Here is a 231,373-nt window from a genome sequence, read left to right on the forward strand (position 1 = left end):
AAGAAAAGAATTCTCAAACCCACTCAATCTGAAGTGTAAGTTCTGCATACACGAAGTTCTGCATACACAAGACTTGCTTCTTCTACACCAAGTCACATCTATTTTGTTCTCCTCTGGGGAGATCCCACCAACTTCAGTTGAATAGGGTGGGAGACTATGGCAGCACGAACCTTTTAAGTTTAACACAGCTTCTACTAGTCCATTTTTTGTTCACTGCTGCATTCATGTAAATAGTACTCATTAGGCAAACTCATTTATCCTGTATAATTAATTTGAACAAATATTGCTTGGACAGTTCTTAGAAATGTGATATTAATATTGGCAGAGTTTCACCTATTGTCTTCCATGTTCTCTAAAATTATGCCAAGCCACAAGCTTGGTCATTGCTGCTTTCCTGGACTCCATAAAGCTAACAAGCAATAGTATGCTTTTGGCAATTCTAGAGTTGCTATTTTAAAGCTCCTTTTCTTGGAGCTATCTAGTCTCAGGGGTTACAGAAGGAATCTTAGACTTTCCAGTATAGCATCCCAGAAAAGGATGTACCCTGAATTTTGAGTAATTGAGAATAGCCATAGGATTAGACCATCATTTGATACTGTGTTGGGATAAGACCCTCAATTTAGATGTTATTCATATTAGACAATTATTTTAAAGTGAAGCATGTTTAGGGTTTAGTAGCTCAAGCCAGATGCAACGTCAGCCTTCTTCATGCTATAGTTAGCCACCATCTGGCACAACTGCATCAGCACAAACCCCAAGGTTACAAACTGCAGCTCTCTATGGCACCATCGGGGCTTAGCATGGTTTCAAGCAGGTGTGAATTTAACTCAAGCTATGCTATGCTGCTGCAGATCTAACACTGGGGCAGACCACAGGTTCCAGAATATAAAGTGTTACATTGAGGTTAGCACCAGTTAAAGATCAGATCTTTGTTTACCTGCTTTTATCTAAATTATGGACTGAAGAGCTTTAAAAGGACTACCATCTTTCTTAAGCAAGACTACTAGGCCAACTACTAACATTTATCATGCTGGGTCAGCATTCTCATGAGTAGGGTCTCCAGAGAAACAGCCTGGCTGTTCATTAATTGTGTTCAGTGTTGATCTCTCAGCTTGATCCAGACTGTGTTGACTGAATCTTTTAAGTGAGATCCTTGTAATGTTCAGAGCTTCACCTTTTAGGGCAGTCTCTAGACCATTATTCAATACATCCAGCTACAGCTCTGACATTAATATGCAATGGCAAGTATTTTGTGTAACAAATAAAGATTCACTATAGACACAAAATACACAGCAGTCTTCACATTTATGTCTGAACTCTGTTTATGAACTGTCCTTAAAAATGTGTGCATTTTTCACATGCGACGGCAACTTCTATCCAGACTCTGCAAAACAACTTAATTGGACTATTAGGTAGGCAGCCTACATGACCATATTTACCACATTTTCTAACACTGTTTGCAAGTATAACTAATTAGAAGCAGCTCATCCAAACATATTAGAAAAGAGCTTAACACGACACCTGCTGTGCATAGTTTGTGTGCTGCATACATAAATAGTCCACAATTGCACAGTGGAGAAAGCCAGTGCATGGCTAATGAGTGACCCTGCATTCGCAGAATAGAGCTTTTGACATTTCAATATGCTGAGGAAAACAGAGGTCACAATTTTGAAATTATCTGTTTTGCAGTAAAAAAAACCAAACAGCAAATTGCCGTTCCATTTGTACTCTGTCTGACATTTTGATATAAAATGAAAAAACAGAAAAACCCACAAAGTAATAAGAAGTAGAGCTTTGTGATATCGTACAGAAGAATATTTGTAAGGGGACATCCTTATGGTTGCCAGGACAGAAAATGGTGTAACAATTCTACAGGGTTATGCCAATGATAGGGCCAGCTTAACAGCTAATACCTAGGAAGCAATGTTGCAGAGCACTCATGTTTTGAAATGCTCCCAGAATACTTCTCATCCTTTAGCAATTTGCAGTTCATTGTCATCTAGATGTAGATGTCATTGGATTTGTATATGATAATCCTTGATGGATACTCTTTTACGAATGTTCAGTGGCTTTTTAAATGCATACATGTTTCTAGCATCCACACCACCCCTTGGCACGGAATTTCTTGCAACAGTTTGACTGTACATTGGATGAGGAAGCTATTTCTTTATCCTTTCATTTGAAACCTCCCTTCTCCCAGTTTGGCACAATAACTTACTCTTCTTGTCTTGGAAGAACTACCAAATAGTCATTCCCTACTCAACACCTCAAAATCACTGATTATTTCATACAGCTCAGCTACCTCTCTCTTCAGCTGTCATTTTTCCAAACTGAAGAGTCTTGTAGGAAATCTCTTCTGTACCCTTCTGGCTTTCTCTAGAACTCTTCTAGTTTTGCAATATCCCTTTAATGTTGATAGAGCAGAACAGTATACCATGTTCAAGATAGTGGTGTGCCATGGGAGTATTCAGTGACATTCTGATATGATCATTCTTCTGTTTCTTTCTTAACTGCTTTCAATATCATCCTTGCTTTCTGATCGCATTTGAATTGTTGTATCCATATATTTACAACCCAAATCTCATCTGTCAGTTATAATTATTAGCTCAGAATGCATCAGCTGATATTTAAACTAAGAGTTCTTATTTCCCTGACCACCACTTACTATATATCTGCATTTCATCCAGCATTTGAAATTTCAATCATTCAGCAAGGGCTATGTGCAATTCATTCCTGTTATCATATATAATCTAATATTACTGGAAGGCTTCCTCACCTTGCTGCTCATGTTCATCCAATTTTTTTTATTACTGTGCTGGACAGGAGATCTCATCACATCAGTCTTACCAGTTTTCAACACAACATGCTGCTGATGTTCCCACTCCACAGCTAAAATTAAGCATTTTCTCCTACCCTTGCATATTAAGTACTTATTATCTAAGGAATTACCTTCCATTTTATGCACAGGCTCTCTCATTACCTTAAGAGATTTCTGGAAACCAGGACATAGTAAATTTGTCTGAGCCTTCAAAAAGTTCTAAGAGATTTATGAGATGTGACTTCCTTTACAGAAAACACATTGATTCTTCTGAAATATATTGTTTATCTTTACATACTTTAATTGTTTTACTGGTTCTACAGACTTAGTTCTGCAGAAACAGCAGACTCCTTCATCAGGTTTCCTGAATCTCCCCTGGAATCCTTGTTAGCAAAAGTGTCAAGGAAGACCATCCAGACAATTTTAACATATTAGCAAAAATCTGCATACTAGCCAAAACAAATTTAGGAATTTATAATTTGTTTGCTGAAATCTTCTACAGATTATATTCAGGAAAAAATTATACTAGCATGCAAAATCTTCTGCCTTATCTTTCATTATTTGACAGTAGTACTATAGGCAGAAGGTGAAAATGAAGAATCATCATAATGTGCATATAGTATAGAGGACTCTCAGGGGCCAATATATGGTTCAAGGGAGTCATTCTATATCTAGAGTGATTATTACTGTTGCATCAGACATATATGTTTATCCACAATTGGTATTACAGGTATATGAGCTGAGGATGATAATTCCTTTGTTATCTCACTTTCTTGCTGTGAGATAGAAAATTTGTTAATGCTTGAGCACATGGAAACTCTGTGACACCCCTGAGCTGTGGGGGGACTCAACGCACCACAAAGTACAAATGACTGATAAAGTAGATATATTTCTTCTTAAATTACAAATATAATAACAGAAAACAAAGTGCTGAGGCCAGATCATCAGAGGTCACAAGATTGCACAAATCCTCATCAGGTGCTATTTCTGATGGCTCAGAATCCTGCCAATGGGTTGTGGTGAACATCTGCAAAAATGCTGACCAAATACTGCAGAAGCATTTCCGGGCACCCTGATTTGAAAGAGGGTTATTAGATATTTACACTTGTTGCTTGTTTGTTTTTTTGAAGAATAGTCATTTGGAGATTCTTCTCATAAATTAAATGTTTAAATTGGAATATTAGTTCTTGCCACTGACAAACCAGAAATACAGCAACATAAAGTGATACTTCATGTTATTTCTGACCCATCAGCACAAATCCATAAAATGCGATTACAATTTTAAAAGATGGTTATATGATTTGAAATTTGCATTTGTTTGAATACTGTCGCAACCAATGAATGTCAAGTGACTTCAGTGTTGTAGGGCAGTTGATCACCAAGGCAGGAGTACATGAACTGTGGTAGCTAGTACATAACTTCTTACCTTTCAGTGGGATTTACAATGAGGAATGCAAGATTTAATCTTGACAAGGTCTCTATTGTATTACTTTGATACGCTGTAGTTGCTCTGGGAACTAATATGGTTGGGGACAAACTGCCAAGTGTGATAAGATTTCCAGGGAATCTCAATACGTCATCTCAACAGCCAGAGATCTAAACATTACCATCATCCACTGGTGACTGAAACTCTTGTCTCTGAAACAAATCGATGCATGTTAATCTTCAAACCACAATGAAAAAAATCTCATGAGAAAGAAAACATTTCATTAATAGTGCTTTTCTAAAGCATTTTCTAAAATCTTCCTGAAGAATCTGAGAACAGCTATGGAGTTATCACCAAGAGAGCTAGATCCCACACCAAGGGGCTTACAATGCATTTATATTAAAAACGCTCTTACTTTGCATGTGGGCACGAGTCCGCTGTTGATGACAGAGCATTTCTTTGGACAAGCACATAGAAAATCTGACGAATTCTTTAAAAAAAATTAAAAGAACTCTTCTTTCTCTGCATGTCTTTCAGCCACAAAATGCTGAAGCTGGGAGAGAGTTTGGGAGAAGTGGCCCCACTCTTGTATTCCTAACTCTTAAAAAAAAAAAACCCTCATCCTATGCAATACTTCAGAAAGCCGCATCAAGATGCTAGCACTGCACTCCCTGTGTTGCATGTAAGGAACCCAGTAATGAGTTCTACAAATATACTTTTTGGCTAAATGTAGTTTTTTGCCATCAACCTCCAATTCAGTTGATTTCAGCTAGAGATTCATGCATGCTACTATGTAGTGATGCTAAAGTTCACAAAGTGCAAGGAATTATTTTTTCACTGCTTTTTTTTCCCCAAGAAAACTGGAACATGTTTAGTGTTACATTAAGTATTGCAGCTCTTTGATCTGTTGAAAAACAAACATCAAACATATATCATTCTAGCACTTCAAAAATTGAATAACAGAAATTCTTGGTAAATAACTTTGGGAAAATAAAGTTCAAGATAATATTCTGTGACACATAGTTCATTTTTTGGTCACAGAAGACAGAAAGAAGTTGCTCTGAAAGCACTTGGCTACAGAGAGTTAATGAATGCAGAGGGTATATTCCTGGTGTGTATATTGTAACATGCAGGATGTTTGTGGGAGCTTTAAAGGTATCTTAATATTTCTGTGGTTCAGCAAGCAGTTAAAATTATTTCCATTACAATTTTCCCTGCAATTATACTCCTGTGTGTTTCTTGGGTACTATGAAAGTTGCTTCATTAATATTTCTAAAGCACACCTACATTCCTTTACAAAAATAATACATACTATTTTATCTTCATTCTTTGGTATTGGACATGACTATATAACACCAAGAGATCAAGACTTCAATTACTATACTATATAGCTTTCTCTTCCTTATTTGAAAGTGACAATGCTATTATAATTTATTTTTAGAAATAAGATCGTATTTGTTTTAGCCTTGTTGGTTTAGCCTTCTTGGTTGTAACAGCATAGTCTCATGAATTCATTCCTTTTTTGGGAAGTACATGTATGAATTTATATAGCAGCACTGTCAGAAACAAGAATATGTTGCATCATGACAAGTCTACCAAATATAGAACAGAATTAGCTCAGTTGGAAGGAACCTACACAGATCAAGTCCAACTAACTGACCACTTCAGCTCTAACCAAAAGTTAAGAAATATTATTAATTATAACTGGTTATATAGTTATCTATTACTGTATAATAACTTGTCCACACTATCATTCTGGGTAGGCAGTTGTTAGGAGACAGCCACAACAACATCTGCTTTGCTATCCATCCCCATAATCCTCACCTAGAGGCTCTCTACCACATTATCCCTAACAGCAGTGGCTCTACAGTCTGGTCTCTCCCTTATATACAGCACAATACCGCCACTCCCCAATGCCTCCTGAACAACTGGCAGCCCTTCTTCCCAGCATTCAACTGTGGAACTTGTCCCACCAAGTCTCACTGATACCAGTGATATCACTGGGAAAGAACTAAAGCTTCCAGTTCATCCCATTTGTTCCTCATACCGCGTGTGTTGGTATACAAGCATTTCAGATGTACTCCTGAACCCTCAGCACTCCCTGAAGCCGTTACAGATGCTCCCATTAGCCTTACCATCCACATGAGTGCTGCATCATCCCTTGGCATAACCTCAGTGTTCCTTAAGTTATCTCCTTTCCCCTCTGATTCTAGCTTAAAACTCTCTCAATCAGTCTCACCAGGTTATGCCAAGAAACACTTCTCCCATTAAATCCCATGAGGCCCTAGCAGATTTTGTGATTATAAAACCCAAAATTCTGGTGGAGGCACTAGTCTTGCTGATTTTGATGCTGTACCTGCTGCAAAGCCTCAGCTGATCTGACCTCAGAGGTGGAACTCTCATAGATCTCTTCTTCCAAATTTTCATCTCTCTCATCTGCCACACTCAGGGCCTCATATGGGTTTGACAGTGGAAACTGAGGGGCAGACGGGTACTCCTTTAGCAGCTCTCTGCAGTAATTGTGCCTCCTTGCTGCCATATACCTCCCAGAACATTGTTTAATGCACAACTTTGGTAGGGGAGGTTGTTTTGGCTGCAGCCCCCGCCTGCAGGAGAGCAGAGCAGGCCACAGCACATTCCCTTTGCACAGGCCCATGGCAGTAACTGGGAGTGATCTCCCTACCTTTACCTAAGCCCACAACCTTTTTTTGAGTGTTTTTCTAAGCCCTATCCTTCTAAGCGGAGTGAGAGAGAGCAGTGTTTTGTTGCTGAGCTACCTGTAGGTGTTAACTCACTATGAATGGATGACGTTGTAGATCCACACTTAGATTCAAGCAATGGAATTAATTTCTTGAGCACATTGATGAGAAATGCTCTGAGCTGGTTGGCTAAAGCTCAATCATCATTCAGACCACTATATTTTAAACTAATATAATCTTGCTGGTAGGCTGACAAGAACAGCTCAAGTGATATTGCTTCCTCAGTGTTAGCAAAGCGGCCCTTCTGAGGAAAGGACATAAAATACAGAGGAAGTTAAATTGAGTCAGAGTCACTGCAGACTCTGCAAACGTTGGGAGTTCAGCATCCAAAGTTGGCATCATCTGTTGTCTCTGAGCCTGGGTGTATAGGTTAATGCCTGCATCTGAAAACCACATCAGTTTGGAGATCATTTCTCATACTTCTTTCTAAATCAAAACCTAGTGTTCACCCCTCTGACTTTGGATTCTGAATATTTTACCACAGCTTTGCTGTATCTCTCACTTGGTAGCTGCAGTAGAAATGCTAAGTCGCGGCCTGAACCAGTGATTGAGCACCTAGTGGGAAGGCAGGGTCAATCCAGGGGAGCTCAGGTGCATGCACCTGAGTGACAGGAAGGGGTGGAGCCGGGATCCACCCCTTCCCAGACCTCATTTAAGGGTTGGCAGTGGAAGTAAGAGTTTCTTGCTGGAGATCCCTGTGTACCTGAGGCCTTCTGATGGTAAGCATGTTTTTTTTCTTTGTTTCTGGGCCCACGGCTGTTGTATTTGAGTAAGTCCTCGCTGCAGCCTAGGACTTTGCTATTTTGCTGTCATTGCTGCGCTTTCCATTGTGTTACAGTAGCCCCACTCCTGCGGTCCCTACCCAGAGTGTAGAAGAGCAGATTCATGAGATAAAAACTGCTGCGGGCACTGCATCATGGGTTCATTTTCAGCCAATGGCTCATATGAGCTCACTTTCCTTCTCCCTGCCAATAAAGAGTGCTTTGTTAATAATGCAGAATCACAGGCTACATGCAGGCAGTTTCCATGGTATAGTGGGTCTGCAGTGGTTTGGCAGAAGGGGAAGTTACAGCCAAATATGCTGTATAGCTCCAACCAGTCTGCACCCTGGTCTGTGTCCCACAACCAACTACTGTTACAGACAATGAAGATCAGTGACCTTTTCCTTTCAAAGCAGAGGGCTGTGGAAAGGAGCTCAGAGCCACCTATCTGCTTTGTGAAGTCCTAATTGGCAGAAAAAGAGCAACTGGAAGCAAGAGCTAATAAAAGTCACGAGGGGTCTGGTGGCAACAGTGCCTCTCAGACATGTTAGGGAAGCTGCCTGAGTCCCTCTGACTCGGGATGCATTTTATGCTCACTAGCAAAGTGAAGAGGCCTGAGGAAGACTGTGTTTGTGTTCTTTGTCCAGAGTCTTTTCACCTTACAGTAGTGGCCCAGGATAAAAGTGAATCTTTTATTTTATTCTCCCTAAAGAAAAAAATCAGCTGCTTTAGGTTTGGGCTGCTCTAACTTTCCAAAGACAGTGGTGGCTGTGTCCTGTGCCCCAAGAGAGCCATCCTGCCTTGCCTGGGCTCTGCAGCAGAACTGCACAGCATTCTTCTGCCTGTTGCACTGTCCTAGCTTCACACCTCATTTTGTTTCCCCAACTTGCATCCATTTCTCATTGCTGACAGTGAGGAATTAAGATCTCTTTTTCTAACTGGTATCTGACATGTACTCTTGTTGCTGAGAGAGCAGCCTCTTTTGAACAGCACTCATTCTTTACTCTGAAACACAATGCTTAATTGATTTTGTAAACTCTGCAGCCTGCTGCTCCAAGGGTTATAGCAAACGGGAAAGCGTACACTTTGACCTAAAACTTGGTGGGAAGGAAAAAAAAAAAGGCATCATTATTCTGAAATCTTGAACAGTTTCCACCCTGGATGGCAAGAGCTGCCTATGCTGACAGTATAGGCTCCAGATCAGGAAAGAGTGTTGCTAGCTATGTGAGATGAAAGGTGAGATGTCCTGCATGGCAGAGCAGGGTGAGCTTCTCTTCACAGGGATGTATTATATGAGCATTAGCAAGTACCAGATTCTATTAAAAGAACACGAGATGTGACTGGAACTGGGAACAAGGACAGTTTAATGCAGCGACACTGCCAGGTGTTTGATACAAATAGCTACACCCGGGTGGGACAAGTCTCTACACTCTGATACCATGGACCCTTCTTTTCAGATAGAAGCTGGTGGGGATTTTTAATTTATATCTTGCCTTTGGTTAGCTTAGTTTTGAGAGTGGGTGAAATATCCTAACCCCAAACCTCACTTTATTTCCTTTCCTCAGCTCTAAGAGAAGTTGCATTCCAACACTCACTTACATTGTCAACACAGTGACTGCATCCAGAGTTGGATCTCTTGACAATAAGTATCTATTACTGGTCTTTGAATGAGAAACTGATTGAAAAAATTAGCTCCATTAATTGTTTCAAACAGAAAAATATGAAGATTATAAACCCCTGAAAAGATTAAAGAATCTTTCACACACTTTGTTCCTTTATAGCAAATGCCTTGGTACTTTGAATTGCTGAAAGATACTTCAGCATAGCACTGGAAGGTGAAAGCTGCTGTTTGGCAGCAAGGTTAGGAAGTGGCAACTGCATGGATGTAGTCATAGCATTACGTGGTATATAAGCCTGTACAGCTATATCAGTTTTTCCTCTAGACTCATTCATTAAAACTGAATGAACAGAGAGGGAAAACTGACAGCAAGCTGTCAGTATTAGGAAGCACTGAAGATATAAAAGCAGAAAGTGTTTCCCCTTTGATGAAAGCTTTAAAAATGAGTTAAAAGGAGGGCATTAGTGTTCATAATTATCTTTTCTTTCTGTACTTGGCCCTAGTTGGGCATATTAACTAGTGATGCATAGAAGCAAAATCATCTGTCATTTGCAGAAGACTTGTCCTTGCCCCTAAAATCTGTGTCAGTCTTGTTTGTACACTTGTATTTGTACACATTTATTTAAAAAGTAAATAGTTACAACAGTCCTTTGTCCAGAGGGCTTATAGCGCTGCCAGGTTCTTTATCCTTTCCTTTTAGATTTGAATCTATATCTTCTTGTATATTTGTTTGGAGTCAACGGGATACTGCATCATTACCCTTCCTGCTGGTGGCTTCCTTTATTTTTCTGAAGGAGCTGTGATTGCTACATGTCAGTTAACTGCTATGACAGGCTTCCTAGGGAAGTGGCTGATGCCCCATGCCTGTCAACAATCAAGAGATATTTAGGCAATGCCCTCAATGATGTGCTTTAACTTTTGGTCAGCCCTGAAGTGTTCAGAGCTAGGATCAGGATTTGTAAAGATCCCTCACAACTAAACTAAGCTATTCCATTTCTTTCCTGAAAGAGAAAAGACATATGGTGTTTTCTACAGTAAAGGAAAATGATTCTTGGCAAACATTCTTAATAGGATCATAAATATGTCCTGAAAGTATAGCATCAATTTTTGAGTGTACACAACAATATACAGAAATATTTTATTTCCTGATTTCATGCTGCTTCAATACATTGCACCAGGATGACACAATGTTTTCTACTGCTTTTTGCTGGAGATGTAATAATTAGTATTTGGCTTGTCTTTTTTTTTTAAAAAAAGGTGGTTAAGTGCATGATAGTGTGTGAGAATTACTAAGGACTAATTAGTACTGAACTTTAAAGTTGTGCACACTACTATTCACATTTGAAACAGAACAAATAAACTATTTGGTGTATGGCATTATTTGTATTCAGGTGTTGCTGGTTCTCAACACAGCTGTTCGTTCAGTGAAGCTGTGTTCTCTTTCAGGTCTGACCACATACCCATGTGGTCTGGCTTACCTTCCATAGGGGCTGGCTGCAAGGTGGTAGCTGAATGCTCAGTAGAAGTCTCTAGAAATTGGGTCTGGTTCCACTTGCTCCTGTGCAGTGCAGAGTGAGAAGGTATGCCCTCATTTTTTTTCCGTGAGTTTAAACAAAGAGCTTTTAAGTTAAATTTTTAGTGAATTTTCATTCCTTATTAAAAACAAGAAGTTTCTTTAAAATAAGTGGTTATACCATCAGAAGCTTGAAAATAATCTTAACAGTCAGCACACAGAGCAGGTGCTAAGATCCAATACAGATGGCTTTGGCTTACTACTTCTAACTCTGTTTTAGATACTTGTAAATTTTGGTCTTACTGCATGAGCATGCACAAAAAACAAGTTAGTGGCCACTGTAATGGAATGTGAGCAGAATACTAAAAACCCGCCTTCATCTTCCCTCATCCATAAAGAACATTTTCTGAGAGAATGAACTAAAGTAATAAAACAGAGCAAATACCTGGTGTGTAATGTCGTTTCCCACGCAATAAACTGCACTGTTGCAGATGCTTCTGTTCTTCCAGTAGTTAAGATTGTGTGACTTCATGGCTGTAACAGAATATATTTTGAATGCACAGAAATAAAGGGAGGACTGAAAAATGGTTGTCTTCTCCTCCTGGGAGGGAACTCTCTCTGGTTTCTCACTTCCTAGCTGAGAGAGATCCTCTGCTCCTTTCCCTGCTGATTTGGTTGTTGTAAGGAAAATGTGACCTCCTTCTTGGTGTTACTTTGTATTGGATGAAATCCTGGTGACTTCCATTTTCTCCCTCTCATCCTTTGGATGAATCAGATGGGCAAGGAATAGCCAACCCCCTTAAACTGATTGCTATCATTAGATTTGCAGTGGTAAGTGCTGGGAAATGCTTCAATAGGTCAATCCAGAAATCAACAGTTCTCAGAATGCACTGGGAAATTTGGACTTATATATATTTCTTAATGAAGATAATTGTATAGAAACATCAACATGTTCCAAATTTGTTAACAAAAGGAATGCAAATGTTTTGCTCTTTGGTTATTGGGTCTTGAGCCCTCAGACTTAAGGAAGATATTCCATAGGCAGAATCAACACAGTGCTGTGGCCCTAAGGGGTTCCGCCAGCACTGACTGTCCCCACACATCTTTCCCTGAAGCCTCCCTGTATCCTCCTTGCTAATGGCCCAGGACTCCTTTTCATCCCAGGCAGAGCTGATTGGAGCTGTACCAGAGCAGTGCCAGTTTCCAGCCCTGTCTGTTGGCTCCTCCCTTCTGGAGTTTCATTGCTCTTCCTGCTCTCTGACACTCTCGAGCCAGGTCCTAAGGCTAAACAGCTTAGGGATGGTAATAGCAGTCACTCTGAAATCTAAAATAACAATAAAATGTGCAAACAAGCCTCACAGCTATGACATTACTTGCTTAATAGAAAATGATCTCTGTTCTGTAAGGACTCATGTTGTGTCCTTTACAAACAAATTCCTCTTCTGAAGAATTTTGCTCAAGTTTTTCACTTATAGCTATTTATGTCTGACTAAAGGATTTTCCCGATAGATTTATGTGCGCACAATAATAATGTTCTGGGGCTGTATCTTTTGCTCTGACACAAGATCATTCTGGATCAGGCTGGCTCTGTCCAGTAATGCATCCAACACTTCTTATTGTCACTGGACCAAGCAAGTAGTCCAGATGTTTGGTATGAGCTGTTCACATACTTCCTTTTGTTTTTTTCATATTTCTTGAAAGTCAGCATTAAAATTCTCAGATAAGACTTATTAATAGGAGAAATGATTTCTATCGAGTTTGCAGGCACAGGAGAGGCAGAGAGGTTAATAATTCAAAGATTTCTTCTGCTTTTGGAATTTCAGAAGCCAAGTGCACTGTCTGGTATTTTCCAAGAGGTCAAATGCTTAAAGTTACTATCAGTGGAAGATTTCATATTTGGGTATTATGACAGCACTTTACACTAAGTGTGCAATAAAAACCTGACAGCTAATGCATATTTAGAATGTTGTGTTCAACTGGCTTGGCTCTTCTGGAGATACTTAAGTGCAGTTGTAACCCCTAGTAGTATGGTTGAAGGCAGTTTTTCTCCAAATTGTGTAACTGCTCAGGGAAAGGAGCAGTCTAAGTTTGACCTTCCATGGTGTCTGCCAGGGTCATCTAAACTGTATCATTCTCAAATAAAAAGAATTTTCAGCACATGTTCAGAGTAACTCTAAGGAAAGGTGGATGGACTGTTCTGGTAGGATGGGAGCTCCTGCTCAGAAAAATAAGGATCTGTTTAGTCTTGGTTGAGTCCTACAAGCTTACCTACCCTCAGCAACCTGAAAAGACAGCTGATTAGCTGAAACCAGATTCTTTTACTGAGGCTGAAAATTAGTTTAACAAATAATAGCATGCTTTCTCACAATCTGAAACTTTTTTAATAATAACTTAGTGCAGAGTGAGTGTACGTAAACTTCTCCATCTTTAACTTGGTAGGAAAAATAATCTTAAACTCACTTCATAATTGAAGATTTTAAATGATTTAAGACAATATATTCTGGAATCTGTCCGGTGTTGTAATAAATATTAATCTTCCTATAGTATATGATGACTGTAGTTCTTGATCTCTTGCTGCAGGCACTGAGTTGTTCAATGAGTAGTGGAAACAGTCTGATCTCTTCTGAGCTAAATCCCTCTTGTGTAGTTGCCTGCGGTGTTGGGGACTGGACTTCGTGATCTTGATAATCTTTTCTATAGTTCCTATATGCGTGTTGTGCATAATTCAACAAGTGAGTTACAGTGGAGAAGGTTCATGCACTTGGTTACAATGTCTAAAAGGAGGGATTGGAATGTGAGAGAAGACAACAATAATGAAAAGCTTCTTCATAGACGAAGGGAGTGAAAAATGTTCAAGAAAATAACACTAGTCAGATAAAATGGTAGATAAACAGCAAGAATGCAAACAAAGGCAAATAAAAGAAAATTGTCTTCTCCAGGTTTAGACTAATAAATCATACTCTCACCACATTTTCTATGTCCTTGGCAGGCATTGCATAACTCTGTAACATGTGGCAGGGGGCTTACCTGATAACCACCGCAGCCTGAACCTTGCTGCTTTGTGTAGTAGTATACAGCTGTTGAAAATTCAAGATTTCCTGGAGCCTTCTGACTCATTATTATGCTATCCATTTCACTGTAGTATCTTGGAGGTGTCAAAGCTAATCCAATTCTATTTTCTGCCACAGAAGAAAATTTCTAAGTGATGGAGAAAATTTTTGAGCTTCTTTCTGTTACTTTGGACATATTGGACCACTTAAGGCTTAGAAGACTACTTAGGATCTTCTAAGCACTTAAATTTATTTGCATGTTTCTTCTTCCCTTTCTCTAAGACACGTGACCAAATCTGGAAACTGGATTAAGGTTAGCCCGGTGCCATGCCGAAGCACATAAGCTCTGCTCTCAGCCATGACTTTTGGTTAATGACATGGCAAGGAACGCAAAACTTTTGCAGCAGTGGCTACAGCTGTGTACAAAGAAAATAAACAAATTCTCTGTTTAACAAAGAGTGAAGAATACAAATCTGAACTGTAGGGCTGATATAGCTGTGGATGCACCTGAAGTGACAAAGTGTGAAAGTCAAGATCATTAGAGTTTGGTCCGTTTTCTTTATCCAAGTCTAATTAGGCTAGAATTCTTGGAAGATTGAGGTTTCCTGCAAGATTTCCAATAATATGTGGGTTTTGGCTCAAGAGGAGAACAGTCTTTTTGTGGAAGATTAAGTAGTAAATTTTAGTTGGAGCCAGAAGCATAGAACATGATGAGGTGTTTGCCAGAAGGGAATCAGAAAAGATGAAAATCTTTAATCATTTTTAGGCAGAAAGATGATGATGAGACTTAAGCCTCAAAGAAAACTTAAACTGATTCCTATATTATCTAATCAAGTTTCCTTCCCTCTTTAAGATGATGGTGATGTTACTGTTGCCTGTGTTGTGTTTTGAATTGGATCATTATGTGTTCTACTATTCCAGTGCAGCTGTTCATTGTGAGTATTTTAAGTAAAAATTTTGAGGATAAATTCTTTTCTTCCTTAAGATAAATATATCTTCACCTCCTTCGTTTGCTTACTGTTCTCTTCAGCTGTCTTGTATATTCACTCATGAACACAACTATATCTTTGCAGGCATTAATAGGCTTTCTTTAGGCTTTGTTGCACCATTCTGCCAGAAGAGATCATGGCTTGTATCTTAGCTTATAGTGCTAGCTTTTGAAAGGAACTAATTCTCTGTAGGGTGGAAATCTATTGATGTCACGATGTGGAGAACCTTCCTTGAGCTTGCAACAAGGCTTCAGAAGTACTAACTTTACAGTATTATTATGGGTTGTTAGAAGTCTTCCCCTTTACATGAAGCAATGGGGAGAAAAATGTTCCTACCTGGAACTTGGGGCACATCAACAGTACAGCATGATTATATTAGTAGAAATAACGGCACATGGAGCTTCAGGTTTTTTTTAGATAGCAGTTTGCAAGACTGATGATAGTTGGAATTCAGATTAGCTAGAAATTTATCTTGGAATAAAAATCTAGGCAAAACATAGTGTAAGCTGGATCAACTCACTTTATTTTGAATCATGTTTAAATGAGGGTAAGCATTTTCTTCTCTTGGTATATGATATCCACACCTATGTCATGCTCTGCTCTTCTGGATTTCCTTGACCACTAAATTAGAGTACTTCCAACAGTAAGATGAAAAATTTCCCTCTCCTCTATCCTGTAGGACAAAAAGCATAAGAAGTTAATTACAGCAAAATGGTATCACTGGAAAATATTTTCCTGGTTTGGAATGGTGTTACAGAGCATCAGCAATGATTGATTGTTTAGTCGTCTTTTAAAAGTAAATATATGGTGCGTATATGTATACTTTGACAAGGCCAAATAGTTCAACTACCTCTATTGTCAACTGGATGCTTCTAGGTTTTGGTTGTTTTATGAAAATACTCTGTGTTGCAAAGTTCTTATGAAGGAGGGGCTTTCGTTAGGCCAGTCTCCAGGAGTTTTCCTTTAGTTACCAATGTTAGATAAAGGTAGGTAGATTAAATCAAATGACTGCTGACATCACAGATCACATGGAGTCATCCTGTGCCTTCTGCCAGTTCAGGTCTACCATGAACTTTCCACTCCATAGTGACAAATAGTACTTCAATTTATTGTCTGCTGAAAGTGTGCCTTGTCTAGTTCCCTGAAAGAATAAGCCATAGATGATTACACAGTTCCTAGCCAGCTGTGTCCATGTTCTCTTTCATTCTTTGACAGACTTCAATCAAATTTACCTGAGATGACAAAGTCTATAACAACCACAAAAGTAATTGGCTTAGGAGTTTCTTCTTGGATACTGTATTTTTTTCATTTCCTTATTAAAAGATCAGAAGCCCTGTTCAAAAGAAAAACTCAGAGCTAGGAGCACCAGGAGCACACCTGTAAGAAATTAGACTCCATTAGTACTGATGCTCACACCACTGGTTCTTAAGAAAAGAGGAATGAAACCAAGGGCTGATATTTGTTTTTGTTTGCTTCTTGAGCAAGATGAGAGCTATTGAGGAACAAGCAACACAGCTAAGGGGGGTTTCTTGTCTTGCTAAGGAAACCTCTGACAGTCATACTGTTCCCATTTAAATATTGAATTCTTAATGGATAAAGATGTCTGGATTTCTGTAAATTTACACATTACTTCAAAATAAAGCATTCAGAGAAGTAAATTGTACATACTTGGAGACTGTAAGTTGTTTTTCTTCTCACCAAAACTATTTTCCTTCATTTTGTGAAAGGTTACTTTCTGTATTAAGTCACATGGTAGTACAATTCCCAGGGCAGGAGACTCTGTAGCCCTCCCCCACTTTTTCCCCCACACTATGCAAATTTTCTAATTCTGGGTTTTCTTATTCTGGGTGATAAATTACCCTAATGGCTTTGACACAGTCCTAACACAAAAATAGCTTTCATCACTGTACAGTCCAGTATAAACAGCCCTGGAAAACACCTTCCAGACTTCCAGCAGCCACTTGATATTCCCTTTGGATAACGTTCTTGCTTTACTGGAGTTGCAGAGAATCTATGAATTCATCATTACTTGTTTGAATCTTTAACCCTGCAAGTAATAATATTCCCACTGCAAAGTGTGGTTACTGCTCTAAGCATGACTTAAGCAAGAAAGATTTTCACCCCCCCCTTCCTTCCCCTAGCACTATGTATTTTCTTACCCAGAGTATCGTGGATTTTTGTAGAGTCTTGTCCTTTTACCCCTCTTAAATTAACATGCCTTCTGTTGATATTATGGCTCCAAACTAAATGTGTATATGAGCATTCTTAACCTGGGTGTAAATTCAAGTTTTGATTCTGAAACATCTTTTATGAAAAATCTCATGGTCAAGAATAAATTAAAAAGTGGATAGAGATCAAACATACAGATTGTTAGATTGCTTTGTATAAGCTTTTGGCATGTTGCGTTGTGAATATTAAGACTTCCTTTCTTTACATTTATTTCCTTTCTCCTGATGTCTTTTTGTGGTGTTGAAGACCTAATGGAATTAATAAAAGAAAGAAGAAAAAGATACTTTTTCAGATTCTATTAACAGTAAATTTTATGGCTTTTAATTTAAAATTATCTTCTGCAGTCACAAACTGATCAACTGCCTTTCTCTTGTCTATGACTCAATCTGGAATGTATGATTTAAGGCTTATGGTCTGGGTTTTTTCTGTACAAAGGCTTTAGGTAGATGTAAAATTACCACATAGTAAAATGAAGTGCAGAACTCATACCACTGAAAAACCAAACTGTAACACAACCATGTAAATCACATCTCAAGATGAAGGCCAAAAATAACACTAGGTATGTTTACAAGTTCTTGTTCATTATTATTTCACTGCTAAAAAGGTTTGCATGAAGATGATTAAAATTTTTCTCAAAATAAAGTAACACAAAACCAGATAGAAGTCATCACAAGATAACGATGTTGCATCTGAAATGGATTGCATAATGGGAGGACAGTCTGTCCATCTTTTAGTATATACCTTGCCTTAGGTACTATGGCAAAGAATGTCCATCACCCTTTTGACTATGTCTGGTAGTGTATGAGCAAAATAATTCCTATCACATTTGGTCTTGGTGCTGCCTACCTAACTAAATCTTCAGATAGGTAATTGCATTCTACAACAGCATTTGAGGAATTTTCAATCCCATCTCAGGTGGTGTTCTGGAAGATTGATTGCCAAACAGTAACAGATTTTATACATAATGACTCTTTGAGGAAATAAGGAGTGGATTATTTAACATCTTGAGTTGATTGTTGGCTCCAATAAGGTATGTTTAAATTCTAGAATCTATCACCTGTTCCCTGTTTAACAATTAATGTTTTACCTGCTGAAATATTAAGTCCAGGCTTTTATGCTTTTAATTACCCTATCATTCCCAGCTAGTCACTCCTGATAACGGGGACTCCTATTTTTTCTATAATTTGAAGCTAAAACCATCAACTGCAATGTTTTCTGCTTTTTTTTTAAACATACAGCAGGGAATGGTGAAGGAATAATCACCAAGACACTAATCTAGATCTGGAGATATCTGAGAGAAGTTTTTTTTATAATTTATAATGGGTTGGTCATGGGAGGACTTAAAAGCCGTGGAAGCCATGCAACTGTCTATTTCTTACGGATTGAGTTGGAATGAGACTACAACACTGTCACCATTGAGTGAACTTGACTGTGTGAACCTTCCCACCAACAGTGTTCAAATACTTTTTTTTCTTCAGCAGTAATTGAAGTAACAGAGTAGGTCTAGGCTGTGGGAGCTCAGGAAGCCTCAACTGCATTATTTGTCAGTTCTCATTGCAGAAATTCTCATACAATCAAAGAAGTATTGGCTGGAGTGGGCATCTGGAGGTAATTGACTCCAGCACTCTATTTAAAACAAGAGCTATTGCATTCACTGAATCACTACATCCATCACCAGCTATCACTGACTGTCACCAGGACTAGAGCTATGGCCTTGCTTAATTCAGCATTGCAAGTGTCTAGGGCAGGAGAGTCCAACTGCTGTCTGCCTAGCTGCTTTCAGCACTGCACTATTCTCTGGTGAAGAAGTTGTTGCTAATTTTCAAGCAGCCAGTTCTGATGCATGGGGTGGTTCTGCCCCAGCTGCACACCTTCCTGCTGAGCCCCATGGGTTTTCTGTTGTCCCAGTCCCTGAGTTTTTCAGGTCACTGTGAGCTAAAGTTATGCTATTTGTCAAGTCTGTTCCTCACCCTGATTTAGCATCATCCACAGATTTGCAGAGGGCGCACACTGACCTAAAGTCAAGACTGTGAATGAAACACTGGATAGTATTAGTTCCCCTTGATTCCTTGGGCCTGTTTACTCCTGCTTGCATTTGAAGCTGAGACCCTTCCCAAAAATTGATGGCTCTCTTGAAAATTCTTACATGAACCTGTAGAAAGGGTGTGCTGAAAAGTAGCATCCAAGTAACATTAGAAGTGTTTACTGATGGTGATACAGAACTAGTAAATTGCTATAATTTCCTTATTGTAGAAACTCTATGTTTCAGTGGAACTCAAGATGCTATGTTTACACACTTGTTAGAATATTTTTAGTATATTTAGTTATTGTTTCTGCTATCTTGCAGCTTGTCCCTGTAGCTTTCTTAATTGCTTGAGGAGATGTCAAAGATGCTCCCCCCACAGCATCCTTGTGGAGAAGCTGGCTGCCCATGGTTTGGATGGGCATACGCTCTGCTGGGTGAAACACTGGCTGGATGGCCAGGCCCAGAGAGTCGATCTTGATGATGGGACTGAGTCCACCCTCAGTAAGTTTGCAGATGACACCAAGTTGGGAGGGAGTGTTGATCTGCCAGAGGGTAGAGAGGCTTTACAGAGGGACCTGGATAGACTGCATCGATGGGCCAAGGCAAACCATGTGAGTTTCAACAGGGCCAAGTGTTGGGTCCTGCACTTTGGTCACAGCAACCCCAGACAACCCTACAGGCTTGGGGAAGAGTGGCTGGAAAGCTGCCTGACGGAAAGGAACCTTGGTGTGCTGATGGACAGTTGGCTGAATATGAGCCAGCAGTGTGCCCAGGTGGCCAAGAAGGCCAACGGCATCCTGGCTTGTATATCAGGAATGGTGTGGTGAGCAGGACTAGGGAAGTCATCCTGCCCCTGTACTCAGCATTGGTGAGGCCTCACCTTGAGTACTGTGTTCAGTTTGGGGCGCCTCAGCACAGAAAGGACATTGAGGTGCTGGAGCAGGTCGAAGGAAGGGCAACAAGGCTTGTGAAGGGCTTGGAGAATATGCCCTACGAGGAGAGACTAAGGGAACTGGGGCTGTTTAGTCTGGGGAAGAGAAGACTGAGGGGAGACCTTATTGCTCTCTTCAGTACCTGAAAGGTGATTGCAGTGAGAGTGGGGCTGGTCTCTTCTCACTGGTGAGAGGACAAGGGGAAATGGCCTCAAGTTGTACCAGGGGAGGTTTAGGTTGGATATCAGGAAACACTTCTTTACAGAAAGGGTTGTTAAGCACTGGAACAGGCTCCCCAGGGAGGTGGTTGAGACACCACCCCTGAATGTGTTTAAAAACCATTTGGATGTGGTGCTTGGGGACATGATTTAGTGGTGGGTTGTTAGAGCAGTATGGTTAGGTTGCGGTTGGACTTGATAATCTTGAATGCCCTTTCCAACCTAAGCAATTCTATGATTCTATGAATGCTGAGAGTTGATCCTAAGTTCTCCTCCTGTGCTTTGCAAAACATCTCTCCAGTATGAACTGGACTCTCTGTGAACAAAGCAGGGAGGAGAAGGCGACCTATAATACTCACCAGATGGCTTCAGCCCACACTACACTCTTAGAGGCATTTTCTCTGCAGCTTTCATACAAGCTGATCTACTTTAGCTACTCAGAAAACAGCTGTGCTGGTTCTTAAACACTATTTACTGATTGAAACCATGTAATATTATTAGAAACCTTTTTATAAGTACTGAAAACATAACAAGGTTGAGTGATCTAGCATCTTTGTGTAACAGCTGGTATTCTGGTACAATTCACTGAGCTATGTTTTTCAACTGTAAATTGGGATTAAAAGAGGAAAAAAGAGTACAACAGTGGGAACTGTTTCAAGGGTACTGATAAAGATCTGCTTCCTTGTCTGGAATTGCCCTTTAAGCCCTAGACTCTTAATCAGCAGTAAAAGGAAGCAAAAGCTTCCTTCCCTGACTGGACCTGATTCCAACTAAGATGTGAGAGTGTCTTTCACAAAATACTCCCATCATGAGCTGTGTAAGAGCTGCCTTAAGAAAAAAAAAATACCGCCTTGGTCTTTGGCTTCCTTCAGTTGTTAGACTAAATAATAGGAGACCAGCACCCTTTCTGATGGTCATTTTCATGAATACAGAGCTGCTCATGTTTCACTGAGATAAAGCAGCTCCAGCAGTGTGTGTTCTGCTTTCCCAAATATAGTTCATCTTATTAAGATGACATTCCTGCAGGTAGCCTAGACTTTAAAAGTGAAATCTCATTAATTTTATAGGAAAATAGTCCAAATGAAATTTGCTGGTTTATTTATTTCTCAAAGCATCCAATTCATTGGAAAGTTTTTCAGTATCAGATTTGCTAGAGAATTAGGACAATCATCCTACAATGGATTTCATACTGCATCATGAGGTATGTCATGTTTTAACTGGATGAAAATAATATAAAGAACACGAACTTATATCTTACTTGCTGAAGACAAGAAATGGACAAAGGATGTGCTGAAAACCAGAGGTGTATCCATACCTCTCTACTGAGAAATAGCCTCTGGCCTTCCCAATGCTAGCATAGCCCAAAGACAGAGAAGCATAATGGAGATAGTGACTAGGTGTGAAAAATGATGAATCCATATGGAAGTGGGCTTCGTGAAAGGAGAAGAGGAAGAATGACAAGAACTGAGATCACATACTGCAGCAGAAGGTAGTCAATTGCCGAGATAGGACAGAAGATGTTATGTTTTGAGTGTGTAGGTTAGGAAGTTGCTTGAATGCTCCTCTGAACCCAAAACAATAGAGTAAGAGGTATATAAGTGATCCAGTCTAAATGAATAAAGGCTAGACACTATCTGCTGTGGCTTCTGCATGTCAGTATTCAGGGGAACTTTCATTCCAGTGTCACAGAGGAATTTGAGGACTTTGAAAAAGTCTCTTTAACCACTTCTGTGAATCCTGACAAGTGCTAGCAACAACAGGTATATGCACTTGAGAAGGTCTTCTATTGTATCTCCTAAGGATAATGATTTTGAGGGTTATATAGGATGATCGTTACTCAGGATGTAATGAGGCAGATCTACCATGGGGAGCTTTGAATATGTAGCAAAAAGCCGCAACATTCAACAGTTGCATTTTGAAAAATTTAATTAGGACTGCATGTTGACAATACCATTGCACAGAATAAGAAGTGCCCATACATCTGTTAAGTCTGAACTGTGTAATAAGTGTTGATCCTATTTTTTTTCCATCAGTCAGCTCAGAACTAGAGTCAGGAATGTTTCCCTAGAGGAAAAACACAGTTTTGCTCTGTTTGTTATCTTTGCTACTTCTATGACCTTCTAAAATTTGTCACATGGAAGACAAAAGAACTATAGTTTATGATGTATGACCAATGAAGTAATAACTGTAGTCATCTCCATAAGAGCCGGAGAATGGAGCTGTATCCTACTTCAAGTACTTCTATCTGGGGCACACTTGAATATTATGCTAAATTAGGTTGACTGCTGAGTACTTCAGCCCAGTCTGTGAAGCCTCTTTTCCTGTTCAAGTTTGCTAGCTTTGATGTTCTTATCTACAGGCCTTCTAAAAGGTAAAGTCTACCCAGGGAAGTTCAACATCTGAGATTAAGTGTGAATTTAGAACAGTAAAAATGCCCTCTTTTTCATGGATCAGTTCCAGCAGTCTTCAGAGTAGTTATTTTTGTCTTGCAAATATGGGTGAAAGTTGTGGATTTGTTTGCACAGTCTGCATTTTTGTTCCTGACAAGTTCTTTTAGCTTGCAGTTGTTATTCAGGTTAAGTGCTGGTAAAAACACTTTTATTTAAATATTAATTGGAGAGAGTCCAAAGAATACATTTCAAGCAGAAGAAGCTGACACTTTAAGATCCTGACCCAAATAAAATATTTAAATTGTGTTTGTCAGTGTAATATGGAAAGATTTTAACTTTGCAGTGAAAAGTTATTCACCCAGACAGAAAACGTATTCACATGATGGGAACAAATTTGGTATAACTGAGATGCCAATGTTCATTTTTTCGGCCATGCCATGTATGATACTTTAGGTAGACTGCGCTGTTCTGCCTAAACAGAGTGCAGGTGGAGCACGCATAATTCCAAGTAAATCTTTTCATGTCTATTTGTTTGTCCTTCAGTTTTAAACCAATGGCCAAATGACAGAAGTGGCGTGTTTGACAGCTATTTGGAGTCTGTGAAGAAAAAGCAATGAAATAATGAGTGAGCAGGGCAGTTTTTAGCAGGAAACTAGAAATCACAGATTTTATGGGTGGGTGTGGGATATTCTTTATCTGTGGTTGTGCAAAATGGATCAGTAGGAAAGAGCCAATGCCAGAGTTCCAGTGAGCAATGAGTTTCAGTGAGTGCAGGGGCAACGCTGACAGTGATGTTTACTTACACAACGGGGTGTTTTTGTGTTAGTTAAAATCAAAGTTGGGCACGTGGACACAGATGTCACTAGGTAAGAATGTAAAATATTCAGGTTGCCAGAGGTTATGAGAGAAATTAGTAAGGGGTAATAATATGATTGGTTGTGTGTTTGCTCTCAAAGTATGTTTTCCCAAGACAGCATTAGTGTGCATTATTCCTCCCTCCCATAGCAGTGAGTGTCCATAATTATTTTGACTCTACAATATTCAGTATCATGCAGGGCTTGATTCATAGCAAGAGTAATCAATTAAGAGTTTTCTTACCCCTTGTGTCCAACTGTCATTCATTAGCTTTGTGTTTGCAAGGCTTTTTAGGGAAGTAGAAGAATATACAACAAAATGAATACCTTCAGGGCTCCACTGTTCATCCATGCTTTTTGAAATTACCTTTCAGAAAAAAAATATTGATTTGCCACTTTCTACACAGGAAATAATGATTCACACAGATGTCACTGGATGTGACAGAGCCAGGAGAGGTGGTTTGTAGATGTGGCAATGCAGCTCCTCAAATTCATTTTTAGTGACTGGATTCCAGGCTAAATATAGAGGGTCATCTTTATTACAGGCTTTTCTGACACTGAAAAAGGGTTAGTTAACTGCTACTGACAGTTTAGCTGCCAGGATTTTATATAAGCTCCTATTTACCAAATGCTCATATTTGCCAAATGCTACTGAAATTAAACTTATTTTGAGTATTATAAGAAGAAAAGTTCTTAAACATTAGCTTAATTAATGCTGTTGTTTCTATGACTGATACCAGAGAAAAAAAATGCATTTTTTTCCGTAAAAATAAAGCAAATTGGATAAAATGAAGAGACAAGGAAAGAAGAGGAAAGAATGGGGGTGTGACAGATCAGAGTGGGGTGAAAGAACTGTAAAGGAAGGGACAAAAGATGTGGATGTGAGCAGACAAATAGGAATAGCCTGCAAAGTAGCATAAAATAAGGGAGTAGGGAATGTGAGGAACTAGCAATGGAATTATGCTGCTCACCTTTGTGAAAAGTCTTGGCAAAAGCCATATGTGTCTCCTCCAGTGATCTGCCTGAACATAGAAGAGCGTTCTGCTGTGAAAATCACTGTAGACAATAACGGCAGAGGTCTGCGCCATGATATGAAAATTCCAGGTCTGCTTATAGGTTCTGCTTGGACTTCCGTTTATAAGATTTGGAAATGCTATAAAGAATATTACATGTGAAGAATATTAAATCTGGAAAATCAAGCTCTCTTCAACCATGCCAGAAATATTGTTATGACTACTATTTTAACATGATCATGTTAATTTGCGTACATGATCATATTTTCGAAGTAGAGTGTAGTGTGTTTTTTCCCCTTCCATGGCTCCACAGGTTTTCCTAATGTGAATTATACTTCAGTGCCTTTCAGATGTTTTCAATATATTGAGAACTATTAGTAGCACCTACTGTAGACATTCCAGGTATTTTTAGAGGACTAATAATTTCTCCAACCATCATGTAAATCTGAGCCAAATCTCTTTTTTTTTTTTAAACTAAAGTCAAAGCTTCATTCGAATCACAAGACCAATGTTCTCTGTGTGAAATAAATTAGAATGCCTTCATTTTCTGCACTGGGAAATGTGCAGAAACTTTGAAAAAGAGAAGTTGTTAAATATATATATCATTAAAAAGTGGTTCTTATAAAAGTTATTTTGATCTTTTCAAACTGCCATGTCTTGCAAGCATACCACAAGATCTGGACAGCTTGTAGGGATTTAGTAAAGTGCCAGCTTAAATAAGTGGTAAAGAATGTGTAATGTCTCAGCTTTCTGACAGATTACTGTATATTTTTAGTGACTCCTTTCATTTTTACTAATTAAAACTGTGGTTGATGTGCTTCAAATAACTTGTATACTAACATTAATAGAGAGAAGATTGTTTTTGTAGTTTAAAAATGACACCACTATGTAAATTACAAAAGGATGTTGTTCTTAATTATACAAACTATTATTTAGCTTGAAGGCTTACAGTAGTTATGTTAGTCCATTGTGGGAATCACTACTACTATAAATTTTCAGTACCTCTGACTTTCATCAGGCCAAAGTCCTTGAGTAGGTCTTAATCACATCACCAGTTTTGAGCAGCCTTGAGACACCTATAGCAATTATTCCTTTAAAACCCAATAAGTCCTAACCTGTAATTCTTTATTCATTCCTGCATAGACACAGCCAATGTTGATCTTTAATGGGGACCTAAATATAAATTCATAATCTGTACAGAGGTAGAAAGTCCAGCCTCACCCTGTACCATCGCTTCAAAAATGGGAAATATTTGAAAATTTTGTTGAACCTAAAAGGAGTAAATCTTCACAGGCTACAGGAAGGTTACTGAAGGGCAGCATACTGGAAGTCCAGCAGTCATGCATACCACCTTACTGAATAAGGGTAAATAAGAAGCAGGAGTATTGAATCAGCACAATGAGGAGATTATTAGGGTAAGGAGACATCTCACTGTAATTGTATCCAAATGAGGAAAAGAGGAAAAGGCTGTACACTCTCTTTTTAATTATATAAATGCAATTGTGCATGTCAAAATAGATTTCAAGAAACAATGAGCAAAAAAAAATTCAAATGAATACTAAATATTTCTTATTTAGGAATAAGAGTGGGAAGCATACCAGAGAGGCTGTGGGACCAAATGGTGCTCATGGCATTAAAGAAGCACTAAGAGGACAAGACCACTCCTGAGAAGCTAGATGACTTCTTTACATAAGCTTTACCTATATTCTAAATTGTATACCCATGTTAGATTCTGTTAGGCAGGGAGGATATTCCTTACAGAATATGTCTGATATTGCGGTGGGTATGGACTCTGTGGAAATATTGTCAATACAAATATTAACATATAACCAGTGATGGACAGTAGCATGACATTTGTACCCATCTTTTTTTTCCAAGAAAGCACTGAATTACTAAGCATGTGACTATATGGGACTCTGTGTGTGAAGAGAAAGTATGTCTAGTTGATACAGTCAGGTTAGTTTCCACTGAAGACTCCTGGGAGACCAAACAGCCTTGGGGTCAAGCGTGACTATATGACAGGAAGTATGTGTTAGAAATAAAAGGTTACAGCAATGGAGAGGTCACAGAAATCTGAGGGAGCTCATGCTCAAAACTGTGCTGCTGAAATGTTTGGGGTGGGGGAGATGAGATAGAATGAGCAAGATGATTTACTGTAGATACGATATTGTTCAGTTCGTAAGGTTGAAGACATGTGAAAGATACTGCGAATACTAAAATCTGTGAGTTAAAAGGGACTATATATTTGAAGAAAAAATTATTCAGGGCTGATAAACAGACAAATCACCTCATACTCCAGACCCTGAGCTGGAAATATGTGCAAGCTGGAAGAATATTTGAGGTAACAATTTATGTTTGCCCTGTTCTCCCTCTTCACTGGCATTTGTTGATTGCCACTGATGAAGAGAAGTTATAAAGGAGAAGAGCTCTTGGCCTGAACTGGGTTGTCCATGAGCATACTTTACTGCATACTTTCCACTGTGACTATTCTAGGAGGGGAAAATACACCATTGTGATTAACCTCACTTGTCTGGAGTCTTGATTTAATTACCTGCACTGAATCAAATTTATACTGTGGTTATAAAGGATATTCTTATATTAACATAATAAAGCGTGTTATCTGAATGATTGTGGTCATGTTTGCCTGGGGCTTGAAACTGTGCCTGATGTGCTAAAATGAAAATTACATTAACCATTATGCAACAATTAAATAATGATTGTTGCCAAAAAAAGTAATTCTTTAATCACAGATGAAATTGGATTGACCACATGGAGTCAGACACTTTTATCTGATCCAGGGTCTGCTTAAGAATATATCAACATATGTTGATTCATACTAAAGGTCCATCTAACATTTTGTCTGTGACAAAAAATAATAGTGGATACCTGGGTAAAACTATACTGAGGTGTAAGTGACACTATCCTGAAGTAACCAGGTCTGTCCTAAGCCAAAATTGTGATTAAAAATTTGTCTGGGTCTTCCTGAATCCATCTACAATTTCAGATAGTATCCTGTTATGGAAATGTTATCCTCATGTATAAGCTTAGGAAGTGTGGGATAGACAAGCGATTGGTGAGGTGGGTTGACAACTGGCTGACTGGCAGAGCTCAGAGTTGTGATCAGGAGCAGAGTCTGGTTGAAGGCCTGTAACTAGTAGTGTTCCTCAGGGGTTGGTACTGGCTCCAGTCTTTTTCAGTATCCTCATCAGTGATGTGGTTGAGGAGGTGGAGTCCATGCTCAGCAAGTTTGCTGGTGATTCAAAGCTGGGAGGGGTGGCTGGCACACCAGAAGGCTGTGCTGCCATTCAGCAAGGTCTGGACAGACTGGGGAGTTTGGCAGAGAGGAACCTGGAGAAGTTCAACAAGGCAAAGTACAGAGTCCTACACCTGGGGATGACTAACCACATGCATCAGTACAGGTTAGGGGCTGACCTGCAGAGGGGTCCTGGTGGACAACAGGCTGGCCATGAGCCAGCAGTGTGCCCTTGTGGCCAAAAAGGTCAATGGTATCCTGGGGTGTATTAAAAAGAGTGTGGCCAGCAGATTGAGGGAGGTTTTTTCCTCCTCTGCTCTGCCCTGGTGAGGCCACATCTGGAGTGCTGTGTCCAGTTCTGGGCTCCCCAGTTCAAGAAAGACAGGGAGCTTGTGGAGAGAGTGCAACAGAGGGCCACAAAGGTGATGAGGGGCCTGGAGCATCTCCTGTATGAGGAAAGGCTGAGAGACCTGGGGCTATTCTGCCTGGAGAAGAGAAGACTGAGAGGGGATCTTACCAATGCTTTTAAATATCTAACAGGTAGGAGTCAAAGTAGGTGGGGCCTGGCTCTTTTTAAGAGTCCCCAGCAACAGAAAAAGAGATAAAGGGCACAAAATGGAACACAGAAAATTCTACACATACATGCAGAAACTTCTTTATGGTAAGAGCAACAGAGCACTGGAACAGGCTGCCTAGAGAGATTGTGGAGTCTCCTTCTCTAGAGGCATTCAGAACTCACCTAGATGCCTACCTGTGGAACCGTGTTTGTTGCTGATCACTAAGTCAAGGTTTTCAGAAAGCTGTAACCCCTGATCTTGTCACTAAAATAGAAATAGTAGAAATTTTGAGTCCAGCTCTTATACTATTGGGTATTTGAAGTTAGGATTGCTCTACACTTATCTGAAATGTACTTCATCTACTCTATCGTCACCCACTAAAGCTCATAACATCTTTCAGTTTCCTTATTGTGCTGAACAACTTGCCTTATAAGCCCATGCTTTGTTTTATTCTTTGTGTGTCCCTTCCCGATGACCTGGAATGAAAGATACCTCCAAAAAGATCATATGTGTTGCATTTAGAACTCTGCTTTATATAATTCAGTCATGACTCTGCTACTAAGGCCGTGCTTTCTTAGGGCAGTCAGAGGTATTTCCTCTTTGAACATTGTAGTGTCCTACAATAGGTATACATGTCATGTAAAACAGTGCCGTTTATCACTGGTTTCATGCTTTGTTTTTCTACAGCAGACCAGCAAATGCTCTGAAATACTTTCTTTGTGGGAACTTGGGGACTATATTGCTTACAGCTGTGAAGGTTCTGACTGTAAGGGAAGGAAAGCCTTCAGTGGGAGTCTGTGAGATTTCCCACTGAAGTTAAATACTTTAACAGCATTGCTGGGCAGATCCCTTACGGATCACAGTGTATTGAGCAGGGTGCTGGCCAGTACTGTACTTCTCATTGTTTGGCAGCATGCTATTGTGCACCATAGTGAACTTTGCAAAGAAAGCAGTGTGCAACATGTTCATTATTTCCCTCCAAGAGCTCTTATGATAGGTTAATTTTTCCATCAGATGAAAATCAGTGCTGGTGCAAAGATAAACAGCTATGGAATCAAATGGAGTTTGATAACTAAGATTGCATATAGTGGAAGTATTGTCGTCTATGGCTGGGACATCAGCCACAGGGTGTGGTTTCAAGTTAGCCTAAATGTATCTAAACCAATACTGCTACTGTCTTCCCATTTGTAGTAATAGCAATTGAGTGATTTCTTGGCATGAAACCAATCAAAAATTAATCTGGCTGAAAAAAAAGAGAAAATATTATCTCTATTTTACATTGGTCTGTCCTACTGCCAAATGAAAACATGCTACCACAAGATGGGAACACGTAGCTAGAGAACAGGACAGGTGTAGTAGTTCACAGTTTGTATGTTCCTTTCTCAACATATTCTTGACATATACTGTATGATCATCGAGTGTTTTTACATTAGTACCTTTCTATCTCCTGCAATTAATTTTTAAATCAGTGAAAGAATATATCTTATTCTGTAGATAGTGCTATGACCTAAGTCCTGCTAAATGTTACTTTTCTAGTCAAGCCATTTCTAAAATTTGCACATAAACAACTGGCAAATACTGTACTCTTCTACGTGGAAAACTTAAAATACATCATTAGTCTTGAAGGATTGTCCTTTGTACTACTCACATTTGTGAGCAGTATACAACATCCACTTTAATTACAAGGTGACTAGCCTTGCCATTTTGATGGTTGTGTCTTGTGAGAGGTATAGCTTGCAAGTAAGGGGAGGACAATTACACTTGCAAATACTGCACTTCGTTATCAGTGCTGATCTTTAAGGGAGAACAAAACAGGTCCACTTTGATTGTAAGGTGAGTTCGGTAGTGCCCAGAGCTGAAACACAGTGCCGTCTGTTTGTTCTGTTTTTCTCTGTTGAATTTGTCATAAATTACTCTGAAAAGTGTGGTTAGAAAGGCATTTAGATTATTCATGTTATGGTCACACTGTTTAGCTGCTTATTTTTAGAACTGCAGAACTTAAAAATTGTGTTCCTCTGTACCTACAGCCTGGCCTTAAATTCCTTTGCTTTTCTAAACTCATCTGCCCTCTGTAAAGGATAGTGAATTTTCTACTTCATAAGGATGGTGTTGATAACATGCTTTACCTAAATGCTTGCAAGATACATGAGATGCTATGTGGACCCTCAGTGTGGGGGTTTCAGGTTTCTTGGTGGGTCACAGCAGGGTGCAGCAGCTGGGCTCTCTCTCCCATCCCACCTGGGAAGAGTGAGTGAGTGGCTGTGTGGTGCTGAGCTGTTACCAGGGTTAAACCACAGCACCTGGAAAATGTGTTCTTCAGTATGCTTTCCCACCAGTTCTAGCACTACTTCAGCTCCCTGACATGTCTGACTGAAAGTAATTAGATTCTCATAAAACATGCCTAGCACCACCACTTTTGAGTCTTGGGTGTGTACAGTTATACCTCTTCGATGCATAGTGGGGATGCCACTGTACTAGGCACTGTACTAGGCACTGTACTAGAACTGCTGATGGTCTGATAAGAAGAAAATGAAGTTAGGAATGTTATCTCTCCTCTGAAGAGTCTGTGTAGCCTCTTGACTTGATATCTAACATTTTTTTCATTTTCATATGTGGTTTTAGAGAGAGGAATGTGATGGGTGGTTAGGAACTCAAACAGGCCTACATGGACTACAGATCTGTTCATCCCTGGTGGTGATTGCAAGAACAGAACTTCCAGTCCTGAGCTTCTAATAGTTGCAAAAAACAGTTTTGAAAATGAAATAAACAAAAATCAATTATAGTAAACAAAATTGGAGTTTGCCCAGAGTTAAATATTTTCTGTAGTATCTGTCTAACAGAAGCCCTGCAACATCATCAAGAAATTTCAAGTATGCTTCAAGAATGCTAATTTATGTAGACTGTAACATACTGTAAAAAACCACAATATTCTGAAATTAGAATACGTTTCTGTGTAAATAATATGAACAATTGAACTCAGTTTAAAGCTTGTATCTGATTTGTGCTGTGAACTTCATCTCTGTGAGCTTCAGCTCTGGGCACTGAGTCATGGAAGTGCTTTGTAATGATAATGAACTCTCTATCCAGTCTCTCCATCCCAGCATTTCTGAATAGGATCAAGATTCCTCTTGACCTTACTGTTAACATCAACATAGAATGGATTTTTTTTCCATGAGCCTCTACTTTCTTCACAGATTGCTGTTTTTTCCACCAACAGCAACTTTTCCCAGTGCTTGTGGATTTTAGGTTCTCAGTCAAATTTAGCACATAAACTCCAATCACGAACACTCTTTTTCCTGATGCTGTGTATTAATGCTGCTAGCTACTGTCGAAGCTTCGCTATTTGAATACACTGCATTAAGTAACCCAATACAGGGTTTTTAATGTTAGTGTTCTGTTATTAACATCAATATGTATGTTGGGTGTGTTTTTTCCAAGCTTGCCACAGCAATTTTGGCTTTTGTTTTTAGTAATACTATTAAATTTTTAGCCCTGAAGTACAGGTTTCTCTTTTTTCAACTTTCATAATGCTAGAATAAATATCCATATGAACTTTACCTCCAAATCTGATGTCAGAAGAGTAGAGGATTATTAGATTTATTTACACAATACTGAGGACTTCCAAGGCTGAGTGAAGTACAATTATGTCTTTGTATGTCTCTTGGTCCTTTTCAAAACTTCAAATGAATATTTGGTCAGGTCTTATATTGGAAACTCTAATCCTGGCAAATTGTTTAAGACTTCTCAGTGAAATCTTCTAGAGGTTAAAGAGGTTAGAGTCTTTTAGAGGTTAAAGCTAATGGGGTAGAATGTGTACTTAACCATGTATACAGTGAGCTCATAAAATCCTGTGGAGTACTTATAATCTATAATTTTTCTTGCCTTAAGAAGTTAAGGTTAAAATTACTCACCAGAAAACTTGTTTTATGAAAACTGACAGGATCAATTTTGTATATGGCATTGCTTGTGTCAGTCTTCGCAACAGTAGATTCCACTTCATTCTTACCAAGTTATTGGAAAACAGACCTGCCAAAAAGGACTTGGGGATACTGGTGGATGGGAAGCTGGACATGAGCCAGCAATGTGTCCTCGCAGCCCAGAAAGCCAACCATATCCTGGGCTGCAACAGAAGAAGCATGGTCAGCAGGTCAAGGGAGGTGACCCTGCCCCTCTACTCTGCGCTGGTGAGACCTCATCTGGACTACTGCATCCAGATGTGGAGTCTTCAGTACAGGAGAGACACAGACCTGTTGGAGCGCGTCCAGAGCAGGGCCACAGACACGATCCAAGGAATGGAACACCTCTCCTACGAGGAGGACAGACTGAGAGAGCTGGGGCTCTTCAGCCTGGAGAAGAGAAGGCTGTGAGGTGACCTGAGAGCGGCCTTTCAGTATCTAAAAGGGAGCTATGGGAACGAAGGGGACAGACTCATTAGCATGGCCTGTTGTGATAAGACTCGGGGAAATTATTTCAAACTAAAAGAGGGGAGGTCTAGACTGGATATAAGGAAGATGTTTTTTACAGTGAGAGTGATGAGGCACTGGCACAGGTTGCCCAGAGAGGTGGTGGTTGATGCTGTGTCCCTGGAGATATTCATGGTCAGTCTGGATGGGGCTCTGAGCATCGTGATCTCGCTGTAGATGCCCCTGTTCATTGCAGGGGAGCTGGATTAGATGACTTTTAAGGTCCTTTCCAATTCAAATGATTCTATGATTCTGTGATTAAGGTACTATAAATAATTTAACAACAATAGACAGTGTACTTGAGTTTACTTTTCAATAGGTAAGTTTATTCAAACGTCATTAATATTACGGAATTATTGTGAAAGGCATAAACCACTATCTCAGGTGCTAAGCAAGCATGAACTTTCTTGCTCTGTTCCACTGTTCATCAAATGAGGATAACGCAGTAGGTTGAAGCAGTGCTCTCTTTGATCTTCTCTTTGACCAATAATAAGTCTAAAAGGATGTCTGCATTGTATTGAACAGTGGATTAATGTCTTCATCATGAAACAGAGTTTGGTGTAAGGAGCACTGAGAGCTCAGTGAATCAGTTCTGGGAGCGGTGTGGCTCCTCTGAAATGACACTGATTGGAAGCGAAACAGGCACATTTCTTGGACATGAGGTTCCCTAGATCTTGAGCAGAGAAATTCTCCAACCCATCAGTATGGTTTCCTTTTCTGGGTACTGCCTCTAGAATACACAGACCCTATTCCATTGTACACTTATATGCCCTAGGAGGGCTTTTGTACAAAATTCTGGGCACCTCTTTCCCAATGAAAGGCAATTTCATTAGACTATAGGCAAGAAAATCGCATATGAATTCCCTGCAGATCCTTGCCAACTGTAATAGAAGAATAACTTAGCAGACATTATCCACCTCTTCCACAGCAAAGGAAACCTGAGAAAATGCAGACTCCTTATCTTCATTCTGTAAAACTGCATTAAATTATTTATTATAATGTTCCCCTAATAGACTTAAAGATTACAAAGATCCACTCCTTTGAGAGTTTTGAGCCCTTCCATTGTGTAACACTTTTTGAGACAGAATGACCAGGTGGGGTTGCATCTCTGGTTTATGGACAGCTGTATCTCTCTAGCACCATTTTCCTTGTGCGTTGTACACTGAGTGCTCTGCCAGTTGCCTAGCATCTGGCACAGGATGTTGCTGTGTTGTCCTCAAAGGCCAACTGGTAGCCAACTCCTCTTCCTGCAGTGATTTACAGAGCTGTAGGCTGGGGTATGCCTGTAGAAATACTACGTCATTCCCTGGCAGAAGGAAAGTGGAGACAGACTATGGCCTTCCTTCCCAGCAGGTTTTCAGCTTGAGGTTCAGTGGGGAAAAGTCTGATGTTGCTTGTGACCAGCTCAGGCAGAAGTTTCTGGAGGAAAGAAGAAAGAAAGAGCAGAGGGGAGGCACATAGGCCTGATGCAGTGATTGAACAATAGCTCTCCTGTATCTTGCCTTTATACAACAAAGGAGGCTGTGAGCAGTCTAAACTTTGCCCATCAGTCAGTACAAAATTACATTTGTCAACAAGTTGTCTCTTTAATGATGTCATCCTAAATTTTCTCACATCCCTCTTCACTCTTTCCTATCACCTGAAAATGTCACTATCTCAGTTTCCTCTTCGCCACATACACAGTGATAGTAACTGTTATGACACTAACAGTGGTATTTGAGACCCCTTTGTTAGTTCTTTGTCATGATAGAAATTAACCATTTGTTATAATTTCACTTCTATCCTAGGTAGTCTTGTTCAAAAGCAATACTCTGACTCTCCTTTAACGATTGCTCAACTTCTCACTTGGCATTCATAGCATTACACTGATAAGTTAAAAGCTGTAGCTACTGCATAACTCATTTCTCTGTTAGGAATGTATTGGACTGAACATAGAAAGAAATGGCTTCCTAAATAGTCAAAGTTGGGAGAAAATTTTTGAAATAGTATTCAGTCTTGCTGTACAAGATAAGGCACAGATTTCAGAAAATATTTTGAGTCAAAACATTTTCTTATGGCTTTCAAATCAGGGAGCAAGGAATTTGGATTGCTGGTGAAAATAACACTGAAATATGTGATCATACTGACTCTTCTCTGAGTATTATTTTTTGCCCACTGAATGTATGAGCAAAACCCAGTTCTTTGAAATGTTTCTCCAGGAATGTGGAAGTAACTAACTTTTGGAAAGTTTACTGTCTCTTTCTGAGCTGGCCCTACCACAAAATGAGTTATGGTTTATACTCTTTTTTTAAAATGAATGAAGGGTTAGTAGTCTTTAAGGAAGACTACTTGAGAACTCTGACATGAGTAGTTACACAAAATACTTGACCGTTTTTCAGTTTAGGTTTATCCTTGTTCTACATAAATTTATTTTAAAAGGTCTTCTATGAGGTTAAAATATGAGTTTCAGTTGCTAAATTAAGAAATATTCTCTGATAGAAATATCAAATACTTCACAGCATGAAGGAAATCATAAGTTTTCTTTGTACTGTGCCCTTAGTATATAAGGAAAATAAGACAAAAGGAAAGAAGGAAAGGAAGACGGAAAAGGAAAGAGACAGGAAAGGAAGGATGGAGGAACCTTAAATCATTTGGAGAATGACTGCATATTTGTTCCACATGAAATTCATTGTAAGTGCCACCTAAATGGTAGCTAGAGGTGAACATCCAAGCTCAAAGGAGCTTGGAGGAAAAAGCATGGAGGAACAGAACTTGCCACAGTCCCAGGATTCCTTGGGCATGCCTTTTTCATCTCCAGTGTCCCTGCGGCTCTGGGCTTCATCATTCTCTGAATCCTACCCTTTATGACAGAGGTGGATGCAAAATGGGCCATCTCTGGTTCAGAGAAGGAAGTTGTGTTGAAAAAAAATCTTGTAGTATGCCAGTGCGTCCCTTGGCATGTCTTTTTCAGCCTTCCATAAACTCCTTGAGTAAGTCAGAGGATGGCAGAGCCTGGTGCTCCTGGGGCCCATGAACCTCCCTGTCACCTGCTGGAAGGGAGCATAGCAGGACAAGCAGTCCTAGGGATTTCTGGAGAGCATCAGGGACAACATGACAGAGCCTGGCTGGACCAACCAGGGTGTTGTGCTGGGGGACACTGGCAAGGGAGGTGGTGATCCATGTCAGCCTTGGCCGTAGTGAGCATGAGATAGTGGAGGTGATGATCCTAAGAGGAGAGGGCGAGGGAGTGGGGAGAATGGCAGAGCCCAGATGTGGGCGTCAGGAGAGCAGCTTGCGGATTACCCAGGGAGCAGGCAGCTGGGATCATCAAGGAATAGCTCTGAAAGGCAAAGGAAATGAGGAAAGCAGTCAGGTCTTTACAGATCATATCCTGCAGATGCAAGAATGAGCCATCCCAATACCCAGGAAAGTAAGATGGGTCAGGACTCTGGATTGGCTAAGCTAGAATTACTGCTGAGGCATGCAGGAATGGGATTAGGAAACGCAAAGCCTTTGAATTTTAAAAATTGTTTGTATATCCTGAATTCTAAATACAAAACTCAACACATTGAATATCAGTAATATGTTATTGATAGGTAGGTGAAAAAGTGACATATGTAGTCCAAAAGAAATATTTTTGCACGGGCAGATTTCACATGTATTTTTATCATGTGACTGTTCCCTAGCTGGAACTTTTAATTCTGAAGGTCATGCAGGTCTTAGTGCTAATACCAGGTTAATCTTGTGATATTATCAAGGACAGGTGAAGTGACAGATACAATTTAAAGATGTAACACTAGAACTAAAAGAATGTATTTTCAAATGAAATGTTATGTGTCTGTAAATACAGAGGAAAAACTTGAATGCATTAAAAAATATCTCTGGAAGAGTAGGAGGCTAAGAGGAAAAGGAGTCCAAAATGATTATTCAAATCTTGAAAGATAAGCCTATCACCTGGATTTTTAAGGATGAGCATTTATGATGAATGGTTTGAGTTGTCTGATGCAAAGCTGGATTATATCAATGGACAAGCTCTCATTACTCGTCAGGGCATCTGCAGTGAAAGGAAAATTACAAAGCAGAGGTATCATTTTTAAAGGACTTTAAGAACTTTTCTGTTGAAACACTTTCCAGTTTCCTGTTGCTATTAAGCAACATGTCATGTTTGTGGCTATGACTTGATGAATATAATACTTGACGACTATGATGACTGTGATGAAGTTTCAAATATTTTTCTGTATTGCAACAAAAAAAAATCATTCCTTTCATCAGAATTAAATAGAACTTAAAAGTCCTATGGAATGCAGGGAAGCTTAGGTTTCTTTTAAATACAAGGAAACTTGACTCATGACACCATGTCCCAAGCCAAAGTCAGCCAGGAATTCAGCAGTGTTACTGGGAATAGGAGATCACTCGCTCAACTCCCAGTTCAGCACTGTAAACAAAGTAATCACTTGCTTAAAAAAAAATAAATAAATGAGAGAGTGCTTTGACACACAGGATGCTAATGATGTTAGAAGGGTTGATGATCTAAAAGAAGCTGTCAGTGACTGGTTTTAACGGTTTTCTGAAGTGATGAAGACATGAGATTGAGAAAGCTAGACTGAGCCATCCTTCCCTCTCAGGGCAGTGTTGCAGGAGGTTTACATTCCCCATCCTTTGGTCATTTGCCACTGCAGTTCCTGCAGAATTGAGTAACTAGCAGCACTAAGCTGATCCCCACTCAGCAGACATGATGCATATTTTCTTCACCCCCTGCAGCTCCTTGCCAGCATGCTTCAGTCATAATTTGCATTGCAAGTTCTGTCTTTCACATCTCCTAAATAAAACAGTGCCATGTTTGACACCTGCAGAAGGGCTGGAAGTGAAGCCCCTGATTACTTTTTGTGCTATTGGTATGACAACACTTGTTTTTCCAGCAAAACAAGACCGGAACTTTTCTCCTGACTCACCTGCTTTGTACAGTGTGTATCCCATCTTAAGTACTTCCTTTGCATTCCCTTTTTAAACACCATCTGTTCTAAATGAAAACTGATTCGGGATGTTGTTTTTACAATCAGGTTCTCTAATAATGGATGTAGATCCTATCGTATGTTTTTCTTTCACTTCTAAAAGGAAATTTCTTCAGGGTCCACCTGGGTAACAGCTGAGTAGGAAACCTACAGATCCATTGTAGTTTCCAAATACATTACTTCCTGCCCAGATTTCCACACAGAAATCCTTCAGACCTGCAAGACTTGCGTTCCAAAGCAGAGTCCTTGTTTACCCTGTCTTCCAGCTTGTCTACTTCAAAAAACACACAAAGCTAAATGAAAACCCACCCACCTGGATGATGTAATAAGTATTGCAGGATGTAGGTGAGAGAGGAAGTTCTTCAGACTGGGACCTTCTTTTCATGGTGCCATTGATCAAGGCAGTAGGAACTCGCATGAGATCAGCACTCCATGGCATTATTGCCCTGCAAATGTTCCCGTGCCCATAGGCAGAGTGAGAGCCATATTTGATGTTCTGCACTTTTGAGATCACACAGAGGTGGACTGGGCAAACTAGGATCAAGTCAAGTGTAAACTTTTAACTCTTCCCTGCACTGTTTCTTCTGCAGGTGTACAAAGAGACACAACCAAATTTATGACAGTCACAGCACAGGAAAGAAAATACAATTTTAAGTGAATTTTGTATTTGCCTAGATTTGAAGGCCTGGCAGCCAGATGAGCTTTTGGTGCAACTCCATATAGCTGCAGGGCTGGAACTGGGAGGGAATGTTTTTTGCCTTACCACAAAAATCTGTGTTTTAAAAGTTATTTCCAGTCCATCAAGAGAGTGAGGGAAGTTGTCACAGAATAGCTAATAGCTAATAGCTGGCTAATCTTGGAAGGAATAGAAATGGGAAGGATGTTTCAGTTTCTCCTTTTGCAGCTTTTCTGTGTTAGTCATTAAATATTTGTTCAAGCCCAGTTGTAAGGACTGTGACTTGGGATGGTGGAAGCTAAGATTCAGCTCTTTTCTTCACAGAACAATGTGAAAACAACGAGAAGTGAAACATTCCAACACAAGAGCCCACAAGAACTACCCTCAGCATTAGCCTGGTGTGGTTAGATGGCAGAGGTGAGTATGATCAAGGAGTAATTCGTAACTGAGCCTAGCTTATTGACTATTGTAAGGTATGCAATTTGGATCAGAAGTCTTTCCAAGTGAAATTTCCACTGATTTTAATGTATTTCCACAACTGATTCTGATTCACTGTTATTCTCCATCAGTTTGAATAGAAAAATCCCAGTCATCTCTATTGGTCATTCTTTATGGTGCTTTATAAAGATAGCTGAGGACTGATAGGACCCACTGAGACTAATAAATGCTGGAGAAAAGGAGGAGCGTTGACAAGAAAAACTAGCAGAAGGCCATCCTGGTATCTTTGCACCATCTACAGAATCACCTTACTCTAAGGCATTCCCTAGAAGGCCTGTAATTTCCCATCATCTCCAGTAATCCATTTACAATTATTTGTTTATGTTGTAGGTCACTCGGAATTAACTGCAGCATAAATTTCCTTAAAGTACAAATCTAAGATGGATTGGATCCTAATTTTAACAGAGATTTGCCATGGAATGGGAGAAAATACATTATTCTTTGCCTGGTAGTGATCTAAGGGAATTTGTCACAATGCTAGCCCAGGAGACTCACTTCAGGTAAACCTAGATAAAGGACATAAATCTTAAAGTTCCTGATGAGCCATTTAAGTCCTGTCACAGACGATACTCAAGTTTGACTATGTAGTCACCTCTGTTGAAAGCTGCTTGGCAGTCAGAGCATTCCAAGATATGCAAATAAATCTGGGATTTTTGCTGGATCCAGGATAAGTTGAAACACTTCATTGCTTTAGACCTTTGTGTAAACCTGCCTACTCTTCAGTCCTTTATGTTTGACTGTACTTAGCACAAGGAAGTGTGGGCACTAGTATAGGATAGTCTTGAGAGACAGAATATGATAATAGGGAAAGCAATTTAGTACACTGAAAAGTAATCATAAGAAGACTATGTTCAATTTTAATATCACTTATGCCAAAAGAAAATAAAGTGATCATAAGTCACTGCCAGTGTGAACAGAGAAAAGAAAGGCTTTTGAGGGGCAGAAGTCAGAGTCATTTTGGTTGCTAATCCCCTAATAACTTAAGCTGTCTTGCATAAAGCCACAATATCAGTAAATATGTTTATTTACCTGATCATAATAGTAATATTTTATGTAGGTTAGGGTAATTTTATGTTGTTAACAATACAATAAAAGAAGAAATACTTTCTTAAACATTTTTAAGCTGTGTTTTGACCGTTACCTCCAAATCTCTGACAATTAGCCTTTGAATTTAGGAAACATATAATGAGTCATAACACATAATGAGTCAGCCTCCTGCTGGGTTTTGAAATCTGGCTGGTTTTTGAAATGACATTCTACAGTTTAAATTTCAGTTCAGTTAATTACGAACTTTACACGTTCACCATTGCTGTTAGCATTTATTACGATAAACCTGTCAAGAAACATCATTAATTTTTTTTACCTAATATATTATACATGTTTGAAAATTTACTTTTTTTTTTTTAAAAGCACGTGTTTCTATAAGAGCTTACATTTCAAGGGATAGATCCACCTGTTGTGCTTTTTTTATTTTTTACTCACTGTCCACACGTTCACATTTTGCTAAAATAAATTACTCTTTTTTTCTTCCTTTTTTTTTGTGAATGGTAATACATTGGCGAGTAGTGAATGTCTTTTTCCTTCATAAGGCATCACAATCCAGACACACTTTCAGGTGTTAGAAACAATATTCATCTTACCGGTCTTGCTGGAGTATTAAGTCTCTCACTTTGTAATCTTATTAATTAGCTAATTTTAGTAGGGTAGACTGGATGCCTATTCCCTGTAGAGTCGTTCTCTGACTAAGGCACAATCCAGGATGTCTGGGTTACGTGTCCCTTTTTGCCAAATTACTCAACCTCTGTGTGTGTCACTTTTTCCTTAAAATGGGAACAACGCATGGAGTATTTAAGCACATTTAATAATAGGAAAAGGCTTTGAGATCTTTTATGAAAAGATTCCCTGCATCGCTTCAGAAAATTATAAACATGAGACTTTATAGGATCTTCTCTGTGAGTTTAGTTCCAAAAATACCAGCGAACTCCAGGCTTCTGTGTAATGTGAATCAGCTTCAGTGTGTTTTACAAACAGGGAAAAAATCCAACCCTAAAACTACTTGCATACTTTATCAGTTCTTGCCAAGCTTATTATTATTAAAATTTTTTCCTCTGTCTACAGAGATACAACTGGAGATATAGAGATAACTGCCAGACAGTGGGAAAAGCAGTAAATTAGCCCAGACAGTCCCAGTGATGTGGTTGGGCTGTTTCTCACACCTCAGAGTGCATCTTCACAATGGCACTGCAGCGTGCCTGCAGTTTTATGGCAAGCTGCTCAGACAAGTGTCCACATTGGCTGCATCTGGGCCTTCAGTCCTGCTGCTTGCAGTGGGGCTTGCAGAAGTGGGCACTGTTTCCTTCTGCAACTGCCCTCGGTCCATTGGGTTACATTTCATTTAAAATTCTACCTGATTTGGGGGAGTATTTGCATCAAAGTTGCTACGTAAAATGCTTTGATGTGATGTTTGGCCTGTGTTAGCTGAGAAAATCAGCTTGACTCCTATACCACACCACTGAAAACCATCTCATTATTGAAAGCAACACTCTGATATGTTAGTTCTAAACTGATATTAAGTGTTGTAGAGTACCATTAAGCTTTAACAGAAGTTTTGCGGTCTTAAAGAAATAGAAGAACCAGGAGGATACCAACGAGTGTATGTAATACCAAAGTTAATGAAGAATGCAAAGTGTTGGTGAGTTTAATTGTTGACCTGGAGAACAAGATCAGAGCAAGAAGCTGAATGAGCAGTGGGGATATAAGCACCAAAATCCAAGATATTTGCCAAAAATATATTAATCATACCCAGCACAGAATACCCAAGGTGTTGCTACATTTTTATTTCCCTCTGGGCCAAATCATACTGCTATTTTCATAGTAAAGAAGAAAAACTGTATTTCCCTGAATGGGAATATTACAATTACTGCATTCTCATGGGGGAATAGGAATAAGAATGCAGAAAGACAAATAGCGGTTATGCAAACGGATGTAAATTTGGTGGTAATTCACTTTCCCATGTTCTTTTTTTTGGCCTTTTGGTATCTAGTGAATATGATTCATGCACTTACAGCTTTGGAAAAAACATGAATAGAATTATTAATTGTTAGAAAATCATTTCTTATTGTTTCCGAATTGATCTGTTTCCAAAACCAAAACTGGTTATTTAATGCAATTGTAGATTTTCAGAAAAAGGAAAAAAAAAGGTTCAAGAATCTTATCTTTTTAATAACATCATGCATGATGAATAATTCAGTCAATTTGCAAGAACTTTAAATGAATTTTGACCTCCCAAAAGTAAATTTAAATTTGCTCCTGGCGTGAATAAGAAAACAATTAAATTAATACCAAGAAAATCGCATTCTGTAATTTAAAGCGGGATCTGGACTTTATTATCCCACACAGCAGATGGATGAGCTGCCTTAACCACCAAACTCTTGGCTTTTTTAGCACATCTTCCTCATTTCCCCTGGCTCTATTCTGTGCAGAAATTTTAATTAAGTACGTTCCACTCTTCTTCTTTAGTGGATGCCTTACAAAAATAATTTTGTCCAAAGGAAAAAAAGTATAGTGCCATTTTAAACCTTCTGGCAGGCTTGTAATCATGTGACTAGATCTAATGAAGTGAATCTCTGTTTTAATAACCTTGTGGGTACACCTTGCCTGGATTTTGCCTCTGTCCCACATGCATGATATTCCTCATATCCCCATAGGAGGTCCTGTGCTGCTCACCAGTGTTTGGAAAAGCAGCTCGAGGGATAGAAGGAACACCCCACTGCTGGATCCAAAAATCTGCACCTTCCTGAGCAGACCTCAAAATAGAATAGCTATGCTGTTAGAAGTCTCTGGGCAAAATTTTTTGTGTGTCTGTTTTTAGTGCAAAGCTCCTAGCACTTCCTTGTGCTCAACAGGAACACCCAGAAGAACTAATGCAGTACTCAATCTTTTTGTTTAAGTGCTTATCTATGGGGGTGACATTTCTATTCTAGAGGGATACTGATAAGGGAGCGTTCCAAGATCTTTATATTAAATTTCAGTTACTTATGACCACTTTGTAGATCTAGGAAGAGCATGAGAATGTCCATGCTGAGCAAAGGCAGTCAGTGGCCTGCTCAGAGTAGTCACAATGGGGATCTGCAAGAACCCTGCTCCTGACACTGTAGGACAGGGGATTGTTTTTGGAGGGCAGGACCTCTGGGTCCAGAGAAGGGCCACAAAGATGATCAAAGGGTTGGAGCAGCTCTCCTACAAAGATGGGCTTGCTCAGTCTGGAGAAGGCTTCAGGGACATCTCTTTGCAGCCTTCCAGCACTTAAAGGGGGCTTATAAACAGGAAAGAAACTGACTTTTTACACAGATAGATAGTGATAGGACAAGGGAGAATGATTTTAAACTAAAAGATGGGAAATTTAAATTAGATGTCAGGGGGAAGTTTTACATGGAGAGGGCAGTGAGGCCCTGGCACAGGCTGCCCAGAGAAAGCTGTGGGTGCCCCATCCCTGGATGCGCTCAAGGCCAGGTTGGATGGGGCCCTGGGCAGCCTGAGCTGGTGGGCGGCAGCCCTGCCTATGGCAGGGGTTGGGGCTGGGTGGGCTTTGAGGTCCCTTCCAACCCAAACCATTCTGTGATATTATCCCATTTCTGTGAATGGTGGAAGCCCCAGCCTGAGGAAACTCAGTAAGACAAAGCTGCCCGATGCCATCCCCTTCCCATTTACAAACACCTCCCTCCAGCCCATACTGTAATTTTAAGGGAGCAAAAATAAAGGCGGAGAGTTGAAGGAGAACTTTGTCTTCCCCTTCTTAGTGGATAACTTAGAAACAAACGTTGCAAATATGCAAACAACCACACCCAAATTTTTGCCTCAGGTGGCTTGTAACCCCTATCCTGTTTTAATTAAATGGACAGAATACATTTGGACTGTACTGATGTGTTCCGTTGATTTTAAACTCCGCACTGAAATTCTCATTTGAAAGTAGCAAGAATGTATTTGCCCTTGGGTATGAAAGCTGTTGCATCCTGTTGTAGTGGGAGATAAAATAGAGAAAAGAGATTGTCTTAAATACATCTGAAACCCTTTGATTAACAACCTGATTTAGTTTTAAGGCTGACACGCCAAATTCTGACTTAAGATCTGTTGCAAGGGATAGCTGACCCCGAAGGGGATTAATGGATGCCTGTGATCTGCTTGCTTCATTCTTCAGAGCCTTTAAGTTGAGAAATTGAAATTTGGAGGAATTTTCCAGATGTGGGCAGAAGGAAAGCAGACTCCTGCTTTCCCTGCAGTACTTTCACAGCGGCTTGCAAGGTTCTTAGAGACATCTTTGTTTGATTTATTATTATTTCATCTTCTGTATTTCACTTATTACTCTTGCTTGTGTAGTTACCAGACTCCTTTTTCTTACTTCAGCAGTGATGGACCGCTGCCTGACTGTCTTTTGAGTTAATCAACAGTTCTACTGCTTTAGAACTTGTAAGTGAAAAATAGTAAGTTTGACACATAAGAACCCTTGTACCAACAAATAAATAACAAGGTGGCTAGTTATTCAGAAAGCGTCTAATAAATGCTTCCATTTAGACAGCATATGTGAACAATTTTTCCTCTGTACCATCTTTACTTTAGTAATTTCATGTGGAACAGTTTATCTGGGATAATTTAGAAGCTGATTGACTCTTTACTGCTTAGTATTTCATAAATGCTGACACAGATATTCCTCAATTGCTCCACTATCTCTTCTTAGCCTGATTGCTAGCTCTGCTGGCTAGGGGGAAGGCGGGATTACTCCTTCAAGTTTAATCCTGGGGAGTGCTACAGTTGGTAGGCTCCTCAACAACAACACAAAAAACAGTGCAACCAATGCCAGGGGTGTGGGGAGAAAAATCTTACTGCATTTCCAGCTGCAGTCTCATTTAAAAAAAGAAAAAAATAGTAATTGCGTTTGCTGAGAAGAGTAGCTAGCTAAACAGTGTAACAGATACTTCTGTTCTGCTGCCTCCACCTTTGTGACAGCTCAGGGGGGTGATTTTTCTCAAAAGACACTTGATAAAGAAATTTGGCTTCTGTTTGAAATTTTTATAAGTCAAAAAAAATTATTGTGTATTGAAAATGAATACTTAGTATAATTAAAATGGTTGGGCTCTCTTTTCAGTAAAGTGAGCTGGCTCTTGTTTGAAAAGTGAATGTGGTGGCTGGGAAACCTTGACAGATGGAGCTTGGCAGTGATCAGCAGAGGGTTCTAGCAACTTAGCTGCTGTGTAGGTGTATTGAGGAGTTGGATAAACTCGTGCCAATATCCTAGAAGCATTGTTTGTATATAAGATGGACTGGTCATGTTTTTTTCTGTGCTTCCTTTCCTTTCATTTTCCACTGTCTTACAGGAACTATGGGGTTCTTGTCAGAACTCAAATATCAGTAAACTTTCATGCTGGCTTTACTCACCTGTGGGGTTTTTTGTTGTTTTCTCACCACAACCTCCTAGATACCGTAAACCTGGTGGTCGCTGGTGCTGCCATAAACATCTGGCAGACAAGTCTGCTGAAGGCAAGCCTTTGCTGTGTGATGACAAAATTAAAGGCTGCACAAATGGATAAAATTAAGGTTGCCTGGGTTACCTTCAGGCATTTCCTGTCTGTTCTTTGCTCAGCTCTGCAAACTTGTTGCTCATTCATTTTGATACAGCATCTGTATGTACGTAAGCTTCGGGACTTTAAAGCCTCAAACAGAGCTGTGTGCTGAAGTGAAAGGTCCTGCCATGGCCCCAAGGATAATTCTCTGCCCGTCTTTCATGTGACAGCTTCCCATCTGCTCTCACCAGGGATGAGGAGCTGGTGTGGTGTGCTGGGAGGCTCGGCATACCGTGAAGGTTCAGAAACGTTTTGGGGCCTGACAGTTGTTTCTCCCTGTCTTTGCTTAGGATGAGCTGAAGGAATAAATTTTAGCTCTTAAATGCTTGTTAGGGACGCCTTTACAAACAAGATAGTCTTTATTCTGATGATCCAACGATGGATGCAGGGACACAGCACTGAGGGCCTGATCCTCCCACACATCCTTGTAAATCCTGTGGGATTCAAGCAGGTTGGGCAGCAGGCCAGAATACCTTCTTAGTGAGTTGTCTAAGGTCAAGATGAAAGTCTGGCAAAATCGGGAGGAGAACTCGGGTACCCACAGCCCATGTCACACAGGAACACTGCATGATCCTGAGGCTCTCTTAGGGTCAAGCAGTTCACAAAGTGCAGTATCTCTCTGCACCTGATATAAATACACATGTTATGCCAAATTTGACATGTTGTAGAGGATATTATGAACAATGTATTGCTTTAAAGATAGGCATACATTTCTGCAGTCTCATGGAAAACAGTGTTATGAACCACACAAAAAGATCAAATGAATTAGCTTTCATTCAAGACTTTCCTGATCTAGAGATCATATTTGTTATTCATGTATATTTTACACATCTTTACAATTCTTGAAATTGAAGATGACATGCAGGAAGAGGGCTGACAGATTTTTTCTAACATGCGCATTTATAAAGGTAACTGTAATTCCTCTTTAATAGGCTCTCCTGACCTGACAGTGACCACCTAGGGGCTGTGACTGTGCCTTGTCTTCGTCAGTGTGCAGTGCCTTTTGACAGATATGGCTTGCACACTTTTCTTCAATTTCTTCTCTTAGAGAAGTAGGATTGACACTGTAGTCAAGAAAAAATGAAGACCATATAGTGCATGGCCATCTAAGTAGGAGTTTTTAGTACTGCATTTTGTGATTTGACTTTAGTTGGTTATTTTAACCGTGAGTTAGCTTAGGTTTTGTATACTATACATCAAGGAAATCCTTTCCAAAAACCTAAATAATAATAAAACAATGCTTTATATAAATGCTGGATATAAATTGGACCGCGACTTTACATTCCTGGGACCAATCATACACTAGAGGAAATAATTCACTGAAATTAGGTTACTCTCTTATGCCAGTTTGTGTTCTTTCTCCTTAAAAAAATCATCTGCAGATAAGCTGGTGGTGAAAAGAGAATACCGTCAGTAAAGGAAAATTGCCTGAGCTGTGTTAATCTGCTTTGGCTAAGAGGGAATGTCCAACAGGCTGTTTGTTATATGCATGTTTACAGTCTCAGCAAGTGCTTTCTATGAAAAGTTACTATTGCAAATCCAATGGATGTGGCTTCCACCTTAAAACAGTGGTCTGCACGTTCTTTGAAGTGCTCTTCTACATCGGATTTCAAAATGGGGGGCGAAGGTCTTCTGCTCTGCACAGGCTTTCTCCACTGTTTAATCACTGCTAATCACGCTGAAACATAGCTCGTGTCACGAGCATTCATTTCACTTTGTGAAATCCTGGACATGTGAGCACAGACTTTGATGATGTGCAGTGTCTCTGCACTAATTGCAAGGGAATTCCAAGAGTAATTTTAATTTGTTCCTTGGCTATGATCATACGCAGCTGTCATAGTTCTGCACCTGTATAATCTGCTTTCAAATGCCAAATTCTACAAGTCTTGGCTTTTTGCAGCTCTTGATTTGGGGGTTTCTTTGCTAGCTATTAGATTTATTTAACCCTTTCTAGCTATTAGATTTACTCAACCTTGTCAGTGTGGAAATGTGAAACATTTTCAGGAAGACACACATTTTAAGTTGTGAGCGACGAGGAAGACAAACTGAGAAGCTGAGAAGCAGCTCACCCAGGTGAAAAGTATCTAAACTGTATCACTTCATTTGTTGACATTTCATCAACGTGCATGAGGGTATTAAGTGATATGATTGAGTCACACTGACATGACATGCAAAGTGCATTGTGTTTTGAGACTGTTTTGCTGGCTAGCCGCGGGAGTCCTGGAGCAGCGATGGCTTGCTGGCACTGGGCTGCACCTACCAGCACACTGACTGGTGACATGTCCTTCCTGTACAGAGGTTTTGGACAGGAAAATACAAAATATATCATCCAAAAGGGCTAAACTTAAGAATGACCTGGCTTGTTTCCTCCTTTGAATAACGTAGAAATCTTTTGTCCAGGGCTGTGGTTAACCAGAGTGGGACAGACAGTCAGTGCCTCCTAGGAATCTGCATCAGAATAAAAAGAAGTGGCAGGACAGGAGATACACCATGCCCCAGATACACCATTCTTGCATCCAGGATGTTGGCAGAGCCTCATTCACGAGTAGGTTAAGCCAGTCCTCTAGCCTGTAAACTTGTCTGTATTGTGAGTTGTCCTGCGTTTACTTTTTTGGATGTTTCTGTGAGGTGCAGTTCAAACAGTGATAAAGTAAAATAAAACAGAGAATTGGACCCATGAGCCTTAAAAGTGCAGCTCAACCAGTGATTATAGTTGCCACTAATCGCAAAATTGCCCAGTATGACAGGATCTGAGGAAACATGAAAAGGAGAGAATGATGAGGCAGGATGAGTTGAGAGAGTGGAATCTGGGCGAGAAGGTGTAAATGTATTAATATTTCCTCACATATAGCTAGCGTGTAAAATTACAAGTGAGGTGGAAGTTACAGATCTGTAATTCCACTGGGATTTTAGTGGATCCTGTGGTTTATGACATTACCTGAATCTTTTGATAGAGCTGCAGCCCTATAATTCACAGCTGGTTGTAATTCATTCATAATATAAATCTGTCAAGAGCTTTCAGTGATACCATAAACTAGAACAGCACTGTTCAAAATTTGAAATAAAGATCCTGATGTTGTTTATAATTGGACAAGGAACTGACATCCACTTATTTTCATAATTCATGATGAAAATGAAAGGCTGTATTTAGATGTTAGATGCACATGTCCAGTATATTCCTTTGATTGTGACTGTCATTTATTAACAGATCATTCTGTGCTAATCGAGAGACTTACATAGTTTTTCTGATATAAATTTGCACTTCTCATTTCATGGACTGTTGCATTTCAGCTGTGCATCCTGATATTTTGAAGCATCACAAATATATGCATTCCAGCATACTATAGTATTTATATATAACAAACATAAAAGATATCTGTCATGCTAGCTGTCATCCAGCAATAAGTAAAAGCAGTAAATAACTGGTCTGGGAATGGGTCAGTGGGTATTTTGTTTTCCCTGGGCTAAATCAATAACAGCTTGTTTGCTGTATGTCTTGTCATCTTCCCCAGAGTCAGTAGTGTGCTTTATTGACCTTAATAACTACTATAATAAATCCAGTAGAAATGAAAAAAGCTCTGTTCTGTAATGAAAATCTGTAGCTTATCTGTCATGCTGGCCTATGTAACGAGCTGTGTTCATTCTGCCCTATTCCCCAGGACTCTGACATTAGATATGCTGCAAGATTATTAACTACCTCAGAGTTTTATGTGAAATTCATCTTACAGTTTTTCTATGCAGTGGTATTTCCTCTAATCTCAGCTTTGATCTTTAATTAATTGAATTTCGTTTGCCTCTGTCTGATATTTTTATGACTTCTCTAACTGAGTAGACCTTTTATTATGGAAAAATGTGTAAATGAAAGAAAGCAAGGATTGTGCTGCATGCCATCAGTTTTCGGTGTAAGTAAAATTAGTTGATCACACGAATTTGTTTTCCGAGACCAATTTCTCCATTCTCGTTGCATAAGTTTCAGCTCAGGAATCAGCTCTAAAGCATACATTTTCCCTCACTGGATAACAAAAGTACCTAAAGCCATTTATTTTGAGAGCTCTTTTAAAGCCTAGTTTACCTTCAGAAATATTTGGACTCTGAACCATCAGTGATAAGTATAGCAGTACCAGTTTTGTGAGGCAAACACTTAAGGGCTCTTTCATAATTTATTTACTTATTGTCAGCATTTTCCCCCTTTCAACCTAGTTGAGTAGAAACAGAGACCATCTGCTGACTTTATACATCTCTGTACTTACTACGTAGTAAAAATCCAGTGGTGTTTTACGGTCACTACTTAGGTCACCTATTCCTGGCTTTAGACCTTGCTCTCTTTACCCTCACCATAGACAAAGCACAGCTCTCTCAGGAAATACCAGATGTTTCCCAAGCTCCATGTGTGTTCATGAGCTGCTGTCAGGAATACTGTCAGGTACTGACTCTTCGTGGCAGGATTCCGAGTTAAAAAATGGATTGTATTTGTAAGTTGGATTGCACCTTTTTCGGTGAAAATGCCTCAAAAAATGCTTTATTTGGAAAGATCTTAATAACTAAACATTGTCAGATTCTGAGTTAAGAAACAGTTTGCTGATTTTTTATTTCTCTATTGCATAATGTCCAAGTTAAAATCAGGGTAACTAGACATAATGTGCCCTTTTTGGGTTCTGTTTTATCATGGTGAGTATAAAGACTGACTGCAAAAGGTCCTGTGAGATTATTGTGAGTTCTAATGCTGTTCTGTCAGCATTTCAAATTTTGTTACAGAGCAACGTATAGATAAGTCTAATGCTGAAGTCAAAGCAATTTGACAATAAACTTTTACAAAATGAAGACAATAGTCCCTTTGTTGGCCTATTTCTCAAGATGAGAATGCTTTAGTCTCCATGCTGTTTCCTGCTGGCAATGTTTGTTGGAATATCAATTATGCCTTTGTGAATTTTTTACGAATAGTGTAAGACTGGAAGAAGGAAACCTCATGAATGGATCTGATGTAGTTTGGACAAAAGATGTTGGGGGAGGACTACAGAGGAAGAAGTGGTCAGTGTGAGCGTCCTGATCATGCCATCCATTGTATAGTCTGGGTAACTTAAGGTCACTCAGAAAACATCTCCCATTCCCCCAGTACCAAAAAGAAACCCATTCTGACCAACAGTTTTAGAGCAGGGGAGAAGCTCTTTAACTAAAAGTTAAACTCCCTCTCCATTTGTACAGGCCATTAAGCCTTATATTGAAGATATGCTCTTAGAGACTAATCCATTCCCTTGGTGTGCCAACATAGCATTGCACTTTGCAGTGAAATTGCACTATTACACTGCACAAATTAGGAAGCAGCTTGCAGACCTGGAACAGGCGCAGAAGGATACTAGAATATGTTCAGTATCCTAGAGCACAGCTCAAAACCTTTCCCAGACAGGCTTGAGCAGTGGGCCCAGTTGAACCTCATGAGGTTTGACAAATCCAAGTGCAAGGTCTTGCAGTCGCGTTGATGCAACCTCACTACCAATACAAGCTGGGGGATGGAAGGATTGAGCACAGCTCTGCTGAGAAAGACCTGGGGGTACTGGTGGATGGCAAGCTGGACATGAGCCAGCAATGTGCCCTCGCAGCCCAGAAAGCCAACCGTATCCTGGGCTGCATCAAAAGACGCGTGGCCAGCAGGTCAAGGGAGGTGCTCCTGCCCCTCTACTCTGCACTGGTGAGGCCTCACCTGGACTACTGCATCCAGATGTGGAGTCCTCAGTACAGGAAAGACATAGACCTGCTGGAGCATGTCCAGAGGAAGGCCACGAAAATGATCCAAGGAATGGAACACCTCTCCTATGAGGAGGACAGACTGAGAGAGATAGGGCTCTTCAGCCTGGAGAAGAGAAGGCTGCAAGGTGACCTGAGAGCGGCCTTTCAGTATCTAAAGGGGAGCTACAGGAAAGAGGGGGACAGACTCTTGAGCAGGGTCTGTGGTGACAGAACAAGGGGAAATGGCTGCAAGCTCAGGGAGGGTAGACTTAGGTCAGATATAAGGAAAAAATCTTGTACAGTGAGGGTGGTGAGGCACTGGAACAGGTTACCTAGTGTTGTGGTTGATGTCCTGTCCCTGGAGACTTACAAGGCGAGGCTGGGTTATCCTGGGCCCTGGGCACCCTGATCTAGCTGTGGTGTCCCTGCTTACGGCAGGGGAGTTGGACTAGACAGCCTTCAGAGGTCCCTTCCAACTCTAAGGATTCTATGATTCCATGATTCTCCAAGCTGCAGCACAGAAAACAGGTGAAGTGAAGGGCAGGGAAGTGAAGTGAAAAGTGAAAAGGTTTTCCACGTCTGTGGAGCAGAGCACACCACCAAGCAGTTGCAGTTTGAGACTTGAGCAGCAGTTCCTGGGTTTTATCGCTAATGGTAATTAGATGTTTTAGGCAAGGCCACTGGCACCCAATCCAGTTCAGTGAAGATTTCAGCACAAGCTCATCTTTTTGCACCCGAGAGAACATGCCAAATAAGATGTGTAATGTGGTGTGTGTGTCTGTGAGCCACTGCTCTGACTGCCCACTGGGGCATGTGCACATGACTCCCCGATTTAGCCAAGTGTCTCCAAACATGTGGCAGTAGTTTGGAAACCAGCAGTGACAAAAAGGTGGAGGTGAACATGGGAGGAATGAGAAGAAAACCCTAAGAAGGGCCACACAGTTTCCTTGCTTGTGAACATCTTGAGGGAACATTTTACTGCATACATTACTAATTTGCTCTATAGAACCCTGTTCTTTTCAAGCTGAGTTAACATATTACGCTTAAATACTGAAACATTTTTTTGTTTCAAACTTCAACTTGAGTCCTCTTAAAGTCACTTAGACTGTTAAAGAATGATTAAACATTGCTTTACAGCCATGAGTAAAATTAAAAATGTATACATTCTGCATAGGAAAAGTATATTTGAAGCTGGATTGCTGTCTTGCTGAGGTCAGGCCACGTATTGGGAAAACATAAAAAGACAGTTCTTACTGAGGAACTCTGACAAGGAAAGTCCTTAATTGCCATGTTGTTCCTATTTGCTAGGTATTTCAAGATGGCTCACAAATGCTGGCTCATTTCAACAGTGTCACACAATGGAAATGTTAGGAAGGCTCTGGCTGCTAGAAGGTCCTAGTAAGCACCAAGCGCAGTGGTAGAAGGTGACTTTCAGTAGTAAGTTTGAATTATTTATCTCTGGTCCCTAAGGGCAGGTGCTTTCAGAACAGTAATCCTGCTACGTGAGTACTAGGAAAAGCTGGGTTTCTAATCAAGCTAAAAAGCACCAGCTTAAACACAGCACGAAGCAGGAGATGTGCAGCCATTTAATGCATCACTTCCTGGGAAGAAAAAACTGATAACTTGTTCTGCTTTACAGAGCACTAGCTTGGGAGCTTTGCTACCCGTGCTTCTTGGAGTTGCGACAAATGTCATAGAATCACAGAGTTATTGGAATTGGAAGGGACCTTTAAAGGTCATCTAGTCCAACTCCCCTGCAATGAACACCAATGGACACCACAGTTCTATCAGGTGCTCAGAGCCTGGTATAGCCTGGCCTTGACTGTCTCCAAGGACAGGGCTTCCACCACATCTCTGGGCAACCTGTTCCAGTGCCTCATTACCCTCACTGTAAAAGTCAGCTTGGTCTGGAAGCTTCCTTATATAAAGAAAACTTCCCTGGTTCCAGGATTATTGGCTCAGAATGGGTCCCAAACCACAAGCACTTCAGTCATCGAATGAGTCAGTATCCTCTGAGGATGTTATTAATAGCAGGAAAGACAAAACACACAACTTTAATTTAGCACACATTTTAGCACACAACACCACCCAGCTTAGTCTTTTGATGTTTTTTTTTTGTTGTTGTTGTTTACATTTTCCTGAGAAGGGTTTCACCTACTTTTCCGAAAACAAGAGGAAACCTTCTCCCATCACATGTAGCAAACATCTAGACAAAAGCTGATTCATTAAATTAACCTTTAAAGCGGAACTGCTTATCTGTTTTCAACTCATAAAGTTTAGTTATCTTAGCAATCAGCAAAGGCTGCTCTTAATTCAGCCGTGCATTTTTATTTTTAGTCCAGACAAAAAATCCTTCAGGTTTGCTATCATTCAGGGAGGAAACTGAAGTTTGCTGCTTTGTTACCAACTTCAGCTTCATAACTTAGCCTAGATTGGGCTTCAGAACCTGCCTCACTTTGCCAAGGCAGAGCCATTCTGCCAAGTTACTGTTCACAAGCTGAACGGCTGCAGTACTTTGCCTATGCACTGAGCAAGGGCTTGATTGACTCCCTGAAGGTTTTGCTCTGATAACTCTGATAGGAGCAACACTGTTACCCTGCTCACCCTCGGGGTGTTAGTGGATTATTCTGCCAGGTCTTGCTTTAGATGATTTCCCTCCATCTCACCTGATTCAGCTAGGATTGTCATGTGAGTATGCTGGCCCTTGCTTCCTCTCTGAAGAAGTTTTCCATCTGGTTTTGAAGTTTTTAAGCTTGAAACCGAGTTTGTGCTGAATGTAGAAGAAATAAACTATGTTATAGAGCTTCTAGGAGACTTTGGGAAGCTTTTGAGTAAAAATCTCTTCTGAAGACTTAGGAGTTTTCTAACAGAAAAATTTGCTGTTATAATGACTGAAGTACAAAACCCACATATGCCAAGGCGCTGTATTCAAACCTGCCCACAAACACAACTTTCAATGTGTGGAAATCTGAAGTGGTTAGAAAAAGACAAAACAAGGCCATTAGTCAATATATTCCACAGTAACTGGAATTCCACATATTTGCAGCAGCTGGGCAGAATAGCTGTGAGAGCCTGGTAGTCCACTTGACTGGACATGCCATCACAGGTGCCACTGTTTTGAGAAAGAATTTGCAAAGTTTCAAATGTAAGTTATTTCCCAGTTTCCCCTTGGAAGCCCATTGGAATTAATAGGCTCAATACCATCAAATCTTTTAAAAATAGACCTTGCAACCTTGTTTGTTACTCAAATGTTAACAATTGTATTTGTAGAACTGTTTTCTACTTTATTTTTTCTATTTCCAGTTTGCTGCTGCATCCTGTGCAAATACTGTAATTCGTGGAGTAAGAAAAAAATGAGCCTTGCTACAGTTTTATGGGTGTTAAGGGAATGGTTCACAGTAGAACAATCTAGATAAGTTCAAGGGAAATAGAAGATACGCTGTCATATATGCTTCAACAAGCCTGAAACTAAACAACACTACAATGTCTTTTCAGTCTATTAATTGTCATATGTTGCAAGTAAACACAAACATCAAATGCTGCTACAGACAGACTGCATGCCAAGAATGTAGGTAGTGCTGTGCTTGCTTCCTGGCTTCCTCTAACATCTCCAGCTGAAGTGCGTAGTATCTCTACAAAACAAAGGTTTTCCTATTTCTAAGTAGGGACATAAACTACCTCAACAGCCTTTGATTCTATTCTGGGGCAACAAGCTGATGTAAGCCAGGAATTTTGCTTTCATTTGTACTGAAGGAATTGCAGGTTTGTTTGATTGAGTGCATCCAGTAAATAAGCAAACTTATAGTTCAACAGAAACATAACACTTCCTAAAATTATCCATGGATAATATGCCAGAGCAAAACAAAAATATTAGGGCAAAGAAAATAAGCTACCAAAAATGAATGTATCGCATTAATATAATGGCAGAGGTTTTGAGAGAATTTCAAGCAAAATTTAAGTTATAAACGTGGTTAGAAAAGGATACAATGACCAAATTTCATTTTATTATTAAATTCAGTTCTTAACTAGTTCTCTTCTAGGATGTGTAGATTTGCAGCATTTTTAGTGTGCTAGTAAGAATGTACTGTTGTGATTTAAACTCTGTCAGGGTTTGTGGGAAATCATGTCTGCTTTAAAATGAACAGTTTTCTCTTATGCTATCATACGATTTCTTGATTTCAAATGCAGGAAGGAATCTGGGGTCAAGGGATAGTATTCTGCTTAACATGGCAGATGCACAGAAAGAAACTTCTAACAGAAGAATGCTGATGGACAGTATTAATTATCCTGCAGGCTGATCATGTCTAAATGTTTGAAAGGCGTAAACGTTCCCTAAAGCACAAGGGACAGTGAAGGCTGTTCCCCTGGGCTCTCTGAAGCTGTGATCTGGTATGGAAAATAAACGTGAAGTGCAGTGCAGAGCACCCTTGTCTTTGTATCTCCCTCTGTTGCAACATTTGTTTGCAAGGTATTTTTCTGAACCTGCTCAAGGAGTTGTTCATAATCAAAATTTTTTTTCTGTCAAGGCTCTTCCAAGAAACCAAAACTAGAACCCAAGCCAAAATAAAATGCTTGGATCAGTTCCCCTATCCCACTTGCTGCACTGACCCATGGTGGCACAATGGCCAAGCTATACAAGCAAATAGTGCAGAGGAATAGGAGCGTATCCACAGGGTGAAATATCATGCTGAGCACCCATTGTCTACGCTAAGTGCATTCCAGGAGGCTGCGTTTCAGACCGGCTCTAATCTGGCCCTGTGTCCTGACTACCTTTTTGTTGCTAAAAGAGTCTTTCTGGAGCATATCTTTTAGCTTAATTTCAAAGGGAACCTGGCATGCATGTTCTGGGACTAATCCCCACTGTGAACCAAAGCCGGAGAAGTGGGAGGGACCTGATGCCAAGCTGCAGCACTAAGGTAGGCTTACTCTTTGCACTTGGCAGAGGGAGTAATAAAAAGTGGAGATAAAGCATGGACATTGTTTAAACCAACCTGACACCGCAAATGCAAAGGAAACCTCAGATCTGTATTTGCTGATTGAACAGCTGCAGTAGTGTACATTGTGATTGGCATTTGCTGCAGTTTGCTGCTTTTTTACCAAACATTTTTCCTTCTATTGCACTGCCAGTAACAAGAAAAGTGTGGGTGTTCCTTGTTTGTCTCAGGAGAAATATGGATGGCCTACATTAAATTGCTAGAGGAAGTGTTTTGAAGTAACCTGACTTACTCAGCCCTGAAGCAGCAAAAGGTGCCCTCATATTTCCCATCACTGGGCTCTGCTCTGATGGAGGTAACCTACAGAGAGAGGCAGCAATGTTTCACACAGGTCTAACTACTTGGTAAATGAACAGCTGCATAAGCTGTGACTGAGGGGTCTGAATCACAAGCTGCCTTTAAATACATGGCTTTAAACAAGTTTCCTAGGAGTAGGCAAGGAAAATATACTTGTAAGCAGATTCATAAGAAGATGAGAAAAACTTAGATTTCTTTTTACCATTTTCCTCTGTTTCCACTGTTTTCTCAGTGTCTTTATCCCTTAGCTGATTCTAACCTTTCCAACAGCTTTTGTCTTTTGCTCCTCTATTTTTCTTTCAGTATGTCTTTATGGGATAAACCAATGCACACGTACAATACACATTGATATCTTCTGTAAAAACTGTATATCAAGCCCATAAACAGAGTCCAAATGAGTAGGTTGCAAGAAAGATTGTAAGAGAAGAAGAGCTGAACTAAGAGATGTTGGTGAGGAAGAAATACAGCAGTGATCTTAAATGAAATGAAAGGTCCATGAGGCTAGAACAGCAAAGAGGGACAGAAGCAGAATTTGGGGAATAGCCAGCCACCATGAATGGTAATGCTGCCAGAAGGGCCCAGAGGGAGGCGATGTCTAGGAGAAGTGTAGAATTCAGGAATATGGGGATCTAGATAACTGTCCATCTTGCTCTGCCTGTTACCAGCTGTTAAATCAAGAAGTGGCTCTGTCATTGGAAAAAAAAAGATTCTGTGAAATTGTACTTCAAGATCTTGCAACATAAACCACTTTACTACGTGGAAAAGAAAACTCAGAATCTCTCAAGTAGAGATGGTGAAAAACTGTATAAAACAATCCAAGTATCACAGTTGTGGAAGCACAACACTAAACAAACAAACCAACAGAAGAGAGATAAAATCATTGGCAGGGCAACATGCATTTAATGCCTTTTGCCAGGCCCCAAACTGACAGGGTTAAAATGCATTGTTATACGGAAATCCAGCTCCAGGAAAACAAGTAATGAGCTTGTGATTTTGGATATACGATCAGCCCAGATGCACAGGCAGTACTGCATCCATGGTGTCTGTAATTGTTGTGGGACATTTCTAGAATTGTTTTTTTTTTTTTTTTTCTGATCCAGGACTTCCCCCAAATACTTGTGCTGAAACTGCAGCCAGGGGAATTAGGGTGTTAAAAGGTCAAAGTGATGGAAGAAGCTGATGGAAGGTCCTGAAGAAGGAGGGAGGCTGAAGCCAGGAAAATGTCTCCCAGCTTTTTTAGCTCATTCCTGTTGGAAGCTTGTTTACATAAAAAGGAAATGTTTAAATGACTCACTGTCACAGTAGCTATAAGCGAAGCTGTTACAAAAATCTGCCAGCTTTTCACTTCTTATTTATTTCTTACTCCTAGAGAATTGTAACTAAGGTTCTTATGTGAGCATGAATAATTAATTTGATCCTTTCCTTGTCACACTTAAGGGCTAGATTCATCCTGGCAAGATGGCCACGTAACAGGACCTAATGCTTAAATTTCATACAGTCATAGCATCAGAGTACCCTTAGAATTGGAAGGGACCTTTAAAGGTCATCTAGACCAACTCCCCTGCAAGGAACAGGGACATCCACAGATAGATCAGATCACTCAGTGCCTAGTCCAGCCTTGCCTTGAGTGTCTTCAGGGATGGGGCATTCACCACCTCTCTGGGCAACCTGTTCCAGTGCCTCATCAGCCTCATTGTAAAATACTTTTTCCTTATATCCAACCTAAATCTCTGCTTTTTAAGTTTGAAATCATTTCCCTGTGTCCTATCACAAAAAAAAAAACCCTGCTAACGAGTCTGTCTCCTTCTTTCCTGTAGCCTTTAGATACTGAAAGGCTGCTCTCAGGTCACCTCGCAGCCTTCTCTTCTCCAGGCTGAAGAGCCCTAGCTCTCTCAGTCTGTCCTCCTCATAGGAGAGGTGTTCCATTCCTTGGATCATTTTCGTGGCCCTTCTCTGGACATGCTCCAGCAGATCTATGTCTCTCCTGTACTGAGGACTCCACATCTGGATGCAGTTCTCCAGGTGATGCCTCACCAGCGCAGAGTAGAGGGGCAGGGTCACCTCCCTTGACCTGCTGGCCATGCGTCTTTTGATGCAGCCCAGGATACGGTTGGCTTTCTGGGCTGCGAGGGCACATTGCTGGCTCATGTCCAGCTTGCCATCCACCAGTACCCCCAGGTCTTTCTCAGCAGAGCTGTGCTCAATCCTTCCATCCCCTAGCTTGTATTGGTAGTGAGGTTGCATGAACCCGACTGCAAGACCTTGCGCTCGGATTTGTCAAACCTCATGAGGTTCACCTGGATCCACTGCTCAAGCCTGTCTAGATACTTGTGGATGGCATCTTGTCCCTCAGGCATATCGACCGCATGCCACATCTTGGTGTCATCCACAAACTTGCTGAGGGTGCCCTTGACCCCACTTTCCACGTCACTGAGGAAGATACTAAAGAGTATCAGCCCCAGTACTGACCTCTGGGGGACACCACTCGTCACTGATCTCCATCCAGACATTGAGTCATTTACCACCACTCTCTGGATTCGATCCTGCCGCCAGTCCTTTGTCCATTTAACAGTCCACCTATCAAATCCATATCTTTCCAATTTCCATGCTGGCCATATCACTTCCTTGTGTTTCATGTGCCTTAGCATAGCTTCCAGGAAGATCTGCTCCACAATCGTTCCCTGCACAGGGGTGACTGTCAGGTTGGTAGTTGCCAGAATCATCCTTTTTACACTTCTTAATAATGGGTGTGATGGAGCTCACAAATGTCAGTCAGACCTTTAGCTCCCAGAACAGCACGTGAAGGTAGAGCTGGCCTACGACAAACAGAATTTAGAAAAAGAGGAAGGCTGCCCAGCCCACTTTTTTGGTATTCACTTGAAGAGAAGCTCTTAGTTATTTTGAAAACCAGGAATAGGACCTTGGACTGGCTTTGAAACCTTCACATGCTGGTGAAGGACAGTTTTGTTGGAGCAGTCTTTTACTTCACTGCACCTTTCAAGAGCTATGGGGTAGCAAATCATGCTCTGTACTAGCAACTTGGATGTACTTTGTCACCCACTACAGAAGTATTGGCTTCTCTAATAGTGCCTTGCCTTTGAACTTTGAGATTTTTTTGGATAATGTCAATGCCAAACATCTTGTATACCAGAAGTTAGTTAGCTGAAATCTGACAGAAGCTCACAAGGGCAATAGCAGCCCTTGTGAAATAGTAAATAATAGTTAAAAGGCCTCTTTTATTTGGATTAAGTTTAAAGAATAAGGGATTTGTATCAGAAATACAGACCATATGCAAAGCCACTCTGAGTATTCCATAAACAAAGACCCCAAAGGGAAAAAATCTGAGAGAACATTTTGGAGATAGGATTGAATAAAATGAGACCTTGAACTGGGAGCAAAGAAATGCAGTGCCTCTCTCCGGTGAGAAGAAAACCTTAATTTATGCTCCTTTTAATTAACAAGATTGAATTAACAGACTCTATCACCATTTAATTCTTCAGCTGAAAGCAGTCTGTGTGTTCCACAGAGGGGGGGGCAGTGCTGTGGGGTAAGGTAGACAACCAAGTGCCAGTGTAGCCCATAGGGAAAGGCAAGCTTCTCCAAAGGGTAATTAAGAGGGAAAGCTTTTGTGCAATAAGCCTGCCAGGCATGCAAAAAGCTAAAATTCAATTTGTTCAGTGATACCACTGTGGAAAAATGGCAACTGCAAAACTAAGGTAAGCCAGGCAAGAACAAACCATCACATACATACAAAGAAAATGCAGCAGCCTTTTATTAGAAAATGGAAGTTTATAAATCTTTTTTGTATAAAGATGGCACACATGGATTTTGTGTTAAGGTTGGGGCAGCTGAATGAGTATTTTCTTTGAATCAGGGACAGGATTTGCCAAATGCAAAGAAACCATCATCATGGGCTGTAAGCTGTGGTAATACACGGGGCTTGCAACACAACGACCCAGCTGGTTTCAAATACAGAGAGTTACTGGCTGCCCTGATGCTCCTGGTGCCCTGCTCCTGGCAAGCCACTGAACAGGCCCTGCCTCCCTGCCTGTCCCACCTGGGGACACCCCACACTCCCAGCCGCAGGGTGCTGTTGCCCCTGAGGAGCCATGACAGCTAGCATAGATGAGAATAGGGGGAAATGTTCCTTTGAGAAATGGATGTCTAAAACTCAACCGAATGTACTTGAAGTAGTGAATGAGTTAATGGTTTGCTGGGATGCAGTCGTGTCTATGAACTTTGTAATAAATGCAGGTGTAGTAAACCTTTTCAAAAGATCCTACAAATTTGCACTGTGGAAATTCCCAGTGAAGAAGTGTGGCTCAGGTGAACCCTCTGATTTGCAGGCAACTGAGCTGCAGTCAGTCAATGCTTTGTTTTTGCCTCCAGAGCAGAACAGAGGTACCTGCTATGGGAGATTTCTGCTAGTTGATAGAGATGAGAGTGGTTGAAATCCGTTCTAAAAGTCCAGTCTTATGAAAAATGTAGCTGCTAAGATAGCACAAGAGCTATGGGAGGAAGAGATGTCTGTCTTTTGTGAGACAGTTTGGTCATATGTGAGGACTTAAGCAACTATTGGGAGAGGGAAAACACCCACAAAAGCTGGGTGAAGATGCAAGCCGATCCAAGAAGGGCAGCAGATCTCAGGAGTTACTAAAACAGGTGGGTGGGCTGGCTGAGCATGAAGCGGCCCAGCACATGCCCAAGCTGTAATGCATGGAGCCACGGGGCTGCTGGGGGCAGGGCCTGCTGAGCAGCCACCCAGCACCACACCAAGCGGAGACCTTTGGGGCCAGGAAGGAGGTGGAGCTAAGCCTCCGTCCCTTCCCGACTGAAAACTGAGCCTGCATGCATGTGAGCAGCTTCAAAAGGAAGTAATTTACCTTAGGCACACAATCAGTGAAGGAATTTCCACCGATTAAACAAAAATTGGAGCTGTGCAGCACGGCCAAGTCCCCAGATGTTCATAGATGTATGGAGCTGTGTTCAGCGTATCTGTGGGGTTTTCCAAATTCCAAAACAATTGCATAAAAAGAGTAGAAAACCAGTTTGGGGTCATTTTCAGAGCTAGGGAAAGTGCTTCAAAACCCCCCTTCCTATGAAATACAGATGCTGGAGCTTACGAACCCTGAGCAGGACTGATTCAAAGAATGGGAGAGGAAGCAGCTTGGTGGAGCAACAGCGTGAACTGCTCTTCCCCTTCCGCTCTGCTCCCCAAATCCCTCTTCCGACTCCCCTCCTGCTGACAGCTCTTTGCAGTTGTTCTAAGAAAAATCTTAAGCATTTTGCAGCCTTTTGTAATGCATTCACGCCACAAGAGAATACCCATTCTTTCTGTGATATATTTTTAGGCAGCAAAAATCTGGTCCTATTCTGTTGGTAATCGTTTCTTGTAATGTACTGCAATATTTATTTTTAAAAAAGCACAGGCTGCTCTTATTGGATGGTAGATTCAAAATTCTCTTGAATTTCAGTGGCGTTGTGCTTTGTAGACCTCCATACGCAGTAGCTAGATATTGCAGTGCATTCCAGTAGCATGGTGTCAAAGTACTTGATGAGAAGTCAAACTAACTTCATAAATACCCCAGATCTGACTCAGCCCTCCCCAGATTAGCGCTTGTCTGAGTGGGGAAGCGTTCTAGCACAGTGGTTGTGGAAAAAACCTATTCCCTTGGAAGCACGGTGGTTTGGATGAGAGCTGCAGTGCTTCCACATAGGGATTTTCAAAGTATTAATGGAGTAATTTAGGCTAACTTCACAGTGAGTTGGCGAATTCAGGTGGAATTCTCTGCAAAACTTGAGCTGTGGAGCGATACAGGGAAGTGTACACTGCACACCTGGGTGGAGAGACCCAAGGGAGGCTGCAGGGTGTCCCTTGGGCCACTTCATGGCCAACACAGAAACCAAGAGAATGTTTTTCCCTTAAGCTCGCTTTTGTAGCAGAGCTTGTAGCAGCAGCTGTGACACCTTGACAAGCTGAGCTGCACACTCACGCTTACTTCTGGCATCTAGGGCATCTGTATTAGCACTCCCATGCTGGAGCTCCCAAAGCAGTGTTGGAACCTTCCTGAGAACAAAAGACAGTAATACTGCCTTTACTTTCTTTGTGGCTGGAGCTTTTTTTTTTTTTTCCACGTGGTCCTTCCTGTAAATAAAAATGTTTTCATAAATGAACATCTCCCATCTGCCTTGCAGAGACGTGAAAAAGCTGTCCCCAAGGGGAGCTCAGTGTGCTCCCAGGTGGTGGCCCGAAGGCTGTTTGAGCCGCCCTATCTCTGTCGGGGCACACCAGGGCTGCTGCGGGATGCGTTCAGTACAGGGCACACCCGCCTCAGAGCCCGAGCACAAAATCGCAACAAACTTAAACAAGAGCTTGCTGCATACAACGAAAGCCTGCAGGTACATATTCTTTCAAGGAGCTCTAACTTTGTCAGGAACTCCTGCCTGACGGAGCCGCTTTGCGTTGCAGACCGAGCGATCGGACGGACCGATCCCTCACCCCACGCCGGCCTGGGGCTGCGCTTCGGGGGTCGCTGCCCGCGCTGCGGGCGGGGCTCGGCCCCGGCCCCGCCTCTGCCCCTGTCCCTGCCCCGTCGGTTCGGGACGAGGCGGCCCCGGGCGCGAGGCTGGAGCGTGCGGTAGGAGCTGCCGCTTCCTCCTCCTCCTTCTCCTCCTCCGGGCGCGGAGGGGCGGGCGGACAAAGGCTGCGGGCTACCGCCGGGCTCGGGCGCGATGGAGCGGCGCGGCGGCTGAGGCAACGGAGGGAGGCTCGGTGGCGCCGGGCCGGGCCCGGCACATGGTGCGCGGCGGTGGGGTCCCGGCGCTGCGCTCCGCAGGCGGGCCGGGAGGCACCATGGACAACTTCTTGGCGGAGGTGAGTGCGGGGCGGACTGTGCGCCTCTCGCTCGGCGGGACGGGAGGTCCTGGGGATCGCCTCCGGCCGCGGCGCTCCGCTCCCGGTGCTCGGCGCTGGGAGGCCACGCAGCCCCGCTTTGTGAGCCCCGGGGCCGGGGGGCAGCGCGGGGGGTGGGGGGCTGCGCGGCGCTGCGTGGGAACGCGGGGACCAGGCGGGCGCAGCTGCAGGCTGCGGGCAGCGGTGGCCCCAGGGGTGGGGGAGCTTGAGCAGCAACTTTTAGTGGGCTCTGACCGAAAATGAAATGCTTTTGGAGAATATAATCCGGTGGCGGGCTGCCTGAGCCACGCCGGAGCGGAGGCGGCGGAGGAGCGGTGGGAGCGCCCGGGAGACCCAGCGCCGCCTCCCGGCCCGGCCCGGCCCCGTTCGGCACCGGGGGATCGCCGTGACCTGCCTCGGTGCCCAACGGGAGGTGGGCAGAGCGCTGCTTCTGCTCTGCGGGGGGTGTGGGAGCCCTCAGGTGACGGAGCTGCAGGAGAGAGCTGGTGTCAGGCTGCCTGGGCTTGAGGGCTGTTTGTTGAGTGCACGTTATTAAGTAAAATCTTCCGATACAAAACACAAAGGAGTGGCAGTTCGGTCTTGGATGTAGCTGGAACTTTGCGATTACCTCGTGCATCTTTAATGGTTTTAACCTAAAAGAAGGGTGATTTAGGTTAGATGTTAGGAAGAATTTCTTTACTCAGAGGGCAGTGAGGCGCTGGCACAGGCTGCCCAGAGAAGCTGTGGTGCCCCATCCCTGGAGGCGCTCAAGGCCAGGTTGGATGGGGCCCTGGGCAGCCTGAGCTGGTGAGCGGCAGCCCTGCCCAGGGCAGGGGTTGGAGCTGGGTGGGCTTTGAGGTCCCTTCCAACCCAAACCGTTCTATGATTGTGTGATTCCATGACCTTGACAACTTTGTTATGCCAGGTGAGGAAACTGAATCAAAAGCACACTGCTGCTTGCTCATAGCAAACACTGCAAACGGAAGCTTGGCTCTGCCCTGTCTGAGCTGGCTGAGTCTTATGCAGGAGTGCTTAACTAACTGCAGCAGCCTGCCTTGCGAGTGAAAGGGACTGGGTACAAGTGCGGCTGCGTCCACGTGCGTGCAGTGCTTGCGGATCACTGGCACAGCCTGCAGCCGACCTGGGACTGCCAGTGGATGGTGTGCGATTGTTTTAATGACACCCCTCACCAAAGCAATCCTGCTATCAAAATTTTAAATGCAGGCTAGTCATCTGCTCACTGGGACAGCGATTAAGCTGGAGAACTGTCCTTTGCCCTCGTGGAGCAGCTGCCTTGTGCTGTCTGTACTGCTATAGTCCCACAAGAAAAATAAAACTAAAGAGAAGCGATCTGTTCACCAGAATGGCAATTAGTCACATAAAAGCAGCCTGTACACCTTGCTGCTTGTTAGCTCTTCGTTTGTCAGACAACAAAAGTTCTGTCAGGTGCAATAAGAGGTAAGAAATGCAGGATTAACTTTCAAGAAGCCTGAGTTAAGCAATAATGGCTTTTTAACCCGTGGAGGATGCAGCCCTCACCTTTCAAAGCTTGCAAGCTGTGAGCAGTGTGCCGGCATTAGCTGAGCCCTGCAGAATTAATCTGGCGAGTCATTTGCTCTGACACAAGGTATGGTAGCATGCCCTACATAAAGATGAAGAAGGGAGCTAATGGCTTTGACTCCCCTATTAGCCAAAATTACTTGCCTGAAGCAAAAAGCAAGTAAATTTTGCTGGGCTGTGTTGGTATTTCGGCATATATTTATGTTAATCTGTGGCTGCCGCATGCAAACTTTGATCTTTCTTAAGAACTTTTGCTCCCTTTCAAGGTGTTGATATTACTTTAAAAGATCAGTAAATATAGCACCTTGACTTTAATCTGCATCCAGAGCCCCACCCGGGAGTATAAACATTTTCCTTCCCTCGCATATGGAAATTACGTATGGAGAATATAACGCACAGTGGCAGAAATGCTCTGGGCCTGACCCAGCTACCACAGAACAACTGGTGCTGGAGGCGCTGGGCCGAGCCACTGGCTGCTGGTTGACTTTGTGCGAGGCTGACATCCTGCAGCTGCTCTTTATGAAAATATTTACTGACTTATCTGAGAGAATTATTGTCCTCATTAAAATAGGTTCTGGTGCTCGCAAGAAAGAGGAAACTGGGTGAGAGGAGCAGGTCTCGGGACTGATCTGCTCTTGCTCGACAGTGACATATGTCTACTGATACATTTGCCTTTTTGGAGAGAAGCTGCCAAGTGAGAAAGACACAGGCCGGCTTAAAGAGAATTAACCCAACACTTAGCAGGGAGTGTTGCTTGGTGTTACCAGGGAGCCCCGCTCAGTGTGTTGGAGAGTCGAGTGTGGCTACTGCACACAAGCATCTAGAAGGTGTTCCAGGGAAAAACCTGCGTGTCTTTTTTTTTTTCCCTCTGTATTTTTCCATAGCTAGGTGCTGATTGTACCTACTTTTAGTATGTTATGATGCTCTCTGTAACAAAGTTAGGAGATTGCATAAGACCTTGCTTGAGCATATAAAAGTTTGCATTGCAGAGAAAGGGTTCCTGTCGGTACTTGCTGCAGTAAGTGAGCGGTAGGGCACCTCCCAGCTCGTGCTGCTCAGCTGACACCAGGCATCCGTGGCATGGCAGCTTTTGGTTATGAATGTTTCTGTCCCATTTCTACCTGTTACTATTTCCTATCTCTGGCTTTTATTCTTACCGGGTGACAGATTGCTCTCAGTAAAGACTATGGCTCAGAAAGTCAGCCCTGGAATGTACCTTCCAAAATGCTTTTATTGCTGGAAGATATAAAATCACTATCTTCCAGCGAAATTAATAATAAAAGTTGCATTTTAAATTCAGAAGAGAAGTGTTTTGGGAGATTACTTAAAAATATCTTGGGCTAGTCATTGATCTGTGCTAATGTTTGGTGTTTGAAAGAAGATCAGTGTTGGAATCTGAACTTTTTCAGTATATTCAGAGTCTCATTTTCATGCCTAAAGTGTTAAAATGAGATCTATAATGAATGAAAATATCGAAAATGTGGATGTGTGCAATAGAGCTGTTTGGATGGGTTGCTCAAAACAGCCTGAACAAACAGGTCCCATATGTTTGACGAACAGCTAGGCTGCTGTCTTAAAGTTGAATTCGGGCTTCTTTCTTTGTTGGAAAGTGTATCCCTGCTAGAAGGGGATGTGTGGCATGAGGGAAGGAGGAAATGCATCACGAGAGAAGCAACACAAGGAAATTTCATACAGAAGAAATGGGAGAGGGAAGTTCAGATTGCCTTTTTGGCAGCTGAAGTTCCCACGCCAGGGAAGTGGATGGAGAAGTTGAGCAGGTGCTCTTTTCATGGGGGAATCGCTTTGCCCTGCATATACAGCATGTCCCACTGAGCTGTCGTCACTGGCCTAGTTATGGGAGGTTGACTCCTTGGGGCTGCCAGCACCAGTGTGCAGACTGCAGGAATTGGTTCATGTCATTGCTGCTGAGCTTAGAAGACAGGATTTTTCCTGTTATTTATCAAAGCTGAAAGAGAATGGGGGGAGAAAAGTTCTGTCTCCTGCCTTTTGTCTGCCTTGTCTCTGGGTTTTAGAAGGACAAGGTTTTAAAATCGTCATCATCATGGAGATCCTACTGATGTTTCTCTCACGTTGTGCACAGGCTTATGTTTTTATTTCTAGTAATATTGCTGGAACTTTGAGTTCACAGAATCCTAGAATCACAGGATGGTTTGGGTTGGAAGGGACCTCAAAGCCCACCCAGCTCCAACCCCTGCCCTGGGCAGGGCAGCCCCCCACCAGCTCAGGCTGCCCAGGACCCCATCCAACCTGGCCTTGGGCGCCTCCAGGGATGGGGCACCACAGCTTCTCTGGGCAGCCTGTGCCAGCGCCTCACTGCCCTCTGAGTAAAGAAATTCTTCCTAACATCTAACCTAAATCTCTCCTCTTTCAGTTTAAAACTGTTCCCCCTTGTCCTATCAATGTCCTATCACAATCAGACTGTGTAAAAAGTCATTCCCCCTTCTGTTTATAAGCTCCCTCCAAGTACTGGAAGGCCACAATGAGGCCTCCCTGGAGTCTTCTCCAAGCTGAACAACCCAACTCCCTCAGTCTTTCTTTGTGGGAGAGGTGCTTCAGTGCTCTGATCATCTTCATAGTCTCCTTTGGACTCAAGCCTTTTCAGGCTGGTTTCCTTAAGGTGTGCAGCTGAAAGTGCCTGAGAAATGCCCTTTTTTTGGCGGGGAGGGGGGATCCCAGTGTGTGTCCTGAAGGACCAAGCATTAAACTTCCCCCACTGGGAGGGATATGTGATAGAAATACCTTCTGAGGCTTTGAGCTTAACTTCAGGGGGCTGTCAGAGGTGATACCTGCCAGGGCTGAAAGCTCTCATTTTAGATACGCAGCCTGAGGAGAACTTTGCCTTTCAGTCCAATGGGGAAGAGTCTCCATCCTTTACGCAGTGACATGGAGCTTAGGTTTCTGAAGGGCTTGAGTGCCACAGCCCTGCCAAGGAGTTGTGCTTCTTTTGGCTGTTATATTGGCCATTTTTTCAGAAGTTTCTGAGGCGTGAGTACTTCTTTAATTTACTTGCTGTTGTTTTTTAAAGTTTAAAGCTGATGATTGTTTTGCCAACAATTATTTTATGTTAATTGGAGAGCATTATGTTTTGAGCAGAGAACATTTCAAGAGGGCTCAGGGCTCCTTGGGTCAGAACAAAAAGCAATTTTTTTTGTGGATTTGTTTCTCTAAGTCAGGAAATCATGATCAGCTTATTGGTAACCCGTCATCTCCACTGCCTACTACATGTATTTCACATGTGCCTTTCATAAGATGTATTTGTACAATTGAAGCATAGTCATAACTGGGCTGGAGCCTAGCAGCCCCGCTGGCACCATGAACATTGTAAAATGACACAAGAGTTCTCTTAAAGCTGTAAAGCATAACTGTTGGAATTAGCAATAGAGGCTTTATGTTGTGCAGAAATAGCTCAAGGGTTTTTTTGGTTTTTTTTTTTTTTGTATGTTCAGTCTGATTTCAGCTACAGGAGGGCTGTGAAAACCTCACCACTACAAAAATTATGCCTGCTTCTGTGTATAATTATTTACCTTCTGGTGATACCTAATGGAAATGGCTACATTTATGTAATTTTTCCAGAATTGTATATTCTTGATAGTAATTCATGTGTGAACTATTTTGCTCAGATTTTCCTTTTAAAGTATATTTTCATTTAGACAGGATTTTTGTTGTTGTTTTTAAACAGGGAAAAACACTACAGCTGCAAATGCTTTGCACCTGCATGCAATTTTCAGGTTTCCACTTTGCTGTGTGGAAGCAGGCAGGCAGTGTACCTCTTCAAGAGCTGTCCTTGGTCATGAGGTACCAACTCCATCACGTGCCCACTGCTGTGCCAGCCAGCCTGCTCCCAAGAAGGGCTGATAGAGATTTCCTGGTGTCCTGCAGTCTCCAGGCAGCCAGAGGAGGCCAGGAAGGGGCCAGGGCTCTGGTGAAGATCTGACATGTGTTGGGTCATCTACTCCTGGCTCTAAGAGCGAGAAATCCAGGCAGAGTTTGCCTCTCTGAGTGAAATCCTTAGGATTGCTGGTGTGATGCCATGGGGTTGTCCTGCTGGTAAATTCCAAGATTATTTTATCATCTGGAAGACGGGCATGCTCTTCTTCTGATTTCCTGAGGAAGAGCTTCCTTCAGTGCATGGTTGAAGAGCTATAGTTTGCTACCTGTGTTTGTTCTGTGTTGCTCTAATGGAGTTCATGTAGATTCAGTGTGGTTTAACTGCTGCCGTGACTAACCTCAGAAATCCTACAGCCTCCCAGTGCTGTCATTGTCCCAGTGTACTGCAAAGGATAGAAGGAAAAATTTGAGGCCTTTCATCATATTGTAATCTGGTTTGGTTGTACCACTGGGATGATTTTTAGCTGAATCTTGGCTTTCAGCTTGGTGTGACTATATTAGTCTCTCATGATTCTATTTTTGAACATACTCATGGAAAATTGGTGGGTCCTCAACTCTGTGTGCCTATATGTAGATATGCATTTCTGTATGTACTTATGTGGTGTCACTTAATCAGGCTAGCCTCTGATAAGTGAACAGCATGTCTGTTTTTTGATGTTTTTTTTTCCTTTCTTTTAATATCAGGAGTGAATGTGGATATCAATTAAAAATACCATCCAGCAATAGAAATGTTTTTGGGTACCTCTTGGGTTGATATAGCTCCAGTGCACGTGTTGGGTCAGAAGGAGGATGGTGCCATCTCCTGCGATGTGCTCTGGCAGGAGCAGCAGCTCCATCCTTTCCATGCACAATGCAGTAAATGCAAGCCTGTCTGATTCCATGCATCCTGTTCTACAGAGAGCTGGGAAATGTGTCCTCTGGGCAATTTGATCTCACAAACCCCTTCAGCCACAAGACCGGTATTTCCCCTAGTGAATCACAGCTCCCAGCTGAAGTCTGAGTTAGATGTAGCTTTGGTTGGAGCTCTGGTGAAATGCAAGCAGTGAAAAGTAACTAGAAATTAAGACTTTTGCTGAGGGGGGAAAAAGAGAATTACCACCCTTAAGTCACTAATTGTGGCTACAAGCTTGGGGATGCGACCTCAAAACTGACTAGACTGATTATAACTTCAGGCTTGTATGAGAGGGTCATGACTTTTACATTCCTGCTTCTCTTGATCTTCCAGCTATTTGTTATTGTGTGGCATCTTAATTTACTACTGAGCCTTGGAAGAGGATGGCTAGGTGTTGGGGCAGCAGTTCTGGGCAAGTTCCCAGTTGGGTATTCTGGGTTTTGCTTTACTTCTTTTTTTCATTACTTATGATTTCCTAAGATAGCCCATGAATGTCTGAAATTTGAGCATTATCCGCTGGTCATATTAATTGTAATGCAACAATGCAACTTTGTTTTGGGCAGCCAACCAATTAAGAAAAGTTAATTGGATTATCCTTTTAGCTAGAAGTCTATTAAGTAGCTCAAACACTCTGTGCTTTTAAAGATGTGTCTTTTTAAAAAATTGGACTGCAGAACGAGGACTGGTATTTGCTGTCTTCCAGGTCAGTCCTACGAAGTAAACTGTATCCATGCTGGAGAAGAAATGACTGCTTTGTTACACAGGAAATTTGAACATTGTGTGTTGGAAAAGTATCAATAGGAAAAGATTACTAAGATTATTGGTATTTCTAAATGTACCTGGAAGAAGTAGTAGGATGTTGAGGGAGAGTGTCCTGTCCAGTCCTAGATTCATTTCTGCAAAGTCCCTAATCAAGATCGTACTTCAGATAAAAGTTTATGCTTCTTTTTGGTGCCTTATCCTGGATAGATGTTGCATGTCCTGCAGCTGCTCCATAGGGCATTGCTCCTGGGACTTCACACCTGATGTGGCTTACTCCCTGCTTAGGTGTTATTTTCCTTTGTGATCAATGGAGTGTTTATCAGTCTAACCAATAGAAACCTTTCCATTTGGCAGAAAAATTAGAATTTTTTTTATCTGCATTGAAATCTCAAACATGAGTTATGTTGGAGGAACTTGCTAATGCATGTTTTTCCTCGTTGAACTGCTTACTGGTAACAGACCTGATTATGGTTCACATTTGAAACCTGGCAGAAATCATTGTGTGGTTTTACTGACCAACGTTGTTAACATTTCCATTTTGAGTAAACTCTTTTGTGGAGTGGCTTAACACACGGTTTCTATATGAGATCTTGTTATTGTTCCTAGTGAATGGCTCTGTGCTTAGTTATTTTTTGCAAAGAAAAAGCAACCATATTCAGCCATTGGGGGGGAAAAAAAAATAAGAGCACTCCAGCCCTTTTAAGGCTTTGAGGAAAGCTTGGCAGTTTACTCTTCTGGATGGAAGAAAGTATTCAAAACTGAAAGGTGGTGGTAATTTTTATAATTTTGTGAACTTGCAGTGAAAATTTGGATTATGAGTAATACATCTTAAGTTGGATTTCTTATTCATCTCAGTGGCCCTTCCTCCAGTGGGTAAATTGAAACAAGTTAGAGCAGAGCTCGTATTTGGGCATCCATATGATATCTTTTACTCTTTCTGGGATTAGTGGCATGCTGACAAGTGAAGGGAAGTGTCCCAGAGGACAAGCTTTGTCGATGTCCCATGCCATTCAGTATCCTGCCTGACTTCATAGTTGAATAGCCTTCCTGTAGTTGTATGTCAGTGCATTTTTTTTTTATTTTTATTTTTTGCAAATAAAGCACATACATACATGTGCAGCATATACTTCCTCTGCTTTAGTGGGGCATTTTGCCTGGTTTGTGTTATCAAGCTATCTTTTTGAAAGTATGTAATCCTTATCTTTTGGAGAGCCTTGCTAGAGATTTTTGAGTAAGTACTGAGCAAAGGTGAATGTTGAAGAGTTCTCCTAGATTAAATCTTTCTGTGAAATTATTTGGGTTTTGGTTGTGTTTTATCCCAAAGACAGAAGGAAGAAGGAAGAAGTGAGAGAAGCTTAGCAGCAGGCCTCAGGAGCTGAGCTGTATCTTCACACGTGATCCTGGCTAATGGCACACAAAGGGTAAACCACTGTGTTGGATGGCTCAGGAAATAAAAGGCTACATGCACTTTGATGTGTTAGTGTTGCTTCTTCCTATATGTTCCTGAAAACTATTAATAATTCCTTATTATAGGCCAGCGATAGAAGGGTGTGTTAATATAAGTCTCACTTTGTTTTGTTTTGGAGAGTGCCCTCACAGGAGGTGCCACATGCCTCAGCAGAGGGAAACACTTGGTTCTCTTTCCCTAGGGGGCATAGCTGCATTCCCACCCTGAGCGAGTTTACCCAAGGGCTTTTCCTTATGGCTTGTCTGTCTCTTCGCTGGGATTGGGCTGAAGCTGTCATTAACTTTGGCTGGAATTACAAAGCTGAGTATTTTTGAAAGTTGTAGTTGACGTCAATACTGCAAGCCCCTTGGTCTCCTTCCTGTAGAGCCTTGCACACCTTCAGAGGGCAGTAGAGAAGAATTCCGTGAGTTCTGCAGCACCTGGAGAAAACATTCTTTTAGCTCTTGATGCAGTGCTGGATTCTGAAAATAGTACTGCTGTCAATCTTGTGTTTTTTTGTATTGTGCAATATATATGTAAATGCTCTTTCTTTCTGAACTTGATATAGGAAATTCAGAATTTATCTGGAGGGATTCTCATGCCTTCCCTTTGCCTTCAGACAAATTGGCCCTGATTTTGATGTCAGGAGATATGAGAAGTTTATTCCTTGTTTTGAAAACATATTAATGTTTACAATATTAAAAGAAACAGATTATTTGGTCCTGTTTTAGTTGCTGTTGTTTAGTGTGTCATCAAAATGTTTACCCAGGTGAAGTTAACTGCATTTGTTGAGAGGTGTGGGATTGTTTTCCTTACAGAGTTGTCTATCCTGAGGAAAAGCCAAACCCTTTTGTTCTACAAAGCTGTGCAGTTAGCAGTAGCAGAGGACTACATAAAGTGATCACTTCTGTTTGACCACTTCAGCAGCTCAGAAAAGAACTGTGTATCTTGGTTAGGCTATATTTTTATTTGCATCAGGAAGAAGCCAAGTTGGCAAGGCTGTGGGGTTCATGCCAGGACAAGAAATAGACGGGGATTCTGTAGGTCAGACTTCTTGTCTTGTTGGTCTTCTTTTTTGGATCTCTTCCCCTTATTAAATATAGATGTGGCTACGGGATTTCAGTTTATCTCCTTATTACAGCTTTCTGGTGATAAGTACGATGAATAGGTTTGTTTACTCTGTGTAATGATTGAGTCTCGTATTCCACAGAAGAAAGTCAGTGTGGCTTTTACAGTGGGGCTTTGAAGGATGGCATTTCCTGTTTCTTTTCAAAGAGTATACCAGAATGAATATCTGATAAAGTGAGCTCTTTGTTGTTTAAGCGCTGAGAGTCGCCTTCTACCATGTGACATTTAATAATCTATTTTCAGGAATAAACAAATTATTCAATGCAGCAAATCTATGCTATACAATATAATGTGTGCAGCAGCCCTCTTTCAACTCTTGCAGTTACGTTTCCAATAGTTTTCATGCCAAATCTGAGAAGTTGGCACAGATGGCAGATGGGATTTTGACATAGAGCTGCATAGCATTTGTAGCAAAAGGGCAATTCTCGCATAGTTTTGAGAGCCTCTTTTCCTAATTTCCATGTTTACGTTGCACCATTTTGCCTGAGTGATTCAGTACCTTAAATGACTACAGCAGTAGTGAACTCCCTGGCTCTTTTATACAAAGCCCACGAATAAGCATAATTGCAGTGTAATTAAATGCTTGTGTTAAACTTTTACTTTGTTGTCACACTGCTGTCAGAAGGAAGCCTTCATATGGGGCAGCTTAGGTGGAGATGCTGTCTGTAGCTGGTGGAAGACAGAAAGTGATGCCCAAATATATGTATTTTCCTGTGGGCTTGGTCCTTTGTCAATAGCCAGTTCCTTAGTAGCTCTTTGTGGGGCATGGGTATGCAAACGGAGGGTGTTAGTCAGGGGATCCTTTTTCTTTGGACAGTAACTGGGGACTTACTGTGTTCCAGCTGCTTCTGGAACAGACAAATACAAGCTGTAATAAATTTTGAATGCTTGAGCTTGTGTGCTACCTGTTGAAGTTCTCACCTATATTTGCTACCTGTTGAAGTTCTCACCTATGTTTGCTTGCAAGTGGTTGATTTTGAAAAGTGTGCAGACCCTTTATGTAGTCTGAGTGGCCATCGTGGGTGAAAGTCACTGCAGAGCTGGTTCCGGTGTTAGAAATGCCAACATTTTGAGAAGTCGTGGTTTTTAGGGTTGTCTGAAAGCTAGGATGCTCCTTTGTGTGCTTTTAAAAAAGGCTACGTTAATAAGGTCAAAGCCATGGCTTTATAAATGGTCACTTCTTTTATGGATGTGTGTATTCGTTTAGCTTGTTGATTTTATTGTAATCAAGCTGCAATGCTGTGTGCTGTTGGTTCCTTCCTTATATCAATATAGAGGAGAGGTATAAAGGAAGATAACGCCTTATACTCACTGCCCATACAAATGTAAATATGATGTTTATGCTCTTGTTCCTTGCTAATGCTGATGTTAGTCAACTAACATGTTTGTATTTTGCATATACTTCTTTTCATCTATTATGTTTAGGTGAATGATTTGACACAGCTGGGGGAATGTCTGCAGAACTTGGCGAAACTATATAACAATGAGTTATTTCAGGATTATTTAAAAACAGAACAAAAAACAATTGCTTTGCATAAATGCTCCTCTTTTCTGACTTTTTGTAGTTGCAGTTGATTGAAACAGTTAAAAAGCCTTACTTTTATTTGTTTTGTTTATTTTTCAAAGCGCTGGAAGTTTTCTGACGGCTCAAAAGCTATACTGAGTAAAAATAACAGAAGAACCTTAGTAGCTGACAGCTTAGTTTCCCTACTGGAAAGGTGACTCATTGAGGAGGAAAAAATAAGTTCAGAAGTGGTAACCATTAGTGTCTATAAATAAGTGAAAACAAGTTACTTGTTAGGCTTTCAAATGGATAAGAGAGAGGTTGTTCCAGTTTTTCATCTTCACCATGTGGTAAAAATTAAGGTACGCTATGTCATGCCATTTTTCTAGATAGCTTAAAAAATTGGTGCTCTTTTTTCTGCACAAAGAAAACTGGCCCTCTTCAAGTACACCTGCATAAATGGCAGATGCTATTTGGTTTCGCTATGAAATAGATGAAGGAATTTATGAATCAGTTCATTTCTAGTGGCTTGTGTTCCTGGCAGAAATACCACCTGGTTTGCAACCTCCTGTCTCGTGGCTGGTTTTCTTCCTGCCTGCTGGTTGGCTTTCTGGAGATGTGCACTGAAGCACTGGAGTGGAGGATCCCATGAGTTAGGCCATGATCCCCCTGATGGCTGTCCTAGGACCCCAGAACACCAGCAGTTTCGAAATAGCTTTGGAGGGGATGCAGTTTTTGCAGTCCTCAGGAGTTTGCATTGACCTCCTCCAGAGGACGTCTCAGGGCACCTTAAACAGTCCAGGTCTCTTGATTTCTTCCCTTGTCCTGTGCTTTTACCTGTGCTGCTACCACAAATCATTTTCTCAGTTTAAAGTCTTCATTCAGTGGAACAGCTGCCTTCTGCCCTAGGTTGTATTTTGGCATAATTAAGTGAGGAAATTCGGGGCTTGCATGAAGAGCTAAATAATAATTAACCAGTCTTTGATTTCTCTGGTGCAGTTAGGGCTTTCATCTTCAGACCTAGGTTTCTTGCCTGTTGACTGACCAAGCATTGATGCTTTTTCTGTCATATCCTCTTTCTCCCTTAGTGCTGACTACGTTCATGGATTTGTCACACTTCTCGTTACATGCATGTTACCTATTCTCTTTTGGAATATAATAGTAAAAGCGCTTACGAAGATGCAATGTCACTTAAGTATATCCTGAGTCAAACAAAGTTCAGCTTGGTGTGTCCTGCTTGCTCTAGCTCCATGTTACAAAAGGGCTCTCATGCAGCTTCCTGCAGCGCGGGCTGCTTCAAAGCTCTCTTCTGAATTGCAGTCATGTGAGCTGCTCCCTGCCCTGAGCCTCGCACCTCTTATCAGCAACCGTTGGCAGTGCCCAAACAAGCCGCTGCGGTAGTGCTGCTGGCTGTGCAGGAGGAGGAAGTAGTTGGAGAACTGCGGGCATGTATGTGGGTAGATTTAAAGGGGCAGCAGAGATCTAGGGTATCAGTGCTTCAAAGCTAGGTGACGAGATCATGGCTACAGCTAATGAACCCAAAACAAGCAGCAAAAGAAAATGTTGGGTTTAGTTCAATAGAATTTGATGTCTGGACTTTGTATAGTACTGGGATGTGTATAATCTTTTCTCTGAATATTTAGCTCCAATTGTTGCTCTGCTTAAATGAAGTAAGGAGATCTTGATTCAGCACAGCTGATAATCTCTGGATGAACATGTGACTTTTCTCTAATTCAGAGATGGAACTGTGTCGCAATGTACTTAAAATTCAGCATGTTCTCAAATCCCTTCTGTTTTGGCTTCTAGCTGCATACAAGTTACTTGGCTTCTTACACAGTCCGGGCTTGCTTTGGGAGGTTAATGAAGGCTCACCCTGCTGAGTGACTCAGGGAACCCTCAAAACTCCACTGAACAATAGCTGATCAAAATTACTAAGGTTCAGTAGGTAACTACTGCTGATCTTGGGACAAATTACACTAAGTAGTAATGCCCACGATTCAAGCACTCATAACTTTTATAGAGCTACTCTCACACTTGCAGCTAAATGCACACCAAAGTGCTCTTCTGCATTACTGCTGGAATTCGTAAGCTGATAATGGAATGTGGTAGTCCCACATAGTGCATGCTGCTTTGCCTCTTTTAATCAGGAGAACTGATGTGGTTCTGCTGTTGTGTTCATACCATCAAGAATTAGGGCAGGAAGTCTCCATCACAATTGGCTCTCTGTTTTTTCCCTGTACAGATGTGGCTTTGTTAACAAATGACTTGTCTAACTTACTGCCGTTTTTTAACCCATGTCAATATTGTTACATTGATTTGTATGTTGACTGTAGAGCGTCTCTTATTGCAGGCATATTCCTGGAAAGCTAGAAATGAGGGGTTTTTGGTTTTGTTTTTTTCTGAACTCATTTTCTTTTAACAAAACCATCAAGCCCCCTTCTTACCAGTGTTCTGCATGGCACATATTGATGGAAGAATGCGTACTACTGGTGACTTGTAGTGGAGATACTCAGCATTGGTTGTGAAGCTCTGTATGAGATTTTCTTTGGCATTTTAAGAAGCTGGCCTTAAGAAATGATCAGCTTTAAAGCACTAAAAATGTTGATACCATATTGGCCCACGGAAGACTTAGTTTCAATAATGCTTTTTTTACTTCTAACTTAGGTACAAAGTCGGGAGTAAAGGGAATGGTGTCTTCTGTGCTTTGTAACTGTTGAAGAAATTGATTTGTTAGTTGTGGGTAAGGGTAATTATGTGCCATTCTCTGTATTTCAGGCTCCAGATGGTATAATGAGAGCTGCTATTAGAAGAAAAAAAGTAGTCTTAACTTAGAGACATTGTGTAGAAAAATTGTTTGAAGAGAAATAGGACATTGCCCCCTCCTTGAAGTGAGCAGGAAGAAGTGATATATGATATTATACGTTATTCGTTATTGTGTACAGTAAAAGTAGTAATTAAGTTTTACAGGACATGTTCAACATCTGTGATGCAGTATTGGCTGTATTATTCACACATCTGTCTCAAGAGTAGAGGGCGTGATTGTGTATGCTGTTAGAATGAATCATTAACAGTATGTGCTCTTTATTGAATATTAGAGACTGTGCTTGCTGGGAAAAAAAAAAAAAAACAATTTCAAAAAATTTCTTTTTGTGACAGAAGGACCAGTGGATGTGATCATATATTTTATTTCTGCAAATGTGTCCATAAATTATCTTTAGGCAAAAAAAAAAAATTATCTGAGGGACAGAGGTAGACAATATGTGCATTAAGGAACCAGCCAAACAAAAGAGAGCAACTAGCTCTTTTGCAAGTTGGCTGAATTTGCATATTACCTCTGAAAATCAAGTGCATTTATGGGATGGGACCCAATGTGATCTTGAGGAATTAAAACTAAGCATGTATGTCTGCATGCTTTTAGCTCAAGGCACAGATTCTGCAGTTGTCTACAAATAGTCTTGCTTATGTGAATATGGGTGGGAATGTAACTTCTAGAAGAAAGCGTCATGAAAGCATGTATGTATCTGAAAATATAGACAGAAGTTCTGATGGTCATATTTGTGCATAAACATGCTGTTGGCTATCCAAAGATGAAAGGGAGCTTAAAATATGACCAAAACAATATTTTATAGGTGTTCTGTTTAATAGATCTTGACTAAGTGAGAAACACACTGCCAAGGTTTAGCTGTGTTTGTCATATGCATGAGTAGGTAGAACTATGATGAAAATACAGTCACTTCTTGAAAAGAGGGACAAGTTGATACCTGAAATGACAGGGAAGTTGTAGGAAGAGCAGTCAGCCTGTGAGTAAGAGGGAAGGTGATGTCATGTGAATGCTATTGTGGGATTTGGTTGGTTTCGCTGCTGACTCTCTCCAAGACCTACAGTCTTCAACAAGGTAATGAATCTGTTTTCACCATGGTTCTCTAGTTGCATAAGACAGCCGCAGGATTTTCCATTTCCAGCCTCTGGTTTCAGGCTCCTTGGGGAAGGAGATGCAGTGCATAAGGTGCTGGCCCTCATGCTGGTGCGAGAGAAAGTAGTGGTATTGCAAACATGACCAGCACCATTCCTCTTTGAAGAAACAATAGCTCTTAGAAATTTCTGATGTGAATGGTCTTACTGTTTCTGACAAATGCAGTTCTGAGTATCAGCTCTTTGTTTTACAAATATATCTGCTTTGCAAATAAAGTCTGATCTACCGCCTGAAGTAGAAGAGGCCAAGTTCTTGTTATCTTCCTTGGTGAAGGAGCAGGCACATAGACCTTGGGGTTTGTATTGTAGTATTTTCTGATGCACACTTGAATCTTCAGTAGAACTCCAATGTCTCAAATTTTATTTCCTTATAGATGAGGAAATCTTTGTTCCTCCCTGTAGTATAAAGTATTTAATGTGCTGCTTATGGGGCTAAGGGCGGCATGTGCTGTAAGCATAATGTTATTCTTCCATTTCATATTGTTTATGACTTCTTTGTAAAGAAAAGTGGTTGTATTTGAAGCCAAATATTTCTGATTGGCCACTGAAAGAAGGTAATAGGGATCTGGCAGTGGAGGAACAACACTGCTACTGCAACATTTATTTGCAATAAAGTGGAAGTGGCTTTTCATGATTCCTATTGTCAAAGCATTAAGCAACACTGCAGGGGCGCCAGATTGAGCAGAACTGCCATGTGGGGTTGGATTTTCTGGTAATAATGAACAAGATGCTTCTCAGATGTTCTGCTGCTCTGAGATTAATAACAACAGGCTGGTTTTTTTTTGTTTTGTTTTCTTTTTTGAAGAGTAAAAAATACATTTTTGGCTAAAGCAATCTGAGTAATTAGTAACATGTTTCAGGAGACTTTTTAATTTTTTTTTATAGCACTTTTTAATGTCCATACTGGACAGGCATCCCACCAGGTAACCAAGTTGGAGCATTTTTCTAAAATGAGGTCTGAGTTTAAGAAGCACTTACTCACATGTGTACATCCCAGTCACATCAGCTGAAATTCTGCACATGCTCAGCTGACTAAGGAGACTTTCTTCAATCCTATTCTGTTCTACAGTAATTTGCCCATATACTTTTTCTTCTTTTCACAATTGCATGCTTCATCATTTATGGAAAAGTTGTTTTTCAACAGTACTTAGATAATTTCATTTCACATAACTTTACCTAATCTATTAGAAAAAAATCGACAAGTGGCTATTTTGTTGACTTACAGTTGTAATAACTGTAAGCAATGAGGGCAAATTTATTACTAATATGAAAAATAGTAAAAGATATTGGCAGTGTTTATGCAAAGGCAGAAATTTGTATTTCTTTTAGACTTGCATTCTTTAGTGCCATAAAAATCTGATTGTACGTATGAAAGATTAAATATGTTTTAATAGCACTGTGTCAAGCAGCTGTGGAAAATTCCCAGTTTGAGCTTGTGCAGGTATTTTGATACTATAAAGTCCGTACGCCTTGGAGTGCCTTTTTTTTTTTTTTTTAAGGCACTTACGTGGATTGTCGAGAATCACTAATGTTGCATTTTGAGTATTACACTTGCATTTTAATTTAGGTACCCAGCTAAATTGACTTAGATTTACTGTGTGGTCACCTTATTTATAAATAACTTTAAGCAACATCCCTGTCATGGCAAGTTTATAGAGTCCTCCCAGGTTTCACAAACCAGGGAACTGCAGCTTACTGTCGGAGCTGGCTGTTTGTGGACTTGTCTGGGTTGACTCTTGTGAAAGAACTGGCTGACTTAATTCATCGCCAACTAAAATAAATTGCTATGTGAAAAGTTCACACTCTGGACTAGATACACTTTCAGTGGTAGCTAGTGGAAAAATCGCAGTTCTCTGGGCTTTAGGGAGAACAAAGTTAACTTGTGAAAGCCTGCCATGACGGTTGTTGCATTGTATCTTCCAACGTGCCTTTCAGGCAGCGAGGTGAGGGAGTGAAGAATTGAGCTATGTAAGCCTAGTGAAGCACTTCCCTTACAGGAGAAAAGAATGTATTTGTCAGACTTGGAGTTGTTGCATGTTGATTGTATGTTGCCCCTGTGGAAAAGGATCTGGGGATTCTAGTTGACAGCATATTGATTCTGAGGCAGCAGTGTGCCCAGGCAGCCCAAGGGGCCAACCGTACCCTGAGGGTACACCAGGAGCAGCACTGCCAGCTGGGTGTGGGGAGCGGCTGTCCCTTCTGCTCGGCACTGTGCGGCCTCACCTGCAGCACTGCATGCCTTTGGGTGCCACAATATAGGAAGGACATAAAACTATGAGAGAGCGTCCAAAGGAGGGCTATGAAGATGCTAAAGGATCTAGAGAGCAAGACACATGAGGAGCAGCTGAGGTCCCCGGGTTTACTCAGCCCAGAACAGAGGAGCTGAGGGGAGGCCTCATGGCGGCTGCAGCTCCTCACAGGGAGCGGAGGGGCAGCACTGAGCTCTGCTCTCTGTGACAGTGACGCGACCTGAGGGAACAGCATGGAGCTGTGTCAGGGGAGGGTCTGGCTGGGTGTCAAGGAAAAGTTCTTCACCAGAGGGCGGTGGGCATGGCCCCATGTGCCAGAGTTCAAGGAGCGTTTGGACAGTGCTCTCAGTAGGTTTTGAATTTTGGGTGGTGCTGTATGGGGCTGGGAGTTTGACTCAGTGATCCTTATGGGTCCCTTCCAATTTGGGATATGCTTTGATTCTGTGGTTCCACAATTCTTTGATTGCTTGTCTGTTGCCTAATAGGGGCCTGTGGTAGTCAAAGGCATTAGAAACTCTTCTAAAATAGAGTGTCTGGAAGATGAGGTAGCCATAGTGGAAAGAAATGCCTGCTTCTAGACACGTTCTCACCAGGAGCACAGCCTCTGCATGTCGGTGCATTCTCAGCTCTCCACAAAGATCCTTGGACTTCACATGCAAGTACATTTCACACCCTGAGGTCTCAGCTGTCACTGCATTATTTTCACCAGCCTTGACATCTGCTGGAGTTTGCTTTTGAATATTTTGGTCTAAAAGCAGCTGCACTCTTGCTGCGTCTTTCTCTGGTCTTATGTCTATCCCTCTAATCCAGGCAGTGCAGCTTTGCACAGCCTGCATTTGTGGGCGCTGCCAGGCTGGGGGCAGTGTGAGTGCTGGCCACAGCGGTAGGTCCTCGTGTGAATTAAATGGGGTCTTCTCCCTGGAATTAGACCAAAACAGTGAGGTTAGTGTCTCGGCCTTGGTTGGTTGTGTAGGAGACAATAGGCTCTGGTTTCTGGCCTGATCCAGAAGCAGGGAAAAATCTCTTCTGCAGGGGTGTTCCACTTCTTGTTGAACTCTGAGGACAGCTTTGGTGTGAGGGGTCCGGATGGTGCAGCTCTGGAGCAATTAAAATGTAATTAGTCATTTGGCCAAGAAGGTCCTTTTCCGTCTGTGAGATGTTCAGCTGTTCAGCCCTATTTCTGTTATGCTTTTGCACTTAAGAAATAGTAATCAAGAGCAGTCTCAGCCCAATCGCGTTCACTTGACTCATTGTTTATCTCTGGGATAAAGGCCCATTTTGCCAGGTATTAATGCTTCAAATCGCTTCTGTTTTGTTAAGGTCTCCTAATTGCTTTGTAGTTTTGTTTCAGATTAAATCTTCCATCAGCCTGCAACATGAAGCAACACATACACATTTAAAAAACTGTAGAAGCAACTGCTCTGTGTTGATGCTTTTTATACTAGGTTGAAGTAGATTTTTTTTTCTGTTAATGGCTACCAGCTTGTGTAAGCATGCATCGAAAAATTAAAATCATGGAGATGATTTTAGATGATTTTAATAATGATTTTACAACAGGAAATGTTCATTCCTGTTGTAAAAAAAAAAAAAAAATACAAAAGGATGAGGAACACGAATGCGTCAAATCTCTAGGTGTGCCTGCAAGTGAGGAAATGTTCCACACCTTGTTGAAAGCTAGAGTGCGGATTTGTAGCTTCTTTAAAAAGATGCTCTGAGCCAAAAGGAAAGGTGTGGTGGTGTACATCCTAGGAACCTGTCGGCTGCTTTCATATATCCTGCCTTGGGGGTTTCTCTGTAGATGGGAGATGGGAAACGCTATGGCATATAAGTTTCATGCCAACATATGGTGTAAAAGTATCAATGACAGCAGAAGGGTTGTGGATCTTCTGTGCACTGATATAAATACCTGCTCCTTTTCCTGGTTTGTTTGTTTTTTTTTTGTTTTTGTTTTTGTTTTTTTTTTTGTAATGCTGTTCCTTTCTGGCAGCTTACTATTGGAAAAAATTAAGGAGTCAATTTTCATTAAATGTAATTTCTATGAAAATTAGAGAAGGAAAAAATGACTTGCTCTGTAGGTGCTTCATTTTATATTGTCATAACTGCAGAAAAATCAGAGCACATGCTAATAAGAGTAGGATTACTGGAAGGAAACGTATCTGGTCAGAGTGCTCGAGTGGTCTAAGCAAAAACTGGAGATTGCTTTTCATGGGGCTGTGACCTTGAGGGGCTGGATATAATGAACGCAGTGTTTCAGGCTGCCTTTTTACCTTGCGACTACTGCATGCCATTGGTATTCATCAGCATGGGTGAGGCTCTGCAGTGGAAAGCCTCCCAAAGCATCACCTAACCTTTGAGAAGAGAAAAGCTGATAAAATGCAAAACTTCAGCACTCTTGCAGGATCAGTACATTTATTTGAACTTAATGTCTGACTTTATCTAAAATATAAGTGTTGTTGCTGAATGTTCCTTTGGTACAGACTCCCAGGGTTTCTGCTAAGTTTTGCCTTCTATGTATGCTCACATGCATACAAAGTACCAACAGCATGCTTTGCTGCCTCGTAGCCTCTGGGGATGCTGGAGTTAGTCCTGCTTTTTAGGCTTGAACCATTGAACAGTTGAGCGGGAGAAGGTACTTGGGTTTGATTTCTCTTCCTCTTCTGCATCCTAATCCACCCCATCTCCAGAGGTCCCTCTTTTGCTTCTTTGCTGGATGCTTTCACCCCACACCGAAATAGGTGTTTTCAAATGCCTCTTGCAATCAATTTTTTTAATAAAGACATTCAGATAGTTTGAGAAGTAACCTGTGAGCAGCTAGTTCATACTTAGTGACATTTTGTGCTTTGTTTCAGGGTTGGTAGATGAGGACACATTTCTGTCCTATTTACAAGTTATTTGAAAATTGAATTAGAATATAGGTTTTTATCCTCCACGATTTGAGATATTGTCTTTATGTTCCGGAGTAGTGAGGGGTTCTTATACATTGAAATGCAATCAAGCCATACGTAACTCACATCTCACTTCGGGGTTGAGTCTCTCCTTGAGTTTCTGACTTGGGAACAAGGAAGAGTCTTAGCAATCACTGGAGAGGGGGGGCATGATCAGAACTGCTACTGACAGGTGGTTCTTCTGTAGAACTATTGCACACGCTACTTAGGAGGATTATCTAGAAGGCTGTTGTCTTTAATTAGAAAACATCTTTTTTTGCTGTACAGCAGTGAACTTCTGGAAGTTGGAGGGCAAAAGGTGCTTGGTATCATGTGCCATAAAAAGCACAAGCATCCTTCTGAGTTACCTCTGAAGAAGGAAGAGATATTGTACTGCTTTGACTGTGTGTCCTCTGGCAAAGTGTTGTGGGGTGTCTTCCATGAGGCTTCACACGTGTGAGAAGCCAGCCTGATGTGGCTGGTGCTCCCTGGCACAGCACTGACACTCAAAACCCTTTGAGCTCCCTGATAGGCACCCTCCACAGATGGTTTTATCCCCAAAGCATGAGCAGCCAGCTGCTGGCATGCATGTTTTTGTGTCGAGTGCATGGGAATATGCCTGTGCTCTGCCCTTTAATAATAACATAGGCCATTATTTTTTGCTTAATTGGTTGTGTTTTCATCAAGTGATCTCCAGACAGGTGATTTGCAGCTGCTCAGTGATTGTTGTGGTTTGCAGCATACAAATTAGTGTGGGAAGCTGCTAACATGAGCCTTGCAGCACTGGGTTTCAGGGGCAGGATCTGCTTTTTCTGTGCTTGCCTGGAGCACAAAAGATAGGAAGGAAGAGCACAGAGGGGTGCAGGGCTGCCCTCCATTCCTCAGGACATTCATCTGCTGCTCTGGTGAAGGATCATCCCATGTTCTAAACCTGCTTGTGAAAGCCTGGCACAACAGCTGGGCTCCGAGTGTAGAGGGATGCACAAATTGTAAGATTCTTTTTTAATTAATTAATTATTTTTTAAGAGTGCTTGCATCCTGAGTATGTAGCACTGGTTCCCAGTCACCTCCAGGCACGTCATAAACCATGTTGGACTTGTCACTGTCATGGTGCAAGTCTGATAACATCTACCCGAGTTTCCAAAATCAGCCTCAGCTCTGCTGCTGCCAAATCACTGAAGCCAGTTGTTGCAGTCCATAAAACCACATTTTCCTAGCTGAGCGCAGACAGAGCAAATGCTTGTTTTTCATCCATCATGTGGATGAAGCGACTAGGCTGCAGGGTGATCTAAGCTGTTGGAATTGATGTGGTGAAAAGACATTTTTCCTGGATTCAGAGCACTGCCTCTGACATATTATGGTGGGTACGGATAGGGACGAGTGGGTGGTGAGTTCAGGTGAACATTACTGTCTGAGTCATTGCAGCTGGGGGGTGGAGGACCTGAGCTCTGTTTACGGAGCTTTGGGCAGCCCAGACCTGCCAACTGCTGATGGCCAAGGCCTTCCTGGGATTTGTTCCTTAGCCTGAGTTCAGCCAGCTGGATGGGACTCCAAAAGGCAAGGGTGGCATGGCTCTTGGAACTGTGGCTAAAGAGGCCCAATGGCACGGTCTCATTTACCAGCTGTCCAGCGTTGTTCATCCTCTCTTCCTTCTGGCTTTTACATTCTATATGTAAATTAATTAATATGTTAATTCTGTTAATATATACATATTAACCATGATCAGGTTTTTGAAAAATAAGATGGCTTGGCAAAACGATATTGTCATCAAAGACAAGTGCAGCTTCTTTTGAAATCTCTGCAGGCAGAGCTAGTGCTTGTATGCTTCTTAAGATAAATTTTAACGTTTTTGTGTGGATATTATATGTTTCATGTTTAGGAACGAAAAGAAGGAAAGCAGATTATGTTCACTACTTCATTTTAAGACAACAGTGTGTATCCTGGGAGGTCTGTTATTTGCCTGGATGTTACTGCCCCTGTTCTGCTATGAGTGGTGATGGAAAGGTTTACAGTGGCTATAGCTCTTCTGTGTTGCTTACATCTCCCCTCTGTCACCAACAACTGCCTCCTCTTCCAGTTCATTTGTCACCCTTCTGAATGACTTCTCTTCCTTACTGAGTTCTAACAGCTTACTTTCTCCCTCCTCCCAAGCAAGATGGGATAGGAAGAGCGCTGGAGGCAGTGTTGTGTTCAGGGCCATCCATTGTGCTGAGGATTTACTGAGGAACTTGAAACTGCACATCTGCTAGAGAAAGTTGCTGTATGTGTTCCTCTCTTCCCAGGTGTCACATTTTTGTGCTTTTATTCACAACTGGCATGTTGTACTTGGAGCACTACTTTTTAATATTGCTGTTAATCAGAAATGCCATTGACTCAGCTGCCTAGAAGCTGCTCTTTTTACCTCAGCTTGCAGACACGAGAAAGGTGTTCCCTAGCATCCTGCCCAGCCTGCCTGGGACTGATAGTGATGTAGGCATTTCAAAATCTGGTACTCTATTTTTTGCAGCCATGATCCCATGGTTGGCAGTACTGAAAGAAACAACCCTGAACAAAATAGTATTAAAGGTAATGCTTTAATCTTTCTCATTAGAATCATAATTCAGACTGCAGCAATAACAGTGGCTTTTGAAAAGGCTTGATGGTACCTCACTGCTGGATTTTCATCTTCCACTATGATAAAGCTATGGTTTCCTAGTGGTGTGGAAACCTTATCATCCTCAGGAGGTGGCAACCGTGTCTTCAGAGCTCTGTGAATGGACTTAGTTGCATTTTGGCTTTTGATGTAGTGATGTGCATATTCAAGCTAAGCAGCAGAAGGTGGGGCGGAACGTGCTTGTCCACCTGCATGTATAAAGGTTAATCTCTGCTCTGTCTGTAAAGAATAACTGGAAACTGTTGTTTTGTTTGTTTTTTGTTTAAGGCTTTACTATATACAGTGTGGTCGTGCAAGAAGTGGTGGCATATTCAAAGGCCTGGGGATGGTAAAAAAGTATTCCAGTTTCTTGTCAAGTCAGTAACAGTAATAATATCTGTTTTAATCCAGTTACTTTTAAAGTGGCACTCTACTGCTGGTGTTGCACTGTCTCCAGTTACTGAAACAGAAGGAGATGGTTTCTGTTCAAGGTTAATCAACAGCTGCTGCGCAGACTTCAGGAGCTGAAGAGCTGCTGCTTTGATCTGTTGTGGGGGATGGAGAGACAACAGAAACATCGAGCTTTCGGGAGATTTTGTTCTGCACGAAACTATCCTCCTACACTGACCTTATATCCCCTGGAAACTTCTTCATGGCTTTGTTCTGCTGTGAAACAGCAAAGCAAAGCAGTATGGCTTCAGAGGCAGAGCTAAATTCATTGAGAGGAAGGTGGTGGTAGCTTCCTCCTCTTCTCTCTGAGGAAATTGCAATTAGTGCCTTCAGTGTTTTGAAAAATGAATTTTACTCCATTCAGCCAGATTCAGTATTCGCTAATATTTAAGTGTGTAGTCATTTTGTTGTAGTTAAGTGTAAGATACTGGAATTTACATTAAATGCTCCAATACCTTCCAGAGGTCTGCTTTTTCTTGTTCTCTGCAGAGACTTAGGATTCCAGTAGTCCTCCATCACTTCTTCCACCTTTCCTGCCCTGCCTTCCTGAAAGAAAAATGCTGGTTTTCCCATTCTTGATAACAGGAGGCAGAATGTCTGGAGAGAGACAGAACTTATTAGAGGAGTTATTTTAAAGTTATTTCTGAAATATTCATTTATTTCTCTTTCACAGGGTTTGTTCACTGGAACAGGTTACCCAAGGAGGTTGTGGATGCCCCATCCCTGGAGGCATTCAAGGCAAGCATGGATGTGGCTCTGGGCAGCCTGGTCTAGTGGTTGGTGACCCCACACAGCAGGGGTGTTGAAACTAGATGATCTTGGAGGTCCTTTTCAACCCAGGCCATTCTATGATTCTATGTGGCAGCAGTGTGGGCAGACTTTAGTATTAATTCTGGTATTTCAGCTGCCCCTGAAATCCAGTGTTGGGGAATCCTTTTGTTGGTAAGGCTGGGAAACCTGAACTGGGAAACATGGGCACTGCAGAGAAGGAAACCTAGATCAAGAGGAGTATTCTGAATTACACATTAATATGTTAGACGAAAAGCCATGTTTGTTTCTCTGGATTTTCATATGGAAGAACAGATCTGGTTTTCTGTTTGAGAGGCTGAACACTTCATCATGGGTTGAGGTTGGTAAGAGAGATCCTACCTACAGTGAGCTTCGTGAGTTTACCCATGAATAGCCTGGCCAGGCATGCTCTCAGCGTATTTGCAACGAAGGGTGAATTTTCAGAAGTAATGGAGTTGTTTAATACAAAATTAGTAAGGTTATATTTTTGTCAGGATAGCTTTTTTTTGTGTGCTGTGGCCCTCCTAGTGATTGGTATATGTTTTTATGAACAGGAGGAATGAAGATAAATGTGATCTTAGTTATCTTCTGCATTAAAAAGCAATGTTTAGCTTGACCTAGTTAATAACATCTCTTCACACTTCTTAGAATTTAGGTTTGGAGCCAAGCTACTGTACTGTGTGAATGAAAGGTTCTCTAAATATGTATTGACTGTTCCGTTTGCTTTGCCAAGACTTAACAGCAAATGCTTTTTTGAATGCAGATGTGACAATCGCTTACATTCACTGTTCTTAATTTAAAGCAGTTTTTACTACTTTGAATCACTTGGTTGATGGGTCAACTGGATTTTACACTGTAACATGTGAATGAGTAGCATTTTGTCTTGGATGAGAACAATTATGCAATATATCCTTGTTCATCCATATGTGTATATATACGTTATGCCTATGCACATATGGCAGCTTTGTGGCTGTTGTTCAAGTTATTGCACGGCCTGTTAGCTGCATCTCCAGTGGGTCCAGAAGAAGTTCTGGCCTGGAATTCATTCCTCGCACTCACTCAGAGGCTACCAGGCCTCAGGTTCTGAGAAACCTCAGAACTTCATTTCAGTGAATCCTTTTTTTTAACTTGCCTTTCTGAAGTAAAAAAGTGAACACACATATGCTTCAGAGTATTGACACCTTCCTAAAAGACACTTCAGGAGATAGAGGGCATTTCGAGCCACTTGTCCCTTGCACTTGGTCAGGAATTGCAAAATGAAAGTGTATCTGAATTCTGAGATCAAAGTTTGAAGATTTTTTTAGATCTGAAGACTGTTATATGCTAAGTCTTATCTGTAAATTAACAACTAATGAGGATTTTGTTCTCAAAACTGTCACTTGCCTGTAGCAAACATGCTTCCAAGGGACTGTAACATAGTTGCAAAGCTAGCTGGACATGGAAGGTGACTGTAAATTGGGTAGTTCCTACTGGATCTTATGCCAAGACTTTTCCGTCTCCCGGACTGGGAGGTCCCACAGTCTATCCTGCAATGCACAGACGTTTTATTGTTGAGCTACCTCGCCACAGCACACATTGTATTTGCATTTCAGATGCCCCAGGCTCCGCAAACTGCATTGTTCCAGCCTCTCTGAATAGTGGCCATTGACCCCTCACAATGTACATTTGTTTAAATCAAACCGTTCCATACTTGCTTATTTTAGGGATAGGCCAGCCAAGTGAACGCTGCTGTTCAGGCCCCTGTGTTGGTTTCAAAGCCAGAAAAATGCAGAATTCATTATTTAATTTCACTATGGAAAACACTGTCCTCCTTATGAGAGGCTATTTTGAATGCTGAGGTTTTGGCAAATATTGTTGTGGTTTAATGTTTATAAGCTTTTTCATTGCCCTTGAAAGCATAAACTTCGTGTTACTTGAGCTCGGAGAATTTGGCAAATAATAAACCAGCTGAACAACGGGATATTGGTTGTCCTGAAGCGCTTTTGGACGAATAGGATTGTTGTGGCGTATTTGTGTGTTTAGATGGGTCAGTTTCCGAGGTGGAGACAGCCTGGTAGGAACACTGGAAGCCCAGCAGCAGGCTGCTGAAGCCTTCCTCTGGGAGGGGGGAGGCCAGGGCCAAGTCCCCTTGGCTGTGCTGCCTCAGGAGCGTTGCTGTGGGTGTTACTGGTGGATGTGCAGGTGACACAACGGCGCTGAGGACATGCAGGGGAGGGAGGGGTGCCCATCAGGTTGGAGATGGCACCGCTGGGGATGCTTTGGTAGTGGTAGCAGTCAAGTTAGCATGAGAGAAGAGCCTTTTGTTCTCTGTCCTGGCAGCTGTGGTAGATACTGCAGAATCATTTAGCTTGGAAAAGACCCATAAGATCATTGAGTCCGACCATCACTTCACACTACAAATCCACCACAAAAACATGTCCCTAAGCACCACATCCATGCATCTCTGGAATACCTCCAGGGATGGTGACTCCACCACCTCCCTGGGCAACCTGTTCACCTCTCCTGAGGTACACTGTCATGGTTTTGTGATTTTCGGTTATTGGTATTCCACATCATAACATCATGTAGTGGACATACCTAGTTCTCAGAAGAGAAGGACTACTACAGTCCCCATGGTACTTTGCTCCTTTGTTACCATTTTCCAGCCGGAGGGAAAAGATAGAAGCTCGCAGTATAAAAACTTGCAGATCACGAGACCTCGTCCCTTTTTCCGCCGTCTCTCGTCTTGGCAGCACCTCGCTCTCCAGCCGTCTTATCGTCGGTAGTAGAGTAAGGCCTACCTTGATTTTGGGACATTCTCTCTCTCTGTATTGGATTTATCAGCTTAAATTGTAATTATATTGTATTATAGTGTGTTGTTTGGCATTCCGATATCGTATTTAGTAAATTAGTTTGTTTCTCCTCAGATTGTTGCCGCTGTTCTTTGCTCTCAGGGCCATCTCCCTACCCTTTTCCCCTTTCCCCTTTTCCCGGGACGTGGGCCCTTGGGTCCCCCGTCCCCTTTGTCACGGAATCGGGCCTAACGCCCGTAAACCGTTGACATACACATAGGACATTTACATTCTTTGGCTCTGCCGGGAAGGCCGGAGAGCAAAGCCTCCCCACAGAGCAAGGTGCCTGCCGGAGCGTGCATTGAGCGCTCTGGGGAAGGTGCCCTTGGGTGCCTCAGACTTGCTATAAACTTGGAAACCGTCTGGCTCAAGTTTTGGAGATAAAATGGCAAATAACTTCAGTTTGCCAAAAGATGGAGTAGGGGGAAATATTGTGGATGTTCTTATTAGTTTTTCTGTGTGTGACTGAGCTCTTGCCGTTCAGAGAAACCCAGCAGCAAAAGTTTTTGTATTCTCTGTGACTGTCACTTCATTTCTCAGTGCTGCTGTTCTCCCAGCATAGAAACAAGAATGATGTTTATTCAACATTATTTTAAGTGTATACAGCTTGTGATGTGGCTGAACTCCGTGGTAGACTCATGAGCCATGTAACAGAAATAAACTGTACTTGTGATTGTTCGTTAAGAATCTGCACTCATAACAGCTTTTAAAAGGCTTAAGTCTCGTTTCTCTATACAAATTCAGGCAAAGATGATCTTTGGAGGTTGGCATGCAAGGTTAATTATTTGAATTGTTGTTTGTTTGTTAATAATGATCATACAGACAACCTTCTTATTATCAGGGTACATCCTAGCCCATTTCTGTCACACCTTTACCTTTTCTTCTGGAGAGAATTTGTCTGTTCTGACTGGGGAGGAGACACAAAACCTTCTCCCTATGTAATCCCTACTGTATTTCTGAGATGCAGCCTGCTGTCTCTGTGCAGAGAGCAGGAGTATAGTCTGGATTTGAGGTTCTGACCACTGGGGTGCTGCAGCTAAGTATCTTTGGGTGTTTCTCCTTGAGGGTTGCAAATAGCTGGTTTAAAAACTGAAATAGGCTGTTCCTACCCTGCGTTGACTTTATTGGCTTGCTGATTGTGTCTCTGTTGCCGCTTTGGATCTAAAAAGCAAATGCTATTTCTTTGTAGCTTTGCTTGTTGGTGATTTTTATGAGATCCTCAGAGTCCTTGTGTAGCCAGGAGAGGAGGACAGGATAAAGGGCAAAGGAGTTTAGAAAAAATGTGAAAGGTGATAGAGATGAAGTGCTGTGATCCTAACAGAGGTTGAAAATAAACAGGTAGCAAGCCTGCCGGCTTTGAGGAACAACTTTTAAACAGCGTGTGTGTAAATTCAAACACTGTTTCGTCATTTTACATGTGCTAACATGAAGCACGTGACTCACTGAATGAGTTTCTGCTGTTCATGCTGGCATACAGGCACATATATTTAAAAAAAAAAAAACAACAACAAACAGAAGTACTTTAGTTCTCCTGTGCTTACTGTTTCAGTAGAAGATGGCAAGTATTTACTGAAAGATTATTTTATTTTCTTTCTCTCACTTGCGTATATGGATTTTATTTTTACATGTTCTCCTTCTATCTGACAAGTATTTCCAAAGAAAAAATGCCAAGTGAAATTCTATCTTCAGTTTTCAGTTATGCCATTGTAACTTTACTTTGTTTTGTTTTAGGGGTCTCGAGTCTGGTTGCGAGAAAATAACCAGCATTATCCAAGTACTGTTCATTCCTGTGCGGAAGGAGTTGTCGTGTTCAGGACAGACTATGGCCAGGTACGGGCATTTTTCGTGTTTGCTTTGCACTTTTTACCACTTCTTGGAAGAGAAACTGCTCTCCTTAATGGGGAGGACATAGAGGAATGTAGAAGTTTAAGGTTTGTGAATGACTTGAACGTGGAACTTTGGTTTTAAGAGCTCTTTCCATTGCATATCTGGTCCGCTGCTGTCACCATCTCTGACAAAGTTGAAGGAATGCTGCCAGGTTTGAGAGCCTTTCTCAGCACAAGTCATTGGTTACTTAATGTGCTGGGCTTGGGTGGCCTTGCTGGGGCTGTGCATCTGTACAGTGAGAAGTATCACCGTGCCAAGGTGTAGTGGGAAGCAGTGAGTCAGACCTCCCACAGCAACATCAGGGCAGCATGTTTCGTGCAACCCCGCTGGTCCTTACCACATGAGAATTGTGAAGGAAGGAGACCATTCCTCTGCTCTTTCTCTTTTGTTTTGTTTTAACTGCTTTCTGGCTGCCAAGCACTCATGCCTCCTGCCTTTCTAGAGAGATGGGAATGGATCCAGCAGCTCTGTCCTGTTTGCTCAGGTTACCTCAGCAGTTGCAGGTGGTGTGTGCCTGCTGTGTGAGCACATCGCTGGCAGGGTCTGGCTGCCAGCTGCTGAATGAGGTCGATGGACAGCTTTTGCTTTTTTTTGTCTTTTTTTTTTTTTCTTCATCTCTTTAGTCTGAAGAGGGCAGAACCAGCCCTACCAGTTGCTGACAGCATGGAAGTGTTCCGCTTTCTCACTCACTCTCTTCATATATCTATTTATTCTACTCCCCCCTAGGCCATGGTGTATCAGACCTCCCTTCTTGAAACTTTCTTGAAGAAATTTCAGTAGAATTCAAGTTTTACATTAGGACTTGATTATAAACAGTCACACTGACAGGGACATCAGCATCAAGAGAATACTGACTTTTGGAGGATGTATTTTTTTGCCCCCCTCAGTTTTGCTTCCTTACCTTATTTATTTGTACAGGATGGAGGTAGCTTCAGGTAGTGAACAAGGCTGAGTAAAGTTTAATAGGATGGAATACGTAGCTTTTTCTTGCTGTCTTCATGTAATGCTTTTCTGAGTGAGCAAGATGGAAAAGCATTTCTGTCAGAGCCAGGGAGCCCTTTCTTTTTTTGCAAGTTTTTCTGCAGGCAGGAAAGGAACCAGACAGAATTGCAGAATGTTTTTGATGGACAAGATATAGGCTAAATTGCTTCTATCCTGGCAGTGTAGGACGATAAGAGGCATGAGACTAATGGGGTCTGAAGCAGAGAAAATGATGTGCAGAGTAGCAGAGAGGAAGTTGTAATCAAGCACCCGTGTCTTGTCATGTCTCTGGTGGCAAAATGTGGTTATGCTCTACAGCTCTGGGGAGGCAGAAAGGTGGAGAGATTGGCTCACAGGGAGTGAGTGAAGAAAAAAGGATTATTAGTCACATTAAACATCTGACGGATGGTCTTGACTGAGGCAGGAGGGCAGATGCTGGAGGAGAAGGTAATTCACAATGCTATCAAGTGAACAGAAGGTGCATGTTGATAAAGCATTCCTGACTGGTAGCAATACTGGGCAGTGTTGGATTAAGATGCTCATCTTCATGTAAGTTGGTAGACAAGCAGTGAAAGCCACGCTGTAGGAAACTGAAGGACCAGCACAACCTATTCCGGGTTACCAGGTGTCTTGGACTGGTGACTCGCAGGGGAAGATGCGCACAAAACTAGGCTAAGATGAACTACTGCTAGGTGCAAAGCTTCCTTAGAAGAGAACAAGACGACCTTGTTTTTACTAGTGTGTTTTCAGTGGGATGCATGTTAAATTGTATGTTTGTTTTTTTTTTCAGATTTGGGGATTTGTGTATTTATAATCTACCCTTGACTTGGTCTGCTGAAATTTGAGGCCCAGTGAAGTGCAGATGCAGAGACCATCTCCTCTGTTGTTTGTTTAAGGCTGAATAAAGAAGGATCTGTCATGTTCAGGCATCACAGTTGTATTTTGTTTGCAGAGTAGGAAGACTGCCATCTGTGTTGTTACAGTGGCATATGCTCCAAGCCATGTGCAGCACTGAACATTTCATTTAAGGGTAAATCCAATCCAGCCTCTAGTAGGAGTGACACAAAAGCTCAGGAGAGACTACCTGTGACTTTTCAGAGTTTTGTAGTTGGACAACTGACTGTGAAGAGCCTGACTTTTAGAAGTGTTTTCAGCTTGACAGACCTTCTTAGGGAACTGCAGGTAACATAGAAAATGGAAAGCTTACTCTGGTGCCCTAACATGCAATGGCAGAGCTAGAATTGGCATCAGTGAGTGGAAAAGTTGCTTGCTGGCAGCCTTGTATATGTGTATTATGGGTATTGTGGCCTTTCCATGGTGTACGTGATGCAGGCTGAAAATTCAAGTAGTTCGGAAAGACACAAGCCACCACTGTAACATAATCCAGCTGATTCCATTTCCTCAGACAAGCTTAATGCTGTAAAAGTCAAGGAAAGAAACCCAGCATTTTCAGTTTGTCCCGCTTGTTTTAAGAGCAGGTGTTACGCTGTGCTGAGAAACAGCTGGAGTGTAGGGAGCAGCTGTCAGAACCAGTGCGTAACACCTCTGTCACCAGTGGGTCTGAGCCGACTGCGCTCCAGCAAAGGGCAGATCAGCAGTTCACTGCGTTTATTACTTGAATTATTTTCAAGACATCATTTTCAGAAGTGCACTCTGAGTTTAAAGGACCTGTGCTGGTTGGTATCGGTGCCGACTCATATTGTTCCTCCAGCTGCTTTCTGATGTCCTTCAGGAATACCTTGCCCGTGCTGCTTGGTTACCTGCATGCCATAGAAAGTAGCAACTACGAGAAATATCTGGTAATGCCTGACAATACCTCTAATGGCTTGGTGATCTCCTGCAAAGCTGTATTTCACTTTAAAGAAGGAGGCAAGGCAAGTAAGGGATGAGGCTTCAGTGGGGTGATAATGGTTTTTCAAGTGTGGTCAGTGTCTTGATTCCCAGACCATTCTGAGAACTGCAGCTATTGAGGCCAAGTCTAATGACAAACTGATGAAAATGTTGCGACCTTATCCAAGCATAGCACTGTAGTTAATCTCCGACACAGTAACTTCTGCTAGGATTTCCAGTACTCACCTTTCGGCTGAGCATGTTGCATGAATTCTCAAGTTGGACTTGGCAGGGCAGTGAGACTCGGAAGGCAAGTTTACCTGTTGCACACAGTTACAGGTCTTTGCTAGCATTAGTTTGCAAAATAATGTGAAGAGAATAGTAAAATACATCACTGATTAATTTCCTGTATCCATTTTATTCTAAATGGTGGAAATAGATTTGCAACAAAAAACTTTGTGGCATTCAGCTGCGTTCTGCGGGAGCGCTGGTTGTAAGTAATGCTGTTGAATGCAAATACTTGTGTGTAGATTATGCAATACTCTTAAGAGCTATAACAAGTTGTGTATCAGGTTTTGGATCTCTTCTTGATAATCACATGCTAATACAATTATTCAGTGAGCAAGACTAATTATTCTAGTGGTATCTGCATGTTGAAGTTAAGCGGTTCATTTGTTAATTATTAAAGACTGCTGTGATACTGTTTTCTGCTGCCATCATCCTCTGTGATTTGGTGGGCTGGTGGAATAGCATGAATATTTTTCACTTTCTGAGCATCTCTCAGGTGCTTTCCATGAGAGAAGACTACTGTAATAATTGGCTGTTTGGCAGGCTGGTTGTTTTGTCTTTAATTTTTTGTTCCACTGATGTGTATGAAGATGAAAAACAACTGTGCCTGAAGTTTTGGAAATGCCATGCCTACTAATGTATAAACTATGTTAGTGCAGTCTATGAATACCCAGATAAAAAATAAAAACAACAACAAAAAGACAACCTTATCTTTCCTTGTGTGCGTACATATATTTTTAGGATGGCATTACAGGTACTGCATCTTAGTTAATCTTTGTGTGTAGTTTTCTTACCTCTGTTTTTAGAGCTAAAATGACTTCTTTTTTAAGGGTGTATTTACAGTAAAGCAGACATTCCCTCATTGCCATAACATACAAGTTTTTAATGAAGCTATGTGAGCTTTTAAAGTACTCAAGTGAATGCTAAATAAAATGCTGAAAGCCCCGCTGTCATTGCTTTATTTGTCTGAAATGACTTATATGTACCTGCTTAGTAGAGCCTCAGTGGTTCTGAAGGGGGAAAAAACTTCCCAGTATTTTTCCTTTTCTTTTTCAAATAACCTGAACTTTACCTTATTACAGATAAAATCCTATAATTTAGCTTTAGATGAAAGAGGACTATATTGTCCTCCTGCACGGATGTGCTTGAAACTATCCCCAGTGATAAGCATAGATATAAAATACAAAAAGCTTGGGATGTGTGAAATCTATCAGAAGAACTTGCTTGAGTTGTGTGACATTAATGCCAAGAATGTCTTTCTTGTCTTGTAATTGGGAGTACTTTTTTCTTCTGTTTGTACATTCAAATATGTAGAAAAATAGCATCAACAAACGTATAATGAACATTCCCTTTGTTTGAGGAGTAATTGTGGTTTGCGTAAGGAGCACTGTGTCAAAGATGGTGAATTTTTGGACTTTTCAGAGCAGCACCTAATTGCACACATTTTAAGTAATGCTACTACCCTTCAGTGGACATTTACTATAAATCTACAACATCGTGGGTGTGTGTAGAGAAAATCTGCTGTGAAGAAATTCATACAGGGGAAGTAAAAGTTCAACCAATTGCTGCAAACTATGTAGAGCCTGACATTGAAATTTAGGAACAGTTAATTGCATACTTAGTTGACTGAGAGGAACTTTTAAATCAAACATGTTATAAATAGAAGCAGCTGAGCTGTAGTATCCTAAAAATGTAGGTTCTTTAGAAACAGATGTCAGATTTCACCGCTAGAGATTTTGTCAGTTCAAACAGCTTTCTGTGAACTCGCTTTACAAAGAAGCCCTTCATGGGGTGGTGTTATGTCAGCAAAGGCAGCACTGCTCAGTATCCTCCACTTCAAACTAGAGGCACCTGTAAATGGTTTGATCAGTAACAAAGGTATTTTTTCCTGTGTGTTTAACTTAATACGGCTCTTCTTGGGCATTTGTGCGTTGCAGGAAATGGAGAAGCTACAGATGTTCCTTGTTAAACACAACTCGGGTATGTTTTCTAAGGAGGTTTTCACTTTTTTTTTTTTTCCTTATGGTTTTAGTGCTAGGAGAGTTTCTCATCAGAGGAGTTAGACTTGGGGAATTACTTAGGAATTGTTTGAGCTTTTTTTTTTTTTTTGAGGGTTCCATTTCTTCATTTTCTGAAGTTAACAATGGGGTCGGTAGAGTTCTGTTGAAGTTACCTAGTGATTATTTGAACAGGAAAAAATAAGGGGGGAGAAAAAAAAAACACCCCAGAAACCTGCAGGAAAATGGTTAAGCACTTCTCACAAGTACTCTTTTCTTTGCCTTGTGTCCTTTCTCTCCCCTACTTGGGACCCTTGAGCTAGTTTTTAGGACTGTGAGTAGTCCTTTTAAACAAGAGTCTTCCGTTCATATTCATGGGGCATGAATGACACCACTGAAGTTACTTGGCTTAAGCTGCTGAAGTCAGTAGGAGCGTTTATCAGTAAGTGCTGTGTTTGGATGCGTAGGTTCATGGGATCAGGCATCTGAGAAGTAAATCCTTCTGGACAAACATTTTCTTAGTTATCACTGAAAGACGTTGTACTTGCTTCTAGCTCTTCCTTGTGAAAACTTGACAACATTTCCAAACAGGGTTGTCTTTTTGTTTTTACATTTCTCTGAATTCAGTATCTATTGCCCTTGAAAAACACTCTTGCAAGGGACCATTTTAAATAAGACCTTTGTGCTTTTCCTTGTGTATACAGCCTCTTAAGAAAAACACACAAATACAGTGGTCTCGACTGTTTAGTGCTAAATGAATTAATCTCTTTCTGAAACTTATGAAAAATTCTGTGGTTTTTAATTAAATGGCACTCAGAAAGAGTTGCAGCTACTGGTACTGTGCATATTTGGGACAGCAGGTCCCCTGCCTCTAAGCATGGGGTGAATTCCAAATGTAGCGGCTTTAAATCAGGAAATAAGATTCCATCTGTCTAAACATCATAAAGTTGATATTATTCTGTAGTTAGTTATATTTGGCTCAGCTGTAATAATTCTACTGATTATTTCTAGTATACTTAAAGAGCTTGGTGCTCTGGCTATCCGAATGCTGGCTTCCTAGGTTATTTTGGGGCAGGAGGAGTGCAGTTGCTGTATCTTAAGGGCTGTGCATGGGAATTTGGGGTGGTGTGGGGTTATCCAGACTGCCTCTTGATTCTTCGGGTTTATTTTCTGTGGGTGTTTACATCTTCGTGCAGGATGTCAAGGTTAAGCCTCTCCTGCTGCAAGCATCTGTCAGCACACGTGTAAAACATGGCTTGTGGCAGATGTGAGGCCTGGCCTTGGGGATGCCGATCGCCTCACGTGGCTCCTTCCATCCGTCTGTTCTCCCAATGTCCCTGGCCTGATCTGGCAGTGAGGCCTGCCTAACTGCTGAGTGGCGTCCCTCCCACACCTCCTTTCCTACCAGGAGCGTCCTGGGCTGCAGCTGAACCCTACGGAGGCATCTCCACTTCCAGGAAGGGTTCGGTGCCACTGTAGGGCCTCACAGCCCTGTTTCCCTTGGTAGAAATGCTGCCTTGAAACCCTAAACATTACTTAGAAATATTTCATCAGTGACTCAAACTAAATCACTCATAAATTTAGCAATTTTTTTCTGATGAGTCTTCCTTTTTTTTTTACTTTTCAAGTACTGGATAATTGGAGAAATCACTAGTTTGAGTCTCTTAAATGCTCCAAGATATTGGAGAATCTCTTTCTACTGCAGCATACAAACATTGCAACAACACTTCATTGAGTTGGAAAAAAAAGCAGTATCTTTAGCAGGGAAGCTTTTTTTCCGATGTCAGGAGCGAATTCAGCCTGCCTTTTTATCTGCTTTCTATCAAAACCACTATCTTTAGACAACAGCTATTCTCACAGTATTTTTTTTTTTTAAGGGTAATGGAGAAGTCTCTTTCTTTGTGTGTTTTTGTCTGAACTACTGTGTATTTATTGCATGAAAATACAGACCCGGTTATGAAATGTCTTCTGAGATGTGTTGCACATGTGCCGTCCTTAGTTTTTTCCTGTTACTGTCCTTTCTGCCAAAACCACTATCAGTCTGATTAATTCCAGGAAGGGGAAAGTTTTAATCCTGCAGTGAGATACTTTATTTTAAAGGCTGAATTGAGAAAAACTGGCTGCCAGATCAAGCTGATTGTAGTTTTCCTCCAGAATTAACGTTCAAGTTACCAGTGCATAGCCACTTTTTGTCAGAACTTAGGGAGTTTGAAAGAGAGCAGCCTAGAGATTCTTAATGTGCAGATGATAAGGGCAGGGAGGCTAAGCAGTGGCCATAAATAACTTGTTTAATGTTGGGTTTTCAAGGGTTTTGTTCTGTGTTTCCTAAACATAATAGGACTGTTTGCTTTAACTAAACTGAAATTAATTTGTTTGGCATTAGTACGGCTGTTGTTAAGTGCTTACTAACAATGTAAATTAAATCTGTATGAACAAAAGCATTTATCCCTGCACAGAGTTGCTTTCTGCTTTTATAAGGTCTGATTGAGGGCGATTAATATCCAAGCTGCTGACAAAGGGGTATGTCTTGTGTCCCCATCGCTTGCTGTGGCCACGTCATCAGCTGTGGCTACGTATACAGTTAAGATGTCAGTCTTCTCTCTTGCTTTCTGCATAGGAAATCCAAACCATCTGTGCCTTGTTGTGCTCTTATTGCGCTTGCACTAAAGATAGCAAAACTGCTTTTGTTTTAAGATTAAAGCAGATGTACACAAGCTGCCGTATTAATTTCTTTCGTAAGGGATCACAATTCAGCTGTTCACAAAGCATGGAAAGGAGTTCAGGCTGCCATGTGCCAAAGAGCAGCATCAGTGCCAAATCCAGTGCTGTGATGAGTAAGCTTGTTGCTTCGATTTTTTTGTTGTTACTGAATTCCCATGGATGTGGAGCAGGTCTTGTCGCTCAGTGCTGCTGGTGCTTCAGGAACACATGGTCTCAGTTAAGCAAATTTACTCACTGGGATGCAATGCTCAGTTTTGTTCAAGTGACATTGGTACCTTAGGGTACAGATGAATGGTGACTGAACACTGAGATTTTTACTTGGAGTAGACTCTCACCAACTTGTCTATGAACTTACCTCCATGAACTGCTGAGCGAAAGCGTTAAGTATTTGGGCACTCTATCCTACTTATTTAAGATAAGATTAAAAAAAAAGTCAAAATGACCAGGTAATTTTGAAAGGGATGTCAGTCACTGAGAGCTTGTGGAAAAAATTCTAGCGTGTGAGCAACTGTTTTCAAACGCAGCAACAGCCCTGAGAAGAGATTCTCCTTGCGTGCTTCCAAAGTTGCTGGCAAGGGAAGCAAACACCATTAGTAATCTTGAGCTGTGGCTGTCTGTTGCAGGCTGCTCTGTAGTGGGATCATGGACCTGTTAGCAAGTATCCTGTGAGCAGAATCAATCAAGTACCATTGACAGTGCTTGTTTCTCTAGTAACTGGCCTCAAAAAAAAAAAAAAATCCAGAAGAAAGTACAAGCCAAAGGGTCCTTTGTATGTGCTGTGTATGCTTTGTGTTTGGAGCTACTCTGTGTTAGCTTTGGGATAGCATCAGTTTCTTCTTTATATTGTTTTCTTGTGGAACATCACAAAGAAGCCATCACCCAATGGAATCAATGAGTCATTTTGGGGGAAAAAGAGTCTTGTGTTATGGAGCTTTGAAAAATCTTTCAAGGATGCTCTTTCAAGTCAGTTGTGTACTTCTTGTACAACAACAAAAAAACAACAACAAAGCAAAACAAACTAGTCATCTGGCAGGTGTTCAGAGTACTGTGTTGGTTGCATTGGTGGTCTTGGTGCATATAGTAGCGAGCAGGTATCATGAGGTGGTGGTATTTACTTTGTAGGGAAGCAACCAGTGTCCTCTAGCAGGACATTAGGGGAAGGCTGCAATGCCAGTTTCGTAGGTGACCAGTTCATTTGATCTATTGCCTGTAGTCCCTTGAGTAGAACTTGAGATATCCATTACCTTTGTACATCAAAGAAATGCTCAAAAGGGGAACAGTCTTTGTTTCCAGATACCCTTTTCTGCACAAGTTAACTTTAAAACAAACTAAACCTGTGCAATCAAATTGTGGTTTTCATGTTGGATCAGTTTCAAGGCCTGATACCCAAATCATGCTCCGTTTAAAAGATGAAATACTTTTTGTAGCTTCACATTCTGTTTTGACCATGTCCATAGTGATAGAGCTCTCTGTTTTCAGGACAGCTAGCAGCAAATGCAGGAACATGCAAGAGAGATGGAGCGTGTTGTTTTGCATTCAGGAGTTACAGAACGTGTTCTTAAACATTTCAAAGCAACGTTTTTGAAAGCACCAAGCTTTCTCATGAGAAGGATATCTGAGCAAGATTTCCCCTAAAGCATTTCTGCAGCGCAATAATAAACTCCTTCAGTATTAGTTGCAGAAGGATCTTTAAGTACTCTTTTATAGTGGTGCTTTTATGTTCGCTGAAGGAAGGGGGGGGGAAATGTTAGCATAGGTCATGTGCCTCTTCCTCATATGGCACGCTCTATTTTGTAAAACAAGTAAGTTCCTGTTTAGTATAAACTTAATGGAATTGAGAGATAATTTAAGGAGGTTTATCTATTTAAGCTGTCTTAACTAAGCAGAATTAAAACAACTTTCATGGGATAAGTATTGTGTTGTGTTGTGAAGTCAAACGCTGGAGAGATAGCCAGGGAATAATGCAGTGCCTCTTTGCAGGGTAAGTTAAGCAGAGCACAACCTATGGCAAAGAGGTGGCTGTGGGGCACACGGGTGAGGAGAGGTCTGTACAAGGGGAGGTGCTGGAGATGTTGTGATCAGGCTTCTTCATGCTCCTTGAGGAGCTACAGCACCCAGCCCAGGCTGACCGTGATGAAGGGCACCCAACAAACGTCAGCAGAGCAGAAAACCTCAGTAATCTCCTCCAGGTAATGAAGAATACGAGGGAGATGGGCCTTTCATCCTCCTTTCACATGCTGGGATTTGAGTTAATGTAGCTAGCGGTGGGGAAGCAAGGGGGAGGTCCTGCTCAGCAGCAGTTGGGGCTCAGTGAGCAGACAGGCTGTCCCAAGGTGTTTGGCTGCCAAATATCTGAGGCGCTACTGAGTGCTCATTGTGAAATTTTTCTGCAGTGATTTATAACTTTGTCAAACTGATGGCTTTTACAGGAATGATAACATCTTGCCTCTTGCAGAGGTCATTCACTTTGTAAATGAAACATACCTTCTCCAAAGAAAGGCCTGGTGGAACGTTCTGGTATTCAATCGCCACAATTAATGTAGGCCAGAGTGAGGCAAAAATACTAATTTGCCTGTGATGATAGACTTAAAATAAGCTTAACTGAAAATATATGCATCGTTAGTAAGCTCTGTACCTGCCATTGAGTGCTTCATCTGAAGTTGTCCAAATGTAGCAGAACTGTAAGCTACTGAAAGCAGATTTAGGAAAGGAATGTTTAGCAATGTTAATAACCAGAAATGCCACGTAAACCTGTAATGAAGATAATGATATGTCTTTTACTGGTGATTACTTCTCTTTTGAAAGCACGCTTTTCACTAGCATCAGCAAGGAGCTCTAATTAGAGGTAAATAATAAAATCTGTTCCATTATTAATGCTACTTTCAGGCAGGCGTTTAATATACATTGAAATTTGATGGCCAGACTTTGTTGGCATTATCTTTGCATCATCATCGGTTTAGATGCAATTAGAGAGGGTATCTGTCACCACAAGATTTTCCCAGGAAATACAAAGTTCTGACAAGGATAATTCAAGGTCTGCTAGGCATTTGAGATATGGTAGTGGTTTTCACATGTGCCCTGGGGAAGGAAGAAAAAAAAGTGGAAAAAACCTTATATTTCTGCGTGACTGGGGAAGCAAAAGAAGCATGACAAAGACTTGGTAAGTTCAGAATATTAGAGTACACTTCGAAGAGTAAGAATGTGACTGCTGCGTAGAGCTAGTATGTGAATGGAAAACCATGATACAGGCAGGGGCTGCATCTAGCCCAGCCCAGGCAGAGTGCAAAGTGGGGGGAGATGCCAAGGAGGGGGAGACTGCTGTGGGTCCAGCTTTTCTTAATGTTGCCTTCTGTTTTCTTCTGGTTGTTTCTCTGGGTGTTTTTTTACCTTGGGTTTCAGATGTGTGACAGTGTTAACAGATCAGACCAGACAGGCGCATTCAATTACTCCGAATAGATTGCTGATATCTGTTAATCCCAAGGTGCCTACAGAATATGTATCAAATAGATTTGTTCAAATGCTTTCAGAAAGTAGCAGAACTATTCCAATGCAGTGCGGTATCTGGGTGCCTCTAAGGGGTTGATGCTGCTCTTCTGAAAAGTGGTAGGTCATCTGTACGTGTGCTGTGTAGGTGAGGTGGGGAGACATGCGTGTGTGCGCACAAAGGTGTACACACGTACAATTAGTCTGCCATATCCCAATTTGAAATGTCTGCATCATATGCACATCTGTTGCTGCAGAAGAAATCTCGGACAGCAGTGTAGAGGTCAATTCCATTTTCTAAATGAAGGCATGAAGGCTTTTTTTTTTTTTTTTTCCAGCCAATTCACACTGAAGTTAGCTTAAAGCCCTGGACCTCAGCTAGAGAAAACATGATTAGGGAGAATAGTATTTGCCTTTGATATTGATAAGCTGTGCAGTCAGTCAGAGTTTGAAAAGTCCTTGAACATCGCTACCTGAAGCAACGCTGTTTGATTATGAAATCCTTCCATCTGACTCTCTACAAGCTGAACAAACTGTTTACTGTACCCAGTGTCCTCAGAGCCAATCAGGCAGCTTGAAGTAGATGAAGATTTAGACACCACAAACATACAGAGTTGCTGAAGCTGCTCTATAGCCGTGCATTCTTGCCTGACTTTTAACTTATGCACAGTGTGATGCAGTCATCAGTTACAGTGTGGACATTATGTAAATATTAGGTAGCCTATCAGATGTGGTTCAAGGTTGCAGTTACAAGCAGTGCTTCCTCCATTTGTGCATGAAAATGGAAAGAAATGGTTGATTAGCGGTGGGTAACTGATTAGGGAACTCTGGGCAAACATTACCACACTTACATTTGCAAAACACGTTCACCTTTGAAGTGATATCAGCTGAAAACAGTAGCCACAAAAGCTGCTTTTCTTGAGAAGTTTCTGAATGGAGAGCAAATTTCTTTTTGTAGGGGAAGATAAATTAGCTTTACTTTTGGAACTTGGTTCTAGATTTTTTTTCCTCAGCTTGGAATCTTAAGCTCTTAATTCCCATGAATTAACGATGAGACTTTTTCATGTGAAAGAGTTTCATCAGTGTCGTTCCCTTGTATGGCACTGATCTGAAATTCCTTTTTAATTTACATTTAGACTTAACATCTGGGACTGTACTGTTACTTCTGGAGGAGTTCAGGTACAGAGGGATGTTGAGTAGCAGGCCCTGCATTTGCTCCAGGACACAACTGAGGAAGTCTAATTCCTGGCCGAGGCATCCCTTCTAGTGCCATTCTTTGGATGTACTTTCCTTTCTGCTAGGCACATGGGGAAATAATGTTGCATAAGGAAAAATAGCTATCCTCTGTATATCCAGGCTTGCTGACCAACCCAAAACACACTTGCTTTTTGGAAGAGTTTGTGAGATGATGGAAAAGCAGAAAAAAGTCTGGATGCAAACCCAGTAGTTTCATCTACCACTGTAATTAAGCTTTGGGCACTTGTAGCAGCACTGAAGCTCCATTTTGCTTGAAGCCATTTTCCAGCCTGGCAGGAATTGTCCCTTGGCATGAGTTTTTTTCTGAGCCTTCTCAGCGCGGTGCCTGTTTTCAGGATATGGGCTCGCTCCTTCTGTCTGCCAGCGACACCCCCAGGATCCCATCTGGTTCTTGAATTACACAGACACCAGCTTGCACCTCTCTGAGTGAGTAACAGTTCTTTGCAGTACGTGGGTAAATATTTACATGTCTTTCCCTCCCACTTGGTAGAATACTCTGGTTTTGTACAGTACAAAGTGCTTTGTATAGAGCGGGGAAAAAAAACCACATTGTTTAGTTCTCCAGTTCAGTTTTGTGGGGGTGTTATATTTATTTAACAAAGGCCAAACACGACGCTGCATGCATTTAGCGGCAAAGCTCTGCTTTCATCCAGGGCTGATGGATTTATGGAGAGGTGATGGACTGCAAGGTCATGCAGGGAGTCGGAGTCGGTGGTGAACCTCAGCCTTGGGTCCTGCTGACTCTAGTGCTTTGTTTCATAGTCAGGCCATACGGCTTTGTCTTTGCAAATGACTGCAGCAAATAATGCAAACGTACTCCTGGCTCTTCCACCCCACAGTTAATTTCAATAAACAAATGTTGTGGGGGCTGTTCTGCTCATTTATCATGTTATTGATAGGCTGAGACTTGTCTTGACAATTAGTGAGGAATTCTGGAAAGGATTGTGGTAGTTTGTTTTGACGCTTCAGAAAGATTCAGGTGCGTAAAAATACATGTTAAATCCAAATAAACTTGTGTGTTGGCTACTGCTGCTTTATGTTTACAGCAGAACAGTGGTGTGTGCAGATGCCAGTCTGGTTGCTACTCCGTGTCATTGGCCATTTGCCTTTATGCAGCAGATAGAAGCAACTGTAGTACTGAATCAATAAGAAAACTTGCTGCAGGACTGGGCCAGTGTCCTCTTCTGCTGTAGGTGGCACCAGAGCCATCAGTGGCTTGATCTGTGCTCATAAAGGAGCAAGTTCCTCCTTGGCATACAGCACCAACCACAGAGAAAAATTGGTCTGGGTAAAACTTCTTGACGCTTTCCTTTAGGTGACTATAACGTCTGCTGTGTGGGATAGATGCTGCTAGAAAGGCTGGCTGTTGGTCCTGTGGGTTTGCAGGAGAGAGGGGTTCCTTAGCTTTTAAGAGTGTGCCAGGTTTTTCATGCTTGAAACTCTAACTTGTTCCAGAGGTTCTGGCTGTGGCCTTCAGCCAGGAGCACTGCAGGAGACTTGGTGGCAGGGGCAGAAATGAGCTCACAAATACTATCCACCGACTGTGAGTTGAGAAATTTAAGAAGTAATCTGCATTTCTGTCACAGGAAAAAAAAAATAGTGGTCCAGCACCTGAAAATCATTTCACTGTCTGTGTTAGCATGGATTTGCCTGTGGCAGAGCATGCAGTGATGCTGCCCTGGCACGTTAGCTGAGGCTGCAGCCACCCAGTGGTGTCATTTGAATGATTTGTCAGCACTGCATCTGGCTGCCATCCACGTTTCCCTTTATGCAGCTTCACCTGACTTTAAACCTAGCTCTCTTTGTTCAAATGTTCAGGGTCTCATGTATAACGTGGGAAGCTGAGCAGTGAAGTTATTTTTTACTGGTTTTGTTTTTATTTTACTTCTTACTTTCTCAGCAAGCTGTATTTTGAGCAGATATTACTTTAATTAATTATCCTCATTAAACTATGCTATTGCTAAGTATTTCAAGTAAATAAAAGTTTCTTTTGTTATGCATCGAGTGTAGCATTCTGAAGGCTTTATTTTCCAAGTTATTTTTTGTTTTTTCCCTCTACAAACGTGTGAAAATGGATATATTCCCTTCATTTCTTCTATGATAACTACATTTTGGAGTTTGTTTGAAGCCCTCCTATCAGTGACATCTGTCTGCAGAATTTACGCTCTCTCAAGAAAGCAAGGTATGCTCTCAACATCAGTTGCAAGGTAGAAATAAAATCTCTAGCTTTATGCATTTAGTAGTAAAATAATAGAGATCTTATCACTTGTTAGAGATGCATATTGCGAAGCTCAGCTGAAAACTTGATGTGTGGTAGGAAATCAAGCTAATACTTCCTCCATCCACTAAAAGGAACTAGCACAGCAAGAGGCCAGGATAATGAGAAGAATATAAACGGAACAGTGAATTTTACTGTTAGACTGTAGTTTTGAAAGCTTATTATTGAACAACAGGTTTGTGAAGGGGCATGAAAGAGAAACCAATTCATACTGTTAGAGTACAAATGATATTTGAACTGTATTTTAAAAGGTCTTGAATCTCTTTTGATCTATGTGGTAGAAGTAAAAGTCTGAGTTTTGGTCTCTGAGCTCATGGAAAACTTTAGTTTCTGGGACTAGAAATTTGATATTTAAAAGCCTGTCTTTCACTACTTGCTTTCTGTCTGAAAACTGTTATATGGATCAAAAAAACCCAACAACCCAGAGATGGAAAAAAAAAACCAAACAAAACAACAACCCCAATCTGTCTTCTTTACTTTTTCATTCTGCTTGAGAAATGTTGCAACTTTTCTTACCCTAAATAGAAACAAGACTATAGTCATGAGAGTGTCAACATTTTCCCTAATAGAAAACATTAACAAATATAATCCTTCATAGGTTATAAGGACCTTTTCTGCACCAACAAAACTATTTTCAGAAGTTTCCATCAGAACTGTTAGCCACCTCTGAACAATGCTGAATGTGCAGCCATGCTATGGACAGTATCTGTGCTGTGTGTTGATGAGGAATGTGCTTAGGTACGCATGCTGAGAGCTTGGTTTGGTCAGAGACTGCCGTGGGCTTCAGTGAAGTTGGGACTGTCCAGCTAGGATGGGAGTTGTGTAACTGGCAGAGATGACAATCCATTGGATGTTGCTTGAGTAGCCAGAATATGCATTCGTCACAGCCCCTACCCATTGGAAATAAATGTTTGGTGGTTGCTGATCTGGATGTGCTTCTTTGCCCTGCGATCCAGTAGCAGTTGTGGGAATGCTTGTTTGAGCTTGTATCAGTAATGCATCTTTGGTGATCTTGAACTGGAGATGGCAATAACGACTTGCCGACGTGTGAAACTCGCTTGTGTTTTGGAAGGCTGTCCATGGTGTTCCTTCATGGGAGGTTGTTCTGAGTGCGTGTGCATTCCTGGCTTGAACTGTGAAATGTACATTCACTGCATTCATTATTGGGCTTGTGAAGCTCTGTGTTGCAAGGAGACATCTTTCTGGCGGTTCAAACCTCTTTCAGATTGTCTGGTTGCTTAGGCTTTGTTGCCTCACATTATGGCAAAATACTTGGGAGGTAAGCTTGTCTTTCTCACCAGGTCAGATAAATAAACAAGTGCCTGCGTTCTTGACCTTTGTGGAGAATCTTCACATTTAGGGAAAATAAAAAAAATTTTAAAAGTACCTCTTACATCTGTTTTCTGCTGAAGTTACAGCTGCTGCCCAGAGTAAGTACCTCCTTGCATGGCCTGACGAAAGCCGCAGCCAAACTGTGATTGGAACTGTTTTAGCTACAGTGATACAAATTCTGACATTAGCATTTTATTTTGATATTAAAAAGTCTTTCTTTCCCCTCCCTGCAGTGTCCTCCCAACATTTTTATCTTTCACTTTCTGGGAAGTAGTTTGTGCAAAGTCAAAATAAAAATATCTTTGTGGGCACTGATACCACTATAACTCCATCTGCTGTAACACAGTGGTTTGACTACAGTGGTGTGGCTGTATCAGCAGAAGGACACCCTTGTAGTTAGTTACTGGATTTTGCTGAGGCAAAGCTGTTCTGAGTTGCATTGCAACTGTGCAAAAAAATCCTGTGGGATCCAAGGTCCTAGGGTCTGCAAGCATGGCTTCAGTCTCGGTCGCACATGGAAAAGGGTCAAGTGATTTCAGTAACAGCTGAGACAACGTGGTTGGAAAGGGTTTGACCTCAGTTGCTGGCACTATAGAAAGGAAAGGACCACGAGGCTGCTGGAGACTACAGCACCAAGGGAATCATTTCTGAGTTTTATTACATCTGAGTGTGTTTTATAAGGATTGAATTGTGCCCCAAAGGGCCTCGAAGATGATTTTGGCAGACGTGCTAACGCTTTGCAGTGGAGGGGACAGGCCGCTAACCCTGAAACAAGTAATTGTAGGAGCCCTGTGAGAAAAAGAAAATTCACCCAAAAAGCAAGCTCTATGCTGAGGTCAAGGTCTCAGCAAGGAAAATTTGTATTCATGAATCAGAGCTACCTCAGCAGGATCCAGTGCAGACCTGCCCTCGCAGCAGAGCCTCTAATGCCGACAAGTCAGTGCCTTCAGAGACCAGTGCCTGCTCGTGTTCTGTCCGCAGCGGAGCATGTCCGAGGTGCCTCAATGGCCTTGCCGTGAGTTGCAACAGATGGAGGGGGCCAAGGGGAGTTCGTGTTCAGCTTTGTTATCTGACTCCATCTAATGGAAGGACTGTACACCCTGCATGTGTTTTCTTCGACTTGTCCTCCACAGAAGGGCTTCTGGTAGGCCAGCTACATCCCTCCTGGTAACAACGGCCTCCCTCGCTGGTGCTGGAGCTATGCAAGTGTGTGTCTCGGCGAGGTGAAGCACTCTGTGGTAGACGTGGTCTAGTGGTGTGGTGAGAACGCTCCGTTTCTGTGCAGCCTCTGATAAGGCTGCCTATTTTGGTCCTGAGTAAATCATTTAAATCAAAATCTGTAAATAGTGGTAATTGAAATCAGGCACTCTAATTTAGATAACAGTGTGAGCCTGTATAGCTTGTTTTTAAAGATGCTAAGACTCATTTTCACCATGTACGATTGTTCAGTGTTTCATACTAAGACCTTTGTGTCCGAATTCTAAGCATTGAGCTTGAGTCTTACATCTCTTTTTAGATCTTCTTCTTCCTCTGAAAATTTCAGCTGCGGTGAAATCCAAATAATGTAAAACCATGGGGACTGTGTTGTAATATTGCACATTGGAAACTTCAGTTTATGCTTGTATCTGTGCTGTGAGTGGGTGTTCCACAGGTATGCTCCTGTGGGATGTTTTTCTCCTCCCCATACTGTATTGTCAGTTCCAGAATTGAACATTTCCAAACAACAGCAGTTATTTTCTGATAACACAGGAGCATTTTGAGAATTTCTAAATGTGGATTAATTTTCAAACCATGCAAGTAACAAACATGGTTTTCTTGCACCAACATATCTTTTGATCTAAATGAGATGGTGATTCCTCACTGATACTGAACTTTCGTTGATGAAGTTGACTGCAGAGGTCTTTGCGTGCTTTGCCTGCTCATCCACAGCTAGTTTGTCTCTGCGGATGTTAATAGAAAAATGTAGAAAGAGATTGGCACAGAGAATTTTATTTCAAGCTGTTGTAATGCAGAGTGACAGATGATAAATAGTTTGTCATATATGTGAATAGTTGGTAAGCATTCTGCTATGCTGAACTAAAGGAGCACACACACACATATTTATACATATCTATATACATAAACCAGTTGATTCTTTTGGGAGTTCACCTCTTTCAAAAGTTAAATAGTTGTATATGCACTTGTGTTAGTATATAAGAAACTTGCTTTTAGTGCTGTTTCTGATTCACGTTTTGATGATGAAAGAGCTTGCCATACAAATCCTAAGGCTTTTTTGTATCACAACATTTTTCATATTTTGCAGTTGATTTAGAGTCAATCATTAATTACGAGTCACCTGATGGAGAGTCAGCTCGGTACTACATGACTACTTTTTCACGTCTCCTCAGCAAACCTTTAAAAAAGTACAAAGATAATTGGAACTGCAGATCTGAAATCCCTTTCTTGTTAATGGCAAGTATGAGCCTCTGTTCAGTTGGCTTCTGTTCCGCCTGTTTTGTAGCTTCAGGCAGAGTTTGGGGCAATAAAATGACTCCAAATAAAATACTTCGTGGAGATGAATTTTTTTCCTCCTCGTTTGGAATTACTTTCATGTTTGTATCCTGGCCGTAGTCAGCCTAATCACTTACTTGGAGGCATGAGTCTGGCTTTCATTGAGAGCATTTGAGTTTTGAGAAGACTTCTTTAGAGTGCATCCATGCTGTACATGCTGGTGTAGTGGGAACCAGTCTTGCGCTGCTCTATCCACAGATACACTTTCTGGATTTCTGGTTTTGTGAGACATCGCTCCTTGCTGGTGAGGATGTGTTTGCATGAATGCCTTGATATTAAGCAGGACTACAGTCCTGGGGCTGTGCTGCAGTATGGTTATTAGGCAGTACCTCTGTGCTCTGAATGTGATTGTCCAGGAATGCCTCTCCTGCGGTCCTTTTCTCCACACATGCCATTCCCTGTATGCTGAATACTCTGTTGCATTGCTGATGCTGGGGACTTGGAGGCACTGGGATGAGGACAGGTGAGGCTGAGAACTACTCAGAACATAGCTCAACTCAAGCATTGGAAAATCAGCAGGACAGGGATTGAGGGCCATTAATTGTGTACAAAAAGAAAGTCTGCCAGGGTGAAGGTTTCTAGGTCATAAATGAAAGATCCTTTAAGGAGGAAGAGTTTTGCACTATTTCAGAGCTGAAGCTTTACTAAATGGAAATTGAATTTAGATATGTCTGTTTTCTCTGCTACATGGCTGCTCAACTGAAAATATTGTAATGGTCTCTCTAGCTTCATATTCTTTGACTGTAAGATTGAAACATGCCCTTGTAAATGTTTCTAGAAACTTCCCTTTTAATCCCACAGACTAAAGCTACTTGTAACAAAAATCCTAGCCTTGTCAGAAGAGTTGAGAATTGATGCATGGAGCTGAGTGATTGTGTTTTGCCAGTGTGTCTTTTCCAAGTCTGTGTCTTGGTTCTGAAGCATGCATAGGTGAGACAGGAGTAGGGAGAAATGGCTTTGATTAGCCGAGGTAAATACTCTCAGGGTAACATGACATTAGCTAGTGCCCTGTGTAGCTAAGCTAAGTGATTTTTAATGCATTCTTTTTCCTCAAATCTGACTTTCAAAAAATCCTCCTACAGATCAAACAAAGTTGTAGTTCAGTGGGCAAGTACACCCATCAGCTTGTAATTTATGTGGATAAAAACATTCAGAGCAACTCTGTTATGTTTTTTTCCTTCTATATCCTTTGCAGCAGCAGTTATTTTCCTTTTTTCTTGCCTTAAAATGAGTAAAATTAAAAAAAAATAAAAAAAAAACCTTGCTCGTTTTGCATTACACCAGAATCACGAACAGCCGCATATCGAATTTTGCTGATTGTTTGCAGTTTTCAGTGAGCTCTAGCTGTTAGAGGAGCAGGGCCGGGATGTGCTCTCTCCAGTGCAGGGTGCTGGGCTCGTGTTGCATGGAGTCCAGCAGGGTTCTCCAGGGGTTATTTACCATCAGCTCAGCTCAGCACCCTGAGGACATGTTGCTGTATTCCCCGCTCTCTGAGCCTCTCTCACATTAAGGACTGCGCACTGTGTAATAAGAGTAAATAGTTTGTACGCTAGCAGGAAGACTGCACCCTTGACAAGATTGTGCATGTAATAAGCTGAGCCTGTTCTGGGAGGTGAGAGGGGTGGCGTCTTTAGGGGAAGAGAACGCTGATTTTAATATGGGGAAAAAAGCAGCCCTCCCTCACTTGCGAGAAAGCTTTTTCCCATTGATTCCCAAAGCTGTGTTTTAGAATGTGACATTTATCAGAAAATGCTGTAATATAAACCTATTTGGATAGTTGAGTGTATGCTGGGAGTGTAAGTGGAGGGCAATACTAGTCACTAATACAAAAATCCATCCATCTCCCAACCTTTGTTCCTGTACAAGCAGTCAGAAAAGGTAGTCTAATTTTAATCTGTGTCTTCTCTCTTTAAAAAATTCTTAGTCACACACTGGGCTGAACTCACTGTATTTCCTGTTACATGTGTACCTAGCCCTTATTTTATTTACCTAGACTCGGACTTTTAGAAGGTGCTTGAAGCTTGTCAAGACAAATTCAAAAACAAACTGTATCCTCACAAAGAAAGAAGAATATTGGTGTATTTTTCTTTTTTTTCTTTCTTTCTAGAAGTATCAACAGTATAGTTACACATGAAGATACCTTATGTTTAGTGGATTACTTGGTGTCTTCCTTGTCTGTCTCCTTCCTAATTGTAGCACAGCTACTGAATAAGTACTACCTGGGGAGCTGTGAATTGCTCTTTGCTTGTTTCGTGTGAACCAATTGTAACTGAGCTTAAACATACACATGTGCTATCTGATGTGTAATTTTCTTTTCAAATGTAAGCACAAGTAAGCCATGAGAAATCAAATTGTGCACATTTTGGTTAGTGGGCAACCTTCGTGTGTGTTAAATTTGCCCTTTTGCTTCTTGCAAGGCAGAAGGTTCATAGTTCAAATGTAAGCCAACCAGTTTGTACGCTGATTTTATGAGAGTGACTTGGAGAACAGCCTGTCAAACTTTTACAGCCACAAGCCACTTCTTTTCCTTATCTGCATACAATGCACGTTCTCACGCAATATCCATGTCAGAAAGTAAAACTTACGGCACTGCTTTGAAATCTGTTTCATCTTTTGACCACTCCATCTGCCTGCACTTGTTGAATCATGCCCTGGAATGACTGAGTTCTAGCAGTACCACTTACCTCTCTCTCTCTCATTTTTTTTAATATCTGAAAGTTAGATATTTAACAAACACAGGCTCTTCACGAGTGCAATGAAATGAGATGCTTACCTGTATAGTAACAGAGAATTAACAAATACATGCAGCTTTCTCAAAGGATGTAAAAAAGGGAAGTTGTAGTGAGTCTAAGAAAGATAGAAAAAAAGAAGCTTTTTTTACACCGTTTTGTGCATCTCTTATTCCTCTTTGAGCCTGGTACATTCCTGCTCTTTGAAATGGAACCAAGCATTATAGACAAAAGGATGTAATATTTTTCACCAAAGCAGACATATTAAAATGCTGTAGTGTTTTCATATTTGTACCTCAATATCTCCAAAAGATCTTTCCATCATTGTGCCAGAAATGTAAAATTTTATAGCCAAAAAAGTAGCTTTTTTTTTTTTCTGTTGTCATATTCCACTATTTCCCTTTCACTTCCCTGTAGTTTTGTGATGACTGGACATTGTGAAATATTCATCTGTGTTTGTTGATCTGAAGCCAGAGCTGTCCTTGGGTAGAGGAGGTCTGGAAGACTTCAGCTGTATTGTGTGTCCCCCCTAGTGCACACACACAATTAAAAATAAACAACTGAGGAAAAAAAGGAGTCACAAGAGGAAAATGTGCAGAGCTGGCAGATGAGCTGCTGCTAGCAGCCCCCTGAGAGGCATGGGGTGATGCAGTCCCACTCAGCCTCTTGGGGTGTGGGTGTTGGTTGTACACTTGTATGGAGAGGCCCTCGGCCGGCTGGCTGCTGTCAGAAGATGCATGCAGCTTTGTTTCAGCCTGTCCAGACCTGTTTGGGCCTATCCTGCAGCAGGCTTTCTTCCTGACGCAGCTAGCTGTGTTTTGGGGGCGGTGGACCAGCCCTCACTGTGCTGGTTGAATGTGGTCTTGCTTGGTGTTTCACAATTGCTCCTGCTTCTGGCCCCTTTTCCCCACCTTATACCAGTCCCTGTGATTCCTGCTGGGTCTGGGGCGCAGCTGAGGCACCCCTGTCCCTGGGGGCAGTGGGTGCCATAGAGAGGGTGTTGTGGTCTGTAGTGTCCAGGAAGACTGTTCCACTGTGGTGCAGAGCTGAAGCTGAACTGCTTTTCTCCATCTCAGCTGTGCTATGGTGAAGCCATTTTCCACTGTGCTACACAAAGCATAGAGTTACCAAGGTTGGAAAAGACCTCCAAGATCATCCAGTCAAACCATTCACCTATCACCAATATTTCCCCACTAAACCACGTCCCTTAGTACAATATCTAAACGTTTCTTGAACACCTCCAGGGGTGATGACTCCACCACCTTCTTGGACAAAACCTTCTTCTATCACCGCCTTTTTCTCCCCTTGTGGCACTGACACTGGCCTTACTGCTAGGCCATGCAAGGTGAGCAGTGAAGTCGCCACTGGTTCCCACTTAGACCCAGGCTGGTTCCAGGCAGGAACTACTGTGTCCCTGTACCATGCGTACCAGCGTTCCACTTCGTGCACCGTGCTTAGAGGGTGCTCTACTGGCACTGTATGGAGCCAGGTGAGATTTAGCCCCAGCATATGCTTTGCAATATGTCTAAAACTTCTTTTGTTCCTAGGCTGTGCTGTTCTCACCAGTGCTTACACAGCCTTCATTGGCTATGTCAATAGCATTAGTTAATTCTAACTTTGGATGAGCTGCCTGCACCTGTTTTTTGATGTGACAGTACTTCCATTCATGGACTTCATAGGCATTGATACACAACCTAAATAAAGGGCACATTACTAATGCTACTAACAAGATAAAAACAAGTTTCTGATAGTTGGGGCACATGCTTGGGTGGAGGAAACTGTGCTGTTGTGGGACCCAGAGCTAATTTGGATAGGTTGAAAGGAAGCTTTGGAGACCCACTGAAGGGTGGTCTGTTGCTTCCTACCCTGTAATTTATTGCCTCTGTGCCAGCATGGGGCACACAGCAAAAAAGGGGTCACCTCTTCCCCATGTCATCTGAGGACATCTTCCAGTTATCTTCAGCCAAAGCTGGAAAAATTCCTGATTGTTATTTAATTGGATTAATGAATATAGTAATGGAGGTAATGGAGGCAGTGGCCTCAGGTAGCACTTTCCTGAAAGGCTGACAAATTCTTTCGAGATGGGTATTCATGGTAAAAGTTAACTTTGAAATGGAGTAGCATTGTGAACAAAGCTACTGTAAAAACTGCACTGTATGCTGAGGGAACATGCCACGTGTTACATTCACCTACCTGTAACTCTGCTTTGAACATTCTCCATTATGTATTATGTGTCATTGTGTACGTGTTTGTTTTCATATAGATGTCCTTAGAAGCTTATTGCATTCAGGGCTTGAATTACTCCCGTTTACACTCCCACGTCCTCACATGTAAGATAGCATTATATACTTATCTTTTTGGAGAAAGAGAATTGTATAGATGGCTAAGTCTTTAAAGGACTCCTTCAATGGAGAGGCTTTGGGCTGTGAATAAAATATGCCCTTGGCTCTGTAGCTAGCAGTTATAACTGTGTCAAACCTCTCACCACAGATGACCTGCAGGAACAACAGGTAAACAGTGGCATAATGAAAAGCCTCTCTGTTCTTTTAAAAATGAGGGTGAGGGGGACTGGTTTTGGAGCCAGGATTTGTGTGTCATTTGGATCATTTGTCACCCAGTCCCCGCTTTCAGGAATAACAATGGTAACCACTGGCAGGGGCACAGAACATGGAAAGGAGCACAGAGTATCCGTTGCCTGTAAGATGGAGATTTTGGCTTGTCTTTACAAAGCAGTTGGTGATATAATAGAAAAAAATTAAAAGCTTAAAAAAAAAAAACTCTGGATTTTGTTGTCTGTTCAAATGAGTAGCTCATGCATCACTTTGGATTTACCATTTCAGAATCCCTATAAACTCATACAGAGCTTTGTACCAATCCTTCATATTCTATTTTTTTTTCCTCATAGCACAAAACCAAAATGAAACAAAACCTTATAATTATTTTATTTAAACAAGCAAAAGTAATGCTAGACTCTTATCTACGTTTCACCAGAGTGGGATCAAATGATCTTGGAAATTAGTCCCTCAAAGAGGATTTCAGAGCTCTACAAATTCACTGTCATGTTAACCTTTTGCCTATTGTGCTTCTCTGGAAACCTGTCAATACAGAAGTATCTAAAAGGCAGCTTTTAAATTAAGAAGGAAATGTAGCACTGAAACAGACTGGTTCTTGCTGTGAACAAAAAGTCATTTGATTTAAAAAGCGATTTGAATATAATTAAATATTATTTCTGTGAGGTGTGCAGTACTTATAGTAGGAGAAATCCAGCTAAATTTTGGAGAAACTTAAATAAAATGGAAACATACTTAAATTACAAGAGTTTTATTGTTAACGTTGTCTGATGATCTGAAAGCTAAAATTGTGTATATGTGAACTTTTTCTGTGCTTATGCAAGTTGTAAAGTCTTTAATTCACAAAAATTCACATAAAATGCATAACTGAGTAGGCATTTTTGCCTTCAACGCTGGATACAGGAAAAATGTCAGTGTTTTATTTCTTTGCGTTGTTTTATTTGACTGATGGTTTGGGCATCTCATATAACGTTTATTTTTTCTGTTTTATTAAGAGCTGTACTTCGTTGCTTGCCAATGCATGTGTATTGCTTTTTTTTTTTTTTTTTTTTCCCCACATTCCTTAATGTTATGTCCTTGTTGAGGTGTTGGCTGCACTGAAGAGCAGTCAGTTAACTGAAAGCTTGACTTACCTGCAGCGGTCTTGCTGTGAGCACCTGAGCCCATCGGGTGTTCTCTTTTTTCTGCGGGAGGGGTGAGAGAGACGCCTCCAGCATCAAATGCTACAAGAACATCTTAGTTTTTATACCTGATGCTGTGGCAGGATCTCCTTTATTAATTTTGTCCCAAGCATGCAGGCTCTGCTTCTTTGCTACCTGGGATGGCGGAGCCAAGTGAGTGTTTGTAAGCAGACAAGCTGGATGGCAGTGGTTGGGGTGCTGTGGTGGCCTTGTTCTCAGAGGATTTCTCCATGCACACCTCACCTGTCATCCTCCTTCATCATACTGCCTTCACCAGCTTTAGTAAGATTATCAAAGGACATGGTAAACAGAAGGGAAGGTCCCTGCAGGGTTTGGGGACGGTCTGCACCTACAGGTCAGTTCATATGAGCATGGTGCGAAGAGGAACACAGAGAGATAATGAGGCTGAATGGTTCATGCAGACATTGCTCTGGTTTTGTTCTCCCTCCCAGAGGGCCTTGTCAGAGTGTAGCCTTCTTCAGTGAGCCGTCATCCAGGGCAAGACTGACTTTGCATGAATGGCCCCTTGGAGTTTGAGCTGCCGCATAAATGTTGTCTCTGATTTTATTACTGCAACATTACACAAAGACTGTTCATACTCCAGACTCAGAGGCAGTCTAATCAGCTGCCTGCAGGTTTTTTTGTATTTTTTGGAAGAAAAAAGACCTACTGAGATGAATTGCTGTGTGACTCAAAAAAGCTGGTGCAATTTGCAGGCTGCTTATTGAATAGAGTTGTTTCAGTTCTTGATAGCAGGGCATTTTATTCAAATTCTGTCTTGTTCATTCAATTGCAAATAATCATTGTTTATCTCGTCTGAATCATTGAATAAATATGAATTTAAAATTGGAAGTTTCACTCCATCTCTAACTGGTGTTGACAGTCAAGATAATGCTTTCAGTGCCTTGCATTGTCTGGAAACACACTTTCTGTTATGTGGCAAATGAGGGATAAAGGGTGATGGGGGTTTCCTTTGTTGCCGAATTTTTGGTATTTCGATGTTCTTGGTTTTTTTTAGGAGGAAACATTTTGGTCTTCTCCTCCGAGAATGAAATACCAGTTTCCATCCACTTTTCCCCGGGGCTAGTTGAGGTGGTTCGCACTGGAAGCAAGGGGAGAATCATTGCTACCTCTGTTTTCTAGGTGCTGATTCCAGTGGGATGCTCTTGCAGTGCTGACTCAGGGCATTTTAATGGGGTATCCCCCCCAAGCCATAGCAGAGGTTGGTCTGGACCTTTCTTTTTTCCTCTTATAGGTGCTTGGTTCTGCATTCTGCTTTATCTCAGTGTCCTGCAGCTTGGAGGCCTCCTCCATGACTTAGGATGCGTTCAGGCCCTGCAGCTGACCTGCTGTCCTACAGGGAGCCTAAATCACATCTTATAGTCTGTCTTCTGCCTATTTTTTTTTTTTAATTTATTTTTTTTGGTTACGTGCTCTCAAAAGGCTGGGAAGCTGAAGTCCTTTCACTTCTCAGTTCACAGGCAGAAAGGGGTGCTTTTCCATGCTGAAGCAAGGAGTGGTGATGTGCCAGAAATGCTTCAGGTTTTCTGCAGCACTACAGTATTTATAGGTGGGTGGACTTTTTAAAAATGAAGCTTTGTGGTGTCTTCAGATGCAGAGAACTGTAGGTTATGCAAGGTCATTTGTGAAGAAATTAAAGATGCACTTTTTTTCTTGTTGGAATTAGCATGGACTGCCTAGAGGCTTACTACAGTATAATCTGGGTAAAATCAATGTGTTTAATTTGAATTAAATATCTTTATTGTCTGTGTAGGCAAGCTCAATTGAAGGGTCATGAGCACTGAACCTGTAATTGGAAGCTTGTTTGTACTTGATTCCTTTTGCTTGTCTGCAAAAGGAAACAGGCCATGTGTAGAATAAATGGCCTTGAAGTAGCGCTTGCAGAATAGGCATTAGGTGAGAAGTCTTGACCAGACAGGCTTACTGAGCTTGGTGAACATGTAGGGAAAGAACAAAGAAGAGCTCTACCACAGTGACAGCAGTGCTCACCGACCTGGCAGCTTGCTTCTCTGCACTGTGGAGTTCAGAAGCAAGAAGGGATGACTCTATGTGGGGAAGGGATTGGAGGAGGAGGAACTAAGCCTAAACATTGGATGGAACTGAAGTGAGCAGAGAGTAAAAGCAAAAAATATTATTATGCAGAACTATGCATTACTCATCTGATGTGGTAGTTCCATTAACAAGCAGAGAGAGTATCCAGGCACTTTGCCTTAGAAGTCACAATTAGCATCTCACTGGGAAAGGAAGGTGGGGAATGGAGTGATTCCTAGGGTGGGTAGGGAGGAGTTGTGAAAAACGGGAACAAAAAGAAACTGATTCTTGGTAACGTGTATGGGCCATTGGCCTGAAGGAAAGGCCACTGTGAGTGTTAACAGTAGTAGCAATCTCAGTTTAGTTGGTAGTATTTTTTTTTCTTGACATAAAAGGCCTAATTTTTCTCCATTGTTTAATAGATAAGAAACTTCTTTGTGACTTTCTGTTGTTTTGGGAAAGATTAAATTATATTGTATCAAAGCAAGCCTTGTGCACTGGTACATCTTGTTGCCTGAAAGATTGTTTGGGGACAATGGGATCAATGTCTAAGGTCAGCTGTTACCGAGAGAAACATTAAGTTATTGGACAGAAGCATTACTTGGGTTGCGCTATTATCTTACTGACAGTAGAATGACCATGTTAATCTGCTTTACATTTGGCATTGAGTTGCTTTTGATTTTTGTGAGCGCCTCCTTGTCCTAAGCATGCACTTAGGCAGTAGCTCTCTCCAGGAAAAGAAAAAAGTAAGCTACTAGATTTTTATTTTTGTTTTCAATCTCTGTGTCCTTGGGCTTTTAATGATTTATTTTTCTTCTTGGAATGCTGCATTCTGCAATTTATAATGTGAGCTCAAGTCCTCTTGTTTCTGTGTGGAGTCACGTATAAAGAGATCTTGCAAGATTTATTGCATTCTTCTAACTTCTAAACAGGAGGGAAACACAAATGATGGTCCTCAAAACAGACTAACAGCAGAGAATGAAAAGAAGCCGATATTTTTAACTGATTGTTTCTGTGTACAGAAGCCATAGGTAGGCTCATTTCTGCCTTTAAATAAAAATCTTACAGTAATCTCTCTGAAGATTCTGTCATAACTCAAATACTTATTTGTTGATTAGGAACATGTTAGTATACTTTTGGCCTTCTTCCCATCCACTGTTGTTCATCAGCATCAAACTAAACACGTGTCTGCTGTGTGAAAAAACACCCTTGAGAGGCTTGATGGTGTGTTGGCTGTGTGCAGGCTGGGATGCCCTGAGTGTGACTTGTTGCTTTTGCAAGAAATGGGGATTGTGTGTTTCTTAATGTGCTTTAACTAAACACTTAATTCAGCATTATTGTCAATTCACTTGACTCAGCTGTTGTGAAATCCCTTGATACTGATTAATGCCCTTATTCAAGCAGGTATTCTTGTCACTTGGTATCCTGTAATGAAATGACACAGTGAGAGAGAAAGCTTGTGTGCTTTTGTCATTGAGTGCCTGCTCTAGCATTCTTTCCTGGTGTTAATAAATTTCATTACAAATTAAATCTTTTCTTCAAACGTCATTTTCATTAGATTCTGAGCTAAGGGCTGATTTCTATGTGCAGAAAATTAATTAGATATTGCTTTGTGGTATTCCCCTTTGAGGAAATACTGGAAGGACTTATTTTTTCTCACACCTGATTGCTTGCACAGGATAAAAATGTCATTTTCAATGTAAGGAAGTAAGAAATAGTAAGGTCTTCATGCTGATTTTCTTTTTTTAAAAGCACCACTGAAATTAATTTAACTGCAATCATATGCCTCAAACTCTTGATTTGCTGGCCTATTGTTTTCTTGATGTATTTCTTCAGTAAGCTCACCGGTAGATTTAAGAGTGTATTTATGTAAAATAACTGAATATAAAGATACAGATTAACCTAATAAATGCTTGCACATTGTGGATTACAGGATGGCATTGCTGATGCAACAGTATTTGTGAACATGTACAGTATGTACATACAGAATGTGTACAGCAAAATGATATTTTTATTTAATAAAGCCACCATTTTCATTATCTGCCTTTGTCTTAAAATGTGATTTAAGAGCTGCTGGCTTTCTAGATAGGGTCCCATATGAAATGGTTTATTCTAAGGCATTCTGCTGCTTTGGAACAAAACCCTTCGCAAAACCTCAGCCACCAAAAGCCCGTTCACTCTGTGTTCACTTCTAGTCTCATCTTTAATCCCGGTACGTGCTGTTGGGAGTTCTCCAGCTTTCTGCAGTGCATTAGAGAGTGTCTCACCGGTATCTTTAGCAAAGAAAAGGATCAGGACCAGATGTCCAGTGTACACAATGCAGGTCGTGCTCACGTCCTGGAATGCTTGTGTGCTGCCTAGGGCTTCCCTCTAACTTTTTTCTTTGGCCCTACATGAAGGGCTGATGTTCTCATTGTAAGATGATGAGTTTGTTTTTTCCACTTGTCTTCCTTTCTTATCTGGGTAATACTTTTGGAAGCATGAGTGCAGTTCTCACTCCCAGTATCTGGGACTTGACATTGTGTCTTAAATCTGATGAGTGCTGCTGGGAGCATCGCTAAGGAGCAGGTGGATCTTGACACTGCTCTGAGTATGGCCCTGTCACAGCAAGGCTGATAAAGTGTACCATATTTTGGAGAAAACCGAACTAAGCTAATAATCCTGCTGATTTGATAGTTCCTGTCTGTCTTATTTTAGAACCCTACAGCACCTGTGAGAGCCTTTTTTTGTGTCTCCTGGGGCCCTGGAAACATTCATCCCCTGGGCTTTCAGGTGGCTACTTGAAAGCATTTGAGTCTGTTTTTGGTGCGTTCATCACAGTGGTAAGGTAAGGCGTGTGTAAGGATAGTCAAGCAGCTTAGGAATGTTCTTCTTTCCTTGTGAAGCACTGTTTACTGGTGTTCAGCAGGATTCACTATTTTGTCTTAGTTTCTTGAGTTTGTTCCTTCTGTTGTTGCTGTTTGCATTGCTCCTTCCTATCTCAATCTCTAATTTTCATTTCCGCAGTAACTTTGAGAGTTCTTATTTCGCATGCTCTCTTAGGGTTTAATTTGTAGTTTTCCATATATTCAGCATGTTTGTTATCTTGAACCATTTATATCTCAAAAGGAAAGCAGTTTTTGCTGAATTCTTATTTGTTTTAAATCTTGTTCCAAGTTTCCTGCATGCTTTTCTTGACCTTCCACAAATGCTGGCAAGATCCTTGAGGGTGGACACTCTTCTGCTCTGCCAGTGTGGTCTTTGTAAAGTTCAGGAGCCCTCTTGGTTATCTTCCTTTTCTGCATGCTGACTCCACTGAATAGCTCTCCATTCTTATTTCCTGAGGATTTCATCTGCTGTCATATTTCATAGCGTGACCTTCTAATTAGTAATGATAAAGTTCAAGGCAGCCTTTTCACGTACATATCCTAATAAAGGCATGAGTCAAGATGAAAAAAAACAAAGCAAGCTTTTCAGGGCTCAAGCAGCAGGGCTACCAAGAGCCCATTTGAAGGACATGAGGTCTATCCACATGATTTTGCTGCCCCTGTCTAATGGCTTTGATGTTCGATGACTTTGCTGAAGTTTTACAGTGGAGTTAGGGAATCTGAAGGATACAAGGCTCTCGTGAAAATAAAACTTGGGGAAGAGACCGTTGTTCTTTCTGGTCTTGATGACTGCCACTGAGCCCAGTCAGTGTCTTTTATAGCTTATGGATAAGGAAGCATAGAGGAACACGTAAGAGTCAGCTTCAGGAGACATTTTCTCATCTAAACAAGAATGTAGTGTGTGGAAGAGCTGGAAGCATGAGAAAGACGAGCCTGAGCAAGAGAAAACTGTGGTTTTGAATGCAAAGGATGAAACTGTGAAGACCGTCTTCGGTCATCCTGCCACTTGCAGGTCAATTTTCTTGTTATTTTCCTTGGAGAATTTTCATTAATTCCTTATGTCAGTAAATGTGCTTAGTGATGTACGGAGTGCTCTGCTTACCCTATTAACCTATGCATCACATATCAAAGACTAGGTATCAGAAATATGAAAATTCCCCTCCTGGAAATAATATTTTGTTTCCTTTCCCTGATCACGTGACCCGTGTGTCCCACTATCGTTTGCACAGCCTTCCAGCATTTGTTAGAAATGTGTTCCCTACATCCTCTTTTTCCCCGGTGTACTTTCTTTTGGTATGAATGACAGCTCTGACTGTTCAAATGTCTGTGCCAGCATTTGATATATTCAGTCTGGGATATGATCTCAATGAACAGATTTCATCAGGCAATTCTCCTCAGTCAGCTGGTTCAGTGCTTCAATGCTATGTCTGCTCTGCATTCTGCCTGTTGCTCCTTTAGTTTCTTTTTCTCACTTGTCTCAGCAAGACAGGCAAAATCATGCAGCAGTAAGTGTTAGGAATCTATTTTCCTGAATGAAGTTCTCTGGTTACGCTGCTGCCCTTGTTCAGCCTTTCATTAGCAGCAGCATACATACGTTTTTATTTGGAAAAATCTTTGATGGGTTTTCTTTTCCTGAATAGAACTGTTCCTTTCCATACTGCTGCGTAATCCCCAGCCTGCACAGGCAGTCCTGCAGCGCTCATAAACAACTGGGCTGCTGCTTATTGCACTCCTTCAGTTGGTTTTATAAATATTATTTCAAAGGATTTGGGAAGGTTTGTTTTTTTAGTGTTCCACGTTATTAAAATATTTGCATTAACACCCTGCCCTACTTTCTTAGTTTGCAGTGATGACGTTTGCAGGGACTAGCGTTGCCAAAGTAGCATTGCCTGTGAGATGCAGACATATGTCTATAAGGATGATCTGCCAAGATGTAAATTAAAAGGAAATGGGAAGCTGTATTGCTGAGCAATTGGTTTATAAAATTCAGTGATGTCAGTGTTCCTAAAAGTTTGTTTAACTGCTTTGGGGATATCTACAACTTTTGAGTGTACTTGTGATAGCTTTACGAAAGGTACGTCAAAGTGTTTTATGACAGGGTATTTAAATTGTGGCTTTTTAAAGGCTTTTACTGTTCATTTGTAGCAGGCCTCTGAAATTTATCTTAGTAGTACATTAATTAGAAATTAGTGCAGCCATTCACCTTGAAATACTTGCCGTGTGATGAACTTAGTGTGTTAATTACATTAGGAAGCATGACGTAACCTGGTAGCGGTCCTTATCAGAGAACTGGATGGAAACATTTAAGTTTTCAGATAAAATACTAACACTGGTAGCCTGTTTGATCCATAATTTTTTGTTTGTTTGTTTTGCAGTGTAAAACATTTTCCTCCAAAGAAATTTGAGTATAAGTGAGGTGTACTGTAAGGAGTGGAAGATTTTCTTTTGTTGGTTGGTCTTCGATTTTTGGAGAATGATTATTTGCTTGTTTTATTTTTCATCTAATAAATTTAGACTACTATTGTGGTAGTCCGTTGTAAAACTAGATTTCTTTTGCCCAGGAAAAAAACGTTAGTCCTCAGTGTATTGTCAGTATGTGATAGTTTCACATGACTCCTATGCATGTATTTGGGGCTTTAATTATTGTGAAAGAAGCCTTAGAAGGAGGTATGAATGGCAAGCTGTAACATTTTACAAGTCTGCTCATTGTTGAACTGTATGAGGAATATGAGTTCATATAAAAGCTCCTACTTCAGATAAGAGTTTTTGAAAGTGTTCTCTAATTATTATTTCTTTTTTAACTCATTCAGGTATTCACGTATAAACAGAGCACCATCACTCACCAAAAAGTAACGCCTATGCATCAGACGAGTGTGGAGAGTGTAGAAGACATGGCAGCACTTGTAGATCTCCATGAAGGCTCCATTATGCATAACTTATTCCAACGATATCAGCAAGATAAAATCTATGTAAGTTTCTTCTAAATTTAAGACAAATATCCGCAGGCAATGTTTTTGTTTGTCTAACTGCCATGTGTTTCGCTGTTCTGTGATATCTCCCTTCTTAACGTTCTCCAGTTCTTTGTGTATCGTTAGAGAGTTGAAGCATGCCTTGTCTAGGGACGTCTTACCAACAGCAGTGAAAGGAGGATGTAGCTTGGAGGTGTCAAGGTGCTCCCTTGCAAGCCTCAAAAAAACGCTAGACTTCATATACTTTTTTTACATTTCCATTGGCAGGGTTCTGTAAAGGATTCATGTTTTTTCTCGTTGCCTTTAGGCTCTCTGTTCCAACGTTATGTGCTATGTATATCACTGGAAATGATGCAGTGGGATTTAGTCTGTGACTGTCATTTGGAGGTCCAAGATGCAATTGTGGCCAACATCACAATTATAATAGAAAGGGGATGGTATTATGATCATCAAACTGAGAACATATGCCATTAAATAAAGATAGTCAGAGTTTTGGGTATGTGAAAGCAGGCAGCTGTTTAGGAATCTCAAATATTAGAAATTAGCCAATGCAGAACTCTTTTTCTCAGCTCTATAATGAAGGTTAGGTTGTGATTAGGTTAACTTGCTCTTTCAATATTTTTATTAGTCTGATTCGATACTAATCTTTCTTGAATCTAGAAGTACACTAAATATGAGAAGGATATAGGAAATAGTAGTAGCTGTTACCGGTTGTGAAATCTCATTGTTCAGTTGTTGGGTTTTTTTTGATGTTTGTTTGTTTTTAATAATACTTCACAGGAAAAAAATTATTTTGAGTAATCTTTCTGGATCTTTGGTTTGGCCATGCACATGCTTTATTCTAAATTTCATTTATTAAGTTTAGCTTCTTTATTTTTAAACATTAACATATCTTTACAGTTTATAAAGACTTGTAATTTAACTAAATAACAGTTTATAAGATTGCTTCATAAGCAGTCTTTATACTTTCTTCTTCTGAAAATAAATGGACAATTTTTTATTTGAGAAAATCAGTAGACAAAAAATGAACAGCATATATGAACAACCCTGCATGTGCAGGAAAAAGTGGTACTTGAGAAAAGTTTAATTTTCTGCTGGCATTGTTAGATCAGGCTCTAACACTTCGTGTGAGTAAAAATTTAATTAAAAAAATATTCTGAGCAATTAGATGTACTGAGATGCGGGATGTGGATGTTAGCCTTCCCTCTTTTATCAAGTGTCTTTATAGAAGGGGGTGATGTTCTGAAGAGGTGAAAAAAATCCTTGTTCTGAATAGACATGTCTTAGTCAGCTTGTCAAAACAAGTTTAGGATATTCTGATACTTGGTGCTCAATGTGGTGTACGTTTCTAGACAAACAGGTTTATTAGCTGTTAGTGATGTCAGAACTTCAGTTTCTGCTGAATATTTATTGTCCTTTCAGTTTTGCTAGTTTTACTTCTTTTTGGTATAACTAGCCTGAAAATGGATTGAATAGAGGTGACTGGAAAAAGCAGGTGTATTTTGAATTGCATATAAAAGAGTCTCTGTTGTCCTGTGTATGTAACCAGGGATGATATAAAAAGCATCGTCTCTCTCCTCGTTGGTACCTCTGGTCTTGCTGTGCCTATAGCATTGGATTAGTGGGACAGAACTCCACGAACAGAAACCCTGAGAAAAGCAGATTAAATAGTTGACATAATTTTATGATAATTTTATAGGTTATAAGCATGTGTTTTAGGAGGAGGCATTATTAGAAGAATCTGTGAAATTAACCATGTCTGTTCAGTCCAGAACCTCTTAACTGTATTGAACTGTTCAGTTATATTTCAATGTTTTAAGTTGTTTTTTGTTTGTTTGTTTGTTTTTTAAGAGAGAGAGACTGGAAGGTGTGTTAGCTTTATCTCTGTTTAACGTATAATTGCAGCCAGCTGAAGAAATGATGTTCCTGGTCATTCTTCACTGGGACTAGACTAGTTCTTATACAGGACAGTGGAACCCATTGCATGCCAGAAGCAAAACTTTCCAGATTGAACATTTTTCTTCTCTCTTCCCTCCAAAAAGCCCCATCCTGCGGCCATTAATTGCTTCATTACTAAAGTGCGCACACCATGTCTTGTATCCACATAAGCACCTTATTTGTTTCTGTCCCTTGTAGGGATAAATTGGGAATGCGTGTGCCCTTCTGCACTTTGAGCAGAGGAGCTAGTCATCCCCTTGGGAAGATTTCTCTCCATCATTGAATAAAGCCAACCTATAACCGCCACATGCTGCTTTTACAGATGCTTATCATTGTCTCTCTGTTTGCTTCGGCGCTGTTCACCTCCTTGCCCACCTCCTGAGTGAGGGGAAAAGTATACTTTGTGGCTTTTTAATTTGCTTGTAGTAATACAAACATACTAGTGTGATTCTTGAGTTTAGCAATGAGGAATGCACTGTTAGGGTGTAAGTTTGGAGGTTTGCTTTTTCAAAAAATATGAAAAATGGTATGAAGTGCAACGCGCTAAATGGTGATATAAAGTATTTATTTGAACATTTTTATAACTACAAAAGAAACAATTTAAAAGAAATTTAAACAGTTGCTTTCCCAGGAAGACAGTATTTATGCAAGTCTTCCACTGTTATGTATTTGATGAGCTGTTAATCCAGCAATGAGCTTTTCAGTAAATATCTTCAGATGTTAGAGCTCAATTTAGTTTTCCTTTACTTAATAATGTTTTTCCCTCTTCATCTCACATAATCGTACCCATACTCCTAAACTCCTTGCTATTTCCTAATTAATACTATAAAATATATTTGCTGTAGATGTCAAACATTGTCAAACTTGTCAATGACTTCCTTTGCTGCTGCCAACAACTCCAGCTATAAAGGTCAGCATAGGATTTTCTTCCCTTTTTGGGGGTGGGGTGGTGTTGGACTGGGTTTATTGATTTGATCTTCAGACTGCTCACAGCTTAAATGATGCCTGGCTTTGTACTTAACAAGGTGAGGCACTTAGCTGAATCTCTGTTGTTAGTGAGAAGGTAAATGACAAAATTTGTTCTAATCCATGTGCAGCCATCTTTCAGCATCAAGTTTGTCAGCATCTGATTGTGATATTTTTTTGTCTATTTTTTCTGTTTAAAAATAAAAAAGAGTGCATGCTTTCCCCTTTTAGTCTGTGAGACACATAGGCTTTATATGCTCTTCCGAGATAGAATCATAGAATCATTAAGCTTGGAAAGACCACTAAGACCATCTAGTCCAATTGTCAACCTATCACCGCCATACCACTAGACCACGTCCCTCAGTGCCACATCTACACATTTTTTGAACACCTCCAGGGACGATGACTCCACCACCCCCCTGGGCAGCATGTGCCAATGCCTTACAACTCTTTCTGAGTAGATTTTTTTCTTGATATCCAACCCAAACCTTCCCTGGTACTACTTAAGGACATTACTTCTCATCCTACAGTGTTACCTGGGAGAAGAGGCCGACCCCCACCTTGCTACAACCTTCTTTCAGGGAGTTGTAGAGAACTTCAAGGTCTCCTGAAAGCAAGCTCTTGTCTGGTGTATTTTTTTTTAGGTTTCTTGATTAGTACTGCTTTTATCTAAGAGCAGTATCTTTATCTTTTATCTTCTGAGTCACCACTGGAAAAGAACAAGGTTAGTATGCCAGTGATGGGATCCTGGAGGGGTTCTGTTGCTAATCCTTCTCCCATTTTATTTAATAGGAACAGCTTGAGAGGGGAGGTCCAGCTTTTAGACAAGGTTTAACTTCTGTATTTGAATGCTCAGATTAGCTTGAGTGCCAGGCTGACGTGTGGAGAAATATAGAAAGATAAATACCAGTGCTAAAAGTGGAAGGTGCCCAAATTGGAAAATGGAGCCTTTTGTGAAGGCGAGTGAGAGATTTCCTTGCCTCTGAAGCCAAGCCAGCACTGGGCACATGATGTGGAGAGGGGAAGTGCTGCGGCGGCTGTTCTTGTTGCCATTCAAAGGAGACTTGTTCTTAAGCTGTTGATTCAGGTTTACTTTTAGTTAAGTACACATCATGAGAGAGACTGACTTCATCTTGGAGACGATGCCATGAACCACATCATGTATGGATTGTACTACAGGGCACACAAATTATGGTGTCCGAGCTAGCTGTGGGAGGAACTGCTGTTCTCTTGTCTCTGTGGCCAGTGGTTAGGGGCTGGTGCAGGCAAGTGAATTAGAGAAGAGCAGGTCAGAGAGCTAGACAGTTTTTGCTGAGGCAAGAGTAGGCCTGAAAATAACTGCAGTGTATTTCACGGACTCCCCTACAGAAATTTCCAGTGCCAAATCAACCTTCATTTACCCATGTTCTGGCAACAAAAAAGTTCCAAAGCACTTCACAGAATTGCAGGGGTTGGAAGGGACCTCTGGAGATCGAGTCCAACCCCCCTGCAAAGCAGGCTCCCTGCAGCAGGCTGCACAGGTAGGCGTCCAGGCGGGTCTTGAATATCTCCAGAGAAGGAGGTTCCACAACATCTCTGGGCAGTCTGTTCCAGTGCTCTGTCACCCTCATCGTGAAGAAATTCTTTCTCATATTGGTGCTGAATTTCCTGTACTCCAGTTTATGGCCATTTCCCCTTGTCCTGTCCCCGCGGACCACTGAAAAGAGATTGGTCATGTCCCTTTGACTCCCACACTTAAGATATTTATAAACATTAATAAGATACCCTCTCAGTCTTCTTCTCTCAAGGCTGAACAGATCCAGGTCGCTCAGCCTGTCCTCATAGGAGAGGTGTTCCAGACCCTTTGTCATCTTTGTGGCCCTCTACTAGACTCTTTCCAGGAGATCCCTGTCATTTAGTACCAAGGAGCCCAGAACTGGATATAGTACTCCAGGTGAGGCCTGACCAGGGTGGAGTAGTGGGGGAGGATCGCCTCCCTTGACCTGCTGGCCACTCTCCTTTTAATGCACCCCAGGATCCCACTGGCTTTCTTGGCCACCAGGGCACGCTGCTGGCTCATGGCACTTCACATTCTTTTTCCTGCTGAGTTAAGCTTTGAAGTATTAGGTGGGTCCATTTCCCTTAGAAGTGGCGTTTATTCAACAGGTGCTGTTTTATTTAGGGTGGAAATGTGCCCTCTTGCCCAGAGCGGTATGCTGGGTCCAGCAGCATCCTGTGGGTTGGGGCAGAGCCTCTTGGAGCAAGGGAAGCATGTGGTGGCCAAGAAGGGCGAGGGAACATAGCCTATTTTTGCTCTGTTTCAAATTAGGATTGCAGTTTGCCCACCAATAATCAAAACCATCTGTTCGGTATGTGTGCATCTGTATAAAAATTTTTGTACCAGCCACGTAGGCATGCAGTGCTGTAACAGCCACATGCACATCAGAGGAGGATGGTGGTAGTTAGGAGCTCAGTGGCTGACTCTCTTTGTCTCTTCAACTGATATAACAAACATGATGTAACTTGCATGAGAAAGCAAAATCTCTCTAATTCTTTAAAAAAAAAAAAAAAAAAAAAAAAGGTGTTAAGCTGGAAAAGTTGCTTTTCCTGGCAAAGATGCTTGCAGGATTTCGGGCTACTTCATTACCCTGAATGCTCAGATATCTGTTCTTAAAAGGTATATTAATTTATTTATACATCAATTTTTTAAATCTATTTGTGTTCATTTGCTTTAGCAGCATGTAGTTTGTTAAATCATCTAATTATTACATGTTTATCTCCCTTGTAGTCATGAGAGTGCCCTGAGGGGATCTAGTTGTTGTTTGTGCAGTGTTTATCAATAGTTGCTGTCGGGTTTTTATGTTTGTTTTTGTTTTCAAATCCTGTTTGCAGACCGAGACACTTTAGTATCCAGGTCAGTTGCTGCCCCATGACTTGATTGTCTAGGGTTTTGCAAACTTTTTTTTTTTTTTTTTTTAAAATAAAGTAAAACTGATTTCAGATGCAGTGCAGTTGCTCTGTCAAAAGTGCCATGTCAACAGGAAGCGGATGCTGGTACATGTTTTACTGGGAAAATGTCAGGCATGCTGTGGTCTTGGATAATTAAATAAAGCAAGACAGATGTAATTTATGGAGTTTGAAAGCACTCCTGTTTGGATGTCCTCTACCGTGGACACAAGTTTTAGGTGGAGGCAGACAGACAAAAGAAGATTGGTAGAAGACAGTAGCCCAAATGTTTTCATCTTTTTAATAAAACACCATTGTGATTGTTTTCTTAAGCAGAAGAACTTGGATGTGCTCCTTGCAGAAACTGGACCTTAAACAAAGTTGTATCAAATACCTATACACCATCCTGGACAGCTGAACAACTTTGATCATTGGGCTGCCTTGCTCTGTAGCACGGGCCATTGACTAAGGAAGAAGAATTACCATTTAAGCCACCTAGTACGCAGCACTTCTGTTTCATTTTCAGTAATGTTGTTAATTAACAAGAGTAAGTTTTGAAAAGAGACCAAAGCATTTCCTTACTTCCACACAGACTGTGTTAGTAGTGCTATCTTATTCACTGTGAAGCATATTTGTATTAGTAATCATAGAATAATAGAATGGCTTACGTTGGAAAGTACCTTAAAGACCATCCAGTTCCAAGCCCCTGATGAGGGCAGGGTTGCAGCCCACCAGATCAGGCTGCCCAGGGCACCATCCTTGAATGCTTCCAAGAATGAGACATCCACAGCATCTCTGGGCAGTCTGTGCCGGTGCCTCACCAAACCCTTGAGTGAAAAATTTTCCCGTAACATCTGATCTAAATCTCCCCTTAACTGTATGTTTGGGCTAAATCTGTTGTTATTTCACTGTCTCTTAGAACTCCATTTATTTTAGTCTTGTCTGCAAACTAGCTGTAATTGCACAAAGTATCTGATGCTGTGAACAATTTCAAGTAATCATTTTGCAGGATCTACTGTTTGGTCACTGAGGAAACTACGATTTATTTAATTGCTACACTTTTACAGTAGAGGATTTAGAAGTCACGTTGATGAATCTCAGTGGGTTTTTTTTGTGACTACTGTTAGGATGTATCGTCCCCATCTGCAGAGATGGGGATAATTGTCTCGACCAGCTCCTTCAGTGAAGGTGCACAAAACAGAGTGCAGTTGCTAAGATTGCATGAAAAATGCCTATAGATAGCTACTTAACCTCCATAATTAACATGTTATGCTTACACACATCAGATAATGTTTTCAAAATGTAGTTCGAAGTGAGTTCCTGTCTCCAAGCATTAATTACAGCTTCCATTTCACATCTGTTATTGGAGAGCAGTAGACAAAATCTATATAAACACAGCAGGCTTTTAATTGGAAATCTAGTGGAATCTATTTCTGGTGATCATTATTTCTAAAAATGGTCAGTTAAGTAGATCAACAACTGTCTGCCAAAGGCCAATTACCATTATTTTGTTATCTTTTTTTTTCTTTTGTGTACATACTAGAGGAAGAACATAGTTGTAATGGTAGGAGTAAAAGTAAATAAATGCCATCAGTTGGTTAACGAGGTTTTCTTCTTTTTGAATTCCTTCTTACTGGTGAACCTGTGACACTGCTGCTAGTAACAAAAATGATGTTTGCCAGAACTCATTAATGAAAATACTGGGGATTTTTAAGGTGCATATGTTCAGGTCTTAGCAAATGTTTTAGTCTGAGATGTTTTGGTCAACATAATATTACTAAAAAGGGAAATACTCAGAAAGATCTGTATAATTGCATACACTATAACATATGCATTGGCTACACAAACAATTTGCTGTTGGGTAGATTTTTGTTACGGTTCATAGCCAGTTAGGTACTTGTTGGTAACCTGCTGTATGTGCTGCTGTAAGGATCTTAACCAGCTGTCATCACTGGGCTGTTTCAGTGAGGGGGTGAGGAGAAGGAAGTCAAAGTTCTGTTAAAACATCAAAAAAACCTTGCTCTTTGTGTCTGCTGTGTACCACTATTTTTCTTTACGTTTGGTCAGCTGGTAGAAGAAAAAGTAATACATGCATAGTCAACAGGGTAAATTCCTGTTGAATCCTATGGGTTTTGAATGAGACCTGAACCTGCTTACTGATAACTATTGAAAACTGTGAAGTAGAAATTTATAATCTTGTACAGACTTTAGCATGCATAATTGCATTCCTGTTGTTTTCTTAGAGTTGAAGGATTGCTTTTTGCATTGGCTTTTCCACATCTTAATTGAATGTCACTGGTAACTGTATGAGCTGAGAAGATCAGGAAGTAGACAAATATGCAGATTTTTTTTTTTAATATTTATTAACAATCAGAACTTTTGTAAATGGTACTGGACAGTTTTGCATGCATTTTTGTATTGCTGGCAGGTAAAATTTGGTCTCCTTGTAGAGATAAGATCAGAAAAGCCAAGGCACAGGTGGAGCTGAACTTGGCAAGGGATGTGAAAAATAACAAGAAGGGGTTCTACGGGTACATAGGCAGGAGGAGACAGTGCAAGGAGAGTGTTCCCCGTCTGATAAATGAGGATGGAGAACTGGCTTCCTCAGACATGGAAAAAGATGAGGTGCTCAGTAAGTGCTTTGCCTCAGTCTTTACTGGTGGTCAGGCTCCCCATGTCTGCCAGGGCCCTGAACCTTGAGGTGTGGGTGAGAGGAGAGGATTCCGTCCCACTGTAACAGTGGAACAAGTCTGAGACCTCCTCGTGAAACTGAATGTATGGAAGTCCATGGGGCCAGATGATATCCATCCTAGGGTTCTGAGAGAGACGGCTGATGTGGTTGCCAAGCCGCTCTCCATCATACTTGAAAAATCATGGCTGTCCGGTGAAGTCCCCGGTGACTGGAAAAAGGGAAACATTACTCCCATTTTTAAGAAAGGGAGAAAGGATGACTTGGGGAACTACAGGCTGGTGAGCCTCACCTCTGTGCCTGCGAAGATCGTGGGGCAGATCCTCCTGGTTACCAAGTTAAGGCACATACAAGACAAAAAGGTGATCCAAGAGCCAGCATGGCTTCACCAAGGGCAGATCTTGCCTGACCAATCTGGTGGCCTTTTATGATGGAGTGATGGCATCGGTGGACAGGGGAACGGCAACAGATGCCATCTACCTGGATTTCTGCAAAGTCCCTCACCACATCCTTCTCTCTAAATTGGAGAGGTATGGATTTGAAGGTTGAACTGTTTGATAGATTAATAACTGGTTGGCTGGTTGTAGCCAAAGGGTTGTGATCAGCTGTTCTATGTCAGGGTGGAGGCTGGTCACGAATGGTGTCCCCCCAGGGTAAGTCATGGGACCAGTGCTCTTCAACATCTTCATCAATGACATAGACGATGGCACTGAATGCACCCTCAGCAAGTTTGCAAATGACACCAAGCTGAGCAGTGCAGTCGATACATTGGAAGGAAGGGAAGCCATCCACAGGGACCTGGACAGGCTGGAGAAATGGGCCCATATGAACCTAATGAGGTTCAACAAGGCCAAATGCAAGGTGCTGCACTTGGGCCAGGGCAATCCCAGGTATTTATACAGAGTGGGGGAAGATCTCCTTGAGAGCAGCCCTGCGGAGAAGGACTTGGGAGTCCTGGTGGATGAGAAGCTGGACATGAGCCAGCAGTGTGCGCTGGCAGCCCGGAAGGCCCACTATGTTCTGGGCTGCATTAAAAGAGGAGTGGCCAGCAGGGAGAGGGAGAGGGAGGTGATTGTCCCCCTCTGCTCAGCATTTGTGAAGCCCCATCTGGAGTACTGCGTCCAGGCCTGGGGCCCCCAGCACAGGAAAGATGCAGAGCTCTTGGAATGGGTCCAGAGGAGGGCCACCAAGATGATCAGAGGGCTGGAGCACCTCTCCTATGAAGAAAGGTTGAGGGAACTGGGCTTGTTTAGCTTGGAGAAGAGAAGGCTCCTGGGAGACCTCACTGTGGCCTTCCAGTACCTGAAGGAAACAGGAGGGGGAATGACTGTTTACATGGGTGGATAGTGATAGGACAAGGGGGAATGGTTTTAAACTAAGACACGGGAGGTTTAGGTAGACATTAGGAGGAAGTTTTTCACTCAGAGGGTGGTGATGCGCTGGAACAGGTTGCCCAAGGAGGTTGTGGATGCCCCATCCCTGGAGGCTTTCAAGGTCAGGCTGGATGTGCCTCTGGGCAGCCCGGTCTAGTGGCTGGCAACCCTGCACATAGCAGGGGGGTTGAAACTTGGTGATCTTTGAGGTCCTTTTCAACCCAGGCCATTCTGTGATTCCTTTCTTCAAGGTCTGTTGCTCTCAAACATGTACAAAGGAGGGCAGGAATTTGAACTCCGAAACTTAAGCCACTTGTCTGTCACCAGCACATGTTTTCTTAGCTTGAATTGGGCTTTGACTGTAAAGTGAACTGCACAAAATTTACTGCTTAGGCTACGCAGACCAACTGCCTTATTCGCATATTCCAGTAGTTTAAAAATAGAAAGGCTATGAACAACCAATTTAAGTTCAGACTGAATTAAATTAGTTTTATAGCTGTTGTCTACCTGTGTAAGTGGACTGTTGATTTGTAGTCAGACCATTGCTTTCATTTGAGAAGGTGTAATCTCTTTCTCACAGTTTCAACTGTTTCCTTTTGATGTCTGTCAGCATTTCCAATACCAGTGGGGTCCTGAAGTTCCCTGTAGCAGATTTTTGGCTGCTACTACTGTTTGCCATCTTAACACTGATTTCTAGGCTCTTGGCTATATGACAGCAGTTCAGTGGCATCCGACAAATTACCTGGAAGTCAGTTATTCTCACTTTTAATTTCTGTTTTCATGCTCTGTTATAGCATAATTTGTGCTCTTCCTGCTTGCTGCCGTAAAGAGCTCTTTCTATACCAAAGGTTTTAAAACATTAAAGAACCATGGAGGTTTTGAAAATCTAGATAGGTATCAGTATGGAATATATTCGCAGGCAGAATGACACAGATATTTAAAGTTTTATATTAAAAATATTTCTCCTGTCTTCAAGAGACACTGATTTGGGGGATATCATTGACCAGAGTTTTTGTTTTCATTTGAATGTGTTGTGTCTGAAAAGCCTCTTTATCTTACTAAGATTATTGATAGGAAAGAAGAACATTTGTATTCCTTGCTTGAGGGTTAATTAGACCTTCAGACAGCTTTGAAAAAATCATTTGGGCATTGTACAATAACAAAGCAGGAAGAACCAATTTGTGGCCACGGGCCATTTGAAATGAAAAGCCTTGGGGTCTCCACTCTGTATGGAGCCTTTTCTCATTTGAACTAGAGATCTCTTCATTAGAGCTAAGCTGTTCACTTGTGCACACAGATTGCATATCACAGACAGTAGCAAACCTACAGTCACATTCTGTATTGAAGCACATGAAAATGGCAAAAATCAATGTCTAATACTGATCGATCACATTATTGTATGCAGGAGGTCACCTCTTCACTTGGGCATAGTGAAGAAAGATTCTTCCATAAGCAGTAGATGTTTTATGTAAAGTCTATGCATTGTATCACTGAAGTTTATCCTGACATCCAGTAGACAGGCCTACTACATGGGAAGGATTCTCTTCTATTAGTCAGCAAAAATGTGATAAAAATAAGGAGACTCTGCCCTTTTTAAACTGAGACACAAAACTACTGGTGAAGCTGGTGATGCTCTTAAATCAAGAAAGATGTCTATCTGATTGCAGTATTATGTTTTTTTACATCAGAATATTATTATTTTTTACCTTTGGATACCTCTTGTATCAGTTTTTCTTTATATTAGTTTCACATTCTCCAGCTTGCTTTTGTCTTTTTTGGTTTTGAGGTGAGTTTTTTCCTTTCTTGATGCTTCGAATATACTCGGGCATTTCTTCAATGCCAGTTCAATTCGTGGACCCTCCATTAAAAGTCTTTGGAGATTCAGTTGTTATTGTACAGATTCTGAATAAAACTTGTGAAGTTACTTGAGTATCTCCATCCTCATGGAATTGTTGGTTTCACAGGAGAAATTTAATGGAAAAGCAAGGGGAGATTGTTAGGAGTGGATCTCTTAATCTGTGGAGAGCCCTCAGTGTTGTGTAGGTCCTTCACTGTCCCTGTGACTTCTCTTGCGTGAAGCTGAAAGACACAGTTGCCTCTGCACACTGTTCTATTTCTGTTGGTAGCTAAGGTGAGCAAAACCCACTTCTTCCCATTAAGAAATAAATACAGAGATTTTTCAGCTTCAGTTAGCTGACTAAAACAAGGACACTGTAAATGTGCAAGGCTGAAGCTTAGAGGAGTGTAGGATTAGCATAGCATAGTTTAGAATTGAAAGGTAGCTGGACTGCAAGGCACCTCTGTTTTCCTGAAGAGATAACATAGCCGTTGTCCTTGGAGAGACTTGGGAACAGGGCAGTGTTGCTTAAAGCTCAACACCAAGGAGAGCTTAAGGTCACGTTAGTTGAACTGAGGGGTGAACAGAATGGAGAAAGATTAATCTAAATGAGGATTCTGTTGCTCAGCAGTTGTCTCTGATTATCTGAAATCATTTATAAATATTCTGAAGCTATCCAAAATCTTACTGTGAGCTGTGCCAGTGAAAACAAGCATAAAGCCTGACTTTGAAAATGCTGAAATGTCTGATATTGCACACGTCCGATCTTAGCACGGGAAGTGAAGAGACCATCAGGGAGGTGGCTGTTAGAAGAGGCTGAGGGATTGTGGAGTGAAGCACACCTGAGAATGCAGTTAAGGAGTGTCAAAGTGTCTGAGAAGATGCTTGCAGGAAACTGTGAGAGGGAGAACATTTAGCACATGGGTCCTGAATGTAGGCAGCTGCTTGTTGGCGCTTGAACTTAGTGATATTCTTTATCTTGTTCTGGTTCCCTTCAGAAGGTTTTCTGCTCAGGATGCTGAGTTTCACATTTGTAGCATGCCCTGTGTGTTTACAAACATGTCATTTTCCAATCAGTTCCAAGGCTGACTTTGAGAAGAAGAAAGGAAAATTTAGGAGTCGTGATGATGTGTGCGTTGACAAGGAGCGCAGCAACAGAGGAAAGAAAAGCTGTTGAGAATTTGGGCTGTTGGAAACCCACCATGAGTCACCAGACATGGTGAGGGCTGCAGAAGCCCAAGCATGTAGAGATGATTACAGAATATGACATTTCCCTCACAGAAATGGCTCGATTGGTTGAAAACATCTAAACTTGTAGTCTAGTCATTCAGCTTGATTATGGCTTTTAAGAAAGGAGTTTGGCTTCAGACATTTTAGCTTATAATTTAGGGAGAAAACTGGATTCCGTCCCACTGAAATGAACACGACACCAGCTGAAATATGAGGGACCCTTACCACAGAGAGGATAAATCAAGATCCTACCATGAATAAGAGCATTAATTATCATCCTTCTTATGGCATGCCTGTGCCCCTTCTGCTCCCTACCCTAAAAAGCACACCAGAATGTCATCCAGCCCTCTTTCTCCTTTCTATGCTGATGTGTATATGGTGTCTGATCCAGTTAACTTAGCTTTAGCATTCGTGCAGTCATCAGTACAATTAATCCCTTTACCTAGGAGAACTGGAAACAGTGGAGGTGGTGCCTACAGCATTGGGCTAATGCTTCCATTCCCAGATTTGGCAACTTGAAATTCAGTGCTGAAAAGCTACAGAAGTTTGACGGCTGTGTTGTTGTCTTTCAAGAACTGTCTGGATTTTGCATGTGCTGTGAAAGCAAAAGCATTGTAATTGGGTATTGTTACTGTAACTTTGATGATTTAAAGGTATGAAACTTGTGTGGAATAGAGATAATCTTTTAACCTATGTTGTTGAATAAATTGTCAGGTCGGTACTCCATCAACAACCAGACAAAATACAACCAACCCGTCCTTGTCAGACACAGGATCGGTTCCTTCAGTAACTCCAGCAAAGTCAAGAGTTGCTCAGATACAATCCAGATACATAATTTTTGATGTGTCTGTAAATGTAATTTTGTTTTTGTAATAGGCATAGATGGTTTTTGTTCCCAAAGGAGAAACTATTGAAAGTGCTCTGAAAAGAGAGTTGGCCTGGACAAAGAGGTAGCTTAGTGTTAATGTGTTTATCTATTACAAAATATCTTAGTTCTGTATTTGATCAGTTCCAGTGTTTCTAATATTGCATTAAGCAACGCTGTAAAGAATATATTGATATTTGGTGTCACTGGAGGAGCACAGTGTTTCAAATTGAGGAATGTAGTCTCCTTGTGCCCGTTTCAGTGGTGCAGCCAGTTTTAGTTTCTCTTGTAATTGTTGATCAAAGACTTGTTTGGGAGCAGCATGTAATGAATGCCCTTTAGCAGAGTCCTCCTGCCTTCTTGCCCACCCTGCCTGAAGCACTACATGCAAAACTTGAAATAAGTCCTTTTTATTTATTTATATAAGAAGGAAAAATGGGATGTCATAGATGCTTAAAGACTGGGAATTAGAGAGGAGTACCTTGATGTAGAGGGTGAGCAGAGGTCATGAGAAAAACTGTGTGTGATAAAATTGATGACCTTACATGGGAAAAGCATGCCTGGGTAAAACACGGAGATCTTTAAAGAATCCTTGGGAATAGGAAGGCTATTGTGGAGAAGCCCTAGTCTCGGCATAAGGGGGAAGGAGTGAAAGGTGGATGGTTGCTGGACGTGGAGCAAGGCTGATAAGGTATATGCAAAAAAGATTATGTGAAGGGGAAAAGATGAAGAGCAATGGTGGTCCTGATCTATAGAGCGTGTTTGGTTTATAGGATTAATGAAGTGATTGGGTAGCAGGGCTGCTTCCTTATCTGTTGCTTTTGTATTCAGAGATCCTGAAAAAATTTTTAAAGGGAAATTTCCTACTTTACTTTTTCCTTTTACTTAGAAAGCCTGAATCCTGTGATGCCATTGTCTTACTGAATGTGTGGCTGAGAAGACAGGGTTTGAACTTCTAATTTTGAAAGTTTTCTTAGAGGACCAGCAGACAATCTCATTTCCTCTTTTTGTGTTAAAATGGGGAGCAGAAGCTTCTATAGTTTGTGACCAGAAGTATTCTGGGAAATGCATTATCAATGTAAAATTTCAGTAAAAATTTGAAAGCAGAAAAGGAGGACAACATTTTAATTGGTTAATCAAAACACTGCATCGTGATTCAGGCTGAATTACTCAATTCAATTTATTTTTGAATACAAACTTATTTATTACTGGTGATCTGATAATGAGCTGTTAGTCCATAGCAGAAGACAGCAGACTTGTGATATAAGCCCTACACAGTATTTCTTCAAAATATCCCTCAGACTTTTTCAACAGGAAATCTTCAGAAATTCTGTCTGCTTCCTAGTGCTCTGGCAGACACCTGAATATTTTTCCTTTTCATAACTGCTTTGGAGTTTGAACTGCTTTCAAAATGCTTTAAAATGAGCAATTATTGACTGCAAGAATCAGATTAGAAACTGCGAAGAAGAAAGAGAAAAATTAATTCACTCTTTTTTAAGCAAAGTGAAAGTGAAAATACCTTTTCTGCAGTTTCATCTAAATGGCTGCCTTGTGATGTTAGCATAATAAAGTCATTCAGAGTTCCTGTTTCTGACTGAACTGCTCTAATTTGCAATATGGATGATGCCTGGTACAGGAATAGCTCAGGAGATAACTTGGCAGCCCTGCCTTTTTTCTGTATCTTAGCACCAGTTTAAGTTGCTGCTAACGTGCTTGCAGTTGTAAAACAGGAAAGCCTACCCTGAAAGCAAGCATTTGAACTGGGAGGCTGATCAGGGCTTCTGGGGGAACGGGAGGCAGAGTCCTGCACAGGGACAAGTGTAGCAACCAGCAGCTGCCCCATGCGTGGGTGACCATCTGATTGTGCCTCAGTCCCTGACTCGGGGACTTGTAGAGATGCCAGGGGGAGGCTGGCAGAGGGAGAATCGACTTAAAATAAAAATTTAATACACAGGTTGCTCTAAAATTAACACCTCCTTCTTATTTTCATGGATACTACTACATCAGTGTTCGTATGTTTGGAGGGTTTGCCATGGCATCTCTTATGGTGGTGTGCATCAAGTTACTATTCTTACTTTTTAATAAGACTTTAGTCAGACATTTAAATAAGGTAAAGATGTGTAGTCGCCTGTTGCATTGGTTGTACCTGCGTTATATTCATGTGAATTAAAAAAATAACAGCAACAAAGAAAACAAACAAAACCTTTTAAAATTTTTCCCATGCAATCTGTGATGAAATATTTATCGAACTGAGGAAGTTTGTTCAGGAGGGGATGATCCCAAGAAATTAAGTGGTAGTCTCAGGGCTGTAATTGCCCTGTGATACGATCTTGTGTTGAAATGGTATCTTTCCTCTAGCTGAAACCTCCATGAGCCATTGCACAGCATGGCAGTTTTTATAAAACACGCGGACTGAAAGCTTACAGCTCTGCAAAATGCACTTGAGTTACAGTGAGGAGGAATATTCCCCTTGCGTCTAATAAAATTGTCGTAATTTCAAGGACATTTCTGTATTCCCTTAACAAAAGCTCTGCTGCTGCTCTGCTGCTTGTGTTGGGCCTGACAGAGGATGAGCAGATGGATAATGGGAAATAAAACAGCAGGGTAATGGTGAGAAAGGAGAGCTGATACACCATGATAATTACATATTAATTAAGGGGAAGAGGGTGGGGGCAGGTAGATGGGAAATGTAAGTGCTCTGGGGACATGGAAGAGTTTGAAAGAGAGGAGACGAAGATGTGAGGGAGCTGTTAGCCAGAGCTTGGCAAGTGCAACCGTGGAGGCTTTGCTGGAAAAGGTGCAGAGATGGAGGCTGTGGGGCTGCTTCCTGGAGCCCTCTCTGGGTAAGGTGAATGAAGAGAGCCCCAGTCCTGCTGTGAACTTCATGTCTGATTCCTGGTGGTGATGACAGGGTTATCTGCTGACAAAGTGTCTGTCTGTAGGCGGGGACCATGTTACAGAGCAGCAGCCCAGATCTTTGGAAGTCCACAGCAGGGCTGTTGGAGCCAGGTGTTAGCTTCTGGCATGTAACCCCAGAAAGAGTACTTAACAAAATGACATCATTGTCACAGTGGGAACCACCACCACCCCCCCCTGCACCTTATGATAGATCAGTCCATTTTACATGCCCCATAAATGCCCTGGAAATTCTGGAGATAATGTGCTTAATGCTATCTCCTGCCTCACTTAATATGATTTTATTTGAAAAATGTGTTCAGTTGGCTAGAGAATGACTGTGAAGCAGGTGGAAAAGACTGAGAAAACAAACAGCAGTGCAAATAGACCGTTACACGTGATTACACGTTACCACAGCTCCATGAGTTATGGCAATGGGCACAAGCTGGGTGGCTTTAACTGATGTGCCCTCTAATTGCAATGGGATAGAAATGAATGCCTCCTCTATTGCCATTGTGCTTCAGAGCAATAGTAAATTTTTGTGTACATTCAGAGTTTTGTGAGCATCTTCCAGTTCATGTGTTTTCCTTAGGGACTGTTACCCTGTAATGGTGCTGGTGTCCGCCATGTTGTCTGATGCTTGTTTTAAAAAGGAGGAACAGAAAATTTTGATACTTACTTTTTTGACTTTTGCACCAATATTTGGAACCTATGCGTTCAGCCAAATGCAGTAAGTTCACACAGTCCTTAGGAATGCGTGAAAAGCAAATGTTCAGCAATGCTCATTGATGCTCCTCTGCAGCTGTAAGCGTCGTTGATGCCAGGATGAATCCTGAGCTGGGAAGCTCTGTGCTGCAGACAGGGTAGGCATGAAAACTTGCTCGAAGTGGAAACAGTTTTCACCCTTCTGTTGCTCTTGTTCAAAGGGGAAAACTACTATCTGCTCTTATCAAAACTCCATGAAGAGTGATACACCTTTGGAAACATGTTTGTTCTCTTTGATTTGTGAGGTTTGTGATTCTGTTCTACCTCATGTCTAGTAACAGCTCTTGTTTGTGTGCTTGCAGACGTACATTGGTTCCATAGTTGCCTCTGTGAACCCTTACAAGACCATCCCGGGCCTGTATGACTGTGCTGCCATGGAGCGATACAGCAAGCACCACATGGGAGAGATTGCACCTCACATCTTTGCTGTGGCAAACGAGTGCTACCGCTGCCTCTGGAAGCGTCATGACAACCAGTGTATCCTCATCAGGTAAATGGCCACTGCTGTGATTGTCCCTGGTTATCCCTGACACCGAACCTCTCAAGATTTAGGAATAGGTATTTGGACTGAATGGAGAGGAAAATTCTAGAAGAAAGCAGGCTTTCAATCATCCGAGTTTTGGGAGAGAGGTTTGTATCATTCTGTTAGACCTCTAAAACAAATAGATGTACAATCCAGTAATTTGTCTCCACTAGATGCTGGACCTTGTATCTAGAGGAAAAAAAGAAAAGACCTACACCAGTCTCAAGAAATGTTGTAAATAACAATTGCAGAAGAAGAAACCCTCCCCATTTCAGCTGCATGATTTTGCCTGATTACTTCTCCTTTCTTAATCTCGTTCTGCTTTAATTTAATGACATTTTAATAGCTTCCCATTTGATCCACTGTATCACTGGTATTCAGGATCTTGCTGCTGCTGAATGTGCACTGAGAGCAGTTGGCATTCCATTAGCTTTTAGCAGCTTTCAGCTCCTCTTGAAGAGCAGTGAACAGAGCCAGCTCTTTGCCTGGTGTGGCTCTCTATCCCCAGCCTGCCAGCTCAGCCGTGTTGGTTCACACATGCATGGGGACACTGCAGTCCTGCTTGCCAGGTAAGCAGGACCAGCCTGGAGGCAGTTGCAGCGTGGCACCTTCAGGCTTCATAGAGGGGCTGATGCAGGGAGAATTTTGTGCTTTCCCTCCCTCTCCCCTTTAAAGTATTTCTGTGCCTGTTTGCACTTTGTGTCCTGCAGCCTACAGCACAAGTAAATGTGACCGAAGTGAGCACTGAACACAAGGTGACACAATATTGCCTGTCTCCTGACCTCCCTGGGAGCCCACGCAACAGCAGTGGGATGAAAGCACTGCTGGCATCAGAGCAGAGAGAGAATGAGGCAAAGTGAGAGCAGAACATTTTGTAATAGGTAGTTTCCACCAGCATTTAAAATTACAGAAGGAAATTGCAAGGTTTCCTAAGTAAGAAGAGGATTTGTTGCATGTAGTTCAGCACAAAAGCCATTGTAAGAAATGTGGATGAGGTGCATGCAACACAGCTACCTCTGTTTTCGACTTGCTGAAAGCTCTTGGCTCACAGTCCCTGCATGCCCTCTCCTCTGGGTAGGTCCTGCCTGGTGATGACAAAGACACAGGTGAGCTGAGCTGTGTGTGTTTTTCCAGCTTTTTTCAACTGTATTTTTCCTTTTTTTTTTTTTAAAGTTTCATATGTACTTCTATACATATGAAGTTTAAATCTTGGTCATGTGAAAAAAACTGGTCTGGAGTCATGATTCCATGGTGTAATGTCAAGTTGTTAGCTGTGAGCAATCCACATACTCAAATTTTGGGGTCTGAAATCATATCTGGTGTGTAGCAAGTGGCCATTGTTATTTTTATTAATTCCATTCTGTTCTGGCCCACATATTTTACCTTTCCTTCCAGTTCCCACAAGCTGCCAAGAGAAAAGCAGGTTGTGTCCTAAAAAGGAAACAAGCAGAGGTCTCTAATGTTCCAGAGGAGTCTCAAACAGTCTCTGTAAACCTTGGTGCAGATAAACCATAATATGGAGCAGTTTTGCCTTAGCGGTCTCTTTTAAAATAGCTTACTGTGGCCTGAGTTAAAGCAACGATTTGTAAAAGTTCAGTGTTTCAGACAAGTGCCATAATACAATCTTACAGTTTCTACAAAATATGAAGGAATATGCAATTCAAAACAAAAAAATAAAAGGTAAGATCTATTTTTCTGAAACAGCATTATCTGCTGTATCTTTGAAGGATTCAGGGCATTCAGGATTTTTTTTTTTTAAATGGCTAATGGTTTTCAATGGCCCTGCTGAGGTTTAGGAAAGTCCCTGTGCTTGCATTCTTAGTCTGGGGCTTCAGAAGTGATGACACAGCAACTTGGAGTCATCTTTCACATTCTGTTCATGCCTGTATCATTTACTGGCTTAGATTAAGATGCTGCAGCGAGTCATTGTCAGGTGTTCTTGGTTACTACTGGCATTTGAAATGCTGGTTTCAGTGCTGTGGAGCTCTGCAATGTCTGAAATTGGGTAAATATCTTTGTCTTATGTTTCATGTAAGAGATAGGATAGAACAGTTCATTAAGTCATACTGCCTGACCACTGCAGGGATGACCAAAAGTTATTAGAGGCATGAAACAAAGGAGAACTTTGTTCCATCACAAAAACACATTAAACAGTAACATCCAGTTAGAATGAGTCGATTATAAGAACAACTTTCACATTCAGATGTTCAGTTTTCACCTGCTGCTGTTGCTGGAATCTGCAGACTCGGTAGCTCATTGAACAGCCCAATGAAGTGAAGCCCAGAATGCTTTTTTGTGATCCTCTGGACTTGAAGTGCCCCCTGCTGGCTTTAAGATTTAATTCTGCTTTGTTTTGGAGCTTCTTACGGGTGTAGCACTGAGTTCAAAAAACTGTGACAAAGGTTCTAGTCTGTTAAAACACCTGGAATATTTTTCTGTATGAGAGGGATAATAAGAAAAGAATCTGAATCAACAACTTGGTACAGATAAACCACAGCATGGTTTGAGTCAGCAGTAGTGACTCAGTACATTTTTTTTGGTATAATGAGCAAAAGTTAAAAAGAAGGAGATTACAGAAAAGAGAATATTAAATGGAGCCATTCTAAGATGCTTATCTATCATTCTATGTTACACAGGTGATACTGCTGCATAAAAAAAAGACTTAGCAGCCTAAATGTCAACAGTGTCATATTGAAGAACACAGTTGTGAAATGGTGTTTTTGCTCTCCAATCTAAAAAGTGTTATACATTAGTTCAGTAACTGCAAAAGATGTCTATTAAATAATGCTTAATTTCACATTGATCTCAATTTCATTTAAAACAAAAACAAAAGCCCACCACAGATAAATTTTATACTGCAACAGACACATTAAAAAACTATTAATGTCTTCTGATTTTTTCAGCTGATGTAGCTGCTATTCATGGAAAGTGAAATGCCATGCCCATCAGTTGAGCTGAAGGGCTGGTAGGAAGTGTGGGTGCCTTGGCAGGAGCAGAAGGAAGCCCCTCTTGCTCAAAGAATAGCTAGCAGCTTGTCGTGATCAAAAGAAGGGGCTGAGTTCACCATGATTAGCTGACATTTTCACAAGTTGGGACTAAGTTCAAGCCCCCATACACCCTTATTGTAAGAACAGGAAAATATCTTTAGGGTTTTTTTTTTCTATTACTGCTTTGTTTAAGGTGGTTTAATCGATACAGAAACAAGCAAACACTCTTCTCTCTGACATAATAGTAGTTCCACTTAAAAGCACTCAGAAGAAGTGTAGAGCAATACAAGGAACAGCAAGAATCACCCTGAATTGCATTCAACTTGGTGCCACGAGTGGGAAATCACTGTCTGACAGCAGTTTGTTCTCTCTGTTATCATCTGATGGCCTGACATTTTTCTTGTTGTTCTTCAGCTTGAAGATAAACATAAAACAAACTGTTCTTTGGATGAGACCCAGGCTTGTGATGGGAAGGCTTCCTTATGAGACTGACACACCAAAATTCACATGTGCATTTGAGGAACCATATTTGCTGAGAGGGGCTATTCTGTCTGTGCCTATCTGTCTTTGGAGATTTAAAGCTGAAGGACAGAAATGAGAAGTGATTTAGAGTTGTGTTGATACAGCCTCACTTGCATTATGTTCTTCAGAATGAGAATTCTCATTGTGACTCTTTTTCCATTGCGGCAGTCCAGAGTTCAGACTATTGTGCCCTTGGTGAGATTCTCAGTGTAGAACAAATCATGGAGGAAGGTTAAAAATCTCCTAAGTGAGGGCCCTGTGGGTTCCTGTCACACAGTATATTCAGAATACTGAGCGCAGTGATGTGAAACAAGCTGGACGCTTAAATTCATGGGGCAAGAGCTGCTGTAAAGGTTGACTGTGTACTAAAAAAGCACCTTCTTTTACTGCCCTTGACAACATCTTTTTAGGCGTGGGTTTTCTAAGGAATCTGAAAGACTGATCCCACTTAATCTGCTGTTAGTCTCCGTGCTGTAGGATTGTATGAGCAGCTTCAAAGTTTAGTGTACTTCTTCTTGATTTTCATTTCATTAAGAGTGTGTTTTATAAAGCATTTTACAAAGAAAGTTGCAGAGCCAATTTGATGAACGTAAAATAACGAATCCCAAGCTGAAAAACACCATACCAGAGAGCTAAAGGTGTCCAAGAATCCATCCACTTAATGCTCAGTAGTGGTCATAAAACTAAATAGTATCAAATACTTACTAATAAATGAATAGAGAACAAAATAGAGATCATTGAGTAAATGCATTCTTTGATCATGTATTGAGTACTGTGTACAAACCCTTTTCCACTTGATTTATATCGATGATATATAACCAATTCTGTGAAACTAGACATAGTTTTGAGGAGAAAAAAAAGTTGTAATCAGAAGTACTGCATGACCGTATGTGTAAATGCCTAGAAACCAATGAAAGAAAAATCCATTGTGGTTACAAGACACACAGAAACCATGTCTAGATCTGGAACCTTCTTCTAGATCTGGAACCCTCTGAGCAGCAAATGGCTGGAAGCTGGAGGAACACAGGAGGGAAATACTGGGCATCTCTGTAATGGTGGCTAGCAGAGGTCCACAGTGGGCAGGTAGATCATTGTCCTGACCCAGTGCTGAGCCTGTCACCTTCTAAGCAAAAAAACAAAAGCATATGATTGTGCAGATACCAGCTATGCTAGAAATGTTTCCCATCAGCTTTGGATGTAACTGTCAAAGTACTTTGTGCCTCTTCTTATTTCAGTGGTGAAAGTGGTGCTGGTAAGACAGAAAGCACTAAGCTGATTCTCAAGTTCTTGTCTGCAATGAGCCAACATTCGCTGGAGATGTCTTGCAGAGAGAAGACCTCCTGTGTGGAACAAGCCATTCTTGAGAGCAGGTACTCTATTTGTACCCTTGCACATAGCCCTGGGTGGTGAATGAAGGGTCTATTAAGAGAGGTGGGACAGTTTTAGAAGATGAAAATATTTAAAATCTGTTTTAATGGAAAAACACAGTTTTGTTCTTTATTTGTACCAAGGGCCCTATTGCTTTTTTATACAACACCTATTAAGGTGCGGTGAGATTAACAATGAGTTGGTTGGATCAAAATCCTGTGAAGATCTCCAAGTGCTTCAGGCAGCTGTGAAGGACTGGAGAAAATTCTGCCCCTTTGAACCATCCCCCTCCGCCCCCCCCCCCACCCATATATGCCCTTTAATGCCCTGAAAACCATCTCACAAATGAAGTAACCTTCCTTTCTTCCTAATGTAGGTTTGTGCAAATTATTACTGGCATTGTCTTGGTCTCATTTTCGGGAAAAGACAGAATTGCTGAGAAGGGGTTTAGAGACAGTCTCTGTACATGTGCATTGTAATATATGCTCACTACTTTTTATAGTTGTCAGTACTGCTGACAACAAAAATATTTTTTCCAGTAGACATAAGCTTTGTCATTGAAATAAAAGAGCTTACAATATGATTAAGGATGTGGGCGCATGTACTTGACAATGAAATGATTATTGGAAGATGGGAAAATTTCCATTAAACAGAAGTACCCAGATGCTCTAGAGAGATGTGATCACAGTTTTCATTTTTGTTCAGAGCTGAATGCAGGTAATCAGAGAGGGAAATGGGTGATGAGAGGAAGAAGCTATTGGTTTATGTAGCCTGAGGATAAGGTAGAACAAGATACAGCATGGTGCGGATAAACTGCGAGCGGTAAAGGGAAGATAAGGAGAACTGTTAAGACAGATGAGTAAATGCATGAGATAAGTTGGACACTACACAAGATTAAAAAGTTCTCTGTGTTCAAATGAAATAACACGTGGTTCTAAGCTATTTAAAAACAAAGACAATTTGAGGTGCTATTGCTTTTGTTTATCATGCTTCATCTTGTCTTTATCTTTTTACTGACTGTATCTTTGTATATATTTTTTAATTTCCTTAGGACAAACTCTGTTTTTCCTACTTCTGTATAACAATTTGCATGCATTGAGATTTGTTATTTCTATGATTTGAGTACTATAATGAGAGCTGTGTGCAACTTTTGCACAATTACAGATTAAGCTGCCGAGTAGTTCAGGACTGTCAGTCTTCTTGTTTGTGAATAATTGCATCTCTTGATATAAAATTGAGATGCCCACTGTTAAAAAATTGAGGATAACAGGGAGGATGTAGTTTGTGGCTGAGGAGGGTGTTAGAAATAGGGGAGTGCTATCCCATTCACCAGTCTCCTGTGAAACTGAAGTCATTCTGGTCACAGATTAACACTTTTGTTGTTTTTCCGTGTTTTCACAGTCCGATTATGGAAGCTTTTGGCAATGCGAAGACTGTTTACAACAGCAACTCAAGCCGCTTTGGGAAGTTTATTCAGCTGAACATCTGTCAGAAAGGAAACATTCAGGGAGGAAGAATTATAGATTGTATCCTTGTTTGGTGATTTGACTCTGTTTGCAACCTCATCTATGGAGGACTGAGAGAGAAGTGACTTACCCTTTTCTATCTTTTTACCCTATTTTGAAATATATGCAATTAGATTGACCTGATTTAGGTTGGTAAAAGGAAGTAGTAACACCAAATTCGGCGTGTGTTTGTGCAAACACACCCATGCATTTGTGTCAGGGTGGGATGTGTACACTCTTTGGGGACCAGGATTTTATATTGCTGCTGCTGCTAGCATGATTCATGCACATGCTTCTACGTAGTGAGCTAATAGAGCCTTAGTTCTTGGGTTAACTTCAGTTGTGAGCTTTCCCTACTTCATTATGTCCGAAGATACATTTCTCAGTACTAGAAAAGTACTTGAAAGAGCAGAGCTGCTGATTTTTCTGCAGTGTGAGTGAGGGTGGGTTAGGTGCTTGGATTTGCCTTGTGGTGTCAAAACTGGACTGTGAGCAAATTCCAGAAGTGAGTGTCGATGAGAACATATCCAAGGATGGAAAGCTGTATAGATGAAAACATAACTGACCACACAGGGAGCAAATTTCATCCTTAAAGCTGCTCCCAAACTTTACATAAAAGACCAAGTAAAGAAAAGCAGATGCTGTTTAAAATGCAGGAAATTGCAAGTCCAGTTTTGATGGGATGGAGAAGAAGGAAGTGTGGGAGTGTGATTGTATTTTAACTGTTGTAATATTACCATTGTTGCTACTTTGTTCATCTTGTTCTAGCAATAGACATGTAATAAGAAAAGACGATGATGATCTTCTTATCATCTCAAATGAAATAATTAAGTTTATAAATAGCTTGTGCATTAATTTCTTGCATTAATTTCTTTTTGTTTTATTCCTTGACTGGAGTTTTTGTTCTTGGCTATAGATTTATTGGAAAAAGTAAGTTGACGTTTGCTCATTCTAAGTTAATTTTGCTTGATATTTTCTTTGAAAATGTAGATAAAAAAAGTTCTTCTTAAAAATGCTTATATAGAAACTATTCTTCACTTTGACAGAATCGTGTAGTAAGACAAAATCCTGGGGAAAGAAATTATCATATATTCTATGCTCTGCTGGCAGGGATAGAAGAGAGAGAGAAAGGTGAGTGGCAAAGCTCAAATCCTACAACTGTAGTGACTCTATATTAGCAGCCAGCCACAGTGACAGCAGGAGAAACCTAATAAGCTACGAAAAGAAATAGATTATTTATCTAGCTGGAATTTACTGGGTGTGAATCTGAGCTCTGCTTGATAAAGTAACCTGCTTAGTTGAGAAATGTCACTGAGCTGTGGGTAATTTTTCTCTCAGCTTCTGCTCTGGCCCTGGGAAAACTACTTGGGGACAAACATGCTTCACTCTGTTCAAGCTGAATTTTTTTGCCTGTACTGAATAACTCCACAGCAACAAAGAGGAGAATCCTGGTTCCTCTAATCCTCTCTCATAAAGAATAAATCCACCAAACAAAAGAAATGACATTTGTATATGTGCAAATTTGCCTAAAGCTGTTTCAGTATCTCCCTTTGGGCCTGCTGTCTTTGCATGCTAAAAAGTAGAATTATCTCTATCGTACAGCTAAATAAAGCAAAACACAGCAAAATTAAACAGCGTACTTTATTTTAATTTAGAATTTTGTTTCATGCATTGTCATAATTCTGAGCAAACAAATTGTTAACTATGTAGCTCTGACATGCTAATCTGCAGAGAGCTTTTGTTTGGGGTATTTTTTTTCACTCTTCCTCTTTTCTCCCCTCATCAGATGATTTTTACTTATCTGTACCGGAAAACTACCACTACCTGAATCAGTCTGGATGTATAGTGGATAAGACAATCAGTGACAAGGATTCTTTCAAAGAAGTCATTGTGAGTTGTTTCACTAATTCTTTAAAAAATGCTAGAGGTGCAGACACCTGGGGCCAACTGATAGAGCAGAGAACAAAGGCTTCCTGTACTTACCTGTGCTCTCTCTGACATTCTGGTTCTGTGTGGAGCTCTCCCATAGAGGACTGTGCTGAGAGGGACTTCAGTTTTTTCGTAACGCACTACTGTCACTTTGAGCACGTCTCTACCTTCCCTCCAGTATTTGATTTTCAACTGTATCATTTCAAAATAGATTATAATTAGGTAACATGATTATGTTTCGGAGTTAAAATAGTATCGGTTGAGAAGATAGTAAGGCCTTTACTATCTTCTGTACCTGCCTGACTGTGGGACATCTACAGGAGTTTGGAATAATGAACTTACCATCTATATTTGTACCAAAATTATCCATATGCCTTGCTAGAGAGGCATATCATGCGGTAAACACGAACTGTGATCCCTTTGTCAAGGCAGCCTGTATCTCAAATAAAACAAAGCATCAGTAGCAAAGGTGTGCACAGACAGCACGTTCTGGGGTCCCGCCTTTAAACCTGGCTCATTCTAAACATCCTCTGACAACAGAGTCGCCCTTTGTTCTTCATAATAAAAGCTCACAAAATAAAGTAGTAGATTTCCTGTCCCTCCTTTGCCTTCCTCCAGTATAAATAGAACTACTATATCTACAGTGAAACGGGCAGTTATGTTTATAAAGAGGCTTATTTTTTGTCTGTTACTTACGTGAAATTGTTCACGTAAAACTGTCAGAACGTACAGCAACTGGGAAGTAGCCAGCCTCTTCCATAGAGAAGGATTTGTTTTATTAGATTGTTTTATATTACAGGTATGTCTGTTTCCACTGCTTTTTCATTCCAAAGCTTTATACAGATCTTGTGGGAGATGCAATTGTATGGAGTTATTTACAGGACAGAGATGAGTAAGGTGTAAATTCAGATTAAAAAACAAATCTTGATGAAGACTTTCTCTGAATGGCTTTTTGTCTTATACCCATACTAATGTCAGCAATTAGCTACAGCAATTAAAGTGTACTGACTGTTAGGGTATTTGCTAATTGCTTACCAATCACTGAGGTTATGTGTAGTAGGTTTTAAAAATCAATAAAAATGAACACTTTAATGCCCTTCCCCAAATGATATTTGCTTAGCTACTTCACTCTCTTTGCCAAATTGAAAAATTAATGTGTATTGGATGCACTAGTTATATTTAGTATAAAACTTCCTAATTTGGAGGGTAGCTGTTGGAAAAGTTGGTACCTTACTATGCTATAGTCACATAGCTTAAGTAGATTAGCTTGACATTTAATTTGTCCTAGTTACCTAAGGGTGGGTGGAGTATGAAATCGAGTTGGCAGGTGGAGTTTTTGTGCTGTCTGAAACATGGACATGCTTAGAGCACAGCATGATGCTGCTCAGCTGCTTTCCTGGAGCAGGAGGCGGGCAGAAACCTTGTCGTTCTCACTTCCCTGTTGTTTCCTGTTCTATTCTATTCATCCGCTTTCTGTATTTTTATTACAATTTAGGTCCCGGAAACATTACTTAGGAGAAACTTTTTTTGCCCCCACCCCCTTCTGCTTTCTTTGTTTACACTTTCGTGGAGACAAGATGATTCTCAAGTGCCTGCACTTCAGACATTCTTTCCTTTGTATGTCCTTTTTGTAGGAGACAGGAAGGAGCTGCACAGTGGGCATGGGGATGAATTCATAGCACTGCCTCCTTTCTTAGTGCTCTGTTGTGGAAGGTCTTCCATACAAAGTACACTTTCAGCCTCTACACTTTTAATTGCAGCATGAATGAAGTTTTCCATTTGTAACTGATAATTTATGAAAAATGAAGTGTATCACGTCATCTGTCTACCTACAGTGACCATAACTTGTTGTGCCTTAACTGTAAGGGTAAAAAGTTGTGATCTGGTCTCAAGTGAGGAGCATATTAGACCCAAGTTTGGGAAATTCTGGTAATTAATTTTTTGCTGAAGCCAAAGGAATTAATTCCTTCTAGTCCTCTGTCAGTACTGACCGGGCCTGGCAGCACAGTTGGTGGGTTTGTTCTTGTCCTCATTTTTCAGTCGGTGTGCATTCTTTTTTTTAAGAAGTCCACATGTCATTCCAGACTGCAATGGAAGTGATGCAGTTCAGCAAGGAAGAGGTGCGAGAAGTTTTGAGGCTGTTGGCTGGCATTTTGCATCTGGGAAACGTTGAGTTTATCACTGCTGGTGGGGCACAGGTGTCCTTCAAAACAGGTGAGAAGGCTGTGCTTCCTTGTAGTATGTCAGTATTTCTCGAGGCTGTGAAACTTAGATTCATTACTGGTATATCAGACCACAGCAAAGACATTGAAAGGGTCTTATTGCATTTTAGCATCTGTAAACATCAATTGAAGTGTTGGTTTTCCTTTTTAACAGATGAAGCAGATAAGTCTTCATTGTGCTAGATCTCAGTTAGGAAATACCTTGAACATATATTTATTCCATTAATACCAGTGAAATCCCATTTTAATTGCTTGTTTGAAATTATATTTTTTGCATCAGAAAAATGCCAAAACTTGAGTGCAAAAGAGTGTTCCTTAACTAGGAATGTTTAAGGAAAGACTAGGCTTATGAACATTTTAAATATTTGCTCATATATAGCAGTAAAAAATAACATTTTCTACTGTCTTACATATCATAGAAAAATGGCAAATTAAAATACAAATGTGAGGAAAAAAAATTCATTGGTTTTCTTTATTCTCATCATCCCAAAGAAAGCAGAAACAGATTCATGTGGACTCTGATTTACTTTTTGTGTATGGAAAAGTATATTGGTGTAAGAAGAAGACTGCTGTAATCCTTGATATGTAGTGGTAAGAGGAAAAATAAGTGAATTAATTATAATGAATTTCTACTACTAAATTTCTTCAGCTGTTCAGTTTGTAATACTGTGCCTTCTCGTGAGTAGCACAAACAGCTTTTAGAAATTCTATCTGTTTTTGTCTCTTACCCCCATCTTAGGATAATCTTTGATACTTAGGTGCTGAGAAGCATCTTAAATGGTGATCATCATGATAATAATGTCAACAAATGAGTTTCATAGCCTTATGTGTTCAAGGACGTGCTTGTATTTGTCTCCTCCTTTTGCCAGCTCTGGGTAGATCTGCAGAACTACTGGGGTTAGACTCCACACAGCTAACTGAAGCATTGACACAGAGGTCAATGATACTCAGGGGAGAAGAAATCCTAACACCTCTTAGTATACAACAGGTAAAGGCATCTGTGTTTTGATGTGTTTCTATGCTCTTTTAAATGTATGGATCTGTTTTCTATCAGAGTTAAATCTTTGGTTGCTTGGGAACAGAAGCTTAGCTCATACATTAAAGTTGCTGTCAAAAAATTCTGCTTAGCTTTTTGGGAAAGGTATAACAACATTTCTAGAAATCTCTATAGATCCTATTCTGTCATTCTTGCCTAGCCTTCTAGTCTGGCTCTTGTGATTGTTATTAAGTCTGATTGCTTAACATTTTTTCCAAATTCTAATCATGTAGGCTAACATTATTCATTATGGATGTTTCTCTTAGGTGTTTTTGAGGATTTTCATTAAATATGCTTACTAATGGAAGGGGACAAATTAAGGTGTTATTTCCTACCCTTCTCTTTTCTTCAATTTAAGCCTGTAGCTTTCTAATCTTTGACTGCTTTAAGCCTGTAGCTTTCTAATCTTTGACTGCTTTAGTTTTGAAATGTAATTTTAGAGCCATATAGATTAGATATGCTATGACTTACCCTGTTAAAGCTTAATTTGGGAATCTTGGTGTCTATTAAGACAATTATTGTCAAGGTACATAGGAATGTAAAACTGCATTATAGCTTGCCTTATGCTGTGCAGAGAACACTGGCTGGCTAAGTCTGCTAAGTTCTCAGTTACAGTGCTGACTGAGGTATTGTGTTATTTTTATTGCAGGCAATAGATAGCAGAGATTCTATGGCTATGGCACTTTATTCTCAGTGTTTTGCTTGGGTCATTAAGAAAATCAACAGCAGAATCAGAAGCAAGGAGGACTTCAAGTCCATTGGAATTTTGGACATATTTGGATTTGAAAACTTTGAGGTACATTTCAAAAGTTTGTTAGGATGGATTATCTGATGCTAATGCTTCATTGTTCTGTATATATTTGTCATCTTCACTGGAACTTGATTATTAAATGCGTTATGACTTAAATCAGTTCATTGTTTGCGAAGAAAAATACTGAGCATATGCATTTTTAAAAATTTCTTGTCTTTTTAGGTAAACCGTTTTGAACAGTTCAATATTAACTATGCAAATGAAAAGCTCCAGGAGTATTTCAATAAGCACATCTTTTCTTTGGAGCAACTGGAATACAGCAGGTAAGAGTTACAGGTGAAATTTGAAAGAATTTTGGAAACAGAAATATTCACTTGAAATTTGGGTTACCAGCTTCTTTAGCTTACTTTGAAAATACGTTATTCTGTGGCTGTAATTTTTTTAAAAGCAAGTTGATTTCACATTAGTTTGCAAGACAAACCCATCAGCATCTCCCATTTGTATATTTAAAATCTTTGCCCTGTAATTATCAATAAAAAGGCTCACCTTATTTTCCTTAGGGAAGGTCTAGTTTGGGAGGATATTGACTGGACGGACAATGGAGAATGCTTGGATCTTATTGAAAAGGTAATAAAGTATTTGATACCAGTACCTAATTCTAGGTTGTGTTCTTAAGTAATGTTTTTAAATCACTTGCTGACATTTAAAAAAAAACCACAGCTAAAAACAGTTGTAGGTGGTAGTGGCTCTTGTGTGTTTAAGCAGTGAACTTTTAATGGGATGGTTTTTATGCATGAACATATTCTAGATTATGTTCTAAATTCAACATACGTATCTTTTCTTGTAGTAACTTTTAACAATGTACCACCATATACAAAAACAATATTTGGAAATGGTTAAGAATTGTAATTGTCTTCAGTTATGAATCTTTCTTCGCTGTTTTTTTGCATATTTTAATATTAATTACACTAATAATCAATACATTAGTAAAAATTACAAATTTAACATAACAGAGCCCAAATTTAAAATGTAAAATGCAAGATATTTTTTTGTTGAAGATTTTCCAAGTCCAAAGAGGACATTGGAAGGTGGCAGAAGGGGCTAGGATGGGACAGAAAGAATGACAGTGCCTTTCTCCCATAGCTGCTTTTCCCAGGTTGCCTGACAATTTTTGCTTCATCTCTAATTTGACGTGTTCTGATTAGTACTAAATAAATTCGTAAAAGAGCATGAGGTTTCTGCATGATTATTAACAGAAATATTAGCAACAAAGGGCAGATGAGAACTAAGATCACTGCCTAGAAATGGCTGGATTCCATCTGGCTAGATGTCCAAGCCTAAGTTGCATGCAGTTTCATTCGTGTTCACTTCTGGCAGCAGTACAAGAAAGCAGCATGATTTTATCCCTGTAGTGGAGTAAATGGCTTTTTGAGTTCAAATGATCACAGAAACTGCAGTGGTAGGCAAAGAATGTATCTGTCGGGATGTGACTGCCATTAGGACAGTGGAGTTTGGCAGAGGCTCCTCTTGGCTGATGGGAGGTAACTTATTAAAATGTGCACCTGAAGAACTGTGTTTTTCTGAGAGGCTGCATCAACCTAAAACTTGCTGGACATATTAATTAATTGCAAAGTAGCTTACTTTGTTTACCACCTGTGGTAGTACAAGAAGTAGGAAACATCAAAGGAAATTATACAGAGACATATGCAAAACAAAGGGAGGATCTGATTTGCATGGTGCATAGTTAAGCTGTGCATCTCTTGCTATGCCCTTGGCACTGTGGGTGCTAGAAGTTCTCACTGGTTCAAGTAAATAGATAAATTCGTGGAAGAAAAATTGTTGAACAACTCGGACTTGAGGAGCTCCTAATTTACCGATCACCTGAGATCCTGGAGGCTGGAGTTGTATTCTGGGCCAGCGTCGCTGTATGTACCTAAAAGCTCCCTACATCAAGAAGACTGTGGCTTCTTCCAGTAGCTGCTTTTTTCTTTATTTTGCCCGCATATCATATGCTGTCTGTTTCAAAAGGAATAATGCCAGGAAAATAGGATTGCAGTCTTCTAGGAGACAGGGTTTTTAGTCATGTACTTCTGGCTTTGCATTTCTCTGCAAATAGTAACTTCAAGAACATATCATTTTTCCAAACTGCGGACAAGGTCTGTATCTGTGTAATTCATCTTCTGACTGTTTTTACTGTTCTAGAAACTTGGCCTGCTGGCACTCATCAATGAAGAAAGCCATTTTCCTCAAGCTACTGACTCCACTTTACTGGAGAAGCTGAATGCTCAGCACGCTGTATGTGATGTTTTGCTGTTGTGTTCTGTGTGCAGTATGGAGGGTCCTTCTGCTTTTGTAGAAATACGTGGTTCAAATATAGTTCATAGTTGTAGAGGATTGGACGTGATCCTACTTGCATGGCAGGCCACATCATTTGCTTTGAGGATTAAGTCAGTTATCTTGTTACTGTCCAGTCATACTTTGCTACTGTCCAGTTAGAGTTCCATATTGGTGAACAGGTCAAATTCTGCTCACAGAGCTCTGACAATCTGCAGTAACCCAGTTTACCTAGATTTTCAGTTTCTTTTGATTTGATGAAGTACTCATGTTGATGTCATTTACCAAACTCTCTGTACAGATTAGTATTACCTTTAGTTGTAATCCTGGAAATATTTTCAAGAACTTTGGTGATTCAGGAGTACGCTTACTGATCTTTGAAACTCCTGGTTTAAGGCAGAGCCTTCCGTTTCAAAATGCCTTCAGTAGGTGGGTTTGCCAGATGGTTTCAGCTTTAGTATAATGCCTCTGTAGATGCTATAAATCTGTTGTTATTATTGTATTTGGAGCATCCCAGACTAACAAATCCTATTATCATTATAAGTTGGTTGTTTGCTTTTGCAGTACAGATCCTCTGGGAAGTTTGCAGAAAGACAATGTTTTGTTTAAATCTGGGTTTAGAAGATAATATTATTCTGCTCCCTGACTCCCTCAAAATATTTTTCTCTTTTCTTTTTCCTCCAATTAGAACAATCCTTTTTATGTAAAACCACGAGTTGCTGTTCACAACTTTGGAGTGAAGCACTATGCTGGGGAGGTAATTTTATTTGCTGAAATTATTCCAAACAGAGCTTTCATTAGCTTAATTTTACCCTGAGGCTGCTGAAAATTAACTAAAGCGCTGTATTCCCTCAGTGCTTTTTACAGCAGCACCATTGTGAGAGCTGCTTGACTGCTTGGCTTGTTGTTCGAATCAGCTCTGTTTCCTGCTAGGTCCAGTATGATGTCCGGGGGATCTTGGAGAAGAACAGAGATACGTTCAGAGATGATCTCCTGAACTTGCTTCGTGAAAGCAGGTACATTTCTGTGATTTTTATTTAGGATATCATGTTAAAAGCTGTCATATCACCTAGTTCTGCTAGGGTTTGAGTATGCTAAATGTTTCATAGTATTACAGAGTTGAAATAAATAAATACTAGATCTGGCTGTAATCAGTTCTTACTGAGTCAGGCTTTCCCATGTTGTGTACAGTACTTTGTTCCTATTCAGTACAGAGGGGTACTAGACAGCCGACTTGCTACTTGATAAGTGAGGATACTGAAACTTGTTGATGGTTTTTAACTGTTTCAGGATGCCTTACAGGCAGCGTGATTGCATGATTTTTGTTTCATATATAGCTCAATTTCCTGGTATTTCTGGCATTCCCTAATTTGGTTCAAAGCTTAGTGTTCAGGACCTACCACAGTGCAAATTAGTCACAATGGTTTAAAAGGAAAGATTTCCAAAATTAGTTTATTTTGCTGGAATTCTACTCTTGGATGTCTGCTACTCGTGTGCCTCCTGTCATTCTGTTGTGTAAGGTCTCAAGATCCTTACAGTACTTTGTGAGCTTGAGCAGAACCACATGCCTTTCTGTAAAGATATGATTTAGATTCTAGGACACAGAGGGCTCCCGGGTTGTTTCTGATCTCAGCTGCTACCTTAGTCCATCTAGTCATCCTGCTTTGCTCTGGGAGTTTGTAAATCTCTCAGCTTTTCTGTGCAGGGGAAACCACTAGTGAGAATTTCCTTCGGTATGTTCCTTGTTTTTGTGATGTGTCTGACATGACACCTGTCAATTGAAGCACGTAGCTAGAAGTAGCAAATGAGTTAAAGATACAGAACCTGGTGCCAATGTCTGTCTGAATTTAAAAGATCTGTGTTTCTGTAGAAGTGGTAGGAGGGGAATACCAAACTGATAGCGTGCAAAATAGCATATACAGCTAGCATCTGAATGTGAAGCTCATGTGGGTAGCTGTTTTGTGTTGTAGTCCATAAGAAATAGGAACTGTTGGATTTTAATCCTTAAGTACTCGTTACAGTTGCTTGGAGTTTTGTTTGAGTGAATGGAGTAAAATGCAGTAAAGATTCTTCACTCATTTCCGTAATTGCGTGTTGGGAAAGAAGAGGAAAGAACATCTTTGTTATGTTTTGGTTTGGTGTTTTGTTTTTTTGGGTTTTTTTTGCTCCCCTGAATAAATTCTGCAAAGGTAGAGTTTAGAGTTTATTAAAAGTTTTAGAGAAAATTGATCAGCATTGTTTGTGTGGAGGAGTTGCTTTCAAAGAGACAGAGCTTACTCTGCATTTTGTAATTGTAAATCATGTACACTTGGGAGATTTTATGTTTCCTTTCTGTTTCAGTCTTGATTTCATCTATGATCTATTTGAACACGTTTCAAGTCGCAACAATCAAGACACTCTTAAATGCGGAAGCAAGCACAGAAAACCCACTGTCAGTCTACAGTTCAAGGTTAGTAGTTGTGTCATCTCTGCTCTGTAGCTAATCAGTGACAGATAAATCCTGTTCAGTAAAGAACAGTTGCAGATCAAAATAAGTGAAAATTAAGCATCAAAGCACTGTTATCTCTTTTAGGGCACCGTACTTCATAATCAGCTGATGGGGCATACTAGCTAGCTTCAAGCAGAAGCCAACCTTCACATCACACCATCCACACAAAACTCCAGTTGCTTTCCATTTGCTTACCTGTCCTTTTTTTAAAGCTCTACTATGAAGTTGGTCACTGGTCTTGTTTTTTTCTTTCTAATTCAAAACCGACCACATAGTGGCATAAAGCCTTACAGCAGTGCCTGCGTGCAATGAAAAATAAGCTCTGGGTAAATATCTCATTAAGGTGTTGCACTTCTTTTTAACTTAGTTCGGAAAGCATTTTTATTAAACACCTTTTTATGCCTCTTTATAGCCTTGCCATCAAGAATGGCACCAAATTGAAATCTAGCATAAGGTCTATCTGCAAAGTATTTAAAAGATTGGCACAGACCCCTCCTTAAATTGCCTGAGTACAAGTCTGGATTAGTTGTCTTTCATTTTGCTTAAATTAATATACATTTGCACTCTTCATTCACTTTTCTTTTTTAAAGGATGCAGACTCAATCCCCTTGAGGGCAGATTTTATCCTAATAGACTATTGCTGACTGTTGGACAGAACAGCAAGTAATGTATGCTAGGACGCACACAGTGTATTTTATTAAAAATACTGATGTTACATTCCATGGACAGCCTGCTCTGTGCTGTCATTGCTTGTCTCACAGAATACTTCTTGTGATGAGATGGTATGATTTAATATCTTTTCAGGATAAGGGAAGATACTGTTTCCACATAGGTTTTTTGTTTTTGTGCAAAGCAGATCTTCAGATGTTACTACATAGAACTCTGTATGTTACTCATTGTAAAATGGAAGCAAAAATGTGATCAAATTCTATCTCAGCTTCATCAGGATACGTGGACAGCATAAAACATAGTAAAATATGAAGTAAAAACATGATTGCCTCTTATGTAAAGCTGGAGTAACTGACCATTAACTTGTCAGGATGCTTTACAAGAAGTTGTCTTGTATACCTTCCCCAAAGGATCTGTTTGGGCATTTTCTCCATAATTTAAAGCCTCCTGGGGATTAGTACGTCTCATCTCAGCTGACCGAAATTGAATAAAACTGTGAAGGCAAAATTCTTAGTATAAGTTGGTTAACCTGCTCTTTTTCATTTGACATCCTTGATTCAGAGTGCTGCCTAATGCAGGCCAGGGGGTGCATGTAGAATAGCTGAAGTTGGCTATCACCGATTTTAGCCTGTTGCTTAAAGCAGGGCTTACTTCAGATTGGTTATTCATCAAACACTGACTTAAAGGTGTGCAGAACTTTGTAAAATCTGGGTACCTGTATGAAAGATGGCTGTGAAAAATATCAAGTTTGGACTGACCAACTTTCTAATCTGTGCAAGTAGTTGCCACTGTTGCTAGAAGAACTGACTTAGTTGTCCATAGATATGGTAATGCTCATGCAGGTTTTACTTTTTAAAGCTGTAAATATTTGTCCTTACACTAAAATATTTGTCTTTGTATCTTTGTGTCTTCTTGCTGTTTAATATTTGCTGCCCTTGACTCCTGGTCTGGAGGCCAGCAAAGGCAAACAAGCCAGACAACTATCATTTGTGTCTCCAGTCACTTCACCATTTGCTCCCTTGGCTCTGTGGATCTTTGCACATCCACAACTTTGCCTGTTGCCTTTATCACTTCATGTTTAATTATCAAGAAAGCCCTTGGTTTGCAGATGAAAGCAAGAATTTGTTGCAACACACTGCCCTTGGCAGTTTCGCTCAAGAACATATGGTAGGGCACACAGTGTTGCTCCTTTAAAAAGCGAATTTTCTCTCTCCTTGGCAGCTTGCTCTGTATTCTCTCTCTGCTGCCTGGCACACAGAGCTACCTTTGAGGGATAAAGCATTATCATTGCTAGTTTTCAGGGCCGTTTCGAGCCTGGGCTCTGTTCAGTCATTTGTGTCTCTGCAAAGTAAATATAAAACTGCAGTTTTAAGTGGTATATCATATTTAATGATACAGAATGGGGCAAGTTGGAATAAGATATGGAATGATGGCTCAGGAGGGAAAGGAGTGGATGTGTAATTAAAATAATAATCATAAAAGGACTGAGGGATTTTTGTGATTTTTATCTCCCGTTTGAGGTTAAGATAACTGATAGCCTAATGTGTGTTGGGTCACACAGAGTTCCAAAACTCAGAGTATTTTATTTTTACTGAAACTTGTAATCTGTCTTTCTCTTATTAAATGCAGTTAGCTATCAAATGAAATAACTGTGGAACTGCTTAATGCTGTAAGTGTTGTCTTTGAGATGTTTTCTTTGCCACCATATCCTTCACTCAATTTTTGTAAATTTGGGACATTGGCTTGAAAAATAAGTACTGATAAAACATTGGCTACTGTATCCTAAAGTATTTTTTCAAGAATGTTTTAAATTTTTTTTCTGCCTTCTTGTTGAATTATATTTACTGCCACAGTGTCCTATTAGCAAGAGCGACGCTGTATAGGAGAGGGGAACTCTGTTTGCACAAAATGCTGCTGATTGAAGGGAAAATGAAAAATGAGTGGGTATGGGGTGGCTGAAATGAAAAGAGGAATCCTGCTTTTTGCAGTTATTCAGTTCTACCATAGACCCCTTGTCTTGCTTTGTGACTTGCTTGAGTATAGCAGATTGTGAGTATGGATCCTAAATCTTTTAACATTCACTCAAAGATACTTGAAACAGCAATTTTCCAGCTTGGTGTTTCCTTATGAACAGCTTCCTTCATATCGATCTGTACATCTTGTTCACTGTAGGGCAGTGATGATGTTTTCAGTCAGAAGGTACAGTAGAAGCACGCATGTATTTGTTCTGTATGTTTGTTGTCCAACAAGAACTTAAATAACTCTGTAATTTCTGGTGTGAACCACTAGGTGTTGCAGTAGATACTCTCTGCTGAGCTAAGCTATAAGACCTTTTGCCAGGGAATTTTACTTGTACAAAAAGCCCACTTGTGAAGTGCTGTCTTTGTGTTTTAGGAATCACTTCATTCTTTAATGGCAACGCTGAGTTCTTCAAATCCTTTCTTTGTTCGGTGCATCAAGCCCAATGTGCAGAAGGTAAGATTTAAAATTGTTCCCATCGTTTCTGTGTGTCCCAAGCCTAACTTCTCACTGACCGTGTGGTTATTTATGGCTGCATGAAGCAGACAGTAGCACTCTTCACTAACTTTGTAAAAGAATCTTCAAAGTAAAGGCATTGGAAGAAAGTTTTTGAATTTTGCAGGCAGGCATTGTCTCTGGGCACCATTTTAATAGCCATTGTTCAAAACTCTCTGGTGCGTATTAAAAAATTATAAAATGCTGCACATTTGACAACTTTGTGAGAGCCTGCTTGGGAAAAAAATGTCAAAACTACAACATGAGTTTTAAATCATTAGAGGAAGTGAATGGTGGTACAAATAGCAAAACAGGTACCAGTGACTGGCTGTCATCATAGTCTTTCAATATATGTGCAGTTCTAGGCATTCTAGCTGCTATTCTTACAGAATTATGTTTTAAAAAGAGGCTTGGAAACTGAGGCTTACTATATCAATTTATCTTTGAGTTGCAGATAATGAAAGACAATGTCAAGCCTTGGATATGTTGGAGGGCTCTGTAGGAGATAAAGAGATAATAATACAGCAATCGCTAAAGTTGATGTTATTAGCTGGTTCTGATATTCTGGGATTTTATGTGCCCATTTCTGGCTTTATAGACTGTTGTTCAGAATAGTCAGCATGTGTCAAAAATGCAACAAGTACAGGTACTAACAAATCTGGTTTATGGTTTCCATGTTGTAACTTAGAAATAGGTGACTTTGCTATAAATCTGGTTTTTATACTACATTCCTGTGGGATCTATAGTTAATCAGCACCAAAAAAAATCATCAAATCTGGCAAATGTCATTCCAGCTTTTTTGGATTATCTGGATGGTGCCTCCCTGACTTTACATGCTGCTTTTAACTCCACTTTTGTACTGTTCCTTGTAGCATGTCAAATAACATGCAGACTGCGTGCATCTCAGCAAGAGGGAGCAGCCAGGAGGTGAACAGAACCTATTTTATGTTTTTGGAAGTATTTGATGCTCTGAGTACACTTTGCATTGCAGCCTCTAGGTATTCAAGACCCCATGGATGACAGAGCCTCGGCTCGCAGCGGGAGTCAGTGAGCACCTGTCATAGGATAATAGAATTGTTTGAGTTGGAAGGAACTTTTAAAGGTCATCCAGTCCAACTCCTGTGCAATGAACAGGGACACCTACAGCTAGATCAGGTTGCTCAGCCCCATCCAGCCTGACCGTGGATGTCTCCCAGGGTAGGGCATCCACCACCTCTCTGGGCAACCTGTTCCAGTGCCTCATCACCTTTATGGTAAAAAACTCTTTCCTTATATCCAGTCTAAATCTCTCCTCTTTTAGTGTGAAACCATTTCCCCTTGTCCTATCACAACAGGTCCTGCTAAAGAGTCTGTTCCCTTCTTTCTTACAGACCCTTTTAGATACTGAAAGGCTGCTCTCAGGTCTACCCAGAACCTTCTTCAGGCTGAACAGCCTCTGCTCTCTCAGCCTGTCCTCATAGGAGAGGTGTTGCATCCCTTAGATCCTTTTTGTGGCCCTCCTCTGGATGTGCTCCAACAGGTCTGTGTCTCTCCTGTACTGAGGACTCCACATCTGGACGCAGTAGCCCAGGTGAGGCCTCACCAATGCAGAGTAGAGGGGCAGGAGCACCTCCCTTGCCCTGCTGGCCACGCGTCTTTTGATGCAGTCCAGGATATGGTTGGCTTTCTGGGCTGCAAGGGCGCATTGCTGGCTCATGTCCAGCTTCCCATCCACCAGTACCCCCAAGGGATGTATGCAGCAACATCTCTGATCACCAAAAGAATGCAGTTTTGAAAAGCCTCCTCCCATTTCTTTCTGGAAGCCCCACAACCCTTATAAAGCCCACCTGCTGCCACTGGAGTATAAGAATTAGTTCAGTAATTTGCATTCTTTTTCTTGTCTGTCCATTTGCATCCAAGAAGGGCTCATCTCCACAGTGCCAAAGTCGCATGGATTTGCCACGGTTGATGCAAGGACTGGGCGCTTGTTGCGTTTCCATAGCAAGGAAGCAGCTGAGTTCCCACTCCCATATTCCTTGTTCTCACACAGTTTCCCACTGGAATGCTCCATCCCTGATGAATTTGGCATATGCTACTGTATCTGCACTTACATTTTACTGGCATTAAAACAAAGTTCTCACAGAGTTAGCAGCTGTTAAAATGGAAGATTTAAAGAAGCCTGAGACTGCTTCAGTCTCAGAAACCACATCTAAGTGTAGGATTCCATGCAGCAAAAAATTGTAAAGGACTGTCTACAGGAATTTCTCAAAGTACGTACAAACGTATCAATGAAATCTTACACAAAAATGGTTGTCTTTGTTTAACATTTGCATTAATTTGGTTGCAAGATTAATTAGATGGCTTCAACAAATAAAAAAAGTCCATTTGAAGAACTAGATTGATGCTGGAATAGGGAAAGGGTCATGCATTTTACTTGTTGAAGCTGGTGCAGTAGGAAACTTGGTGGGAAAATTAGAGGGAAAACCATACATAATACTTGCGAATGGCATTTTTTACTCAAGGAATTGTTCTCAAAATGGATTTTTGTGATTTGCCATTTTGTCTGCTGGGCACTGCTGTCTGTTCCTTCTGTCTCACCAGCACGGGGATTTTTAATGCCATCTGGTGAATTAGGTGGTATTAGTTGGTAGTGTTCAGCTCCTCCTGAACAGTTCTGCTGTAGAAGCAGAGCTGTGAACAGCAATTGTCTCTTCTGTAGCTTGGCTGGATTCCACGGATACACATCACATTAGAGTTAAAACTGTCATAGTTTCTCCTGTCATATGACTTGTTGCTTTTTTTTCCAGCTAGACAAAGGAAAACAAGGTGGATAGGTCTCCATAGCGCTGAGCCGGCACGGCTCAGAGAGATGTTAACAATACAAGGGCTACCAGGGATTATCATGTATGTGCCTCACTGAGCAGGGTTGGATAGATATACAACTGCTTGAAACATCCAGATGAGGCCCTGAAAGAGAGAAGTTAGGACTGAAAAAGACTAGAGTCTTCTTTGAGCATTTTTCAGTACATTTTCTGTCCATAGTTTTTACTCTGCAGTAGCAGTGACGTGGAATGCTAAAATGTCATCCTTTAAGAAGTATTTAAATAAAATAAATGCTTGAGAATTAACAAATGATGTGAAAGAAAAGTCCAGCATAGCTGCTTTTTTTGAAATATGTGGCATTAAAAGAGAGCTGGACCAGAAAGACTCTGAAAGGAGAGAGATTAAGTTGTGTCATCAAGAGCGAAGCCTCTCAAGCTACTTGTTGCTCTCTTGATTGGATACTAATAGGTGACACTCATCAGGGTGCATCCCTTGTAATCCTGGAGAGGAGGAGGTGGAGGTGACCAAGAGCTGTTTCACTCTAGAAGTACGTTTGAATTCTGTAGGTGAATGAGGATAAACAAATGGAAGATGTTCAAAGCTTTGAAAAGCAGAATATGCAGCTGACAGTTCTTCCTCTGCTCTTCTAGTCATTAAAGTTTATTCACGTTGGATAAGAGATGTGATAATTTACAGTAATTATTTGATTTTTAATTGACCAAAAGTTTAATTTTCAAATCTGTTACAGTGGCAAGCAAAAACAATTCATCATAAGCAGTAGACTACTAAATATTTACATATCAAAGCAGGATCTACACTCATTAGAGCAATTTCCTAAAGAGAGCACATAAAGTCTATGACCTTTTGTCACAAGACATTTCTGCAACCAGGCCTCAGACAGAAGAACAGAGGACCCATTAATCTTTGGAAGACCCCTAAACAATCAGTCTATCTGTTTTCACAGTTTCCAGTCTCTTCTGAACTCGCCATAACTTGGAAACTTTTCCACTTGGAATGCTTAATGAGTGTTTTCTGCTAATGAAGCCCTTTCTCCTTCATTTCCCTTAACTTCAGTGCTGCATTCAGAACTATGTATCATTCCATCCTTCTGAACTTTGACACAACTTTCTCTGTTGTTTTTTTCCTCATGTTTCTTTGCATGCCTCCTCTTCTATCTGATGATGATTCATCCCTGCGACCTTGTCTTTCTGTTCTCCATCTATCCTTTTTGCGCATATTAAATAATTTTTTTAAAAGTCTTTTTAAAACAAGCTATGTCCATATTTCTTACAAGTTTGCTGGTATTAATAAAAACTTATTAAGCCTTGGTGCTACTCAGAAGACTGTTCTGTGTAAATTTAAGATCTGCACTTTCTTTGCAGGCTCTTCCAGAGGCAAAAATTCTCCCATTGGCCAGAAGAAGCCAGTCTTGGCAGTTGGCTTAATTGCCTTCTCAAGTTCTCTTCTCCATTCAGAATTTTTCTTCTGAGTCTTAATATTGTTAAAATCACAATGAATGGCCCCTACTTCCAGCATCTGCATTTTTTCTCTAGGACAACCTTATCTGTGCTAATCTCTTTCAAAACTTTGATTATTACAGCTAGCGTCTGTAATTTCCTGTTCTTGAGACTTCAACAGGTTCAGCCACTGCTGTTTTCTCACGCACTCAGACAGGCACATCCACTTCTCTTTGGTTAATGAAACAGGCCCAGCTCTTGGTCCAGTTTGGTCCCAGTGCACAAAATCCTGGCTTCATTAGAATTGGCGTGAAATTTCTGATGTAGGTAAGAATTTCACTTTTTGTGTTTAGGAAACCTGTGTTGGAGCAGGTTGCTTCAACAGAATTGCTGGGCTTCTACTCACCTCACTCACTACTCATGTATTGTTGCTCTCATTCCCCTGTTGCAGTGATAGTCTGGCCACTGGCAAGATGCTAACCTTCTTCTCTGAAGCATGTGAACTCTGAAAGGGCAGTTATTTTTCTTTGCAATTATTTTACATATATATTTTAAAATCTTAACATTTAATTAGGCGAGGTAAAGACATGAGACAAAATTAAGCCTGTTTTGTAAACCTACTGTAAAGGTAGGTACAAAAAGGTCTGTAATGGATTCTGTGGGGATTAATTTTACTTAGGAGTCCTATCATCGTGCTGTCTCTTCATTCTGGAAAAATCAGTGTCCAGGTGCTAAGATTGCTAACAGTGCTTCTGAGGACACAGCTATTTAAAAGGATCAAGGTAAGGTTGTTGGCACCTACGATGCACTTTGAGGCATAGGTCATTAAAGAGCTATGAGATACTGAAATAGCAAGCAGCATGTCCTCTAGTATGAAGTAAGATACAAACATTCACTTGGCGTCTGAATGAAAATTGTGCTCTTAAAATAGTTCTGAATAATTACAAACATAAGTATAGCATGATAACAGCCTAAACACCAATTAGAAGAACAGCTCAGGGAACGTGGTACAGAGGAACAGTGAGAGAACAGCTTGGTCCCATCTGCAAGGATGATTGTACACAGGGCGTGGAGCTGGTAGAAGTTCAGTGAATGCAGTGTGTGAACTGGTTGTCAGGCTAGAATATTGTCCTACTGAGCCATGACCATATGAATTACTGAGTTTACTTTGTAAGGAGTTATTTTGCAGAAATAAGCATGAGGACAGAGCTAACATAATGCCATTGCAGCAAGGGCAGCCTCAAGATGTAGAGAGGGGGACTCTGAGCTTCAAGGCCATTCTGTTAAACTTTCAGCACTGGATTACTAGCTATCTGGGTAAAATCTTTATTTTTAGAAATCTTTATTAAAAAAAAATATCCTTAGGACTGTGTCCCAGCTTCAAATTTGTATGCACATCCCACTGCAGTTGTGTCCCAAACATGTGGTCTATACACCAGCCTCGTTCAGTCAGCAGACTCTGGGTCTCTTTACTGGAGCATAGGTGCCTTTGTGGCTTTTCTAAGGAGGCTGAGCCCAGCACTTAAAAGCTAAAAAGTGTTAGACCATAAATGGAGGCATCTTTATGGTTTACTGACTCAACTGCAGAGCCCTAGGGTAGGCCTTCTGCAGGAAGGCTGTGATGTTCGCTGGTGGTGGGAGCTGGCACCTTACAGGGTACATCCATAAAAAAGGGAGGAGAGAAATCCTGATCATTGTCTGTACAGCTTCTCTGTGAGACTTTGAAAGTAAAGGTAATACGTTATGTAGCCCAGGTACAACTAAAGGGTGTGTGCGGTGCTGTCTGTAGAAAGTTAAGGTCTGGTATTATTCATTTACAGGTGTGTAAGTGGCTCGTGTATTAGAGATCTTTTCTGCCTAATTTAAAAATCTCCCTTTAATCACAGTTGTTCTCAATAAATATTTGTCTTAAGTAGGCTTTCTGACTGCCAATTACTGCTGTCACTGGTGCTCGAGGAAGCAGAGCCGCAGGCTCTGAGCGTGGATCAGACTTGCCGAGGCAGTCTGGTATGTGCAGGCTCATTCTGCTGAGGAGCCCAGCCATTTCCCAAAATCAGAGCTTGTTTCCCTGCTTTTGCATTGCTTGCCACAAGTGCACGGGACCAAACACAAGCTATCCTTAGTGCTTTAACTAGCTCGTAAGGCTTTGTTCTTCTTCAGGAAGGCGCAGTCATAAAGTATGGCATCACGCCCAGCTGACGCTGCTTAATTCAGCTACCTGGATCTTGTCGCCTTGGGTTTTACAGAATTACATAGCTTCTAATCAAGACTTGTGGAATATGTCCCAGCTGCATCATCTCCTGGCATATCACTTGAGTAATTAGGCCAGGCACTAGAAGAGTCCTGAGGTGAAAGTGATAAAGAGAGTGGGTGTAAGGAAAGCTCATAAAGCGCCAGCAGTAATGTTACGTGTGGATCTGAATTCACAGAACAAGACAGTTCCTGCAAGGAGCCTTGTGCTGCGCAGGCAGTGCCCAGCCTTTGTGTTGTCTCCAAGCTGAGTGCCAGCAGTGCTGCCCGGGTGTCCCTTTGTCCCTGTCCCACCGTGCAGCTGCTTGCTGGCCTCAAGTAGGTCATTCCTCTTACGAGGCTACACCAGGCAGGCGTGTCCTTCTTCTTCAGCAAGGTTTGCTGTCAACTAAGCAGGGCTGACTAGCATCCCTTTGCGAAGTGCATTGGAGTTTATGTTTCAGTCACCACGGTAAGGCTAGAGAGCTGGGATGGTGCTGCCGGGGAGGGAGCAGCTGCTGCGTTGCAAAGATTGCATCAAATCCCAGGCAGTGCAGGCAAACAGATTTTGGCAGGTTTTGCAGCACGTATGTGCACAAGTCACCAAGTTTCCTATAAAGACAGTTTGGTAGGAGTCTGTCTACAAGCAGTGGGAGACATTTTCAGATTTCAGGCAGTAACCCTGGTGGTGTGCTCCCATGAGTGGGAGAAGCAAACTCCAGAACAGTTCAGTGTAAAAGTGAAATGGCATTTTTTCAAGTGCATTACTTGTGTAGTTAGTTCTTTCTGAACTGATACTTGTGAAGTGGGAAGAACTTAGACTGCTGCAGTAACACAGAGTCCCATCCATCTTATTCTGTATTTTGCACTGCCTAGTGGGTTTTTTTTAAGTATTTTATGAATTCCTTCGTATGTGATTTATGACATGGATGGGCATTTGCAGAACTGCAACTGCTGACCACAAATCTGGAGTAGTTGTTTTTTTATATATACCAAGGAAAGAGCTTGGCTTTTCTTCCTTCTTGTGCTCTGCAGCAAGCCTTTGAATTGCAAGCATTGTCATGCAAATATGTGCATGCAGAAAGTGTGTACTTCATCGGGCTTTGGGAGTTCTCTTTTTTAACTGCAACAACAACAAAAATCCCCCCCACATCTCTAGGTGGCAATTTACATTCAAATCCTGTGCGGTGTGTTCTCATGGTAACTACTACAAGGGAATATGCACAGCCCATGATAAATAGCCACCGTTAAAGCTCCAGAAGTGAAGCTGGGGTAGAGAGTATTGTTCTCTAGCAAAAACTTCAGCATTCATAACTCCCTTGCTAAACTGTGTCTTAGGGCACTTTGTGCATTTTATCTTTTAAGGTTTAGGAATTTGGCTGTGAAATATATTTACATTCTTGATGCTTATAAAGTGAGATTAGCCCCACTGTCCTGTTAGTCAGGAATATCTACAGCGGTTGCTGCAGAGCCAGCCCTCACCAGGCTTGACTTCCTTTGAGTGCAGCAGGAATGAATTAAGCAAGTACAGCCAAAGATATCACATGAAAGACTTGAAATACGAGTGAGCTGAAGAAAGCCCTGGTCTGTGTGTGTCTGTGCGTGTGTGCATAGCTGCGACTGCTAAAGATTCAGTTTTTCACAATGGGGGAACGCTGAATGGTGAAAAAGCCTTAAAAGGTAAGGAGTTTAATTTGTGCATTTCCTTGTGTTTTGGTTTCTTAAAATAATTTCAATCTTACCTGCTTGGAGCTGTGGTGGACTTGTAGAAAGAGAAAAGAAAGCTGAGTTTGGCAGAGCAAGTTGTATGGAAAATGTTTCTAGTCTTGTATTTTCTTTTGAAGAGGCTAAGTGCTTGCAGAATCGCGTTTATGAACAGATGACCAAACTACTGGTCTAATCATAATTTCAAACGGCAGAAGAGCTTTCCTTCCAAGCAGTCTGCTTTAATACAACACGCTCTCTCTTTAAGTTAAAGGAGGGATTGTTCACAGAGCAAGGAAGAAGTCAGCAGAGCTAGAGCTGAGTGTGTATGCACTGGGGAGAAGACATGAGCTATACTGACGATCTGCTTTGGGGCAGAAAGATCTTTTCTGCTGTTCAGAAATTCATGGTGTAGATTCAGGAGAACTAGCTGTGTAATGCTTAGGAAAGTAGTACTCCTGCAATTCATTAAGGTGTAAGGCAAGGCTGTAGTTTGGCTTTGATTACACTATAAAAAGTGGCAGTGTGCGTTTGGGTGTGAGGAAGTACAGCAAATAATCAGCAGCATCCAGATGTCTTAATAAATGTTTCTGTGCTGCCAGTGAAACTTGATGGGACACTTTTGAAACAGTAATTCTTTCACTGCAGAAACAGAAGAAACAGAGTATGCTTAAAATATGTATAACTGTAGGAATGGGAATGATATTATAACAGCAGTATGCTTTGAGTTTGCTTTGTGTCAGTTGCCCCCTTCTGCCCCCTATGAAACAAATGCCCCAGCCCAGCAGGTAAAATAAAAGCTCTGTTCTGAGATCTGCATTTTGCTCTTGCTTTCCCACTCAAAGAACTTGCCTCTGCAAACATTAGAATTCAGCCACAGGGCTGAAAATTAGGATAAAATTGCTTGAAAGAACCTGTTAGGAAGGGAATGGGTTGGATCCTGCATTGTTGAAGTCTATGGGAGTTTTATTCTGGTCTCAAGAGCAACCCTGGATTTGCCTTGCAAATCTAGATGGAGGTGATATGATCTGATAAAGTGCATATGGAACTGGGAAAAGGGATTCTCATAAGTCCCGATGGTTCTTCTCTCTCTGATGTTGAGATATGTTCTTTCAAACCTCAGGTTGTTACAGTGGTAGTAGATCAAAAAGTAGGTATTTTTGTTGCATGGAACATGAATTAAGTGTAGTTAGTAATTCTTCTGCTAAAAATGCATAGCTTCAAAAAGGTAACATTGATTTTGTTTCTTGTTAGCTTATTCAAAAACCATGTATTTACAACCTGTGCACCTTGTGACCTAAATAGAAGCCTAACAATCTTTTTTTCTAACACAGCTGGATTGCTGATAGAAAGCAGCTGAAAGCTGTAGCACTGTCCCAGCTATTCAAATCATTGTCAGAAGGACCCTCAATCCATGTTAAGAGGAGAATGTAATGTTGTTTAATGGTAGATTTGGGTTAGTTCTTAAGCTTTTTTTTTCTATTTGAATGTAACTGTGTGTCTATCTGTATGTATGTGTGTGACATTACTTAATTCTGTCAGAGGATACTGCAAACAAAGATTTCATGGGAGAAAAACTCGTGATAAATGTGTGAGGACTAACTACACTCCAGAACATCTGCAATCACCTCATAACATATTTTAAATGTGAAACATTTGCTGAAAGGGCATCAAAGCAGCTTATTTTTGTTGCCTACTTTACATTCAGAATGACTTATCTAGTGGTTTTAGACACTTTATAAGTCTAAACAATAAGACGCGTCCATTCCTAGCACTGTTGTTACGTTGCAGTACGGCTGCTGAGTTGTGTCTGTGTGATGGCAGTCAGCCTAACCTACAGGAAGTTTGGGGCAAAAGCGTGGTGAGGTTTGAGGTTGCTTCTGTTGGTCTGTCTCCTCCAAGCTCCTGATGAGCTCCCCGTTCCAACAGTAGTGAGCTGGACAGCAGGCTGGGGCTCTCTGGAGCTTTGCTGCGGAGGTGATAGGAAGCGAAACTCTGCTGCCTCCGTGGACACTATTCATTTTGTTGTTCAGTCCCAAGCAGGGGTAAGTATATGCTTTATTTAGGCACTCAGTTCTGTGAAGTTCCAAGTTTTCTGCACACGAGCCAAGTGCTTGGCACTGTGTAAATCATACAGGCCACCGAGAAGTTTCCAGTTTTGGCTGCCACCTCAGATTGTCTCACACACCTGTGAGTATTGCACAATGTTTAGTGTAGAAAAGGCAAGTTTGTTGCCAAACTCTTAGTGCTGTGCTGTATTTTCAGAGCTGACAGGATGAGATATATCATGGCATTTTTGAAACTTACTCTCTGTAAACCTTAAACATTAGGTATGTAGTAAGTAAGTAACGTTGTTGGGGAGCTCAAACTTCTTATGGTCAAGCAAAGATAAACTAGATTAAGAGATAAACTAGATTAAGAGAAGATACCCACTTTCAGAAAGCCAGATGAATGCCAAATCCTCCATGCCAGTGGCTTTTTCAAATGAATTGGGTGCTCCAGATTCAGCACAAAAAGAACGTGTTTGCCAGTCACACAATTTGTGCATCTTTAGCCAGAAGGAGATCGTGTCCTGCGTGTGAGCTACGTTACTGTTAACTGAGTGGTCTTTCAAAGGCAGAAATTATGATTTTTGTTTAAAGCAGCCCAGCACTTAAATTTGTTACAGAAGTAGTTCATGTAATCAGACAATTGACATAGCAAACAAAATCCAGTTTAGGAAAGCTGATTCTGTTTCTGTGTTCCTTCTTGAATCAAACGTGTAGGGGTTATGCTTTGTTTTATACTTAGCACCAGCCTAGAAATTTATCAGAGGAGAAAATGCTGTGTAGACATCCAAAATTGCCATTTCTCTGTGACCACTGGCATGTACAACCTAGAGCATCTCGGATCAGCCAAGTCCTTAAAGGGCATGTGCATCTCATTGGCTTCAGTGAGCTCTAAGTGTATGTCAGAATGCTTTGCTTTAGTTTTTTTATGCTGCTTTGGGTGTGCTGGCCAGCACGTAATAGAGTCCCTGTAGCCACAATGCCTCTTGTCACACAGCTTTGAAAAAGACTGAGGCATGTGTGCGGCTCTCTTACACTTGTCTTCCCAGACTGAAGTTGCAAGTCATCTGTGCAGAGGCAGAAGAAATTTTTACATCTCTTGTTCCAGTGATGTACAGTCCACAATGCTATCCCAGGAAAACATAGTTTGGGTATGCCAGCAGTGAAAATGCGTTTTACCAATCAGGGAGACTCAGTATTGTATTTTCCAGATTTTCTAATCAGAGTGAAGATGGATAGAGGAAAATCCAGTTCTAAATGACAGAAAAAGCCATGCTCTTTTTTAAATGTAACACAGCAGATTGTAAAATTCTAAGGGCAGAGCTTTTCTCCGCAGAATTGTCTTAAAAAAAATAGATGGAGTCAACAAAGCACGTGCTTCATGTTACTAAGAAAAAGATGGAACTTGCCTTAGTAAAACAAAGAGCCATTGATAAACATCCCTGAATGTAAAATTTGTGTGCTTAGTGGAGATGAACAGTGGCATCCCAGTGAAATCACTGAGGTGGTTGAAGATGAAATTAATTAGGCGCTTATGTCATTTTTGCAGTCTATTATAATTCATTCTGTGTGTATGTGTACACACACAGATCACTTAATTTTATTTATTTTAATGGCATATTGGTGTTAAGAGAGAATAACTGCCATCAGTTTGGGGGAACTCTGGAACATACAAGTAGAGGAAAGTCAACTGAGTCCGTAGTTAACTCTTGTCTCACAAGTACATTGGAACTGGAACAAATCTGTAAGTTGGTGCCATTTTTCTGTGAGAGGAAAAAGTGTCTCTGATTGCAAGTGTTAGTGCTTGCCAATGTATAATCTATAGCAGTGAGATCAAACTGGTTGGTTTTTTTGGTCTGCCAGATGAAATTATTAGTAATGGTTGTAGGGAGTTTGGGGTAGCTTCTATCCAAGCTCCTGCTGCTGAAGTTGAGTCATCTGTGCCTTCAGCCTGGCCGCTGCGACAGCATGAGTAGCTACAATCCACAAGGGGGTATAAGGGAAGGAGCTCCTCCATCTTTTGTGTAGATAACATATGAAGAAATCAGTTAAAGGGCTTCTTGTTTGTTCTAGGGTGAAAAAATCTGAATTGTTAGATAGATCTAATTTGATTTTGATGTGGTTCTCCAAAACATCAAAGAACTCATGTAGGAGTGTTTCCAACTCTTAATTAAAAAAGGGGCATCTGTTGCATTATAACAAAGGAGTCCAAGGGGATCACATTTGTTGCCGTTTTCTGTGATACGCACTTATAGAAGAACAAACAGCTGCCATCATTTTCTGTCCTTTCTTTCAAATATACACAAATTCTCTTGTCCTTGGTATCTTGTTGTCTAGTTGGTTGTAGATCCTCAAGGCAAGTCCTGAATTTATAATGTAAAAAAGCATGTGGATAGAAGAGCAGCAGCACGAAAGACCAAAATGTAAGAAAAATACCAAAGTTAGTCTGATGCTATCTGAGATGTGCTGAGATAAAAGAAGTGGGAGCAATTAGCGTACTGATTATATGGGATTAAGCTGGGTCATTTATCTGAGCCATCACGCAACTTTTGTCAGCCAGATAGGTGTCTCTGCTAATCATGGGGATCTTAACGACTTTCTGTAAATTTTGATTTCTCTTCTGTAGACTTAAAAAGTATCAGAACTGCAGTCTTACAGGTTTCCTCCTGCTTTCAGAACTTAAAGCAGGTCTTCAGACCTCTGCAAGTCTACAGCACCTCTCCAAGGCTGCAAGTCTGCTTAAGGACAGCTCTGTCAGCCCCTGGATGTCCTGGGCACTCCAGATGGAAGCGTACTCTTGATGCTGATGCAAAACAGCAAGTGCCATGCAGAGATGGAAGGGGTGCTTTGGTGCAAAGTGGTGCACGGTTGTCCTGGGGCAGCTGAGTGGTGCTTGTCCCTCGGGCTGCTGGGTCACATGCTGCTGCAGCCAGCAGTGAGAGCCAGGGCTGCACGCTGAATGGAGCCCTGTGCCTTTGCCGAGATGGGAATAATCTGCCCTTTCAGTGCTGCCTGACCTCTGGTTTCCCAGCAACTCGAAGCTGCTCGGCAGAATATTTTGTGGCGTTCCTAATTTACACATGTCAGGTACTGGCTATGATTGAAGCCTGGCTAATTTCTCTTAACGACTTTCAGACAGAAGACTTGATACATGAAGAAGTGAGAGGACTCCTTAGGAGATAATTTTTTAATTCCTATCTTTTCTTCAAAGTAGGAAGTGTGCTGTAAAGTTTACTTGCTTAAGAAAGCAGCACGGCTGTGCATTACGTCAGCTCTGTGTTTTGTAGCTGCTTTCTATGGTCTACTGAGGGAATAAACTGTGTTCAGGCACAAAACACATCAGAGAAAGAGAAACTGCTTGTGGCCGCAGTATTGAAAAAGGATGGGATCAAGTGCAAACTTAGCATTGCTTGAGTCTGGTTTTTGGTATTTAACTAGGAAGTTGCTAGCTGTCACGGCCATAAAACAAACACATACACTTCACGCTTAATTAAAGATAACTCAAACTTTTTTTTATTAAACCTTAAAGTTTTTGGAGTTACGATTTGTTATTGCTGCAGGGTTTGTCCTTTTTTTAACACTGGAGTTGATAATGTGAAGGATTTTTTTGTTAATTTGTGACAAACGTGAAGGCTTTGTAATGACTTAATCTATGCTAGTGCACAATTCTGCAGCCTGTGTCTTTGTAGACAGCCACAGTAAAAGCTCAGCCAAACTGCCCTTGCTGGGCTGTCAAATACTTGTATAAGAAATGAACTTGCTTTCTGCCCCGATGAAGCTTTTGTGTGGGAAGCACAGCTCTGGATGACGATGTGCACTGTAGGTCAGTAGCTGTGTGTCTCCTTCCTATCTTTGGTGCAAAGTCAGTCTTTGGGAGTTCCAGTACCAAAGGTTAAAGCAGACAGCGCTAAGCTTTCCTAAATAAATAAATCATTGTTTTTTCCACAAATGAAAGAGAACTGCTGAGCTCATTTCATCTAACCAGCTGCATGGCAAGCAGTCAGGAAAACCACCTGCTGGAAGAAGGAAGACGCCCAGTATTCTCTTCGTGCTTGGTGGCTTTAGAGGGTCCCACCACCGCAAGCGAGCTGTTCCGATGAATACAGACAGTGAAAAAAATGTTGTGCCTTCTCGTTTGAATATGTCTTCCGCTGATTTTCATGCTCATTATATCTTTATCTGCTGTGTTTTAGAAACTGTTGTTGAAGCTATGCTCTTGGCTTAGGTACTTGCGGAGTACCATCAAGCCCTCACAGCTTTCTCACTGGTGAGCTCCTCAGGGCTGTTATGCAAGACCCTTACTGCTTTTGTGGTCTGGTCTTTACTCTCATGGCCCTTCTCTAAATGCTTTCCAGTATAGCATCCTCCCTTATTGTACTTCAGGTTTAAACACAGTATTTCAGTAGCAGTCACACAGCTTAAAAACACGGGTTAACCCACAAAAAGAAGGTTCTCAAGTCTTAAATGGAATCCACGCATGCAGTCCTGAAGGAATGGAGTGTGACCAGACCAAGAGAAAGTGGCAGGTCAGTGCCCCAGGACTGAAATGCAAAGCAGTGTGATTTGGATTCACAGATCCTCTTCTGCTCTCCTTGTGCTTCATGAGCTGGCATCTTTTGTCCTTCAGATGAGTGTGATGTTATCTCCTGTATCTTCTCCTCTTGTGTGGAGTTGCAGTCTGAGAAAGGGCTGCTTGATTTTCTGTCACTGAGGGAAAGCAAGGAGAATTGAAACAGTGGCAACAAGTTATCCGTAGTACTATTTTGGGATGTACTGTTGAAGTGATTGGGTATCAGCATTTCAGCCAGAACTAGCTACTTGAAGGCCTTCAGGTACTGAAGTGTGAGTTGTGGCAATACTGCAGTAGACATTAGAAGTAGACAGGATTAGGTTCTTAAAAGGATAGTTCCAAGATAAGGTTTTACAACTGTGTCAGACTTGTCCATGCAAGATGAAATTCATCCTAGTAACAGATTCTCTCAAGTAATTTTGTCCTAATTTTGTACTTCCTGATAAACCTTTGGATCTTTCAGCAATAAAAGCATGATATTTAGAAATAGCTGATCACAGAATCACAGGGGTTGGAAGGGACCCCTGGAGATCATTTAGTCCAATCCTCATTATCTGTGTCATGCAGGCAAGAAGAAATCACATTAGAGAAAGTGTCCTAAAATGTGTTTTACTGCTTTTAAATACAGAAAGGAACTTATATGACCGGCCTGCCTATAAGGTGTCAAATAAAAAAAAAAAAAAACCTGTAGGTCATAGTTGAAAAGTTTGGTGTGGAGGAATAGAAGTATGGTGAAAACACTAAAAAAAAAAAAAAAAAAACCTGTAGGTCATAGTTGAAAAGTTTGGTGTGGAGGAATAGAAGTATGGTGAAAACACTAAAAACAAAACATAGGTGGAGTCTTAGTCTGTGTAGGATACATAGAGACCCTGCTGACCTGGAGGGTCAGGATTTCACCTTGTGTGACTGGTGTGCATCCTCAGCAGACTCGGAGCAGTGTGTGACACAGGCAGGTGGCATTGTTCTCTTGACCATTGTAGCAAACTGCTGTCAACTGTCTTGACATCGGGTTGGTAAGGCAGGACAGCTGTCCTTGTAATTAGTACATGTCAGTATGTTCCTCCATGGTCTGTAGCTATCGGGCAGCCTGATTGATTCTCTTCAGGAGAAGCCTGCTGACCGATCACAATGTGAGGAGAATGAGGCCAGATTGGGGTTTAGTCTGCAGGGATTGGAGGTTTTAATTAGGCTGACCTCAGATGAAATGGCAATGGATTATTCACAGGTGGGGAAGGAGGGCCCATGAAGAATTCCAGCTGGGTCTCTGCTGTGAGTTGCACCTTCTGTCAGTGCCCTGAGACACTGCCAGAGCTGCTCCAAATCTTAAATCCGTCTTTTCCCAAATGCTCTTAATCGTCTGTTTCACATGGATGGTCCTGTAGGCGCTGTTTTGGAACAAACAGCCTGTGTGACCAGCTGTGCATTTCAATGGACTCTAAATAATGTATTCAAGCAACAAAGGCTCACTTCAGCTAAAGACTTAGCCCCTGCACAGACAGCTCTAAACCTACTCAGATAACTTAGACATCTCCAGTGTTTAAGCCTATGCCTTTAACAATCTGTTCCTATTCCATGAGGTTTTAATTATTGTACAAGAAATTATACACTGTGATTGTGAGGAATTAGCATTCCTCTAGGATTTTAAATCACCGCTAATGAGAGAAGTGGACAAATTCTGTCTTCAGATACCTTCAGAAAGGAAGGTTCACAAAGAGGCTGTTGTGTGTTTACTCAGGGTGGCATTTGGTTCATACAAACCAACCTAAAAGAAAATTACTCTGAAATGTAAGACGACAGTGACATGGGCTAGTAAAGCAGTTTAAATAGCTCCAGAATTGTAAGGTTGGTGAGTATTGCAGGTGAAAGTACGAAATCACAGCAAGCAAGTCAGAAGCATTTGAGGAGCTTTCCTCCAATTATCAAGCAAGTTCCAGTTCTTATCATTGCTGCAGACTGGCAAGACCTGAAATGTGACATCTTTGTCAATGGACCTAACTCAGTCACGTCTTGACCCAGCTGAAGTCTTTAAACATTAGTGCCAAAGGGTCACTGCAATAACATACTGCTGCATAGCTCTGAAATGATTGCTTTCATTAAAATATCCTTGAGATGCCCTTGCTTGTACAGTAAGCTGGATGACAGGCAGAAGATAAATACTTCAATTTATTTAGGAATTTATTAATTCTCCACCTTTGACTGTTTTGGAACAATGGATGAACTCTAAAATTGCTGTGTTCCGTCCATACAGCAGCGTTTTTTAACACCTGCATCTCTAGCCTATAGAGATATCAGAGAACTGCGTGAGAGTGCAGTTTGTCACTTAAACTGAGCTGTTCTGCACTAGAAGATGAATCATGCAGGCCAGATGCAGTAGCTGGAATTGAAGAGAAGATCAACTAATCATGTAAACACTTGCTGTTGGTAAATGCAGTACTTTCATGTTCAGACCTGCAGAGATTATATAAATGAGGCAGTATATCGTTATTGAGTGAGCAGTGAAATCAGGCCTGGAGTCTGCAGGAGAATGTTTGAGGTGTAAGGATTGATTTAATAATGGCCATACTCTTTACAAGTTACCACCAGCAGCGTTAGTATTTTTTATAGGATTTTCATGCTTTTTGGGGGGTTGCGTCGATATCCAGAGAATTTTGGAATGCAAAATATTCACTGTTATTTAATGTTTATCCAGATATTCCTTGATTTCCCACTGCCATGCACTGGGAATATGAAGAAAACTTTTCAGCTGTGACATATTCTTTGTTTTTATCCTGTACTCTTATGGCACTTACCTGTATAGACACAAATGCTCTGGGATAGGAAGGGAACATTTTCAAAAACAGAGCCGGCATCAAACGTGCTGCTGTTTTGTCCTGAATCTCTTCTAGTTACAGCTGTGTGCACGCTTTAGAAGACTGTAGAGGGTTTATTTTCTTAATCTTTCTTTGAAATGCTCATGCTCTCAGATGAGTGGAACTGATGCTCCAGTTCCCAGGAGAAGGATACACAGAGGTTTTCATGCTCATTGTGCTGTCAGTGTAGTGGTTATGGGGTTAAAACTCTACTGTATAAGTGGATGCCATCAAAGCTGATGGTGCAAACACCTGAACAATGTGTGGCTGGAGGAGCTGGGGGTAGAGAGGTGAAGTGGTTTGTTCAAGGCAGGAGGGTGACCAACATATGAGCATGAGCCAGCAGTGTGCCCAGGTGGCCAAGAAGGCCTATGGCATCCTGGCTTGTATCGGAAATAGTGCTGCCAGTAGGAGTAGGAAAGTCATTGTTCCTCTGTACTCAGCACTGGTGAGGCCGCACCTTGAGTACTGTGTCCAGTTTTGGGCCCCTCACTTCAAGAAAGACATTGAGGCCCTGGAGTGTGTTCAGAGGAGGGCGACAAAGCTGGTGAGGGGTCTGGAGCACAGGCCTTATGAGGAGCGGATGAGGGAGCTGGGATTGTTCAGTCTGGAGAAGAGGAGGCTCAGGGGAGACCTCATCTATAACTACCTGAAGGGAGGTTGTAGTGAGCTGGGGGTCAGCCTCTTCTCTCTTATAACTAGTGACAAGATGAGGGGGAACGGCCTCAAGTTGTACCAGGAGAGATTTAGGCTGGACATTAGGAAATTCTGCTTTTCTAAAAGAGTAGTCAGGCGCTGGAATGGGCTGCCCGGGGAGGTGGTTGAGTCACTGTCCCTGGAGGTGTTCAAGAAACGTTTAAATGCAATGTTGAGAGACATGGTTTAGTGAGGTTATTGGTGGCAGGTGGATGGTTGGACTGGATGATCTTGTAGGTCTTTTCCAACTTAGCTGATTCTATGATTCTATATAGCACTGCAAATCAAGTCTCTTGAATTAACAGGGAGAGTGCCCTACCTCCTGCCCATCCTGCATTTGCCATTTGTTGTCCTATTGAGACCACCAGCATTTTGTTTCCTCTTCTTCCAGGTTGTTAGGTTGAGTCCTCAGCATAAGTAGAGGCTGCCAAATTGCGTGGATGGTTAAGAACCACTAAGTGTCATGTGGTTTAAAAAGCCAAACAATGAGCATGAAGAAATTTTCTTATCAGTTCAGATAGATTATTAGAAGTTAATTTATTCACACATTTCACATTCATCTGGGAGAAAAGCTTAGCGTTAGTTTTGACTCGTGAAGTTGGTGATTGAGATCAGAGAACCATGGGGGACTGTTTCAGGGAGATCTGGTTTAATAGGTCCCCCTGTGCAGACAGGGTAATTTTATTTCTAAAAAGATATCAGTGCACTTTGGGATGCAGAAAACAGTTGCAAAGCAGGGGAAGACCGACCTCTTTTTAGTTCATGCTGCTTTTTCCAGAGTAAACTTGCCAAGACTTCATTTTAGAAGTGAAGGAGAACAGTATCAAAGAAAAGTGAGAAAAGTTATTGGTTTTCAAATAAAAAGTTACTTTTTCATATCCTTGTATCTGTTGTTGATCGTTTCTATATCTGTCTTCCACACTTGCATAAGTCCAGAAAATCAAAACTTGTGGGATATGGCATCTAACTTATATCATCCTACACAAATTGTCACACGGAAACGTATAAACAAGAGACTGTGGGTTTTTGTTTTGTTTTTCCCTTCTGATATCTATTTCTCTGTGAAGTTCCTCCTACCTAAACAAAATTCATCATTATTGTGGCTGTACTGAGGCAGCCAGTATCTCTGGGATGGAAAAGGATGTCTGACTGGTGAAAGTCAGGTGTGCTCTTTGTTTGAATGGAGAAAACAATCTGCAGAACAAAAAAAAAAGTTGTGCGTGTGTTTTTCAGTTGGGGCCTCCACTGATGGCACTGCCCAGGGTAAAGGGATGTTGGTTTTTTTTCTGACCTCCATCAGACTTTAATCTAAGGAACTATTTTATAATGAAAGTTATGCATAGAAATTAGATGCCTGTCCTAATGGCTTCTTCTAATTGTGGTATTAGACAGCAGCTTTGCCCTTCAGGAGGCTCACAGCGTATCAGAGCAATCATTTAGCAGTGTATGGAGCCAGTCTCGCCAGCATAGGCTCCAGGTCACATTAAAGCCTTGGTTCTAGTGTTGTACAGTGCAAATTCAGGGTAGACTTTGGGATGATCAGAGGGCTGGAGCACCTACCCTGCGGGGACAGGCTGAAAGAGCTGGGGCTCTTCAGCCTGGAGAAGAGTAGGCTGAGAGGTGACCTGAGAGCGGCCTTTCAGTACCTGAAGGGGGCCTACAGGAAAGCTGAGGAGGGACTTTTTATAAGGACAAGTAGCAACAGGATGAGGGGAAATGGTTTTAAACTGGAAGAGGAAGAGGGTAGATTTAGACTAGATATTAGGAAGAAATTCTTTACTGTGAGGGTGGTGAGACACTGGAACTGGTTGCCCAGAGAGGTTGTGGATGCCCCCTCCCTGGAAGCACTGAAGGGCAGGCTGGATGGGGCTTTGAGCAACCTGGTCTGGTGGGAGGTGTCCCTGCCTATAGCAGGGGGGTTGGAACTAGATGATCTTAAAGGTCCCTTCCGACCCAAACCATTCTACAGTTTTGTGGTTCTGGAAATGAGAAATTACGATTTGTGCTATGAAAGAGTGCACCACTAAAAATAATAATAAAAATTAAAAAAAACTTTTATCAAGTTTTTGAATTGTAGTTATCAAAAGCTTAAGAAATTTTATGTACATGTTGCTCAGTGCCCAAATGTGACTGTGACTCATGTGAGTCAGTAGCCTTTGTCTGGTGATTTTGTGTGTCAGAGTGGTTTAGTGCTGCCATTCCTTGGTTAAAGGGAAATATCTATGAAAACTGAATTGATTTGAGGTTTATTGCATCTCTCAAAAATGTTGAAAGCAAACGGTTGTCACCAGATATGGTTGAGTTCCATATCTGTTGCCTTCTCAAGGTTGATCTGCACAGCAAGCAATTCTAAGTTTTACTTAGTAAAACAGTGTGAATTTGATATTGTTTTATAATCAGTTATCGTTCTGCTTTATGGTATCTGAATTTTTTCTGCAAAGCACAATCTCTTCCAAAGTGTTCGTTTGTGAAACAAGTCCCATTTGCAGCAACACTGATAAATGTTTACCAGATCTCTATGTTACCTGAGAATAAGCCTGAAAATTAAAGTACTTATCACAGGAATTCTGAAGATACAAGACTGTGCCTCAGCTCCTTAGGTAAAATACCCTTTGCATAGCTATTTAATGCTACTGCAAGCTTTGTGGCTGTTCTGAACATAGTTGCAGCCATAGTTTCCCTTTTTAGTGTGTTGTGTTTTGGCTCCCTCCCTGACTGGCTGCAGCTCTCCTTATTGCTGAGGACTGAAGTTTCTGTGATGGCTCAGCCAAAATCCTCCAGGTGATGGGACATCTGTATCTTCTGGTAACTCCAGATTGGGAAGTGTAGGAGTCCAGCATAATTCCTTACCACTGCCCCCAGGTTTACGCACAGCAGCCAAATTTATTGCGGATGTAATTCCAATGATAGACCAGGTTAAGATTTGACCCTCCAATTTAATACCACGATGTGTCTGTCAGTAATTAAAAAATAATTACTTTGAAAAGTGAATGGATATGCTTATGTAATTAAAATTGCAGTGGTCCCTATGTTGCCCTGCTGATACCATGTTAGCATCTCTTGCAATGTTTCATTTCATTGTTTTTCATTAAAAATGCAAGCTTCTGACATCTCAGCTGTTGGTGACAAAACAGGGCTGTGCCTAACTTCTGTATTTGCAAGAAAAAAGTCTTGAAAATGTTTCTTCTTCCCTTGTGAATCAAAACGTGGGTGGAAATGAATTTAAAAACAAATAAAAAAAGGTAACAAGAATGTTCAAACCAGCATTGTGGCTTTTGATTCTTGAGGTGCGGGGGCCGGTGTTGAAAGGATTAGGTAGTGGAACAGCCAGCTGGCTCTCTGAGCTCCTTGGGCAGGAACAGACATCTGCAGCGTCACTGAAATTCTCCCTGGCTGTGGTGTATCCACTCCATTCACACATCTGCCTTGCCACGCTGAGAGTATGGATTTGATTGCAAGTCTGGTGGGTAGTGTTACCCTTTGGGTCAACAAGAGTACAGGTAAAAGAATCAAAAGCAGATACTGAAAAAGATGTATTGACCTGTGTCAGTCTGTGGCATAAATCAGACATGGTTTCTACAATCAATATTTTGTTCTCATGGTTAACATGTGCATCAGTGCTCAGTCCTTTCCCTTCGGGAGTCATCAGTGACTGTGCAGAGGCAGGCTGTGTGCTCCTGCAGCTGAATGGTGGGTTTGCAAGGCTGATTCCCTCACACACCACTGCCGTGGGGTGGGCACTTACAGCGAGCATTGGCAATTCCAGTCATGACAGCATCAGTGCTTTCCATGTGAGCATCTGTACGTGTGTGTAGTACAATACAAAGATTTGACTTGTGTATCTGACTATTGTTGGCAAAATCCAGATTAAACACAGTATCGAGAAGAAAAGAGTGTGTTTTCATCATTCACAAAGGCATTTCCTCCCCTAGAACATTAATGTATATATGTGCAGGCACGGAAATAAAATGATAAATCACATTACGGAGACAGGCTGATGGAGCTGGGATTGTCCAGCCTGGAGAAGAGAAGGCTCGATCCAGGGAGACCTTGTTTTGACCTTTCGGTACTTAGAGGAGGCTTATAAGCAAGAGGAGGTCTGACTTTTTACACAGCCTTATAGTGATATGACAAGGAGGAATGGCTTTAAACTAAAAGAGGGGAGATTTAGTTTGGATTTTAGAAAGAAATTCTTTCCTCAGAGTGTGGTGAGACACTGACACAGGCTGCCCAGAGAAGGTGTGGATGCCCCATCCCTGGGTTCAGGGCCGGGTTAGATGGGGCCCTGAGCTGCCTCATTCAGTGGGTGGCAGCCCTGCCCATGGCAGGGGTATGGTACTGGAGGATCTTTAAGAAAGCCTCTTCCAGCCCAAGCTGTTCTGTGATTTGCAGCAGAGCCCTAAACCCAGCCAGCTTGGTGAAGAGTTGACGCCAGTCCAGGGCTTCCTTGGATGCCATGCGCCCAACTCAGAAGTGGGCAGAAGCAGCTGCTGGTGGCTGAATTTCTCCATGCCCTTGTCCTCCTGCTCGGGTTGGATCAGGCCCTGCAGCACCAACTGCCCTGGGCAGGGCAAGGCTCACCACTGGGACCGGCTGCTTTTTCAAAAACACAAATTATGTGCATTTTTGTTCAGCACTTTGGACTGTGGAGGAAGGGTCAGGACACAGTATCTTTCCATATGAGTTTCAGCTCCTGTACCAAAGGGAGGGGCTGGAGAATTTTGCTGCGGAAGGAGTGGTGAGGGCTGGGGAAGTGTTTGCCATTGCAGCTTGATACTGGAGAAGTAGTCCAACTCTCACTGCTCCAAGAAGAGATCTATGACAGGAAGGATCACAATGCTTTGTTTCAGGTGTTCTGCCTCTTAAAGGAGGGAGTTAGAAGCTGATGCATCAATATTTTTGAAGCTGCCTAGCTGGAAAATGAGAGTTAACATCACTGGTATCTCTAGTATTTTGTTTTATGCATAAGTAGATGAAAAAAGTTGGAATATGTTTAATTAACTTTTGAGTCTGTGTTTTCATGAAATTGCTTCCGATAAGTTCAGATTTCAGGGAGCCACTTATTTGCCAGGTTGAACAAGAAGCATGATGAAAGCCAGTTCATAAATAATAGGAGAGTCCTCTGATTTAGAGTTGCTCAGGGCTTGATCTTGCTCTCATTTCTGTCACCTGAAGTGCTTGCACTGGCTGTGGTGGGAACTACTTCAGCTTTACATAAGCCAGTGACTGAGATCCTGCCTTCCAAACCTTCACTTGCAAAGTACTCAATGCTGCCCTCTAATCCTGCAAATGGCTGGCCAGGAGGGTAAACTGGTGTGCTCGAGTGGACCTCTGGGCTTGTGAGTTAGGGCACATTTACGTGTGGTGTTTCTTCAGTGTCAGGACTGTCAGCATTTTGCAGGTGGTGATTAGCGCTGTCTTGAGCTGCTTTGTGTGGTGGTGCTGGCGCTGCCTTATCTCAAGACATGGCTGAAGCACAGGGCAACCTGAGGGTGTTGGAGATGAGACTGGAAGGCTCCTGAGAGCAGGAGCAGAGCTGGTCTGTGCTCGAAGGTTTCCGTGACGAAGTGGCTAGGGCTGTCTGTTTTCTCGATGAGAAATGATCCCAGAAGAATGACATGCAAACCAAGGGAAACTTAGAGAAGCAGATTCCTTTTTTTTTTTTTTTGGCTGTTTAGAGGTGAAAACATTTCTGATGCTTAGAATAGAAATTTTTTCAAATACTTGCTTGTTTCAGATGCCAGACCAGTTTGATCAGACAGTGGTGCTCAACCAACTGCGCTACTCTGGGATGCTGGAGACCGTAAGGATTCGGAGGGCTGGCTTCCCCGTCCGAAGGCCCTTCCAAGACTTTTATAAAAGGTAAAAGCAATGACACGTGCACTTCAGATGTGAATCGTGGGTATCAATCAATGTTCCCATGTTGAGAAATAATGTGAAAATCTAATATTAAAAAAAAATACAGTAAAAATAGAGCATGACTCTTAAGTGAAGCAATAAATACTTTTTGATTGTCAGGTATAAAGTTCTCATGAGAAACTTAACTCTGCCCGAAGACTTGAATGAGAAGTGTGCCGTCCTCCTCCGTCTGTATGACAACACAAGTACTGAATGGCAGCTTGGGAAAAATAAGGTAAAATAATCTGACTGCACATGTTGTGGCTACTGCTTATACAAGGTTGAAGAGATTTCAACTGCACAGCTGCAGAACTGTAGTTGTAATGGTAGTCACATTTGGCCTTAAAGGAAGCTGAGCATGTTTGTCGATGCTCTAGAAACTCCTGTAAGTAACGATTTGTAGTTGTGCTAAGGAACTCACTGACTGAGGCACTTAAACCTACATTTCACTCATGGAGAAAGAGTCCACTTGGGTGGACTCACAGGCATGAGCACTGGTAAGGATCAGAACGTAAAACATGGTTCCTGGATTTGGGGATTCTGAGAAGTCCCTAGCCCATGAGGCAGTGCTCTGTTCTACGAGGAGCTCTCCTCATTGCAGTGAACTCACCTACCTGGCACCTGTTCCGTGGGGGAAGTCACGGAGGGTGACTGTAGCCAGTGTTGGTACAGCAGAGCCAAGCTCCACATGCAATTCCCTGTCCTAGGAGTTCTCAGAGGTACATTAGACCTCCATAGGAATCCCACCAGACAACCTGAACTTTGCTGCCACTTTTTTTTTTTTCTTAAAGAATTTCACATGATTTTTATTAGAAGAATGTAACTTTGAGTAACAAAACAGTCCAGGTGTTTCCGCATGCTCGTTTTGCAAGTTTGATTGTGGACAACAACTGTGTGCAAAGCTTCTATCTGTCTTGCAATTTGTGCTCTTGGTATTACCAAATGTTGTGAAAGCATCACACATTCAGGAGAAGGTTCCCCAGTGCAGGATCTGAGATTTCCTAACTATTAACGCATGGTGCAAAGGACTGGAGAGTGAATTACAAACAGCATTCCTTGGTACGTATAAGATGTCTCAGAGATTATACTGGGAGATATTTCTTGATTATTTCAAAGTTATTTTAAGACATGAAATCTGAGATACTCTGATTGAAACTGAAGTCATGTTTCAACCCATTTTTGTAGACTATGGCTTGCAAATCATACAGTGATAGCAGACACAAAGCTGGTTCCCCTTTTTTTCAGATGTAGCAATACTTATGCACTGACCCTGGACACAGCTTTAGCATGTTAGCAAAAAAACACCTATGAGGACCCCAAATTGTTTTAAGCAACTGCTCAGCGGGATCTCAGCAGGAACCAGAGCTCTGTTACAACCTCCCATACTGGGGACTGGGATAATTGCCTCCAGAGCTGTGTGTGCATTTTTAAGAGTCTTCATAAATAGCTCATTGTAGAAGAGAACAAGGGGGCATTGGTTTCAGACTGAGCATACTATGGGGCACTTTGTGATTTAAGAGGAGTAGTAACAACATTGCAATGATTCAGCTGGAGTGTGAAATTTTCCTCTTTTTCACATCACAAGCTGCGTTGCACCTGCTCAGGAAAATGTGTTTGCCTGTGCATAGTATGTGCTTAACATCTATTTTGGTTCAGGAAGTAGCTGAATGCCTTTCTGAATCAGAATTTTGGGATGTTTTTAAAGCCAGTGTATGCAGAGCAGAGGAAGATTGCCCACTGAGAGAAAGAAAAGTCTTTTTCCATCACAGCCTATTTTATACATGAATAAAAGCTATGCGTATAAACAGTTGCCCAGTGCAACTCAAGTAGTGGAATTTTGGGACTTTCTATGGGTGCTCTTTATGCTTCTTAGTGTTTAATAATTAGTTGCAAAATCAAGTCCCTTTCTACCCCATTTAAAACTCAGAATTGTGCCTTTCGTCAGTTTCGTGATGGGCTTTTGTCCCCCTAAACTACTAAAAATAGTAATAATAAAAACAAAAAAAACCAGAACAGAAACAGTTGATGAATGCATCCATCACCATGTAAGCTCAGCTGTGAGCTCAGAAGCAGTCTGTCTGCAGGATGCCAGGTGGCAGCGAGGGATACCTGGCGCCAGCATGTGCCCAGCACAGCTGTTCTGCACCTGTAAGGACGAGAGCAGGAGGTCAGCCAGCCTGAATATGGAACCACTCTCATTTCAGTGTACTTCTGCAGGTTTATACCAGTGACATTTGAAGGAACGAGGATCACAGGAGGTTGTGAGAAGCTCAGTGTGTAATGTAAAACAGCTAAATTCCCAGGGTGGTATTTCTGCTCCACAAACACCGTGCTCTCGGTGTCCCTGCTGGAGCAGGGCTTGGACTGCATGGACCCAGGAGGTCCCCTCCAGCCTCTGCCATGCTGTGATTCTGTGAAATCAGGAAGTTTGTGCTAAGTCCTACAACTTTTTGGCCCATGTTACTCTTCAGTGGGAAAGCCTGGTAATGAATCTAGTAATGATGTCAGTGTACTCCATCTTTTCCTGCTGAAATCCAAAGTCAGAAGATCATCTGCAGGTATTTTCCTTTAAAAGAAATATATTTTCCGTTAAGGAAATGATATGCTTGACTCTGAATTCGAAGTTCAGGCGTACGTGAGCATGGCTGTCCTTTATCTATGTCACTACCCACAAGTTAAGCCAGAATTTTTCTTGTGTAGGTTTTTCTCCGGGAGTCCTTGGAACACAAGTTAGAGAAACAGCGAGAGGTGGAAGTCACCAAGGCAGCAATGATTATTCGAGCACACATCTTAGGTTACGCGACCCGGTAAGTGACTAGATGAGAATGTCAGTAATTAAGCTTTTGTACAGATGGGTCGGTGTCAGGTAGTAAAATGCCTTGGACACCATTTTTAACTTTTCACAGGAACCAGGCATCCAAATCCTGTAAGTGGCTTTTGAAAATAACACCTGGTATCCTTAGCAGGCTCATGAATTTAAAAAGAAATGGAGTTTGAGTTATTTTGATGTAACGAATAGGACAGTATGGAAGACTGGAGGTCAGCTATCCTTGTAATGGTATTGGGGTATGAAATAAGCGGTAGAAAATCTAGCAGGATGGTACCTAATGGGGCTGCCCCCAAATTATGCATATTTATCTTTGCTTTTCCGTGATGAGAGAGACCAAATAAAACTAGTCAGTTTGGTTCTTTAAGAACTAAACATTAGGTAAGTGATTAATGTTTCGTTTGGTTACTCAGCTTCCTGCGTTATATATTAGATGGAGTTTCTCATCCCATCTGTTTCTTTCTCTGCCTTTTCTACGAATCAGCTGAGGACAGTTTGAGGAAACTTGTTTGCATAATGTAGTCTTCTCCTTAGATTCTGACTGATATGTTACTCAAAAACTATATTCATTTTTTAATGACAGAGCTACCTGGGCATAATCTTTCCTTTCAGAGATGTTGGATAGATACCTACGTGTATTTTCTCTGCATGCGTACATGCATATACAAGCTGTACTTGGTAGCATTTTCTTGTAAAGGGCATGTAAGACAGGTAGTGTGCATTTCCTTAATGAAAATACAGATGGCTCTGTCATGGAAATGAGGGAATCTCTTTCCTGGGGAAGAGAATGTGAATTAGAATGGAGAAACCACCACAAAGACAGAAAAAATAAACTGCTTCACTACCATCCCTCATTATTGCAGGTCACTATGGCAGGACTTCTCATGGCTGCTCATTAGTTGTTCGTTTCCTTAAAAATCGCTTTATTTTGTGGTGTTTTTGTCCTTTTTTCTTCCAGAAAAAGGTATAGAAAGATTCTATACTATGTGGTTGTGATACAGAAGAACTACAGAGCATTCTCTAGCAGGAGAAGGTTCCTTTGCCTGAAGAAGGCAGCGATAGTTCTTCAGAAGCAGCGGCGAGGCCAGATTGCTCGACGTGTTTACAGGGAAAGACTAGAGGAGAAGCGGAGACAAGAGGAAGAAAGAAGAAAAGAGGAAGAAGAAAGGTGCAGTATGCTTCCTCGCATCACACGCTGTTCCATATTAGATTTTACTCTGAATAGCCTTTCTTGCAGGTAAAGGCAAGTGATTTCGGAATTCTGTGATTCTTTTTATAAAAAAAGCATAAACTATTGTGGTAGTTACATATTCACAAACATATCCTTGGTGACCTTATTTTTGGCTGTCTTTTTCTTGTGGCCGATGATTGAAAACTGAGCTATTGCCCTAGCAGAGGCATTTGGTTATCATATGTTGAGCTTGATTTGCTATTTTCTTCCCTCACTTTTAGGGAAAGACAAAGGCAAGAAGCAGAGCGTCTTGCTCAGCAGGTAAATGATATTCTTAATACTTGTAGCCATCCTGTTTGTTTGAATATCTCAACCCAACCATTAAAAAAATAAAAGGCATTTGTGGCATTTAAACAGAACTTTGAGTTGGCAGATAAAACCAAAGGAAACTTGATACAGTTGTTTGCATGGGAATTTCTTTCACCTCATGCTTCATTTAATTTCTGGCAAAGACAGAACTTTCTGCACGCTCTTGAGCTTTTCAGTGTCTCTGAGCAAACGTAATCATGCTTTCATTTTTCTTTTTCTTTCATTTTCTTTCTGATGTAGGGACAAGGGTTTTTTTAAATGAATAGCATGATCGGACTATAGTGCTAAAGAACAACAAAATAGTCTTGTGTTGAGGAGACAGTATTATATTTTCTTCTATTTTGAATGCAGGCTGAAGAGGAGAGAAAGAAACAGGAACTGGCTGCTATTCAGAAAGCCCAGAAGGAAGTGGAGCTGAAGCAAGAGGTGGAGAGGCAGAAAGAAAGCAGGCAGGTGGAAGAAATCTTGCGTTTGGAAAAAGAAATTGAAGACCTGCAACGTGTGAAGAAGCAGCAGGAGCTATCTTTGACTGAGGCTTCATTACAGAGGCTGCAGCAACTCCGAGATGAGGAACTCAGGCGGCTCGAGGATGAAGCTTGTCGAGCAGCCCAGGAGTTTCTGGAATCTCTGAACTTTGCTGAGATCGATGAATGTGTCCGAAACATTGAGAGGTCGCTCTCTGTGGGCAGTGGATATCCTGCTGATCTCACTGGACAAACTGGAAATGCCTGCAGTGAAAAGCCCAATTTTAACTTCAGCCAGCCGTATCCTGAGGAGGAGGTAGATGAGGGCTTTGAAGCTGATGATGATGCATTTAAGGATTCACCCAATCCAAGTGAGCACGGCCATTCTGATCAGAGGACCAGTGGCATCAGAACAAGCGATGATTCCTCAGAAGAAGATCCGTATATGAACGATACTGTGGTGCCAACAGTTCCTGCTGCTAGCAACACCATGCTTATACCTCCTACCCACGATACAGTCAGTCTCCACAACTCTTCAAGTGGTGAATCTACATACTGCATGCCAGAAAATGTATCGTGTAGACCACCAGACTCTGTGGAACTTATTTCTCCTGATGGAGACTATGATTATGACCAAGATGATTACGAAGATGGTGCTATTACTTCTGGTAGCAGTGTGACCTTCTCTAATTCACACAGTAGCCAGTGGTCACCAGATTATCGATGCTCAATGGGGACATACAATAGCTCTGGAGCATACAGGTTTAGTTCTGAAGGAGCTCAGTCTTCTGTAAGTATCATTCCTTGTATAATCTAATAATTGATTTATGGTTTCTGATTTTTTTTTCCATTATACAACCATGCAGTCACTGTAGCTATTCTTAGAAATGCTTGTATTGTAAAATTCAAATTACACTGCATATGGGCATAGTTAAATGTTGATTGCAATTCTAGGGTTATGCAAGGATATGGTTCTGTCTGGTTTAATAGAGAACTGCACATTATTTTATGAGGATCTCAGCGCATGGCCATGGCTGTAACTCATAAGCAAAATTTGTGTGTGCGTGCCCATTTGAAGTGGGAGGATTGGGTTGCATGGTGGGGAATTGTTTTTGGAAAAAGCAGGTTCAGTTCTGCATGTGAGTCACAACAGTGTTAAATAAACTGCTTGCAGAAATCCACAAGATGTCAGATGTATTTGAGATTACTTTAAGAGCAAATTTCAGGTGATGGCAAATGGTAGAATTACTGAAGCAGACGGTTAACTGAAGAGCTCTTTTTTCCATGCTGTTTACTAAATTGACTGTTTATTCTCACAAATATTTTTGGAAGAATACGATTTCTTCCACCACACATAAAGTACTTCAGTGAAACTGCATGTCTGGGAAAGTGAAAACACATTTCAGCAGCACTGACTTCTTTAGAAAGAAAATGTTAGCACTAAAATATCTACTACAGCTGAGGTAATGAAAACCAGAGAAATCACGTCCTGTCAATACGTCATAAAATATTTTAGCTGAAGACTTCTAAAGCTGTTTTCTCTAAGCTCTTTCCTGAAAGATCATTTTACCTTTGTTCCTTTCTTTCACAGTTTGAAGACAGTGAAGAAGATTTTGATTCCAGGTTTGATACAGATGATGAACTTTCCTACCGGAGGGATTCAGTCTATAGTTGTGTTAGCCTGCCCTACTTTCACAGCTTTCTGTACATGAAAGGTACTGGGTGAACCAGAATTGGTTAAACATGCAAACTAATCAGAAATACTTAATAAACTTTGCACTCTTAATTCCTGTAGAGTTAAGCTATTTTCAAAATTTTCAAAGGCTGATGGAAGAGTCTGGAGAGAGCTGCTCTCAAATGAAGTTCCTTGCAGTGCCCTTATATTTGACAGTGCTTTTCCTCTCTGCAAAGAAACACTGAAATTTTTTGGCTGCCTCTGTTTCATTTTATATCTTTGCCAGCTTGTAAACAATGGAATATCTAATATAAACATAGCAAAATTGCTCACAAAGTCAGATTGTAACAAATTTTGAAGAAAGCTTATTCCTGCTATCAAAACCTTGTACCATGGACAGCGTTTTCTGCTGCAAACCAGTTTTACTGATTTCAGTCAACTTTCATGTGGGTTCTGAAAGAATAAAAGGAAGTGTATGCATAGCAAAGGGACATGAGAATATACTCAGGAGTTCTCTGGTTAAGATTGTTGGGCTTAACTTCTAATGATCAACACAAAATGATAATCTAGGTGAAATCCCTGTCGACGGTATCATAGCCATCACTAGCATAAGTTAATTTGTTGGAGAAGGAACAGAGATGAACAGGTGCATGGGTACATTGATGTGGAAAGTAATGTATGCTGTCATCGCTAGCAAGGCTTTTACCCTCTGACATAGTTAGCAATAAGGAATGACAAGAGCATACTGGTTTGGTTGAGTTTTTTTTGTAGCTGAGGTAACAGCAGTGCAAGCTGTATTGTCTAATTAAACAAAATCACAGAAAGTTTATGCTCAGCATTGCTAAACTTTGGTATGACCGAGCTCACGCTGATATATGTCCCTCTTAAAGTGTGGTTCTTGTAAGGTTTTCCAGGTTTTCTGGTTTTGAGTTGAACGTTTACCTCCTATAACCATAAATGTTGAAGAAAACTTTATTATGATTTATTATATATATTTGTTGTATATGTGTGTATCAATATATACTGCATATTTGTATATATGTTACATTATTTTTGTTGTATATGTATTATTATAATTTATAATTTAAGAGTTTTTAGATTAACAACCATATGGTAGCTCTAAGAATATGTAAAAATTAGGTCTTTCATTTCGTGGCTTGCAGCAGAGACTCAGTTCGACTGCAGCATTGTTGATCAGCATCTTCTAGTGCTGGTTTGGTCACAGCTTCTGTTTTGTAATGTAATTGTTTGTCTTAACAATGTATGAACCCACATCTATCCCTTTTGCCAGGTGGCTTAATAAACACATGGAAACGACGCTGGTGTGTCCTGAAAGATGAGACCTTCCTGTGGTTTCGCTCCAAGCAGGAAGCACTTAAGCAGGGTTGGCTTCACAAAAAGGGTGGTGGATCATCTACTCTTTCCAGAAGGAACTGGAAGAAACGATGGTTTGTTCTCAGGCAGTCCAGGTTGATGTACTTTGAAAATGACAGTGAAGAAAAGCTAAAGGGTTCTATTGATGTCCGAACGGCCAAGTAGGTTTATATGTGTTTATATGCTACATGTTGTCCTACTAAATACTTCTTGGGAGTTAATCTGGGAATATGTTGAGTGCTGTGCCTTTAAATTGTACAAATGGAAGCATGAGTGAGTTTGATGAAGATTTTGAAAGCAAGTGTTGTCCTTACTTGGCTCTCTCTTAAGTCCACAGAGTGCTGCAGTGAAGCCAATGCCAAGTACTTCAGAAAGCTGCTGCTGTAGTGAACCCATCCTTGCTTTCTCCCAGACTAGAAGCCCTACTTAGTCTGTAATGATTCCCAAGGCAATTCAGGGCACATTGCCAAGTCTGTAGCTGGAGGGAAACACAGAAAGGAGATGGTGGAATTAATAGGCAATGAATATATATTCAAGTTAGCATGGGTCAAAGCTATATGTTTGGCATACATTTATGATTTTTTACATGTTTGAAATAATTAAGGTAGTTCTACGTGAACATCTTCAGGATGCATATATTCATTTCAAAAATTTAGAATTGCTAAATCTAACTTAACAATTTCTGTCTTGCTAACAAAAGTTTCTAATGCCTTAAAATTCTATGTTTTATAAAGCATGCATCAAAAAAGTTTTCTAAGGGATAGTATTTTTACTTTTAAATGGTCAACATGTTTTATGACTCGGTGGATCTAATTTAAAAATTACAGCTTGCTAATATTGGTAGTCTTGTTTCTGTATAAAGATACGTAAGCTTTCCTCCTTGGTAGAGAAAATGGAAATGGCTGTAACACTTGATTCCACTCAGCGTCTTATAAACTGCAACTGTGGATTTTATTTTGTTTGTTTAACAGAGTACTTGAAATAAATTAAAAGTTTAATATTTTATTTGGAAGTCTTGCTTGAGCCCGATTCATGTAGGACAATGCAGATAGTTTCAATGAGCATCCTGGCTTGCTCTTGTAAAACCAACGCACTGCTGGCTCACAAGAAACTCTGAATAGAGAGTAAATTTCCTACCACTGTTGTTTTTGGTAGAAACTGAATTTGATTCTGTTCCATATGCCATAACATTTAGTCCTTTTTCTAAAGTGTTTAAACCAAATTTTGTTGTCACTGCATTGTTTCATCAACTGTTCCCTGAGGAGGCTCTTTGCTGAATGTTCCTTTAAAATAGTCGGGTAATGGTTGTTGATCCTAACTTGAACTGAAAGTTGAATCAATGATTGGTACATAAAACAGCTGGAAGAAGGGGCATTTGTATTTGAAGAATTATGTATATTAGGAGAAATAGGCAGTAGCTTTTCTATGTAACTTTAATACTCACTGAGCATATTCCTAATATACCATGTGAGATCTATTTCACCATTCCGTATTAGGCATCCCATTCTAATTTTATAAATATTAGGCTGCTTCTCTTAAAAAGCAGAGAAGTACTGTGCTGGACACTGTTACAGAGAGGATGGAAGACAAATTAAGGAAAACAATACATAAAAATAGATTTTTTTTTATTTTTAATTCTCAAGAGCTTTCATTGAACCACTCCAAAAATCACAAGGTATGCAATTGGTTCAGAAATATCCATTTCTGAATTCAGTCATTTTTGCTTCTCTCGAGGTTCGATAATGCTTTTTCTTTAGTGTGTGTTACAACAATAGAGTAGTCACCTTTGTATAGTGACACTCATAATAGCTTGATTATTTGAATATAGGCTGAAAACATAGCAGTTACAGTTTGGTGTGTAAGCACTGCCTGATAAATTGATCAGGTGCAACGATGCTGATTGCTGTTGTTTCCAATGTCTGTGAGTCTCTCAGCACAACAGCATTTTCAAAATATGTTGTCAGTGTCTAATGCTCAATTTTGTCATTTTCTTCTTTTCAGAGAGATTGTTGATAATACAGGCAAAGAAAATGGTATTGATCTAATAATGGGTGATAGGACCTATCACTTGATTGCTGAGTCTCCTGAGGATGCAAGGTATGGAAATCATGAGGCTTTTTTGTTCTGCTTTTTAGCCTCCATGCCATTCTGACTTATGCTTATCATTTTATTTGCCTGCTATCACCAAATAGCCAGGCTATGTTAAACACATTGCATTTAACACTTTTTCCAAAGGCCTGCTGATAAGAAAATCTCATGGAAGAGTATTACAGTCAGACAGACTCTCGGTGAGTCAGACTCTCAATGAAAATTTGCCTAGAACTTGGCTGTGTGCTTTCCCCATTTTTAGCAACTTTATGAAATACAATATGTATGTAGAGAAGCAGTAGCTGGTTTTTAATGATTTTCTTTTGCATTATCCTGCTGCATTTAGCTACGTAGATTAAATCAATATTTAAGATTCCTCTCAGCTACCTGAAATAAAGTACCATTTAGAGTTGAGATCTGTTCACCTAAGCAGAGCCTAAGTATTTTTCAGATAAAAGTTGCAGTGGGATCGTTATATTTTATGGTGAATGCATGTTCCTGAACAAGGGGAGCATGCAACAGTGTTGGCCTTTCTACCAATTTAAAAAAGATCTTACTTTTGCTGCTGGGATCCATATCAAATGGTAGGGGAGAGTTGCTAGGTGAGGAGCAAGCTTAACTTGTCAGATCAGTTCTAGTGTATATCTAAAAAATAAAATAAAATAATCCCCACGTTATTTGTTTTGAGATAATAATATGCTTGCCTATAAAATCAAACATTTGAATAAAGTTAACTTAGTAATCAAATCTTATTACCCGTTGTGTTGCTGCCCCAAGGCCAGAGCGTAGGATGCCTATGCCAACATTACATGAGCTAGTTTTGTTCTGAAGCCTTGAAAATTGCTTTGTTTTTTTTTTTTTTTTGAAGTTCAAATACCATTATGTATCACATTACCCTGAATATAAATTCAGCAATGCTTACAAGGCAGTCATTGATTCATTTTTCAGCATCATTAAAACCACGCTTAAATAAGTAATCGAGCACTCATTATGGTTCTTGTGTGATGTGAGTAAATTTTAAAAGGAAATGTTAGCTGAAGTCTCATCTATTGTACTTGTGTGCATGCCCCAGTAGGGGCTCTGTAGGGATCAGTAAGGAATTACCAGAATGAGGCCTTGTGTCTGTTGTCATGAATCTCTTTTTTCTTAAGTGTGGAGGAGACAATATATGCTGTTGTTGTGTATAGTACACATAGAATGCTTTCCAGGTTAAATTGTGTTTTACCAATGTGTTCCATATTTTCTTTTTTTCACATTCATCTTAGAATTTAATGTGGGAGATGTGCAAGGATTTCCAGATGGGCTCAAGTCAAAGCCTTGTTAATGTTTGGCAATGTTAAAAGTGAAGTACAAAATTATTGGACTGTGTTAGTTCTGGATCTGCTACTGAAAAAAAATTATTTTGCACATGGGCTAGATGATTATCTGAGGTTGCTTTTTGTTCAAATGAAAGGAATAAAAAGGAGAGAAACCTGAAGACCTCCCAAAAAGGAATTACTATTTCGTTCATGATCATGGTATACTTGAGAAGTAGTGTTTCAGTGGGTAGCCACTGTTTCAAACCCTTCATCTGTCTCTGTCCCTATTCCTGAGTTCTACTGCTCAGCTGAAAGCCAAGGGATGTCCTAAGGGGGAAGAAAGTAAAAGGAGAATAAAATCTGCCTTTGTCTTTTTGCCAAGTGCTGTGATGGATTTATTTTTCATTGCTTAGACAAAGATTACACAATGAAATTGGGAAACCTCCGAATTGTTCTTTAAAATTGAATAGTAAATTATCACTAACTGTGCATACAGTGCTATGAAGTCCTTTTTGTCATTTATTTGAAGACTGACATTTAAATACATTTGCAATTCCTGAGCCTAAAGGAAAAGGTGAATTTAATTTGTGGGAATCTTCAGGTAGATGAGTTTTAGTTTCTTCAACTGATAGTTCTTACTCTTCAGATAACTTTCTCTTCATTTTGAGGTCTTTAGTGACCTTGCCTCACATAAGTAGTCTTCCAACAAGTAAGTGTTAAGCACAACCTTTCTGTGCGTATCTCCAAGTCTTTACAAATGAATCAAAACTAAATACATTCTCATCTTCTCTCCTACAGTCGGGCACTCTGAATCTTCCTTTTTCTTTGTACCTTGTGTTGTTCCTAATGAAAGCATAATCTGTTGGAAAGGACTTGGGATGATAATGGCAACGATGATACCTTTTGACAGACTACACAGATTTTCTCAAGGAATTTTGGCAGTTCAGTTTCCAGATGTCTACGTTATGGGAAGCGGTTGGCTTCTGAATGCTGGAGTTAAGGAGGCAGCATTTCAGTTTCGTAGGCGTAATTCTTTGACTACAAACAATGGCAGATAGTTTTACACTTAAAGCCATTAGTTTTGCATTTGTTTTCTCAACCTGGTGGTGGTGAACCCTCTGCACAGAAGTGAGGACTTAGTTTTAAAGGTTGGGCGTTGGAGTCCTTTGAAAACTCAGCCTCAGGTAGTTTTCATTAGAATGGCAAATTCATATCTCAAACAATGGCATTCAGGAACCTGCTGAGCAAGTCAAGCTCTGCCCTCAGATTTCTTTCAGTGGAATTGCTTAGAGCAGTTGAGCTTTATCGTATACAAATGCCAGAATGGTAGAGATTTCCCAGAAGCAGAAGGTGTGGTTGGAATTAAATCCCTCTGCAACTGCTGCTCAGCACTGAGGCCAGAGTACTGGAAACCTCTCTCCCAGTTTTCCTGTTGTGGAAATGTAAGGCCACTGAAGTGGTGCAAACTGGCTCTGGTTCAACCGCATGGGTCCTTCCAGCTGCTGGATTTTCCAATGCTCCATTGGGAACAAAAACTGTAGGGATAGTTCCTTGGGGTTTTTATTCTTTTCCCTCTTTGAACTGTGGGGACTTGATGTCCTCTTGGCCCCTGCAGAGGTATTGTTGTAAGTATTGTGTAAGTTGTCACGCTATCAGTGTAGCAGAATTTATAATCTGAAGGTTGGCTTTTCCATTAAAGGCTTTGTATATAGCTAGTAGTTGTTGTTCTTTTTTCCAGATGAAATGTGTAGAATGTGCTACTAATACTTTCTTAATACTCAGATGTTTCGGTGTGCGTAGTGCCAGTTTTCTAGAAATGCCACATCTTATACAAGGTATTTGTCTTCAGGAAGAAGGGTACGACATGAATTTGGATGGGAGATATGGAGGGGCTTGTTTGTATCCAGTAGTACCTGAGCTGACGTAAAGCTTTGCTGCTTGTATGCATGTTTACAAAAGGAATCTCAAGGAATTTCAAAAACCAGCAGAACCTGCTAGATCTCTGCAGAACAAAGGTGACAAAAGGCTTGTGCACAAGGGACTTGTTTCTTACAGTGCTGCCTTTCTCTCCACAGCCAATGGTTTAGTGTTCTGAGTCAAGTCCATGCGTCCACTGAGCAAGAGATCCGAGAGATGCATGATGAGCAGGCAAACCCACAAAATGCTGTGGTAAGTCAACATCTGAAGAACTTCTCAGAGCAAGTATTTTCAGAAAACAAGGGACGCTGGTGGCTGCAGCTTCTGACAGTCACAACCTAAATTTCCTTAAGTGAAGTGATAGCTGTGACACTGGCTAGAGGCTTCATGTCATAGGCACTATACCTATACAATAGGAGAGGCTGATTTCCCTCCCCATCCCTGTCACTCACCTCAATGAAAAATGAGCATTGGTTCCTGTTTTTCCTTTGGTCCAGTTCTCTGCCACACCACAGTGTACAGTCAAGTTTGAAGCCTTGCAAAGATACAGTTAATGAGCAAATTAAAAAACAAAGAGTAAAAAATGTGAGATTACTTTGGTCCTGCATTTATCATTCTTTACAACTTCACGATTTAGGTGATAAATTTGGAAGCTACTCTCAAGCAAAGGGAAATAAAACTTCTTCTTCAAAAGGATGCCATTTATATTGGGGTGGCACTTTTAGGACAAAGCTTCAAGCAGATTTGGAAACACAGAAGAGGAAGAGCAGTTTCTGAGCTGCCTCCAGCTTAACTGGAGATAATCTTTTTCTGAATCTGAATCTCCCAGTCTTCCCCTCACTTAAATGGTTAGGAGAAAATGATGCCCAAATCTGCGGCTCATTTTGCTTGATCAAGGCTGCTGCTTCTTTCACCTGTCTCTGAGTAAAGTACCGTGAGTAATGTAATAGTAAATGTCTTCCTCCTTCTCTGCCTGGATATTTGTTTATAGGGTACTCTCGATGTAGGACTAATTGATTCTGTCTGTGCGGCTGACAATCCAGATAGGTAAGTAAGTCAGAACCATGCCTAGTAACTTTCTTTCTTCTTCTCCTTTCTCTTGTCAAAATCAGGTTTATACTTTAGTCAATACATTCTGCTGACCAACCATGTGTTAAAATGATTCATTATTGTCTGCCTTTCGATAGTATCAAACAGTATGTTGAAAAAGGAAAGGTAAGAACAGTTTTGTTTTGTGTGGGGGCTTCACTAACTTCACTGGCATTGCTCCGTATGTGACCTGCTCAGCAGTTTTGCTACCGAGGTGGTCCAGAAGCAGAGGATTAAGCATTTCTTTCACTTACACAACTAACACACCTGAAAAAGAGAAGCGTACTTTTGAGTCCTTTAGCAATGAGGTAGGCAGAAAATTCTTTTTAACATTTTGCGGTTCGTTTTCCCTTGCAAGAATGTTGTACTCTACATGAATGAGAACTATTTCCCAGAATGAAATTGTCTTTTATAACAAACAAGATAATGCAGCCTTAGGAAATAAACAAACTGAAAAAAAAAACGAACCAGGGTATTCTTAGTTCTCAATCTAGCAACAGTGTATTGAGGGATAAAAAGTAATCTGAGTTCAGGCTCTGGCTCTGGTTGCAGGATTACTGGCGATGAGGTATATTATTTGCAGTGTAACAGTTCGTTCCAGTCCCCTCATTGCAAATGTGTGAAACAGCCGGCTTTAAGTTACTGGTTTCTCCTTGGCTTACTGTGATCCGGATACTACAAGTAACTGTGATACAATCACAGCCCAGGCTTCCTAAGTAATAAAACACAGATGTCCAAAGCTTTCAAAATGTTATTAGTGAGACATGTCTCACAGTTTTGTTTTTTTTTTTTTCTTGAATTTTTTTTTCTTTTTTTTTAGTTCTTTGAGTCTAAGAATGTAAGTCAGGGATGGAAGGGTTTTCAATTAGGAAATTAATTTGACTGATGTGGGCGATAAAGTATTTCTATCTTGACTAATATGAAACCACTGGTGCAGCTAAAAAGAGAGAAGCTGAGCAAGGAGCTCTTTGAATCTGTATTCAGAAAGAATCCCAAGAATGGGGCTTCTGTCATTTTCCTAAACTGGGGAAAAGAGGAGCCTGGAAGGTTGGCTACTGTTGATTGTAACCTCATTTGATAGCTTGATCTACTTTAGTTTATACCTTAGCTCTATCATTTTCAGGTCTCTTGCTATTGCTTCTCTTTTGGAATTGCATTACACAGCTTTCTAGAATGTGCTTCACATAGCTCAGTCTAAAGCTGCCTCCTCCTCACAGGATCAACAGAATTGCTCTGTTCACTTCACATCTATGCGTGTTTCCTCATGCATCCCTTCTGAATAATTTAGCGCTGCGGCACCAAAGTGACTTTGACCAAAACATTAAATTCTGATCAGTCCTTACCCACTTCTGTCACACTGCTGAGTGCTACCCACAGACAACACATTTTCTCTTGCTTTATTAGTGTATTAAATATTAAATACTGTTAAAGTATTTAAAGATATTCCTTCTTTCTATTTTTCTGTATTTGCATAGTTATAACTTATTTACACACATCTCACATTACTTGCTTTACTGTAATCTCTCTTTACCCAGTATTCTAAATTTTGCCTCCTAATTATTTTATTTACTTTTCCTGTATACTGACCTCCATCTAGCTTTTAAACAGCACACACTGGTTTTGGACAACGCCATCGTATTTGGGTGAACCAATCCCACAAACAATTCTAACTGGTTCTAAATTCTACCCAATTACCTTCTTGCCAGAACAATAAAATGAAGGTCTATGACTTTCTAGTGCATGGCGCAGCCCAGACTGCATCACTCCCGTTTTCTACATCTGATACAGGTCTTAGGAAGCAGATGGATGTGGTTCTGGGCAGCCTGCTCTGGGTGTCGCTGCTTGAGCAGAGGAGTTGGACCAGGTGACTTCCAAAGGTCCCTTCCAACCTCCGTGATTCTGTGTGTTCCAGGATGAAAAGAATTAATGGTAAAGGGTTAAAGGAAGTGTTTGTAGGCTGAAAAACCTGCCTGTCTAATCCAGAGAGCCATCAGCACAGTTTGCTCGGGCTGGTTCTTCATGCTTCACTGAATCCTAGTGGAGGATTGAATAAAAGCCAAACGCTCATTAAAAATAGATTGTACTGTCTGCAAATTGGGTTGCACTGCATTAAAAATAAAAGAGTCCATGTTCACATGCTGTTTCACTATAGAGCTTTCTAAATTGTAGTTGGTTTTAGCTAATGTAACTACTGAAGCAGACACTCTAAATAAATCTGACCCTGAAATAAAGTTCTGATCAAGATCAAAAGCTGATTAAAGGTTGGGGGTTTTCTCACAATGGATTTGAGATATGACAAGTTGCAGTTTAATTTAAACTCTTCCACCATTGCGAGCCCTGACACTTCAGTGTGAATCTAAAGTAACTGTCTTTTTAAATGCATAATATTTTTAGACGTAGTGGTTTTGAAATAAGTGTTCTAGAGATGGACAGTATTTATCTGAATACAGAATGCAAACAATGAGTAGTGTTTATGCTGACAGCAAGTGAGTTAAGCAGTCCATTGATTGTGAAGGCTTTATCGATCTTCATTTATTTTCATAGACCCAACTCCTTTGTGATTATTACCGCTAATCGTGTTCTTCACTGCAACGCTGACACACCTGAAGAGATGCATCACTGGATAACTCTGCTGCAGAGGTCAAAGGGGGACACGAGAGTGGAAGGACAAGAATTCATTGTGAGGGGTAAGAACCAAGCTGAATAAAGTGCACAAGAGCCATTAACCAAAAGGAGATTGGTCTCCCCGTACGATCTGTATGGTAGTGCTGGAGTCTCATCTTTGTACAGTGGAGTTTACTCACAAATTAATACAGCTGAAGTGTACTTCAGAAGTGTACTGAAGAATACTCCTGATAAGCCAAGTAAGAAATCACTGTAATGAGGACAATATCAGTTTTGTAAGTTGACAAAAGGATTATTCTAATTGTACACCAAAGTTGAAACGTTTTCATGTGGATATAATACAGTATTTTCAACATTAAACTGTTTGAGGATTTTACTTGAAGTTGTTTAATATGTTAGCTAAACAATTCACATCATGTTTTCATTATTAAAATTGCGCAGCTAACTTTTAGCAACTTAATTTTGTCCAACTTTGTTTTTTTTTAAAAAAAAAAGGTTAGATTCAAATTGTGTTTTTCACAGGATGGCTGCACAAGGAAGTAAAAAACAACCCAAAGATGTCTTCGTTAAAACTAAAGAAGCGTTGGTTTGTTTTGACGCACAACTCTTTGGACTACTACAAGAGTTCTGAAAAAAATGCTTTGAAACTGGGTACTCTGGTCCTAAACAGCCTCTGTTCAGTGGTCCCACCTGATGAAAAAATCTTCAAAGAGACGGGTAATTGTATGCTGTGGTTCAAATGTGCTTTGTTACCTTCTGTCCTACATACCTTGTGATGCAACAAACACTGTCCAAGAATATTTTAAGTGGATTATTACAGTTGCAGTTTGGTAAACAAATCAGATTCCTAAGTCACTGAGGGATTTTACAAGGCTTTACTGGACAAAAGACAGAAGCAATAATGTACACAGCAGTCAAAGTTGCTCTCACCAACATTCAGATTATCATAGACGAGCACTGTTGCTAAGTTAGCTTGAACTCTTACACTTAACATCAAATACCTGGAGAAAGACAAATGGGGAGCACTCTCCTCATACATTATTCTGTGTGCCGAGGAGCATTGGTGGAGCAAGTATAAGGATATGCTAACCTACATGCTACACCTGAGTCAGCTCCCCACTGCATTTTCAGAACTGGTTTTCAACTCGGACGTGGCTGTTTGCAAATGAGAAGCGACTGCTGACAGCCCTATGTAATCTCACTGGGGTCACCGAAGCTTCAAAGAGGATTTTGCTAGTGAAAGGCGAAATAGATTTTCTTTAATTGAAGCTGCTTCATTAAAAAAAAAAAAAAAAGCCTGTGCAATGATACAGAGAGGGAACTGGAATTGAAATGCTCTTCTTGTCGTAATTGCCACTTCATTTGTGTGAAATGAATGACTTTTTAAAATAGAGGTAGTAGCTCATGCATTACACCTGTTAGTATGTGTGCCATAGATAATGAAAGACCCGTATACAAAATAAGCCGTAGATTTTCCTTTTACAGATAGGACTGGAGAAGCAGGGCTCACCAGCTCTGTCCCACTAACAGTAGTCCACAGTGTTGTCCTGTGATCACTTTTACTGTGATTACTGGGTGAAGTGGAAGGCTGTGCAGTGGTGACTGTATTCTTAGATTATTCTTACACATTTTTAAGGGGAGAAACTCCTTAAAAACCGTAGTGTCTGCATTATGGCACTTACTTACAACTTGTTAGTCTCTGACAAAGTGCCAACACGATCCAGAATTCAGCACTCAGTGTCTGAGGGGACTACACCTGTTTTCAGATGGAAGTTGTGGTATTTTTGCAGATGTAGCTTCTGTGATTAATAATAATATTTATTGCTGTCCTAGGCTACTGGAATGTAACTGTATATGGACGCAAACATTGCTACCGCCTCTATACAAAATTACTTAATGAAGCCACCCGCTGGTCAAGTGCCATCCAGAATGTGATTGACACGAAAGCGCCAATTGATACCCCGACTCAGCAACTAATTCAGGATATTAAGGTAGGCGCACACAGGTGCGGGTGGGAAATAAAGGGCTATTGAAATATTTGAAAGCAGTCTCCTTTTTTTTGTTGTTGTTGTTGCTTTTCAAGATGTGGTAATAAAGTAGAAAATAGGAGTTCTGATCATGCAGTGATGTGGACTGAAGTTGTGGAACCTGCAATATTCACTCACCTGCTGAAGGAATTTCTATTTAAAAGATAAGAATAAACATATAAGAATATACATGTACATATAAGAATATACATGTACATGTAAGAATAAACATGTATGAAGTGCAGCTCGGAGGGAAGAAGGGTTAATTTTTTTTTCCATGGGAACAGTAGGAAGCTGTACTGGTTTGTGTATCTTACCAAGTGTCGCTGTTCAAGGCAGTAGAGTGCAGTGTGTGAGTTCATGGGTTAGCAGACCTATTCAGCTATGTCCACTGTGAGCAGCACACCAGGATGTGGACTAGACAGCTCCTGGGAGTATAGTTCTTACACTGTGTTTCATCTCTTGCTATATGGTAGCATGGGCTAAGCATGCTTCTGCAGGATGAGAAATGTATTAAATTAATGCTTGCTGCTTGATGTTGGAAACACTGCCTGCTAGCCAGAGGACGTCTTTCTGGAGATTTCTGCTTCCAGGAGAGGGGATGATACTTCTCAGAAGAGAAACAAAAAAGAAAAAGAGGCAAGGGGGAGAACTACTAACCTTTTCCCTTAGTGAGAGCCATGGAGAAGAATTATCAGGTCTAAATTTCAGGACTGCAAAAGCTGTTCTTCAGAGCAGTAGAAATATGTGGAAGTTCTGCATTGACAGAAGATAGTGGTTACGCATTTGTCAGAGCTGGGCTAAGAAAGAACAGTGTTTAGATGTCAGAATGGGTGCATCAGGTTTACAGCAGCTGTTTTTCTGGGCTGTCTGGTTTATGATAGTTCCTGTAGGTTACAACAGAAAAGGCCAATCAGTTTTGCTGTAGAAATAATTCTAAATAAAAATTGATGACCGACGCCTTGATGTAACTCCAGTCATGAAATACTGGAGTATGAAACTGTATGAAAGTTTATTTTTCTCTCCTGCAGCTCTACTGTGGTTCATTTTAATTGCATAGCTAAAGTAAGCTTTTGCAAGTACTGAGGTTAGGAGATGGTGAGCATCCGTAGCCTACAGAGTGCCGCAGCAGCCACAACTGGAGTTAGTACCAGCTAACACTGGTTATACAGATAACTAATCTTTTCACAGGGAACCTGAAGGCACAAAGCCTGTATCACTGTTAATGCTGGACCCAAACTCCTGTTTCTTTTCTTACCCCAATAGGAAAACTGCCTGAATGCTGATGTGGTTGAGCAGATCTATAAGAGAAACCCTATTCTCCGTTACACTCATCATCCCTTGCACTCGCCATTACTGCCGCTGCCATATGGGGATATCAATCTAAACTGTAAGTTTTTCTGTCATACTTTTCCTTATGAATGACTGATATGTAGGACATGAATTTTCAGTCTGTGGCGATATTACAGTAATGGTAGGCAAAACATATTTTCCAATAAAAAAAAAAGTTTCCTTGTTCTCTTAGATAAAGTAGAGAACAGCATTTTATCTAGCACAGAACCACGGGCTTGTGCTCCTACAGGGGTGTTACAGAAAGGAGGATTGCTGTTGCTGCTGTACCCTCACCAGTGCAACTAAGAAGACAGTTTGAAAGCCTGGCACTGAAATATGGAACTAAGCCCAATTCATTCAGTCTCCTTGTATCCTTCTCATATCATTATTCTTTCATACCCTGTGAAGGGAGTTGCACAGTTTCCAATTTATAACAAGTGTAAGGTTCATCAGTTGTGGTGGAAAGTGTTACTTAAGCAACAAAAGATGTGAGTGGAAATGATTTGAAAAAGTAGTGGTTTGTTTACTCCTGAAACATGTGTAACCGTGTCTTTAAATATCCTTTGTTCAGTCACTAACTTAGAAGTCTCTTTTAAATGAATTGTTCACAGCTATTGATGGTTATGAATTTAATGTCCTTAAGTGGATTTAGTTATCTTATGTTGCAATTGTGTATTAAACAAGATATGACTCAGATCAGAAGCTTCATCCTTGGGAGGTGGGTGGGAGGTTGACAGCTGATTAAAAGCTAAGGTACTTCCTGATAACTCAAATGATATCTTGCTGCTCAAATGACAGGGAGAAGTAAAACCTTAGAAGCCTTTCCCTTCTCTTTCCCTTCCTCCGGTCTAGTGGAGGCAAGGCACTGTTCTGTTCTTGTCACTCGAGCTCCTAGTCCCATGTACAAGTGCAGCATGGCTGCTCTGTTCCCCATGGACTGAGAAGGCGAGCTTCCTTTCAGGTAGAAGTCCTTCCAAAGTCTTCCATATCCTAAATGGAGCTCCACAGGTAGACTGAGGCTCGGTTATTGCCTTGACTTGCAGTTGAGTTCTAGTTATCTTTTCTGTAATAGTATACTGGCAGATTAGAAGCTTAGTATTTGTAGGATATGTCTGTACAGTTCTGTGCTTTGATGGCCAGTAGGCCTAACTGATTCAGACATCAGAGTGATCTCTTCCACCCCATAAACCCAAGTACTGTATGGTGCTTTTAAGTATATTGTGAAAGTTGTGCGCCCATGCTGAATAATCTGCAGTACAAGAACCAATCGCCTTCTGTTCCAGCACTTAAAAAGAAAGTTTTGTGGCAGAGATCTTCTTGTATTAGTATTGTTTGGATTTAATTGAACTTCTCCTGCAGTAGACAAAAGTGATGTCACGTATCTTTGTCACTTTCCATAACACACTTATGCCTTACCTCGCTTACAATCTGATTAGCTTATCACTTTCTTGTGACAGTGACAAAGCAATGCACTTTCAGCAGCGTGGATTGCTCTGGAAAGAAGTTTCCCCATTAAAAAAAAAACAACACAATCTGATCAAGCAAGATCTGTATTTTAAGCTAAATTGTCAGAAATTTCAAAATGGTAGTTCATGCAGTTCAGAACAAATCTCAGTGGCAGAATAGCTCATAAAATTAGTTGGCACTATACATTTGAAATGGGAAAACATTCCACATAATAAGGGCTGTAAAATATCATTGAACAATTTCTATGCCAATTCTGAGTGCTCTCTCTTTCATTTCTCAGTCTAAACCCTGTTCTCCCCATTTTTCGTTTGTAGTGCTGAAAGACAAAGGATACACAACTCTGCAAGATGAAGCAATCAAGATATTTAATTCTTTACAGCAGCTGGAGTCTATGTCTGATCCCATCCCTATAATTCAAGGTATTCTCCAAACAGGACATGATTTACGACCTCTTCGAGATGAGCTCTACTGTCAGCTCATCAAGCAGACCAATAAAGTGCCTAACCCTGGGAGCATGGGGAACCTGTATAGCTGGCAAATACTCACCTGCATGAGTTGCACATTTCTGCCGAGTCGCAGCATCCTCAAATATCTCAAGTTCCATCTCAAAAGGTGAGGAGCTTTCAACTAAAGACCGAGAAAAAGGTTTCACTGTTTTTTCCCCACAACGTGTAACTGTGTTTAGACATCTTGCAGTGAGACTACAGCATGCAGTCACGTGGTGAACCAGTTACGCTAAAGAATAAATCTGAAAAAACAGTTGTAAGAAAACTGTTGGAGTTGATCTAGGTGGAATTCTTCTTACTGGAAGAACCAAGCAATCAAGCAAAAACCCACTAAACTGAATGCATAATTCATTAATGTTGACAAAAGGTGTGGGGGGAGCTTTCTTTAACTGTGTAAATTGTGTAGAGTTGCTTAAATGACTCACAGCCAGTATGTCCAGGTCTCATTCCTAACTGTCCAAATCAGCCTGCTAAAATACTATTCATCCTTCTTTCCTTAGTTTTGTGAGGTATGTATTATGCACATAACAGAAGACTGCAGCACTGAAAGATGTACTTGAGGTAAAAACATCCATTTGCAGATCTACTTTAAGACATTAACAAGTGTTCAGAAAAAAACAAAAACCATTTTTGCCAGCTCCTCCTGCTCCAAAGCAGTGGAAGAATGCTAAGAGCGTGTCATTAGGAAAGGCAGTTCATTAGCAACAAACTGTTCTCAGTAATTTCAAGTCCTGTCTGTGTTTGTGCTAGAACATGGACTGTGTAAATCACTTTGCTAAATGTAATTATTTTATAAATATCTGTAAAAGCCTTGAGTTCAAGACACATCTTTCAAACAAAGTAAGATCAGTGAAATAAGTCAATCGCTTTACATAAATGTTAGAGTCAAAAAAATGAATCAGTCTTGATTCACCTTCTTAACTTAACTCAGTACATAAAATAGACTTGTTAAAAAAATCCAGCCACCTGATACAATACCTGTAGGTTTCAACACTGTTGCTGCACGGTCATCTAAAAGCATTGCTGTAAGCCTGCAAGAATCTTTTTATGCTGTGTATATCATCAATCTCTGTAATTTTTTATATACTTACCAGCTTCTCCCAGCTAGTAAGGTTTAATTTGTATTTTATCATTGAAAATGTTTTGAAAATGCTCTCTTCTGAGAGCTACCAAAATTCAACAGTTTTCAATAATTAGGAGTTCATTAAAGTTTGTTATGAATAAATAATATATCATATTTGAGGATATATAATAATTACAAATGAGTTCATTGAAGTTGTTGCTGAATATTCAATAATATTTTGAGAGAACCTTCAAGAATGTCAGGAATAGAAATCAAGTAGCCTAACAGACGCTACTGCAACATTGAGCTGTCAAAATTCTATTTGATTTTTTTCTGTGGTACATCAGTGTAGTTTTGTCTTCATTCAGCCGCTGAATGGGGCGTTGATTACAACAAAATCATTACTATTATATTGCTGTCAAATTTGAGCCATTACAGTGTTCCTATGGTTAATGCTACAAAGGCGGTTCAGTTTTTGCTTTCCTTTAGGTTTGTAGAACAAAATGACCAACGTATGTGTGTTATCCTGCAGTATAAACCACATTAGAACACTTTCCTTGACAGCGAAGATGAACCATTGAGTGTGTCAATTAAATAGCATACTGCATACAGGGGTATTTTGTCACTTTCAGGAAAGAAACAGTTCTCAAATAAGTACGTTTTCTATGTCACAGACTGGCAGCTTAAAGTAATCTTCGTCTTGCAGGGTTCGTGACCAGTTTCCAGGAACTGAAATGGAGAAATATGCACTTTTTACTTACGAATCTCTGAAGAAAACCAAATGCAGAGAGTTTGTGCCATCACGGGATGAAATAGAAGCTCTGATCAGCAGACAGGAAATGACATCTACAGTTTATTGCCACGGTGGTGGCTCCTGTAAGATTACAATCAACTCGCACACTACAGCTGGAGAGGTGAGAAGTGGTGACAGAACAGCACACAACCAGTTTCTCTTTACGTGACAATTCCAGCCGGTAGCAGCATTAAACTTCAGAAGCACCAGAGGGGTCTCCACCAGTTGAGGGGTCACAGTTGTTCCTTTCAGGGGAGTGAACACTTACAGGTCTCTGTACCCCACCCTATATATATATATATATATATATATATACACATATATATAATGTATATGAACATCTGAACACAATTAGTCTGCGGAGAATTACCAGCTGCAGCTCTTTCTTGCAGGAAAAAATACAGGAAAGACTTACAACTCAGTAGAGGCATTATTGGAATAACTTCAGTAGATCCTGGTATGTGTGAGAGCCACCTTGCTTGCTGAAGCTGGAACACTGTAGCTGAGTTGTTGAAATACAATGGATTATATTATATATACTGGTCTAGTATTAGATGTGGAGGTTGGCAGCCCTGCCTGTGGCAGGGGGGGTTGGAGCTTGATGATCCTTGAGGTCCCTTCCAACCCAAGCCATTCTATGATTCTGTGATAGCTGGCCAGGTGATAGCACATACATATTCTAAAAGAATCATCCTTATGTAAGATAAAAGTTGAATTGGAATTTGGCAACTGTTAATAGTGACAATGAGAATATCTGAGCAGCATTTTAATGGAAAACTGAGCTCTGAATTTTCTCCTACCTGTTTGTTTGTCTTGCCTCTGTGGTACCACCTTTCCATGCTATGGTTCTTCATGCTCTGTTTTTCATTAGGTGGTTGAAAAGTTAATTCGTGGTTTGGCCATGGAGGACAGCAGAAATATGTTTGCTTTGTTTGAATACAACGGAACTACTGATAAAGCAATTGAAAGCAGAACCATTGTGGCTGACGTCTTGGCAAAGTTTGAAAAGTGAGCGTGCCTCTCTTTCTCTCACCGCTCTAATAAGCTGCAGTTAATACATTTTCAAGGGCAGGAATGCTAAATTCTCTCTTTCCTTGCTTGTTTGTGATGGCACAGCTGAATTACACACATGCCTATTTGTGGAACAAAAGTGTCTTTATTTCTTTTTTTAAAAAACAAATTAATGAGCTGCTTATTTACTTGGGTTTGATTTTCCTCAAACTTGACACCAGTGGAGTAATATTTCTTATTACTATTTTCACATTTGCCTTTCCAGTACCACAAAATTTCCCACCATTACTAAAATGGCAGCTGTCTCAGTTCTGGGAGAACTGAACTCCAGGCAGTCAGTGCCATTCCGAGTACCACTGCCTAACTTCACGTGGAAGTCACCACAGAACGGATCATAACATTTCTCTTACCAATGAAATTTAAACTACTGTAGCGTTGCAGTAAGAAAATGTAATGCAGTGCCTACATTCTTGTTTGTCATCCTTATGCTGTATGCATGGCAATCAGCTTCCTTTATCTATATAATAGTAGGGGGGAAAAACATGTTGTCTAATGAGCAATCACATTTTTAACAGGACTTAATAATGTTGCTTTTATCAACAGTTGACCGAGTCACAAATAAAAGACTGTTAAAAGAATTTGTGTTAGAAGCAGTTGACTGAGAACTGAATCAAGATTTGTAATTCCTTGATTTTGCTTTCCTCTCTAAATATATAAATAGATCTCCAGATCCCCAAGAGTGAGGTATACCGATGAAAAAAAGTAACTGCTGTCAACAATACCAGATTGATACCAGGTGTAAGAAAGCAAAATTCAGCGTGTGCCTAGATTGTTCAAGTGTCAATTTAGAAAGGAGTTTGATTACAAAGATCTGATCTCGCTTTCCCTTTCCACACACATGAGTAGGCTTGCCGCCACTGCTGAAGCTGGGGAGATGCACTGGAAATTCTACTTCAAGCTCTACTGCTTCTTGGACACAGAAAACGTCCCAAAAGATAGCGTGGAATTTGCCTTCATGTTTGAGCAGGTAAGGAAATAGGTTTTGTTTTGAGGCACTTTTAAGAGAAGGAAGAAGGAAGAGATGTAGTCACTACAGGGAATGTTCTGACTGAGTGTCTTGTTTAATTAAATGTGCTTCTCAAGCAGCAAGTGTCAGCTTATGCTGACATAACTGATTCACCTTGAATTTCCAAAGAGTTAAATTGGCTCTGCAGAGAACCAGGACTTGAAAGAGTCTTGGTTCAGAATCACAATCCTTATGCTACAGACCGCAGTAACACATAAAACATTTTATGAATTTTATTATTAATTTAAAGTCGTACTGTTTTCTCTCAGTGATGTTTATTACAAAGCTGTGGTAGAGTTTTGCTCATTTGCCTGGAAACATCAGTTTCACAGTCAGATTATTAAATGCAGTAAGTAAAATTAGATACCCATTTCTTCCTAATGGATAGATGCATAGCTGACATCCCAAATAAGCCTTTCAGTCCTGATTTTCTCCCCTTTACACATTCTTTTCCTTTTTAGTAATCCAGTTGCTCTTACACAATGGGGTTCTCAAAGAGCTGGTCTAGTAACAGCAAACTCCCCTTGAGCAAGATCATCACTTGCTTTGCAGTTCTTCTGGTAAACCCTGCCCTACCCAGCTCAAGAAATTTGCCATGAGAATTTACCACACCTGATTGATGTGATGGATTATTTATTTCAGATCCAGGATTTGCTTTGTACTAAGTCTGCTTCCTGTTTCTCTCTCAGTCTTTTTAGAGACTTTGTACATGAAAAGCTATCTTTGTTCCCTTTTCAGGCTCACGAAGCAGTGATTAGAGGACACTATCCTGCTCCTGAAGAAACCCTCCAGGTCCTTGCAGCTTTGCGTCTCCAGTACCTTCAGGGAGATTACACTCTGCATACCACTGTACCAGACCTGGAGGAAGTCTATCCCTTGCAGAAGCTGAAGTCTCGGATTACGCAGTCTACCAAAACATTCACTGCAACAGAGAAGGCTGAGAAGAAACGAGCCAGCTTTCTTGAAGGAACGCTGCGGAGGAGTTTTCGCAGCGGCTCTGTCAGCAAACAGAAGGTTGAGGAGGATCAGATGTTAGACATGTGGGTCAAAGAGGAAATCTCAGCTTCCAGGACTAGTATTATTGACAAATGGAAAAAACTGCAGAGGATGAACCAGGAGCAGGCTATGGCAAAGTATATGGCTTTGATTAAGGAATGGCCTGGATATGGGTCAACGCTGTTTGATGTAGAGGTGAGTAACACCTTCTGAACTCTCAAAACACAGCTTATAGTGTATGGCTGGTGATTTCATTACAGTGGTGAAATCATCAATACCATATCATAATGCTCGGACAGCTGATATAATAAAATGTTATGTATTAAAAGCATACTCCAGTTAGCATGCGCTGTAGCCATTTAAATCCACTACTTACCATTAAATAGGCAAATATTTTATGGGACGGAGTGCTTTATAGGTTGCATACAGGTTTAGGAGAAGCACAGAACACTGCATTCGAAGATGGACTAGAAGTACACTTTTTTTTTTCAAAACAGCTACAGGCAAGAACCTCAACAGTAAGTGTGGCATGGCTCCCTCTGTTACCTTCACTTTTAATTTACATTCTTTCCTCTAGTGCAAAGAAGGGGGATTCCCACAAGAGTTGTGGCTTGGAGTCAGCGCTGATGCGGTTTCTGTCTACAAACGTGGGGAAGGCAGGCCTTTGGAAGTGTTTCAGTATGAACATATCTTGTCGTTCGGCGCACCTCTTGCCAACACCTACAAGATCGTGGTGGATGAGAGAGAATTGCTATTTGAGACTAGTGAGGTAAGAGCAAGAAGGAGTTTTCTTCTGTTGCTATTGTCTTCCTATTCTGATAGCCAGACTACTTGGTAATGAAAGAAATTGCTGGAAATGTTACCAGATTTTTTAAAGATCCCTGTAAAACTAAAAGGAAGACATAGCGAGATGGATGGAAATACTGAGTGTGTCTATTTAACTGCAAAAGACTTTTGTTGAAAGCTCAACAGTTTTTCTATTGTTAGTGTATAAAGGAATTCATTCACATAGGGTTACCTCACTCAGGACTTGATGTTCTTTCTGTTCTTTTGGCAGGTGGTTGACATTGCAAAGCTGATGAAAGCTTACATCAGTATGATTGTGAAAAAACGCTACAGCACCTCTCGATCAGTGAGTAGCCATGGAAGTCAGGGCAGCTCCAGGTGAAAACAAAACCAGTTCTGCTGCGCTCTAAACAGAACATATCGCTGCTTGGCCTCGAAATGACCTGGTGATACTGATCACGTCTGTTGACAAGATAACCAAGAACCAGAATTTGCAAGGAAAATACCTTCCAACCTTCTTTTTAGAAAGACCACGGGGTGAGGAGGGAAAAATCAGCTGAAATAGTCACTGGCAGTTCCACATACTGGAACCGCTGGCTCGCTGAAAGGTTTCCAAAGCATGATTATCTTCAGCTGATGTAACAGATGCCTTAAGACTTGATCCACTGCAACACACGCAGTAATAAGTGCCTTATGACATTAAACCCGCCTTGTATTGACCTAAAATTGCTGATAAAAATCGAGGGGAATTTTTTTTACCCTTTCAGAACACTGAAAACGAAGTTATATTCATCCATTCTGCACTAACTTACTGGTCTGCATATATGTGGGAAGAGGGAGGGAAGAAGAGCAAGGTATATTTTTTTGGAGAGCTGCTGGCAGCCTTCCTGAGAGATGCCAACATTTTGTTTCCCCTTGCCTCCACTGATGTGCACGTTGCACATGCCTATTTGAGCTGTCGGTAAATTTGACTAATTTTATTCTGTATTTCATAAGTCTTTCAGAGCAAAGGGAATAAGTATGTGCAATGGTGTAAACAGTCTTTCTGTACATTTTAATAGTTCAGAGTTATAGTTGTTACAATTGTATGGTTACTTTATAAGCAGTTTTATTAACAGGTAAATTCCAAAATTTTCTTACATTGATTTTACTATTGCAAATATGTATAACCATATAAGTAGCAGAAGTCTGCATTCTGTATCTGCTGTATTATAGAGATGTAGTGGAGAATATTTATAGACTGCCCTAATATGGAAATACAGTTATCGGTTCCAATACCCCATAATGTCAGCTTAAGTTTTTAATATTTTCTTTTAAAGGCACCGTTCTCTCATAGTCGTGGCTGGACTCTCAAATGTCGGAGCCATTCGGAGTCGAGTAGAGAATGCAAAGTTGTGTAACGCAACTGCTTTAATATAGAGTTCTCTATTTTACCTGGTTGCCTAATGAAGGTTCTTGACAGTACCCTGTAAATACATTGGGGAATATCAGCTAATAATATGCTGATTTTGGACTTTTATTTTTGTACAGAAATACTGTAATATAAGGCAAAACTTTGATCAAAGGTATCTTTTAATTCACAAAAAAAAAAAAAAAGAAACCTGAAAAAATGTACTGTTATTAAAAAGCTTAGCCTTTAAGGAATTATGCCTACTTACTCAAAAACAAACAAGTCCAGCAATAAAGAAAATGTACGCATTGTCTTTTGTTTCCACTCTATATGGCGTTGGATTTGCAGCAAACCCTTAATTTTGCCAAGAACACAGTGTGACTCCATATGTGCTTTTGCTAGAAAAGATGCACGTTTGTGCTGTGTTGAGAAGTTCCCATCTGCTCAAAACGACCTACTTGATCAAGATGTGTGTCAGTTACACAAAAACAACAAAAGAGAAAGACTACTGAGCAATCCCACTCCACAGGCAGTATGCAAGTAAAGCATTTGCTATTTGCATAGCCATGATGTAAGCTAGCTGTTTTTTATTAGCCACCTGCAGTACGTGCACATAACATGCAGAGGCTACAGGGCTTATTGTTCTTTGCAAGGCACCCTTGGAGTAACACAAAATAGAAATTTCAGCCAGCACAGCAAGAGGGTTCAGTGTTGTCCAAGCGCTGTTTGAGAACATGCTCAGAGAAGTTCCTGCCACAGCAATATTATTAATGGGTGCTTTTACATTTGTTTATAAAAAAAAGGGGGAGGGGGAGAGGAATACAAGGTGCCAGACTTGTGCTAGGGCATAGCGTTGAGAAGCTGAAGTCCCAGTTCATTTCCTTCCTAAGTGACTTGTGGATGCCATCAGCCATTAGGAGGGCTGCTTCCTCTTTGTTAACACGCAGAAGCAGCGCTCTCCACATCTCAGAGCTTTTCTTCATTCATGCCAATTCTGCCAGTCTTCCACACAAATCTCATTTCAGTTACTGCTGTTGTGGCAAGGAAAAGATTTGGTAACTGTTGATTAATTCTCAGAAGAATGTATAGTTTATGAAAATCAGTATGGCATCATAGATACACCTGAGTTTCAAAGTGAGAGTAAAGTGTTCCTGAAATTATAAAGTACTTAAACATGGATTTAGGAGATGATCTGGTCTTGCAAATTATTTTTGGTTCAGTAAAGATATTCTAAGAATACAAGAAGTTTCTAGCTAAAACCAGAAAATCTCTCCTGCATATTTCTTCTGTTACAGTAGCAGTTTAGCTGAGCAGAGGAGAGGAACTTTTCTCATCAGTCAGTATACATACGTAATCTTGTTTTAAAATAAAGATTTTATTTTTTCCAAAACAACAAACATTATAGAAGCCTACCACTACTTAGGAGAGTAGATCTGTACTTCTGAATAGGACTGCAGTTGCTTCACTCTGTGTGGTCTTAATGTTTGGCTGTACGGATCTAAGTGTATGCCTTAATGAACCTTTGAGCTCCAAGTCAGGTCCCATTAAGCTTTGTCATGTAGTGAATGCCGTGAGAAAACTACCAAGTTACGAGTTCACAACTATTTCAAGGAAACAGCAGAAGCCGTTCAGTCAAGCCTCAGAATCCACCCAGGAAAATGGCAGGATGAAGTGGCAGCTGAAAAGGAAATGCAATCGTGCATCAGCCTATTAGCACACCAGTATCCCAACGCCTCGAAGCTGGCCGTGCTTCAATCCCACTCATGTCCTCAGGCTTCAGTCTAAGAAGCACTTTCCCTCATAATACAAATACATTCCATTTGTAAGGGTGCCAGAATTCTTAATAATCTTAATTACACAAGTTGTGCACAGGAAATTGCTACACCCGAGAAGTGTTGCATCAGAAACCTAGGTTCCAAGCCCCACATTTCTGAGACGTTCAGCTCTAACAGCAGGTACATGCAGGTTTATGCCAGTACAAACACCTAACAGACATGCTACAGAATGGCAAGACAACTTTACGGCAACTCAGGCGGAACAGTGGGAATTTCTTGGATGTAGACAACCTCTAGTTCTCACAGGACATATGCTCCAGATCACCGTTTACAGCTCTGCCAATTAAGTATGGAAGAGTACCAAGCAAATACGACAGCACTGTCTTGAATATAAGTAATTCTGTACATTGTCCAGCCCTAGAAACCCACTGCATTTCACTGCCTACAGCTACAAACCGGAGCTGGCACACACGGCTGCGAGGTGGGTGAGGTTGCGGAGACAGGCATTTGCAGTATGTTAACAAGACTTTACATCTGTCCTTATTTCTTTCAAACTACAGATTTATTAATTCCAGTTAAATTCACATTGCAAGCAAACACCTAAAAAACTCTAATCTTGAAGGAACCCACTTAGATTATCTCCCGCAACACATCACAACAGACACTGGGCCTTTGGTGCAACACATCGAAACTGCAAAAACGATGGCAGCCATGGGAACCACGCAGAAGAGGTCAGCAGTAATCCAAAGGAATCAACCACTGCAGTGGTTCCAACTGTAGTACGAGCTTATCTTTATCAGAACAGGAAGGTGGAGTCCTCTCTTCATTGCTGCTGTCCAACAGATGTTTGATTAGGACAAGCAAGATCTACTCAGGCTGTTTCTCAGACATACCAGCATCCTCATTCATCCCTAGGTTTGGGCAACCATGAAATGAAAAACGCATTAAGCGTCAGTGGGTTTGGAGAAAGGGGATACCAACAAAATAAACCCACTCCTCCCTCCCAGTGTATAATGATAATTAGTAGTCGCATCACCTTCCAGCCTTCGCTTGCAAGACTACTCAAGCTGAAACGTTTTTTAAAGCAACTTCTCTCAGAAGCATGTTCTTCGTTCCCCTTTGTCAGCCTTATAGCATTTTACAGCATCTGTTACAATTCAAGTTCTTTGATATAGAACTGTGCAGTGTCCTAAACCCCTTACTGTTGCTTTGTAACAACAGTATTCTTCTTATCTACTGCAAGTACTTTACCTATACCTCATAATCTTACTTGTCTTTTTGAAAGTGAGATGACATTAGTTCTTCGTTGGAATGTTATAAAGATGAAAGGGGGACAAAGTGCCAAATGCAGTCAGCTGACAAGACTTCAACTTACTCCATACATTCTTGATAGTAGTTCATAAGTATGATTTTTTTCATTGTTTTTCCATCTCATTTCTCTTACTCCTGTCCATAAGATTATCTAGTCCTTCCTTTATGACTATCCTACCGTTTTTCTTCATCCAAATCAAAACACTGTTCTTACAAACATGCTGCTAATGAAAACATTTAAAAGGATCGCCAACCCACCCCTGCTAATTATTAACTTTAATGATTTATATTAGCAGGATCCCCCCAAAAACTCACCCTTTACTACCTCTTTCCACCATCTTCTTTGTAAGAATCGCTATCTTTCTTATCCTAACAGCAGTTCTTAAACTTCTTCTCCTAGAAGACTTTATTTTTCATTTGCTGCTGCATACACACACACGTCCTTAGGAGACTCGAATCACTCTGGAATTCACCTGCTGACCAACAGTACAGTCATAAATATCCTTTCTCTTGCCTGTCAGAATTAAAAATACAGTAGTTGCCAAAAGTCATTTTATTTTAAAATTTCATCTTCGGGATCCATTTTCCCTGTTTACCAGGAAAGATCTTATGTGCACTCCTGAATATTCCATATAAAATATACAAGAGAAGTGTAGTCAGGGGACTGCATCTTTTTCTGTTCTGAAGGACATTTCCCAAACATTTTTTTTACACAGCCCCTCCTGAGAAAGTATTCCTCCACGCATGTTATCAGAGTGCCCAGACGGTCTTCTAGGCACAGTTCCCAATCCAGTTTTCTCTAGCTAGCCATTGCCTTGGCCCCCTCCTCGCTAGGAGCTTGTCAGTTTGCGAAACCAAACATTACACCTAACTGCCCTCTCTGCAGAAAGCCACAGTGAAAGACGAGCACTTTTCCAGGCCTCTCACCGTCTGTTCTCAAGTGAAATTGCCTGTTGCTTCTGTCCTTTCCCGGAGCACACTGACAATCCCCAGCCTTCATGCAGCCTTAGCCGAGCAGGCTTGGTAGCACTCTCCCTGACAGCAGCAGGCAGTGCAGTTCTGGCTACTCACGCATTCGATGTATAAAGTCATTACTGACTCTCTCTCATATATATTCGAACAGTTAATACGTATAAGAGATTACAGTAATTAGGTCCAGAATTAGATCGAGGAAAATCAATTAATGTTATTAACTTCCACATCCTGATTAGACAAGAACTCTAGACATTTTGGTGTTGAACAACACCTATAAATTGTTGCATAATTATTTCATGAGGTGGCTCTACAGTACAATTTCTAGGCTAAACACATTTGTTTTACGTGGTTTCTTAACAGGTTTTAACCGTGGCTTGTGAACATGACATTTTCTTGGAGAAATTCATTTGTCTCAGATCGTAGACAGTTACATCAAAGTATTTTCTTTGATCCAGTTGTATTATCCAAGCAATGGTCTAACACCACATCAACAACTCAGAATGTGGAAATGTGCATTGTTACACTAGCTCAATTCTGTAAAACCTGGATTCAGAAAAGAATACTGCATTTGAGAAAGCATTTACTATTGCTATCACACATATTAACCATGCAGAAAGGAGTATTTCTTGCAGGGGTATGAGAGCATCCTGACAGAAAAAAAAAAAAACTAAAACTGACCAATAAATATACATACATATACTACTTCATAGCTGGATTCTGCTGTTACAGCTGGGAGTTTGTTGGCATTGAGAAGCAGCACCACCTAGTGGAGAAGAAAAAAACCTACCAAGGTCTAACATTTCTGGATAAGAAGCAGCATCAACATTCACCTGACTGGGTCAATTTTTTTTTTTTTTTTTTGTCTTGTACTACCTTGTTTTAGTTTACCAGGCCGATGGGCCCCATGAATTCAAGCTGCCCGACAAACATTTCATTGTAACAAGGGAACAGTTTGAAAAGTCTGAATAGGGAAACTCCAGTTTCGCTTACTATGCTATGCATATAAATTTTCCCCATAAATGTGCAGTCACGGTGTTAAAAATACCAAGTTCTCATTTCATCCTACCAACTAATATTGGCAACCACAACCCAGCATAATTACGTGTACTCTAAGCAGTCTCATAACCTCAGACGACTATTCATTTCATTTTAAGGTCGCATACAAGCTTTTGCAAGCACAGACTTTTCTTAAGATTTGTTTTAAAAATCAACCACGGCTTTGATTTGTAAATTACAAGATTTTGTACTTTTCATTATTTATATTGGGAAAGTACCTGGGAAATCTGTTTGAGATTGCACCCTGTTTATTATGCTTGGCACTATGCAAACACACATTATGAAGTCAGTAAAGACTTTAATCTGCAAAGACTTCAGTCAAATAGAGAAGACAAAGAGCAGGTCAGGAATATACAAGGAAGCAATGCAGTCTTCCCCTCAGCAGGACAACAGGGATACAGAAGGAAGGGACACCATCCAGAGGCACCTCAGCAAACTTGAAAGGTGAGCCCATGTGAACCTAATGATAGAATCACCGAATTGCTCAGGTTGGAAAAGACCTTCAAGATCACCAAGTCCAACCACAACGTAGCCATGCTACCCTAACAACCCACTGCTAAATCATGTCCCTGAGCACCACATCCAAATGGTTTTTAAACACATTCAGGGAAGGTGACTCAGCCACCTCCCTGGGGAGCCTGTTCCCAGTGCTTAACAACCCTTTCTGTAAAGAAGTTTTTCCCTGATATCCAACCTAAACCTCCCCTGGCGCAGCTTGAGGCCATTTCCCCTTGTTCTGTCACCAGTGAGAAGAGACCAGCCCCGCTCTCCCTGCAATCACCTTTCAGGTATTTGAAGAGAGCAATAAGGTCTCCCCTCAGTCTCCTCTTCCCCAGACTAAACAGCCCCAGTTCCTTTAGTATCTCTTCATAGGGCATATTCTCCAAGCTCTTCACCAGCCTTGTTGCCCTTCGTCAGACCTGCTCCAGCACCTCAATGTCTTTTCTGTACTGAGGCACCCAAAACTGAACACAGTACTCAAGGTGGGGCTCAACATAGCAAAATGCAAGGTTTTGCACTTGGTTTAGAGTAATTCCAGACACATACACAGACTGGGAGAAGAAGAACTTGAGAGTAGCCCTGCAGAGAAGGACCTGGGGGTCCTGGTGGATGAAAAACTGAACATGAGCCAGCAGTGTGCTCTTGCAGCTCAGAAAGCAAATGGTACCCTGGGCTTCATGAGAAGAGAGGTGGCCGGCAGGGAGAAGGAGGTGATTGTCCCTCTCTACTCCGCCCTTGTGAGGCCCCATCTGGAGTACTGCATCCAGGTCTGGGGCCTCCAATACGGGAAACATGTGGAGCTGCTGGAGAGGGTCCAGAGGGCCACAAAGATGATCAGAGGGCTGGAGCACCTCCCCTACAAAGACAGGGTGAGGGAGCTGGGCTTGTTCAGCCTGGAGAAGAGAAGGCTGCGGGGTGACCTCATTGCAGCCTTCCAGTATTTAAAAGGGGGTTATAAAAAGCAGGGAAATCAACTTTTTACTCAGGTAGACAGTGATAGGAAAAGGGAGAATGGTTTTAAGCTCAAGGAAGGAAGGTTTATATTGGATGTCAGGGGGAAGTTCTTTACAGAGAGAGTGGTGAGATGCTGGAACAGGCTGCCCAGAGAGGCTGTGGATGCCCCGTTCCTGGAGGTGTTCAAGACCAGGTTGGATGGGGCCCTGGGCAACCTGGTCTAGTACCAAATCTGGAGGTTGGTGGCTCTGTCTGCGGCAGGGGGGTTGGAGCTTGATGATCCTTGCAGTCCCTTCCAACTCAAGCCATTCTGTGATTCTGTGATTCTATGATTCTATGAAGTAGAGGGCAGATTGGCCAGTGCTCTCTTTTCCATATTAGTATAACTTTAGAAAGCCAGGAGAGGCATAATCCTGCTGATAACAAAGCGTTAGTGTTTGTTTCTTTAAATTATTTTCCTCCATAAATTGTCCTTTTTTAGATAAAGAAGGATATGCAGATTTATTAGCATGAGAGAAGTAAAAATAAGGACTCACTAAGAAAAAGCAGCATACAGTCTTCATATAGTACCAAACAAGGCCTTAATGACTAATGTTCATGTAAAATACAATTTCAGGCAAGACATCCTATACTGCATTTGACACACAAAACAACACTTCAAGAACAAAGAAGCCAGATGTAAAGCTGACGGCTGAGAGGAACAGCAGAGGGCAGCCTCTAAAAGTGTTGCTGGGAGGTGATTGACATTCTCTCGGAGAAACTGCCAATTATGGCTCTGAATTTGCCCGCATTTCCTTCACCTATTAGTTACAACAACTGAAATATATCTATACTGAAGCCTAAGACCTGGAATATTAAACTAAATCCTGTGTTAAAGAAGCACGTGGCAGGGGATGAGAGCGGAATAGGACATTTAGCGCCCACTGCTTTAACAGATACACACACTTGTATGTAAAATACTTAAGTAGATGCAACACAGACCTAACTGCGTGTTGCAATAGGACAGCAATTAACACATTCCTGCTACTTGTTTTTAAATGATGATATATTACAATTTAAAAAAAAAGAATAAACAGTCTGCAATAGAGAGCTTTTAGATGCTGAAAAGTGCAGAGGGTGTGCATCAAAGGCAAAAAACTGTTCAGCAGTTATTAATTGTGAAGTTGTTCTACATTTTAACCAGAACTATAAAAGATATCAGAGGTTAGTGAACACTGAGAAAGAACACAAGAGCATTCAGGAAGCTTCCAGCAGAAACAGGATTAAAAAAAGGTACACAGCACGCATGTCACATGTGAGACCAGTCTTTGGAAAGAGTTGAGGTGATCCAAGGAACAAAAGGCTTTTAATGTTAATTAGGAAGGATTAAAATAAACAATATAAGTATTGGACACCTGAAGAAATATAATCTACTGTGGAGAAGCAGCAGAGACTGTAAAATAAAACTCTGCCCCAAAAACTTGTTGGAGTTCTTTGATGGTGTCAATGAACTGTGAATGAGGGACATAAATTTTAGGTGGATTTTCAAAAGGCTCTTGGCAAAATCCATCACCTAAGGCTCTTAAGGAAGCCACGTAGCCACAGAAGCAGCAAAGCTCTGATGTGGGAAAATAATTGGCTAGAAAATAGGGAAGAGGCAATGAGACAGAATGGTTCATTATCAATACAAGAAGGAAACCACCCCTGAAGTTCTGCAGGGGTTCTGCAGAGGTAGGTGAGGTGCGGGGAAAAAACAACCCCAGATTCAACTGTACAGCAACGAGCTCTGAACTGATCAATATCAGTAAAGGACAAAATGGTGAGGTTTTAGCAGTTCCTGGAAAATATCAACTCAATGTTTGGAACCAGTTAAAATAAGTAAATAAATAAATAAAATGAAAGAAGGAAAGATGATGTTAGAAGTTGTTACAAAAGGCACAGAGCAAACCACGGAGCATTAATATGAAACTATCTAAATCTGTGATCTGCTCCCATTTCAAATGCAGTGCTGATGTGGATAGAACTAAAGAAGAAAGGTATCTTAGAACTGGAAATTTTCAGGGGAGGGCAACGAAGATTGTCACTGGCACAAAAGTGCTACCATCCAAAGAATGATTACAACACGACTCTTCAGCCTCAAAACACAGACAAGTTAGGAAGTGGCATGGTGACAACTGGATACAGAGTCAGTAAGCATACAATAACTACAGGTCATTGATAGGACAAGGGAAGTGATTCTTCCTCTTTCCACCACTTATGAGATCACATAAGGAATACTGTGTCCAGTTTTGGGCTGCCCAATACTAGATACTTAACGACATACTGGAAGGAGGCCAAAGGCTCCCTGGAAGGAGAGGTTGAGAGCTGGATTTGTTCACTCTTGAAGACAGAAGGTTCATGGGGGTCTACCTGCCAAATACCAGACAGAACCAGAGTCCTTCTCTTGGAGGGTGCACAGAAGACAAAGGAGAGGTAATGAACAAAAATTGCAGAATTAGAAATTTTGAATAGATAACAAAAGATTCTTCACAATGAAGGTGGCCAAACACTGGAGCAGGCCGCCCAGAGCATTGTGCAGTATCTCCAGCCCTTAGAGACATTCAGAATGAACATGGGCATGACATGGAACAACATGACATCCACAGCTACAAAGGTGTTTTGAGTAAGTGACTATGTGGGGAGAAAGGTCAGGCCAAATGCCTTCCAGATGTTCCTTCCAAACTAACTTACCCTGTAAGTCTCTGATGAAACAAAGCAAACAGAAAGCAAGTTTAATAGAAGAGGTAAATCTAGATAATAGGTAGCAAATCTACAGAATTCCTTGATACTATTGCATTCAAGAACATAAATTTAAGGAGCACTTGGAAGAGAAATGCAGTAGGTTGTTACTGAACAGACAAGCCATATGTGGCTCAAAAGATTGTCAGAACAGAAGACAGTTAGAGGCTGAGAGAGAATGAAACAGATTAACAAAACATTTAAGTGTTCTGTTCTTCTTTAGTTTGACTTTTATTGTCTTCATTTCTGAGACATGCCTACTCTAAATAGCTATTAAAAAGAAGCAATCTGGAAAATACAGAACAGGTTTTTTGAAAGTCATTTTTAAACTATGTTAAACAATATACATAGAATGTCAAGGTTCTTGTTTACCTCTAGAGATCTGTCTTTGTCGTCTGGATTAGATTCTGATTTTTCATAGATCCCTAGAGGTAAACAAGAACCTTGATCTTCTATGTTTTGTCAGACTGCATGCTTAATAAACTTTCACTCTTTAATAAATGTTCTTTTTTAATTAAAGATACTTGTCTTGCTTTTGTCCTCAACCTAGTTTTCATTGGTTTTAAAATCATTAACCTAATTGGTTGTGACAAATGTTTGTAATTACCTAGTGGTCCAGCATTTTAGGCTGGAAATAGCTTTTTGACCCTGACACCTGAGCAGAAACACTCCTTAGATCCACACAGTATCTTTTTCCGGATGTGTGATTCAACAACACACTGACACCTTGTACAACGAAGAGCCAGTAAAAAAGATAGCCATCAAAGCTTTTAAAGTATCTGATTCACTGAGTATGGGATTCAGCTGTGACTGTAAGAAATTGCAGCTTTCTTTGGATTCAGTTTTTTTCTCATTGCTGAAAAATGAACCCCTTTAGTTACAAAGAAAAATTACTCTGTGTATAATTTTTCCCAGAAAAAAGATCATTTTCAATACATCAAGTCTAAAGGCAGATCCTAGCAGGTCAGCATCCAGAACAATTAACTGTGCTGCGCAAAAGCATATTCAGGAGATAACCTTCAAATTTTTCAAACAGTGTTGTCAGTTTGTCTATAAGTATCAAGCTATGCATATTCCACTGAAGATTTTTTTGATTATTGCATATAATTTTGAGCTGGAGTCCTGAAATCAACACTGTTACTCTATGCTGACATCAGAATTTTCAGACATATTTCAGAAGCATTAGAAGGCTTTGATAATTGTAAGCTCCTTTCATGCAAGCATTTAAAAATCTTTCTCCTCAGGCTTCACCCATCATTTCCATCACAGTCCTTGACACCAAAACTGCACTCTCTACTCTAATTCCGTATGCAGCTGTGCACTGGGTACCACTCCTAGATTTTTCCTGCACAGATCACACACAAACCTTTCAAACTCGAGCAGTCAAAACATCAAACTACAGACAGATCAATGCCACAGAGCATATTTACTGCCACATTTAACATCTAAAATGCAGTGGTTCACAAATGAATGATCCATCTTTTCTCTCACACTGATGTTTATACCAGAGTGCTTTCATTAAGTTCAGTCACATAAATCAGACTAAGCTCAGTCACATAAATCACACCACTAACTATCAACAGTGAAAAGGAAAAGCTGCCATCCATTAATACGAGGCATTTTTTTCCATTAGCTAAATAACAGAAACTATTCTGGAAGATTTTTTCACTTATTTCCATTCATACCCTTTATGGTACAGGTCAGGAAAGCAGAGGCCTGTAGTGCAGAACGGAAGCAAGTTTAATCAAGATATGGAAGAGCTGTGTACCTATAGCCTGCCCTGCCCTCTGAAACCACCCTTCATCATCCCTATTTTCTGGGGAGCAGGGGATCCTTGAACTCCTTGTGTCTGATTTAATCAAAGGGACAGTGCTGCAGAGTGTAAGTGCGGGGGCATTCAATCATATTCCAATCTTTTTAAAAAGTGCGGAATATTGGAAAGGGTTAGTTACCTAAAATCTGCCATGGCTGTCATCCTTAGGGCCACAGGACTATAATGCCTTTGTCAGCATTTCACAGATTCAATACAAACTAAGACCTAATGCTGGTTAAACTCAAATGTAAACATTTTAACTCAAGGGTGCTTTCTGTGGCTAACTATCCCATGTTCACTTTAAAGTGCATGAGTGCGTGAACACCTGACTTCTTTCCCAGCTTATCTCATAGCTGTTTGGAGTCAGCTAGACTTAGATCCTGAATAGGTCAGCCCACAGTACCAAAATAACTGAATGCTGGCAAGGGAAAGATAGCTGCCACTGGCTAAGCTGGGAAAGGTTTGATAGTGTTATGGACAGCATTCACCACAACAGCAGCTTGGCACACACAACAACTCATCCTAAAATGGCTTGAAAGAAGGAGACCTGCTTTTCCTCCTTGTCAGAGGTCCCTATTTTTACTCCCACAGACTGATAAAAATCCCTTTACTCCCACTCCCCAAAAGAGGCAATCGGCATCTGCAGGCAACCACTGTACCCCGGAGAGCAGGCAGGGTGCTGGAGCAGCATCAGAAAGAGAGCTCAGCAACTAAGCAGCAGCCTGCATACCTATAAGACAGCTGCCTGTTTGCCAGCACTGGAAGGGCACACTGTCTTGATCAAGTCTTTTCAGGGCAAAGCTCCATCCACCAGCAAAGGGCTGAAGCAAAACAACAAAGTATTTGTTGCTCCAGTTCCTTCCCAGGCTTTACTTTTCCATCCATGTGTGTTCGGGTTACAAGGAAAGCCTGCCTCTTTCCTTTTATTCTCTCGGACCTTCATAAAGAATACCTAATTACTTCCATACACTCACAGAGGATCTGGAATCATAAGCAAGTGAATTCCTTCCCAAGGTCATCTGCTCAAACCACACAGAAGATCTGAAAATCCACAGCTAATCACAACCGAACCAACTCTTCAATCTTTTTCTTTACCTTTGAGAAATAAAAGGTACATTTACCTCTAAGTGAACGGGGCTCCTTTTTCTGTAATGGTCAAGTGAAAGAGGGTGTGTACTCAATTAAGCTTGAAATAGATGTTAATCTACAATCCAAAATTACTGTATTTTTGTTACTTTGCTCTTGCAAAGAAAACTGTTTAATTGAGTTGTCAGCAGCTTACACTGACAGACACGTTCTTTGAATCCCATTTTGCCTGTTTAGCAATTGATGCTCAAGGGATGTTTCTCAGTGGGTGTGCTCTCCGGAGTTCAGCTCCAGCTCATCACATTGCTGGCTGTTATCAAGGCATATCGTCCCCTTGAAGACGGGGATGAAACTTCCAACTGGAGCCTGAGGCTGCCTTGTAGTGCAAGGTGACAGGGCAACATGCCAGAGATTTTCGAAGATCTTTCTCAGACAGCCCAGCCACAGAAGGAAACCATCCAGCTTCTGTAGTCTCCTGCTTCATGGCCTCAGCTCTCTGCACTGTGACAAGACTGAACTTCAGTTTTCTGGGGGTTTGGGAGATTGTTGCTTGGCTGTGGGATATACATGAGGAGGAGATTAAACAGATGTTGTGGGAACATTTTCTGGTAGGTTTTACTCCACACTGTTCCCTGAACCAACTGGTTCTCCACCCGCAAAGACCTTCGGAAAAGATCAATTCTGCAACTTGGGCAAACATCTACAAGCTCTCTACCCACAAAGGCACCACTCGCTCAGAGCACTCATGTGACCCCACTGCCCGCCGTGGCAGGGCTCATACGGACCCCTTCTGTGTGGAGCAAAAGGATCTGGGGGCGTTGGTCGACACTTGGCTGAACATGAGCCAGCAGTGTGCCCAGGTGGCCAAGAAGGCCAATGGCATCCTGGCTTGGTATCCTGCTGCCAACAGGAGCAGGGTGGTGATTGTGTCCCTGTACTCAGCCCTGGTGAGGCCGCACCTCAAGTGCTGTGTGCAGTATTGGCCCCTCACTACAAGACATGGAAGCTCTGGAGAGTGTCCAGAGAAGGGCAATGAAACTGGTGAGGGGTCTGGAGCACACATCTTATGGGGAGCGGCTGAGGGAGCCGGGATTGTTCAGTCTGGAGGAGGTTCGGGGAGGCCTTATCGCTCTCTACAACTACCTAAAGGGAGGTTGTGGTGAGGTGGGTGTTGGCCTCTTCTGTGTAACCAGTAATAGGCCTAGACGGAATGGCCTCAATTAGCGCTGGGGAGGTTCAGATTCGATGTTAGGAAAAACTTCTTCTCAGGGAGAGTGGTGAGGCACTGGAATGGGTTGCCCAAGGAGGTGATGGAGTCACTGCCACTGAGTGTGCTCAAGAAACATGGAGATGTGGTACTCAGGGACATGGTTCAGCGAGCACGGTGAGGACGACTTAATGGTTGGACGAGGTATCTTAGTGGTGTTTTCCAGCTTAAATGATTCTATGACCCAGGCAGCGGCAGGCACGATACAGCCACCCGCCACCGCCGCCCCTCGCCAGGCGCTGCCCTCAGCCCCCGCCCGCCCCATGCACCTGCCACGCGCACGCGCAGCCCCTCGTGACACCTGCCGCGGTGACGTCACCGGCGCCGGTCGGGGTTGGGGCATGGGGAGGGAACGGCTGCCCCGCCCCGCCCCGCCTCCCT

The 231,373-nt window shown here is 41.0% G+C and overlaps 1 protein-coding gene and 1 long non-coding RNA gene across 2 annotated transcripts; both read left to right on the plus strand.

The window, feature by feature from the left end:
• Positions 7,696-38,941, plus strand: LOC110393549. The gene is made up of 3 exons (XR_002435033.1): positions 7,696-7,722; positions 10,829-10,962; positions 38,861-38,941. It is a non-coding gene; the product is annotated as an uncharacterized LOC110393549 (long non-coding RNA).
• Positions 63,274-217,810, plus strand: MYO10 (myosin X). Its single transcript, XM_021386465.1, has 41 exons — positions 63,274-63,540; positions 92,339-92,437; positions 125,421-125,579; positions 143,365-143,552; positions 148,330-148,464; positions 149,864-149,988; positions 150,884-150,897; positions 151,014-151,098; positions 151,754-151,857; positions 153,981-154,110; positions 154,988-155,106; positions 155,804-155,950; positions 156,128-156,228; positions 156,466-156,532; positions 158,108-158,200; positions 158,928-158,996; positions 159,173-159,255; positions 160,580-160,688; positions 163,791-163,871; positions 188,003-188,127; positions 188,284-188,398; positions 190,864-190,970; positions 191,949-192,158; positions 192,443-192,482; positions 192,882-193,784; positions 194,586-194,709; positions 195,961-196,204; positions 198,045-198,140; positions 201,505-201,598; positions 202,338-202,393; positions 204,980-205,122; positions 205,583-205,777; positions 206,894-207,051; positions 208,354-208,477; positions 210,201-210,498; positions 212,162-212,369; positions 213,120-213,256; positions 214,166-214,286; positions 215,064-215,516; positions 215,899-216,090; positions 216,379-217,810. Exons 1-41 carry the CDS (start codon positions 63,463-63,465, stop codon positions 216,487-216,489), a joined length of 6,240 nt encoding a protein of 2,079 aa, XP_021242140.1. The 5' UTR covers positions 63,274-63,462; the 3' UTR covers positions 216,490-217,810.

Source organism: Numida meleagris, chromosome 2 (assembly GCF_002078875.1).
Source record: "Numida meleagris isolate 19003 breed g44 Domestic line chromosome 2, NumMel1.0, whole genome shotgun sequence".
NCBI classification, from domain to species: Eukaryota; Metazoa; Chordata; class Aves; order Galliformes; family Numididae; genus Numida; species Numida meleagris.

What these genes read in the sequence shown, in the direction of transcription:
- MYO10 (XM_021386465.1), top strand. Translation starts at nt 63,463, where the DNA reads ATGGTGCGCGGCGGTGGGGTCCCGGCGCTGCGCTCCGCAGGCGGGCCG. An exon ending in ACAGGTGTCCTTCAAAACAG is followed by an intron (nt 154,111 to 154,987) that starts GTGAGAAGGCTG and finishes TCCTTTTGCCAG; the next exon opens with CTCTGGGTAGATCTGCAGAA. An exon ending in CTGTCAGTCTACAGTTCAAG is followed by an intron (nt 160,689 to 163,790) that starts GTTAGTAGTTGT and finishes TTTGTGTTTTAG; the next exon opens with GAATCACTTCATTCTTTAAT.